At 37.6% G+C, this 280,000-nt stretch overlaps 7 protein-coding genes across 22 annotated transcripts in view; 4 read left to right on the forward strand and 3 right to left on the reverse strand.

Annotated features, from left to right (window-relative positions):
• Positions 1–13,112: 13,112 nt before the first annotated feature.
• On the reverse strand, positions 13,113–26,356 carry LOC113109508 (inositol hexakisphosphate and diphosphoinositol-pentakisphosphate kinase 2-like). Of its 3 annotated transcripts, none has more exons than XM_026273066.1 (14): positions 26,042–26,356; positions 24,778–24,819; positions 23,579–23,784; positions 22,832–23,027; positions 22,527–22,617; positions 20,278–20,363; positions 19,840–19,994; positions 17,367–17,468; positions 15,252–15,413; positions 15,040–15,161; positions 14,738–14,839; positions 14,114–14,200; positions 13,911–13,986; positions 13,114–13,378 (listed from the first exon to the last, which is right to left on the reverse strand). In XM_026273066.1, the coding sequence occupies exons 3-14, from the start codon at positions 23,726–23,728 to the stop codon at positions 13,265–13,267; spliced, it is 1,443 nt and encodes a 480-aa protein (XP_026128851.1). In that variant the 5' UTR covers positions 23,729–23,784; positions 24,778–24,819; positions 26,042–26,356; the 3' UTR covers positions 13,114–13,264. The 3 variants fall into 3 exon arrangements, with proteins under 3 accessions (XP_026128853.1, XP_026128851.1, XP_026128852.1); XM_026273067.1 differs by having other exon boundaries at positions 23,579–23,820; XM_026273068.1 differs by lacking the exons at positions 24,778–24,819; positions 26,042–26,356 and having other exon boundaries at positions 13,113–13,378; positions 23,579–23,768.
• Positions 26,357–31,340: 4,984 nt separating this feature from the next.
• Positions 31,341–51,640, forward strand: ddx4 (DEAD (Asp-Glu-Ala-Asp) box polypeptide 4). 2 transcript variants are annotated; one of them, XM_026273069.1, is made up of 25 exons: positions 31,341–31,475; positions 31,918–31,993; positions 32,595–32,625; positions 37,063–37,110; positions 37,629–37,661; positions 41,009–41,062; positions 41,349–41,405; positions 41,990–42,016; positions 42,109–42,192; positions 42,420–42,458; positions 42,544–42,570; positions 42,642–42,704; positions 42,900–42,944; positions 43,045–43,080; positions 43,167–43,211; positions 43,320–43,462; positions 45,348–45,500; positions 45,609–45,763; positions 46,395–46,524; positions 46,615–46,781; positions 48,159–48,304; positions 49,081–49,180; positions 49,343–49,613; positions 49,915–50,022; positions 50,936–51,526. In XM_026273069.1, exons 2-25 carry the CDS (start codon positions 31,970–31,972, stop codon positions 51,017–51,019), a joined length of 2,070 nt encoding a protein of 689 aa, XP_026128854.1. In that variant the 5' UTR covers positions 31,341–31,475; positions 31,918–31,969; the 3' UTR covers positions 51,020–51,526. The 2 variants fall into 2 exon arrangements, with proteins under 2 accessions (XP_026128854.1, XP_026128855.1); XM_026273070.1 differs by lacking the exon at positions 43,045–43,080 and having other exon boundaries at positions 31,403–31,475; positions 50,936–51,640.
• Positions 51,641–53,228: 1,588 nt separating this feature from the next.
• slc38a9 (solute carrier family 38 member 9) lies at positions 53,229–62,716 on the forward strand. 3 transcript variants are annotated; one of them, XM_026273074.1, is made up of 15 exons: positions 53,229–53,339; positions 54,598–54,711; positions 55,289–55,418; positions 56,599–56,717; positions 57,050–57,113; positions 57,200–57,293; positions 57,720–57,890; positions 57,975–58,031; positions 58,979–59,176; positions 59,270–59,377; positions 59,532–59,638; positions 60,166–60,279; positions 60,358–60,506; positions 61,634–61,723; positions 61,858–62,716. In XM_026273074.1, the coding sequence occupies exons 2-15, from the start codon at positions 54,629–54,631 to the stop codon at positions 62,021–62,023; spliced, it is 1,650 nt and encodes a 549-aa protein (XP_026128859.1). In that variant the 5' UTR covers positions 53,229–53,339; positions 54,598–54,628; the 3' UTR covers positions 62,024–62,716. The 3 variants fall into 3 exon arrangements, with proteins under 3 accessions (XP_026128859.1, XP_026128858.1, XP_026128857.1); XM_026273073.1 differs by lacking the exon at positions 53,229–53,339 and adding an exon at positions 53,410–53,859 and having other exon boundaries at positions 54,573–54,711; XM_026273072.1 differs by lacking the exon at positions 53,229–53,339 and adding an exon at positions 53,410–53,859.
• Positions 62,717–62,868: 152 nt separating this feature from the next.
• sh2d4a (SH2 domain containing 4A) lies at positions 62,869–73,677 on the reverse strand. Of its 3 annotated transcripts, none has more exons than XM_026273077.1 (10): positions 73,517–73,677; positions 73,330–73,393; positions 71,949–72,210; positions 71,375–71,534; positions 69,871–69,985; positions 69,644–69,791; positions 67,072–67,264; positions 65,347–65,477; positions 65,056–65,273; positions 62,869–63,334 (listed from the first exon to the last, which is right to left on the reverse strand). In XM_026273077.1, exons 3-10 carry the CDS (start codon positions 72,121–72,123, stop codon positions 63,239–63,241), a joined length of 1,236 nt encoding a protein of 411 aa, XP_026128862.1. In that variant the 5' UTR covers positions 72,124–72,210; positions 73,330–73,393; positions 73,517–73,677; the 3' UTR covers positions 62,869–63,238. The 3 variants fall into 3 exon arrangements, with proteins under 3 accessions (XP_026128862.1, XP_026128861.1, XP_026128860.1); XM_026273076.1 differs by having other exon boundaries at positions 71,949–72,191; positions 73,517–73,676; XM_026273075.1 differs by lacking the exon at positions 73,517–73,677 and having other exon boundaries at positions 73,330–73,509.
• An 8,501-nt stretch (positions 73,678–82,178) lies between these two features.
• psd3l (pleckstrin and Sec7 domain containing 3, like) lies at positions 82,179–195,740 on the forward strand. The gene is made up of 17 exons (XM_026273078.1): positions 82,179–82,267; positions 83,740–84,434; positions 94,235–94,346; positions 104,504–105,365; positions 107,373–107,747; positions 128,813–128,992; positions 133,699–133,779; positions 134,325–134,437; positions 135,782–135,840; positions 146,751–146,840; positions 173,389–173,432; positions 177,622–177,812; positions 185,594–185,664; positions 188,764–188,921; positions 189,110–189,254; positions 189,567–189,710; positions 192,812–195,740. Exons 1-17 carry the CDS (start codon positions 82,192–82,194, stop codon positions 193,010–193,012), a joined length of 3,597 nt encoding a protein of 1,198 aa, XP_026128863.1. The 5' UTR covers positions 82,179–82,191; the 3' UTR covers positions 193,013–195,740.
• A 10,457-nt stretch (positions 195,741–206,197) lies between these two features.
• On the forward strand, positions 206,198–216,046 carry pofut3 (protein O-fucosyltransferase 3). Its single transcript, XM_026273003.1, is given in 8 exon segments — positions 206,198–206,288; positions 209,468–209,566; positions 209,569–209,687; positions 209,689–209,795; positions 209,797–209,882; positions 209,885–209,989; positions 209,992–210,052; positions 215,968–216,046. Coding segments are annotated over 8 exon segments (747 nt in total).
• A 10,959-nt stretch (positions 216,047–227,005) lies between these two features.
• Positions 227,006–280,000, reverse strand: part of nrg1 (neuregulin 1) — a 101,553-nt gene continuing 48,558 nt past the window's right edge. The window contains exons 1-11 of one of the 9 annotated variants that reach the window (XM_026273087.1): positions 271,091–271,277; positions 265,896–266,070; positions 265,464–265,585; positions 239,892–240,030; positions 235,577–235,635; positions 233,351–233,374; positions 231,808–231,910; positions 231,572–231,686; positions 230,842–230,975; positions 230,375–230,557; positions 227,006–229,020 (exon numbers count right to left, since the gene is read on the reverse strand). In XM_026273087.1, the coding sequence (XP_026128872.1) occupies positions 228,417–229,020; positions 230,375–230,557; positions 230,842–230,975; positions 231,572–231,686; positions 231,808–231,910; positions 233,351–233,374; positions 235,577–235,635; positions 239,892–240,030; positions 265,464–265,585; positions 265,896–266,070; positions 271,091–271,187 (1,755 nt within the window). In that variant the 5' untranslated portion in view covers positions 271,188–271,277 and the 3' untranslated portion in view covers positions 227,006–228,416. Of the gene's footprint in view, positions 229,021–230,374; positions 230,558–230,841; positions 230,976–231,571; positions 231,687–231,807; positions 231,911–233,350; positions 233,375–235,576; positions 235,636–235,903; positions 235,972–239,891; positions 240,031–255,504; positions 257,220–265,463; positions 265,586–265,895; positions 266,071–271,090; positions 271,278–280,000 lie in introns of those variants that run through there. The other 8 variants (XM_026273079.1, XM_026273080.1, XM_026273088.1 and 5 more) reach the window with 8 other exon arrangements.

The following is a 280,000-nucleotide window of genomic DNA, read 5'->3' on the forward strand; positions in this document are numbered from 1 at the left end:
TAATGTATTAGTGTTTTGTAATGATTTTAATGACCTATAAGCATTTTGTGAAATAGTTTTTGCTTGCATTGCAGCTTTATCTGTCAGTTGAATAGTTTTACTGTTACATCCATGATATTAATAAATGTCATGTCAGTCACAGGTTGTCATAGGTCAGTATCAAATGAAGTTTGAAATTAATTATTTGCAACACAAATAAGGATCTTAGGATGTTTTTTAAATCCCTAAAACTGTCAGAAAAGGATAAGGCCTAAGAGATTTCCTTAACCTGTAATGAAAGGAAAAAACCACCATTAGCAACAACAAAAACAATAAACATTGAAAATACTGATTTTTTTTCCCCCTGATGATTAAAGAGATGATTAGGTCTCTTTCTCTCTCCCTGTCTCTCTCTCTGCCAGATAGCACCTCCCTTCCTACAATCCACACACACTGTCAGTCACCAAAAAATGCAGTCAGTCACCAACCCCCTCACACTCCCCCTCCCTCTCCCCCTCCCTTCCCTCACACAGACAGAGTGGGCCCAGAGTGAGATCATGTCAGTTAAGAAGTCTGACAGTTTTTAAATCTTCTGTTGTCCATACAGTGTTGTAAAGTCGTGAAAACTATGCATATTTCCTCAGATGATTTGATATCTGTATGAAAAAATGCTTGAAATGTTTGGAAGCTGCAATTTAAAAATACAAGCCAATTAATGATTCCCTTTTTAGTTCTGTGTTTGTTATTTTTATTTTTTTATTTATTTTTTATTTTGGAAGATAACAGCCTTTAATCTCCTCAAAATAAATGTGCATATAAACTATGAACAATTTAATTATAGCTGTATTTATAAAATGCTTACTAAATATTAATTTCGGGAGAAGGATATATAAAGCATGAACTGGCTATTACTAATGCTTAGCTAGGAGTGCAACTATTATGAAGTGTTACCAATGCATTTACTAAATGTTAACAATTGAGACATTATTTTTAAAGTGTTACCAAATCCTTAAATAATTTAAAAGTGTTTTGTTATGATTTCATTAACTAAGCATTTGTGAAATAGTTCTGCTTGCATCACAGCTTCGTCTTCATCTGTGAGCTGAACAGTTTTACTGTTACATCGTTGAGATTATGTAAATTCAAATAAATGTCATGTCACAGGGTGTCAGAGGTCAGTATCAAATGAGTTTGAAATTATTATTTGCAGCTAAAATAAGTATTTTTAGATTTTTTTTAATCCCTGAAACTGTCAGAAAAGGATAAGGCCTAAGATATTTCCTAAGCTGTAATGAAAACAGCACAATTAGCAACAACAACAAAAAAAATTACAATTAAATAATATTTTTTTCTTGTGATTAAAGAGATGTTTAAGTCCCTCTCTCTCTCCCTGTCTTGTCTGCCACTCACCTTACACCTCACACCTCTCCCCCACTCACACACACACACACACACACACACACACAGTCAGCACACACACATTCATCACACAGAGTGACAGAGTGAGATCAGATGTCTGACAGTTTTTTTAATTTTCTTTTAATCATACAGTGCTGTAAAGTCATGAAACTATGCATATTTCCTCAGAATCACTGGTTTTCTAAATGAAAAATGTTTTTTAAAGGTTTGGAAACTGCAATTTAAAAATACAAGACGATTAATGTTTCACTTTTTACTGTTATTTCAAAAAATCACCACGACAAAACCGTTCAAGCTATCCAAAATTCATTCGCAATTTAAGTTCCTCAATGTTTTTTCTTAATGTAGACAAAGTTTGGTGTGTATAGTGTACTTCCCCTGGGAGGAGTATGCATTAATTCACAAAAGAAAATTCCCCAAAATCCATATTCAAGTCAAAATAGCCAACTTCCTGTTGGTCGTAGCTTATGACTGCGAATTAGAAAAGTTGTCCGTCTTGATAAGAACAATTTATGTACCAAGTTTGGTGTCTGTAGCTAAAACTAACCCCCCCACTTTTGACAAAAGGTGGCGCTATAGAGTGCCTCTTCCACGCCCTTTTAAAAGCTTTTGCCATGGTTTAGCTATCTTTAATACTGATATCTGTTTCGAGTTTCATGTAAATCTGAGCTAGTTATCTGCCTAAAAATCACCAGAACAGAACATTCAAGTTTGACACGTTGCCATGGCAACACTATATTAGATATAAATATCCCCACGACAGATTTTCTTCGGCTGTGTTTTAACATTATTCTGATGAAGTTTGAAGCAAATCAAGTAAAAATAAGATGCTGAATTCAAAGCGTTCTGAAAATGATTCACTTCCTGCTGCCAGTTGGTGGCGCTATAACTTTGACTCCTAATAGTCACATATATACGATCGGTATCATACAACGAACAAACCAATTAAGTTTGATCAAAATCAGGAAATGTATGTGGATGTTATTATACATTTCCTGTTTCTCATTTCTCGCCATAATTTCAACGCCTCGCCACGGGCAAACCGTTCGAGATATCAAAAATCTCTTCGCAATTTAGCATCCCAATGTCTTGAGATCGTGTTCACCGAGTTTTGTGGTGAACGGGTGGAGTTCCTCAGAGGAGTATATCAAATTCCAGAGCATGTGTTTTTCATAAAACCCTAAATAGCCAACTTCCTGTTGGGCGGAGCTTATGACATGCAGTGTGAAAGTTGTTTGGTTTGATGAGTTATATATATGTACCAAGTTTCATATCTATGCGTGCAAGTATGCATGATATATGGTCCTCGGTACTACAGGGGGCGCTGTAGAGCCCCTGTGCCACGCCCGTGTATCAGACTCTGCCCGGCCCTAATGGCCGCAGGTTCCAAGGTGTGTGCCAATTTTCAAGAGTTTTTGAGCATGTTAAGGACCCCAAAAGCCCCCGAAACCTTAGAAAAAAATTAGAAGAATAAAGAAAAAAAAAAAAAATAATAATCCTAAGGAAAACAATAGGGCTCTCGCCCTCCAGGCTTGAGCCCTAATTAAAGCTGCAAGCAGCGATGAACGGGCCCTCGCACCCGGGCTCACCGCCATCGTGTGGCTTTAGTAAAAAGGTGAACGTTGAAAAATATGCATTTAAACTCATAAATATAAGTGCAATATATCAAAGTTTATTCCATATGTGTGCCAATCTTCCTGTCGCCAGCAGGTGGCGCTATCGTTATAATGGAATATTGGCCTTCAGATGTGTTCAAGCCAGGACCCTTATCACACATGTGAAGTTTGGGCAAGATCGGACATTTTATGCCTGAGTTATAACATCTTTTATTCCCATGGCGAGACATCGAACTTCGTCATGGCGACATGGACATGCCTTTTAACAAAAATTCAAGATCTTCACATCTAAACATCACACAGGTCTTTAGATTAGACTGACCACAAAAAAGACATTGATGTCATAAAATTTCTAGGAGAAGTTTGTCACAGTGTAAAATATGTCACTTCCAGTTGCCAATAGGTGGCGCTATGACTATAACTGAATATTGGCATGTAGATCTGTTCAGGTGAAGAGTCTTAACAAAAATGTGAAGTTTGGGGCGGATTGGACATTGTATGTGTGAGTTATAGCACCATCATTTTTCATGGCGAATCATCGAAATTTGTCAGGCCGCCATGGACACGCCCTTTAACGAAACCTCAATTCCTTCGCAATTTAAAATGGCAAAGGGCTTTAGATTACACTGACCAAGTTTGGTGTTGATCTGAATAAATCTCTAGGAGGAGTTCGTTAAAATACAACCCCTGAAAATGACAAAAACAACACCAATTTTGCAGGGAAAATTAAAAATAACCGACTTCCTGTTGGGATTCGGATTTCGTACCAAGAGACTTTTTTGTAGCTATTGGTGTGTTACATATGTTTTCCGATTTTCGTACATGTATATGACATGTAGCTCGAGGCGCACTCCATTGAAAATGTGTAGGTGGCGCTATCGAGCCATTTTGCCACACCTGATGGAATTTTGGCCTTCAGATGTGTTCAGGCCAGGACTCTTATCAAACATTTGAAGTTTGGGCAAGATCCGATATTTTATGACTGAGTTACAGCAACTTCTACTCCCATGGCGAGACATCGAACTTTGACATGGCGCCATGGACACGCCCTTTAACGAAAACTCAAGATCTTCTCAATTTAACATCGTACAGGCCTTTAGATTAGACTGACGACAAAAAAGACATTGATGTCAAAAATTTCTAGGAGTAGTTTGTCGCAGCGTAAAATATGTCACTTCCTGTTGCCAATAGGTGGCGCTATGACTATAACTGAATATGGTCGTGTCAAACTGTTCAGGACAGGAGTCTCATCTAACATGTGAAGTTTGGGGCAGATTGGTCATTGTATGTCTGAGTTATAGCAACTTCCTGTTTCATGGCGAATCATCGAAATTCGCCAGGCCGCCACACACAGGCCCTTCAACGAAAACTCAAAAGCTTCGCAATTTAACATCGCAAAGGCCTTTAGATTAGGCATACCAAATTTGGTGTTGATCTGAATTAATCTCTAGGAGGAGTTCGTTAAAATACAACGCATGGAAATGACAAAAATGACACAAAATTTGCTCATAATATTAGAAATAACCGACTTCCTGTTGGGTTTCGGATTTTGCTCCAAGAGACTTTTTTGTAGGTATTGGAGAGTTACATGTGTATACCGATTTTCATACATGTACATGAAACGTAGCTCGAGGCGCACACCGTTGAACGTGTATAGGTGGCGCTGTTGAGCCATTTTGGCACACCCACTTCTGAAACCCATATCAGACGTAAATTTTCGCCAGTTCTGAGGTGTGTGCAAAGTTTCATGACTTTTCGAGCATGTTTAGGCCCTCAAAAATGCGATTCATCTTAGAGAAGAAGAATAATAATAATAAATATAGCTGCAAGCAGCGATGGCGGGCTCAAGCCACCAATGCCATCGCCACCCCGGTGGCATTAGGTAAACTGTGCCCAGCGGGCACATGCATTCACAATATCCCTCTGGCAGTGAGGTTTTAAAGGGTATGGCGGTTAAAGGGTTAATCCGAATCATCTAGACTTTAAAATCACATTCACAGAACAATATATATATATATATATATATATATATATATATATATATATATAGATAGATAGATATATATATATATATATATATATATATATATATATATATATATATATATATATATATATTTAGTAACACTTTACAATAAGATTTCATTTATAAACATTATGTTAACATGAACAATATTTATATAGCATTCATTCATGTCATTTAATATTCCAAACTTAAACATTAAAACATTGTTTTATTGTGATTTTTTTTCCAAGCACATTTTACCAATTCCAAGCCATATCAATCTTAATAACTACCATTATTTTTTATTTAATCATTTATGAGTGCTATACAATATTCCAGGAAAGCTGGAAGAGAAAAACTCCTTATATTCATGTGCAGAATCATTAGGCATGTTTTCTTTTACAGATGAAATGCGCTAAAAAAGAGTTTTAACTCAAACGTTTTTAACTCAAAGTCGAAAATTATGAAATACCCATGAGAAATATCAAACACAAATGCTATACAGAAATGGATAAGTTAAGACTTGACCATTGTACAAAAATGCTGACTAGGTCATGAGGTCAGAAAAGAAGAAGAAAAAAAAAAAAACAGGTCAAGAAGAACTGACAAAAATAATTGCAAAATAATTAGGAATTAATGTGAAGATTAATTTTTAGTAAATTCTGCAAGACAGACTTTCAGGAAAGGAGGTGGAATAAAAATGAGCTCCTAAATCTTAACCCCGGATTCAGGAAAATATATTCCTCAAACCATCGAACAAGAGGAGGTGGTGCTGGTCCTTCACGAGGCACTCTAATCTGTTCATAAAGCCTATATATAAAGCCTTAATATATAGTATTTCACAATACTTCATGGTATTCTAATTAAATCATTTTTTGGAATCTTTGATTTCTCAGAACCTGACACATTGTAATTCTGAGACTCCAGGAAAGTGGCAGTTCTGTAAAATGTTGGCACTGGAGACTAAATGCTCCCTGATAGTTTCACAACTAATTCACTTAACACACACACACACACACACACACACACACACACACACACACACATTACCCACAGTGACAGAGGGACAGAGTGACATCAGATGTATGATAGTTTTTTAATTTTCTATCATCCATATAGTGTTGTATAGTCATGAAACTATGCATATTTCCTCAGAATGACTTGTCTTCTATGTGTACATTTTTTTGAAGTGTTTAGAAGCTGCACTTAAAAAAATAAAAGACATTTACTGGTTACTTTTTTACTAATATTTTAAAAAATCACCACGACAAAACAATTCAAGCCATTCAAAATTCATCCGCACCTGTACTGTAAGATACATTCTTTAAACTGGTAAAAGAGGATGTGGTGCTGATCCTTCAAGTCACTCAAAACGTATCTGTCCATAAAGCCTATAAAGAATTATTCTTAATATACAGTCCACAATACTTCAGCTTGTTATTCTAATTAAGTGAATGTCATTTTATCAGTAAAATACATAAAATTAATATTATTTTTCTTTGAAAGATTTCTATAAATGATTTAAATCATACTTGTTTCTACAATAATTATTTAAAAGTAATCCTATAGCTTCATCCGGTGGCCATTATTGGTACTAAGAATTGCAAGCTTGATTTATATGTTATGATAGTTTTAAATTTATGCTGGCTCTTGAAAATGATAAAGCTATGAAACTTACTGTGCTTCCTTCAAATGATGACTTCTACGAATATAAAAAATTATGAAGAGTTGGAATTAAAATTTTTAAAGATATAGTAAAATTACTATTGTATTTTTTTATGTTACTTTAATAAATCGCTATGGCCACACCATTTAAGGTATCCTAAACCCATTCGCAATTTAACATCTTCAGTATATGGCTTCATGTTAAAACAGTTTGGTGTGAACTACTTGTGTCTTCTTGGAGGAGAATGAATTCATTTACAGGCTGAGTTTATCATAAATCCACAATAACATTTATGAGTTCTGTATCAATCAGTGTTGTTGTTTGTTTATTTTTTATTTATTTTTTTCATAGGAAGATAACTGACCCTTTACTCTCCTTTTTAATAAATGTGCTTATAAACCAAGAACAAGCTATTTATAGCTGGATTTATAAACTGCTTACTACTGACTATTAATATTGGGACAAGGCTTTATGAAGCATGAACTGACTATTTACTAATGAGTGCAGTTATTATAAAGTGTTATCAATGCATTTGCCAATCTTAACAAATTAGACATTATTTTACAGTGTTATCAAATCCCTTAAATGATTTGTAAGTGTTTTGTAATGATTTTATTGACCTAAAAGCATTTGTGAAAGTTCTGCTTGCATTAGAGCTTAGTCTTGATCTGTGAGCTGAACAGATTTACTGTTACATCCATGAGATTATGTAAATTCAAATAAATATCATGTCACAGGATGTCAGAGGTCAGTATCAAATTAGTTTGAAATTATTATTTGCAGCACAAATAAGGTTTTTTAGGATTTTTAAAAATCCCTAAAACTGTCAGAAAAGGATAAGGCCTAAGATTTCTATGTGAGTGGCTAAATTTGTTTGTTTTTATAACTATAATGCATAAACTATGAAACTATACAAAATGTATAAAAAAGTACAAGTTATTCTTTTCCAATGTTTTTAATTTATTAAAATTTTTTTTTTTTTTTTTTTTTTTTTTTTTTTTTTTGGATTTACATTTTAAAAAATTAGCCTACGGCGATCATTCTAAACATCTTGAATAAAACCTGTCAATATTTATTATAGACCACTATAACTGTGTATAATCTAACAAACGAGTTTATTATGAAAATAAAAGCGTGTACACCAGATAACTTGGACGATAAAGAAATTGCTAACAATAGTATAATAGAGCATGTTTTAGGTTTTTAGGCGTTTAGATGCAGAAATGGACAAATCAAATGTAAAATAAAATGTAATTGATTTAATTAAATATAGATTAAGTCTTGTTAGAGCAAAATAATAAATAAATACGTACACACATTAAAAAAGCAGCCAAGATGAATGAGTTTAATTTTTTTATATAGATTAAAATTGAAGACAGAAGCAGCTGGTATATGCGGTCACTTAGTATTAAAATCCAGTAGATCCACTTCAGATTTAATTCTCAACAGTTTATGTTCACGTGGCTGTTTTCGTTTATATTAGCCAAGCTATTATGTATTTTGAAATAATCTTGTCCGTGATGTGTTCGTTCTTACGACGAAAGACAGAAACCTGCAGCTCAAGAGATATGTTATTCTGCCAGTCGCGCTTTCAAATAGTCTTGCACACTTAAACGGGTCACAAACACCTGCATTTAGCTCGTGTTGTGTTATAATGGATGTATTGTGTGCATTTATGGCAATAATTTATTTTAAAAAGCTCTTAAACAAGAATAAATTCGTTTGTTTTGAGCTCTGAGACACTGTGCGCGCTGATCGGAGGCAGTGATTTCAGATAGGCAGCTGCAAATATTTCATTTTCACACAAACAGTTCAAAAACATCTTAATTTAGCTCTTGGTGTGCTCTAATTGGTGAATTGTGTGATATCGCTGCAATACTTTATTTTTAATAGCTATAAAACAAGAATAAACTCGTTTTTTCTGAGCTCATCATTCCACACGCTCCTGCTCAGAGCAGTGATTCATCTCTCGTGTTTCTCACGTATCACTGACCACACATCAATTATTAATGAGCCCTGACCTGATAATAATCATATATGTTGGTTTAGCTTGTCACTGTGAATTAAATCCAAGTATTTATTTGTATTTTAACCGATTTAAAATCGAAACCAAAAGACAGTCTCCTCCCTTTTTTAGTCCGGTAACTGAACCTGTAGGGGCGCTATTTCTCTCAGACAATGGAAGTCTAAGCACACACACTCAAACAGATGGACAGAGTGAGATGAGATGTCTGACAGTTTTTTAATTTTCTGTTATCCATACAGTGTTGTAAAGTCATGAAACTATGCATATTTACTCAGAATAACTTTTTTTCTGTATGAAAAAAGGTTTTGAAGTGTTTGGAATTTAAAAATGCAGGAAAATTAATAATTCCATCTTTATTGTCATTTAAAAAAATCACCACGACAAAACCATCCAAGCTATCCAAAACCCATTCACAATTTAAGTTCCTCAATGTTTTTTCAACATGTAGACCAAGTTTGGTGTGTATAGTGTTACTCTCCTCTGAGCAGTATGCATTAATTCACGGCTAAATGTAAAAAATAATCCACATTCAAATCAAAATAGGCGACTTCCTGTTGGTCGTAGCTGATGACTGTGAATTAGAAAGTTGTCCGTCTTGATAAGAACAATTTTTGTACTGAGTTTGGTGTCTGTAGCTAAAACTAACCCCCCCACTTTTGACAAAAGGTGGCGCTATAGAGTGCCTATTCCACGCCCTCTTATGAACTTTTGCCAGTGTCTAGCTGTCACTAATACTGATATGTGTTCTGAGTTTGATGAAATTCTAAGCATGTTATATGCCTCAAAATCACCTGAGAAGTATTCCAGTTTGACATGTTGCCACGGCAACAATTTTTTAGATATCAATATCCCCCTTGCAGATTTATATCAGCTGTGTTTTAACATTATTCTGATGAAGTTTGAAGCAAATCGAGTAATAATAAGATGCTGAATTCAAATCATTTTGAAAATGACACACTTCCTTCTGCCAGTTGGTGGCGCTATAACTTTGACTCCTAATAGTCACATATATGCGATCGACATCATACAACGAATAATCTGATGAAGTTTGATTAAAATCAGGAAATGTATGTGGATGGTATTAGACACTTCCTGTTTCTAATTTCTCGCCATAATTTCAACGCCTCGCCACGAGCAAACTGTTCGAGATATCAAAAATCCCCTGGCAATTTTTCATCCCCAGTGTCTTGAGATCATGTTGACCGAGTTTGGCGGCAATCGAGAAAAAAACCTATGACAAGTATTTCAAATTCCAGAGCATGCGCTTTTTACATAACTCTAAATAGCTGACTTCCTGTTGGGTGGAGCCTATGACATGCAATACGAAAGTTGTTCGGCACGATGAGATCTATATGTGTACTGAGTTTCATATGAATATGTGCAAGTATGTGTGAGCTATACATCAACATTTCTGACTGTGTTCCAGGGGGCGCCGTAGAGCCCCTGTGCCACGCCCGGGTCCCAGCCTCTGCAGGCTCCTAAAGGCCACAGATTCCAAAGTGTGCGCAAATTTTCAAGAGTTTTTGAGTATGTTAAGGACCCCAAAAGCCCCCACAACTTTGACGAAAAATTTGAATACTAAACACTAAATAGCCAACTTCCTGTTGGGCGGAGCCTATGATATGCAATACAAAAGTTGTTTGGATTGATGAGATTTATATGTGTACCGAGTTTCATTCGTCTACGAGCAAGAATGTATGATATATGGCCCTCCATATTCCAGGGGGCGCTGTAGAGCCCCTGTGCCACGCCCGTGTATCAGTCTCGGCCCGGCCCTAATGGCCGCAGGTTCCAATCTGTGTGCCAATTTTCAAGACTTTTTAAGCACGTTAAGGGCCCCAAAAGCCCCCGAGACGTTGGAAAAAAATAATAATAATAATAATAATAATAAAAAATAATCCTAAGGAAAACAATAGGCCTCTCGCCCTTTGGGCTTGAGCCCTAATAATAATAATAATAATAAACGGAGCAATTCCAAGAGGGTCCTCACACCATCGGTGCTCGGGCCCTAATAATAATAAACGGAGCAATTCCAAGAGGGTCCTCACACCATCGGTGCTCGGGCCCTAATAAACGGAGCAATTCCAAGAGGGTCCTCACACCATCGGTGCTCGGGCCCTAATAATAATAATAATAATAATAATAATAAACGGAGCAATTCCAAGAGGGTCCTCACACCATCGGTGCTCGGGCCCTAAATACTCTGCATGTAATAACCCAGTATGCTGTCTAAGACTTGATGGTTGCTCTGTCAATTCTTCGTCATCAGTTAAGAACCTAGATGTGCTATTTGATCGCTATCTTTCCTTTGAAATCCATGTTTCCAGCATTTGTAAAACTGCATTTTTCCATCTCCAAATTATATCTAAATTATGGCCTATGCTCTCAATGTCAAATGCAGAAATGTTAAGTTATGCAGTCATGACCTCAAGGTTAGATTATGCTTGATTGGTTGTTTGTTCTGCAGGCTTAATAAACAAACTACAGCTAGTCCAAAATGCAACAGCTAGAGTCCTTACTAGAACCAGGAAGTATTACCATATTAGCCCGGTCCTGTCAACACTGCACTGGCTCCCTATCAAACATTGTATAAATGTTAAAGTGGTCACCTGATGTGATTTCATGTTTTCCTTTCTTTTTGGAATGTTACAAGCTGTTCGTGAATAGATAAGATCTGTAAAGTTGCAAAGACTAAAGTCTCCAACCCAAACAGATATTCTTTATAAAATTTCAGACTCGTCCACGTCCTCCTAAAACACCTTGTTTAAATGCCCCCACATCACGATGTCACAATGTGGGAAGATTTGCATAACACCACCTAAATATTCATGCAAAGAAATAAGGTGTAACTTTGATTCTTTGAAATTATTGTGACCGGTTTCATTGTGAAAGTGAAAATCCTTTGTTTGGACTTCCAAAAGAGGACACAGCTGAAAATCAGTGGTTAAGTTTTATTTACAACGCTGTTTCAGAACAGTTCAAACCAAATATTCAGATGTGTGCAGTGGATTTTATGGAGGACTGTTTACTGATCCTGGGAGAGTAGACTACAATGCAGGCTGTTCTTTGCCACTGATGATTCAAACGCGAGTTTTGAGCAGAGTAGAGTAGCCCTTGTTGTTTGTCATTTCTCCGATCACAAATGCAGACATGGTTCTATTTTTACACGGCATGATGCAACGCAACGTGTAAAAACACAGTATAAATTATTATAATCCATAATTATTTCCCCACTAGATGCAACAACTGCCTTGTTTGTAATGGGTTTTATTGTTTTTTTCTTATGGCGCCGGTGTTCTGACCAAGTCACATATCACATTTTGTTGAGTAACGTAACATTTCCGTCACACGATTGAGGAACTCGAACAATCACAAAGCACTGGATAGCTGGCCAATCAGAGCACACATCGCTTTTCAGACCAATGAGCTTTGTAAAAATCTATGCATTTCAGAAAGTCAGGGGCATAGAGGAGAAACAATAATGTACATTATGTGGAAAATTTGTTTTTTTAACCTTTAACTACATAAACACATTTCATTATACCCAATACACAAAATAATGTTATTTTTGGCAGCATCATATGACCCACTTAAAATCTTGCTCATTACTTATAAAGCCCTGAATGGTTTAGCACCTCAGTATTTGAACTATAATCCTCCACGTCTCCAAGCCCAGAATTAAGGGCAGATTATTTTTCTATTTAGTGCCCAAACTCTGTAATAATATATCTAACATTGAATCAGACACACTGGCCCCACAACTGAGCCTGGTTTCTCCCAAGGTTTTTTTCTCCATTCTGTCACCGATGGAGTTTCGGTTCCTTGCCGCTGTCACCTCTTGCTTGCTTAGTTGGGGTCACTTTATCTACAGAGATATCGTTGACTTGTTGCACACATACTATTTAAACTAATCTGGGCTGGATGACGATGTCACTGAATTCAGTGAAGAATGATCTTTTAACTGAAAATTTTATGTCTACATTCTTTTTCAGATATTGTTCATTATTGTAGGTTCTCTATGTCCCGCCTGTCTCAAATGCATCTACAAACGCATTTCTACACAACGCATTTCTACGCATTCCCTCCTTCTGACAAGCACAGTCTGTTTTGATTGGTCAAACACCACAAGCACTCGGCAGAAAATGTAACGCCTCTTTCCATAATCTCAAGCTTCATCTTTCAAAATAAATGTAAAGATGTAAAATGTAAAGTTAATAATGTCCATAGTTTTACCGTCAGTTCAAGCCCAAAAGAGTACCAGTGCCATTATCAGACTGATATTACTTTTCACTAGCATGATCTGAAGATGATTTAAAATTGATCCTACATTTGGTGAGGATCTGATGAAAGCTATAACAATATAAAATTCATAATGGCAGACTAAACCAAAAATAAATGTTGTCATCATTTACCCACCCTTTTCTGCATGCATTTCATTCTCTCAAGGAATAGACTACGAAATCAGATTCAATGGCAGAAGACTATTAATACAATAACTAGGTGCCTAAACATCTTTACTGCTTGACTCCTATTAATAAACTTACTGGACCCACTTACATTTCAAGGACAGTTTTCAGCTGTTCAAGCTTGGCTTTGCTCTCTTCAATTTCTGAATCATTATTTTGGCCCAGTTCTACCAACAGCTGCCTGGCAATGTCCAACACTTCCTGTCCAATTCAAACAAACACAACGCAAATCAGCTAATATTCAAACACAGGCTTTAGATATGCATGATGAGTAATATTTGTTACATTTACATGACATCATTTAGCAGACGGTTTTATTCGAAGCGACTTACAAATGAGGACAATAGAAACAATCAAAATCAACAAGAGATCAAAGAAAAGCAAGTGCAAGTCTCTGTTAACTTAACACAGCACATAAGGGTTTTTTAATAATATAACAAATAAAAATAAAACCGTATAAATAAAAATAGAGCAAGCTAGTGTTAGGTCTTTTTGCTTTTTGTTAACTGTATAATAAATGAAATAAATCCGATAGAATTCAAAAAGAATAGAGAAGTTTTTTTTTTTTTTTTAAGAAAACAAGCAGTTAGTAAATTAATAGAGTGCAACTCTAAAAGAAGGCAGTTTGAATTTTTAAAGAACAAAATTAGAATAGAAAGTGCTAGAGTTAAGCTAAGGGTCAAGTAAAGATGGAAGAGATGGATTTTGTTATTTATTTAAAAAAAATATTTACTTGGAGTTGTTTTGGTTTTTTCAATTTCAGTTTTCCACTTTTGTAACCTTCACATTTTTCAAAGAGGTCAAAAAACCTGAAAAACACAACATGACAGATAGTGGGTTTTTAGTTGAGTCGTGTCAATTTTCATATTTTATTTTTGAATTAGTGAGTGTGTATGATGAATCTAGCTCAGCGACAGTAGAGGTGAAAGACCGTACCGCTGATGTCGAACCTCCATTTTCATCTTCTGTTTGGGAGTTCTGTCACCGTGTCGAATCACAGCAATCACACACCTCAACTCCATCCTGAAATCATACCACAGCACTCGAACAGATATTTACTTTGAGCTTATACAGAAATAAAAAGATATAAATTCGCACATCAGCAATATCACACAGTATTAATGTGTTAAAAGAAACCGCTCCACAAAAATGAAACTTCTGTCATTCTTTATTCAGTCTTTCCAAATCCCTATGACTGGCTTTCTTCTGCTCAAGCAATAATTAAATGAATATCCAGTTGGCTGAAATCACCGCAGTGGCAGCACATTGTGACTCTCTTTAACTATTAATGGGTTATTCAAAACTCACTACACCTTTAATAAAAGTACATAAGAGTATCAGCAAAAACATCCCGCTAACAATTTGTGGTTTTGGTGAAAACGAAAGAAAGTCGTATAAATTTGAGACTAGAAAAATTAGCTAATGATGATTTCATTTTTGGAAGAACTAGATTTTAGTTTCCGGAAACTAGCTTTCACTAGCTTAGCTACTAATAGCATTGGTAATGTAATGATCACTCTAAGTGTAAAACAGTGCTTGTCTTTGCTTGTCAGGACATACATGGTCCCAGAGGTTGTGGGAACTATGGGAATGTCCTCTGCTTCTAAAGGAATAGACCACGGGATCTGAAACTGTGGAGCCAGCTCTCTCATGATGATATTCCTGTGGGGAAAATGAAAAACAATAAATAAATATGCTCTAATTTTGTTCTACATTATATAGATTCATAATCCTTATCATATCATCTGGTTATAATTAAAATTGCAATAAAGAAAATACGAAACCTTTTTTGCATCTGACAATAAAACATTATGTTGAAATATAAAATCACTGGATATTTGGGACTTGTATAGCGTACTAACCCCAGGATCTTTGCACAGTCATCGTAGTATTTCATGGAGTTCTTGACGAAGCTGAAGCCGTTGACGTCACAGACGTATGACTGGCCATTAGCACGGAGCAGATCGAACCCACACACCGTTTGCTATAAATGAGAAATCGCTAACGCTTCATGTCAATACTTCAGATATAAAGCTTTAATTGACTCTAAATTGCTTTCAACATCTTTGTTCACCTTGAAAGCCGAACAGACTTTCCATGCGATGAGTTTCTCTCTGGCATTGAGGATGACTGGGTAACGGACCTCTTTTCCCTCACTGTCTCGTTCCACCTTCCCATCCAGAGCTGGAGATTTACGGGCCTCTGCGTGGGCATAGTCAGGACCTACAGTATACACCTGATGTGCACAGACACAAGGAAGCATATGAAACAGTGGCGCTTCGTTCATGAATAAATCAGGGTCTATAAAAAGACTAGGAGAATATTGGAGAACATCTACAGTCGTGGCCAAAAGTTTTGAGAATTACATAAATATTGGAAATTGGAAAAGTTGCTGCTTAAAGGAACACTCCGACTTTTTGGGACTTTAGCTTATTCACAGTATCCCCCAGAGTTAGATAAGTCCATACATACCTTTTTCATTTCTGTGCGTTCTGTAAGTGTTATTTGATGCACCCACCGCTAGCATAGCTTAGCACAAAGACTGGATGTAAATGGATAACGGTAGCATAGTAATCCCAATAAGTGACAAAATAATGCAAACATTTTCCTATTTACATGTTGTGATCTTTATAGTTACAGCGTGTACAAATAACAAGGCTATATAAGACAGAGACCATTTTTAATCGTATAAATACTGGGAACTATATTCTCACTAGGCGTTGGAACACAGCTAACGTTACTTGGGAGGAGTGGCTACTTGGGCGGAGAAACGCGTGCAGCCATCATTGTGTTGCATAAAAATGGCTTCACAGGCAAGGATATTGTGACTACTAAGATTGCACCTAAATCAACAATTTATAGGATCATCAAGAACTTCAAGGAAAGAGGTTCAATTCTTGTAAAGAAGGCTTCAGGGCGTCCAAGAAAGTCCAGCAAGTGACAGGATCGTCTCCTAAAGTCGTCTCGACTTTTGGAAGATGGCCTGGTGTCAAGAAGGGCAGCGAAAAAGCCACTTCTCTCCAAAAAAAAACATCAGGGACAGATTGGTCTTCTGCAGGAAGTATAGTGAATGGACTGCTGAGGACTGGGGCAAAGTCATTCTCAGATGAAGCCCCTTTACGATTGTTTGGGGCATCTGGAAAAAGGCTTGTGCGAAGAAGAAGAGGTGATCGCTACCATTAGTCCTGTCATGCCAACAGTAAAGCATCCTGACACCATTCATGTGTGGGGTTGCTTCTCATCCAAGGGAGTGGGCTCACTCACAATTCTGCCCAAAAACACAGCCATGAATAAAGAATGGTACCAAAACACCCTCCAACAGCAACTTCTTCCAACAATCCAACAACAGTTTGGTGAAGAACAATGCATTTTCCAGCATGACGGAGAACCGTGCCATAAGGCAAAAGTGATAACTAAGTGGCTCGGGGACCAGAATGTTGAAATTTTATGAAACTCCCCAGATCTTAATCCCATTGAGAACTTGTGGTCAATCCTCAAGAGGCGGGTGGACAAACAAAAACCCACTAATTCTGACCAACTCCAAGAAGTGATTATGAAAGAATGGGTTGCTATCAGTCAGGATTTGGCCCAGAAATTGATTGAGAGCATGCCCAGTCGAATTGCAGAGAATGTCAAATAATGTCATGTAATTGTCGATAAAAGCCTTTGAAACGTATGAAGTTCTTGTAATTATATTTCAGTACATCACAGAAACAACTGAAACAAAGATCTAAAAAGCAGTTTAGCAGCAAACCTTTTGAAAACTAATATTCATGTAATTCTCAAAACTTTTGGCCAGGACTGTACAGTGAGTTGCAGACAGTAGCACAACCGCACAATCTGAATGACTGATCTTTATGAAAACTCATGAGTCTGTGTGATAATGTAAAGTATGTCACAAGGTGGCACTAATGAGCTTATTCACATTTTTTCAGAAAACTTTGGACACATATTGTAAACACAACCCATCTCAGTGTTGCCAAGTCAGATTTTAAGTGACCACAAGAATGTGATATTTAGCCCCTAAAATGCTACTTTACCAGGAGAACCCTGTCCTAAAACATGTAGTTACCCCCAAGAAAGCGCATTTTGCCAGGAGGCCCCTCTAGAAACATAATTGGGCTAGGTTTGGACTAATATGAAAATGCATAAAGATAGTGTGTGAGTTGAAGATAAACGACTGCGCTACCTTCACATCCGTTCCATCCGTGGGCATGAACTCCTCATAGATGTAGGATCCAGTCTTCCTGACGTTACTCTCCGGAGAATACACGCTACTCCTGCTGCCAATCTGAAACAGACGAGACGTGATCAGAAACCGTGAGACACACGTCTAGTTAGGATGATTTGATGCAATGAAGAGAAAGTTCATTTATCAATGAAGATAACTACAAAAACCTTTCAAGTATACCATGTCATGTTATGATACTATCTTCTTCTTTCTGAATAATAAATACTTCTTTGCAGTTTGCACCACACTAAATCATTAAAAACACAAACAATCAGAGACGTCAGAGTTACACAAGCAGCTCAGCTACTCACAGCATGTTATGTAACTGAGTCCCAGTATAATGACAACCTAGAAATTTGAATATATTTGATTTGAATAAAGTATAAAGGCTGCAAATACTCATTATTTAAAAACATTGGCTAGGCTTTAAACCCTGTTCACAACGTCAGCAACTACACAACACAATCTATTCTCAATAGTAAGCTGACAACATGAGTGTTTCAGTCTCACACAATACACAGGACACACGGACCAGAGAACCAGACAGGGCAAGCCGTCCTAAACTAGACACCTATGAGTCACTTTAATATACTGGAACACAAATCATTCTCATGTTTTGGGTAGTTTAGACCTTGCTCTTGGTGTCCTCTGTTCTTCAGGTGCATTTTGTTTATAGAAATAGACGTGATATATATATATATTGTCCCACACTTAATTTAAATTAATCATTATGTAAAATGCACTTATTGTGTACATACATTTATTACATTTACATTTAGTCATTTAGCAGACGCTTTTATCCAAAGACAGTGGAAGCAATCAAAACAACAAAAAGAGCAATGATATAGAAGTGCTATAACAAGTCTCAGTTATACACGTAGCATGGGATTTTAAATAATATAATAAATAAAAAGAAAACAGATAGAATAAAAAAAAATAGAGCAAGCTAGTTAGAGGTCTTTACACAAACACACACACATATATATAATTGCATAATAAATGAAAAGAAAAATAGAATACAAAAAGATTAGAAAGTTAGATTTTTTTAAGAATAGAATTAGAATAGTGAGTGTTAAAGTTAGAGGATCAAATAAAGATGGAAGAGATGTGTTTTAAGCCGATTCTTGAAGATGTCCAAGACTCAGCTGCTCGGATTGAGTTGGGGAGGTCATTCCACCAGAAGGGAACATTTAAAAGTCCGTAAAAGTGACTTTGTGCTTCTTTGGGATGCCACAATCAAGCGACGTTCACTTGCAGAACGCAAGCTTCTAGAGGCACATAAGTCTGAAGTAACAAATTTAGGTAAATGGGTGCAGAGCCAGTGGTAGTTTTGTAGGCAAACATCAATGCCTTGAATTTTATGCGAGCAGCTATTGCAAGCCAGTGCAAATTGATAAACAGAGGTGTGATGTGTATTCTTTTTGGCTCTTTAAAAATTAATCTTGCTGCCGCGTTCTGAATTAATTGTAAAGGTTTGATAGAACTGGCTGGAAGACCTGCCAAGAGAGCATTGCAATAGTCCAGCCTGGACAGAACAAGAGCTTGAACAAGGAGTTGTGCAGCATGATCCAAAAGAAAGGGCTTGATCTTCTTGATGTTGAATAAAGCAAATCTGCAGGATCGGACAGTTTTAGCAATGTGGTCTGAGAAAATCAGCTGATCATCAATCATAACTCCAAGGCTTCTAGCTGTTTTTAAGAAATGTCTGTTACACAAGCTGAGATGCGAGTAGCTACCGTCGGATCATCAGGATGGAATGAGAGGTAGAGTTGAGTGTCATCAGCATAGCAGTGATATGAAAAGCCATGTTTCTGAATGACAGAACCTAGTGATGCCATGTAGACAGTGAAGAGAAGAGGTCCAAGAACTGAGCCCTGAGGCACCCCAGTAGTTAGATATTGAGACTTGGACACCTCACCTCTCCAAGATACTTTGAAGGAGCTATCTGATAGGTAAGACTCAAACCACTGAAGTGTGGTTCCTGAGATGCCTTTCGCCAGTAGGTTTGATTGGAGGATCTGGTGGTTAACTGTGTCAAAAGCAGCGGACAGATCAAGCAGGATAAGTACTGAAGATTTGGATTCCGCTCTTGCCAGTCTTAGAGCTTCAACAATTGAGAGCAAGGAGAGCAGTCTCAGTTGAATGTCCACTTCTGAAGCCAGATTGGTTGCTTTCATGGAGGTTGTTGTGTGTGAGAAATGTAGAGATTTGGTTGAACACACCTCGTTCAAGTGTTTTTGCAATGAAAGGAAGAAGGGAAACTGGTCTGTAGTTCTCTAAAAGAGATGGGCTGAGGTTGGGTTTCTTAAGTAATGGAGTTATACTTAAATAATAGTTAAGGCCACTTAATTTAAAGCAAGACCAGTTTTTTGCTTAAAATAATAATCAGTTGAAGTACTTCTGGTGTTGAAGGGCTTGATTGTGGCCTCACCTTGCGGAAGAGCCGCTGACTGCCTCCTCCTGCAGATGTGGGGTAGTAGATGTAGACATTGTGGTCTTCAGCACTCACTGGCTTCTCCACGAAAGGCTTCTGGAAGATCTCTCCATTCACCTCCACATGGTCCTCTCCCTCCACCAGATTACATTCTACAGAAACACCACACAACCATCAAACCCTTCGCTTTAGAAACGGGATATTTGTGTAGAACATGAGTCCGAATGCACACGGTTCTCACTGAAGGGAAAGCAGGCAGAAAGAATATGAATTCACAGTGTGAGTGTTAGATTAGATTATGATTTAATGTGAATTCAAGTTGAAAAGTGCAAAAGTATCTCATTTGCAAGAATCAGCTAAATGACACCACGGTGACACAGGCTTATTTAGTGTAGTCCAAACTGGGTCAGTGTGAGATTTGGGGAGTTAACAAACCTTCTGGTCTGGCAGGATCTCTGTTCAGAACTGCAAAGCGGGGCAGCTGTATTCCCTCAGCCTTCAGTATATGATACACCTCTCTCCTAAACCCCAAAATATTGCACATGAATTAGGATTTTGTGGGAGAAAGGTAAATTGTAAAAAAACAACAACATGAGTTTTCATACAGCAAGTTATTTACATTTAGCAAATGCTTTCATCCAAAGCGACTTACAAATGAGGACAACAGAAGCAATCAAAATCAACAAAAGAGCAATGATATGCAAGTGCTAGAATAAGTCTCAGATAACTTCACACAGTAACGTAGCAATGGGGTTTGATATAAATGTGCTTCAAGAAAACCCATTTTTAAAAAGCCTCTTTCATCTTCCATCAGCATTACTATTATTTGACAGCATTACTTAACATGTGATCAAACAAAAACAAAAAAATCCCATCCGTCGTTCACTCACCCTAACCCTCAAGGTTTGTTTCTGTGCATCAAGCGAGTGCATCAGAGCATTTGTTTAGCATATTTCTCTGTGTATGTCCAGTAAAGAGACAGAAATATCTCAGATTTTATCAAAAAACATCTTAATTTGTGTCAATTTCATTCTTCTGGAATGAAATTAGGATGAGTAAAGGTTGACTTAAATGGCAATGATCATTGTCTCAGAACTGCTGCTGTTCTGCTGTAGACATGAGGATATAGTGTTGTGTATTAAAGCATGTGTGTAGATTAAAGAATTTTAACAATAAGTTGATATGGAGTACATTTTAGACATGGCATTGCCAGACGGTTACTTTGTAACTATTTTTGCTGGAAGAACAAAACCAGAGCCAGTCCCAGAGCAACTGGACTACATTTCAAGACTCTTGAAACAACACTAGGGTAACCACAAAGAGTGATTGATTGACACTGCGTCAGCATCTCGATTCTGACTTCCCCTTATTGCTCAGAACCAAGAAGGAGTGTCACTATTAGTCATGTAGATGCATGAAGTTTCTAAACCAAATCAAATAACTACATTAAACCCTTTCAAAAATCACTTATTTCACAGGGATGACTGCTTCTTGATCAAATGCTTGCTGTAGGATGCTATGTTGACATGAAAACAGTCAAGCATCAACACAAGAGTGTCACAGCAATACCTCTCTCACATGGCAAAACTTTCCACTAATAACATAAACTGTTTCAGGGCAGTGGTAAACTCTTCGTCCTAGTTCCCATGTGCTTTCCAGGACTGGAAAAGTTGCACAGCGGTGATTTGGCATAAGCACCAAGCCACAGTCCGCTTGCCATTGATATTCAGACCAACAACACAATTTCAAATGGGATATTGCTTTTATACAACAAGCCAGTTAAAAAGAGGTTAATATTGCATTGTAAGTTAAAGAGAGTAGAAACCATGACAATCACCTGTGCTAGAGGAGACATACTCCATCCAAAACTGCTAATTCTGTCATTACTGCATGCCAGAGGTGGAAATTAAAGGGGGCTAAAGCAAAAATGGCCACCAATTTCAAGAAAAATGCCCTTGTACAATTAAATTAAATCTATTATGACTATCCCGATTAAAGTAAAATATGAAATCGAATGAAAAGCGCTGAATGCAACATTGGATTTAGATAAGTTGCATTAAAGATTTCTTTCTGCAGGTTTTTGTTGTGCATTATAACCAATCAAGTACCTGCAATAGCCAATCAGAGGCGTTTCCATTAGTCACCAGTGATGCAGAAATCCAGAGCACTGACTTTAGCACTCTTGTGAATTCTCTCATCATAAACAAGATAGGTTACAATATATGTAATAATTTCATTGTGCAGTGTAGACGGCTCCTTTGGTTAAGGAGATAGTGTGCAGAACTGAAATCAGAAAGCACTGAGTGCTTCAGAAACAGGGAACATTGCTCACAAGTACAATTAATAATCAGAAAAAAAGGCTATGGTAATCAATTCCAGGGGCAAATATTGCCCATTAATGGATGATTACCATGATAAAAACAGCACAATTTTGGCTTCTCGTGACTGGCTGTGAACAGTTTAACCCATTTGGCAATTCATAAGAATAAGTAACATACAGTTTCCCCCATGATGAAAGTTTTAATAAATAATAACAATACCTTGGAGAACCCATCTACTTATCTATCATATATAATGAGCAAAGGTTTTCCAGTTTTAAAAGCATGACGCACAGCTGGTAATATCTTCTGTATCAGAGCAGATCAGGTGTGGTCAATAAACAATACAAACATGATGAAGCTCACCTGTCCTGAATAAAATACTGAAGATCTAGATCATTGATGACAAACGGGTTCCTCAGCTTCTTGTAAGCCACGGCTTTATCAAGGGGGAATCCTTTAAAAACAGACAATAAACATAAATTCACAAAAACAGATTGAATGTACATTTCTGCTCTTGTTGTCAATACAGGAACTGACAGGAGGACTTTTCGTTCTCTCTCAACAATGTAAATTTGACCCGGTGCAGCAGGTGTGACTTCATTATGAAAATATACACAGGGAAATTGTAATGGTAATTGGTTACAATAAACAGACAGGATGCTCCAAACCTCTGGAATGAAAAGAGATGAGGCAGTCACAGAGCGGCCAGTTTTCCACCGGCTCATTCAGCACCACTTCCTCTTCAAACGTGACCACAGTGATGTATTTGAACAGACACAGTCTCTCCAGGATCTCCTTCATAGGTTTGGACTTTGACTTCTTAGACATGGCACAGATGCCCACCACGATCTGTCTCTCAGGAGGCTGCAGATGACAACACACATCTCCAATTAAAACCAGCTACGCTTCAAGAACCCAAATATTTAGCAACAGAAAAATAAATAGTTGTGTCCTAGCTGAAATCTGTATATTTTTTGCAATGTAAAAAAAGCATAATTTTGCCTGAACTCCAGGAAAGAGCAGCTCTCAGTGCATTTCTTCAGGTTGGGTATATTTTATTTCATCTATGTAGTCTTTAATGTGCAGTAAATCATTATTCAATGTAATATACAGGCATGACGTGTCAATGATTCAAATGCCTGACGTCTTGCATGATATAACTATTTTATTAAGTTACTTTGGATATTAAAATATATTCTCAGAACTCTGTAATGTTTGTTTACAGGCAGGTTATAAGGAATACTTTTTTTTAGTCTCACAGAACACTATGTCAAGCACAAAATGGCTTGAGATATACAAACTACAAACTACAAGGTGATTCCAGAATGATTTTTTTCTGCTTGATCTGGAAACCAAAGCTTGATCTTCTCCAGTGGGTCAAGAACCTAAACACCCAGACCAGTCTTTACACCTACCGAATCATATTCTGCATCATCCTCCTCTTCCACGTTTTCGTAAAAGCAGTCATATGCGAGCACTCTGCCCGGATCCAGCAGCTCGTCTCCCTCGCCGTCCTCCGCTCCCACAAAGAAGCGCGGGTGATCTGAGTCCTCGTGCACGGACATGTTCACCACAGACAGCTGTTCATGTGAAGCTCCTCCTGCTCCTCACAGACGCTCATCTTCAACACAGCACAGATCACACAGGCTGCACTTATCTGATCGGATACACAGTAATGTGAAGCATTCTTAGAAATTAAAATGACTTATTTATATAATAATATATTTTGCAATTAAAATGCATTCCTGTAATGGAAAAGCTTCCTATTTTCACATACTTTTAGCGATGTAGTGCATTTAGCTATTACAATATGAGTCAGTGACAAATTTAGTATCCACTATAAATGTCAAAAATATTGCATCTAGTTTAAAGTTATCATGTTTCAAGAAATGCACTATGAACTACTCACACGGTTTTGAAAAACTTTTTTTATGCTGTTTTTAGGAAACGAATAATTACATTAAAATAAACATTAAAAATGAAATGTTTCTAAAAACATCATGCAGCATCACTTAAAATGTATTATATGGGAGTGTACACATCTATTCATTTACACATATTTTTTTAATAGAGATCTTATAGTAAAAAGCTTTCACAAATGCTATAAATAAATTCATAATTATTACAATTTAGGGAGTCAAACCACCTGAACTACCCTTGTATTCTTATAAAAGGATAACTGTATTATTTTTTGTCTGAACTGTCCCTTTTGTGACTTATTGACCTTGGCACTTGTGGGTTTCAAGTTTTATTTTCGGTTTAAAGTAGTCTTTTTCTTCTTCACATTGGTCGGACCGAACCTTCGTTAGTTGCACCATGTGACTGATTTGGCACAACTTATTTTTTTTCCAAACATTCAGAAGTACAGTATTTTTGTTAATATTCTTTTCTAGGGAATACTATGCAAAAATTATGCAAAAATAATTATTAGGCTATGTATTTGTTTTATTGCCATCAGAACATTTGTATCGAACTAACATTTTTTAATGATCTCACCTAAAAATTAACCATGTTCAGAATTATTAATCACAAATGCATTCACGTTATTGTAGGAACTGCACAATATTTTCATCATCCCATGAACTATTTTCAGTTGACTGTTTAATGCACTCACCTCTCAGATGTGTCCGAATAATCCCTCAGAGATACGACTGTCCTGCAAAACAATAAAAGATTAAAAAATGATCCAGTTTTTGGAATCAGATAAAAAATAAAATAAAAACGTTTGGAACTAGAAAAAAAAAAAAAAGGAAGACAGACCAGTGTTATTTCATGCTCATCATGTGCTCATTTTCAACAGAGATGGCGCTTCTCATGAGATAAACACTGATGATTGTGAACGGTACAACATGCACTCAATAAGATAAGACAGATATTTGACCTCCTTTCCAGCACCCAAACAAAATGCAACGGTCAAGATCGCTTTATTATGGGATGGGTTCAATTTTCCTAAATCTTCTTAAGGTGGTTTATAGGTAGGCTAAGAATTACATGGGCAAGTGCAGGACTTACAAGGTTGATTATATCGGGTGGGGAGCACAAACATGAGTCCTCTATGCTAACATTGTGCAGTTTAGATTGTGCTGGTTACAGAGCGAAGGCTAGCAGAAACCAGCAGAAAGCTTCATCTATTTAAGCACAAAAGAAGACATTCTGGGAAACGTGTCTGTGTTTTTTCTCCATTAAGTGGAAGACAATGGTTTGGTTTTAACACTCTTCAAAATATATTCTGTGTTCCACGGAAGAAAGAAACTCATACAGGTTTGGAACAACATGGTGAGGGTGGATTGAGGAACAGTTTTCCATAAACATCATCAGTTTATACCAAGTAGGGAAGGTTAATCTGGAAATGTGAGTGATTACAGATTACAAGTTATTTTAAAGCACAGTCACCACAAAATCAGACTTATTAGAGATCATTCTGAGGTTAAATACAGAGTTAAAATCATAACAAGATATACTTTAATAGCTATAATGCTGTTTTTTAAATCAAATCTCTGAATAGTTTGGATATATTTATTATTACCTCACACACCACTAAACAAATAACACAAGCATCAAATAACAGCTTGTAGTTAATTTATTGTAAATGAACGAATATCACAGAAGTGTCATTAGACTGCTTCAAGATTTCTTTGATTAACTTTATTCAATTAGATATCGGAGTGAAATCAACAGTAATTTATTTGAATAAAAATTAAATACAGTATGATGATGGGCTCAAATGCATTAGTAATGCAGGAAAAGTGCAGGCAGGAGGTCAGTCATGTGCAGTTTGATGTCTCACTTTTAGCAGCTAATGACTCTTCCTGCACGAATATAAACACAGCACGTGCTGATGCTAGAGCTGACAAACAGAAAATACTTTATATTCTTACCTGCTCTAAAAGAGACGGACGTGAAGAGGACAGCTGTGGGCTGCTACGTCATCTGTTCACACACACAAAAACTGAAGGAGGTGAGCTAATATTAGCATAACGTTACATGCTAAAAGCACCAGCAGCAAACATCATCATCATCATCCTCATCCTCATTCTTCAGCTAACGGGCACAAACACAGATTACATCATTCTGATCCTCTGCAGGCCTCTGCGATTCTGCATCAATGATGTATTACACCCATCTGTATGACTGCAGCACGAGTGTACTTCAAGTTCAGGCTTTAAAAAACAAAAATCGGCAGTCAGAGGGGCGTGGCGTCAGACGTGACGTCACTGCGAGGGCGGGGCCACGGTGACGAGCGTTTCTCTGTCAGTCGGTGGCAAGGGGCAAGGAACTCGACCGGAAGTTGAAGTCGGGTGGGGGCTGCCATCTTTTAGCAGAACTTCACTTGCGTTAGCATTCCCATTGACTCCCATTCAATTTGGCGTCACTTTGACAGCGAATAACTTTACATCTGAGGCGTTTAAAGACTCTGTTTGTCCATTATTTATTTCTAAAGATACACGACAATGTATAAAGGGCTCCATTACCTTCTATGTTACATTATGGCCCCGTATGAACAGTTTTTGTAAAAAATAGGCTAACGATTGCGTCATCACCACTCGGCTCTCTGTCGCATTACCGTACAGACAGGTGGAGAAGCTCGCAGGCAATTAACTTAATATGGCGTACTGGCGTTACATTTTAAAATAATACACAAAATAATTAATCAGAATACTTACTCCTACTCACTCACGACAAAGAACTCCCCGCTCAAGCTCGCCGTCTCTGCAAGATTAACGATGGCAGTTTTCACGCACAGCCACTTAGAAGATTTACATCTGGCAGACAGGTTGCTGACGTCGTCAAGCTTCGTTTGAGTCTGCGCGTCAGAAACGGAAGTGCTAAAAAACGCTAAAACTGGGCTTCATTTGTCTCAATTGAGTTCCAATGGGGTCGCTGTGTCCATTTCTTTTACTGTCTATGGTCGGTGGACGCTTTCAAGGTAGACTGGCTGCTTTTAAAGGGGTCATATGATGCGATTTTTTTCTGTCCCTCTGGAGTGTTACGTTTGAGAGAGGCGGGGCATAGATCTCTTACAGTAATGTACAGTATTTTAAAAATAATGTTTTTTGACCATTGAAGCATGTCAAAACCAAATACACAAAATAATTATCTTTTAAAAAGCATCATATAAACCCCTTTAAAGTAAAACTCAGCTTGAAGAAGCTTGTGCAGCTTGAAGAAGTTTAAAATACACTGTTTTTGAGGAAGTTGTGGCCTAGAGGTTAGAGGGTTTGACTCCTAACCATAAGGTTGTGGGTTTGAGTCTTGGGCCAGCAATGTCTTGACTGAGGTGCCCTTGAACAGGGCACTGCCCACTGGTGTCCGTGTGTGCGTTTTTGTGACATTTCAGGACACAACTCTGTATAATGACATGGGTATGACACAGGTATTACAAGGAGAGGGTGACTTATGAAGACATAATCCATGTCCCCATTTTTCAAAACGCTTATAAATCATACAGAATGAGTTTTTTTAAGAAAGAAAAATTTTCCTGTAAGGGTTAGGGTAAGGTGTAGGGTTGGTGTAGGGCCATAGAAAATACAATTTATACAGTATAAAACCATTACGCCTATGGGATGTCCCCACATTTCACAAAAACAAACGTGTGTGTGTGTGTGTATATAGTTTGGATGGGTTAAAGGCAGAGCACGAATTCTGAGTATGGGTCACCCTACTTGGCTCTGTCAGATCAGCAGTCTTGCCCATGATTGTGTAGCCTAGTGAACCAAACTGACAGACCATTTTGAAGGCTCAGGAAACCTTTGAATGTTTTGAGTTGTTAAGCTGATTTGCATGTCTCCATATTCTAATTTGTTGAGATCGTGGATTGGTGTGTTTTTGTTAAATATGAGCCAAAATCACCACAATTAAAAGAACCAAAGACTTAAATTAATTCAGTCTGGTTGCATTGAATTTGTTTAATACACAAGTTTCAAAATTTGAGTTGAATTACTGAAATAAATTAACTTTTCCACGTCACTCTAATTTACTGAGATGCACCTGTAAATAACCCAATCAAAATGCACAGTATGTTTCCTTATTAATAGACAATTTTTTTAAATAAATATTTGGAACTGTTTTGTCTTGTGTAGTTTTCTTAAAGTACACAAAACATAACTTATAAGTGCCAAATACATAAAGTGATCCACTTTACATGTTAAATGTTTTTCAACCCCAATTCCAGAGAATTTCGGACTCGTGGGACATTTGCAATAAAATCAAGAATCTGTGATTTGTTCATCAGCTCAGACCTCTGAGCTTCTGAAGTCAAGAGAGATTGGACCAAAAATGTAGCTTTCAAAACCTAAACAATTAAAGTTAATATTACAATACTATAAAACAATTGTGAAAGATAATGATGATTTCAACAGATAAATACTTCAAACTATTTTTGTACACATACTGTACTATACTGTATGAAAGAAATAACATTTATAATAATATAATATAAAAAAACAGTTTTACAATAAGCGAATAAATAATGCGGTTTTTAAAGTTCAGTAATAATTTGGTGAGATATTGTGTGTTACGGGGAGAATGAGATGTGCGACGTTTGGATCCATTTGCAAAGCTTTATTTAAAGATGTGGTCAAAACAGGCGAGGGTTGATCAATGTCAAACAGGTCTATGGAGGGCAAGACACAAGAGTAGTCCAGTGAATAGGCATGATAGATATCCAACGAACAATATCCAAACAAGGTAATCCAAAGGGTTAATCCGAAACACAGGCGATGGTCCATGCAAGGGGTAAACAGTATTCGTACAGGGCGAGACGAGAGGGGAAATCCAAGACAATATATTTCAGGGTAGGCAGAGATAATACAAAAACAAGATACACAGGCTGAATGACACAAAATGAATTTAAAATAGTTAAAAATAGAAAATTATGATACATAAAATACAGTGCAGTCAGTTTGGACGTAGCATAGTGCTCATTTACTAAATGCACAGATAAACAGATGAGTTTTGACTCTTGACTGAAAACAAAACATCTAATTCTTGCAATGTTTTTTAGATGATAGTATGCAGATTTATTTACTGCTTTGACATGACTACTTAAACTAAGGTCTGTCTCCAGAATCACACCAAGATTCCTGACTTGATCTTTAGTTGTTTGACCCCTAGAGTCTAGGTATGCATTAACCTTGAAAACTTCATCTTTGTTTCCAAAAGTAATGACTTTTTCCTTGTTTAACTGAAGAAAGTTCTGCCACATCCAGCTGTTAATTTCATCAATGCATTGGCAGAGGGAGTCAATGGGGCTGTAGTGATTTGGTGATAAGGCTAGGTAAATCTGGGTGTCATCAGCATATCTGTGATAGGCAATTTGGTTCTTTCTCATTATTTGACTTAGTGGGAGCATATACAGGCTAAACAAGAGTGGTGCAAGAATTGAGCCCTGTGGGACTCCGCATGTCATGGACGTCCACTTAGACTTATGCTCTCCTAGACTCACATAATAATCTTTCCCTTCTAAATATGACCTGAACCAATGGAGTATTATCCCAGAAAGCCTGATCCAGTTTTCCAGAATATTTTACAAATATCATGAAGTATGCAAACGTCTCTTCAGCGAAACAAAAACATCATGTCATGTCATGGTTCATCACCAAAGTCATTCAAACCTCTCCAGATATAACAGAATTAATGGCAGTCTTTGGAATAAAACAGACAGGCTCCTCTGGTGTAAAATATTCTTCAGGATCCACAACATAAAGTTTTACAGTCCACCATATCTTTTCAAAAACATTTTCCCCTACCTCATTAGCAGACACTGGAAATTAATGTTTTACTAAATCTTGCATCATGCAAAAACTTTCCAAACGTATGCAAATGATTACTATGTTTAGTAAACAGGACTTCTCGTTGGTGAAACACACAGCACTCTTCTAGGAGTATAAGGAGTATTTGGAGAGACAGTCAGCCACAGGAGTCACAACGTCTTCAGTGTTTAACCACCATATCCTAAACCTTATTTAGCAAACACTGGGATGTCAGCACATAAAGGACGAAAGAACAACTGTCACAGGTGTGGGTGCAAGCCAGGGGCAGTCGAGGACTTGAGTGCAGGGTTAGACAGGCTTTACTGAAAGTCCAAAAATAAAAATAACAGCAACAAACAACAATGACAACAACTGCTCCCACAGCACAACAATAACACTGCAGAAAAGAGCACATGGTAGGGTGAATTCCTGGTCTTGTCAGACCCCAAAACATAGGAGTGTCATGATTCTGTCACCCAACACTAGAAAGAAATTCAGTTTCAGTCAGAGTGATATGGGTCAAAAAAATAAAGTCATAATTCATCCTTTTAACAAATAGTATAGGATACAATTTGCTGCTTTATCTGGACAAATGTTTGACAACTTAGAGTCATCTTAGCTTAATCAAACTGATTATTTTCTGGAAATCTATTCACTCTTAGGCCATAGAAGATGTAGTAGAGTAATTCAGATATCTGATAAAAGCCCCACAAGTGATCCACATAACAATTAACATCTTGTGAAGTGATCCATCATCAAAATCCATCAAGATGTTTTTAATTGGAAACATTTGTTGTTGGCTAAAATACAAGTCCTCTGCTCTCCATTATATTGCTTTATTCTGTGAAAAAGCCATTTCATCTGAATAGGGAGAGTACATATCAAGTGCAAACAGTCCAAAACAGTTTTAAACAAATATTTTGGTGGATTGGCATGAGATCTTGACAGGGGATGGATATTTTCTCTGGAGGAAGAGTTATAATGGATTATGGATTGTTAATTTTGGCCAGACGTACAGTTTAAAGTTAAAAAGCCTTAATAAAAAAAGAAAAAAAACTTTCTTTTTTTCACAAATACACAGCTTTTCACTTCATAGGATCTACTGGTGACCAATATCTGGACAGTTGACCACAGCAATCAATTGCTTTTTAAATGCATTTACTTAATTAATTTGTAATTAATTTGTAAAAATAAATATCGGAAAATGGATTAATGATGCACTCACTTATTATATACATTTTGTAAATTATGAACTCAAAAAAGTTAAGGACTGCAGCTTTAAATCCTCATTAAACACCACGTGTGCTTATGGGATCGGTTCAGTCATTCACTCACTCGTTTTGACCGAAAGAGTCATGACTTCTATTCAGTAATTGGCCATCGATTCAGACCAATAGATTTGTGAATCGTTTGTCTGATTCATTAAAAGAATCAGTTCAAAAGCGCGAATCGGATATCACGTCGATTTTCCCGCCCTCACGCAGAATAATTGCGTCATTTCTGCCCGGGTTTTCTCGCTAGCGGTTTCTTCACGCGCTCCCGCCATCAACTTCTGCAAAACGTATGCTTTTTTATCTTTATAAGCTATACAAATATGATTTAATTCCTCGGTCTTTAGTAATGCAATTGAAGGACACGATTAAACATTTACAGTTCACTCGTTAGTGTCGAATATTTAACATAAGTGATCAATGGTAAAATGCCACGGTCCAATTAACGTTAGCCGCTTTTGGTGTAACGTTATATACTTACCTCGGTTTAATTATTTTCACTTAAATGTATCTATATTATTATAGTTACATAAACGACGCTATCTGCTTCCTCTGTTAACTCCGATACCTAACGTCAGGCGTTTTAAATGAGGTTGTCGTTGAAAGAGGTTTAACCTCGTGCAGAAACTATAATGACCGATTAAAATGTAATTTAAATCCACAAAGTTAACAGATAAGTGAATTATTCTGGTGTAGGACCTGATTTTCACTGCATTTTGTGTTCTGTAACAGATCTTGCAGATATTTAATTGACGTTAATCCTCTCTCAGCTGCGCCGCTCATCATGGATGACTGGGAGGAAGATCAGGTAAGGCCCACCACACTCATCCTCTCGTGGGTGGAACTTCACTGTCCAAACAGTTATTCTTTTCTTAAATAGTTTTGGGAACACATTAGACTGTAATTTGTTTCGACATGTAACATTACATTGTTTGTGAGTAGTATGAGTTAATTAGTGAATTTGGCAGAAGTTTGTATGGTTTGCATTTGGTAACGTGAGGTGCTTTTATGCTAAGCTACTTGCACTGCATTCGAGGTGTAGATGCGATATATCAGTTCATAAACTCCTATGACTTTAAGTTTTTGCCAGAAGTTTTGTGTAATAGGAACAACAGGTGCGTTCTGGGACAGAAATCAAACCTGATTCGTTTCAAAGTACAGACTTCAGAACCTAAAATGGATGTCAGATAAGGGAGACTAGATCTATTCCAGAACTTTACAAATTTGAATTGTAGCAATTAAACCAAATAGAATATCATTAGATACGAGGAATGTTTAATTTTATCACAATTGATACTTTGTATTTATCATTGTATCTTCAGTATGCTTTCTTCTAGAACATTAATTTAAAATTTATATAAATATATATGAGTTAAAGTTACTAACTTAATTTGTTCATTCTTTTACAGGGCCCTGTTGTATCCTGCAGTTCAGGTTTTGGTAAGTTAGGACAGTGGTTCTCAACCCACGGCTCGTCACCAATTCAGCGGCCCACCAGGCTGAACACAATTGAAAAAAAAAACCTAAGTTTTACAATTAATTTTTTTAATTAAAACATGTGATTAACAAATATAAAGTGTAATTTTATGTACATTTTTCATATTAATTTCAGACATGAGCAGCCCTGTACTCACATACCTTAATTAACGTTATCCATTTAACGTATCCTTACAAGTGCACACATTGGCAGAATTCAGTTCATGTGTATATATATATATTTAACAATTTTATATATATGTATGTATATATATGTATGTATATATATATATATATATATATATATATGTATGTGTAATAAAAAAAGAATAGGAAATAAAATACTGCTGCAAAGTTCGCCACTAAATAAAATTGCCTCAAACCAATATCATATAATAAAATATAATGAAAAATATAAGTACAGTGCAGCATTACCAATCCCAGCTTGTAGACCTGCTCATATAAAATATATATATATATATATATATATATATATATATAACTTTTCCAAAGTGTAAAGTGCAGCATCAACAGTCTCAGTTTTTAGACCTGCTCAGATTTCGTTGTTGCGTTGGCCCGATCGGAATTAAGAGCAAAGGTCTGTTTAAATGCTGACGGGAGCTGCGTTTGAATTACAATAGTTTTTTTCCTAGTTGTAGTTATGTTCACACTCGCGAGATGCCTTTTGAAAACCTTAGGCCGGTGACACACTGGCATATTGCACTTGTCAAACATAGTCTATTTTGCGGTCAATACTGTTGACTGTGTCCTTTACCAGTAGGCTTTATATTTATGCTCAACATGAAGTATAGATATTGCTGTCATGAAGACAAGATCCTGGTCTGTCGGCAGTCTCCCTCTGTCACCTACAGTAGTAGCAGCGTGCCAGCGCCGTGTCAGGCAAGATTCTTGTGTGTATAGACACAGAAAACGCGAAGCAGCCATCACGCAACTGACACACAGCAGAAATGCCACGCTCACGCCACGCAGCCAGTGTGTCACCAGACTTAGAATCAGCAGCAGGGCGGGATTTACGGAGACTTCCGCCACCTAATATGTTCGTTTGGAAACACGAAAATGTAAATATTCCGCACACAAAATATTGTGCACACAACACACACATGTGCACTGTACTGAACCAGTCCGGTACGAATACACGTACTGTTACACCCTTAATATGTATATGTATGTATATGTTAATTTAGAAAACAGTTTGGAGCGTGTGTTTTTTTTTTTTGGTTATTAAATAAGATTTTGTTTTTAAGTAATGACCCAGCTGTGAGTTGATCAAACTATTAAGGCTGCATGATAATGGTCAAAATGATAATCACGATTATTTTGATTAAAATCATGATTATTAATAAAGATTTTCTATTCTGCTAAAAAAAAAATGCTAAAACCAGCCTAAACTTAGCTGGTTAAGGCTGGTCTCCCAGCTTGGTCAAACTGGTTTTAGCTTGGTGTTTCAGCTGGTCAACCAGCATGACCAGCTAAGGAAGTGGTCAAAACCCCTCTAAAACTAGCCTTTGACCAGCAAAGACTGGGCTGAATGACCAACTAAAATCTGTCAACCTGCTTAGGCTGGTTTTGGATTTAGTCCACCCAAATATGAAAATTGTCATGAATGACTCTCCCTCATGTCGTTCCAAACCAGTAAGACCTCCGTTTATCTTCAGAACAGTTTAAGATATTTAAGACTTAGTCCGAGAGCTCTCAGTCCCTCCATTGAAACTGTACTGTCCATGTCCAGAAAGGTAAGAAAAACATCATTAAAGTAGTCCATGTGACATCAGAGGGTTAGTTAGAATATTTTGAAGCACCGAAAATAAATTTTGGCCCAAAAATAACAAACTATGACTTTATTCAGCATCGTCTTCTCTAATATATTTTTGATGGCCTTTAAAAAAAAAAAATGTATTGCATTGTTCCGGTCTGCAGACAACTTTGGATACCTGGTTTACGTGAATTTTTTTTTTTGTTCTTTGTACTTGAGCACTTATTGGATCTTACTACATGTAGGCCTGTCGTGATAGTCTATAAATCAATTAATCACGTTTTTTTTTTTTTTTTTCCTCTAATAATTTTGGCCGCGATCATTTTTATTTAATGTAGCAAAAAAAAAAAACTGCAGTGTTTGGGTGCACCCCATTTTTCACAAACAATAGGGAATTTCACCCATTGCTCTTGCGTCACTCTGAAAAGCTGAGATGTTTTTAACTAGATGTGGTGCGGACGCGCCTGGAGATAACAATCTTTTCCATTATGAGCATGCATACCGCATTTGAAATAACGAACTTGAGCACAAAAAAAGACGCGATTTGTGAAGGGCCCTTTCATCGGTCATAATGTTAACTCTCGGTTAACGGTTAAACAGTCAATATGAGCATCCCTAACTGGCATATACAGTCGTGGCCAAAAGTTTTGAGAATTACATATTAGTTTTCAAAAAGTTTGCTGCTAAACTGCTTTTAGATCTTTGTTTCAGTTGTTTCTGTGATGTACTGAAATATAATTACAAGCACTTCATACGTTTCAAAGGCTTTTATTGACAATTACATGACATTTATGCAAAGAGTCAGTACTTGCAGTGTTGGCCCTTCTTTTTCAGGACCTCTGCAATTCGACTGGGCATGCTCTCAATCAACTTCTGGGCAAAATCCTGACTGATAGCAACCCATTCTTTCATAATCACTTCTTGGAGTTTGTCAGAATTAGTGGGTTTTTGTTTGTCCACCCGCCTCTTGAGGATTGACCACAAGTTCTCAATGGGATTAAGATCTGGGGAGTTTCATAAAATTTCAACATTCTGGTCCCCGAGCCACTTAGTTATCACTTTTGCCTTATGGCACGGTGCTCCGTCGTGCTGGAAAATGCATTGTTCTTCACCAAACTGTTGTTGGATTGTTGGAAGAAGTTGCTGTTGGAGGGTGTTTTGGTACCATTATTTATTCATGGCTGTGTTTTTGGGCAGAATTGTGAGTGAGCCCACTCCCTTGGGTGAGAAGCAACCCCACACATGAATGGTGTCAGGATGCTTTACTGTTGAAATAACACAGGCCTGATGGTAGCGCTCACCTTTTCTTTTCCGAACAAGCCTTTTTCCAGATGCCCCAAACAATCGGAAAGGGGCTTCATAGGAGAATATGACTTTGCCCCAGTCCTCAGCAGTCCATTCACTATACTTCCTGCAGAAGATCAATCTGTCTCTGATGTTTTTTTTTGGAGAGAAGTGGCTTCTTTGCTGCCCTTCTTGACACCAGGGCATCTTCCAAAAGTCTCCACCTCACTGTGCGTGCAGATGCGCTCACTGCTGCCATTCCTGAGCAAGCTCTGCACTGGTGACTAGGAGACGATCCTGTCGCTTGCTGGACTTTCTTGGACGCCCTGAAGCCTTCTTTACAAGAATTGAACCTCTTTCCTTGAAGTTCTTGATGATCCTATAAATTGTTGATTTAGGTGCAATCTTAGTAGTCACAATATCCTTGCCTGTGAAGCCATTTTTATGCAACGCAAGGATGGTTGCACGCGTTTGTTTGCAGGGCACCATGGTTAACAATGGAAGAACAATGATTTCAAGCATCACCCTCCTTTTAACATGTCAAGTCTGCCATTCTAACCCAATCAGCCTGACATAATGATCTCCAGCCTTGTGCTCGTCAACATTCTCACCTGAGTTAACAAGACGATTACTGAAATGATCTCAGCAGGTCCTTTAATGACAGCAATGAAATGCAGTGGAAAGGTTTTTTTGGGATTAAGTTAATTTTCATGGCAAAGAAGGACTATGCAATTCATCTGATCACTCTTCATAACATTCTGGAGTATATGCAAATTGCTATTATAAAATCTTAAGCAACAACTTTTCCAATTTCCAATATTTATGTAATTCTCAAAACTTTTGGCCAAGACTGTACACATAATATAACATACAAAATGTATTAATTTTAAGCCACACAAAGACAGCATGTTTGTATTTCTTGCTCTGAAACAGCCATAAAATAAAAGTTTATTGATCTTTGAAAAGGTGTACATGTGTTATGCCGTTATCATTATTAGTTACTGGTCTTAGAATGACAATATTATCGTGTATCACAATAATTTCACCTTGTAGTCAGGTGCGACTTATTTATCAAAATTAATTTGACATGAATCAAGAAAAAACATAACCATCTGCACCCGCGAGAGGGCGCTCTATGCTTCTCAGTTCTTCAGTTCTGTAGACGGTAATCTTTTCTCTTGGTTCTAAATAAATGCGACTTATGTATTTTTCGTCGTCATGATGTATTTTTGGACTGATGCAACTTATAGTCCTAGAAATACGGTTTACATTTTTCAAAATATCTGCATATTTAATGTACCTGAATGTACACTTAAATTTCAAATGTAATGTTTTACTTGCAGGTCTGAGCTCTAGAGGTGCAGATGGAGGATTCAAGAGCTTCTATACAGGTTCACTCTCCTGTTTTGTACATGCAGTCATTTGTAACTTTTCAGACAAAAGCAAATACACAGTAATTGACCAACATTGACCGTAATGCCTATAGCACAGGAACCCCTACTGTCTTGCAGATTTAATTACCAACCCTGATTCAAAACTAGTTACCAAGTTATCCCGAAAGCCTGGACTAGCTGGTCCACATGTGTTTGAGGTTGGAGATGAAATCTGCTGGACGCTAGCTTTCCATCAGCAGAATTGAAAACCCCTTTTATAGCATTCGTGTTTTTGCAGCTATGAAAAAGAAATATTAGATGCTAACTGTTAAAGGACTATAAGCTGCGTCTTTTAGACAGCCTGCTGTTGTTCTGCTCTTAATTCAATCCTAACACATGCAAATTCTGTCTCCAAATTCCACTACCTGAAGTAAATCCAGTAACATGCATTTTTCACTTCTGTAAATTACTGAAGGATCTGTACAGAATGTTTAAAATGTGTGAGTAGCAAATCACAAAATGCTTTTTTTTTGTAGGAAGTACAGGAAACGGGAAGGCAAACAATGAAGGTTTGTTTCCATTTTTCACTTTGGCTGTTCCTAGTGATGCACCAATCATGATTTTTCATGACCGATACAGATTTTTATATATATATTGGAGGTGTGCAGCGAAGCTAGTATTTGTATCTGTAACCATCACAATTATTTGTATCTGTATTCGGCTAAAACCTGGGAGTAGGCAGAGCTTGAACCGGAACTAGTTGCGAAGACCGTTAAGGTTATCACATAGTTATCACTGAACAAACATGCGGTGTTTAACAAAAAAAAAAAGTAATGATTATAACATTTATTTAAATATGTTCTAACAGTCGAAGCGGATACCCTTTGTATAGACTAAGTTTCAAGCGCGAGATCGAGTCCCATTTTGGGGACCTTTCGTAATTTGTGTGTGTGTGTATATATATTTAAATATTTTCTAATTAAAACAGAAACTTCCTATGCAGTTTAGAAAATTTTAAAATTGATTTAAGTAATTTCCAGGAAATGCATGGAAAAAGGCAAGTGCAACACTATTTCATTTGCGCTCATTTCATTTATAAAATTGACATTCATTTACTTTACACACTTGCTACTGCATTGTAAAATTAGTTTATAAATCAACATGATTTCCTTTGGCTCACTGGTTCCTGCGCAGTTTAAAAAAGTAGCTATTTCCCTTAAGTAATATTCAGGTCTGGAAAAGTATGGAAAAAATGAGAACAGAGTATGGAAAAATATTTGTGCTAGAAACTAATTGTCCTATTCAGTGTTCTAGAGTATACACTTAATTTCTAGTAGAGAGCTTTCATGACAGGTTTAGTAATCGTCTGAACACGACTGAATTAATTCAAGGCGCACTTTTTCATTAAGCATAAATCTTTAAGCAGTCTTAAGTCTTTTTTTTTTACTTCACTAAACAAATGTGCGTGTGCCACTCAAACCAGCAAAACATAATGAAGCAAACATGTATGCCTAGTAGGAAATATATCTGTATCTGAGCTGATTATTAGCCTTCTCTTGACAGAGAGCTAGTTTGGTTTTTGAGAGATGCGCAGAGACTGCAACGCAGCTGTTTGATTGATGATCGCGCAGTGCTTATTCAATTCATTCATGTATCATTTCCTAGCCTACAAGGTTTAAATCATTCCCTTTTAAATATACACACACAGAACATGTATGATGTATTAGTTTAGTTGATCTTACTCTTGCCAAGCTGATTTCTGAGAGTTGCACAGAGAGGCAACATCAATGATTATTTAACATGAGGCCATATGACCACAACTTTGAGTGATTTTATTTAAAGATAGTGATCCATATCAAATATGTATTTCCTGTAAATAAGGTTGCTACAATCATTATATCTGCACTAGGGGTCGAAATCGATCGAAATTAAGTCACAGTCTCGAACTTCGAATTAAAAAAATGGAATCGTCGATGCTGCCATGCCCCCATGTTGTATGACGGCAAATCAATGACAAAAATAACAGAGCATTCAACTGATGCTGGCGCGCGCGCTATATGGCTTCCGCGAGAGGAAAACTGAATCGGATGCGAAGAAACAGGAGCCCGCGAGCTCATTTCAAACTCTCGCGCGCGCGTGACATGTACTCTGCGCGCAATAAAAGCCCTCGCGCGCGCATGCTCATTCCCCACATCCTCGAGCTCGATCATCTCACCTCTGCTCGCGCGAACAATTGTATTTTTGTTAGTCGTGGGGCGGGGCTTGCTGTTTTAGTTGTTATCTCAAATGTCATTGGTTATTCCCCTTTTCCTAAAGTCAGTATTCGACGCCTGTTAGAAAATGATTAATAATTGACTTGACTTGATCCATGACTTCATCAGTGGACCAGATACATGCGAGTAATCATTTCTTTTGCTTGTTTAATTTATTTTTGTCTTTAATGTAATTTAATGCATTGTTTATAGAGTAGATCTTTTGTAGATACTTGATTAACTGGATTTCTTCTGATTGCTAGTGATTGCAGTCTTGTAATAAAGATACACATATTTTACAGACTGTAATAATGCACACACACACACACACATACTGTACATAATATATATATATATCTAAATGAATGACAGTGAAGTGTTTTATCTTTAATCTTTTAAATAAATACATCGTAATATTTGAAGGTTAGTTTAGTAATTTTTTTGTTTTTGTTTTTGTTATGAACTTGAATGCCATCTTTTGTGAAGACTGCACTTACAACAGAGAAACTGGATGGCAGTTTATTTTAAGTTTTCAATTGACTAAAGATATAAGTTATTGTTACATTATGTTGTTAATAAAAGTTTTAAATTTGACAATGTAATGTGGTACATCGCAAACAAAGGTCAGATATTATATTGCATAAAAGTCTAGTTTGAAAAATGACAATCTGTGCTTTAAAGAGAATAAATGTAAAAATCGAGGATCGAATCGAACCGTGAGCTTAGAATCGAAAATGCAATCGAATCGAGGATTTGGAGAATCGTGACACCCCTAATCTGCACTGTTTACTTCACTGGTTTGCACTCCATCTACCATGTGCTGCTTTACTCATCTATCTTTTTTCATTACTTATTTGTATAGTTGTACTTTATATTTTATCTGTATTGAAAGGGGAACTTAACCCTTGGTTAGAGCCTGACTCCACCCACTGGCAATATTTGAAAAGTGGGAAGAGCACAGCGGAGATGGAGGGGAGGAACTGGGGGCAGGGCTGAGTGCGTGGGGCGTGAACCTGAGACCCGCAGTGACTGGTTGATTGACAGCTGCTGTCAGAGTCGCTAAAATGGAAAGTGACTGTAGTGACGCAAGTAGCTTTGCAACAGAGCGTTCATATGAAGTAGAGGACTTCTCTCTGTAGTGTGGTACAGCCTACTGCAGAAATGAATATCAAATGTAAAATAAAATGTAGCCTGCTGTTACTTTAAGAGCTGTCCGGATTTTTTTATTTATATGCATTTAAGCAGATGCTCTTATCCAAAGCGACTTACGTTGCATTCAGGCTAACAATTTTTTCCTAACATGTGTTCCCTGGGAAAAATATTTAGATAATTTAAGTACGTCCCATTTTGCAAATGTCACGTTACATGATTTTACTGATTTGCACGGGGAAATTGGGCTTTTATGGAGGAACGAAAGCACAGTGCTGCAAAAGTCGGAGTAATGGTGCACAATAATCGTTTTATCAGTCAAAACAACACAACACGCATTCAATAAGATGTTCCTTAATCGGCATTCAGTATTTCTTATTTTAAAAATAAAAAATCTTTACTGGTATCACAAACTGTAAGATATTGCCCATCCCTAATTTGGAATTGTGATTCCTGAAAGTTAATGTCATGATCCAGCTCTAAATCAGACCTAAAGTGTGTCCTTGTGTTTGTAGATGGTGATGGCAGCTCATGGAAGACGACTGCTGGTGATGGATTCAGGGGCAGAGGTGAGTAGGTCAACTTTTTCATATTCGATGAAAGGCTAAAGGCCTTATTTATTTTTAATCTGGATGTGTATAAATATGAATAAATTAACTAATTAATGAATGAGAACCATTTACTGTAAAGCAGTTCTGATTAGGGAGGTGCAAAACTACATATTTTAAAAATGGCCTTTTCAGAGGTTTGCCTGAATTCCACATTTAAACTTTGTAATTTGAATCCAAAGTTGTTTGTGTGTATCTCCTGTAAGCTTATGTACATGGTGTTAAACCAGCATTGTTTGTGTTTTAGGAGGAAGGGGAGGATCACGAGGAGGAAGAGGAGGCTTCAGAAATACCTTTAAATCAGGTGTTATTACATTCTTCATTCCCCTCAACAGAAGTCTGGTTTTAAGGATTTCAGTCAATTTTTGTTATACTCAAAAAAAAAAAAAAAAAAAAAAAAAAAAAAAACACACACAAGCTGCCTTTTAAAATTATGTGATCTGAAAGCTTTTTTCATTCATTGCAATATTTTGATACGTCTTCCAAACCTTTATGGGTGAAAGCAACTTACTGTAAAAGACATGAGTGTGAGGCTAAATCTCTCCGAATGGCATTGTTGTGCCCTTGAAGGGCACTGTGGAATGGTCCCCACATCAAGAGTTGTTTCGGATGAATTTCCTTTCTACAAGTTTGTTAGAGAAGGATACATAGTAAACTACTTCATTGAAGTGACCATCACATTTATGATAATGTGACCACGGGTGGCGACTCTATTATAGCACAAAATGAAGATCAGAAGGTCTGTTTAAAATGCAGTGTAGTTTACTGAAATTCCTGACAACAAATTGACAAATTGAGCATAATTATGGTTATCAACTGTTATTGTGCAGTCTTGCATGTATGCATTTTAATATTGATTTTTACATGACATTCTTGCTCATTTTTCAGAAACTGATGAAAATGAAAACAATGAGGGTAAGGTGTATTTATTATTATTTTTTTTTAAACAAGACATGTTTTTATGACTTGCGCTGCATTGCTTCATGGACCTGGTCTCTTTGTTGCAGGTTGGAAAGATGAAGGCCAAGGAAGAGGTCGTGGTGGATCCCGTGGGGGTTTCCGCGGTGGATTTCGTGGTGGTTTCCGTGATGGTTGGTTCTTGGAATAAACTTTGACTTGCTATTTATGCTAGAAAATAGCCATGCATGTTTCTTGTCATCTCCTTCTGCTGTATGTGAAGTTGGGTGCCTGATGCAATGTGGATTGTGTATTTTAGTGGTCATTATACACACATTTAACCACACAACATTGCCTTTGACCAATCATGGTAAAGTTGTGTAATGACTAGTTTTTAAAATGTTCATTGCCTGTTTTTAAGGTGGAAATGAAGAGACTGGGAGAAGAGGCTTTGGAAGAGGTGATGAATTTGTTGATGTCGGTGTAAATTTTCACAATTTAAAACTTTTTTTTTTTTTAAATTACTGTTCTTGTTTATCTTCCAGAAAATGACGAAAATGGCACAGATGAGGGTAATGTCTTTTTCTGAATAATAGACATTTGTTTATGACTCTGTGTCATGGAGCCCATCTGTTTGTTGCAGGTTGGAAAGGAGGTGAAGGCCGAGGAAGAGGTCGTGGAGGCTTTCGTGGGGGCTTCCGTGATGGTTAGTTGTAGTTATAATGTGATGAGATAGTGGCTGGAAGACACGAGGCGTTAAACTAGTACAGCTATGTAGAAAGTTAGTTGCCTGGGCCAATGGTGAATTGTGCAGTTTAGGTTATAGTACATGTTTGACCACAGCTGCCGTTGACCAGTCACAACGGAGTAATTTAATATTTGTATTTGTCCTGCTTTTAAGGTAGCGGTGATGAAGAGACCGGAAAAAGAGGCTTTGGAAGAGGAGGTAACATTTTAATATTCATGTGTTGTGTTTTTTTTTTTTTTTTTTTGTAGTTGGTGAGTATCTTATGGGTTCAATTGAGCTCTCTTTAATGACACTGTAGGTTTCAGAGGACGGAATGAGGAAGTGTTTTCCAAGGGTAATTTACTACATTTGTAGTAACTAGTAAGTAATGAACCTTTGCGTTTTAATTGGCTTAGTTTTTTTTTCTTCCTAATTGTCCAGCTTCAACAGCAGACAAGCCAGATCAAGAAGCAGGTGAAAATGCAGGTGGGTCATTTTCTTTCAATGCAAGTCATTGCTTTATACAGCGTAAGATTTATAGTTGACTTGTTTTATATCCAGAATGAACTATTCATTTGTTTCTGTTTCTTGTAGGACCCAAGGTTGTCTATGTGCCGCCTCCCCCTCCAGAAGAGGAGAGTTCAATATTTTCCCATTATGCCACGGGCATTAATTTTGACAAATATGATGACATCCTTGTGGATGTGAGTGGCAGCAATCCTCCAAAGGCTATTATGGTAAGTTATTAGAGCATATATATTGTAATCCATTTTAACTTTGACTATTAGAAGTTGTATTATCAGTGTGATTTGTAAATGCAGTAATAGACCATAATCTATTATAGCCCTGCTGGTGTTTTTCTGAAGTAGGGATGTAAATTTCTGATGGTCGTTTAACGATCGATTAATCGTTAACCTTCAAAATGTGTCTATTGCAGTGGTGCGGTATGACAGGATTTGCAAAACCTACTCAAAAATAAAAGCTTTATCACCCAAATTAAAAGGGGGTTAGGTCAAAAAAAAAAAAAAAAACAGCAGGAGTATAAAGTGAATAGATGCAATTATGATCATTTGGTAAAACGAAGAGCGTGTGCCATACATTTGGGCTCCTGAACACGCTGAACGTGCTTCTTTAAATGGTTTAACGGAGTATTATGACCATTACTTAATTTGATCCTGCTGGGTCCTGTTCCAGAAAATGTCAGATTTGGAGATTTGCATCCCGGTAGGCCTATTTGTTTTAAAAAAAATCTGTCAGTTTTGGTTTACAGTGCATTAGATGTGATCTTTTTGGAGAAAGATATAATCTGTAAAAGTGGTTACTTTTATTTGTGCGCTCACACAATAAAAAACAGAAGATTTGTGCACTTGTAAAATAAAGTAAAACAATTAGTGTTGTCATCCTTTACATGCGTTATAAGTCAGATGTTATGCTTATATATTAGGGGTGTAATGGTATGCAAAAATCACTGTTCGGTACGTACCTTGGTTTTAAAGTCACGGTTCGGTTCATTTTCAGTACAGTAAGGGAAAGAAATGCAAACATTAAACTGCAGGTTGTTTATTACTATACACTTTTTTTTTTTTTTTTTTTTTTTTTTAGACCAGGCTCTTGTCTTCATGACAAAAATATCTATACTTCATGTTGAGCATAAATATAAAGCCTACTGATAAAGGACACCGTCAACAGTATTGACCGCAAAATAGACTGTGTTTGACAGGTGTAATATTTGAAAATCGATAATTCATTTATTTTTTAAACTACATTTATATCTGAATTTGTCAACCTATAGACTTTCAAACATCAGTGTCATGAATTTATATGTATTTGTGTACAAAATGACATATAAACATATTTTCCTATTGTATTTTGCCTGGAAACGCTTTCAACACGCTTGCGTGTCTCGTGAAAAATAGACGTTGGTTCTATTTCTAGCATGCACGCGTTTTCCGCGCGGCTCGAGCCGCGTCTGAGATGCGCGTCTCAACGCAGGCAGCCTGCAAGCTCTAACCTGTTAACATGGGAGCCGCACGCAGCTGAGATGCTTGCGCCACACATCCAGTGTGTCGCCGGCATTAGAATCAGCTGCAGGGCGGGATTTGTGCTAAACATGGAGACTTCCGCCACTTAATATGTTCGTCTGAAAACACGAGCACAAAATATTGAATTCCGTCATTTGGTACACGCGTGCACCGAACCGAAAGCTCTGTACCGAAACGGTCCAGTACGAATACACGTACCGTTACACTCCTATTATATATAAAGTTTATTATATTATAAATAAAGTGCAGTGCATTAAACAGGTACACTTTTTTACCGTTAAAAATAAGGAACTGGTTGTAATACTCTTACTAGTTGTAAATTTTAAATTAACTGCTTTCCAGTTTAAGGTGTCAATCTGGAACACATCTGAATGATACCTGTCTTTTTGTCAATTATCTCGGTTGCTTAAATTTTACAAGACATTGATGGGAAAAATATTCTTTATTGTGTCTACACAGGCTCATTTTCACAAGCAGTTTTGTTTACGTAGCATGCTCAGAAGCTATGAAAATAGGGCAAAATGGCTACAAATTCAACAGTACTTCAAAATGTCACTCACATGCTCACTCTCTCTTACAGACTTTTGATGAAGCAGGACTTTGTGAATCACTGAGAAAGAATGTAACGAAGTCTGGATATGTGAAGCCTACTCCTGTCCAGAAACATGGGATTCCCATTATTTCTGCTGGACGAGATCTAATGGCTTGTGCCCAGACCGGATCAGGAAAAACGGCAAGAACAACCCTCTGACAGGCCGTTCTTATTAAACGCCAATCTTCGTTCTGAAGTGGTTTGTCAGTGATTGTAATTACCGTTTGCTTGCTCTGTGCCATCCGTCAGGCGGCCTTCCTGCTGCCCATCCTTCAGCGGCTGATGGCTGATGGTGTGGCTGCCAGCAAGTTCAGCGAGGTGCAGGAGCCCGAGGCCATAATCGTGGCCCCCACCAGAGAGCTCATCAATCAGATCTATCTGGAGGCCAGGAAGTTTGCATATGGGTACACATTTTACAATTTTCAGCTGCTTTTTTTATATACATTGATGTAGAGTTTTACATTTAGAATTTTCTTGGCTTAAAGTAATTTTTTAAATTAGACTTTGTTTGGAATAATTCTAATTTTAAACTGTATATATGAAAACAGAAATATCTTTGCAGTTTTATTTAACAAAAGGCATGCAAATAGTAACCAACCTTTGACATACAAGACAGTTAATTTTCTCATGTGTTGCCCTGAACTTCTGTCTGCTTCTGGCCATAGAGACATACCCCTTAAAATCAATAGAAAAATAAATCCCAAGTAAATCTGCAATTGTCTTCTGAAATTTTACTGCAGAACATTATGCACAGTAGAGCTTAACGATTATGAAAAAAAATCATACTTGTCGATTATTCCCTTAATTGCGTTTTTATTAATTTCGATGATCACAATTTAAATAGATTGATGAACTGCACTGTAGAGCTGAGTATTGATACAGATTTCACCTTTATATAGCTTTTTCTACAATGCTTGATTCGGATTCATAACTCCTCATTAGCTTTGTATGAGCTCCCTCTTTTATTATATATTGCTTGTAGCTTCCAGGTTAAAAATGATGGCAGTATAAAGTGTGGTTTTGAATCTTGTGTAGGACCTGTGTGCGTCCTGTGGTGGTTTATGGTGGAATAAATACTGGATACACAATTCGAGAGGTGTTAAAGGGCTGCAATATTTTGTGTGGGACCCCAGGACGATTGCTTGACATCATCGGTCGTGGAAAGGTAATGCCTCCCCAATGTACTAAAGTATGCATAAACGATTGGATATATAATGTGGCTATGAGTTGTTGTGGTTTTACTTTTCTGTGTCAGGTTGGCCTGAGTAAGCTGCGGTATTTGGTTCTGGATGAAGCAGACAGGATGCTGGACATGGGCTTCGAGCCAGATATGCGTAAGCTGGTGGGATCTCCAGGCATGCCTTCAAAAGAGGATCGACAAACCCTCATGTTCAGCGCCACCTACCCTGAAGATATTCAAAGGTCTGTCTCTGAAACACTTTAAAGGTCAATTCATGCTGTACTGCAGACACATGCGTCGGGTTTTGTCTGATTGAAAGATGCTAAATGTTCAATCTGCTTTTTGAAACTAGTGTAAAAGGTTACAAAGTTTCAAAAATAACAAAAACCATTAGAATAGATATGTCCAAACTAGTTCTGAGAGCTCAAAAATTGCTCTGACATGATTGTGCTTCCATTGCTTTGTTGCACTCAATCTAGCTACTAGAGTGAGTCTAATGTAAACACCCCCTTAAAGGGAGGGTAAAATGCTAGTTTTCACTCAATATCGTGTTAATCTTGAGTACATATAGAGTAGTACTGCATCCTTCATAACTCCAAAAAGTCTTTAGTTTTATTATATTCATAAGCGAAAGATAGACTGTACCGATTTTTCCCGGAAAAACATGAGCGCCTGGAGGCGTGACGTGTGGGCGGAGTTAAAGAATCACGAGCGCCAATAGGCTTTTGCGTTGATAGCGTTTGGAAACTGTGAAAGAATCAGATCCCGAGGCTGAAACTGAATGAGAGCAGCATCAGCAACGACTCGCTCCGAGCGGGGCTCAAACCCGGGTCTCCGGCATGGGAGGGGATGCACTAACAAGGAGACAGAGATATTTGAAGCAGTTTTACTCACCGCCTGCGGTTCCAACACACGATCGTGACCCTCTTTAGTTGGGATTGCATCATCCTTAAGAAATAAACGATGTGCAAATCCGTCGTCAAACTGGGCCTTGTTTGTAAAACAAGCATTTTCGAAATGCAGGGAACAAACACAAACACTTGCACAACTCCGTTGATGCTCTGTAAAAATAAACTCCATCCACTGGTCCCTTAATGCTGTTTCTCTTTTGGTAATCTGTGCAGGGTTGTCTTGCCCTGGCAACCAAAAACACACTTCTTTTGTGACATTTCGCGACGCTCTCGCTCTGATCAGTGAAGTCTGTTGTGCTCTCAGTGCTCTGCTATACGGGAGCGCGCGCTCTTCCGGCAGAAGTGCCTCAGGACCCATATAAGGAAATTCAGCTCCATCTAACGTCACACAGAGCCATACTCGGAAAAAAAACTTTCCGAAACTTGTGACAAACCGGAAGAGGTATTTTTGGAACAGAAATACTCCTTCAAACGTACAACTTAATTTTTGAAACTTTGTCCATGTTTAGCACGAGAATCCAACTCTTTAACAGTGTAAAAAACTCAGTATGCATGAAATAGCATTTCACCCCCCCCCCCCCCCCCCTTTTAAAAACTTCTGATTAGAGTCAAATTTAAAATCAGATTAATTACACGTGGCTTTAAACGATCCTAGTCAGCCACACAACTAGATTTTGAAAATGTTTTGCCCCCTCTGTTGTATGATAGGATGGCTGCAGATTTTTTGAAAGTGGACTACATTTTCCTTGCTGTTGGTGTGGTTGGTGGAGCATGCAGTGATGTGGAGCAAACTATCATTCAGGTGGACCAGTACTCCAAGAGAGACCAGCTGCTTGATCTGCTCAGATCTACAGGTACATTCACATGAATACACCACTGATTATTTCACATTGAGGCCTTACTGAAAATCCATATGCAATTTACTTATTGAAGTATAAACCTGTTGATAACCTTGTGAGAAACTGATGGATATTCAAGTTATTAAATTAGTTCACACCTTTAAAAGGGGTCATGAATGGCGCTGGGCTGTATACCGGTTCCTACCGAATACCTTTTCTTTTGATCTGAATTTTTTTAAAAACGCAATACTGGTGCATGTTTAAACCACGTTTGGAGTGCCACGCTGTTTGAGAGGGGTCCCTCTCTGTGTGTTACGAAGCGTGAAAGTACTGAAGATGAAGATTTTCAATTTTGAGATTCAAATATTCGTTTTATTATTAAATAAAAAATTAGATTTGTCTGTTATAAGCCCTTTTAAGAATGTTCAGTTGTAACTGATTTAATCAAATGTAGCAGTAAGAGGTTTATACTTTGACATTTTTCCACCGTATGTGCATCTTTGTAGGGTTCAGAAACAGTAGAAAAAAATATAATTGTAACTGCTTTGTGCTAATGCAGTACATATAGTTTGGAACTGATTTTCCAATAGTTTGGTATTGATTGTATCCTGTAACCAGTTGTGTAAAACTGATTCCTGTTTATTCACTTATTTTTGTGAAATCCAGTTTTGCATCAATTTTATACATGTAAGATTTATATGGTTTGTAAAGAATTAAATGTTGACATCAACTTCGATGTTCATATCCTGAGCAAACGGATGTGTTTTATGGCACTTTGTTTGCAATTACAGGGACTGAGCGCACGATGGTCTTTGTTGAAACCAAAAGAAGTGCTGATTTCATTGCAACATTTCTCTGCCAGGAGAAGCTGTCCACTACAAGCATCCATGGGTATTTTTATTTCCTGTCCCTTTCTGTAATTATATTTTTTCATCAACACATTATATCAGAGCGAACATGTTATTGAAGAAAACAAGGCAGTTATAGATGCATGGTGTTAGAGATCCTTTCTGACCAAAGCTTTTAACTGAATTTTATTCCTTTTCTGAACAGTGATCGGGAGCAGAGAGAGCGAGAGAAGGCTCTCAGTGATTTTCGCACAGGCCAGTGTCCGGTGCTGGTGGCCACGTCTGTCGCTGCCAGAGGCCTGGACATTGAGCAGGTCCAGCACGTTGTGAATTTCGACCTGCCCAGCAGCATCGACGAATACGTCCATCGCATCGGGAGAACCGGACGCTGTGGGAACATCGGGCGGGCCGTGTCCTTCTTCAACCCAGAGTCTGACACTCCATTAGCTCGCTCTCTGGTCAAAGTTCTGTCTGGGGTCTGTACTTTACATATAGCATCCAAGATACTTAGTGTTTTCATACTCTTTAGTTGAAAAATGTTCATATTGTGCCTATAAAATCACTTTATATGAACAACAGATTTAAATTGGGCTCTAATCCATAATAATTGATCATTGCTGAAGCAGCACCGCACATAGTCAATGCTCAAATATGTGCTTAAAAACTCATGGAATATTTGAATGAAATGTTGCATATTCTGTGTTTAAATGTAAACATAGGCAATGAACTGTATGCAGTACACACAAATATCAATAACTTCATAAACCTTTATCCCAGGCCCAACAGGAAGTTCCCAAATGGCTGGAGGAAATAGCTTTCAGTGCTCATGGAACAACAGGCTTCAACCCTCGTGGAAAAGTGTTTGCATCTACAGACACACGAAAGGTATGGCTCAACACTTCTCATGTGGCTGCCTGAATATGGAGTCAGTATAATGACGTATACATACACATAAAAAATGTTTTGCTAACAAAAATGTAAGTATTGAGGAAAATAATTTTGCTTGTTGCAAACAAAAATAAAGAATTGCAAAACATAAATGAAATGATCCATTCGCAAGCCTTTGCTCATCATGACAGGACCCGGATCAGTGAGTTGCGTCTCGGGCCGATGATGTCAAAGGGAAAACGGTATCGCAAGCTCAAATAGATTTACACGCAAAATAAAAGCAGCGTTGCAAATAAAAGATATGCCCATGGAAAATATGTATTGCAAAATCATTGCTTTCGCGCCGTTTCATTTGTTTTGCAATTCTTTATTTTTGTTTGCAAAAGCAAAATTATTTCCCTCAATACTTTAATTTGTTTGCAAAATTTTCTTTTCTTTTGATATATATATATATATATATATATATATAGCAAGCATCATATTGACTCCATACCTGAACTTGATTTGTTGTAATTTGATGCATGTCTTTTACATTTAATCATTCAGCAGACTCTTTCATCCAAAGCGACTTAAAAATTAGGACAATAGAAGCAGTCAAAACCAACAAAAGTGCAAGTGCTATTATGATTTTTAGTTAGCCTAACGGTACACGTAGCAAGTTTTTATTTTTTTATTGTATAATAAAGGAAATGGATATAACACCAAAGAAAGGAGAAGCTAGTGTTTTTTTATTTTATTATTATTTAAAGAATAGAATTATAATAGTGAGTGCTAGAGTTCGAGGGTCAAATAAAGATGCAAGAGATCGTTGAAGATGGCTAAGGACTCAGCTGCTCTGAGTTGGGTGGGTCATTACATCAGGAGGGAACATCAAATGTAAAACGAAACTTTTACTGGTTTTTGTTTGTAGGGAGGGTCCTTCAAGACAGATGAGCCGCCTCGAGCATCCGCCCCAACCCCAGCAGCTGCTGCAGATGATGAGGAATGGGAATAACTACTGAACACCTTACATTCTATTATGCAGATTTATTTTTATTTTTGTGAGTTTATTAGTATGTTTCTCCAGCATGTTTGTTGAAATGTTAATTGATTAATGTAGCACTATGGTAAAGCTGTTGCATTTAAAAAGTCACATTCTGAAAACTGTAGGTTTGATCTGAAGGACCGAGTATTAATCAAGACATGATACCTTTTAGCTGTTTGGTTTGAATTAACGATTGGATTTGTGTCACTTGTTTGGATTGAAGAGCACAACTGGATTAGTGGATTTGTTTTGCATCATCACATTAACACTTTGCTAAGAGCGTATTGAGTTTTGTGAGCTTCTACCTGAAAGTCTTTCCTACAGTGGTAGTGTATCGATCAGTTCTGTTGTTAAATGTGACAATTTGTAGGTTGTTTTTCTTGACATTTGTCTTAAAGCCTAAGTATACAAGTAAGGAAACTTGTTTTGCTAATGTACCTTGCCAGATGAAGGTAAATAAAGCGATTGTTTACCAGATGACTTGGTTTAAAAAATTTAATCTTGCTGAAATTTCACGTTCAAGACTATGCTGTACCACAGAGCAGTGCTTCTCCACTTGTTAAAATGGCTAAAAATAAAGATGGAAGTTGACATTTGATTTCTCCAAAAAGAATAAGTTTGATTTAAGTGTTGATTTCTAAACCTCAGTCTTTCTTCCTAAATATGTCTTTATGAAGACTGCTATATATTCATACAGTTCAGCGTCTCAGATTTGGGATGCTGATGGCAGTGAAGAGGCCAGAGTAGTAGATGTGTTTGCAGGTGTTGGATGGACACATACAGATGAGCCTTTGATTTCATCGATCTGATAGCTCACTGAAGTCCAGTCCTTTGTCATTGATGCAGCTTGCATCTCAAGGAAAAACCACAAAAGCCTGGCACAAAACAAAATCCTTAAAAAATAAGCTTGAGTTTACAGCAAATACATTTGTGCTCAGAATTATTCATTGGTAAATGTGATCTAGACTAAATTTGGAAATGTGTTTGGTCTTTTATTTAAAAGACACATCTAACTTAATTGAAATAAAAATGTAAATGTAAAAAAAAAATTGCCAAGAGAACATGCACACCAGGGGTGCGTTTCCTAAAAGACGCAAAGAAAAGCGGGGATTAAAATGTAAAACCTGATTTCAAATAGCCTTTCAAACCGATAGGGATCAATTTTATCTGCATGTTTATTCTTAAGCCCTTAATGTCGATCACGGATCAAATCGATGCACCATGACCAACCGCAAATATTTATACTGTTTAATGCATTTGAGACATTGTGATTTCCTCAATGCGTAACTGACATGTCACACGTAAACTTTTTAAATTTGTAAATGCTAAAAAAGTAATGCAAATCCATTTTGCTGTCAGGGTTGGGCGAGGCTCGTGACGTGAACGAGCGCTGCTGCGCGCATGCGCACTAAACCGATGGAAGGTAATCGCAAAATAGCGCAGTTATTCTGAATAAAATATGCATTCAGCTAAAATATTTGTTGTTGGACATTAAATGTGATATGTAGAATTTGGATCCTACCTACAAGTGTCTTTTTATGATGGCAGTAACTTTAAATCAGATGTAAGCTAAGGTATTTTATTTTACGGTAAGGTGTGAATTAAATAAATGGATAAACAATACAGACTTATTTTCGTAGAATTTGATCATATTTCCCAAGGATAAGAACATTTTTATTCATACTTAAAGGGATTTTATATATATATATATATATATATATATATATATATATATATATAATACAAATGTATGTTTATTAAATCTTTATGTATACCTGATAAAATATTTTAGAGCTTGGCATCACCAGAAAATGTATAGAAATACCCAACGAATTATATTGTTGTTTTTCTGTCTTTCCAAACCTAGAAATCACTTTTTGGTTCGTCTTATTAATTCATTCAATCAATCAACCAATCCTGAGTTTCTGAGCTCTCCTGGTTAAGAACCTCTGTCTTCTGTTAAAGTTAACTCTTTAATCACAAATCAACAACACTAAATTACACTAAAATGCGTACAATAAACATTTTTATTCGATATAAAACGTTAGTTTTCTGTTTAATCAATTTTGTTAACGTCCTCATTCGTTTATAAGGGTTTGTCTGCCCGCTCTGGAATTATGGGTAATGTAGTTGTTTGAAGGCTTCCTCGCGTTCCTCGAGCGTTGTGTAGCGACGGAAGCTGAACTACTAATCTCATGCGACACTTGAAAAGCATGTGCCGTTTATATACCGAGATTTATTTTCAAAACATTTGTTTGTCTCAGCAGATTGTCAGCTTTTGTCTGCTTTGGTAAATTTATAATTCAAGGTTCCTGTTTATTTTCATTTAAATAGCCTACTAAAGCTACACGGAATCTCAGGGAAGCGTATGAATAGCTACCTGTGCAAAAAAACTATTCTGTTCCTTTTATGATCCAAATTGAGTTTACGGAGGGTCTCTTGAGTTGATGTACGCTAGTGTATTTAATAATGATCGCTTGAAGGTCGTGTTTTGGTTCTTGTTTATTAGGTTATAGTCTAAATGAAGAGGCACTCGCGCATCCAGAGTCTGTCTTTGTTCATCATGTGAACTACAGATGCTCGTCTCCTTTAAGAGAACAGAAACTGAATGATTGACTCACTGATATGAAGCGCAGATGCAGGGCTCATATAATGACACCTGATGTCATATGACTCTCAGAAGTGCCTTCAAACAGCACAGCTTCAGCTCACCTGCTCTTTTCACAGGCAATTGCTTATATATTTTATACATATATATTAATGCTCTGTTCACAAACGCGTTTTGTTTAAGGATCCAAACAACAGGAAAGGTAATCTACTAAACTCTTTTGTTCTCTCTTAATCAGATTAAATCACCGTTGATTAGTGATTAGATTTTTTTTTTTTGAATGGCTTTGCTTCAGTGTGCTGGAAATGTAGATAATGTTCATTGTAATGGTAATAATGAATTTGATATACTGATTTTAACATTTAAATTCTATTTAGTTTAGGGTTTACATACTGCAGTATGTGTGCATACTGTGTATATTTATTATGTGTATATATAAATGCACATGCACATATATACAGTGTTTGTGTGTGTGTTATTTGTATGGAATTTATATTATATATTTTTTATTGATAAATCTTACATTTCTTAATATATACATAAGTGTGTGTTTATATATGCATAATAAATATATGCAGTACACACACACAAAGTATATAAACATATACTTTAGTTTTGAATGTGATTGATCGTAATTAAAAAAATTCAACCCTAATTCAGTTGATCTGAAGCACACACACACATTCTTGTACATCTGTCTTTGTGAGGACATTCATTGTCCTCAATGCAATTGCTCTGTGTGTGTGTGTGTGTTATAATAATTTGTGTTCCACAATCCTAACACAAATCTCTAAATGAATAACACATGCCTCAGCTGATGGCAGGAGTTGTGTTACTCACAGGACAGCCATCTCTGTTCTGTGACGCTTTCGAGTCTGTGTGAGACATGTCTCATTATGTCTTTTCCATGTAAAGAGTTACTGGACAAATGCCTTTCCAGGTGATGAGGGTTTAAACAAAGCACAAGCGTCATGGATGAGGACAGTAAACCGTTACTAGGATCAGTGCAAGCTGGGGAGTATTACACCGATTCATTGGACCCCAAGCAGAGAAGGTACTGTTCTTCTGCTGGCTTTAATTTAAGAACAGAATATTTCTATTTTTAAAGCTGTTTTTGCCATGAAAATAGCCTTTGACGCTGACATGGCATTAAATGAATATATACTAAAAGACGTAGAATGTTTTCATCTTGTGGAGTGATTCAGCTATGCATTAATTTTTAGGGTAAAACATAAATTGATTAAATATACTTGACAAATATTTATGGTCAAATTTTCACAGGAGCTGGGACAGTGTTTCCAGACATCAGTGCTTTCCTCCCCTAACATTTACTCAGAAAGCTGTTTCCTTGCAGGATTAATTAGCACCACTAGCCCGATTGAATTAACACTCTCTGGTATTTCACAAATACTGTCGAAGACGTAGTGCTATGTGAAACTGAAACCTCCTGGTGCTGTTCAGAAGCATATTACCTCCATGTGCATAATATTACAAAATGCATTAATGCTGAGGTGTCCAGTCCTGTTTCTGGAGATCTAGCCCCCTTCATGAGGTCACGTCCAGACCTGCTTAATGAGCTGTTTCAGGTCTGGGGCAAATATACAATGATAATTCTTTGCTTGGTCTTTCAGGCCGTTTCACGTGGAGCCCAGAAACATAGTGGGAGATGATGTTCAGGAGCGTGTGTCGTCTGAAGCTGCGGTGCTGAGGAGCAGAGTGCATTACTACGGGCGTCTGACCGCCTCTTCAGACCCACTGCTGGTGCGTCCCTGCCTCCTGCTTGACCTGGCACTAATACCTCCTAAAGGTTTAAACCTGTGTCTGGACGAGCAAGCATCAAAATATCTATAGGTGGTTTATTAGGCCTTGTGTGATCACCGTGCATGTCAAATAGCAATTGTAAGTGAATGCACAAATGCCATAAAATGCACATTTGTTTTAAAATGCTTAGGGTTTTCATTTTTTATAATTTGTACAATGGCAACTATTTTTGTCTATAACATATTACACGTTATCATGTTTATGCAACAGAGATAAGCTGTTAATATTTAATACCTTTATACAGATGTTAAGGTGCGATCACATTATAAATATTGAATCGCAGAAACTGTAGGAAAAAAGATGCATTGTTTTATTTTTTCTGAGTAACAAGTAAAACCCTGATGAATTACAGCTTGCATAGAAGCCACTTTCAGACCAAGCAGCTTTCTGTGGGTCAACAGCAAATTCATGCAACCAACTTGAACCCATTGAGAAGTCTGCAGGGGGAAATCTTTCACACATGCTCGAATTCCTCTTGAAAAAACGAGCAGATCAACAATAAATGTGGTGCAAATTTACAAAAATGGAAAATATATTACTTGTACACTATACAGTTAAGGCTTTGTGTTTTAGTCAGACCTTAAAATGACACATGAAAATGAAAAATTGTGAATCATATTCAAAATGATTCATTCATTCGACACCGGTCCAATGAAGGTTTACAAAATTTACTCGGACTTATGTCTTTCAAAACTTGTGGAAATATCCTTTTTATGTGAAATGAAATGTAGCTTTGGAGTGAACAAACAAACACTTTGACTTAAACAGTGAAGATATTTATATTCCAGTTAGTCTCGAGCCAAAATCTCATGATTGTGAGAGAATCCTGCTCTTTGAGGGTGTTTTTTCTTTCTGCTTCCTTTTTTCGCCGATATTTGTGAGCGGTCTGTTGTTTGTGTCTGTGTATAATTGAATATGACTGTGGCTCTGCTTTCCTTTTTTTCTGTTCTGCCTGGTTTGGTTTGTGGAGGATGTATCTCTAAGTACAGATGAACACAATCACTCGATCTCCAGCAGTATTTCAGGACAATGCATCATTTGTCTGGGGACTCCTGAAGGTGCAGTCTTGTCCTGTATATCACGAAGCCACCGTGATGTTCATGTGTCTTATCTTCCCCAGGTACCTCCAGATCATGTTATTCCTTGTCCTGAGGACATCTATGTCTACAGTCCACTGGGAACAGCGTTCAAAGTGCAGGGGGGCGACAGTACTGCCAAAAACCCCAGCATTATCACAATGTAAGATCACCTTTGAAAAGGCTTTGAATGCATTGCTTTATGAAGAGCTCTGCCAGAGCAGGTTTAAGTGTGTGTATTACAGCGTTATAGAGCGTGGAAAGATACAGAGCTAGAAAGTTAATGCTATTAACAGTTAGTCAGAAAACCTAACAATAATTGCCTTAAACAGCACAGTTATGTGCTAGCATGTTAAATGGAGAGAGCATTATTTTTTCAGTTAGTTTTAGTGGAGTTAAGACACGCAGAGCAGATTTACATGAAATGTACTGTACAAGCAGTTATTGAAACACCTTTTGATTTAAGCGTGTGTGTGTGTGTGTGTGTGTGTGCAGCTTCGCCATATGGAACACCATGATGGGAACATCTATACTGAGTATACCATGGGGCATAAAACAAGTTAGTTTAAGTTTTTCTGGTGTCAGTATTTCCTTTCCTCACTGCAGGCTGGTAAGAGGAGAAATGATTTTTTGTTCTGTTTCTAGGCTGGCTTCACTCTGGGGATCATCATTATTGTTCTCATGGGTCTGCTGACGCTCTACTGCTGCTACAGAGTATTAAAGTCCAGAGAGTCCATACGTAAGCCGAACACATGACCGCTCTCTAATAAACAGCCTGTCTCTCACTGTTTTTACTGCCCCAATGCAGAAGGCTGAAGTTATGAGAGATACAGTGACTCAGACAAAAACATTCATTATTTGGTTATGTTTATAGCATTCTCAGTTTAATGTGCAATGAGGGGCGCTATACACCTAATGACAGCTCTGGTTGTTCTTATGTGACAGACAGGATCATCCAGAAAGTGTGTTAGTTTGTCCGAATTAATACCGTTCCTATGTTCATCTAATTCACATAAGCTGGTCTAGCGAACGCCATCATTTAACGACCTCAGGAGTTTCTGCTAGATCAGTTTTCACGTGTTCCTACAATGAATGGGATGTTGATCTGTGTAACTATTTCCACTCTTGCACCGACGCAGCGGGTGTTTAACGTGACTGTTTGCAGCTTATGTAGACACCTCAGACTGGGAGTTTCCTGACGTGTGTAAATATTACTTTGGTGGATTTGGAAAGTGGTCGAGTCTTGTCTTCTCACTGGTGTCACTGATCGGTGCGATGGTGGTCTACTGGGTCCTCATGTCCAACTTCCTGTTCAACACAGGAAAGTTCATCTACAGTGAGTGTTTGTTCTCCTCATGTGTTCTGCTGTCCGTTAAGAGATGGACTGCTGTATAACCGCTTGTGTATTTGCCATCCACAGACTATGTTCACAATGTGAGCGCATCAGATGCTTTTGGCACGAATGGAACAGATAGAGGTGAGTGCACACACAGATCCATTATTATTACAGGCCTTCATCACACTTCCTCTTTAGAAAAGCTGAAGCTTCAAATAGTAGTGTAAAATAACGTCTGCTGTAGCCTGTATGCATGTCAATGTCCTCATGTGATTTACTGATTCATTACTGATGTTTCATCAAAACATATCAATCACAGTTTATTCGGGTGTGATGATGTGTCATGATTTAAATGGAAGTGCACAAGACTTGCTGCATGTGCATGCATAATACTTCAGAGTCGAAACAGCTTGTTATTAAAGAAATGCATGAACCGCATACAAACAACATATTGTGTTAAAGAGCATTTAAATCAGATATATATCAGAATAATATCAGAACTGCTTTCATGCATGTACTTCCTAATACAGTATTAATTCGAGTTTTAATAAATTAATATTTCAGCCCAGATTCGATTGTTCAAAAATAACTTTTACCATCAAAAACACATTTTTTGAGATGGTAACATATACAGGTAGCATATTAGTGAAAACAACAACATGTGTACTATTAAGGGAAGCGATTACTGCTGATAGTAAAGGAAAGTCTTTGTCTGAGATACAGCTATTTGAAAGAGACAGAACAGTGCTTTTTGGTAATTAGTAGACTGTATAATTAATATAAAGCGTGTTGTCCTTGGTCAGTGTCCACTATAGTTTCCCGTGCTCCATTCAGTCAAAGGAGTGTGAATGTTTCCCTAATGATCTGGAGAGGAGACAAAAATGATGCATCAAGTTGTTTAATTCACATTTATAGCACTTTAAAAAAATGTACTTGTAACTTTATAAATAATTTGCCTAAAATGTCAGTTCATAATAATGGTCCAGAACTGGAATCAGTTGCTGCATTTCATGTGCTTGGCCATTTAAAGTGTTTTTTATATAAGATTATTTCTGTTGAGTTCAGTCTGACAGCATGTGTTTCTCTAGTGATATGTCCGTACCCAAACCTGGATCCAGACGGGGGTCACAGCACTCTCCAGTACTCTGCGGGGGAGAACAGCACAGGAGCGGTGTTTGATCGCTGGTGGAGTAAAACACACACCATCCCGTTTTACCTGGTGGTCCTTCTGCTGCCGCTGCTCAACTTCCGCTCGGCCTCCTTCTTCGCCAGGTTCACCTTCCTCGGTATGAGTATAATATATCTGCTCTCAGCTTGTGTTTGGATCAGTGTCCTCTTCCATGCTGCTGCTGTATAAGAGGCTTTCGTTGGTTTCACAGGCACCTTGTCAGTGGGTTATCTCATCTTCTTGGTCACATATAAAGCCATTGGACTGGGCTTTCACCTGGACTTCCACTGGTTTGATTCATCAACGTTTTTTCTTCCAGGTAAAGGACTCGCTCTCTTTTTTTTTTTTTTTAAATCATGCAATGACTTGAAATCACATGTAAACTCATTTTAAAGGGCTAGTTATGGTACTAGTTATGCTAGTATATTACTCTTTTCTCTGTGTAATGTTCTGGTGGATTATCTCTGGTTTAGAGTTCAGATCGCTGTTTCCTCAGCTGAGTGGGGTCCTCACACTAGCGTTTTTCATTCACAACTGCATCATCACGCTTATGAAGACCAACAAACATCAGGAAAACAACGTGAGTGTTCTCATCAGTGTGTTATTATGGCCTCAAAACATCACATCTGTCCTCGTGGGATTAGTTTCAGCCATTACACGTCTGCAGCGGGTGCAGAAGGTTTCTTTTTCTGCTACAGAGAAACTAAAACGGCTTTTGCGCTGTACTTTGTACAAATGGAGAATGGAGACGGGTCAGTGTGGTCAAGAGTGAGTTGTTAGGAAGATCAGGAAGAAGCCAAACTATAGTTAGTGTGTGTGGTTTGACCATAGCACTTATCCAGTCAGTGAGCGAACAGGAGTTGTTTGCTGTAGCAACATGAAGATATGAAGACATAAATATTGATTTTGTGAGAATTATGTTAGGTGAATTCTTCTGAAACCTTTCAAGAACACACTGTGCACGTTTCAGTGCTCAAGACTGACCAATAATATAATGCAATATTAATACTGTTTTTCTTCAGCATATATTGCAAGTGTAGATGTTCCCCCTGGTGAAGTGCTGAGATGTGCTGGTAGTGCAGTGAATGTGTGGTGTTGTGTTGGCAGGTGCGGGATCTGTCTCTGGCGTATCTGCTGGTGGGGTTAACGTACCTCTATGTGGGCGTGCTGATCTTCGCTGCCTTCCCATCACCGCCGCTGTCGAAGGACTGCATTGAGCCAGTGAGACCTCAGTAAGATGTGTGTGAGCTGTGTGAGGGCCATTGGTTCACACTGACAGTGTCTGGTCCTCCTCTGCAGAACTTCCTGGATAACTTCCCCAGCAGCGATGTCCTGGTGTTCGTAGCGAGGACTGGTCTTCTGTTCCAGATGACCACCGTGTATCCTCTGCTGGGGTACCTGGTGCGCGTGCAGCTCCTGGGACAGCTGTTTGGGGACCATTATCCAGGGTCAGTCGTAGTTTAATCGTAGTAGTGGATTTGTTTTTTATTTCTGCTTGTAAAAGTGATACTAACATGCTTTATTTTATAGTATTTACTGATTATAGAATACACTTTGTAGATTATGCTTTAAAGACAGGAATTGTTTCTTTAACGAATTGAATTGCAGTTGTTTTACGCAACATTTACATTACAATTTTTTTTTATATATAATAAAAAAATGGAATACAAAAAGAATAGAGAAGCTAGTGTGTTTAAAAAAGAAAAGGAAAAAAAGCAGTTAGTAAATGAACAGAGTGCAAGTCTGGAGTGATTAAGAACAGAATTAGAATAGAGAGGGCTAGAGTTAGAGGGTCAGATGAAGATGAGAGAGATGTGTTTCAGCAGCAGATGTCCTCAGCGAGTGAGGATCAGTCACTTCCAGAGCACTGATCAGTTCAATTCAGTCTCTATAGCTTTGACACATTCACTGAAACAAATGTGAAGTGTGTCTGAGTCTTGGCTGTAATGACTGACTGTTCTGTGGGAATTAAATACAAGAGATTTAATATCACTTTTGAATAGTAAAGCAGATTTTCACAAATAGCGACGATAAAATGATCACTGCACCCATGTTTTTGTCTTTCAGAGAATGAAACACAAACACATTTTAGAGATGTGCATTGCACATTATAGAATAAAAGAGGACAACTCTATTATTAATTAAGGTGGCCTTGTCCTTTTAGAAGGAGCTTTGTCATAGTTCTTCATAACATCATTTAAAATGCTTAAGTGTGTTGATGAAAGGTTTGTTTGAGATTCAGTCTACCACTGTACATTATTCCTCTTTATATTGACCAGTGTTAACCCTTCAAATTACTTATATTTGCTTTTGATGCATTTTTTTAATTCCTGTATTTGATGGCTGAATATTAGCTCATATTGGGGCAATAACTGTACGTGGCACTTATTTTCCAGTGTGAGACTTCCTTAACAGTTCTGCATTTAAACCACAGCCTCATTCATACAAAAACAGTCTTTATTACAAAACCCCATGAAACTGCTTTTACTTGCCCTGTCTATTTAAAGAATGATCTCAAAGGTTCGTCTGTGTAAAATGCATTGACATTATTGGTGCCGTCTCTTTCCATTCATAGTTTCCTTCATGTGTTTATTCTGAACATCCTTGTGGTGGGAACTGGAGTCCTAATGGCCAGGTTTTACCCCAACATCGGCTCCATCAGCAGGTAAGAGTCTGTGCTGTGAAGGATTTCTTCAGTAATCACACAGTTGAGTTTGCAGAGTCTGTATATCTCTGTGGAGCTGCTCTGACACAGTCTGAACCGTATCAAATGAAGGTGACTTGTTTTGTTCCTCTCAGGTATTCGGGGGCCATATGTGGCTTGGCTCTGGTGTTTGTGCTTCCCTCTCTGATCCACATGATCTCTCTGAGACGCAGAGGTGAGTTACGCTGGCCCTCCGCTGTCTTCCACAGCTTCCTCATCCTCCTCGGCGTGGCCAATCTGTTCGGACAGTTCTTCATGTAGCACGCTGTGCCTCGAGTGAACCGCACACGTCTGTTTACACCTGATGGAAGAGCAACTCGACGAGGCACAAAATGTATTATTATTTTATATTTTAAAAGGGTTTAATTAAAGCTATGCATTTATCATATTGCTTTTATTAGCTAGACAAACTATTTCAGCAGAAATTCAATTGTTTTTAAATGCATTTCAATTTTCTTCAGAATCACTGATCATCATCTTACCTCAATATTTGCTTCCTCGTTCTTTTTCGTTTTTTAATTATTACTTGAACTGTATTTAACACCAGTGAATTCTGCACAACATCACTTTTCAATTATTCACGTTCAAAATCAAGTTCTCAAAAAACTAGGATCTTGCTGAAGATGCCACAGATGCAGATGAAGTGAGTGTGCAACACAAATGCAATCTTTTTGTGAAATGTAACCTGCATACAGTAATTAATGGAAACATTAAGGGAAACATAAGTCTAGATTTGTTTTGGATGATCTTTGTGTCATTCTCCAACTGAATCGGAGAGTACTGATGCATGTCATGTCACTTTATGAAATATGTGCACATCAATAAGGGAAGCTTACATTTGCACACTTCTGTGAGAGTCCAAACTTAAGTCACTTTGAAGTGTTTGTGAATGCACATTTATGTTCAGATCTTTCTTGTGTATTTTTAAGCAATTAAATGTAAATGAAATTGTGACCTCTCTGTGTTAGATAATGGATTTTAAAGTACCAACTGAACCCTGCACTAGTGTTTTCCTTCACAATTAATTTAAAAAGTGCTCAATGTTTTTTTTTTTGTCAGCCAACATGTTTTCATATCACAGCCAAACACTTTTATTATAAAGTGTCAGAGGAGCAAAACTACATGTGTTGTAATAAAAATAATGTTTGCTTCATCGTACATCATGATGATTTCACACTTTCCATAATCTCCAGTAACATCTGTGACAGTGGGTTTGTTTTTAACTGACCGGCTGGTTAGTACAGAATAAAAAGCAGAGTCCGCTTGTCATATCAAAATCTGAAATGCATAAGGTACTCTGTCTTATAAAAATAGACTTCTCAGTTTCACTTCATGTTTCATCCGCTCTGTTACACAAAGCAACAGTCTCATGCTTTAGGGTGGCTAATGTTTGATTTAAACTCCAGATAAAATGTGCTCATGAAGCGTGACGGTGCCTATAAACAGCATCATGATGCAGCCGAGCCAGTGCTGTGTTCAGCTGAAGAGATCGGTGTAATCCGCTGGAGCTGCTTTCTGTCCACACGCTCTCCGCAGATACTCCTCCGCTCCAGACGAGCTCAGCGGCTCCACCTGAGGCCACAGAACATAGTTAACACTCAGTGTGACCACTTAATTTTACAAAAGCACATAGCAACAAATCTAGCTATTTTAAAAATGTATTTGAAAAGTGAGTCGACTGATAAAAAAGCATGCATTTTTCTTCTTAACCACACAAAAAGCAGAAAGCATTGAGCAGCTAGCCAGCCGAGCAGCACATCGGTGGGAAGAGAGCTGGAGAGAGGTGTTCAGCTGTACATACATCACATGTGAATCAAGTTGCTAGTGGTTTTCAATAATAACTGTTCTTCATTCATGGCACTCCCTAGTTGTTAGTTCGTTCCTGTAATTGTTAATCATTTACATACACTGTTGATCTTATCTCAAAAATGTGTATCAAAATGCAAAGTGTGATTAAAATACTGGTGAAAAATGAATAGAATACAGAAAACTCCTTCATATTAACATGGTACACTGTGCCCTGTTTTTGCCCAAAGTGTTTTTTTTTTATTATTATTATCGTTTCGTATCTCAATGTCTTTGGTTTTTTTCTTAATATTGTGATTGCCTTGTTAATGGTGTGTGTAGAAAGGCACCTATAAATAATATGTATTATTATTATTACACAATATTTTCCTATATAATACTCTAAAGCTGGTTTGACTCAATCTGTATTGTTAAAAGCGCTTATAAATAAAGGGGGGAAAAAAACAGTTATTTAGAAATAACATAAAATGTAATTGTTTAAAAATTTAACTTTTTCCCTAAATCAGTGTTGTATTTAAAAATTAAAAATCTGTAAAAAACATTTTTATATTTACTAATAAATATAATAATTATAATATTATACTGTTTATTTTGATGAACGAATCTAAATGAACAAATTTCAAATGTGATTCTTTCCTGAGATTTGAGTAATTTCGATGCATATTCTACGCCACAAATGTCACAGTCATTAAGCAACTTTTAGCAACAAATCAACATGCCTTCAGCAACTTTACTTGCTTTAGAAATGGTCCAGTAAACACTGCAAGCAGGAATTGGTGGTCACTTTATTTTAAATGTCTAATTCTTGCTATTAACACCATTAGCTATGAATTTGATCTCAATAAATTTGCTAATAGTAAGTAAGGTAGTTGCTAGGTTTAGGTATTGTGTAGGATTAGAGATGCAGAATATGTGCTTTATAAGCATGTTAATGCTTACGCATGCTAACAAACAGCTAGTTAATAGTGAGAACTGGTCCCTATACTAAAGTGTTACAGATTAGAAGTGAAAAGGGAGACGATTACATTTAAAAGCATCCATTTGAAAACAAACTTGAGACATGAGGGTTCGGGGAGAACAACAAAAGATTATAAATGCATTCCAGAGAATAATTTGTGGGTATTGTGAAAATTAAATCAGGAGAGCACAAATGTGCAAGATATGATGTCTTCATGTTGTTACAGTGGAGTACAAAGAAATAAAATAGTCATGAGGAAAGGAATGCAGCGGATTGAAAACAGACACAATAATGAATTGAGCTGGGTGTGAATGTTGTACACTGGAATGTGCTCTTGACTTTACTCTGCAGGACATTTATCAGACGCGAGGAGCTTTCATTTTTGGGTGAACAAACCTTTGAACGTTTTTTTTATGTGCACCTGAAGAAATGTTTGTTTTTGTGATGTGTGGACCTAAAAACTAGCATGCAGAAATGGTTTGGGATTCTTGTGGCCCGGATGCAGTGGTTTCAGCACCAGTGCATTTACCTGATGATATTCCAGCAGTTCAGTGAGCGAGCTGAATCTGATCTGGTCTCCCAGCAGCATGTAGCAGCTCTCTGAAGCATCGATCAGCAGGTGCTTGACTCCCTCACTGGATCTGTAGGAAAGCACATAACCAAAGACCCTTTCGCTGACACGCACCAGGAAGAGCCCGGGCTCGCCGTCCTCCAGCAGCGCCTCTGCCTCTTCACGGGAGATGATTCCTGCAGGGAACATGAGGATCCAGCTGCATTCTCACACTGAAGCAAAGGAATATAGTCTCATGTTTGTTCTCACCGTGAAACCAGGGTGCGATCCGGCTCTGGTCGCGCTGGAATCCGGCTCGGAGCGGCAGCTGTTCCTCTTTGAACCAGCGAATAATATGATCTCGACTAGACGCTGACAGCGAGCGCCGCATGCCACCCTTCCTGTCCATCACAGCACAAGAGATTACTCTCACATACAGTCGGCCTATTTATTCAAATCCTGGATGAACAAGCGTACATCTGAAGCTCTGTGGAAGCACATTTAACATTATCCTAGAACTTTCACAGAACAGTCTGCAGTACAACATTCCTCAGATGAATATGCAGCTATGATTAATACGCCACTAAGTCAAAGTCTCGCATAACTTTCTGATGACTAATTAATTGACTGTATTATACAGATTATTATATTGATATCGAATGCAGCGGGAGATGAAAAAAATATCAAAATACAATAACTTACATCACAATTCTGTAATCAGTATTCTAATAAATGAGTTGCATGCTCATTTTTGTAAACACAAAGCAGACTGACCAGCATTCAGAGAAAACCTGAATAATAAACATATCACTGCATTCATTCCACAATAAATTTATATTCCACTAAAATCCAAATTTAGGACAAACTATCAAACAAAAAAACATTTACCACTACATTACCGGTTAGATTAATTGATTAATTAATTAATAAATGATTTTATTCACAAAGGACACATTAATCAAAAGTGACAGTAAAATCATATATAACATTTATTTCAAATAAATGCTGTTCTTTTGAACATTTCGTTAATTAAAGAATCCCAAAAAAAATATTTCAAAATACGCAGTTTTTGGTGCATCTTGTTTTTCACTTTCACAAAACAAGATGCGTCCCAAATCACGTACTTATGCACTATTCTATGGCGTTTTGTGGAATAAATAGAGTTAGTACTGCGATCACACAACTCTAAAAAGAAAAAGCACTTGAAACACCTGGATGATGCTCTTAAATGAGCGGAAGAGTGAAGTACGGAATGTTGGACACTTCATGAACTCAACTGTCACAGCTGCACTTCCCTAGCAGAGGGGGAGGGGCTATTATGAATCACAAAATAACTAATATATAATTCATACACTACATGGTTGAGTACATAAGTAGAGAGTGTATGGGTGCATATTGTATAGTGTGTCATTTGGGATGCAGCTTTACAGACCCCAAACTTCTGAATGATGGTGTCTCTACTAAACAAAGAATTTTTATTCTTGACCCAGATATTGATGTCTTATCGACATGTCTCCGTTCATATTTCTCACCCTATTCAAATATCCTCAATCCTGCCCTGTTTAATTGTGTTTACATGCACATGGATTTAAGCCAAAATATCTTTTTTTTATCTAAATAAGATGACATTATATGTAATTTAGACACTTTATTCACAATATCCACTTTTTAATTATATTTCCATGTCTGAATGAAATTGAAAGGATTTCTGCAGTGAGGAGAACGCTTTCATCCTAGCATTAAAGGAAATGAATGTAAATCACTAAACAGATGGGTGACCTACATTTGGCTTTGGCTCACACCTTCAGTGTGCTGTTAACATGAACAGAGCATGAATAATTACACAAATACAACAAAAGAGCAAGCATTTTTCAGCATTTCCACAAGAGTGAAGCTGTTAACAGTTCATGATTACAACTTTTTCAGAATAAATGTGACCATTTTTTTGACCGGATGACGTGCTTGTAAACGTGGCCGTGATGACTGATGACTCACCGGCTGATAGCTTTGCTGTTGTTGCTGGTGTTTCTGGGTTTGGGTGCAGGGGCTGGATCTGTGCTGCCAAAGGCCTTTGTCATGGCTGCTACACGTCCTCTTTCCAGAGCTCTGACCGAGCGCCTGCGGTGGTCCTCAATAGTCTGCTTGGCCAGAGATCGTCTGCGCACGTCTGCAGCTTTTGACTTCTGCACTGGAACCATGTATGCAAAACAGCACCGGTTATGCCTGTTATTTATGCATGACTACAAAAATAACAGCACAAACAGAACCACAGAGAACAAAACATCCCTTCTCATGTGTCAGCTCCTCTCCAAATAACAAGTTATTGCATTTTTTTTTGTTTGTGTAATTCTCAATTTTCTCAGTGATGATTTACAAACCCGATTCCAAAAAAGTTGGGACACTGTACAAATAATTTACAAATCTCATAAACTTATATTTTATTCATAATAGAATATAGATAACATATAAAATATTGAAAGTGAGACATTTTGAAATGTCATGTCAAATATTGGCTCATTTTGAATTTCATTCCAAAAAAGTTGGGACAGGTAGCAATTAGAGGCCGGAAAAGTTAAATGTACATAAAAGGAACAGCTGGAGGACCAATTTGCAACTTGTAAGGTCAATTGGCAACATGATTGGGTATAAAAAGAGTCTCAGAGTCTCTCAGAAGTCAAGATGGGCAGAGGATCACCAATTCCCCCAATGCTGCGGTGAAAAATAGTGGAGGAATATCAGAAAGGATTTACTCAGAGAAACATTGCAGAGTTTGAAGTAATCATCATCTACAGTGCATAATATCATCCAAAGATTCAGAGAATCTGGAACAATCTCTGTGCGTAAGGGCCAAGGCCGGAAAACCATACTGAAACCATACTGGATGCTGTGATCTTCAGCTTTTAGACGGCACTGCATCACATACAGGAATGATACTGTAATGGAAATCACAACATGGGCTCAGGGATACTTCCAGAAAACACTGTCCGGGAACACAATCCACCGTGCCCTCCGCCGTTGCCGGCTAAAACTCTATAGGTTAAAAAATAAGCCATTTAAACATGATCCAGAAGTGCAGGCGTTTTCTTTGGGCGTTTTTCATGTTTGGAAATCCAAGTTCTTTTTGGAAAACTGGGACGCCATGTCATCCAGACTAAAGAGGACAAGGACAACCCAAGTTGTTATCGTTGCTCAGTTCAGAAGCTGCATCTCTGATGGTTTGGGGTTGCATGAGTGTGTGTGGCATGGGCAGCTTACACATCTGGAAAGATGAGCACCATCAATGTTGAAAGGTTTATCCAAGTTCTAGAACAACATATGCTCCCATCCAGACATCATCTCTTTCAGGGAAGACCTTGCATTTTCCAACATGACAATGCCAGACCACATACTGCATCAATTACAACATCATGACTGCGTAGAAGAAGGATCCGGATACTGAAATGACCAGCCTGCAGTCCAGATCTTCCACACATAGAAAACATTTGGTGCATCATAAAGAGGAAGATGCGACAAAGAAGACCTAAGACAGTTGAGCAACTAGACGCCTGTATTAAACAAGCATGGGACAACATTCCTCTTCCTAAACTTGAGCAACTTGTCTTCTCAGTCCCCAGACGTTTGCAGACTGTTATAAAAAGAAGATGCCACACAGTGCTAAACATGGCCTTGTCCCAACTTTCTTTAGATGTGTTGATGCCATGTCAAATATTGAAAATTGAAACTTCGACATCATTGCATTCTGTTTTTATCCACAATTTGTACAGTGTCCCAACTTTTCTGGAATCTGGTTTGTACATTAGATTCTTATTATTGTAATGCAGAAAAACAATAATAGGTCACAGTTTATTTGAAGGTCCAATTCTCATTATGAACTAACTATTAACTGAATTTTGCTCAAATAAACATCTTATTTTTTAATATATTTTTTATTAATAGCTACTAATAAACAGCTAATATGCTAGTTATACGTGTGCTAGTTAAGAGTGAGAGTTGGTCCTCAAAATAAAGTGTTCCCCAATAATAGATTCATATTTAAGGTTTAATGTATGCATAATTTCAAGTATTAAACGGATGTAAATACTTTTTTACCTGTATTACAGTAAAAAAAATACTGTACTACTGTAATGATAATAAACATAGGCGATAATGAGAATTATTCTCAAAAGTATAACAGATTATAAAAAATAAAAATGATTTTTTTTCTAGGGCTGTCAAATCGATTAACCATGATTTACGCATCTAAAATATGTTTGCGTTTACATAATATGTGTATGTACTGTGTATGTTTATATGGATATATGAATACACACACATAAAACACAAACTTTTATTTTGGATGTGATTAATCACAATTAACCGATCTGACAGTATTTATTTTTTCATGTTACTGATTCCCAAAAATCCTAACGCTCTCATAACACTTAATTTTATAAAGTCTATAATTGTTTTCTTTTTGGTTTTCCGGTAATATGTAACTTTCTGCCTCTATTTCTCAAAACACTGTAGAGTACACATCTTGAATAGTTGTAATGAGTGTCTGATGAGAGGTGTAGGTTGTATGGTTTACACGTGTTCTGCCACTCCTTGTCCTCCTCCTCTGGAGTGTGTTTCCTGCTCTGCACCTCCTTCAGACTGATGTAAATCTGCTGTTTCCTCTCCTGCTCCAGCCTCCTCAGCTCCTCCTCGGCCTTACGCCTCTCCTCCAGCTCCAGTGTCTGACAAACAACAAGCCTCCAGGTCAGGACAGACCGAACCCAAGCGTGTGTTTAAAAGCAAAGAGGAGACGGGGAGCACCTTGAGTTCCTCCTCCGCTCTCCTCCGCTGGATCTCCTGCTCTGACAACACAGTCTGCTCCGGATCCACATACAGCCCAGAGAAGCGCTTCTCCAGCTCAGCCTCTTTCTTAGCCCTGCGCGTGAAGACACAAAAACATGCAGGCCAGGTTCTTACAGTTACTGGAAGTCTTTAATTATTCACAGAACAGGAAATACAGTAGTCGCTGCGAGGCAAGACTGTGAATGTCAACGAGAAAACACAAAAGAATTTCCTCGTGCTACATACTCTTTAAAAAAGGTATGATCCCTGATATGAAAATGGATTTAAGCCCATCTTTCATACTGCTGCAGTTTAATGTTGTACAGTTTAACTAATAGTTTGACTGGATAGAGGCAGGTTACCGCACACCTTTGATTCAGCAGATGCCTCTTCAGTTACTTTGAACATAGACGTTTGCCCTTTAGTTCAGTGCAGTTATCTACAACACATATTGCATCATGGAAATACTGGCCACTTTGGTTTGTTTGCACTGATATACAGCCAAACAGGCACTGATTATTATAATCCTACACCAGAAATGGCTGTAAAAACAGAAACTAGTATTCACTTTAACTTCTGTGCACTATTGAAGAGCATAAGGAAGTGCATTAGGAGCACAGTATTAGCACACAAGCGCTGTGATGACAGCATTCCAGTGAACTGGTCAAATATTTAACTAGAGCCGAGCGAATGGATCACTTTGGAGATTATGAGTCAAAGAACTATTACAGCGCTACCGCCAAGTTTAACTGCGTTAACTCTCAAAAACTAAAACAAGTTGGTTAAAATTATTAAATGAAAAACTTAACAAAAAATAGAACTTGAATCAATACAAACTGAATCAAGTTTCAAGTTGAAATAAAACTGGTAATATAAAATGAACTAAACTTAACTAAAACTTACATTAAAAAGAAAAGAAATAATTAAACCTACGTAATAATATGAAAAAAATACAGCACTTGCATACTCAAAACATATTATAGGTGCGGTGCATTTTAATGTGAAATATTGTTCATTAAAATTTCTGTGATGATGCAAACATGAGTGGTGTGCGGGACAAATGAAAATGAAAAAAGTTAGAAAAATTAAAATAAAAAGTAAAAAACCGGAAATATGAAAATAAAAGCTGTATTCAAAATATGAATTAAAGTCTAATAATATTTAAATAAATCAAAATAATAATGATTTTCAAAGGTGATTCTCATGATATAAGGTTGTTTTCAGTATTAGATTGGATAACATTATTAAAAGCTACTTTATAATTCAGAATCAGAATGAGATTTATTGCCAGGTATGTTTTACACATACAAGAAATGAGTTTTGATGACAGAAGCTTCCAGAGTGCAACAGAATGACAGTAACAAGACAAAAACACAGATAATTAAATAACAAGTAAATGGAATAACAATGTACAGATTGACTATTGTATATACAGGTGTATTATACATAAATCATATATAAGAGTGAGTGCGAGGTGTTTTACCGGAGCTTCTCGGCCTCTCTCTGAGCCTGCAGCGCTGCTCTCTCGCCCATGATCTCGTCACAGATTTGATCGTAGGGTTTGTCTTCAGGATGCTCTCCCATCACCCAAACCCACACATCCTCATCCAGACCCTTCATCCACGACACAGACTTTCCTGAAACTTCATTCAGCACACACACATTTCACAATATTCACAATGATGAATGCCTAATAAATATCTAAGATTAGATTTTTTTTAGAGGAAAAAAAATAGGTAGGATTTAAAAAATAAATAAGAATAAAAAGACTGTATAGGATGCCTACTATTTAACATCATGCACTAATTCTATAGAAAGAACAAGTGATTAAGTTTCTTTGAAATAAAACATGCATCAACATATCACTAAGAAAGACCTTAAATGTGCATCTAAATAAAAAGTAAAAAATGTCAATGCTGATTATATGTTGGCTGTAATAATGCTATTATGTCTTTTGGACAAATGTACTACCTTCTTCTTTAACCATGTACAATGTGCTTGGTGAAATCCTGAGAGGCATACATGTGTGACAGACCCTCTGCTCTGTAAATACACACCTTTTTTGACTTTGACACGTGCAGCTTCCTCCTTCTCCAGCTGCGCCTCTCTTTCTCTCCATCTGCGGATCTGTTCTTCTCTCATCTTAAAGAACAGAATCTGTTTCTGTTCCTCGTTCAGCTCGGCCAGCAGCTCGGGCTCGATGAACATGTCAGACAATATCTGCTGCAGCATCTTCTCGCCTCGGGAGCAGAGCTCAACACCTGCAGCTCAAGGGGATGTCCCTCTCGGTCTCTGTGGGTCTGGACCAAAACAGAACCACTTAACCACAAGAGAAGGAACACAAAAATATATTTTGATTTGGTTCCCATTGACTTTCATAGGATGGACGTTTCTAAAAATATCTTCTATAACATTCCACAGAAGAAAGTAGGTCTAAGTCATACAGGGTCAAGGGCGTAGGTTTATAACAGACAATAATTACACTATTTTTTTATTTTATTTTTTGAAACAGAAACATTACAGCAGCATCAGATCACTATGTGATCACTTCATGTTTACAGTCTTTTAATTGGATCCAGGTTGATTGTGAAAGAATACTCTGCTGTTGCTCCGGCAACAAACACAACTTTAACACGCATCTGATTGACAGATAAACCGCACGCTCTTATTTCAGGGTTTTTATTTTTTATTTTTGATATCTCAGCTAACAGTCTGCTTTGTACATTCAGTTGAACAACATTCCACTCACATGGTTTTCCATAAAATAACATTAAATTTGTCAAAAAAATATTCAAGGTCGGAAGGTTGAGTATCTTTCAGCACAACCTTTGTCTTTCTGTCAGTAAGCGTTATATAGAGAGCTAACAATAGCCATAGATTGCGCTTTCTCTTTTCGTTTGCTCTGTTTAGCCAAACACTGTACTTCAAACTCATCGATGCAACTTTGTTAATTCCTGAAGTGAGCTGTTGTGGACTGCTGGCTTGCAGAGGACATGATGACGAGTTTGGACATTTTGGGTGAACTAGGTCGCTTTTACTTGTATTACCCTACTCGACAAAACAACAACAACAACAAAACATACTTAATAGGCTTCCATAATACTTATGAAACTATAAAATGCAGTTCTTGTTAAAATAATAACAATTAAATAACCAATTTTAGATATACAGTATGAGGAAAACAATTCTGCGATTAAAACGTAAACTACAGGGATCTGACACACATTTACTGATGGTCGCATGAAGAAACTCACAGAATCTGATGTCAGTACACTACAGTTCATATACGAATGTAAATAAGAAACAGAAAGCAGGACAAAGAGCCGTCAATCAATCAATCCCACATCAAAACCAGCAACCTATGACACACACACACACACACACACACACACACACACACACACACACACACACACACACACACACACACACACTTACCGCTGTAGTAACGCTTCACACACTCATTACTCGCTCGAAGATCAGTGCAGCACATCTGTGGTGTCTATAAAGAAGCCAGATTCATTTTACAGATTAGTAATCCTGAGTATGAAGCTTAATTTCTGTCAGGACAGCTGCAGTCTCCTCAGAGAGGTGTATCGAGTGAGATCTGTGGTCATGTACACACCCTCTGTCTCTGTCTCTCAGCCCAAACCGAGAGCCCTCCTACACTCACTGCTTCCTCCGATCAGACATGCTTTATATGCAGCTCTGATCATATTCAGATATTAGACCTGCGCGAGATCTCTCCAACACACACAACGCCGTCAGTCACACACTTCTACATCTGGCTAAAAATAATTTAAACAATCTGACCATGAAATTAAACTAATTAACGCAGGAAACATTATAACACACACACATATATATAGGGCGTGGCCATGTCTCACACGTTTGGCTATAATTTACATATGACAATAATTTATCATTTAGTTATGACAAATAACGTGCACTAGGTGGCGCACTTGTCACAAACCGCCACTGAAGCCAACATGGGTTCGTATTTCTTGCTGTGTGCAATAAGAGGTGCAATTTGAAAAATTAGGCCATTTTTTTACATTTAACTTTCAGATAGGCCTATGCAAAGTGCTTACACACACACACACACACACACACACACACACACACACACACACGTTAGGTTTCTGTGAATTGTGAGAACTTTCCATAGACTTAGATTATTATTATACTAACCAAACCAAACTATATTTTCTGTCCACTAACCCTAAACCTGTTTGCATTGTTACTCTTTCACATAAACATTATTTTATTATTTAATAACTATTGTTAATTATAATAATAATAATAAATTCTGTTGTGGGGCCTGCAAACCCCACAAAGTCAATATGTTCAGGCTTTTCCATCCTTATGGGTACATTTGTACACACACAAAACAAAATCATAAAATATATAAATAAATTACACAAACATATTATTACATCAGTAGATCAAGACTTCCATTGTGTCAGCTCAAAGAAATAGATAAAAAAAAAAATAACACCAATATACTCAACATATAGAATAAAACTACTCAACTGAAGTTTTTATGATCAACAAATGCAAAACTTAATCTGGTCTAAAATTGGTCCAAAAATCACAGTGATGCTGTAATGTACAAACCTGATTCCTAAAAAGTTGGGACACTGTACAAATTGTGAATTAAAACAGAATGCAATGATGTGGAAGTTTCAAATTTCAATGTTTGATTCAGAATACAACATAGATATAATAGAATAAGACGCTATTGAACTGTTTAAGTGTGTTTGCTGGAGAGAGAGGAGACAGAGAGTAAATGGGTTGATGGCCTCTCTGGTTCTGTTTTTTGCAAACATGTTTGTCTGTAATCTCAATGGACATCATTTTATTCATAATTCTGTGAAAATTCTATTTTAAAATTGTTATTTTTTTACATTTGTCATACCTGCCCAGGGACTACAGGTGGAAATTAGCAATTGTTGCTACCTGGCCCAAGACATATTCTCTTGTTTAACAAGTTTAATGTTTATTTGTGCATTGTCCCTGTTTCAATAAAATAATTTCCATTCCATTCCATCAAATGTTTAAACTGAGAAAATGTATCATTTTAAGGGAAAAATAAGTTGATTTTATCAACACATCTCAAAAAAGTTTGGGACAAGGCCATGTTTCCCACTGTGTGGCATCCCCTCTTCTTTTTATAACAGTCTGCAAACGTCTGGGACTGAGGACACAAGCTGATCAAGTTTAGGAATAGGAATGTTGTCCCATTCTTGTCTAATACAGGCTTCTAGTTGCTCAACTGTCTTAGGTCTTCTTTGTCTCATCTTCCTCTTTATGATGCACCAAATGTTTTCTATGGGTGAAAGATCTGGACTGCAGGCTGGTCATTTCAGTATCCGGATCCTTCTTCTACACAGCCATGATGTTGTAATTGATGCAGTATGTGGTCTGGCATTGTCATGTTGGAAAATGCAAGATCTTCCCTGAAAGAGACGACGTCTGGATGGGAGCATATGTTGTTCTAGAACTTGGATAAACCTTTCAGCATTGATGGTGCCTTTCCAGATCACACACTCATGCAACCCCACACCATCAGAGATGCTTCTGAACTGAGCGCTGATAACACTAGAGTTGTCCTTGTTCTCTTTAGTCTGGATGACATGACGTCCCAGTTTTCCAAAAAGAACTTCAAATTTTGATTCGTCTGAAAATAGAACAGTTTTCCACTTTTATATAAAATATAAGTTTATGAGAGGCAACCTTTAAATAATTTATTTCTTTTACTTTTAAGTTCATAGCTATGTACTGCAACATAAATAAATGATGCAAATTGTATTGTATTGTATTACTATTTACTGCATTAATTTACGCTTTTGTTGCTGGGTTTTATTTCATTATTATTTTAAGGCTGATGATTAATCAGATTTTATTTTTTAATAAAATTTTGATCGCTCATTTATTATGAATCATCTCATACAATTTTCTTATAGAATCATTCATTTAGTTTAATATGCCAATGTTGCTCAAAAACCTAAACTTGGTGTTACTCTATGAGCCACATTCGTACATTACCCCCTATTTACCACAATGATAGCATTTGTTCAGATAGTTTTGAAAACTCTCTAAAATAAGTTTGCAATAGTGTAAGTTTTAGGGAGAAGGCATTTCCTGCTTGATGCTGGAATGGAGCTATAATTTATTCATGTTTATATGACGCTGTGATGCTATCTCGCTGGGGCTTCATGTGGCCTTGGATGTTAGCTGTATCAAGGGTGTGATTAGTAGTGATGCATGAAGGTTTACATACTGGGCCGTTTGATGTCAGCAGTGTTGGGAGGTGCAGTGTTACAGCGAGGGCCTGATATCACAGACAAACACCTGTCTAGAGATCAGGGCTAATTCACAGTACTGGATAGCACAGAGTCACTCTGTGAACTCAATGGAGTGGCTGGAGTTACTGCTGCTAGTGCTTATTAAGTCTTATAAATGCAACTTCTTTAAACCAGAGAATTGAAAATTACTGAGAATATATTTAGCTGCTGCCATACTGTATATGGCTGCATGTAAACCTTCTTCTGTCTAAATACTAGCTGTTTTTAAGCAGAACAAAAGAGCACTCATTCACAAAATAGTGCAGGCAATCACTGAAAACAGAGATGCACCGACCATGACTTGAAAATCGGCCGATTCTGATAACAACTGCTGTTTTTTTTTTAAGCAAGAGACAAGAAAGAATGACATAGTACATGAAGAAGATGTTTATTTGCTCTATTACAGGCTGAACTGGCCTTAAACTAAAACTAGCCATTTGAAATTAGATGCAAACACTGTGTTTTAGACCGTTCATCACAGTGCTTATAAACACTGCTTTAATAAGCATTATACGGAGGTAGGATACAAAACAAAATACCATTAAAACTGTTCAGAAGACAGTTACTTTCAGAGATGCCTTCAAATTAAATAAAACAAAAAATCAACCAATTACTGTTGGTTTCTAATCGATGACCGGACAACCGGTGGCCCTCTAATTAAACAGGTTCTCATTTTCATCATTTAAGGCTGTTATGTGTAATTTTCTGATGTTGGTTTTGACTTCTCAAAGAGCTAAACATCAAATGTGTTTGCATGAGTGTCTCAGCATGTCCGCTAAACTAGTTTACTAGAGAAATAATTCACCTGATCTGAAAAAAAAACAAGCCGAAATAAGCAACCCCAAGTTGTGAATGGTCATGAATTGATCGTGTTTGTTCCTTGAACTGTCCTCCTGTTACCCCGACCAAATGACCCTCTCATGCACTGAATTAAAATAGTGTTCTTTATTGTCCCCAAAACTCATAAAAAATGCAAATGTACTTTGATAGAAAGAGACTTTTCTTAATGTATTATTTATAACATATACGTATGCATTACTGGCTATGAATTTATTTTCAAAATTTCTACTTGCTGAATCAAAAGCAGCTTGTAATATCAAAGATTTTGACAGGTATCAGAATAGTCTGGTTAAAAAGTTACAGTCAGTTTGTGGGTTCAGTAATGTTGTTAGTCATACATTTTAAATACACTGCCCAAATCTATCATAAACTTCTTGAAAAACAAAGTAATTTCTAAAAAGAGGATCTGGCAGCCCTGGCCTTTTTTAATGGCTCCGAGTGGGCGGGGCCTGCAGTTTGTCTGACCAATAGAAACCTGGGGGTGGAGCAAATGTTGGTAAGATACTGTAAGAGTGTTTGGGAAACATGAAACAATGCATTTAATACAGTATTTATAAAGTTCACTCAGTTAATTCTTAAGCCATAGACATCAATGTCCAAGTACACAAATGCTTGTCCAACACACGGTGTGTAACACAACTCAGAAATGGACTGTGAAGTCATTTTTGGTTTGCTCACTTGGTTTCACAGTGTCTGGGTTCCCTGGGGTTCCACTAGATGTCCCCCTTTCTCACGGTGTCTGTCACCTTGTCACTTCCTGTTCCCTTATTTGGTCACCTTCCTCCTTGTTGTGTAATTGATTGTTCCCCACCTGTCTCCTGTTCCCTCATTATCCTTCTGTGTATTTATACCCGGTATTGGTTCCCTTTCCCGTGTTTCCAGTACACCGTTCGTGACAGAAGGACTCCGTCACCATAGGAACCAGCGGTATGTCGTTTTTTCCGTTCCCCAGCCAAGATGGCGGAGAGGCGAACCAAGTATCTTAGGTTGACCGCCCTCCGCCAAGAGGGCAATGAAGTGGGTGCCCTGGCTCAGGTGTTCTGGTCCCTGGCCGAGGGCATGGGCTATAACGATGCGGCCCTCAAGGACTATTTTAATGATGGGCTGGATGATCCAGTGTCTCAGGAGGAGATGGCGCAGTTAGAGACACTGGAATTCTGGGAATTCGTGCGCTACCTGCAGCATCGGTGTTGGTGGGATGCCCCAGCCACTCCTGTCTCTTCCAGCGGGGTGGTCGTCAGCCCAGCACCACTGCCCAGGATGGCTACTAGCCAAGCGCCAATGCCCAGATTGGCCGTCAGCCTAGCGCCACAGCACAAGATGGTCGTCAGTCCAGCGCCACAGCACAAGATGGCCGCTAACCCAGCGCCACAGCCCAAGATGGCCGTCAGCCTAGCGACACAGCACAAAATGGCCGTCAGTCCAGCGCCACAGCCCAAGATGGCCACCAGCCCAGAGCCACAGCCCAAGATGGCCACCAGCCTAGGGCCACAGCACAAGATGGCTGCCAGCCCAGCGCCACAGTTTAAGATGGCCGCCAGCCTAGCACCACAGCATAAGATGACTGTCAGCCCAGTGCCACAGCACAAGATGGCCGCTAACCCATCGCCAATGCCCAAATTGGCCGCCAGTCCAGCGCCACAACCCAAGATGGCCGCCAGCCTAGCGCCAATGCCCAAATTGGCCACCGGTCCAGCGCCACAGTACAAGATGGTTGCCAGCCCAGCACCACAGCACAAGATGGCTGCCTGTCCAGAGTCATGGCCCAAGATGGCTGCTTGCCCAGCGCCGCTGCACAGGATGACAGTCACAGCTGACCCTCTGGAGTCGAGTCAGATTCCTGTGAACTTTCCAGAGTCGAGTCAGGTTCCAATTGACCCCCCAGAGTCGAGTCAGGTTCCAGTTGACCCTCCGGAGTCGAGTCAGGTTCCAGTTGACCCTCCGGAGTCGAGTCAGGTTCCAGTTGACCCTCCGGAGTCGAGTCAGGTTCCAGTTGACCCTCCAGAGTCGAGTCAGGTTCCAGTGAACTCTCCGGAGTTGAGTCAGGTTCCGGTGGACTCTCCGGAGTCAAGGCTAGTCACCACTGACCTTCCTGAGTCAGGGCTAGTCACCGCTGACCCTCTAGAGTCAAATCACTGGTGATCTTCAAGGACTGAGTCAAGTCACGGGTGATCTTTTAGGACTGAGTCAAGTCACTGGTGATCTTCAGGAACAAAGGCAAGTCACCATTGATCTTCATGAGCAAATACAAGTCACCAAAGGTCCTCATGTACAAGTGCAAGTCACCGATTGTCTTCATGAACAAATGCCAGTCACCAATAATCTTCTTGAGCAGAGTCAGGCCAGCACCGATCTTCTGGAGTCCAGTAAAGACACCAGGGGATTACCAGAGTTTCGTAGTCCCATTGGTCCGGCCGCAAGGCTCCGCCTTGGGGGGCTCTCGTCCTGACCACACGGTTGTGGTGGTCTTCTGCTCTGCCCTGGTGGACTCCGGCCTTGACCACAAGGATGTGGTGGTCTTCTGCTCCGCCCTGGGGGGCTTCCGCCCTGACCACACAGTTGTGGTGGTCTTCCGCTCCACCCTGGAGGGCTCCGGCCTTGACCACAAGGATGTGGTGGTCTTCTGCTCCGCCCTGGGGGGCTTCCAACCCTGACCACACAGTTGTGGTGGTTTTCTGCTCCGCCCTGGAGGGCTCTAGCTTCGACCACATGGCTGTGGTGGTCTTCTGCTCCGCCCTGGGGGGCTTCTGTTCTTACCTCACGGTTGTGGTGGTCTTCTGCTCTGCCCTGGGGGCCTTCCGTCCTGACCACATGGTAGTGGTGGTCTTCTGCTCCGCCCTGGGGGGCTTCCGCCCTGACCACATGGCTATGGTGGTCTTCTGCTCCGCCCTGGTGGGCGCCACATGATGTTCTTCATGGACTTCTGTTTTGTGTTCTTGGTTTCTGTTATGTTTCTGTCTGTTCCCCTCAGTTAGTCTGGCCCTCTGTCCCTCCCCCTTAACCTCCTCTGGTCCTCCTCCCTCCTGGTCTCCCTGTTTTGTGTTTACACTTCTGGTGTCCGTCCCCATGTTTTTCTTTTCCGGCCCTCCGTCCCTCCCCCTGAGCCTCCACCTGTCCACCTCCCTCCTGGTCTCTGTGTTGTGTCTTGCCGCTCCGTAGAGGGGGGGGGGGGGGGTATTGTCACAGTGTCTGGGTTGTGTTCCCTGGGGTTCCACTAGATGTCCCCCTTTCTCACGGTGTCTGTCACCTTATCACTTCCTGTTCCCTTATTTGGTCACCTTCCTCCTTGTTGTGTAATTGATTGTTCCCCACCTGTCTCCTGTTCCCTCATTATCCTTCTGTGTATTTATACCCGGTCTGTCTGAGTCTGTGTTACGGAGTCCTTGTTTAATGTTGAAAGTAATTCATGTCCGTCTATTCTTGCCTTGCCTTGCCTTGTGTTCGTGTCTTGTTTATGTTGTTTGGATCTTCTGGTTTTGACCCTGCCTGGATTGTTTACCCGTTTGGATAACCCTTAATAAATGACTTACCTGCTATTGGTTCCCTCTCCCATGTTTCCAGTACACCGGTCGTGACACTTGGGGCTTAAACCCTGTTACCAGCATCCCAATAATCTTGTTTCTTCCCATCTAAGTGTATATCTGAGCATCTGCTCCATGTCATGACCCCTCAACAGAGCACTGGGTCTCATTATTGAGTTCAAGCAGAAGGGAAGTAAAGTCAAGACTGTTGACATAACTAACCGCTTTAGATCTCAGCGAGCGTCTGGAAGAGAAGGCAGTTTCTCAGTGACTCAAAGGATACTCTGTGCTTGACCTTCGAGACCTCAATGCTAGACTCAGCTGTCCCCGACGCCCTTAAAGAAGGAGTGCTTGTGTCTGTGTCCAAACAGAAAGTGTTTTGTTATTATCAGGACATGTTCATTGCACAAAGGCTGCTTATTCTTCCCAGGTCAAAATAATGTTGTGCAGCAAAAGACAGAAGTCTATAGATGTAGTGTCTATGGGCATTTGTTTGCCTTGTTTCTGCATCATTGGCAGCTTTTTGAAAATTATAAGCGACATTGATTATGCTTCATATACATCTATACCATATATATATAATTTTATCAACCAGTGTCAATTCAACCATACTAATAAGCAAAAGTGACTTTAGATAAACATAAAATTTTTCGGTCACACTTTATTTTAGGGTCCAATTCTCACTATTAACTAACCTTTAACTATGACTTTTGCCTCAATTAACTACTTATTTGCTGCTTATTAATAGTTTATAAGGTAGTTGTTAGGTTTAGGGTATTGGGTAGGATTATGGATGTCATGCATTATAAGTACTTTATAAGCACTAATAAACAGCCAATATGTTAAAAATAGACATGCTAATAAACAAACACTTATTAGTGTAAATTGGACCCTATACTAAAGTGTTACTGCTTTTTCTTGTGTCCTATTCTTCATGCATTCCAGAATGACAGCACACATGAAAGGTTTCTTTGAGCTTTTTGAATTCAGCAAGAGGCTTATTCTGTCTACTGGTGTTTGCGAAAGTTACTTTTATAAGTAATGCATCACAATATTGCATTACTCCCTAAAATTTTAGGTTTTTAGCAAAACTGCATACTGAAAGACAAAACTCTCAACAATTTCAGGCGATGTACTAAATGTTCATTTCAGTGTGCAAATACTGGTCCTAAGTGTTTATCTTGAATCTCCCATATGAGCAAGGTCCTGAGATACATAGCTCACAGTTATGAAAACTTTTAAATGATTTTATATGAACAGACAGACAGGAAGCTTCATCATTAGTACTGTGAGAAAAAACAAAGAGTCACATGTTATAGTCTTACAATACTTCCTTTTATATGGTAAACCTGACGACTTAGTGAACAGAAGACATATGCTGATGATCTGAACTGACTAATGATTAAGGTCTACAAGGATGCAGGTATGAATGCTTTAATTATTTTCATCACTGTTGATAAATGAGCTTTGTCTTGTGTCATATATCACTAAATACTGATGTAGATTTAGAGGTGTGTTGGATTTTAAGATTTAAGACATCCAGCATTAAGTGCATTGTGTTTCATTTATATTATTATAGTTGGCTGCTTTGGATGGCTGAAGTCATTTCCTGGACGTTGAGTTTAATAGCAGGGGCGTCATGTGAATTTGACAGGTGCTGGCAACCAGGTAAACACCCAGCATTTGTGTCTAGTCCATCAGGTTTGGGCTTTACAATGAGCAGTAATGAGTTATGATGATATAGTCTGTTTAGTGCCAGCCAGATATATTGCCAGCCAAGCAAATGTCCCACTTGAAGAAGATTTTTCCCGAACTCCCTGCTGTTTTGACAATGTTCCTACAGCACTTCACAAAGCCCGAATCCCAACCGTGCTCCTGGAGGACTTCAGTTCCAGCTCTGCTCCGACACACCTGCTTGTGTTTTTCACGTAACCCTGAAGACCTTGATGAGCTGGTTCTGGAGGGTTTGATTAGGGTTGGAGCTGAGCTGTAGGAAGCTAACGCTCCAGGAGCAGGGTTGGTCCTCCACGCTTTAAAAAGACTTTAACTGTGACTCATTTCAGTTGAGCGCTGCAGGGATGACATATTTTTGTTGACCAAAAACTGGAAACCAGCTGGCTTTTTATCATTTACAGTCAGAGCTAGATTACTTACAAATTGTAATCCAATACTGATTCCAAATTAGATTACAAAATTGTCGTTAGTAATGTAATCCATTACATTACATAATTTACAGTAGTTAATTTAATCTGACTACTTTTAGATTACCTTTGAGCTATCTCATTTTCACATTGATTTAAATAGGATAATATTATTACTACCAAAATACAAAGAGTAAGGAAATACATTCCATTTGTTGTTTTAAACATAATGAGGTGCATAAATTGCATAAAAGGTCTGTGGTTAACACAAGTTAAGTTCATTATAAAATACATCAGTTATAGCACCTTGTGATTTATTTAAAGCTTTTAAATTGTCTTGAAAATTGTGGTTGCTAAGAAGTAGCTATATGTAACTACAGAGGTGGTTAAACACTTTCACAGCCTCATTTTGTTTATTAATCACACTCTTGCAAACTAATCTAATACAAACTAAAAGGGAACCCACTAAAATAAAAACTGAAAGAGTTGATGCAACCATGGTGTAGTTCATTTATAGCCGTATGGCTTCTACTTAGGATTCCAGATTTAGTAAAGTTTTGTTCATTTGTGAAGATTATCATGATGAACAAATCATCTATTTCAATCTTTTGTTGGTCAACAGAGCTTATTTTCTGCAGTAGTCCAAATAGAAATAGAAATATATTTTTTTAGTGGAACAAGTGTGATGCAAACGTTAGGGTGGTCCGCAAAAATACATCATCACTGCAGCACACAATTCATCATAGTCTAATAAATCATGTTAAAATGTTCTTCCTTGATATAAACCATTTCTCCAACTAAATTTATCTGATACTTTAAGAAATGCGGTTTGGGTGGACCAACTATTAATGTGGGTGGACCAGTGCCACCCTGACCCTCATGCTCATGGGACTTGATCCTTGTGAAACTTGAGCTTTTCACCCAACACAGAAAGATTAGCCATTCTTACAGGAAATAGGAGATCATCATCATGGTAAGACTTCCTTCCTCTGCCTCCAGCTGCAGTCACACTTCAGGGCCCATCAGCACCAGTCTGCTACCAGCCCACGGAGAGAGGTCCCAACCAGCGAGCCAGGGGTCACCTAGACCCCTTCTTAAATATTAAGAATCAGTGTATTGACCTGTACTGGATTACTGCACTGCACAAGCTACAGCGCTTCACTGAGAATCCAAATCAGCTGTCGCAGTCCACACTAGATGGGACAGAATTCCCTAATTGGATTTTACATCAAGGGAATTTTGAAATCATGAGCCAGATGAGTCCTTCTTGCCCCGTACTCCCTCCCGCTGCCAGAGCGAGCTTCCTCCATTCAGGAAAGGGATTGGACCCTAACGCCAGGAGTCCAGGGATCAAACCTAAAGTGAGCCCCAAGCCTCTTGTTCTTCCCCCAGTTCCTGTGATTCCAGTGGTAAGCGCCAGCAAGCCGCGGCAGCCGCACACGAGCTGGGTGCACAGCGCCAAACAGAAAGAGGAAGCTGGGTCTCAGAACAGAGCGAAAGAGAGCACGTCCTTTCTGTCTGCTGTCATCGAGCGCTCCTCAAAGCTGCATGGATACACACCTGCGCCGCATCCCAGCTCCTCCAGGGAGACTCCTGCTGACATGACATCACATCCTGATGGGGACGGCGGTGAGACTTCATCACAGACGGACATGGTGCCACCGGCCAGACTTAGACCTGCAGTTCCTGTGAAGGTATATGTGCTTTTAAAGCTGCTTCTCTGTTATTCATTCACCACACTGGGAATTTAGATACGCTTATGTGTATATCTGATGGGTTTATGCTGTTTTATGAAGTTTGTTTACTACATATGACTTTGAGTGATGTGCATATCTTGGTCTAGTCTGGTCAGTGCTGTTTTAGACTGGTTTGAAGAGAGCATCTTTGGGATTTGAGCACGCTGGGTAATGTTTGTCTCTCCACCCAGATGGGCTGATATCTGAATACCTCACATCAAATGGACTAGAACCAATTTTCATCTTCCTACTTTACTTTTGAAACGTTGGAGAATTGTAAAATGGCCCCAAACCAGTTTGGACATTGAATTCATGCTTAAAATGAGTGAATGAAAATGTGTGGAGAAAATATCAAGCAACGCAACGCAAACATCACAGCACAATCAAACAGCACAGAATTTATATTAAATTAAGAGCAGATGGACTAAATCATGGATATAAATTACCAGAGGAAAAAAAGACACAAAGAGGTGGTGATCAATTAAATACTGATCATTAATAAACACAATTACGCAGACATTTTATCCAATGTAACACATTGCATATGCATGTATATCAGAAAAGTTCAATAAACAAGAATTTAATATGGAGTGATTTCTGGCAAAACTGGACAAGAGTAAAAAAACAGGAAGTTGAACTTTGGGTCTTTTTGATAAATACAAGTTTGTATTTAAATCTCTTTTACGTATACATTTTATTATTTAGCAGACACTTTGATCAAAGTGATTTACAAACATGGCCAGTTTATTAACAGGAACCAACAGTGTATTTTTTGCAAGTTTCACATGCATCAGCCCAGTCTTAACCTTTTTGTGTATATATGTATTTATGTTTAAAATAGTTTTAAATTAAATCAATATATATTTTTTTGGATATAGAACTTCATATTTAATTTGAACGTTTTTTGTCCATAATTTAGTTTTTTTTTATCATAATATTACAATATTTCTGCCATGCATCTGTTAGAAAAGTATTTTCTACATAATTTTGTGGTGAGTGCGTAAGTTCAAATCAGAATTATTCTAATTACCAAAAAAAAAAAAAATTGTTTAATCTTTGTTTTTGTTATATAATAGACAAATATTACCACATTGCTCACGCCCTAAACAGTAGGAAAGCCCCGGATATCCTCATGAAGATTTCACATATGGATTTAAAACAGGGTCATGCATGATGACGTCTGAGATATGAACAGGGAAAACGTGCGCGCGCTCTTCGGTGTTTTTAGTGTTGTTTCTTTCTTCTTCTTTCTTTTGTTGTACATTTTAATTTAACGTTTTTTTATTTATATGCATTTGTGTTTGTCATTGATGTTGAATTTATAACGATTTGTCATTATTTTATGTTTGTTCAAGAATAAAAAAACACGCACACAGGACTGTACCAACTGACACTAGACTGAGGGGAGACACACACACACACACACACACACACACACACACACACACACACACACACACAGCTGCTCTTATAATGAGCTGAAGTGATCACAGTGATGCTCAACATCCAGCTTTAAGTGACCGTTGGTGAATGTAAATCACTCTGTCGGTGAGTTTGTTTGTTGTTGCTTCATTCAGTGTTTTGCAAGATTTAGCGATAACTCGATTCAGACTCTTTCACTTCTGCTATATTCTCTATTTATGTGCCACACTGTAGTTTCAGTTTGAGTCATTTCATACACGATTGTGTGTGTTTGGTTGAAAACACACTTTAAACATATTTACTGGTTATTTCTCTAGCTGCACTGCACGTTTACATCTTAGTAACGTTAGTGAAGCTAACAGACTAGCAGCACACAAGGAGAGAAATTAGTGAAAACGCATAAATGAGATTCAAAACAATGATGATGATGATTATGATGATAGTGATGGAGAGAACATGGCGCGATTTATTTGATATATTTCTACTTTATTTCTTGGCTACGTCTTCATCCAGGACGGAGCTTTATTGTTGTTTTCTGGCTAGCGAGATGAATGATGAATTGGGATCCATGTGATGATGCTTTGGGTTTGACCTTAATGCATGTTATAACAGTGTAACTACTAGTGTAATAACAACACTAATAGTGTAAATCTAACCAGCAGAGCTGAAGTAAGAGTGCTGAGTTACCAGACAGAGACTATCAATACAAACATCTCTGTTCAGGCTTTGTGTTCATTGTCTGCTGGTGTTTGATCAAACCAGCCAATCATCCGTGGGATTCACTCATATTTGGTCGTGTAGGTTTAGTTTGTAAAGCACAGTACTGTCATGTGTTATTACAGTGTTTATGGTTTAGGCTCAGTGGTTAAATACTAAATACTCGTGGTACAGTTGTAATGCTTTTATTGATTGATCAATTGATTGGAAATGTGCAATGGTTGATAGAGCAGTCACTTGACTAGTTATCTTCTGTTTGTTGATCATGTACAACATTATTGCTTGCAGAGTATAAACAATTTACCACACTTCACAAAACAAGTTGAATATGATTGAATATCTAAATCCAATATAAAATGCAAAAATGTACTCTAATTCTGCTTAAAGCAATGCATAACAATTGTGCAATTTTTACGCCTTTAACATTGGATTTTTGATAGTAATAGTAATTTTTTTGTTCATGTGTATTCGTGTGTGGAGAGCAATGCATGTGTGAGCAGGGCTGGAATCAAAAAGTAATCGAAACCGAAATTCAGAATCTCTAACAACACAATTTTCCAAAGTCGGTTATTTTGGTTTTGTGATCTTGTTAATAGTTTTTCCTTAAAGGGGTCATATGATGTGATTTAAAATGTTTGCTTTCTCTTTGGAGTGTTATAAGCTCTTGCTGCGTAAAGATCTGTAACTTTGCAAAGACTAAAGTCTCAAATCCAAAGAGACATTCTTTTAGTTAAGTTAAGTTAAGACTCGTCTACGCCCCCATAAAATGGCTCATTTCAAACACGCCCCACATGTCTACATCACTGTGTGGGAAGATTTGCATAATGATGCCCAGATGTTCACACAAAGAAAGAAGGCATATATTTTATTCTCATTGTAGTATTGTTGTTTCTGCTGCCGTCATGTCTTATAGACGCTGTGTGTTTCACTGTGAAAGCCAAACTACTTTGTTTGTCCTTCCAAAGGAAAACACGACTAGAAATCATGTTTATATCATGTTTATAATGGGTTTTAGGTTTTTGTCTCGTCGCTCCTGCCGGACAAGGCATCACAATATGTTAAGAGCATAACATTTCCATCTCACGCTTGAGGCATTCGGCCAATCACAAAGCACCGGATAGCTGGCCAATCAGAGCACACCTCTCTTTTCAGAGAAATGAGCCTTGTGAAATTCAATGCGTTTCAGAAGGCGGGGCATAGTGGAGCAACAATAATGTACAGTTTGGAAAATAATGTTTTTTTTAACCTTAAACCACATGCATTGCATTATACCAAACCCACAAAATAATGTTATTTTTAGCAGCATCATATGACCCTTTTAAAATCATACCACTGTTTGTGTATTCAGTACTAGACGACTTTTGCTAGTTATTTATTTTTTACTCTTTACTTTGTATTTATTTATTTTTTATTTTATTTAGGAAACAAGCTTTTTTCATTAGGTATTTTAATTTCAAACAATGTTTGCTTTTTGATTTCAGTTAAAAATATTCAATAAATAACCATTATTAGTAGGGCTGGGTAAAAAATATAGATTCTCTTTTTTACGAAGCGATATGGATTCCTAAATCCTAAGAATCGATTAGTCTGTTTTCAGTTAATGGATTGAACATTGAGGGGCACCTCCCATCCAATATATCGCAGTAAGCATTGTGCTTTAGTGCTTTTATTATGAAACAAGGGCATTTTGCTTAATATATGCACCATATAACATTCATTATAATTTGTTACTTCTTTAATATTTTATTTATGTTTGAATAAATCTGTCCATGTTTTTATGACAGACACTATTTAAATGTGTATATTTAAAAAAACTAACTTTTTTATAATTATTATAAAAAAAATTATAAAAACTTAAATTATAAAAAGTGCAATTTAAGCAGTTGTACAGCATAAATCAGTCAATTTTCACCTTCAGTATTATAATGTAGTACTAACTGACTCTCATGTTTATTTTACAGCATTAGTTGAGATATTTTTTTTCCTCAAGAAAATTTGGCATGTACTGTACCCAGGGCCATAGCTGGGGTCAGCAGGGCCCTGGTGAAGGTGGTACCAGTGGCCCCTGTTTGAAATTGTTTAATTTGTATGTTCGTTCATTTTTATTTATTTGTGCTATTTAAACAATGTTCAAGTTTTTTTCAAGTTTGTACTCTGTTCAGCTTCTCCGCGTCTTGTGTTTGGATGCTTTTAAGTCGACAAGCGGTACGGCTTAAAAACACGTGAAAAAGATAAGCTTTCACGATGACGCGCAGCAGTGGCCCATCAACTGTCCTGAGCATCTTTTTAGGCTGGCCTCAGCCAGTCAGTTGAGATCATTGGGCCCCCCCCTCTCAGCCGTGGGCCCCTATAATCGTCACCACCTTTCACCCCACCAGTGACGGCCCTGACTGTACCTGAGAGGTATCCAAAATAATCAATATTTCATCGAATCGAATCACAAGCTTGAAATTTGTGTCAAAACCCAGCCCTTATAAATAGTTTGTGTTTCCTTCAATTCTTTTAAAGTCACAAAGATGTGACATGCTCTCTTTCATTAGAATACAATATCTCACCTTTGTCAATGAACAACAACAACAACAAAAACAATAATAAAACAAGAATTGTTCAGTATTCGCGATCAAGGTAAAATTTTTAAGATTTAGATTTTGAGTGTTGAACGATTAGCCTTTGTGAAGCCAGGCATAAATATCCCATTAAATGGAGTTGACTTTGCTGTCATACACTGGAGCATCATAGTCTCCTAAACAGTTTAATACAGCAATAATAAAGCTCTGGTCACTTATAATAATCTCACATGGTGCCAAAACTGGCACGCCAGGAATAATATCTGACCCGCTCCCACAGTCAAATTATTTTGATAGCGGCTGGTTCTGAAATAGATCAGTCATGACAGCAACAGTTACTCACAATCACTTCATCTTTAGTGATGTTGCATTCAAAATAAACGTATGACGACTTCTGCAACAATGTTTTATTTTGAGATGAACTGAGAGCTTTTAAAAGTCTTTGCAAACAGCGACAACTTTCTTTTTGCCGATGAGACACCTGCTTTGCATTCACAAAACTAGGAATGATGAACGCAAGCAGTAGTTGTCTTTGCATTCTTCTTTGTATGCACTATTTTCTCTGTCAACTTTCCTCTTTAGACTCTTTGATAGTGCTGTTTTCTCTCAACAGCTTGCTTATATGTTAACATCACTCTGCACACAACATAATAACATACCTCCAGCACGCAAACAATTAAAAAAATGCAGTTAAGTAAATGAGGATGCCAAGGAATAATTCTGTGTAAAAGTAGGCTGTCAAGTGATATTTACAATAAATTAGGCTTTAAAATGATAAACATTTATTATTCAGAATATGCAAAGAGCAAAAAGACATAATTTGTTAAGAGCATGACTCAAACAGGCCATAAATGGGCTTATTCAAGTCCTCTTTTTATTTTTTGACTTATTTTTATCCATTCTGCATCTCCCACATATGTGTGTTTTAGCAAGTTGGTGAATGAAGATATTTGACAGGTTACATGTCACTACTCTGCTTTATTCATTTATCCAGTGTAAAACCCGGACACTTTCTGTTAATGACTGTCCTACCACTACAGGATTTAACACAGAGCAACAGATCACCACCAGTTACAGAAGACACTGTAAGAGTCTGTCACAGGCAATTATAGTTTCATTTTTCATCAATCAAAAACATACAATATTTTGGTGCATTGAGTGCAGGATTGAGTCTTGCCACACCGCCATAAAGTCTGAGTGCAACAGTGATGTTTGTCCTTCTGTGGAGTTCTCCTATCTCCACATATGATCATGAAGCTGGACTCGAGTGACCATCAGCTTCTTGGACACTACTCAAGCTAAAGCCCTTCTCTATCAGTGGCTCAGTTTGGCCAGGAGGCAAGCTCTAGGAAGAGTCCTGGTTGTTTCAAACTTCTTCCAGTAAGGGTTACAGAGACTACATGCTTCTGTGAGCTTCTGTGATGTTGTTTTTCTGAACTCCTCTACAGATGTGTGGCTTGACACAAACCTGTTTCTGAGCTCTACAGGCAGTTTTTTGACCTCAGGGCTTGGTTTTTGCTCTGACCTTTTAGTAAGATGTCATACCCACTCAATTGAATTTCCCACAGGTTAACTTCACTTGAAGTATAGTAACATCTACAAGCAGAATTTTAACTGTCCCAGATATTAATACTTATGCAATGGAATCGTTTTATTTTTTATTTATTTTTAATACATTTAATAAATATTTTAAAAACCTGTTTTTTTTTTGCTTTACAATTATGGTGTATGAAGTTTAGATTGTTGTGGAAAATGTTCATGTAAAATTAACTTGCTTGGGTAAATACAAACAAATGATAAACTTATACGCTATTATGGTAAAATTTTGCAATTAATCTGTGGATCACATGCGTGCCAAACTGTGCGGGGATCAACTACGATCCGTTTAACCACAAATACTATATATGTTCTGGCCTGCCCGATGCCAAACTTACTTGCCGACCCCAGGTATAGAGGGTTTACAGATAAAGTGTGAATACAGTCATGTGACCTCTGCATGGTGACCGTTACAAACAAACACAAGTACCACTCATTTCTGTAGGGGAATTTCTGCTAATAATAAGACTGTGGGTAGTTCTGTAATGCTTTTGCTATTTAAATCTGTAAGGAGTGTGACATGCTATTATATCTGAACGTTTCCAGTTGCGTAATCTTAGCCACCATGTTAAGACAGTCTAAAGAAGTAGTTTGACCAACAAGCAGTTACCACGGGGTAATAATCAGTCTTACTTTTTCAATACAAATAAGACCAATCTACCTTTTCATAACTGAATTCAAAAGTCATGACCAGTTTTAAGAAAAATAATAAGATGACTAACTTTTAAGACTAGTCTAAACCGTTTATGCAACCGCATGGAACTACAGGGATTACTTGTATTTAAAAATTAAGGTAACACTTTAGTAAAATGACCAATTCAAACTAGTTGCTTATCAGCATTGCTGTTATTAATATATTATCTGTTTTTAAGTGCTTATAAAACACATATTCTGCATGAGCCTATTCTACATCCCTAATCCAATACCTAAATTTACCAACTATTAATAAGCAGCTAATTATAAGTTTACTGAGACAAACGTTGTAGTTAATGGTTTGGAAATAGAAAGCATTGGACCTTAAGATAAAGTGTGACCAAGATTAATTTGTCACACAACTATTGATATTAAGAGCTAAAGATGATTAAAGAAAACTTTCAAGAAATTGTGAGCAGTTTCAGGACCTGAAATGTGCACTTGACCGTAATAAATGAATAGTCAACACTTTACTAGATGATGTTTGGTGTCAGGTAAAACTCTGATGGCAGAAGTCAAGTCTTTTTACAGATTGTGTCAAAGCAGCTTTACAGTATTAAACCGTATTAGAAAGGCTGAAGTTTTGCCTAAGTTGGTGATCACAATTAATTGTATTTTGATGGTTAATTCCTGCAGGATGCTGTACTATTCTCAATGAAGTGGAAACGTAAACCGTGTTCTGCTGCTCTTAAACCTGATCAGAAATGGTGCGTTATTCCTCTGTTTTCTGAGAGTAATTATCATGAAAACTAAAGCTCACTGGCAGACATGCTGTCTGTGTGCCTTAAATACCAGGTTTTACCCTGAGGGCAAACCTCAGACTGCTCACTGTAGTGCAAAATCTGGATTGTCAGAATTGGTTCATCTTCATTGTTCCCAGTTCAGCTCACTTTTTAAAGTAACCAGATCATTTTTTGGTGCCTAGACAGGCTCTGTAACTTCAGCGTTCCTCAAATTGTTTATTTATTGAATGGATTTGTTTTGTGTGTATGTAAGTAGGTCTTTTCGAGGAATGATAATGAGCGCTGTGGTTTAAGGAGGAGCACTCTGGATTTGGAAGGTGGATGACACAAGCATCCTAAAATTCAACACATTGTTTTCTGTGAAAGTATGCATAGTGCCATCACCATTTGGCATCCAATAGTAGTGCCAGCTATGACCTCTGGGCCTGCTAGTCACATTGTGTTCATTGTTTCTTAAAGCAAAGTCTTCAGATATGGTTAACAAGGGACACACATAACAGAAGCATTGAAGATGCATTGAGTACACACAGTTTTTCAGTAACAAGTGTGTTTTGACAGCGTGAGAAAGCCTAGGCTACAAACAGAGATGTTTCGTAATAAATGTCATCATTGGTAATTGTCAGCTTTACACCAACTGTGGAGCTCATAAAACTTACATTGTTCGTTTTTTGAAGAAGTGCAAAAACCTTTGTGAACTTTTTGTGAGCATGAAGTGCTCTGTGTGTGTTACCTGTGCTGTTTCCCTCACATTGTCATGTGAACAATCAGTCAGTGTTACTGATACCATGAACCTTGTTACGCAAAGCAGCTCTTGCGTCATCTGAAGTGACTGAAAATAAAGTCTTGGTTCACAACGTCAGTCAGATGTTAATTTACAATAACTATTCTGACAGATTAATCCATCAAAGGATTTGTTAGACTGATCAGTCATTTTTTCATGAATTTGAGTCTACAGTGTTTGCGTTGTGGATGAAATAAGAATGTACTGTTATACATGTAGGTTTCATGTGGATAAAAACTGACATTGATTGAACAGATCAGCTCCAGTCCTCCGTGGAGATCTTGGACTAGACAATAACTGGATTTCCTGATGTCTTGATGTCTCAGGGATCAGAATGATTTCCCTCCATTAGATCTGACTTCAGCATGATCAGCTCTGAAGCTGACGTTAGACTTTGAGCTTGTTTTATAGATGTTGTCTGATAAAGATGTCTGATTCAGAGGGCTCTGATGTTGAACTCTGATCGTAACAAACAAGGCAAAAGAGGCAAACCTAAACACTGAGGTCAGATTTTCAATAAGGCCGACTTCTCTTGTGAAATTGAAAGCGGAGACCATTTCAGTTCAGTTCCAGTAAGTCCACACGCTCGTCATGTGGCTAGAGTGCAGTCAATTATTTGTAAAAAGACACTAGTATTAAAAAATGAGTCAGTTTGTGGAAACAGAGAGATTCCTGAGCTGCCTGGAGCGAGTCATAGTGAGCGGCCTCCTGTGGGAACTTCAGCGTGATGGACACGAATGCTAGATTCACACATTCATGAACTCGCTGGATTTAAAGAAAACAGTTTGTCCTGAAGTGAAAATGATCATTTACTCACAGTCAAAATGTCTGCAAACCTGTATAGCTAACTTTCTTCCGTGGAACTCAAAAGCTAGATGTTTAGCTCAATCTCTGTGTGAGAAGCAAAGAATAAAAATGTTCATCTGCGTGTTGTGATATGACATTAGTTGTGAAACCTGCTGCAACTCGAATATGCCACAGCAAAACAGATGTGAGAGCTGTGGAGGAGAGGAAAAGATTTTCTATAATTAATAACTTGTGAGGTTTTTGGGTCTGTTCTTCTCTCAAAGCTATTTTGTCATTTGTTTTGGAACTTGACAGCATCCATCTGTCTTTTAAAACTGATTTGCTAAATTTGGAAGACTTTCTGTCTTCAATCATAATACTGCCACATGCACACTTTGCAAAGTTAAAATGATGTCATATGAATGCATGTTTAACTTTGGTTTGTTCTTGCAGGGAGAAGCGTTTGATCGGCTCAGCAGATCTTCTGCACATGCACAGAGTGTTGCCAAAGCCAAGGAGCAGTTTCTCTCGGGAAAGACAGAAGACACAAGCTCAGCTGATACTGGTACTTTATATTCTTCCATACTTCTTGCATACATGTAATTGTTGTGTGTATTTATATATATTAGTGCTGTCAAATGATTAATTGCATGCAAAATAAAATTTGTTTACATAATACATGTGTGTGTACTGTGTGTATTTATTATGCATACAGTATATAAATAAAAATACATGCATGTATATATTTAAGAAAAATGTTACGTTTATATATTAAATACATTTATATATAATTTAAAATAGAAGAATATAAATATATGAATGTATATACATGTAAATATTTACTAAATATATACTGTATGTGTGTGTATTTATATATGCATAATAAATATACACAGTATATACATTTCATAATATATATATATATATAAAATAGTAAATTGAAACTGCATGTAACACATTTTCTCTTTCACTTCCGTATATGATGCTGTATTTTTTCGGCTGAATACAGGTCCAAATTAACACCCTACTCTTCTAAATGTGTAACATCCCGTTCTCCTGTGTGTGCTTCTTTAAAACATAATCATTAAATAAACTGAGAAAAAAAAATGGATTGTGGATTACAGGAATAGTTCATAGTTCAGATTTGCTGAAAAAGCGCTCACCCTCAGCTCATCCGAGATGTATATGAGATCAGTTTCTTCATCAGATAAGATTAGATAAGTGTATTTGCATAATAGAGAGAGTGAGATAGTAATTGCATCACCGTCTCACAAATGGATGCTGTCAGAATGAGACATCAAAACATCAAAATAATCCACACCACTCCAGTCCATCAGTTAATGTCTGGAGAAAAAAAAGAAAGTAGGGGTTCAGACCAGATGGCTGTTTACCCCTTTACTAAACTATAATGCAACTAGCATCTAGTTCTGTGCAACATTATATAGTTCACAGAATCTGACCGTTTGTACACAAACCCTGATTTGTTCCCTTGTGAAAAAACAGAAACTAGCTTTTCTGAGAGGGTCTTACAGTGCTGACTGGTAAAATCTAAATTAATTTGATAAATGAACTAAACCAGGTAGAAATAGCTCAGTGTAGAAAACATAATGCTTTGCTGGTGACACCTGGTGAAGTGCATTTAAGAAAATAAATGATGTAAATAGAGATGTTTTTATAATAAATCATACAGACATAAGAGAGGCAACAACCTTGAACTTTGGTAGTAAATATCTCAGTTGTCATGAGCCACTCTCAAAGTTGCGATTATTGAGGTAGTTAATATTATAGGAACATTTTGAGCATCAGTTTAACCTATTTGATGTCTATTTCTGACCGAAGACATGTTATTCAGCTGACGCATTATATCCATCAATTTTAAGTAAGCCACTCGTCGACTCCTAAAGCTGCTGCTGGTAAACAGCTAATTGTCTTTAGTGTTCCCATGTCCATATTTTTATAAACGTCTTTAGGGCTTTTTTTTCATAAATGTAGTTCATAAAAATTATCAATGTATTTGGGTTTATTTTAAATAAGCAAGTGGCTTGTTTTTTTAAATCCAGTTTTTCCAGTGAGATCTGGCAACATTGTTCTCTATGGAGAGTAATCTATGGGATTTCCCCAAGACCACGGGGCTGTTGGAAGAAACTTTAGTGGAGAGAGATCGTATCAATATTTTGGAGTCAGTAAAGACACGTACCGTTACTGTTTTGTTTCTGTGATTGACTAACATCCAGTGGCACTCTTTCTCAAGCTACCATTTCTCGTGAAAAGAGACGTCACTGCATTATCAACTAGTTGTTCAGTTTGGTTCTGTTCACAGATAGGACTGTCACTTTAAATGTTTGAGGAGTTAATTCGCTTGTGGAATGTGAATATCACTGACTTACAGGAATTGATTGGACTGTGTGTATAGAGTGTGATTAAACTCTCAAGAGAGGAGTGACAACCCTATTGAGCTGTTTTGTGTGTTTTAATCACCAACATGAACACAAAACACTCCTTCAAGATCTTCAGTGTTTCCGTATCACTGGTGTGTCACGCTTCAGTGTCAACGACCGTCATGATGAAACCTGTTTCAGAAGTGTGCATAAGTCACAAAGTTTACTGGCTCATGGTTTCCTTGTACTTCCACAAATGACACACATCCAAACTAGGGGTGTCCATGGTTAACCGGTTAACCGATTAACCGTTAGAAATTGCGTAACCGAGTGAAACATTTTGCTCGGTTAAGTGACGTCAATGGCGTGCATTGAATTTAGTTGTAATACATTTTTGCACCACCAGAGACCGCCAGAGCGCTCCCAGACATTTGTAATGTCCACAAGAAGAAGTCATTTTTCTAATATGAAGCGGGCAAAAAAAAGTACAGCATTGGAGCACTTTAAAATTGAGAGTGACGGGGCAAAATTTCAATACAGTGCTTAGATATACTTCAAGTACAACCTCGTTGTTGTAATCTCAACAGCCAACACCCGGGCATCATTAGGCCGGTCAGGACACACTGGATGCGTGGCGAAAACATCTCAGCTGCGTGGCGTGTCTGTTTTTAATTCGGCTCCCATGTTAACAGGTTAGGTTCTTTATGTCTCTCTGTCTGTCTGTCTGTCTGTCTCTCTGTCAAGTCAAGTCACCTTTATTTATATAGCGCTTTAAACAAAATACATTGCGTCAAAGCAACTGAACAACATTCATTAGGAAAACAGTGTGTCAATAATGCAAAATGATAGTTAAAGGCAGTTCATCATTGAATTCAGTGATGTCATCTCTGTTCAGTTAAATAGTGTCTGTGCATTTATTTGCAATCAAGTCAACGATATCGCTGTAGATGAAGTGACCCCAACTAAGCAAGCCAGAGGCGACAGCGGCAAGGAACCGAAACTCCATCGGTGACAGAATGGAGAAAAAAACCTTGGGAGAAACCAGGCTCAGTTGGGGGACCAGTTCTCCTCTGACCAGACGAAACCAGTAGTTCAATTCCAGACTGCAGCAAAGTCAGATTGTGCAGAAGAATCATCTGTTTCCTGTGGTCTTGTCCTGGTGCTCCTCTGAGACAAAGTCTTTACAGGGGATCTGTATCTGGGGCTCTAGTTGTCCTGGTCTCCGCTGTCTTTCAGGGCAGTAGAGGTCCTTTCTAGGTGCTGATCCACCATCTGGTCTGGATACGTACTGGATCCGGGTGACTGCAGTGACCCTCTGATCTGGATACAGACTGGATCTGGTGGCTACGGTGACCTCGGAATAAGAGAAGAACAGACTAATATTAGCGTAGATGCCATTCTTCTAATGATGTAGAAAGTACGGTGTTATGGGAAGTGTTTCCGGTTCCAGTTTACCTAATTAATGCAGCCTAAAAATCCTTTAACGGATTTGGATATTAAAAGCATATTAGTATGTTATGTGTATGCCAGGTTAAAGAGATGGGTCTTTAATCTAGATTTAAACTGCAAGAGTGTGTCTGCCTCCCGAACAATGTTAGGTAGGTTATTCCAGAGTTTAGGCGCCAAATAGGAAAAGGATCTGCCACCCGCAGTTGATTTTGATATTCTAGGTATTATCAAATTGCCTGAGTTTTGAGAACGTAGCGGACGTAGAGGAGTATAATGTAAAAGGAGCTCATTCAAATACTGAGGTGCTAAACCATTTAGGGCTTTATAAGTAATAAGCAATATTTTAAAATCTATACGATGTTTGATAGGGAGCCAGTGCAGTGTTGACAGGACCGGGCTAATATGGTCATACTTCCTGGTTCTAGTAAGAACTCTTGCTGCTGCATTTTGGAATAGCTGTAGTTTGTTTACTAAGCGTGCAGAACAACCACCCAATAAAGCATTACAATAATCTAACCTTGAGGTCATAAATGCATGGATTAGCATTTCTGCATTTGACATTGAGAGCATAGGCCTTAATTTAGATATATTTTGGAGATGGAAAAATGCAGTTTTACAAATGCTAGAAACGTGGCTTTCTAAGGAATGATTGCTATCAAATAGCACACCTAGGTTCCTAACTGATGATGAAGAATTGACAGAGCAACCATCAAGTCTTAGACAGTGTTCTAGGTTATTACAAGCAGAGTTTTTAGGCCCTATAATTAACTATTTAGCAGAATTTAGCAGAAAGAAATTACTTGTCATCCAGTTTTTTATATCGACTATGCATTCCATTAGTTTTTCAAATTGGTGTGTTTCACCAGGCCGAAGAAACATATAAACATATAAAGCGTGAAGAGTACTGAGCCTTGAGGTACTCCATACTGCACTTGTGATTGATATGATACATCTCCATTCACTGCTATGAACTGATGGCGGTCACATAAGTATGATTTAAACCATGCTAATGCACTTCCACTGATGCCAACAAAGTGTTCAAGTCTATGCAAAAGAATGTTGTGGTCAATTGTGTCAAACGCAGATATACAGACAGGAAGGGAGACTACTTACCTGCCTGTCTGTCTGTCGGTCTCCCTACCTGTCTGTCTGTCTCTCTGTCTGTCTACCTGCCTGTGTGTCTGTCTGTCTGTCTGCCTGTCTGTCTGTATGTCTCTCTGTCTGTCTGTCTCCCTTCCTGTCTGTCTATCTATCTGTCTGTCTCTCTCTCTGTCTGTCTGTATGTATGTCTCTCTGCCTGTCTGTTTCTTTTTTTTCTGTGTGTCTGTCTCTCTGTCTGTGTGTGTCTGTGTGTCTGTCTGTCTGTCTCTCTGTCTGTGTGTCTGTCTGTATGTATGTCTCTCTGTCTTTCTGTGTCTGTCTGTCTCTCTGTCTCTCTGTCTGTGTGTCTGTCTGTATGTCTGTATGTCTGCCTGTCTGTGTGTCTGTCTCTCTGTCTGTGTGTCTGTCTGTCTCTCTGTCTGTCTGTATGTATCTCTTCCTGTGTGTGTCTGTCTGTCTGTCTGTATGTCTGTGTGTCTGTCTGTATGTCTGTCTGTGTGTCTGTCTCTCTGTCTGTGTGTCTGTCTGTCTCTTTGTCTGTCTGTCTGTCTGTATGTCTCTCTCTCTCTGTCTGCCTGTCTGTCTCTCTGTCTCTCTGTCTGTGTGTCTGTCTGTATGTCTGTATGTCTGCCTGTCTGTGTGTCTGTCTCTCTGTCTGTGTGTCTGTCTGTCTCTCTGTCTGTCTGTATGTATCTCTTCCTGTGTGTGTCTGTCTGTCTGTCTGTATGTCTGTGTGTCTGTCTGTATGTCTGTCTGTGTGTCTGTCTCTCTGTCTGTGTGTCTGTCTGTCTCTTTGTCTGTCTGTCTGTCTGTATGTCTCTCTCTCTCTGTCTGCCTGTCTGTCTGTCTGTCTGCCTGTCTGTCTATTTGTCTCCCTGCCTGAAAATAAATAAATATCTGTGCCAATGAACATGTCTGTGGCATCAGAATGATAGGGGTGTTAGAAATTATTGATACACGAGTTTTGCAATATTTTGTTTGGCGATAATGTATCAATTCTCAAAAACGAAATATAGATATAAAAAATATATTAAAAAATCATAAATGATTCATATTACTTTTTTTTTCATTTTGAATTAGTTTCCTGAATCCCTAGAAAGCAGTCTTCATCTCTGAACTTAAAACAGTGACAGGAAATACTAGCATTAAGACACATCAGGCAATCTTGTAATCATATAGACACAGGTGAGACATCATGTCAGGTAATCACCATAAATATGTAGACACAGGTGAGATTTCGGTTTCCTTGTGGCACTGCACTGATATGACCTGTGTGTGGGTTGTGTATCTTCCTCATTCCTCTAGGAATAAGTCGTCAGCTGATGCTTTGCTTTTACAGTTTTTCTCAGTCGCTTTGGTACATTTCTCGAATCAAACTCACAATTTGCAAAACATAAAGTGCATTTCTCAAAACAACTCGTACAAAAAGCAAATCAACCTTGGATTACCTGCAAAAGCCAGTCTCCTGCTCAAAATCCTTAGTTCATCTCTCAAAAATAAATATCTTTGTCAATGAACATATCACTGCCATCAGAATGACAAGTCCTTGTGTCATAGTTTACGGATAAGACAGTCAAATTGCTTAGCCATGTTGTCAATATAACAGTTTACTCTGGAGGGATGATCTGATGTAAACTACTGTATTGAACAATATGCCATATGCTTATATATGCCATATATCCATTTCAAACGTACACATTTACACATTACTGTATGTGGGATATTGATTGAAAGAGACTGGATAGAATTCCCAGTTACACTTTTACAAAGTCTGACCAAAAAAAAAAAAAAAAAAAAAACTTTACAATGTCATTGTGATATAGAAAAGGAAAAATAAATATGGACACAAATATGAAAATAAGTCCATTGTCAGAATGTGTAACTCTTGTGTTGTCCTCTGTCTACACAGTATAAGCTTTTCAACTGAAGATCCATGGGATGAACCTTTGAGCTATTTCAGAGAAAGGGTTTATCATTGGTTTATCATCTACATTCTCTTCATAAGTCAAGATTCACTTGCACAATTCATGCCAAATTAAAAAAGTCTAATAATAACTTGTAAAAATAAATATAAAAAGTGTGCTAGGCAGTTTTTGACAACTAGATTAACCGTTTTGCATTTAATGACTTATACGATGAACTAAAGACTAGATGTTTTGAGTGGTAAGACTGTTGCACAGAAAACTATGCAATACGTTTTGAGCAACATGACATGAGCAACTGATAATGCAGGAAATTGCCGATAAACATGCATAATCAATTGAATGAATGTACAAAAGCAATCGCAACTTGTTCGAAAGAATGAGAAACTGGTTTTATGATGTGTATAAATGACTAGATGATGTGGAGGTTGTACAAGTAGTTTTGAGAATTTCATTTCTGTTTTGAAAAATGCACCAAAGTGACTGAGAAAAACTGTAAGTTCACTATTGCCTGCACATCGCTGCCACCTGGTGGTCGTTTGAGCCAGTACATTCTTGATTTGTTGTTTGCCTGTTGTGTGTCTGTTGTTGTTTGCCTGTTGTGTGCCTGTCTGTCTTTCTGTCTTTCTGTCTTTCTGTCTGTCTGCCTATCTGTCTTTCTGTTGTGTGTGCCAGTTGAATTCAAGGTTGTTGTTTGTTTGTTTGTTTTTTTTTTTTTTTGGGGGGGGGGGGGTTGTTTATTGTATTATTTGTAGTATTTGATTTTGTTATAAGTTGATTTGGTTTAGGGCTTTGTTTGAATTTTGCTATTGGGGTTGGTTGGGTACTATTTCTTTGTTTTGTCTTACATTGATATTGCTCAGTCAAGGAACTGAAAATTTATGGTTTATTTTGGGGTGATTTTGTTGTTTTTCTTTTTTCTTTTTGATTTAGTGTTATGTTCTGTTGGTTTGAAGAAGTTAATGTATATTTATTTTGTTGATCTGTCGATTGGTTGTTTAAATGTATTTCTTTTTCTTCACTCTTGTTTCGTGATTTGAGCTGTATCTAATGTTTGGTATAAAGGTGTAACAAAGATAGTAACTTCTGTATCTATTTTATTGATTTACAATTGTTTTGTTTTCTTTAGGAATCCTGCAAGAACTTTATTTTTCATTGATAATAAGCAGATGTAATTTTTTGTTCAGATCAAAATGTTATTACATCGTCACAATTGTAAACTTAAACTGTGAACCTTTAAAGCAAGCTCTTAAAATATATTTACATTTTATACATATACATTTAACTAAAGAATCCTGCAAGCACTTGAATTTTTTCAACCTTTACTCATACTGCACAAAATTGGTTCAATAACGTTGGATGTTACAGGGACTGATTATTGCAAATACAGATCCCAGTGTGTTCTGGTTGAACAATATTTATTTATTGCTAAGATTTACATATGGTGGTGTGTTTTTAATGACAGCTTTCCAAAAAAATATATCCTATTCCTAAAATAAGAAATATACCAATATATATCGGTCTCCTTGAAAACGAGATGTTACATCTCAAGGGGTTTTCCTCTTCACAATAAATTTGACAAATATCGCTTTGCTTACAGTATCACAGTGTATCGCAATATATCCTATTGCAACCCCTGTATCGTGATACATACCGTATCGCCAGATTCTTGGCGATACACAGCCCTACAGAAAGACCAGTCCTGTGTACGAATAAGACAGTCAAATTGCTAAGTCATGTTGTCAATATAACAGTGTACTCTGGAGGGATGCTCTGATGTAAACTATGGCTACAGGTTTGATGACCATTATTATAAATTGTAGGTTACACCTTAGTGTATGTGGGAGTTTGATTGCAAGAGACTGGACCAGATTCACATTTATGCTTTTCTTGTTTGTACTGTAATTTGTTGACAGACCATGCCATTGTGATACAGAAAGGAAAAGACAGCACCACATAGCACAAGGAAAAAAACAAGAAAAATATAAAAGTAGAAATGTGACCATAAGACAATCTCCTTAGGGAAAACTGTACATGCAGTGTGCTGTAGAATATCGATGAATATCTTGTCTTGGTATGCAGCGTGGAAATAATCTTTTAAGAGTGTCTTATCCAGTCTCTGCAGGCATCTGCTGTGATGTCATCCCACACTGCATCATCCCTGGCAGCTAGAGAAGGTCATCTGTGTATGTGGCTGGGGATCATATACTTTCCATCTCCATACAGAGAAAAATTCCTTGATGGGGTTAAGGAATGGAGAGTAGGGTGAGAGGAACTCCATCAGCATCCTGTTGTGGGCTGCAAACCATTGCCTGATGATGTTGGAGCGATGGAAACTGACATTGTCCCAAACTCTCACGTGCTTTGGCAGGTCATATCCAGCTCTTGTTCAGGGATGAGGTCCCTGTAGAGAGTGTCTAAAAAGGTGACAAGACACTCTGTATTGTATGGCCCAATAAAGGGAATATGCGTTAGCACACCATTCTCAGAGATAGCAGCACCCATGCTAATGTTCATGCCTCGTTGGCCTGGCACTTCAACTGTAGCTCTGTGGCCGATGATATTTAGACCACGCCTTCTGCGTTTCGTTAGGTTGAAGCCAGCCTCATCCATGTAGATGAAGATGTGTCACTTGCTTCCAGTTCAATAATACACTATATCCAGAAGACACAAAATGAGTTTTATGAATTACATGCATTTTCATTTTGGCCAAGATACAGTACAGTTACATCAAATCTATCCAGCACATATTGCATCTTCTTTTCTACAGCCAGAGCAAATAGCCTCCTCCTGTTCAGGTGTGAAAAGGGGCGCTCTGCCACACCTGTGAAGTTGTCTTGCAGTCCTATATGGAAAAAAATATTGTAATGCAAAACACAAAATTGAGGAAGATAAAATGTCACTGTTTAAAGTATACTTACTGTATATTTTAAAATGCAAGGGGCATACTGTAATATTGTATAAAGCATAACAGAAAGTAAACAGTATTGCAGTACAGTGCTTGTTGTTAAATTACTGTACATACCTGTTCTGTCGACAGAAAGTCTGTATGATTGAGGACACAGTTGTTCTCCCAACATTTGGCTGCTCCCTTCGACCAGCCTCGGCCATTGTAAGCCCATGATTGAGAACGGGTTCTACAAGTGTGGCTCTTATCTCATCAGGAACACCCATATGTCCTTGGCCTCTTCTGTCTCTTCCTCTGATTTGGGTCCCAACTTCTCCAACATCCAGCCTCATTCCTCTTCTTCTTCTCTCTGGCTGTTGACCCCATTGACAAGTGGGAATTTACCAGTGCAGGAGAGATTTAGAAAATAAAGTCTAATGGAAATGTATATAAATATGCTCGACATATTATGACATCTTGTTCAGCCATTTTGCACGGTTAAGACTTATGCTATAAACTTATGCCTGAATGTTGTGGGGGATGACACAATTCAACAGAGACCCATTATAATACATTTTGATCAAAATGACATAAACAATTGATCATTTGCATGGATGTACCAAAGCATTTGCAACTTGTTCAAAGAAATGAGGAACTGATTTTTTGATGTGCACAAGTGACACGATGTGAAGAACAGGTAGTTTTGAGAACTTCAATTCTGATCTGAGAAATATACCAAAGCAACTGAGAAAAACGGTAAATGAACACACGTATATGTAACTGAAGTAGTGCAAAACAAGTATAGAAAGTGCATTCTGTCAGATTATTTCTCTTTTTCAACAAGAAAAATATATTTCTCTCTTTCTTGTTGTTCATCCTGCTTTCCGTTGGTTTTATTTGAGGCAGACAGTCTTGCTCCACTTGAATTTTTCTTTGAGTTAGCAATTAATTTTCTCTGATCTTAATTTTTGGCTTTGTCCAACAGTCGCCCCTTCGACCCAAGAGAAACAGGAAAGCGCCTCAGGTCTTGACTCGGGTCTTGATGACGATGACATTGATGAGGCGTCCGTCTTCCAGGAGATCGACAGGGAGCTGTCAAACCTGTTGAGTGGCCTGACCGCTCGGAGTCAGCATGCTGCGTCCAGACAGGACTCGCCGTCAAGAGACGCCACTGCCGCCTCACTCATGATCCCCTGCATCGGGCAAGACGAAACCAAGCCTTCTCAGCTGGATATGGCCAAGCAGGGCCTGGACATTCAGAATGGCCAGTCCGAGTTAGCAAGAGACTCCCTGCTGTTTGACTCGTGGTGCGAGGCGCTCATAAAGGACCCCAGCTCAGTTATGGCAGCAGCAAACGAGCTGAGCTGCTTCAGCTCAGGGCCCAGTCGAAGCCCCAGGAATGCACTGGCCTGCCAAAATAAACCTGACGCCAGCCCAACTCCAGATGGGGAGCAGCCCTCAGAGGTGCCCTCCCAAGAAAACGTTGGAAAGGAGATGGAGGGCAAGAGGGCCGGGTCACCCTCGCCCAGTAGGACAGAGGACGACCCCTCGGCAGAACTGGTGGATGAGTCTCTAGGGGAATCCAGTAAAATTCTGTCCGAGATACCTGGCACCTTTAGCAGTTTTCTGGAGGGGGGCAAACTGCGGGACAAGCCGCCAAAGAAGCTGCGGTTTGTGGAGAGCAGGGCGGAGAGCCTCGTGAACGGAGAGATGCAGAACGGAACGTACCAGAGCTGCAGTGTGAAAGAGGAAGTGACTCCAGACACACAGCATACAGAAGCCACCGGAGTGCCCCAGGGGCGTGTGCTGAGACCCGATCACAAACCAGCAGAGAACGGCTCAGACAGGTACAGTACCTCTGCATCTCAGTCCTCACTTGCCAAAAGCCGGTTAGATAATAGATAGACACTGCTATTTAGCTTGAGCAAGCTATTTTATATGATACTTCTGTAATTTAAAAGGAATTCTAAAAAATAGCACCCCCCCCCAGTGGCATTCAACTGGTGTTTGTTCAACAGGAAACAACGTTCACAGGTAAATTAATTCCTCATATTTTTAGAATCAGTATTACTGATAATTATTAATATTATTACAATGAGTAAATGTTTTGTGTTTTTTATAAATATTATTTTATGTAACTATTTATATAATTATTTTATTATTAAAATGTTTTAATAAAAAATGTTATATATATATAATTTTTTTTTTCAAGGCAAGGCAAGTTTATTTATATAGCACATTTCATACACAATCGTAATTCAAAGTGCTTTACATAAAAGAAAGTAAAATAATAATGAAAGAAAATAAGAATAAGAATAAAAGAAGCAATTGTAAAACTTATTTAAAATGCTTATTTAAAATGAATTTAAAACAGTTATAAAATGATTTTACATAAAATAAAATAAAAAACCAGTGAAAATATAGTGCAATCAGTTCGGACATTGCACAGTGCTCATTCAATAAATGCACAGCTAAACAGATGAGTTTTGAGTCTAGATTTACAAGGCAAGGCAAGTTTATTTTTTTATGTGTATCTATGGTTATAATGTATAAAAATAAGACAATTAAAAAGTGATTTGCTTATTAGTTTTCAAACACATTAACATTAAAATAATCAGTATTGTGTGTCTTATCTCTGTTCAATAGCAGTTATAGTTGTAGTTGTTCAAATGTTGTAGAAACAATAGCTCTGCATTGTTACATTGACAACATTTTAAATCCGACTGATTTAAACCCTTTTTAGTTTTTTAGTATTACATTAAAATATTAATATATTTATAATATGCATTTCTTTCTTGATATGTTTACCATCTTGGAATAATTATTCCCGACTGACTGTTGCATTTCATTTGAGTACTGCCAGAATATAGAAGGCAGAGTAGACACTTTAGTTTAGAGAACACTGTTCACTATTAACTATTTGCTTATTAGCATATATATTACTAGCTATTTACTTATAAAGCACATATTAATATCTTATTCTGCATGACCATATATTAGATACCTTAAATCTACCCAATAGATAACTACCATAACAGCTACTTACGATTTCTAAGCAGTAATTTGGAGTTTACTGAGAGAAAACTCTTGCGTATGTCTTCCCTAATCTGTTTCTAGCATAATTTTATGAATAGCTGTTATGTCAAGGGCACTCCTATGATGCCTATCTAGGCAACTCAGAATGGTGAGTAAAAGCTGTCAAGAATGAGAGATATACACAGCTGCATCTTATGCAATGCAAAGTTCAAGTGTGCTGTTCATCTGCTAATATAACTACTTTTCATATTCAGTTCTGCATCTGATTATCAGTTTCACTTCCTTTATTGAGTTATTGAGGAACGAAGCTTGTGTTTTTATAATAACGTGACTCATAAATTTGTCCAGAACATATCCAGGTCATAAATAATGTTTTGCAGAAAGAAAACGATGCTTATTTTGTTGATAACTTATTTCATAAAAATGTATAATAATAATAATAATAATAACAATTCAGAATAATATTATTCATTATAATTAATAGTTCATTACAGAAGAAAATTTGGTCACTCTTTATTTTAATGTATGAATGTAAGAATGACTTAAAGTTTAAATGCATTATGGAAACAAACGTTTGATAAATGCATGATCCTAAGAAGGTGTTATTGTTTTCTTCTTTTAATTTTCAGGTGAAATATGACCCAGGTTGATTTTGTGAGATTCATTCTTATGGCCTAAGTTGTCAAATGAACATATGTACATTGTAGTAAATGCTTGAGTTGTTTCTTTCGAAGAGGACTTTTAAACAGGCATAAGACAGAATGTCCTAAAGTCTGCTTGTGTTGAGTGAGATGTGTTTGTGTGTCCGTCTGCTGCAGGTGTTCTGCCGGGGAGAGTGACACCACAGATGTCTTCAGCTGCCAGTTTGAGAGCGTCCTGGAGTCGGAGCGTCTGCGGGAGACTCTCTACAGTAGCACGGACGAGCTGTCTAACCCTGCACCTGAACCCAGCTCTGACAGCGCTCCAGGAGCCTTGTTTGCCTTCGACATCCCCCTCACGCCCATGATTCAGCAGCGCCTCAAGGACAGAAGTCTGTTCCTGAGCTCGGACGCTGAGGTGCTGAGCATCGCCGCTACGAAGGAGAGCGGCAGGGCAGCTCTGGAGGTGACCTCTTCGTTCCTCTCACCGGGAGCAGCTCTAGCAAACGGTTTAAACGAAAAAGACCCCAGAGACAGGCTGCAGGGCTGTTTGAGGTAAGAAAAGAATGGCTGGCAGCTCTTTGACTTTGTTGCAAATATTGCATGCAGTGTTGCACGAATTGTAATGTTTCGTCTTGATGTAATGCTGAACAGGAGAAAACATGGAGGCTTGAGCTGATTATGTGGCGCCCTCTGCTGAAATGTCTTCTCCATTGCTTGCACTTTTTCAGACCAGGGTTATAAAATAAACAGGTCCTATTCTTGCTATTAACAAACCATTAGCTGACTTTTGCCTCAAAAAAGTAAGATAGTTTTTAGATTTAGGTATTAGGTAGGTTTGGAGATGTAGGATATGCTCATGCAGAATATGTGCTTTATAATCACTTATAAACAGCCAATATGTTAGTAATAGACATGATAATAAGCAGCTAGTTAATAGTGAGAATTGGTCCCTATAATAAACCTAAAAACATTTTTGTTTCTTACATGAAATAAACATAATCTGGTCTTGTGGTCTGCATTGCTGGATATGTTTGGAGAAAAAAAGTCACACAATAAATCACAATTACATTTTTATTATTTTTTTTTTCTGTGGTGGAAATAAGCTTATATGAAGGGACCTAAAGGGAGGAATTCCCTTCATAAAATATAGTGTAGCTATTAGGGTTGGAATGATACATGTATTGGTACTGAACTGTCATGGTACGGGCATCTCGGTTCGGTGCATGAGGCCTTACAACGAATACAGGCAATTTCCCCCCAGTCCAGAAGGGGCGCCGCGCCACAGCAATGCTGTTTGATTTGGGAACAAATTAAGTGCATCACAAAAATGAACTGAACCTCGAAAGTTACATGTCACCAGGGGCATACATTTCATCTGACAGTTAGGGGGGACAATAAACAAAATTTATCAAGAGCAGTTTTTGAAGGGGACACAAATAATCCAGCTAAAATTGTATTTGTAAGGACATGTATACACAGGGGAAAGCTGTATTACTATAAGTGCAGCAGGGAGACGGTGCCAAAATACGCTGTGACACACTGCGGGTTGAAGCGACCCCAATAATTTTTATAAAGGGGGTGAGGAAGGTGGTAGCACATTACTAAGAAAAAAATAAATAAAATATATATATATATATATATATATATATATATATATATATATATATATATATATAATTAATTAAACTCTGCATCATCAGAGTTGGTATATGGCTTTATAAGACACTTGCACTTAACATTTTATGAAAATCAAGTGTAGTTAACAAGGTTTTTGAACAGGTGGATCGCATTATACGCTTTCATACACTTACAGGTTATTACATTTATTGTAGCTATATGGGCTCTTAGTTTTTCTTGTTGTTTAACACACTTGGCCAAAATCTCATGATATATAGATGATGGAGGGCTGTATGCACGGCATATTTAAAACATAGCCTACAAAAGTAGCCTGGTTAAAACTAGACAGCAAAAGCTATTCTCTGCTCATCAAACACACAAAAAACACGAGTTTGGTAAAGAAAACGGTGTACTTATTCAAACATCCGTTATTTATTATTTACCCTTGAATTGTAAACAAGCTGAGATCTGTCAACAGCAGGGTTGCCAGGTTTTTACAACAAAACCCTTCCAATTGCTACTCAAAACTAGCCCCGACGTGTTTCGAGAGGGGTATCCCCATAAAAATTGCATTCCAGGGGGTTAAATACACGATTTCGGTGGGGATCCTACACTATAATTCGCATTACAAGGGCACTGTAATCACTTCAACCCGCGGACATGAAAAACAAACCACAGCAACAGTGTTAAAGTAGCCCAGTCGAGCGGCGCTTTGTTCTGAATGGACTGACAGTTTGAGGACCCATAACATTACAGAGTTTAGTGACGAGCTCTTTTGAATGCTTTTCATTGGGTAAATATTAGTAAAACCCTCAAACAGACATAAGGAAGTCCAATAGCAGTGATTTAAAACAATAATAACTAAATATAAAAGAGAGTTTGTATTTTCCACGGCACCTGACTGGGCTAGGTTACGATAACTGCTATACTCTCATATGGAAACACTGCCCCTTTGGGATAGTTTTGAGTAGCAATCGGGCGGGTTTTGTTGTGAACACTTGTCAGTCCTTTCCTTTAAGCAGGTAACATTATTATTACTAACTCATCGAAAAAAATACATTGGCATCATGTATTAAATATAAAATAATCACTTCATCCAATGTTTAAGTGAATAAAATAGCTGACAGCCTTACTTACTGGAGTTCCACAACTGTTGACGTCTCTCTCACAGGACTCATAATTTTAGGGGGGACAACCCTCAGATGGGGGGGGGGGGTCCCTAGTTGCAGGAACCTAGTTTTAAAACTTTATGCTGTTAAGATGTTACTTTTAAGCATCTAACTACCCTGAGACTGCAGGGCTGATGGGAGAAATGACGTTTATGGAGAAAAACCAGTGTCACAGTGAGTCAAGTGAATGAGTCAAGATACAAACCCCTGTTATGTCATTTTCTAGAAGATAGTTTCCAAAAGAGAGTCATGGTGCACTAGTTCTTAGTGGGTTTGAAGTGGATTCAGTGTTTATGGGTTTAGAGTGATTTGTTTTGTGCAGCATGGTTGTGTTTCCTGTAAATAACGGATCTGTGTGTACAGCAGAAGATGAAACATGCTAATGAAACAGTTTAAACTGCACAGAATTGAAGGAGCTCTTGTGTTATGGATGAGTGAATGCTTATGAAGCACTTTAGTAAACCTGCTGCTGACTCAATTCATTCGACCTCTCATGTGCGTAATTTGAGGAACCAGTGGATTAATTTGTGACACTGACTCACAAAACCAATTTTTTCAAAATTAAGATGTATACATCATTTGGAAGCTGAATAAATAAGCTTTCCATTGATGTGTGGTTTGTTAGGAGGACAATATCTGGCCGAGATACAACTATTTGAAAAGGTAGGGTGATTCTCTTTTTCCCAGACATGTCCTCTTTTTGGACCTAAAAAATTGCTTCAGTCCGGGATTTCTAAATCGCCCAAAATGTCCGGGATTTGGCTTTTGCTTTCTACAGTCACCATTCATAGTGTGTGCTTTTGTATTAAAGCTGTGGTAGGGAACTTTTGACGCTCTAGCGGTTAATAAACAGAACTGCTTGCGTCTTGCGGAAGAACATCGTAGCCGGAACTACTTCTCTCTGTTTATGTCTATGAAGAATCACAAAGGTACTGGGTTACTCCGCCGCGGTACCCCCGAAGCAATCTAAAATAGTCCGAATATAAACACTTATTATAGATGTACCCTAGTGATTCAGGACAAGCCAAAAACACGGTTTGGAAAATGGATTCATGGTGTACTCCCTTATTATATACATTTTTCTACATTTTCAACACAAACAAAGTTACGGACCGCAGCTCTGATTGGTTGTTTCTTAACGGGAGCGATGGAGTTTCTGCAAATGGCAATAGGACACTGGGAAGAGCCAGAGGAGCTTGATTTTTACACAGATTATCTGTCTCATATTCTACTGTCACGACATAATGACAGGTTTAACAAATATGTAAAAAATATTTTTTTACAAAAGTTCCCTACAGCACCTTTAAAGCCCTGCGTGGTTTTCTTAAGCCCACTCCTGCTGACCATTACTGTGTGCTCCTGCAAACATCATAATATTGGATATAATTTCCATGCATCAGGGAGCCGATATCAATATGCAGAGTATTTAAATCAGAGTTTGGATGCAGGGTTGCAAAATCCACATTTGTTTGCACAGAATTGAGCTGATTTTAAACTGTTGCAGCAGGTTGATTTTCTGCCCTGGGTCAAAGATTATAAATATTGTATAATTTACATTGGACTGAAATTTTATTTTTGTGAAAGACGGCAACTTGGTAGGAAGCCTTTTAGCTGGGTTTATCAGCAATATGCATAACAGTTACTGTAAAATAGTTATTTTAGGTACTGAAATTACATATTTTGAGTTTTCATATTTGGTATATGGTCATTGTGCCACTAAGTGGGCTAATTGAACCCCCTCAAACTCAACAATGAACCCCCCTGCCCCAATCCCCCCCATCTTCATTCAGTCCCCTACTGTTTTTTTTACTAAAATATGTAAAAAAAATCTAAATATAGAGAAAATCACCTTTAAAGTTGTCCAGATGAAGTTCTTAGCAATGCATATTACTAATCAAAAATTAAGTGTTAATATATTTACTGTAGGACATTTACAAAAATATGCTCATGGAACATGATCTTCACTTAATATCCTACTGATTTTTGGCATGAAAGAACAATCTATCATTTTGACCCATGCAATTGAATTTTTGTTTATTGCTACAAATATATCTGTGCTATTTATGACTGCTATTGTGGTGCATAGCCAGATATAATTTGTATAGCGCACTGAGTCTAACATGCACCTAGAAGCACGCAGTCTACCAAAGCATAACAATGGCGATCAGTAAGCATGCATCCTCACCCGCATGCTCATCAGAAATCATCACGCTACATTTCCTCATCATCTGTTGTTATTTATAGCTCCAGCGCAGCCTCATGCCCCAGAGCATGATGGATGTAAATAAAACCCATTGCTCCATTCACACACACGCTTGAGTTGGGCCCAGCCCCCCACAGATGGAGTGAGACGCCGGAGCTGTGGTGATGAGACTCGCTGCTGTCATGAATAAGCACAGACAGAGCGCCGTGTCCTAGCATGCAGGTCAGAGCCGAGCATCTGGCTGGAGGTAGGACACATCACGCGGCATCGACCGACCGACTCTCATGGGTTCTGTAGTGTCCGGCTGCTTTTCCCAGCCGGGCCTGTCCGACGCCGAGCAAGTGTCCGTCCAGTAAGTCTTGACCTTCGGCTTGCATGACACGCTTCTCCGATGCAGCCGATGCCGGCGTGTGTGTGTGTGTGAGTGACGCAGCAGCTCTCGCGTCTGTCCGCGGTGTGAATGTCCTCTACAGCTGAAAGGTTGAAGCTTTCCTGTCTTTGTGTGATTCTCCCCTCCCTCTTCAGTGGGCTGATCCTGAAGCACATGCTGAATGATGATAACTATAAACAGTAGAAGGAATATAAAGTTGCCTGCATTGTGATATCATTACTCATCTACTACCGAGACAAGACTACAGGGGCATGCTGTTCATTTATTTTTGTGTAAGAACTATAGAATGATTCTGTTCTGAGTGCAAATAAATAAATTCTTCATCGGGTTCAAATTGTTCACACAAATTTGGGAAAATTTCACTGGCAAAAAATATTTCCTGTATCTATGAGACACAGCGCAAACAGAAGTCACTGTTGGTCAATGTGAAACTTGTAAAAACTGCGTCATGAAATTTCCCATTGCGCAAAATTGTATTGAAACGATATTTCCCCAAATTGTTGAACAATGGTAAATTTAATGGTAAACTAAAGTGTCTGTTGAAAACTACATCTTAATTTCCTTCAATGTTTTGGAGAGGTTTTAAACTGTCAGGTAAGGCTTTGTCAAATTATTCAAAGCATGTCTTGATTCACTTTCCCTTTCTAGTTTTCTAATGATGTCATTATTGCAGGCAGCTCTGTCATTAATGTGATGTTGTCTGCGACAGACTCTGTGTCTAGCCTCCCGTCAGGATTTTATGGATTGCAGTATTTCACTGAGAGCTCTAAATGCACATACATGCCATTAATGCCAGTAAGTATTTACTCTGCATAAGTCATGGTGTGTTTGTGAAATGGGGCTGTTTGGGAAGAAGTGAATTGCTTTTCTAAATCATCGTGCTATTTATATTCATCAGCGTTTGTGCTCTGAGCGTAAGTGTGGTTCTCAGTAGTGCTGATCAAAGCAGTGCTCTGTGAGGTGTCATCCTTTATTTCCACATGTTCACACACGCAGAGGTAAACAGTGTGTGTGGTAGGTGCTGGTGTCATGTGACCAGCGTCATGGGCAGCTCCGGAGGAAGCTCTAGGTTTGTGCCAGTGCTTGAGGTGTGAGTCAGCACCAGCGGCTCACTGTCAAGTCAAGTCAAGTCACCTTTATTTATATAGTGCTTTAAACAAAATACATTGCGTCAAAGCAACTGAACAACATTCATTAGGAAAACAGTGTGTCAATAATGCAAAATGATAGTTAAAGGCAGTTCATCATTGAATTCAGTGATGTCATCTCTGTTCAGTTAAATAGTGTCTGTGCATTTATTTGCAATCAAGTCAATGATATCGCTGTAGATGAAGTGACCCCAACTAAGCAAGCCAGACCCGTTGCATTTCACCACCCTTAATTTCTGCACTCTCACATTATCCCCGTTGCTTGCCTGGCTCTCTTTCATGCATTTTCACTGTAAAGAATGCAACTGCACATTTTTTATTTTTTTCAAAATGTTTTGAGTTTAAAATACATAAAATGCTGTTTTCTCAAAACCCTTGTCAGACCAACAAAAATACCCCAAATGTTGTCCCAACTTGTCAAACACAGTCGTCTTAACGAAGAAATGTTAAGGCTTTGTGAGTTCCCAGCATGCATTGTAGCATGAATAAATTCTGCACTTACTGTTATAGGATTATTGTTTTGTTGTTTGCTGACTTCATTTAAACTTGTTGTTGTTGTTTTGTAATATTGTTAGTTATTTGTTGTGTTGTGATGGAAAAAGAGCTCATCTTTTTAACATTTGTTGATTGCCACCGTTCCTGAGGTTTATTTGTCTAGTTTTGAAGTTATATGTTCAACCACTTATATCCATTTTCTGGATATCTTAGTCTTGTAAGTTGTTTTACGAACAGAGACAGTGTTGTCTACATGAGGGGTGCCTCCGAATCTGGATTTTCATAGTTGAATTGGAATTTTCGAACCTAGCCAATATTCAGCTGATAGTTGATTCATATGTTTGGGGCTAGGGAAAATACATTGAGTCAACTCAGACATTCAACAGCCATAATAACTGATGTTAACACACTGGGAAAATGTCCGCTGTGAAGCCGCTATTCCACCGGGCCTTGGCCCCTGCCACGACAGGATGTCTGCTCCCATATTGAGATGCCCAGGAATATGAACTGTTTTCAGCGAGAGGAGTCTGTCCTGGGCCCACACAAGGATACTTTTCGTACTTAAGTACGATAAATATCAAATACTCTAAGACTTTTACTCAAGTAATATTCTAATCGGTGACTTCAACTTCTACCAAAGTAATTTTCTGGTAAGATATCTGTACTTTTACATGAGTACGACTTTCATGTTCTTTATACACCACTGGTCAAATCCAACACCACACCCAGATAAGTGGTCCTCTGCAATGGAGAAAGCACACTTCTCTTGGTGTTTAGTCTTAACCCCAGCCCTCTTATGTGGTCCAGAACAACATCTCGATGTCGAACCACCATCTGCTCTGATTCTGCTAAAATCAACCAATCGTCAATATAGTTCAGTTTGCAGATGCCCCAGAGTCGCAGCGGAGCCAGAGCTGCATCCACACACTTTGTGAAAGTGCCGGGTGAGAGTGCAAGGCCAAAGGGAAGAACCTGATATTGGTATGCTTTGCCCCCAAAAGCAAACTAAGAGAGCGACTAGGAGGAACCGCTGGAACGCCGCCGCCTGTTTGCGAGCCTCCTGGTACCTCTCGATGATGGTGTTAATGGCGTCGCCGAACAGGCACGAGGACACAAACGGGGCATACCCTATCTTTTTCCCTCATATCAGAAAGTGTCAGCCATAAATGTCTCTCTGCTGCCACCATCGCTGCCATGCACCACCCAATGGTGCGGGCGGTCTCCTTGGTGGCGTGGAGAGACAAATCAGAGGTCCTCCTAAGCTCCGTTATATCCTCGGATTTCACATGCTCACACTCATCTAATTCCTTGAGCATGTCGGCTTGGTGCACCTGTAACACTGCCATGCTGTGCAGACACACACCAGCCGGACTCGCTGCCGAGTACCCCTTCCAGCTGTGTCTGACCCTTTAAAGACGATGCCGCGCCGGGAGAAAGATAGCTTACGAGCATCTGTTCTACCCGGGTCATCGTCTTATAATGGCACTCACTCATCCTCACCACATTGCCATAGAATGGCTTTCCCGACAATCAACACATCTCAAAATCGGTGTGCAAATTCAGGGGGAAAAAGGCAGGCTCCGGCGTGGAGGTGGCGGCTACGTTCACAGAAAGGGCTCATCCAACTTGCTTTTCTGCGGTTCAGCCCTTTTCTTGGCGGGCCAATCGATATTTAACTTTGCCACAACACAAGTTACCACCTCCAAAAGCTCCTCAGACTGGGGGGACAGAGGGGGCAAATCCTCATTGATGCCCAACATGTCAACCTCCTCGGAGAAAGACAGGTGGAGCACCGAACCCGTTCCCCTTGGGTTAAGTAGCACCGGAGCGTGCTTCCGATCCTAGACAACAGTTGCTGGATCTGGGGGGTGAGGAAGAAGATAGGGACTCGCCCGTCTCCATTCCCTTTGCCAGATCCATCTGTGAACCCCACGAGGGGTGATCTGCCTCTGCGAAAGCAGGACCAGCACTGTGGGGGGCCGATAGCAAAGGCTCCCCCTGCAAAGAGAGCAAAGTGAGCAAAGAGAGCTTTCCTGGAGCGAAGAACATGCAGGGGAAGCCACTCGCACACAACTCGTAGCTACCGAGAGCCAACTCTGCATGATCTGCTCTGAGGCAGATAACGCACAAACTGTGTGTATCCCCAACTGTAATGTAACGCGGGCTGGGAGGAACACAGTTTATGTTTGGTCTTATATCACGATTTTGACATGTTTTGGGAAAAACAACACTAAATAAAACTTACAAACAAATATCAGACTGACACACACACAGAGCGCTTGCTGAATGACAGAAGGCTATGACTTCAATCCTAACACCCCGTGAATATTTGACTGCGAGATTGGTATTCGAATCAGGCTCCTCGAATCGAAGCATTGAATCGTTGACTATGGTCACCCCTAGTCTACATATTAGACTAATTTATCCATGGAGTTTGTCATTTGTAAACAAATATAAATTTGTTAATGTGGAGACTTTTACAAAAAAAAAATTCTTCCAGGAAACAGAAAAAAATGACCTCAATAAAAAATTGTTGTTTCAGTTGCTGTGACAAGAATGTAGCTATTAGCAAAATAATCTAATCAGCATTGGACAAACACACATTAGCATTGGCTAAACAAAGAGTCTTTACTGAGAAGAGCTAAAGAACTGAAAAAAAACCCCCTAAACCTTTAACTAAAACCTTTCTAGTGGGTTTCAGACATACAATTAGAAATCAGCTGGAACACTATAGCAGCCAGAATGGGATGTGCTAAAAACTGCACAGAACACTATAGGATCCACATTGCTAATAACCACATAGAACCCAACCAAAAAACTCCTAGAAACCACTCAGAACACCTCGGTAATCACGAACAGTGGTAACAATCCAGAGTCATAGCAATTGAATATTAGTGCACTAAAAAACACTCAGAGCAACAGTTATCATATAGCAACACTCTAGCTGACACAAAGAACACATTTTCAATTATATTAAAGCAACACCCTAACAAACTCATTCATATTTCAGAATAAATATCTAGTTTTTCTGTACAATATTAGATTTTTGCCGATATCTGATATGCCAATATTTTTCAAGTCATTTTGTTGATACCAAATTTTTCCTGTGCAAAAATGCAGAAATGATAAACATTATTTTTAATTTTGCGTAGTTTTGAGCAATAACGTACTGGTTGTTTGAAGTAATAAACATTATTAAAGGTTTTTTTTTTTTTTTTTTTTGGAGTACATTGACGTGCTTTGGATCATAACAAGATCAGGAGATCTGTAATAAAATCAATCAATGCTTTTTTTTTTTTGTCAGACAAATGCAGTTAAAACCTTAACATTTTATTTGTGGATTTTAATATGAATAAATGTCTAAAGCAAAAGAGCTGTAAAAAATATATTACATATTAATGAAAACAACTGTAATCTAAAAGTGTCATGTTTGTGATTTTATTCATGTAATCAAAACAGACTCATGATTTATGACATCAGTCACTTCTTTATTTATTCAGAAACACGTTGACTCTCTACACACCAGACGCTTTGTTCGCTACATGCATTCTCAAATTAAATGCAGTGATTCGAAACAGTGAAACTAATAATGATTCAAGCAAAAGTTTGCTTACAGAATGATCAGACCCAGGGCACAAGTGAGTTATTCGTCATATCGGCAAGGCATATTGGCATAATTTATCGGCAAATTCAAATAATTATCGGCAAATTTAATTAATTATGGGGAAAGTCAAATTGGCTGATGCCTATGTTTACAATTTAAGCATTTATTGTCCGATTCCGATACCGCTCTGATATTGTTGTGCATTCCTAATCTAGCTGGGTGTAATCTTATGAAAACATACAAAGAATGAGATCTGGAGACATTATGGTGAATGCATGAAGGGAACCCTGAGAGCGTCAAGTGACACTTGATTGTATTGGGAGTGTTTTGGTATTCATCAGGCTGACGGCTGATCTGCGCTGCTGGGATTTAATTGATCAGATAATCCACTGATCGGACTGGAGGAAAGAGATGCCGAGGAGATAGGTGTGTGTGTGTGTGTGTGTGTGTGTTACTCATTAGCCTAGTAGTTCACTGGGCAGCCCTTCTGCTCAAGGCTAAGCGCTTTACAGCCTCCACCTCGTCTGATGATAAAGCAGCACAAATTACCATACAGCCTCAGATATCTGTACAGATCCTTGTGTAGGTCAACACACACACACACACTCAAATCTGTACATTTAACAGGGACTTCTGCTGCAGAAACACTGGGACGCGTTCTTGTGGTAATCTGCTGGAAGAACAGGCTGTATCAATTAGTGTGACATCATCTGCTGTTGTTCTGCCGCTCTGTAGACGCCCAGAGAGAATCTGAGGTCAATCTGAGTGCTGTTGAAATGTGGGAGCAGGAATAGAGAAGCTGGAGAATGTTTGGAAAGGGTGGGAGGGTGACACGTGCAGTCTTTCACTTCATACTTTCAGTGCGAGGGAATGAAAAACTAACTTTGGCCCCTCCACCATTCTGTGGTACAGATGGAGGGAGGCGCTTTCGTTATCTGGAGTCTTCTGGTCTGTTGTTATTGCAGAGCACTTTCTGTAACTCTGATCATAAAGTATACATCCATTTATGCTTGATATTTTTGGATTTAGTCTGTTCTCAGGTCAGTGCCTCTCCTCTACTGTTGTTGAATGTTTTCACAGTTTGTGCTGGTGATCCTCAGTGTTTGGTGTGTATTGGTGTGGGCTGGATCTTTCTCTGTTTTGTGCAGTAGTTGTGTTGGAGCCTTCTGTTTAACTGAATTAGATCTGTGGCATTTCGTTTCAGTTGTTTGTTGTGGAAAAATGATTTCCTGCTTTAGTATCATGGGAGAGGAAGTCATTTCATATTCCCATGATACAGATCCTGCGGTGATATTTGTGGAGCTCTGTGTAGGAAATGGTTTTCTTAAGATATATTGAAATGTGAAGTTTGATTCCTGATGTTCTTGATTCTGATGTCTATTTTTTGTGAAAGACTGATCCTTGTATATATTTATTTTTGGACCTTGTAATTAATAAAAAATCACTTAAACCCAGCCCCTCCATGATCAATTTCAGTGCCATGTCCACATTTCAAAATCAATCAACAAATGATGGAGTAGAACTAATGATGCATTCCATTCACTTCGTAATTTGGGTGTCAGACCTGAGAATCACATTACACCCAAGTGAAAAAAGTCAGAAAACCACATTAAAGCGGTATTTTGCACAGATAACACCATAGTAACATGTCCACAAATAGAGTTTGGATAGTACTGTGCACCAATTGAGACGCAGACAAACGTAAGTGCTAATAAACAATATATTACTATTGCTTTTCTTCTGTTGATGCACTGAGCAGGAATTTGGGATTCTAAAGTTGGAATTGTGCTGATTCCTCCAAGATTCCGACTTGGGAGGGCGTTCCAGTTAAAAGTTCCTACAGGGAACTCAGAATATCCATCTTCCGAGTACAAATCGAACGCAGCACAAGTTTCTGTCCTGCATGTATTTTTCAGAATATCTGTCACTACTTCCGTTCCATGACTTTAAATGGAATAATGCCACTTTGCTTTTTTATTTTATTTTTTTTTATTATTCAGTGCTATTTTTTTATACATAACATTGAGCTGATTGAATTTGATTGGCCGAGCAGTGGCCCCAGAGTCAGGCTTGTGCCACACAGCAGAGCCAGTGCTCCCAGAAAACGCTGTCCCCAGAACTGAGGGGGACATAGCATGTGATTTGTATCAACTTGTTTATTCAAAAACACTGATTTATTTAGTAATGCTTAGGGATGGTAAGATTCACCGATTCCCATTGACACATCGGTGTAAAAGTTAACGAAGCAACCCAGCAATTTTAAAAAGTGTGCATAAGATACGAGTTGGCATTTGCATAGTGATGCATCTTTTCTAACATATTTGCATCTGTAAAACTCATTTATTTATATATAATTATTAGTAGATGCGCTATAATTTTATTATTTAGAAAGTGACCAATGATTTATGACCAATATTTTAGATGTAGATTGATTTCTCCTCTCTAAACTGTTTCTCGGGGGCGTCACCGCTGTTACGTGTTAAAGAGATGGATTCTCAAGCTAAACATGGGCAAAGTTTTACAAAATAATTTAGAAGAATGACTGAGAATTTATTTTCTGAAAATCTTACTTCCGGGTTGGTACAAGTTTCGGCTTTTTTTTTTCCGATCGTGGATTTAATGACGTAGACGAGAGTGGAACTCCTTATATGAGCATTTCTCTTGGAAAAGCGCACCTGCGCATATGTTGATCAGAGGAGAACGAGACCGCGCACATCAACACGCTTCCACGGGAGATCGTCGGCAGCGCTGCATAGGATTTGTTCGAGAATGCCTCCAAATAAGTGCATTTTTGGATGTGAGAGAAAGTTTACCGTGTTCAGCTTCCCCAAGAACCCAGTGTTACATGAATTGTGGGTGGAGTTTGTTTTTCCGGGGCAGCAACGGAGTGTATCGAGTGTGTTTGTGTGTTCTGATCATTTGAGTGACGAATGTTTTATAAACAAGGCCCAAGTCGACACTGGATTTGCACATCGTTTGCTATTAAAACATGTAGCTGTCCCTGTGATAAAAGCACATAAGTACATAAGTTAATGGAAACAACACGAAACATCAGTATTATAGCTCCACCCACAGCACGCCTCCAGGAGCTCAGCTTTTTCTGGAGAGAATCGGAAAGCTGTATTTTTCTTTTACAAATATGATAAAACTAAAGATTTTTTGGATATATGAAGGATGCAGGTCTACTCTATAGGTACTCAAGATTAACATGAGATTAGGTGAAACTGTGTATGTTATACCCTTTAGGTTAATTTATTAATTGTTGTCTGTCTAAACACAGCAACTCTGTAATCACTTTATCATTCCTGCAATTAGCTTTTTGTTCTTGGCCCTTTTTTATTAAAATGTCATTTTTGCATGTTTTGAATTCTAAGCATATTGTTTCCTGTATTGTTAAGCTAATATTTCACACGCGTGGTCTCAGTGTTTTTGATTCTAACCAGTTAAAAGTTTTACACGAGCTGCCTGAGGCCAGAATGAAGGTCTGTGCATTAGCAGCACAGCTGGCCAGACTCTCCCTTCAGGGCCCCACTAAACCCAACATGGTGTGGTCAGTGTCTGAAGAAGTGCTGCACTGGCCATGAGAGAAAAAACACCAGCTTCCTTTCATTAAGTGTGTCCCAGCACAGTGCACTCCATGCATAGTCTCTTCCTTTCTCAGAATTCATAATAATCCATTATTTGACAGTAGCATGTATTTCACATAGTGCTTGAGCTAAACTGAAAATAGCATCAGCTTCCCTTGTGTTTTCATTTCATGGAATGAGAGGTGTGGTCACGTTCAGTTTTATAGTGGTGCTCTCAAATGAATAAAATGTGTTCTGCAGTGGTTCACACATGCCAGAATGAAGTCACTTCTTTCATGCCAAACACTGACGAAATTAGCTTTAAAGGAAGCTCTATAAGTTTTCCCCCTAACCAAAACAAAGAAAGAAGAAAGAGTGATCTAGAAAATATCTGAAACAAAAAATAAATCCTGTAACACTGTGATGTTTAAAGCACCGTCCACTGCTCTGTGTTCCATGCACAGGCTACTACACACTTAGTATACTACACTTCTAGTAGCCTAGTATTGCTGCACGCCATTGGGAACACATCCATAGAGTTCAATCTGCTCTCTCGGTTGTTTTGTGAAGAATAGTTTGAAAGAAGAGGATGTTCCCTCTGCTTCTCCCTCCTCTGTGCGCTGAGGTCTGGCTGAGAGCAGCAAGGGTTTGTGGGAAATGAGTGAGAAATGAGCAGACTGTAGTATGTGCCTAACTTTAAACAGCGCTTTATTTGACTGCGTGAACCGGCGAGGTTTGAGCTTTCACGGTGAGTCTCTGTCGGGATGTTAACGGAAGCGCTGCGTGTCAGTTTGAGGATTGCGTGCCGGACGTGTGCGTGAAATCTGCAGGTAAACAAAGACGCTGTTGAAAGTTTGATAACTGCACGTTCGCCACGCGACGCATCAGAACGCAACGCGCCCTTTAGCCTATTATCAGTGAAGTTTGAAGGGTTGACGTGCGCGAAACGCTATTTGACGCTACCGCACCACATCTACCGTGATTTATAATGGAGCGTTGCGTTCTGTTGTGACGCGTCGCGTGCAAAATCGGAGTGAATGGTTGTAATGTTTCTCGCTTTAGTCATCCACAGCTGTACTAAAGATAAATAGACTAAAGTGCTCGTCGCAGAGAAGAACTCATCTACACACAGTTATAATGAATACCTCGTGTATTCATTCATTGATTTATATCGATTTCTGTTGTTATAACTGTTCGTTTCGTATTTACAGGGTGAGTTTACACTTTTTATTTTTTATTCTGTAATTTTCCCCCTTTTATCGATCCCTTAGTCGTCATTTAAAGAAATTTGTTTTACAGTATTAGTGGTTTTGCAATGAATGTGCATACCTTTTTTTTTATTCAAACAACAAAATATATACATTTGCAAGTAATAAACATAATGCATACAATACAAGAATTAAAAAATACATTTAACATTTTTTAAACGTCTTAATAGCTTTCTTATTCAGAGAGTCTCCAATAGAAATATAAATGACATACTGTTGCATGCATCAGTGTTTATTCTAAACTGATTTTAGACAACATACACTCTCTTATGACTCTAAAATGCTGTTTTTGTTGATCTACCTTAAAACATCATGCTCTTAAGCTGTTTGCATTGCATTGAGATATTACATAGATATCATGGGTGTAAACTACCCTGGTAAAATGTGAGGTTATGAGTCATCTTGGATGTTTTTACACCTGTATTCAAGTGTTGTGTCTTTGATTTGTGGTTGTACTGGTGTAGTGTGATTCTGCTATGACTGCCTCCCTGTGGTGCATCACTAGAACAGCAGGCTGTGGATTTATAGCACACCCAATATCTGAGACCCTTCTCTTTTTACTGTTTATTTAGTCTTTGAGGCATTTTCAAATGTTGGTATTTATTTACAATATTATTGTACTAGGTTGCATTTTTTTTTTTTACATGTACACCACGCTGATTTAGCCTGAAACTGTCTTTCAAAGAATTAGGTTTGTGACCGTGAGGAAATCTTCCCACAGGTTAATCGATGTGTGACCACACCATCACCGTGGGGTTTTCCCTCTTTTCCTCACTTCCCTTCGCTTTTAAATAGCTTGTAAAAGCAGCCTGCACATTTTACATTCACTTTCAAATAGCAGCAATTCTGTGTAAAGCAGTTGTTTGTTTGAATGTTCCCTCTTTTCCTAACTTTTAGATAGCTTAAAAGCACTGTACACATTTTACTTTTTAATTAACAGCAGTTCATTGTCAACAACAAAATACAACATCAAACTCACTTTAGCCTATATATAAAACATAGAACTTTTATTTACAAAACAAATATAAATAAACCATGCTAAAGGGCAGGCTATGCCTAATATAAAATCAGTATTATTTTTACTATATTACTACAAAAATCAAAACCATGGTGGGGGTCAGTGCTGAGCTTTTCAAACCATAAGGGGAAAGCACTTCCTATATCAAATCAGAGGCCAAACTAAACAGCATTTTGGCACAAATGTATCTGTCTCTTGGTAAAAGCAACCTAACCAAATTTGTCAGTGAATGAAATGAATTGCATAACGTGTTGCTTCAAATATAATTAAGAACTACAACAACATTTATGCTCCACCCATGACATCAGGGCCACTGGGGGCTGAATTGTGGTCCATTGTAGGTATTTATTTCTTACACATTCAGATACAAATACATATTTGGGTGATGTAATGTGTGGCAGCGGTGAGAGATGATTTGTGCACCCTCATCAGTCTCATCTCAGCACCGTGTCTGTGGCAAAGCTAATTGAAAAGCTTAACATTGATATATTCTCACAACAATAACAGTTTACCCTGCAGTGATGCCGAATCAGTAATTAGTGAGGAGTAATTTGCATTCCTTAACTAAATGCTAAAGAGGGCAGACAAATCCTAGATTCTAATAATTGGAGATTAGAGAAGTTTGGTGCTATTATAGTATTGATATATGGTATTGTGTTTTCCCAGTTGCATGTGATGCTGAACCCTCAGTAGTGTTTAGTAGTTGCCAGTGTTTCACAATGAACTCTAAATGAGACAACAGTACTGATTTAAATTAGTTTTCTATACAACCAAATGTATAAAAAGTATGACTGTCAGTTTAACGCATTAACCAATTAGTTATGAAAAATAAACATGATTAGAATATTTTACTGGATCCCGATTTTATACAACAGTTCAGTAAATAAGAAGTTAATAGTGTGTTATATTTCAAATACAATATTGTCTGTTTTTGCTCAGTTTTGCTGAGACATAATTACCTATGAAGTCTCTGATTAACACAGTGGTGTTTAGTTTCTGAATTAATCCGCATTTTGAACAAATTAAATGAATGAATGACTCATTTGTGAGACATTTGCTGCCACCTGCTGGCAGTTTTAGTTTCTTATATCTTTCTTATATCATTTCATTTACAAAAAATAATTCAGTATTTTGAAGATTTTCATTGCATGAACAAAAATACTTTTTTGTTTCCCATATGTTCTTAAAATAAATAAAATATTTCTTTCTACAACTATTTGTTATGTCTAGCTACTTGATAGCTTTAAAGCCAAATTTAATTCACGATTAATTAATTGACACATCACGTAATTAATTAGATTAAAAAATTTAATCGTCTGACAGCCCTAATCAAGCATTTTATCACTTCCAAAAATGTAAATAATACATTTTAAATCGCTCTGTTACTACGTGGTCAACAACTTTTTGTAATATATATATATTGCTAATTAGATTATTACTTTCTAATAATATTAGCTTTAAAAAAAGATCTTGATTTGTGTCAGAAAATTAAATAGACCTGCCGCTAATTATTAGTACATGAATATTTATTAAACAACAGCACTGACTGAATAAAGAGTAAAGCACTCACTGTTTTAACTCTATTTCTTGTTTATGTGTTGCTGAAGACAGTATTAGCATATTTATTGCATATTGAAGAAATAATTGCTTTTGGAAACTTGAAATTGAAAAACAAGTTCATCCACTAACAGATACAGTGTGCTGCAACATCTCTGTTTCATTAGCCGCTTTCTCACATAAAACCTGGTAATGACTGTAAAACAGACAGATTAGGAAAGGCATCACATTTGCTGTTTACACAAGCAATGGCTTACTGTTAATACAGCATTCACACTTTAGCCAAGTGACAGATCTTCAGGGTTTGCCCAAACCTTCCTTAGTTTCTGAGACCTGTGAGGTCTCTCTTTCCCGCGGTGCACACACCTCTCTCTGCAGCGCTTTCAGTTAAAACAGATTGTTACTTCTCTAATTTTACATGCAAGTATAGCCCAAATCACAGCTATTGTCATATCTTATGTGTATCCTATTTGATTTCATCAGCCGACGGCTCGATTATGAAGCAGGATTTTTATGCTGATTAAGATCTTGGAAGGGAGAGCCGTAGTCTTAATGAATCGCATTTAAATCAATATTCAATATGAATTTAATATTAATTCCATTATTATATCAATGAAAAGAGTTTTATTGAGAATTTAGCTGTATCAAAATACAGTATGTGAGCATAGAGAGGCAAACAAATGTAATAAGAAATGTAAATTTAGCATTTTCAGAAGAAGTGAGCTGTCCTGTCTTGCAAATACTGTTAACAGGCTTAAGTAAAGTGAACCTGGTATTTCTATGTTCTTTTTTCATGTCTCTAATAGACATTAACAAGTCTATTTTTATGTAGTTTCACAAAACTGAAGTCAAATCATTCTGTTTTTGCTTCAATTTTGAAATGTTACAATCTAATTTAGATTAAAAACTGCTCATTTTGCATGTGTGCAGCATCTTTGTTTGAATCATGATTAAAATGCAGTGCTTGCCTCTAACTTTAAATGTAAAGAGCACAGACAAAGCCTTATTTTGTATATATTGTATAATTATTTTATTTTTACTTATTCATTTGATTTGTGGCTTGTTTTAAATTTAGTTTTGATATTTACATTTACATTATATTTACATTAAATCATTTAGCAGACACTTTTATCCAAAGCCACTTACAAATGAGGACAACAGAAGCAATCAAAACCAACAAAAGAGCAATGATATACATGTGCTATATAAGGCCCTAAATTATTCTTGTTATTTTATTTTTTCTACTTTATTTTTCACTTCTCAGGTGGAGTCCTTAACTGTGGGAATGTTTCTAAACCATCAAAACTGAAAAACAGGAAATTCATATTTGATATAAAGAAAAAAAAAAAATGCCAATGCCCAGTCCAAGGAACTGAAAGAACTATTGCATGAGCCACCCCGGCCAATGAACTGACCCAGCTTTAATTTCTACGAAATATAATGTACTCCTCTTTCCTAAAATGAGGCTCTGGTGCTTGTTGTCATTTGTTCAGGCGCTCAACAGATGGCACTGTTAAACTGTGTGTGCTGACTGTACTAATACAGCACAAATGAGAGTGAATAAAACAGTGCAGTGTTTTTCATGCTCATTCATGCTCTCATTGTACAGAGAAGAAATCTTGGAGATCTTGGATGAGGTCACTGATGTGGGAGGAGCGCGGGTGATGAACGTTACAGTTGTTTCTGATGTGGTTTGGTTGTTATCGGTGTTGGCAGAAGCCTGGGGTGACACCTGTCTGTTGATTTGGGCTTTGCATTTAGTTTCTCTCCTGTGAGGTGCACCTGATGCTCTCTGGACCCTTTCAGTCAGAGATATCGGACCCTTCCTCAGAGGTCACTTACAGAGCCTGGTAGAGACTGATTATACAGTATGTAATGTGGATCACGTGATCAGGTTCCAGAACTGCAGTGCTTGTGATTAGATTACATTGCATTTTAAAATGCTCGTAATCAGACTACAATACATGATATTATTCACCCAATAGCAATAAATGGATGATGTATTGCTTCTCCCTAATTACTCCGTTTCATCTTTTAAATATTGTGTTTTAAAATATCCTACTACTTATACACACTCAAAGTCTTCGGGTTTTGTGGACTTTCACACAAAGTCATGTGACCACACAGCATTTGACCACAGATTTATTTCAGGTTTTAACATTGTATTAACTACTGATGAACACATACATTTTCATTTGAATTAGCACTTGATTAAGTAGGTTAATCATCTATTACAATATCTTTGGAAGGCTTTTTTCTTTCAAACACATTAAAATGCACATTATTTCTTACGTGCATGCAGTGCAGGGGCTCCCAAAGGGTTATTTGTTTCATTCATTTTTTTCAGCTGAACCTCTTTCGCCTAATATATATATATATATTAGAGGTGGGCATAGATTAATTTTTTTAATCTAGATTAATCTCACTGTGATCTTGAAATTAATCTAGATTAATATAGATTAAAATGGCTCATTCGAATTCTGCCGAAGGCATTCAGAGTATGTGTTACCCAAATAAAATTGACAAACAGTAAGTCTTTGAGAAGGGGTTTATCAAGCTAGGTGGTGCATTAGAAAAGGGGCTCATCTCCTGTTTCCAAAATGCATCACAAACTGCTTGAAAAAGCTGTAAACTAATTCCACATTGCACAAGCGTGGACCCGGTGAAGGTGGTACCAGTGGGCCCTGTTTGAAATTGTCTAATTTGTATGTTCGTTTATTTTTATTTATTTGTGCTATTTACACAATGTTTACGTTTTTTCAAGTTTGTAGGTGTCAAGGTACAGAAACTAAATAATTAAATGTAAAAAAAGCACTGGATAGTCTTCAATGTAAAAATGAAATCTACAATCAAACCTACATTTATTCAGACACCTTCAACATTTCTCACATTCTTACACTTTTGCTATATACATCAAAAAATATATCTGGTGTCTGAATAATTTTTGGTTTGAATGTTAAAACTACAAAGTAGTCAAGAGCAGTGAGTGATTTTCATTTTCATTTTCTTGGATTAACATTACAGCAGCCAGTCGCTAAATTAGGCGCGGTCCCTTTAAGAGACCATGAATCTATCCAATATAATACACATCCCATTGTTTCCCTCAACTGTGTACTTTCACTTAAGAAATAACTGACAGTTTTTGATATTTTGACAGATTTCGTATATATTTGTTGGCACTAGAGCAAAAATAACCAAATTCGATGTCCAAGTGTTTTGATCAAAAAAACATATACAGGGTTAAATGCATGAATGTTTTTCAGTGTCCAGATACTTCTTGTTAGTCAGCGTATCATTTAGGTAAACGAATGAGTGTACTATTCACATTCTCTGCTGACATTTGAAGAGCAATTTCACTTGGAAATACATCACAGTATAGTAATAAAGTCGGTTGCAATTTACATTTTACGCTGACACAAAAAGCACAGAGCTTTTCAGAGAAGGAAAGCAATAGAAAGCATAGATTGTGAAGTCTAAAATATAAAAAAATCAACTTAATAAAATAAAAAGTCTGCTTAATCTAGATGACTAGCCTGTTGTTGGATTGTGTTGACTGTTCTGTGTGTTTGTGTGTGGTGCAGCAGCGATGCAGGGCTGAAGGACTGGGACTCAGACATGGATGGAGTGGAGGGTCTTAAGGACACAGATGTTCTCCACAATGGCAGCCGAAGTGACCAGGAAGCTGCCCGGCGTCTGGCCCGACGGCTCTACCACCTGGAGGGCTTCCAGCGCTCGGATGTCGCCAAACATCTGGGCAAGAAGTGAGTTATAGCCTTCAGCTATCAATTCAGTTCTGTGCTTTTCTTCTCTCTATCCTTTCTTCATACACACCAACCAGAGGAATATGTAAATATTTGACTCTAACTAGAACTTGAAGAAAAACATTATGCAAACATACATGTACATTGCTGTTAAACATTTTGGGATCATTACGTTTTTTAATTTTTTTTTTTTTTTTTAAGAAGTTTCTTATGTGCATCAATGCTGTGTCTATTTGATAGAAAAAAAAAAACAGAAGAAAAAAATATTTTTTGAAATATTATTGCAATTTAAAATAAGTTTTCTATTTTAATATACTTTAAAATGTAATTTATTCCTGTGATCAAAGCTGTATTTTCAGTATGATTACTCCAGTCTTCAGTGTCACACAATCTTCAGAATTCATTCTAATAATGTAATTTATGTAATATGAGTGCTCAAGGGATAGTTCACCCAAAAATGAAAATTCTGTCATCATTTACTCACCCTCATGTCGTTCCAAACCTGTATGAGTTGCTTTCTTATGTTGAACATAAAAGAAGATATTTTGAAGATTGCTGGTAATCAAACAGTTGCCATTGACTTCCATAGTAGGAAAAAAATGCTATGGAAGTCAATGGCAACCACCAAATGTTTGATTACCTGCAATCTTCAAAATATCTTCTTTTATGTTCAACATAAGAAAGCAACTCATACAGGTTTGAAACGACATGAGGGTGAGTAAATGATGACAGAATTTTCATTTTTGGGTGAGCTATCCCTTTAACTTTATTTTTAAGAGTGGTACATATAATCTGAAAGAGTTTAATCATTTTGTGTACTTCTGTTCTTGGCAAGTCGTCTTTTCGCTAATGCCAATAAGAGAGTGTGTTTGAGTAGTCCACATATTTATGCCAGATTTATTTTGAATAAATTCCAGTGTTTACACAAAAAATGGTGTTATGCATGTTTCAGTGGCAATTATTTTTATTTAATTATATTTTTTAGCATTCATTTTATACTTCAGTCCCCTGGAGTTTTTCCATTCCTTGCCATTAATTTACTTACCCTCAAGTTGATCCAAACCTGTATGAATTTCTTTCTTCTGCTGAACACAAAAGAATGTGTTTTGAAGAACGTGGATAACCACACAGTTGCTGGACCCTAATGACTTGTATTTCCACTTGACCTTAAAATGACACAGCTCCGTTCACACCCCCAAAATAAATCTTACACATTCCTAACTTTCAAAACGCTCCATCAGCACTCCCTAAAGTATTATTAGATCAGCATAGCCTATGATTTCATACCAAAGATCTTGTTACTACAAGCTGTTGCTAATGCCATTCACACATTGCATTGTCTGTGTACAAGCATCTAAAACAACAGCCCAATCTTTTCTTTGCCTCTGTCAGAACCAGTCAGATCTGTGCATGACTTTAGGTTAGTGACTGCGCTGGAGCAGTTCAACATCCTCAGCCCCTTAAAGAGCCATCCCTAGCCTTCCAGTTCATTCCTCACAATCACACACACACTGGAAATAAAGGTTTGAACATACAGGCACTCATCCATATTCATAAGCACTCAGTGCCAGACGCAGTACTCCAGAGGAGAGCATCATTACTCCAGTGCTCTCTGTAGCACCACCTCCACAGCTCTGCACTCATCCTGTCTCACTCTCCTGCTGTCTGAAGACCATCACTAGCCATGTTTCCATTATCCTTCAAGTTACGCAAATTGAAATGGAAACACTTAAATTATGCAAAAACTCCAATATATCTCAAAGTTTTTACCCTCTTAGGAGGTGGTTTTTCAGGCAATTCAAAAAAGGAATATATCGCAAAATTGCTACCAAAATGCTAAATTGTTCGTAAATGACACATGATTATTCTTTAAAGGGTAACTAAACCCCTGGTCAGAGCCTGACTCCACCCACTGGCAATATTTGAAAAATGCTGAAAAGTGGGAAGAGCACAGCGGAGGTAGAGGGGACGAACCGAGGGGCGGGGCTGAGTGCGTGGGGCGTGAACCTGAGACCCGCAGTGACTGATTGATTGACAGCTGCTGTCAGAGTCGCTAAAATGGAAAGTGACTAGTGACGCAAGTAGCTTTGCAACAGAGCGTTCATATGAAGTAGAGGACTTTTCTCCACCACCTTCAGCTGAAAGTGGATGATGTAGAGGTGTCTGTGGCCTGAGCCATATCAATTAGAGCCGCTGGCTCAAACTGCGGTCTTAACTCCCGCACCACGTCGCTTTTCAGCGCGAGCCGTGTGGAGAAGCCCATTTCCACCTCCATTGCATTGGAGAAACAATCCCGTGTAAAATGCAGTTGGCACACTCCAGCTCTAGGCTGGAAGTCGCGATCTTCCAGGCCAAGTGCATGCAAGCACTGGTGCCTAATTTTAAAGTCTGCTGGAAAACTATGCAGGTCAGCAGTGCTTTTGCAACCAGCAACACTACGCATCCTGACCACTGGACTAAATACAGATAAATCTATGCCAACTTGAAGCTATTACTACAAGCTACTAACTATGCTTCTAACAATATTAACATTACACTAACAACTATGCTAATTAACTACATAGGCTACACTAAATAATCTAAATAACTATATAAATGCTATGCTAAATAGATGCTGTAATAGTCTATCCTGGTCGTTATCAATACTCGCCATTCCAACTCCTGACTCACTACAGTGATTTTGATGGAACAAGATGGGTTTTATACTGCTAAGGGCGTGATAGCTCGTACCAAGGGGCGTGGTGAGCTGGAAACTGCTTACGTCACCTGCCACCGCAAACATCCAGTAGGAAAAATCAACTGCAGTAGCCACCGTTCAACCTGAAGAGGGCAGCACTCAGACTATATAGGCTACATAAAAAGGAATATATAGGGCTTTACATTAAATATATTTTACTTAAATCATAAACGGATTAACAAAGCGAAAGAAAAAGATGTGCTGAGTTAGGATTATTGTAACGTGCTCCGAAGTTCATGAAAAGATCAAAGATTTAAGATTTTTATTTGTCACATACATGGTGATATGGAGAGCATATGACCAGCAGTAAAAAGGTAAGTTAGGTCAGCTTCATTGACAGTGCAATTATTAAAGAATACAAACACAAGATAATTATATATAAATATGGTATGGAGAAAGTTAGATAAAAAATAAGAATAAAATAAAATGCTTGTAAAATAAAATGCGCAGGACAGTATATTGTAGACCTGATGGCCTGTGGGAAGAAGCTCCTCCTAAGTCTCTCGCTTACCAGATGGCAACAAAATGAAAAGACAGTCCTAAACGATTTGAACAGCTCTGCTTTTGCAGCGTTTGAGGTAGATGTCCTGCAGAGAGGGGAGAGCAGACCCTGAGATGCGCTCAGCTAAGCACACAACTCTCTGCAGGACTTTGCAGTCTTTACTTGAGCTGTTCCCATATCACACTGAGATACACTGAGTCAATACACTTTTGGCCCCCATTAAAGTTTTGAGTGAATCTATTAATTCCAGTGATAAATGTCTATTTTTAAAATGGTTGCGAAAATATGATGCAATTTCTATTTTTTTTGTCTTTAGCGTGTTAAGTACAGTAGCTATTTGTGCATGATCTGCGGAGTTTCAAAGCTTAAAGCCTCCCACTAAAACATCTCTACGATACAATGTGGAAATATGTGCGTAATGCTGCCCAAATGTTCATGCAAAGAATGAGAGAAAGATAGGGCCCATCACAGTGGAGTCTGTGTTTCTTAACTTTCTTCACTGGGGCTTGTGTACTGCAAACACATACAAGCTTCATCACTGTGCCTGTCTAAGGATGTTATTAACTGTCTTTATTAGGGATGCACGATAATATCGGCACAACATCGGTATCGGCCGATAAAAGCTTAAAATGACCATCATCGGTATCGGCCGATATGAATATTTCTGCCGATGAGCCAAACCGATATTCTCCGAGTGAAATAATTGACCTGTTTTTCAGGTGTGAATGTCTGTCTACATTTGTAAAATAATACATTTATGGTAGAATCAGTACAGAAGAGATACATGGATTTCTCTTCAGTAAAATTAAAGTTTAAATATATCAGGCAAAATTTTTATATATATCGGTATCGGCATCAGCCAAAATTATTTTGAAAATATCGCCATATCGAATATCGGCCAAAATCCAATATCGTGCATCCCTAGTCTTTATGTTGAAAGCTAAAACTTGCGATTATGCAAAGAGGTGTTACATTTCCGACACGTGCTTGTGGTGTTCTGCCAATCACAATGCACTGGGTCAGCTTGCTTAAAATAGCATCATATGACCCCTTTAAATGCATTGGTCAGAAGATGTGGGAACCCTGAATGTCAAGTTTCAGTCATATAGCAGCATTGCCACAAATGTATTTACATGTCTGTCTGGGAATGCATGTTTCTTATGTAATTTGCTTTATACTGCTGTGATTCCTCTCCATTTTAGAGTCATGTCAGGGTAGATTAATGTCTGTTCACGGTTGTTCATCATAAACTAGTAAAATGCTCTGAACTTCAGTATGTCCAATTTCTGATTTCTGAGTATAAAATGATGTGTTATAGTAAACACTTATCAAATGTGATTCAGATACCAGAAACTGTATGAGGTCATGTTTAGTTGAACTGTTTCAAATGTGGAGGTCCTATTTTTTTAAAGGTCATATTATAATCTCTGTTATAATGTAATATGTATCTTCTGTTTGTGTTCACAGTAATGACTTCAGTAAGATGGTTGCAGAAGAGTACCTCAAATTCTTTGAGTTTACAGACATGACATTGGACCAATCACTCAGGTACATCTCATGCCAAGTTATTGTCATTCAATTATTGTGCAGTCATGCAGTCACAGTGTCACATTTATGTTCTCCTTATTTGGTTTTTCCTGTCCTCATCATGTGAACTCGTCTCCGGTTGTATATAGATATATAAAGTTACCTCATAATAAGTAAATATTGTGATATATTTTGCAATATTGCAATTAAGAATGCAACCAAAGAATGCTGAACATTATTATGTTTTTTAAGTTTTTATTATTATTAATTATTTCAGGATCACATCTGATCACAGTTCTGGAGTCATTCTTACCACAGTTCAGATAATTGGCCAGTTTTCACACACTTTCATTCATGGGTTTGTGTGGTTCTGCGTCTTTATTTCATCTTGTGGTGTGCCCACACACATCTTTAATGTTTTTGCTGTGATTGGAGAACTTTGTTGGCTCTTTTTGTCTTCTATCTTGTATCTGGATCTGTTACTGGACCCCTGACGAGTCTTCACACACAAGCAACAAACAAGACGAAGTTCATGGTCATGTTATATTGCTGTTTTTGTGTTGCAGATGTTTTCTGAAAGCATTCTCACTAATGGGCGAGACTCAGGAGAGAGAGCGGGTGCTAATTCATTTCTCTAATCGGTATTATCAGTGTAATCCCACCGTCATCACTGCACAAGGTACTGAACGTCTCAGCCTTATGTAACCTTTCTTATTTACTCATTACTTACAAGATAAGTATTTCAGATCAATTGAAGATGTAAGTGATCATTATTATCCAGTGGTGGATGAAGCACTAGATCCTAATAAATCATTACTCCAGTACATTTATTTACATTAACGCATTTAGCAGACGCTTTTATCCAAAGCGACTTACAGCGCATTCAGGCTACACATTTTTTAACCAATATGTGTGTTCCCTGGTAATTGAACCCACGACCTTTTGCGCTGCTAACACAATGCTCTATGCCACAGGAACACCGCAGTCCAGTAAATGTACAAGTACTTGTTTCAAAAATTACTTGATTTATTTTCCTAGTAAAAGTACAAGTACTTGATTTATTTTCCTAGTAAAAGTACAACTACTTGATTTTTTTAAATGTAGTAAAGCATTTAAAGTAAAATGTACAGATTGAATCATTGTTTTTTTTCAGACTAGTCATTAATCAGCACTAAGGAGACAAATTTGTGCATTCGTTTAATAAGCATTGATCTGCGAATAAAACAACTTTTTATTTTACCTAGTATTTTAACATAAGAAAATAAAAAAAAATTGTGTAATTTATATATTTACAAATAACACATAAAAATACGATGTAGAGAGGTTACGTGGGTTAAACAGATCACTCTTTTATGACAAATTTACTTCAATATAATATTCTTTACAATTACCAATATTAAAATTGGACGTTTATTAGCTTTTCATGTGATTGTTTGTGTTTGGAAATATCTCTGTTCTTTGTAATTCTGACCAGCTAATTGAATCAGTCAAAATGACTTCAAGTGGATCAGTCTGATTACTCAAAAAGTTTAACCTCAAAATCAAAATACTGTAATACAGTAAATATTCTCAAAAAGCGTGCTTAAGTAAGGAAGTAAAAATACTTGTCACTTCTGTCCACCACCGTTATTGTCTCTAACTCTAACATGGTTACTAAAACCAAAATTCAAAAATATTTTGTGCTATATATATTGGTTTTATATTGATCTCCTATCTATCAATAAAACATTTGTGGTTTGCACAACATTAAAGTCTCTCTTCAGTAATTCTCCATGAAACATTGGGTTTAATCGCTCATTCAGTATCACAGTGTCGTGTTTTTCCCATAGCAACCGTCTTAGTAACAGCTATGACCAGTATATGAGAAAAAAGCTAAACCATCTCCTTGTTGCTAAGACTGTTGCCATGGAAGTGATGTTAGACTTTCTCCTGATGCATAGATGAATGTGTGTGTGATAAAAATAATGTTCACTCTCTTTGACCTGTATGTGAGTGTGACCAAATGTTTCATTGACGTTTGCAGATGGAGTTCATTGCCTTACCTGTGCTCTAATGCTGCTCAACACTGACCTTCATGGACCAGTAAGTGACCTCTGACCCTCTGCTAGAGTTGCCTGTATTACCATAAAAATGAAAAGAGACAGTTTGTTCCGTCTTTTCCTAAAGCACATGAATGCAGTCACCATTTGTCCTTATCAGAGCATGTTATCGGTGAAGCTAATGATCCCTCTGTAGAAAGATATGTCTGGGTCATATTTAACCTCTAAATACAAAGAAATAAGAAACTAAATATGCTTAATTGTCTATTTGATAATAACTGATAATGGTAAAATGGTTGAAATGTTGTCCAGAGATCCTAGTCTGAGAACTAGTGAGCAGGATTGGGTATCGTTTGAATTTTATTGATTCTTATTGAAACGATATTACTGTCAACTGTGATGTGCGGCAGAGATTGTTTGAAACACTTTTTCCACGAAAACTTTGATGCACAACATCTCAGTTTATTATATCAACGTAAACTATGTGATCACAAAATAATCAGGAAAAAAGACAGCATGCACATTTTAAAATCATTACATAAAAAATGTAATCACCACTGGCGGCCTCGGCAAAAACTTATCTCGCAATTGAATAATTTTGGTCACAAATGCAACTGTTTTAGTCCTAGTCTTGAGCCCTGCATGAGATGTTCATTCATGTTTATTTTGTGTTAAAACTAACAAAGTTAGTAGTGAAGAGTAAGGGATTATCAGTGATGAGGTGTTTATATACGATCTGTCGCACCACTGAAAATCTTTTGGCACGAAAACGTGTAACGTTAATAGTCCATAAATGTGAAAGAGAAATCTGTTCCAGCTTGTAGCAACCTTTTCTGCAGTGGAATTACACACAAAATTTGAGAACGGACACTGGTTTGGTTAGCAGCCTGTTCTTTTCTGTGCTCACATTTCAGATGTGTGTGCAAGTTCAGATATGTGCCAATAGTAACTACAGTGCAATGAAGAAGAAGAAAGTTCTGCACCCCCCACCATTTCCTGAGTGAAATGTGAGGTGCATTCTGGGTTCTCTAAGAATAGCTCCTCTCATTGGTCTCCATGGAGTTTGATCATATAGGACGCTGTGTTTTGAGTTTGACACATTCAGTAGAACGCATGTGCCATGGAGATGTGGAGATCTCATGCCCACGCCGCAGCACTTCTCTAGACGCTTTCATTTCAAACATTGTTTAGCTTCATGTCATGTGGGTGAATACAGCTGAAAGTTGTGTAGCCATGGATCTTTTCAGAAATGTATGCCAGACGCCCACACACAATACATGGCTGCATTTGTGGAGGGAAGCGTTATGCATATCACACCGGTTATATAGAGATAGAGCAGGTGCAGATGGGTAAATCTCATCAAAACCTGCCCTGGCTTGACAAAATTTGAAGATAAAGGAAGAAATGTATATTTTACATAAAGAAATCAAAAGTTACTTTGTGGAATCAATAAAGACTCTTCATGCTCTTTAGAATGTGAATTTCCAGTGACAAACATGCTTAACAGTTGTGCCATAACTGAAGCCTGTTGTCTTTCGTATGTCTAACCCAAACGTTCTGTTTCAACAGGACATACACTACCGTTCAAATGTTTGATTAATAAAGATAACAAAAAACAAACATTACTTTTATTCAGTAATGCATTGAATTGATCAAATGTGACAGTAAAGACTATATTGACTATATTGTTACAGAAAGTTTCTATTTCAACAAATAGTTTTTTTAATTTTCCATTCATGAAAGAATCCTGAAAAAATTAGGTTTCCATGAAAACATAGTCAATGATATCGCTTTAAATGAAGTTTCCCCAACTAAGCAAGCCAGAGGCGACAGCGGCAAGGAACCGAAACTCCATCGGTGACAGAATGGAGAAAAAAACCTTGGGAGAAACCAGGATCAGTTGGGGCCAGTTCTCCTCTGACCAGTCGAAACCAGTAGTTCAATTCCAGGCTGCACCAAAGTCAGATTGTGCAGAAGAATCATCTGTTTCCTGTGGTCTTGTCCTGGTGCTCCTCTGAGACAAGGTCTTTACAGGGGATCTGTATCTGGGCTCTAGTTGTCCTGGTCTCCGGTGCTAGTTCTAGGTTCTAGGTGCTGATCCACCATCTGGTCTGGATACGTACTGGATCCAGGTGACTGCAGTGACCCTCTGATCTGGATACAGACTGGATCTGGTGGCCACGGTGACCTCAGATTAAGAGAGAAACAGACTAATATTAGCGTAGATGCCCTTCTTCTAATGATGTAGCAAGTACATCGGGTGTTATGTGAAGTGTCCCCGGTTCCAGTTTACCCAAGTAATGCAGCCTAAAAATTATTTAACGGATTTTAATATTAGAAGCACATTAGTGTGTTATGTGTATGTCAGGTTAAAGAGATGGGTTTTTAATCTAGATTTAAACTGCAATAATGTGTCTGCCTCTCGAAAAATGTTAGGTAGGTTATTCCAGAGTTTAGGCGCCAAATAGGAAAAGGATCTGCCACCCGCAGTTGATTTTGATATTCTAGGTATTATCAAATTACCTGAGTTTGGAGAATGCATTGGATGTGTAGGATAATAATGTAACAAGAGGTGCTAAACCATTCAGGGCTTTATAAGTAATAAGCAAGATTTTTAAATCTATACAATGTTTGATAGGGAGCCAATGCAGTGTTGACAGGACGGGGCTAATATGGTCATACTTCCTGGTTCTAGTAAGAACTCTTGCTGCTGCATTTTGGACTAGCTGTAGTTTGTTTACTAAGCGTGCAGAACAACCACCCAATAAAGCATTACAATAATCTAACCTTGATGTCATAAAATGCATGTATTAACATTTCTGCATTTGACATTGAGAGCATAGGCCGTAATTTAGATATATTTTTGAGATGGAAAAATGCAGTTTTACAAATGCTAGAAACGTGGCTTTCTAAGGAAAGATAGCGATCAAATAGCACACCTAGGTTCCTAACTGATGACGAAGAATTGACGAAGCAGCCATCAAGTCTTAGACAGTGTTCTAAGTTATTACATGCAGAGTTTTTAGGTCCTATAATTAACACCTCTGTTTTTTTCAGAATTTAGCAGTGAGAAATTACTCGTCATCCAGTTTTTTATATCGACTATGCATTCCATTAGTTTTTCAAATTGGTGTTTCGCCGGGCCGCGAGGAAATATAGAGCTGAGTATCATCAGCATAACAGTGAATGCTAACACCATGTTTCCTGATGATATCTCCCAAGGGTAACATGTAAAGCATGAAAAGTAATGGCCCTAGCACTGAGCCTTGAGGTACTCCATACTGCACTTGTGATTGATATGATACCTCTTCATTCCCTGCTGTGAATTGATGGCGGTCATATAAGTACGATTTATACCATGCTAATGCACTTCCACTGATGCCAACAAATTGTTCTTGTCTATTCAAAAGAATTTTGTGGTCAATAGTGTCGAACACAGCACTAAGATCCAATAAAACTAATAGAGAGATACAACCACGATCAGATGATAAGAGCAGGTCATTTGTAACTCTAAGGTGAGCAGTCTCAGTACTATGATACGATCTAAATCCTGACTGGAAATCCTCACAGATACCATTTTTCTCTAAGAAGGAATATAATTGTGAGGATACCACCTTTTCTAGTATCTTGGACAGAAAAGGGAGATTCAAGATCGGTCTATAATTAACAGTTTCTTTGGGGTCAAGTTGTAGTTTTTTAATAAGGCTTAATAACATTCAGTTTGAAGGTTTTGGGGACATATCCGAATGACAATGAGGAATTAATAATAGTCAGTAGAGGACCTATGACTTCTGGAAGCACCTCTTTTAAGAGCTTAGATGGTATAGGGTCTAACATACATGTTGTTGTTTTAGATGATTTAACAAGTTTATACAATTGTTCCTCTATACTGTAGCTGACGACTGAATGGTTACAATTTTATCTCTAATAGTATTGATTTTAGAAGTAAAGTAGTTCATAAAGTCGGGAATGTTGGGAAATGTCAACACTTGTTGAGGCTTTATTTTTCGTTAATTTAGCCACTGTATTGAATAAATACCTGGGATTATGTTTGTTTTCTTCTAAAAGAGAAGAACGTAATCGGATCTTGCAGTTTTTAATGCTTTTCTATAGGATAGGTTACTTTCCCGCCAAGCAATACGAAATACTTCTAGCTTGTTTTCCTCCAGCTGCGCTCCATTTTTCGGGCTGCTCTCTTTAGGGTGTGAGTATACTCATTATACCATGGTGTCAGACTGTTTTCCTTAAGCGTAAAGGAGCAACTATATTTAAAATGCTAGAAAAGAGAGAGTCCATAGTTTCTGTTACATCATCAAGTTGTTCTGAGGTTTTGGATATGCTAAGGAATTCGGATACACCAGGAAGATAACTTACAAAGCAGTCTTTTGTGGTAGAAGTGATGGTTCTACCATACTAGTAAAAAGAAGTAGAATTTACAATTTTGACTATATGAAGTTTGCACAAAACTAAATAATGATCTGATATATCATCACTTGGCTGCATAATTTCAACACTATCAACATCAATTCCATGTGACAGTATTAAATATAGAGTACGATTTTGACAATGAGTAGGTCCTGAAACATGTTGTCTAACACCAATAGTGTTCAGAATGTCTATAAATGCTGATCCCAATGCATATTTTTCATTATCGACATGGATATTAAAATCACCAACTATTAAAACTTTATCTGCAGCCAGAACTAACTCGGATGTAAAATCACCAAACTCTTTAATAAAGTCTGTATGGTGCCCTGGTGGCCTGTATACAGTAGCCAGTACAAACATAACAGGGGATTTATCATTAACATTTTCTCTGGATAATGTTATATGAAGCACCATTACCTCAAACGAGTTATACTTGAAGCCTGCCCTCTGAGAAATCCTGAAATCATAGTTATAAATTGAAGCAACACCTCCCCCTTAACCTTTTGTACGTGGCTTATGTTTATAACCGTAATCTTGGGGGGTGGACTCATTTAAAATAATGTAATCATCAGGTTTTAGCCAAGTTTCTGTCAAACAGAGCACATCTATATTATGATCAGTGATCATATTATTTATAAAAAAGTGCTTTCGTAGAAAGGGATCTGATATTCAATAAGCCAAGCTTTATCATTTGTGTATCCTTATTGCATCTGTTTTTTATTTGTTTAAACCTCATTTAAATTTTTACTCTTAAATTGGTTTGGACGTTTTTTGTATTTTCTAGTTCGGGGAACAGACACAGTCTCTATAGTGTGATATCTCGGTGAAAGAGTCTCTATGTGCTGAGAATTAACTGACCTCTGTGACGGGAGGCAGCTAGCAGACGGTCGGTTTAGCCAGTCTGTCTGCTTCCTGACCTGGGCCCCAGTTAGTCAAGTATAAACACTAAGACTATGTGCCATATTTCTAGAGAGAAGAGTAGCGCCACCCCAGGAGGGATGAAGACCATCTCTTTTCAACAGGTCAGGTCTGCCCCAATAGCTCGTCCAATTGTCTACGAAACCTATGTTATTCTGTGAGCACCACTTAGACATCCAGCCATTGAGTGGAAGGGAGGGGACCAGAGCATATTACAGTGTCTGACATCGTGCTTGCAAGTTCACACACCTCTTTAACGTTATTTTTAGTGATCACTGACTGGCGAAGTCAAACATCATTAGCGCCGGCATGAATAACAATATTACTGTATTTATGTTTAGCATTAGCCAGCACTTTTAAATTTGACAAGATGTCAGGCACTCTGGCTCCCGGTAAACATTTGACTATGGTGGGTGGTGTCTCTATATTCACATGGTTGATGAGGGGTGAATACTTAGGGGTGAAAAACAAAGAAAGGTGATCAGACTGTCCAAGGTGGGGGGCAAACAGATCCCAAACGGCAAGACAATAGAGAATAATCTAAAAACAAGCAAAAGATCAAGGCAACGAGGCAGGGAACAAAACTGGGAAACCGTTAACTAGGAAGTGCTCGGTAAGGTAGCTAGGCTAAAAAATACTCGATGCCGAATGGTGGTGTGAGACTGATTTATATAGTGTATATTGTTGATAGCAGCTGTGTGCGATCGGTTTCAGGTGAGCTTGTGATTAGATGAAGCATGGGAAATGTAGTCCAGGGTGATGTGTAACAGTCAGTGTAGTGTGAAAGTCCATGTGAAGAGCGGGGGACCTCTGGTGGAGGTCTTTATAGGCTGGATCATGACAAGAGGCTTCTATCAGAAACATAAAAACAGCACTTATCAAGCCATATCCTGTGGTCTTTCAGATTTGTTTTCATTGGAATTTTTTCCAATTAACTGCATTTTTCAGCAATGCAAAAATGTAATTATATTTAGCTTTTTGTAATAGCTAATGGAAGCCAATTCTGTTTGAGAATGATTTTTTAATTAAAGTAGCATTAATTGCATTCATTATAACATTCTTGATTTATTCACAATTTAATTGAAGTAATATTTTTCTGCATAACAATAATGAGAATGAGATTTTGGGGCAGTGCAATAAACAAACACATTTGCATAGTATATATGTGTATAAAATCTGTTCACTGAGCAAGGCCCAAATGTTTTTTTTTTTTGGTTTTTTTTTTTTTTAAATAGAATGATTCATTGTTGTTGCAAAATAGCATTTTATTCTCAGTCAGTCTTTGCTGACTTTGTGTTATGGGCTGCGGACCCATGTCAAATCATACAGAAAGAGAAAAAATGGCTTGATGTGCTGTTAAAGTGATGGATGACAGGAGGCAATAGCATCACTTCACCCATGAAACTGCACTGTGAGAGCTCGTGGAATCCTGTATTTTGAAGCAGCCTGTGTCTCTCTTTGATATCTGGTGCCAGTCTGAACATTTGTCAGTGCCATCCACCTACAAACTCGGCTGGTGCTGGCAGGAACAGTAAAGTCATTGGAACAAACACCGTCTGCGCTTTATTTTAGAATGCAAGTGGCCGCTCCTTCAGGCTTTGTCTATGACATTATAAAAGGAGAAATCAATGTTCAGACAGTAATTGTAGAGGATGTATAATAGCAGCAGTCAGTGTACAGTATGTGGCAACTGTAAGGGTTTGTGAAAAGCATAATTTCTTAGCACAAATGAGGATATTTGGGATGCATTTTGTGATCAAGGGCCAAGAAGGGTCAGAGCAATATGCTTTAAATGATGGAGGACATACTTGGTGCTAGAATATGGTACATTTGTTGTAAATCAAGGGTGTACTTATTTCTGCAATCCTATATTTAAACATCCTATCATACAGATATTAAGGACAAATGTTTGTGTTTTTATTAAGGATATACTTAAAATTGTATTTTTGCCATCTTTCCATGGATTTAATTAGTAATTGTTAATCAGAGGGGTTTATTCATTTATGCTTTGCAATGTGATAGCTCAGAGCTCAACTATGAAATAGCCCAGAGCAAATGTTATGGTTCAGACTGCTAAATGTTTCAGATTGTAATAGATATTCTTAATCCTGTACATTTAGTTAAAGGTGTCCCCTCCTCCAGCAGTACTTAATCAAGAGCATCAGTCTGTGAATTATTACACAAGCTTGACATTATACAATGTCATACATAATTTATCAGACTTTTACTTTGCATCATTCAGTGTATAAAATAAAAACAGAACACAATCAAATAATATGGAGTATTTTTCATTTGCAACGTTAGTGTATTTGTTTGTTTGTTTATTCAAAAATAGACATTATATGCTAACTACAGTTCCAAAGTGTTTTTTTTTTAAGTTTTAAAAGTAAAAGTCTCATATGTTCTTCAAGCCTACTTTTATTTGACCAAAAATAGTCCCAACTGGGTAACACTTTATAATAACTGCATGCTATTAATCATTAATTAAGCATTAGGAAACAGTTAATTCATCATTTATAAAGCATTAATATACATTTATAAGCAGTTTATAAATACAGATATAAATGCTTTATACCTGATTTAAAAGCATATCTATAATGTATTTAATAATTGTTTTTTTCATACTTTATTAATGATCAATTTAGCATTTCTAAATTAAGTATAGCATTATTTACACACCAGTTATTAAGGAGTTGTCAGTGGTTCATAAGGTCACTAAGAAATTGTAACTAAATGGTTAATAAACTATTTAAATGTGCATTCATACATCTTTTTATTCAGACATATAGTAATAGTTACTTATATTGTTAATAAATGGTTTATTAACATGTATTTCTACTGTAATTCAGGGTTAATTCATGTAGTTGTTAGTTAACTATTTTTATGAGCTCATCTAAAGTGAGCACTATTTATGCCTTGAAAAGCTTTTAATTTTATGAGATTTAAAGGTTGTTAATATTTCTATGTTCTGTATCACTGTGTTGTATTTGTTTCTGTTTTTTGTTTAGAAGATAACTGAGCCTTTAAATATCCTTTATAAATGCTTTACAAGGCATAACTAGTCCTCACTTTAGATGAGCTCACATAAATAGTTAACTGACCACTACTAAATGCTTTATAACTACCTGAATTTACTACATTTCTTGTGATCTTATGAATCACTGGCAACTCCCAAATAACTGGTTTGTAAATAATGCTATACTTAATTGAGAAATGATAAATTGATCATGAATAAAGTATTAAATTACACATTATAGATATGCTTTTAAATCAAGAATAAAGCATTTATATCTGTATTTATAAACTGATTATTACTGTCTATTAATGCTTTATAAATTATGAATTATCTGTTTGCTAATGCTTAATTAATGATTAATAGTGTGCAGTTATTATAAAGTGTTACCAAAAAGGTTATATTGTGAAATATTGATATTCAAAATAATTTTATTAATATTAATAATGTTATTTTAACCAACCAGTAATTAAATCTCTTAATTTCTTTTGAACGTGTCATGTGTCACTGCTTCACTGATATATGTGCTAGACCAGGGGTTCCCAAACTTTTCAGACCGCGACCCCCAATATTAGATTGCTGACGACCCATGACCCCCGTGTTTCCCTCTTGTGGGGATTTGCAATTTGGTTACATACTGACAGAACTAAAACAAAAAGGAACACAATCTCTAAGCCAGGCTATTTTATTAACAAATTATGGACAAAAACAAATACATCCATAACTGTGAAATGCTTACAGACAGAATACGAACAAGCTGCCTATAACACGCATACAACAATAACTTACTTTGTATTCAGAAAATACGCCTTATCATACATGAATGAATTTCCCAATCAGGACCCAGATTTGGTCAATGGGTGGAGCAGATAATTTTATAATTTTAATTTAATTTTTAAGATTACAAGTAAACAGCAATCAAGACTGCAAGAGTTCCAATATATATGGGCCTTAGTACTCTTTTTGATGTTTTTTTTTTTGTGATTGCATTGTTTGTGTAATATGTGCTAAATTGTGAATAAAAAAAAAAAAACGCCTAATTTGATGGATGGGCGCTGTGCGCGGAACAAAGCAGGTCCACTCTAGGTTTAACTTTGGAGATCGCCACCCGCAGATCATCTTCCACGTTAAGCCGTAACCTGTGTTTATTCTTAATGTAAGTCAGCGCGCAGAATGTCTTTTCACATAAATACTTTGAGCCAAATTGCATGAGGACATCCAACACGGCTTTCGACAACTGTGGATATTCCAGCGCGACAGAAACCCAGAACTCATCCAGCGTCTTGCCGTCAAATGCAGTCCTCAGGGTTCGATCGGTTGAAAGTTCATCAAACGCATCTTCTATATCTGACGCCAGATGATTTGCCGTGGTTACATTAAATGGTGACCTTATCCAGTCATATTGGTCGGGAGCATCTCCTTCAGGGAAATACTTATGAAAGTGATCTGGATAAATCCAGATTAAAAATTATTTTTTCATTGTGCTCACATATTAGATGGGGAAAAATTACAGAGGGATTTATGGATATCTACTTTTGTTATCCTGTAAATCAGAATATACTATCAATAGCCTTAAAAAAATGATTTTCTCCATGTTTTTTGTAATAAAATGTTATATAAATCAGGCTAGGAATAATATATTTACAAATCCCTCTGTAAATGTCTTCATTATAACTAGGTACAAGACTGGACAGTTTGGTGTATATAGGTGCTACTAAAGTGGAGATTTCGTACTTGGAGTATGAGAGAAAGGTCATTTTGAGAAAACGGGCTTTAAAGATTTATCATCAGCTAATGAGATTGCGCATTCAACCCTTTTACTTTCGCGATTGGTTGCTGATAAAAAGGAAATTACCATATTTGGATCTGACAGCATTGTACAGTGAAGAGAGAGCTTTCCAGCCGTGCAGACAGAGATCGCGGATCGGCAGGATGATTTACAACGCTAACTTTTGTTGAATTTACGCGAAATCTACAGACGCAAACAGACAAAGTGTAATAGAATAAAGACCTAAATGTGTATTTCGGACTTTTTTTTCACCATCTCGCATTAACATAAAAAAAAAAATTCTGTAAATCATCTCGCAACCCCCCGTGGCGCGACCCCCACTTTGGGAACTACTGTGCTAGACAACCTTAAATACAATATAAATATCATCTTTTTATAGCATCACATATATCATCACCATATAGAAATCATTTCTAATATGTTTTTTTAATTCATTTAATGGATCATTACTGAAAAAAAAGGATTAATTTCTTTACAAAATTTAACATTAGTGTTATTTACTGTGTTTTGCTTTAATTTCTAGAAACAATTACATAAAAAATCATAGTGATAAATTTTGAGATGTACAGTAAGGTTTTGGTCTCCCGCCTTATGTTTAAAGGCAGTTTGTCAATTTGATGAAAAAACAGGACTGACTGATTTACAGCCATTGTAGCAGTGCATGCTGGGATGTTAGCATGAATTCATTAGAGAACCCCCTCCTCTGCTGCTGTCAGGTCATGTCGGACTCGCAGGGTTAAATCAGGGTGATACAGTGCCATCCTGTCCCATTAACAGCCCCATAACTGTTTCTCATGCCCCACAGAATATTGGGAAGAAGATGACGTGCCAGGAATTCATCAATAACTTGGACGGACTCAATGGAGGACAAGATTTCCCCCGGGAGCTGCTGAAGGTATGTCTCACACAAATCTCTCAGCATTCCTCTTTGAGATGACGTATGAAGGGCTACATGACATTAAAAACCGGCTTGATGGATACAAAAATATTCAGAATAGAAATGAGCTGCTCCAGGTCCTTTCAGCCGGGTTATATTCTATACTTTCCCTCATTTTCATAAGATCATCTGATCTTTAATAATTAGATCCTGTCAACCTGATGTTTGTGCACTTGATACAAGCCCAGGACAGAAGCGCTCTTTTTTCGGATTCGTTAGTAATAGATGCTGCTATTGGAGACAGACAAGTGTCTACATTCACAGAAGCAAGAGAGAAATTATTTGTTTCACAGCACAGTTTTGTTACTGTTATTCACTTTTTGTGTGGAGTTAATTGTCTATGCATATATTCGGTTCTTGAGTTGTTTGTGTCACAAGTGATGCTCGCAAAGATTTAAATGTATGCTTTTGCTAAAGTGTACAATGCATTCCAGATATACTGTGTTCTTCAGTTCTTTCATTCTGTGGCAATCAGGCTCATGACCCTGCTGTTGCGCTTTGCTGTATTGTTTGATCTACAGGAAAAAGAAAAGACGCAGTAGAACAACAAAAATGAATACAAAACTGTTGATAACCATATTAAATACAGTATTTAGGAGCCAAAAAAGATTTAATGCTCTTACTTAAATTGTAATCCATACTGTATATCAGTGGTTTTCAACCTGTTATGCTATTGCAGTTGGGCCGCCAATTACTATTCAAGATTCATCACATACACCATTATATAGAGCAAATATAACCAGCAGTGAAATGTGAGTCAGGTCTGCTCCATGGAAAGTGCAATTATTAAAGAATAAAATACAGATGAAAATATACATATTTATAGCTATGAAAGAATGAAATAAAAATAAACAATAAAAATATAAGAATAAAAAATAAAAAAAGATGTATACTGTAGAATTAAATATAAAATGGAAAGTAATGTGCATTAAAGTACACTGTATTCTTAAATATTAAGATGCACAGGAATGTACAAGAGGCAAATGTGAAAACAGGTTGACACTTTCAGTATGTCAGTGTGAGGTAGTGAATGATGAATATCTTACTGATAAAGTGAATATTAACTGGAGACATGAAACATTAAGAGGCTGGTTTTGAGTTTAGGAGCCGGATGGCCTGGGGGAAGAAACTCCTCCTGAGTCTCTCGGTTTTTGCCATCAGGCTACAGAAGCGCTTACCAGATGGCAGCAAAGTGGAAAGAACTGGTTACTGGGGTGGATAAAGTCCTTGAAGATTTTAACAACTCTGATTATGCAGCGTTTGAGGTAGATGTCCTGCATAGAGGGGAGAGCAGACCCGGAGATGAACGCACAACTCTCTGCAGGGCTTTGCAGTCTTTACTGGAGCTGTTCCCATACCACACTGACATACACCGAGTCAATACACTATTGTCAATACAATATTAAGTCATAACTTAATAACATCATTTCATATATATATATATATAATTAAATAAGAAAAGAAATTGTTTAAATATTAAACTGTAACTATGCTTCCATAATTCAAGCTTGCTGATTGGTTTAAGAATAAGCCGCCAATTTATCTTACATATTTTTGCTGCATATGCTACAGAACAACAACAGTTGTGCCAAGCGGTGCCAGCCCGAGTTATTTTCTGTTAATTGCCAGTTCATTCAGTAAAGACAGTCAACAATCTAGCTTATGAGTACTAAGTTATCAACCCAACAATAGGTTGGCCGTGAGTTGGAAAAGGTTGGGAACCACTGATGTATATATTTAACTTTTTTCAACTGAGATTATAATTTGGTTTACAGCTTATAAAACAAATACTTGGACATAGCTGGATTTATTTAGAAAAGATTATCAGTTAATCATTTGTCATTTCATGACTTGATCTTTACAAGGAGACTTGGATTGACTGTGATTTAAAGTGTGATATGGTTTGATTCACCATCAGCAGAGCTGAATAGATTATTCACAATTTCTAGTGAATTACTTACTACATGATGAAAACTGTAATCGGAAAAAAATAAATATTTTCGTATCAACACAATAAAATGCATTAAACATCATATTATATCAGGGTTTCCTTTAGTGGAATTAATGTAAGAACTTCAGTGGGTTTGTGAGTTGATAAAAAGCTATTAATAAAAAAGAATACCAGAAATGTCAGTGTGACCATTAACAACATCAGAGGATTATAAATATTCAAATGTGTTGTTAAGTTAATAAAATATACATTTACGATATACATTTTCAATATACAACTTCAAATAAATATTTTACTTTAAGGAGATTGTCTGACAAAAACATTTGGGAATCCCTGCATTATATGGACAAACATTAATAAACATGAAAACCACAATGACATTACATGCCCCAAAGTCTTCCAGGTTTAAAATATTTTTGTACAGACTGCCAGAACCAACAGGTACTGAAGGTCACTGGATATGATGAAGACATTGTGTTTCACAGCTGTACGTCACCAGTAACTTGCATAATTATTTGTTTCATACATGGTCTAATTGTTTTAAGGTGTTCCCCCCAAAATTCAGAAGTGCGGTTTCCAAATTTAACACATGATATTTGTGAATATACTCAAAGCTTATTGGTATGACACAGTATAGAACTTCTAGAAAGGAAAAAAATATTTCAGCAGAATAAGCAAATTCTGAGTTCTTAATATTCTAAATCTGATTATGTAATCCAGATGACATGCAACTGCCTGGCCTGACCGTCAGATCTGTGGCCCACCTGCTAGACATGTTTCCTCTGATATGTCCGGTTCTGGCACCTTCACTAGAGGCCGAGCTCAATCAGCCAAAACAGCCCCATGTGGACTCAGGCTCAAAGGAGTTTGATCTGCCAAAATCAGCAGACTTAAATAATTAAATACCCCCCCGCCACCACTAACACCTCTTCCGGATAGTGCACCTTTTATGGCACGCTTTAGTAAAATGAATACACTTCACACACTGACAGGATGTGTATTGCATGCTTAATAAGTTGGCAGTAACTTCAGTAAGCACTTTATAAGGCGTTATATAAAGCTGCACCGAAAGCGAGTGCCCTTGTCGAGCGTCTGTCATGACTGTCCTCTGCCAGATACATGAGCTATCCACTTTATGAGCTTTTTATGGCCCGCTCACAGGTATCACCATACTGAATGTCTCACAAGCTATCTGCCTTAATGAGAGAAGAGTGCTTCATTTTGGGGTCAAATATAAGAATTCTTGCAGTGGATGCTGTTAATCTAGTCTAGGTTTAGTTAATTCAGTGCTGTGGAATTGCCTGGGTCATTTTGGCATCTAGCAAACCAATCAGACAGCTTTATTAAAGCCTGAGACGGCATGGTCAGAATCATTTAAAGTTGTTTTCCAGCTCATTCCAATGGCACATTTTGAGTAAATTGTAGCACAAGGTCAAGTTTTCTTGTTTTCTGCAGTAAAATCAGCCTGCCACTACTCAAAAGGTATTGATGGATCATTTTGTCCTTTCATATTTCATGGTTGGCATCTGAAGGAACTCTGGTAAATGCGTGACTGATCCACAGAGCGCCAGCAGCACCTTTGCAGCAGAGCGTAATGTTTTATGTAGAGCTGTACGAATAATTGCAATTGCGATAATATCGCGCTATGAAAAACCACGATTTTTCAATCGCAGAGGCTTCAGTTAAATTTGGTCACGTGACACGCGAAAGTAAAGAGGTGTGTTCGACTGGACTTGACGATCGATCGGTGTATGACATCAAAGGAGACCTCTGCTCATTTATAGCTCTCGCAGTATTTTGATGTCACACACCGATTTATCTAATCAGCGCTGCTTTAAGTCCAACACATCTAAGCGCAGTCTTCAGAGGAAGCATTAAGTTGGCATGCTACAGTGCTGCCAAGTTCGTGGTTTGGGGAACCCCTCCATAAAACATGTATTTTACCCCCTGGAATATTGGTGGAACCCCCTCGAAACCCGATTGGGCTAGTTTTGAGTAGCAGTTGGGAGGGTCTTGTTGCGAAAACCTGGCAACCCTGGCACCCTTCATACATAAATGTTTGAAAGCATATATAAGATGAATGTACTTCAAAACGGCATATTGAAATTACTCAAGCAGTGTTACGGTGCATTTCATTACTGAAGACTTCGTCCTTAAAATAATATATTTAATAGTTCATATATTTATTTATTAAGTCTTTCTAAAGCAGTGGTTCTCAAAGTGTGGGGCACACGGGCCATCAGCAGAAAAGAAAATATATTAAACAGTACACAGCCAAAGGACGTAACTTAGAATGGGAGATGGATCAGTGTGTGAAAAGGAAGAGAAAAGCCATAGATTGAGTTGCACAGAAACAACTTCAAAAGCTAAATGCTGAAAATATGACGAGGCATATCTTTCCCTCAGCTTCACTCACTATGTCTATACATTGCAAATCATTTTACTTTGTGTCAGAACAAGGCATCAGGTTATCACTGATTATAATGTGTTCTGCTATGTTTTGCCACTCATGACCAGTGTAGACACAGTTTTTAATGTCGTTGGTGAGGAGGAAAGCCTGTGTGTGTCCAGTGCCTTAGCGTACAGCATGAAACACACAATAAATAAATAAATAAATAACAGCGAGAATAGTAATAACAAGGTATTCTCTCTATGCTATTTTTCAATGTTTCAAGTGATGCAGGTGTTTTTTCCCTGTAGTTTTTCTGTATTAAAAAAGCATTAATTGCTTAATATTTAGTGAAATTATTTGGCACGACCAAAAAGTTTGAGAATCACTAGTCTAAAGTTAACAGACAGTGTTTAAAAAGTTTCAAAAGTGCAGTCCACATGTTTACATATGTTTATTATCGTGACTTTGAATTTCCTAAAGTGTGGTAACGCAACAGATTTCTTTTTATATTTCTGCAATCTTCTTCAGTTTGTGTGATTTGTATATTAATGTTTACACCAGGCTTATTTGTCAATGCTTGGAAGTTCAAGGTTGGAAGTTCAACAAATCAGTCAATATACTACTGTAATGGTAGTTGTTTAATAAAAAAGGTCATTATTTCAATCAATTAATCGCATATTAAATCGCAATCGCAATATTGGTAAAAAAATCATGGTGTTATTAGAGCATGAGTTTGGGGGAAAATAACTTCTAATTTCTGATAACTACATGTTATCTGGAACGCAGAGCCAACTAAAATGCACACATATAGTTTGGGGCTGTCAAGTTTGTGATTAATTACACATCAGTAAATGATGCAGACCCACTTTATTTATTTATAAACCAAAATACATCAGTGACCTTCTGATTCCTTACTCTCCTCAGAGCACTTAGGTCTAGTACTCGGCTTCTCTTAACTTCCCCATGTTTGTTGCTGTAAATCCAAGGGTGGTCAGGCTTTTTGAGCTGCAGCTCATAAACTTTGGAATAGTTTGCCTGTAAATGTGAGACTTGCTCCTCCACTAGCCAGTTTTAAATCTGTTTACAAATCTTTTTTTTTTCTGGCTTTTGATTAATGTCAGTTTAGGGGTTTGCAAGTTTTTTTTTGTAAGAAACATTGTGGCTTGTTAACAGGGTCAGAACAACTGTGGAGACGGACTCAAATAAACTTGAAAGCATCAGTGTCAGTAAATGTGAAAGACTGCGTGTCTCTCTGTTTGATTGGCAAACACCACGCACATGAAACAGTTTGTCACATAGCTGTTTCTTTTGATGCGTCAAATATCGAATGTCTTAGTCTGCTCTAGTTACACAAAGTCTTTAGGTGGCTGACCATTATGTATTATTGAAATGTTCACAAGATTAATGTTGCTGTGTTTATGATTATAGCCATGTTTGCAGTTGTGACGAATGTGGCTGATCATCTTGACACAACTGATATCCAGAAGTAACTGTATATTTGTGTAACAGTATTGGCTAGTGAAGACTATTGTGAACAATGCAATTCATTGATAGTCTTTAGCCATAGACAACTTGTTTGTTGGTGCAATGCATATTAGTGGTATGCACTGTTGACCAGTGGACAGGGATTTACAGGAGTAGCGTTTGAATGTTCAGGTCCTGCTATACTGAAATCCTTTGAGATCTTTGCAATCTTTGGATTTCTTAGAGGTCTGGCCTTTAAACAGAGACATGAGTGACTAAATGTTATCAGACACCCATCACTGCTGCCACACTTATGATGCTTCTATTCTTATCAGACCTATTTTTGCTGGACTCAACACACATAATGCTGAAGGTGTTTGCCAGGCTCTTGGGCAAGACACGATGACCTGTGATGAATTCAGCAGAAACATAAACCTTTATTTTCAACACCAGATCTATTGTATCGTCATTTTAAACCTGGCAAACAAATGCTTTGCTTGTGAAGTGTGCTTGTGCATCTTTCTTTACAATAAATTACACCCGTGTTGCTCAGCTGTCTTTTTCACTCTATTTAATTGTCAGTTTAATTAATCTCTCTGTATGTATCTTGTTAGAGACTTTGATACATATTCACTTGGATAGAACTGATCTAAATTGTTCAGATTTTTCTCCTGCTGGTCCAGAACAACAACAAAAAATTAAACAAAACGAATAAGAAAAGAACGAACAGTTCAAGGGTTTTATTTAATAGAGATGGTTTGTCTTTATGCCAGGATGCTTAAGGAATGATTGTGTAATATCAGGTTTATAAATGCAGGTGATATGACGCAGCTAATCTGTCTGAAAATAAAGTGTTAAATCAAAGGTCAAAAGATAAATAACTGTATATTAGATGGAAAATCGCAGTGGCTATCTTTAAACAACTGCTGCTTTACACAAGGACAGCTTATTCTTCAGTGTTACAGATCCAAGTGTAGTGATGATTTTATTCTTTTACAGGGTTTCCATGGATCCTTAAAGGGATACTCCACTGTTTTTTCATATTAAACTATGTTTTTCCCTTACCTAAGACGAGTTGATACATACCTTTCTCGTCTCAGTGCGTGCACTCAATCGCTTTGGCACGCGGTGACACTTTGAAAGCACTTAGCTTAGCCCATTCATTCAATATGGGCCAAGCAGAGAAGCTACCAAACACCTCCACATTTTCCCTATTTAAATAGTTACTCGCGTAGTGTAACTCGACCTAGGACGGTAACACAAAACAAAACGTTGCACTTTTCTAAAACATAGTTTTTGAAAATGAAATATATGAAATATATTGAAAAACACAGTGGAGTATCCCTTTAAGGCTTAAATTTAGTTGTATCAAAATTAACCCTTTGGAGTCGTTTAACGCGTATACGCGCTATGAGGCATTTTTTTTCTGATAACCCTGAAAATAACTTAAATTACACTTTCAGTTTTGATCGTACCAGTTAATACAGGATTTGGGCTTCATTGAGAACAAAAAAAATACTAAAAAATATGTCATCTATCACCTGGTTATGACATGGTAAATGTGCACAACTGTCATCTGTGGACACTTTCATCACACAGCTAAAAGCGTCTGACATATTGAATTAAAGCATATTACAGTTCTTTATAGTGTCTGTTTATTTGCCTGCTGACCGTTAAACTCATCTTATTTTACACCCTCATTAAAGCAGCACAGCTCAGTGCAACCTACAGGTTAATGGGCAGAATGCTTGCACTTCAGGATCTTTGAATCTTTCATTGAGAAAGATTCACACTAAATAATATTTTGGCCACCATCAGAATTAGATTTATTAGACATGAAGCCATAGCATCCCACTGTTGAGAAACATATACATGCTAAATGCAACTCAAAGACATTACATTCATATGTATAACACAATGCTTAATGTATTAGTCGTGGCCTAGTGGTTAGAGAGTTTGACCCCTAATTCTAGGGTTGTGGGTTCGAATCTCGGGCTGGCAATACAACGAGTGAGGTGCCCTTGAGCAAGGCATCGAACCCTCAACTGCTCTCTGGGAGCCACAGCATAAATGGCTGCCCACTGCTCTGGGTGTGTGTTCACAGTGTGTGAGTGTGTGCACTTCGGATGGGTTAAATGCAGAACACGAATTCTGAGTATTGTTCACCATACTTGGCTGAATGTCACATCACTTTAATAAAACTGTACAGAAGAGGGATAAAAATGAACCATGCAGTTTCTATGTGCAGCCTTGAAATGTTGTGTAGGATGAAACGCTGGCAGCAGTGGAGCCCGTCTCAGTGAGGCGCGGCATGCACACAGTCAGGTCAATTCACTTCTGCTTAAAATAAACCTCCATTCACTTCCGTCAGTATAGTGCGTACATGCCATACAGCACTGCATGTGCCTTTATTGCACTAAAAACACAATACACCTATGCAGTTTAGTTGGTCTCACAGCTATTGTCCTTTTTCACAAGGAATATCATAAATAATCAACACACTGGTGACTACACCATCATGTCAATCAAGGCCTACCTGCAGCTCAAACAGTAAACCGTGGCTCTAGCAAAACCAAAGTCATGGGATTGATTCCCAGGGAATGCATGAACTGAAAAAATGGCATAGCTTGTAAATACTACCTTTTAGTTACTGCTCACCAAGGCTGTATCTATTTGATCCAAACAATAATATTCTGAAATATTATTACAGTTTAAAGTATTTTTCTAGTTTTCAATTTTAATATATTTTGAAATTGTAAATTATTCCCATTTCATGTCACACAATCCTGCAGAAATCATTCTGATATGCTGATTTGCTACTCAAGTAATATTTTGGATTGCTTCATACTTTTGTGGAAACCAAGGGATTCTTCAGGATTCTTTAATGGACAAATTTAAAAGGACAGCATTAATTTGAAATGGAAAGATTTTGTTACATTAGAACATGCCTTTATTGTCACTGACCAATTTAAAGCATCCTTGCTGAATAAAAGTAAAAAAAAAAAGGTAACACTTTACTTAAAGCCTTTATGTATAATGCATTATAAATGTTATTAAGGGCTATAATGCATTATAATTTGAGAATATCTTGTCATAAATAATGATTACCAAATTTAAAATGCATAATGTAACAATGACCTGACAAGTGTTATAAAGTATTAACTGTGGTTACAATTATTCATGAGACTATACAATGCATTATAAGGTGAATTACAATTTGGCTAAATGCATCTGCCAAATGCAAAAATATCAAATGGTAATGTCAAAAGCTGCTTTGACTTAGTTGTGTGAATTAAGCCCTATTCGGACAGTAATTGTTTCTCATGGGGACGAAAGTGTACAAGGGGTAGTCTGTGATTTAATTGCCGTCCAAATCCAGGATGTCTGTGTTCTTCTCTCAACACCCCCGTAAAAAACCCCGGCCAAATTACCTACGGTTTTTCACAAACACTGGGGTTGTATGGTAATTGAATTACCTTCTGAACCCACATCTTTCAGTTTACAAGAAGTAGTCAATTGAGAATTCAGTGCTTAACCCCTTTTTGAGCATTCCAGAAGGCAAGGTACGTAAGATACGTTAAATTTGTACTTCGGTGTAATTTGCATACATATTTCTGAAATTCTGGAAAGTATTTAAAAGAACAATACTTCATAACTGCTCACAACGACTGGGAACAGAAAGAGAAGAAAAGCACGTAAACATTCGGAATGGGTCTTTATTATGGCAGCAGCAGGTATGCAATACAGTTTGTGTATTAAAATGTGTATTAAAAACGGATATAAAAGCTTATTTATATTTATAACTGAAGTGCATCTTTTTAAACAGGAGATTTAAATAATCAAAAAATAAATAGGATTATATATTATAAAATATGCTTAGTACAATAAGAATAAATTTAACTAAGTATTTAAAATGTATTTTACATAATAAGAATACATTTTGTAAATAAAATAAATATTTACAGCAGACAATTATGTGACTGGTAACATGAGCAGTGCTTACTTAGGTTCGTAGGATCACAGAACTCACTCCTCCACTGTGAATTGATCACCATCCGAAACAATTACCATCCGAATTGGGCTTTAGTGTTAATTTTGTTAATGAACTATGATGAAAAACATCCATTGATGAGCTTTTTTCCCATGACTAAGACAAGACGAAGATGAGACGACAATAAGGACAATAACGATAACTAAGACTATACCAACCTGCAATTTTGTTAATGAAATAAGACGAGACTAAAATTAATTCAAAATCTAAAAACTTTACCAAAAACATTAAAAACGTTTACCAAAAAAAGTTAAATAAAGACTAAGATCATTAAAAATGGCTGACATTCTCAGGAGTGATGATATTACTGCACAGAGGTCAAAGTGGTGCGAAGTGCTCTTTGGCTATTACCTTTTAGTTAAAATATTTTATCTGCTTAGAAAAATCACTACTGCTTATTTTGTGTCACCATACTTCCTTGTGTAACTACTCATGTAACTGTCTTTAAATAGGGAAAACGTGGAAGTGTTTGGTGACTTCTAATTTCATCCATGTTTGGATCCTAAGGAATGAATGGTATTAGGGCTGAAACGATTCCTCGAGTAACTTGAGTAACTCCATTACAAAAAATAATCGAGGCAAATTCCTCTGCTTTGAAGCATCTTTTAATTTATTTTATACCTCCCACCAGGTTGTTTCGCAATTATTTTTTTTATGTGACAACGCATTTAGGTTACCCCCAAAGCGGAAGGAGACACAAGGAGTCAGCAGTGTTTTGATTTGAGGGCGTGGGCAAACGTAAAGAGAACGTCGTGGCGTGTGTCCATTGCAAGATAGAGCCAGCATACCACAACCAGGGCCCTATGATTTCCGCAATGCAGAAAACGCGGAGGGAATCGCGGAATCCAGTCATAAAAACTGAATTTAAAGTTTAACGCGGAATGGCACGGAAATTTGCCAAATTTTGAATGAATAAATCAATAATAGGTCATTGCACTTCATTGCTTCATTGCACATCAAAGCACGATATGGACTAATATCTGTAAATATTAAGCCGGAACATTCTATTTAAATATGAATCCTGCATGTTCTGAGTGTCTCTGTTAATGAATGGAGCAGAAGCGCTTCTTCATTCATTAAACACACTGAAGCGCGCGTGACGCTCCGGTGATTTCAGCGTCTGCTGTCTCACTAAATAAGACGTGAACACATGAACAACATCTCCAGAACTGCTCTGACAGTCACTTCATGAGCATTTGACCATTTGATTTGAGTAAAACTAGCGTTGCATCCATAGACTGTAAAAAAAATATGGACGTAGTGTCCGTGATGTCACCATAGACTCCTTAATAGCGGTTTTGAAGCTCAAAGTGTGCAGAGCGGGCCGTCCACATCTTGGCAGCGCGTCACCGGGCGACTCTCCCAGATAATCGAAAATGGGCAAAAAGGCAGGAGCTGATTGCTGAAGCCACGCCCACCTAGCGCGACGGCATTGTAAGCAGCGGCAATCCACATGTCACTCAAAGATGTCACTCAATAAAGATGTCTGCAGCCTTAGTCTGCGCTGATCTTCATTTAGACACGTGTCATTAAAATGAACTTTAACTCAGTGAATACTCAACGAAGAGACACTGTCCTGTTCTATAGATACTGTATATCTATAGAAAGCCTGACGTCTACTTTTAAACTAAACAAGTGCCGCCGAAAACAGATATTCTGTGATAAAGTAATCCATATGAAAACAACACGTTTTTCACGTCTCCCATGTCTCCCTGTTTTACTGAAGCGTGCAGCTTGAATATGCCCACACAACAGAAGACAACGCAGCGAGACTGTTCTTCAAGTTTTTATTTCACTATTTGCTTCGCGATGAGAGGGATAAGACATAATTCAACCCAAAAAGATGTGATGTGGATTACCTCAGGATTTGAGATTTGGATTTCCTCAGAAAAAAAGAATGAAGCACTTTATTCAGCAGAGATCATAATCATGAGTAATCCCTATATATATATATATATATATATATATATATATATATATATATATATATATATATATATATATATATATATATATATATACTTGTACTAGTTTTCACGTAACGTGTATACATTTTACTAGTTAGACTTTTCCAAACTATTATTCCTGACTAAGTTTATAATCAAGTGAAACATAATGTATATTGTCATTCCTTAATTACTTATTTGTATTTTTTTATTCTTTTATGTGTTTTTTGTTCTGTTGTTGTCATTTTGTTGCACTGCGGAGCATCTGTCACGAAAACAAATTCCTTGTATGTGTAAACATACTTGGCAATAAAGCTCATTCTCATTCTGATACTATACCATTCTAAAGCTGGATGTAAATAATATAAATGTAACAAATAAATGTAACTTTAACAAATGTAACAAACAATGCTGTTTTTTCAATTTATCCCAAAAAACCCTGAAAATATGACTTTTACCAACAAAAAGTGTCTTAGTGTCATGATTCTGCCTTCATGTCCTGACTTTCCTCTAGTCTTGAGGCAGGATCATGACAGACCCGTGTTTTGTGTTGTCTCGTTTCCCTTGTCCCGCCCCCTTGTTATCCTAGATTGTTCATTATTGTCTTACCTGTGCCACCTGTTGTGTCTTGATTAGTCTTCCTACTTATACCCCCTAGTGTTCTCTGTCTGTTGCGGTTCATTGTGATTGTTTCCGAGAGAGATTTTGTATCATTGTTACCCCTTGAAGAAGTCATTGTATTACCCGTGAGTCTTTGTCTGTAGTTAGTGTTCTAGTGTTTAGAGTCTTTGTTTATCGTGTCAACCCAGTCTTGTTAGGTTATCTAGTTTCTGCCGTAGTCGTTGTTTTCCCCCTCGTGGGTTTTGTTTTCCCCTTTTTGTCTTTAATAAACCGTTGTGTTGTACATCCTGTCTGCAATTGAGTTCATCCCCTACCCCCCCTCATGACACTTAGGAAATTTAAATCAATATATTGTTTTCTGTATGTGAGTAAACAAGATGATTTTCACATAATTTAGAAAGAAAATTCTAGGCTACAAGCTCCAGTTCCCAAAAGTCGTGGGAACCAATGTTCTGTATGTGTTTTATGGTTAAGCAACAAAGTCATAGTCAATAATAATATTTTTGATATGAGATTTCACTGAAGGCTGACTTTTTTTAAAATAAAATGGAATGTTGTCATGGTCGATAGACCATTCTAGACAAATATAATCTATTTTATGACCCCCCCCCCCCAAAATAACAATTGACATTAATTTAAGCTTAATATTAAAGGGGGGGGGGGAATGCTCGTTTTCACTCAATATCCTGTTAATCTTGAGTACCTATAGAGTAGTACTGCATCCTTCATAACTCCAAAAAGTCTTTAGTTTTATTATATTCATAAGAGAAAGATAGTCTGTACCGATTTTTAGCGCGAGTAGGCTTTTGTGTTGAGAGCGTTTGGAAGCTGTGACTTTACCGTGAGGAGAAAACCCTCATCCAAAACAAACCATGGCTAACAGTCAGATTCAGCGTATATTTATGATCCAGAATCAGATCCCGAGGCTGAAACTGACGGAGAGCAGCAGCAGCAACGACTCGCTCCGAGCGGGGCTCGAACCCGGGTCTCCGGCATGGGAGGCTGACGCACTAACAAGGAGGCAGAGATATTTGAAGCAGTTTTACTCACCGCCTGCGGTTCCAACACACGATCGTGACCCTCTTTCCTTGGGATTGCATCATCCTTAAGAAATAAACGATACGCAAATCCGTCGTCAAACTGGGCCTTGTTTGTAAAACAAGCATCTTCGAAATGCAGGGAACAAACAAAAACACTTGCACAACTCCGTTGATGCTCTGTAAAAATAAACTCCATCCACTGGTCCCTTAATGCTGTTTCTCTTTTGGTAATCTGTGCAGGGTTGTCTTGCCCTGGCAACAAAAAAACTCCTTTTGTGACATTTTGCGACGCTCTCACTCTGATCAGTGAAGTCTGTTGTGCTCTCAGTGCTCTGCTATACGGGAGCGCGCTCTTCCGGGAGAAGTGCCTCAGGACCCATATAAGGAAATTCCGCTCCATCTAACGTCACACAGAGCCATACTCGAAAAAAACTTTCCGAAACTTGTGACAAACCGGATGGAGTATTTTGGGAACAAAAATACTCCTTCAAACGTACAACTTAATTTTTGAAACTTTGTCCATGTTTAGCATGGGAATCCAACTCTTTAACAGTGTAAAAAACTCAGTATGCATGAAATAGCATTTCACCCCCCCTTTAATTAAAATTTTAATATGGCAGAAATAATTTAAGAAAACCAGTATTTAATACTGTAGTACAACAGTAAAATCTAACTACTATTTAAGTTTTAATTTCTTTGTTTACAGATTTTAAAATATGAAACATGTCCAGAAAAACTCCAAACATGTTCTCTCTGGTGAACTGTAATAATCCACACTGCGAGTGTTGGTTTCAGCACGGAAAATGCATTCATGTTTCTCCCGTGTGTAGGGAAGAGTGGAGCACAACACAACACGTTTTTTTTAGCTAAGCATAAGAAGTGAACCAGAACAATCACATACAGTTTAGAGATTAAAATAATTGTGAAATAGTTAAAAATAATGAACGGATGTGTCTGATTTTGTGTCTAAACACTAAATCCAAGATGGCAAATTTACTTCAGTCAAAAATTTACATTTGCAATGATTAAATAGATATTCAGCAACATTTTCAAAAGATTTTGAACTTTGGCACAGTTTTTGAAAGTGAAAGTGAAAGTGAAAGTGAAGTGACATTCAGCCAAGTATGGTGACCCATACTCAGAATTTGTGCTCTGCATTTAACCCATCCGAAATGCACACACACAGAGCAGTGAACACACACACACACACTGTGAGCACACACCTGGAGCAGTGGGCAGCCATTTATGCTGCGGCGCCCGGGGAGCAGTTGGGGGTTCGGTGCCTTGCTCAAGGGCACCTAAGTCGTGGTATTGAAGGTGGAGAGAGAGCTGTTCATGCACTCCCCCCACCCACAATTCCATCCGGCCCGAGACGAGAACTCACAACCCTTCGATTGGGAGTCCAACCCATCTCTATATAGAGATGATAAGGTAAGGAAATAATACAAATTTCTGTCAATTTAGTTGTGTGAAATGTTTAAATCTTGTAGTGTTACAGTTAACCTCACATTTGTTGTTAAATGAATTGAACATAGCCTATCTGAAGTTTCCGTAACATTTAAAGTTTCTGGTGTATGCGGTCTCATGCAGAATACAGCACACTGAAGTAAGCGAGTTTCTTCTCATTAATAATGCTGACCGATCAAGCTTTTTAAAAATGACGTCGCTCTGAAACCCACACTGTTACTGAAGCTTGTTCGCATGTTTTAAATTACGGATGTAATTGCGATAAAAAAAAAACGCACTAAGAACATAGCAATTCTTTAATTAATGTTGGTATGCTATATCGTGCAGCCCTGGACTGAACTGTGTGAGTGTGTGTGTCACTGAAACACAAATTTAGCTGCAGCCATGTGACCCACAGTGTGAAAACCCCTGCTTAAAGGGACAGTTGATGGTCATCACTGCTCATTAGAAAGCTCATAATACTCAACTTTGTTGCATTGCCAGAGGTCGTTGTTGCTCATGTCACCTCCGACTCTTGTTAAGCTCAATGACGTCCAGTTGCTTTGTCACAATAGATCAGTATCAGTATGAAAAAGGCTGTAATGAGAAGACATGATTGCTGTCAGTACTACCACAGTTTACACTTACCAAGCACTAAATGCAACAAACAGCTGGCTTTAGAGAGCAGGTGAAATAATACAGAGACTGGCCAAATAACTGTGTAACCTTCTGTGTAAGTGCAACTATGCAGTCATTTGAAAGCCTGACCCTATTAAAGGGTTAGTTTACCCAAAAATGAAAATAAGGCTGTGTTTTACTCACCCCCATGGCATTCTAGTTGTATATGACATGTATATGATGGAGTTATATTACAAATTGTCTTTGATTTTCAAGCTGTTTAATGTTGCATGCATCAGTCCAAAAGAAGTGAGAAATTAGACATTGTACTTATAAAAACATTGTGCTGTAACTCAAACTTCTCTGCCTTCCAAAAACATTTTTTTTTAAAATATAAAATTAGGTGTTATTGATCTTGATTTATCACAGAAAGCTGTGTGAATAATGGGTTAACTGATTCACAGTCCTTTAGCATACTTAAAAACAATTATAAATGTTTTGCTATGTTGTTTCCAGTTAGTTTCTAATTAATTTAGTCTTAATGTAACCGTTAGAAGTAGAAGATGTTATTATTTAGCCACAAAGACACACCAAAGCAAATCAGTAAGATAAGCTTCTTCCAGTTTGTAAAGTGACATCAGTGCTATGGGGTGTCACGATTCTCCAAATCCTCGATTCGATTGCATTTTCGATTCTAAGGTCACGGTTCGATTCGATTCTCGATTTTTACATTTATTCTTTTTAAAGCACAGATTGTCATTCTTCAAACTAGACTTTTATGCAATATAATATCTGACCTTTGTTTGCAATGTACCACACTACATTGTCAAATTTAAAACTTTTATTAACAACATAATGTAACAATAACTTATATCTTTAGTCAATTGAAAACTTAAAATAAACTGCCATCCAGTTTCTCTGTTGTAAGTGCAGTCTTCTTCACAAAAGATGACATTCAAGTTCATAACAAAACAAAAAAAACAATAAAAAATTACTAAACTAACCTTCAAATATTACGATGTATCTATTTAAAAGATTAAAGATAAAACACTTGTTAAACACTTCACTGTCATTCATTTAGATTTATATATATATATATATATATATATGTATGTGTGTGTATGTGCATCATTACAGTCTGTAAAATATGTGTATCTCTTATTACAAGACTGCAATCACTAGCAATCAGAAGAATTCCAGTTAATCAAGTATCTACAAAAGATCTACTCTATAAACAATGCATTAAATTACATTAAAGACAAAAATAAATTAAACAAGCAAAAGAAATGATTACTCGCATGTATCTGGTCCACTGATGAAGTCATGGGTCAAGTCAAGTGAATTATTAATCATTTTCTAACAGGTGTCGAATACTGACTTTAGGAAAAGGGGAATAACCAATGACATTTGAGATAACAACTAAAACAGCAAGCCCCGCCCCACGACTGACAAAAATAAAATTGTTCGCGCGAGCAGAGGTGAGATGATCGAGCGCGAGGATGTGGGGAATGAGCATGCGCGCGCGGGCTTGTATTGCGCGCAGAGTACATGTCACGCGCGCGTCAGCATCAGTTGTATGCTCGGTTATTATGTCATTGATTTGCCGTCATACAACATGGGGGCGTGGCAGCATCGACGATTCCATTTTTTAATTCGAAGTTTGAGACTGTGACTTAATTTCGATCGATTTCGATTTAAAATCGAAATTGTGACACCCCTAATCAGTGCTGTTGTCTGTAAAGCAGTGGCTGCTGGTTGCTTGAGGAGCCGTGTGCTCTCCAGCTCACTGTAGGGAACAGATGGGTCTGAAGATGATGCATCAGCTCACGGCTCGCTCCTCACATTAAGGCATATTGTCTGGCAAGTGACCATGCCGTCTTAAGCAACCTGCTGAGAATAATATTAATAAAACCTTCATCAGATGTGTTTGAAAATTCTCTGTCTTGTGCACTAGATCAGGGGTTCCCAATCTTTACAGCCCACGACCCCAAAATTTTTCATTTTCTCATTACTTACATTTCAACATTAATCTTACCTAGTTAGTTGGGTGGGCAACATCCTGGAGTACAAAACTCCAACTTATTTTTAATTTATGAGTCAAATATGCTATGTCTAATCCTTTAAAAAAATTATTTGATTTCGGGAGTTCATCTTGCGGCCCCTTGTCGTGGTATTGTGACCCCCTGGTGGGCCCGACCCCTGCACTAGATAACAGACATGAAATCTGAAGATAACTGATAACTGATAACTCTGATGTGCAGTTATATCAGCTGTTGTACATATCGCTCATATAAAGGGATCGTGTCACAGGAATCAGAAAGGTTCTTTTGCTTGTGACTACGGCTGCGCGATTTAAATATTAGTCAATATCAATAATTATGACCATAAATGTCAAATATTTATTTATTTCAAGTTAAAGCTCAGGGTTTTGCTCTTAAATTGAAAGTTGTAGAAACCAGACCATTAATTTTCCTTAACAAAACAAATATTGTAATATAATGGTTTCTTTAGTTTCTGCATGTGATTCAATCAGCGTGATTCAAATAAGAACCCAGTTTGTGTTGCCTGATAATATTAATAATAATAATATTATTTTTTTGTCTCTCAGAAATACACATTTGATAGTAGCAGTAACTTTAATTAGGATGCAAATGTAAATTTATGTTCATTATCAAAATCAGTAACATCTTTAAAAGAAAATTGTAGCAAACTGATTTTATACGGTGATTTATTTTTTTTTTTTAATCATTAGTCTTCCAAAGAAGCAAATATTTAAATCATGATACACACAGTTAAAACCACACATAAAGCACACCTAAATACTATTGTAAAAACATAATTATATGGGTTTTGCGTATACAAGTACCCACAATTCTGACACAATTTGTAGATTAAAATGATTATTTGAACCTTCTGCCATTTGAACTTTGGTCCGAGAGGATAAATGCTCGGCTCTGCTTCAAATGAGTCGTTCATTTCTTCGCCTGACACTGAGGTTGGTAAATATATTAATAGTTTTGCCATGTCTAAAATACTTGGGGAATGTTAGAATTTCAAACAGAATCTTACAATGTCATTTTAAATGCCAAATTAGTAAAAACTGCTGCTTGCTTCCAGCAACACAAACAGCTTGTATTGTGTTTATTTAAATGTAGTATATACGCTACATCTTTAATTTGTTCTGGGGTTGTGCATTGCTTCCAACACATGAAGACATGAAGAGCTGTTGTGCTCATGAGGCCTTGAACTCTGGATCACATCCCAGTCGCATTAAAAATCTAATTAAAATGGCACAGGACAGAAAAGGCCCACAATTGACCAGCATGCATGCATATATTATAACATTTCTTTTACCGTCAAGATACACCCTCCCAACCATGCTGCATTCGAGCACAGGCAAAAACAGAAAGCATTCTGCAGAATACCCTGGGGCTTGAGTAAAGTTACTGAGTGAGGACATTAAAGGGTTAATATTCACAAAACAATCACAAACACATTGTCCCTCTGTAACATAGCTGTGCTGCATGTGTTTCTATAGTAAGAAGTGTCATGATGCCAGGATGTGCTCACCTACGGTGCTTTTGTTGTGAGCATCGCTCCAGAACTGACATCATTACCTGCTGTTCATGATCTGCACGAGCTGTTCATTTGTTGCAGTCTTGAGTGATGCAGCACTTCTTTTTGTGACATAGCAGTGCCCTTCACACTGTTGGTTGCCTCTGCTGTTTTCTACGTAAAAAGAGTAATATGCTGAGATTGATTCGTATTTTCTCACAGTCGTGCCTTGTCCTTGAGTAGCACAGCTCTGGTCATGTTGAACATTTCAGTAGTATCTTTCTGTCAGTGTCATAAAGACCTTTTACACATCCATCCATCCTTTATATTAGAAAAATGTTTGTCATGTTTGTCAGTGTTTCCCAACCTTTTTCCAGGGGACCCCTATTTAATTCCTGCTGTCAAGCGATTAATTGCGATTAATCGCATACAAACAGTTTGTGTGTGTTCTGTGTATATTTATTATGTATATTTAAATACACACACGTACAGTATATATTTAGAAAATATTTACATGTCTGTTTTATATGTATATAATATATATTATAAATAAATATATTTAATATATAAACAACATATAATTCTGAAATATATACAAGCATATGTGTGTATTTATATATAAATTATAAATAAACACAGCATATACACACATACGTTATGTAAACAAAATTGTAATTTTGGATGCGATTAATCATTTGACAACACTAGTTTTAACATTCAAATTTTAAATTTCATAATAAATTAAAATAAAATAAAAAATATATAATCATAATTAAATTGTAAATTTTTTAATTACTGCAACAACAGCAGAAACATTGAAATAAAGACATTAACCAAGATGGCCAGATTTTACCTGAAAAATTTTATAAAAGGTAGCTTGGTTGGAGACCTCACATTTCAGACTTGATTTGTAAGAAAAGGGATATGAATCAAAATTATGATTTTAGGTGTTTTATCTGCTCTATTAATAATTCTAGATAGCTTATTATCCAAACTGTTTAGGTTTTTAGACAGACATTTACTCACTTTACACCAACCTGTTAAACTTTGCATTGGTTTGAACAAAAACAGCAGACGGGCCAAATGGAAATGCAAATCCCCTTGCAATCTTCAGCGACCCCCGGGTTTGGGAACCACTGTTAGATTATTAAAATGTTCTTCCCACTCACTGAAAGTTTTTCTTTGGCTCTCCCTTATTAGTCAAGGGTGTTCTTTGATTTCTGTGGGAGAATGTGAATGTGAATGGGATGAAATAAATGTACATGTTACAAATCAAATAAAGTAATTCTGCAGGTTTAGGATGGGATGTTTATCTCTACAGATCCACAGGGTACCTGCTCCTCTGAGGAACTGGTGTAATGCTCTCAGAAGATGAGCCTGTCACCATGTGGTGGGCATTTGAGTGGCTTTTGGCTGCTGCGTATAATTTGAATGCAGACTGAATGAGGACTAATCTCTTCTTCCACTTCTTGCTGTGTTTGTCAACATTCTTGTATAAAGGATCCAGTCTGTGGACACGCAGAATAAACCCATGATCCTCAGCCTGGGTACAGCACTACTCTCTGTGCTGCACCGTCAGTGGCTCTTCTATTCTTTGGCCCTCGCTTGACTGCAGACACCATCCATCATTATACAGATACTGTAGCTTTTGTTCTTGGCATTGGTTTATGCTACTCTCTCTCAAGCCCTACAAGTGCATGCATAAAGCATTTCTTGTTCCTCCACCACACTGTCATGAGAGCAGACCAACATCAACTAGAAGAATTTTGTCTTTATATTCATCAACCTTATCAAACACAAAACAGGTAAACATTACAAAATCTTGCTGGCTAGTGCAATCTGTAACCTTAAAATAAGCTAACCTTATATTAGCTGCCTACTGTCGTAAACAGGGATATGATAAATTGGTTTTTGGCAATCTGCATGGGCTCTACACCTGCATGCCGGTCTGATAATATCTTCCATCTGTGGTGAAAGCATTGGTTCGCATTAATAACTAATAAAACGTTTTTTTTTCCTCTTCTTTATGCTATGCATCCAGGTGAAGTAAAAAAAAAAAAAAAAGTAAAATGTTTTCCTTTTGTGCAAAGGTGGCCCCAATGACAATCCTTCCTCTCAGACAGAGACAGACTTGATTATGCATCTTTCTCATTTCACACGCAGGCAGGTTAGCCAGTCATAACTGATGTCATTTACATGTAGAAGTCTTGGAAGTACACCAGCAAAAGCAGTCTGTGTAGACTATGATCATGGACACTAAACTGCTACAGTTACAGTAACATTATGAATGGGGAAAAAATGTTATGTGAGACAAAATGTTTCAGTAGTTTTGAAGCCTGTCTTTCAAATAAATTTATGTTGACATAAATTTGCATCAGAAATTGTAACAGGTCCCAGGATGAAGTACTTTTGATTGTATTTGCACCCCACGTTCACATAATGTGTCTCACAGCCTTGAGAGACTTGGTTCCTCCTAGAAAGTATGTGTGAACACCATAGACTGCTTCTAAAAAGCTGCTTTTTGCTTTCTGCTTCATTGCTTTCTTGCTGTAACTAAAGTGTATGCAGATATAATTTTCTGTTGGAGCTCAAACAGACATTTGGAGAGATAAAAAAAAAAATACTGAAAAATGCAAAGGATATTCCTGCACGTAAGATGCTTCACATTAGCAACTTTACCCGAAAACCCTGCTTGAATTATTATTCATGAAGTCAAATATAAAACAGTCTGGCAGACTTTTGACTGTTTGCATGATGTCTAGTTCACATTGTAGCTTTTTCTAGCCATTCTGGACAAGGACAGGACAGGACAGGATGTGTGGCCAAGTATGGTGCCCCATGCTTGGAATATTTGCTCTGCATTTAACCCATCCAAGAGCACACACACAGCAGTGAGCAGTGTACAAACTTTGTTTTCACTTCATGGTCAGAAATGCTTTTTGGCCAAGAATAATACTGTATGCATAGTATTGATGCATTTCACAGCTATAAATCTGAAATGAGAGTTCTGGGCATATATTTTTTTCTAATGCACAACAACCATGGCACACACATGATTTTTATACTATTTTGACACGCCAACTCATTAAAAATACAATATTTAATTTAATTTTAATTCTGAGATCTACAAAAATGATGCTTAAGTGTTAGATGAAGGCAAGGTGACCTGAATGTTAAAACTGGTGGATAAGCATGCACAATTAAATATCTAATATCTGCTGATTTAGGCCTATATGTACAATACTTACTGAAATGATAAATAACAAATCACTGATATTAGCTGATGAATTATATGGCAACAATATATATTGCATCCCTAAACCTCAGCATCCTCTGATTGTGTTTATGAAGCATTAGCATGCGCTTTCAACACTTTGAATTATTGATTCCAGTTGAAATCATACTGAGGTGATGGATTTCTCACAGGAGGTCTTTGAATTTCTGCCTAGAGCCAGGCATGTTTGAAGGAATCTCCATCATTATTCCAGAGCCGTTATTATCATAAACCACCTCAAGACAGCCAGAGTTGTGCACCAAAGTCTTATTGCGTTAAAAAGTGGAATCTTATTTGGCCGTTTCTCCAGTAACTCATACTGTATGCATGCCTCAGAGACAGTGCTGCATTGTTGTTTGCTAAAGTGTGGTTTGGAGAGCTCATCTACAGCTCGTGCTGCTAATATTCAGGTTTTCATCCTTGGAGTCACCCAGGATGTCACCCTGTCTCCGGTGGGCAGCTAGGCCTGTCGCGATTAGTCGATAAATTAATTAATCGCTCGATAAAAAAAAAAAATAGCTCTAACTTTTTCGTCCGGGATAATTTCATTTGTACATTTTTATTTACAAAAATGTAACACGTCATGATGTGGGCTAGTGTGGAGCGCAACCTGTAGACAGCCCGTGGTAGAAAACACCCTCTCTGATGGCACAGACGTCCCGGGAATAGAGAGATAACAAGGACATTTCAGCAATGGGTTTCCACCAACGAAAAACCCTTGCTGTAACTCTGTTACAAGATACATTTACGAAAAAAGTAAAAAAAACGCTGCAGTGTTTAGGAGCAGTCCATTTTTCAAAAACATCGGGGAATTTCACCCTGAAGGAAGCTGATTGGTTGGTTCTTTTCACATGACCTGGTGCACTGTTTTTTAACTAGATGTGATGCGGACGCGCCTGGAAAAAATGAGCGCGTCTCTTCCATTATGAGCGCACATACAGCATTTGAAATAACGAACTTGAGCACAAAAAAAGACGCGATATGTGAACGGCCCCTTCATCAGTCAAAATGTTTACTTTCGATTAACAGTTAAACGGTCAATATGAGCACCCCTATATCATATACACATAAAATACAGAAAATACAAAATTAATTAATTTTAAGCCCCACAAAGTCAACATGTTGGTATTTCTTGCTCGGAATCTGCCATAAAATTAAATAAAAGTTTATTGATCTTTAGAAAGGTTTACCTGCCTTATTATGCCATTATCATTATATGTTGAAACATTATATAGTTAAAACCGGTCTTAGAACGACAATAATATCGTCTATCGTGATAATTTCTTGGACAATTTATCGTCAAGCAAAATGTGTTATCGTGACAGGCCTGTGGGCAGCTCACATTGGCTGTCTGAAATAGAAATGAATCGATCTCAACATTAGCTCACTTCAGAATGGGAGGAGCATCTCCTCTCCCGTTCTCTCTCTCTCTCTCTCTGTGTCTCTCCCTGACTCGACCAGTCACTGACGTGTTGCTTCCAGGGAAACTCGCTCTGAATCCAAACACTCTGGCGAGTGATGTGGGAGAGAGCAGCGCCGCTCATGTGTTGAAGGCAGGGACGATTGTGCACCGTCTGTGTTGCTCGTCTGTCCGCTTTCCCGCTTCTCCTTTCCTCCTCACACATCCCTCCGGATCAAGCTCGCTCTCCTCTCTGGAACCGTGTGCATGTGAAAGGGCTTTAATCGGAGGAGATGATTGGGGTAAACAGCGTTCAGGGGACGGGGAAGGTCCGCATGCGGGCCAGCGGCTCCGTCAAGTACGGCAGGGAGGAGCCGGTCAGGCGTCAGCCCCAGCACCGCTCCAAGTCTCTCAAAGTGTCCAGTTCTGCTGAATTCAACAGTGGACTGCCCAAAAAGGAGAAGGTAACGAGCCTGTGGTGTTTGTGTGCCTGGAATGGAGATGATTTTTCTTTGGCATTGTGATGTTGTTGGGATTTTTGGATCTCACTGCTGATATGATCTTGCATGCAGACTAAATATCTTCATGTAACGCTGTTATTAAGTGCTGCTCTGGTGTTATAATACTCACACTCAACAAAATGCTGGATTTCCCTGTGAATGAGACGTGTCCATGTCCTTACGTTGGATTTATGTCTTTACCTTTGTCTTTTTAGCTGGCAGCCTTCTTTAAGTGATGGATGGTTTGATGATGGCTTTTTTGTTGTTTGCTCCAGTTATTAAATGAAATGCATGCTGTTATTGTGAAGGCATTTACGTGTCACCTTGACCCGGGGTTAACGGCGTCTGTCTGTTTTATTGACCACTGTGTTTGATTTATGATTCACAGAGATTGTTGATGCCAGTGTTGTAGCCTCTCCAGTGTTGTGTAAACACATCAGTGTAGTGTGTGTGTGTGTGTGTGTGTGTGTGTGTGTGTCCAGCGGGCGGTATCCACTGACAGAGGAACATGGCTTTGTGTTTCTACACCTATGGACATTGACACTTTTCACTTTGAGTCAACTATAATTGGAAAATGACTGCACACATATGTAGTAAACGAATGGTTGCATTGGTTGCAATTTATTTAAAGGAAACTGACGATTTGGGTGGATTTAGAGGCTTAAATGATATGACTTGGAATATGTGCAGATTGGAATTTATTGGTGTATGTGACCATTTTTAACTTTATAGGTTGTGTTTAATACTTATTCAGATTAATTTATAGAGAAATAAATGTGAGAAACCGTGTGGTTTACTTCACAACCAATTTCTTTTGTTTTTGTCAGTAATTTTAAGTTGAATTGAATTTCTATGTAATTAACATCATTAAACAGAAAGACAAAATAATGTTTTCAAGCAGGTTTCGATGTTCATTGGCTGGGTCAGTAGTTGTGCCTCTCGGACGGATCGGTGTTTTTAAAGCACCACATTGTTTACACTCTTCAGGAAATCAGTCTACTTATTTTTATCATTTTAAATATCAAGTAAAGCTCTTATATTCATGATTACTAATAACTGTTTCGCCCATCGATATTCCCTTACAGTACAGTATACACTAGTCTTTGGCACAGACTAGAATATTATCCACTAGGCCACATGCACATCTGTATTATTAGACATACAGCAGCAGCAGAGCAACACACAGCAAATTCTGGACGAGGCTAGATTTCAAAGCGTTTTCCTGTTAACTCTACAATGGAATGGAATTTCAAGTTTTGTTAGTGAAGTAAACACTGCTTTAGATATGTCATGTAATTATTCAAATAAACCATCATAATGAATTAAGAGCAGAATGTTTTCTGTTTTTTGTCAGTTTTATTGTTTGATTAATTTTAGCAGATACATCTAATTGCAAAGATTTAATATCATGATGTATTTCAGATTTTGCCTGCCTGTTTATGCTTATCTAAGACTAAAGTGAGTGGTTTGGCCCTGACATCGCACCACGATTACGTTTTGATCATTCTCTTGTTCACACAGATCACATGTGCACTTAAAAGCGTTCAAAATCAGCCATCTGTCAGAAAGAAAGCACAGACTGGTGTCATAAAATTCTCTCGTATGTATTAACACAAACGAGCTGTGATCTCTCGTGTGTCATGCAACAGCTTCCCGTAACATCAACTGATGTGTGTTTAGTGTTAGGAGACGGTGACTGCTGTTGCTTCATGTGAGAAGTATGTATCAGATGACCGCTGAGAGTATGTCTGTCTGTTTTATCGAGCATGCTCATGAATGTACTGAAGCCCTATTTGTCTGTCATATGACACTTGCGCAGATGTATAGTGTGCTTCTTAACATCTGCATGTGGTCTGTGTGTAATAGCCGTACTGAGATTTCTGCATTTTGATGTGTGGTTTGACCTTTCACTCAGGAATCAGGGTGTGTATTTGCATAAATAGTGCAAATAGATTGTGTGACATTTTCACAATGAATTTTACTGATGGCACTGCATGAGAAAGCTTCATTAGTCCAGAAGAGACAGTGTTTCTTCATAAGTCATGATTCTATGGTGATTGACTTCAGTGAGATATTAAATAAAAAGCACAAGCGCTGATCTGGTACGTTTTCCACAGCAATGAAGTTACAGCCATACCTCACATTTGAAGAACCGTTATTTAAGGAGGTTGAATAATTAATTGTGTTTTAGGTGAACATGAATTCTACCATACTAATCTTTGTCTTTTTTCTGTTTTTTCCCCATGCAGTCGTTGTATAACTCCATCAAAAACGAGAAGCTGGAATGGGCAGTGTAAGTACTAATGCATTCACCACCATTGCTCTTTTTTAAAACAGAAATGAAAGGTAAACAGGAAATTCTAGAGGAAAAAGCAGGATATTAGGATCAGACTGGATTCTGGATTCAAGCCAGCATTCCCATGAGCACATGCAATATTCACTGTCCCACAGATCATACGCCATCTTCTCTTCATCAAATTATGGTTTTATTTTTACCTTGGCATTGGTTCCCACCACACACAAATGCACAATAAACACACGGTCCAATTAAGGTCCAAAAAGTGTGTGTGATAGTGCGCCTTTGAGTCAAATGATTAGATTGGTGGCATTTGAGACATGAGCTGTAATTATGATCTTGAAAACACGACATTAGACTGACAATGTGCTTCTCTGATAACAGTCATAGAACCAGACACAGTCCCATTGTGCCAAATTACAGCACGCCCTCGCCAACTCTCTGCACCAACCGCAAACCACATCTGAACCTCAAGCTAATCTCTTGCTGTAACATTTAGAACGCTGTAGTTATTTGCAGATTTAATAATAATTAATATCATGTTTGAATATATTGTTTTTCAAAGCAGTATGAAGCCATGGATTACAGTGATTTTAGAACAGCTAAAAATTGTATTTACCCAGAGAACAGTGAGTGTTCTGGGTAAATACATTTTAAACTTTGTCAACAAGATTCTGTCAATCACCACCAGTGTTTGGAATAACGGCGTTTAAAAGAACGGCGTTAGGTAACAAATTTATTTTTTCAGTAATGGGGTAATCTAACTAATTACTTTTCTCTAACTAATTACTATTCTCTGACATATAGCAACTTTTTTTTTTTTTTTTTTGTACAGTAAAACAAATAGTTACTTTCCCTGGTAACGAGTTACTTTTATTATATAGTATTTCCGTTACTAACTCAGTTACTTTTTGGAACAAGTAGTGGGTAACTATAACTAATTACTTTTTTAAAGTAACGTTCCCAACAGTGATCACCACTGAAAATATATGTTTGAAAATAGGTTTGAACAATTTGTGGTTGTAAAAGTAAACATTAAAATGTATAATATTTTGAAATACACCACTTTCATATACATATAAACCTGTTAATCTCTCTCTCCCAAACACAAAGAATAAAAAAAAAAAAAAAAAGGACGAAAAAAAGAAAAGTATTTTTTTCTGTTGTCAATATTGTCCAAATTTTATATTGAACCTGGAATATTTCTTTAAATCAAAGCTAAGTTCTTTTTCAGCAATTCCCAAGCAACACACACAGCAGTAATACTGATTTAATGAGGTTACAGGTGTGCGTTTATGAGGTTTTTTTTTACAATGGCTTTGAGCACAATTTGATAAATTCACTGTCCAGCCAGAAAACTAACATTTTCAACCACCTACTGGCCAATAAATCTTATTAAAGATTGAAATAACGTGAGTAATTATAGTAGATGTCAAGTCGTGAGAGTGGTCCCTTTAGATTTCTATAGCCCAATGTTCCAAGCTAATTCACTAATCAAGTCTTCTGTGAAGACAAATGGCGCTGTTTCTTGGCAGTGTTTTTGCATATTAAAGTGACCTCCGAACAATGCCATGAGAGCCGCTTTCCTCTTTTTAACCAAAATAGTGCCTTTTAGAAACAGCATAACATATTTCCACAGACTTGAGAGCTGGACAGTAACATAACTGGCTACATAACCTCCCAACCAGGAGCATCGGGTGGAGCGTTAGGATGATTTTAAGGGCTGGAGCCGATGGGGCACAAACAGGGGTGTCCAAGTGCATACACCCATCCACCCTCATCCGTTCCAGTGGATCTATAGAGGGGCCAAGTGCAATATACGATCACAAGGCCCGTAATTTACATAGCATAACAAACATAGCATGTGGTCTTTGTTTATAAGTCTTATGCGTTTTGAGAACATATTTAAACATACAAGTCATTTTATTACATATATAGACATTGTTTTGAGATAAAATGGACAGAAGTGTTAGGTGCGACTTTCATTTCTGTGGTATTGAAGGTTCCAGTTATTCAGTCTTTAAATGTGAAATAAAGGGCCCTATATTTTCTGCGATGCTGCAAACGCGGAAGGAATCCAGTCATACAAATTGAATTTACTGTATAACGCGGAATGTCACGGAATTTGTCAAACTTTGGATGAATTAATCAAAAGTAGGTAATTACACTTAAATCAAATTGTGATATAGACTAGTATGTGTAAATAGTAAGCCACAAAAAGAGATTTGAATGAATGTGAATGAATTGGAGCAGACACGCGGTTTTGTTTACTTCATACATACTGAAGTGTGCGTGACGCTTACGGTGATTTCAGCCTTTGCCGTCTCACTAAATGAAGACATAAGTACATGAACAACATCCCTAAAACTGCTCTGAGAGTCTCTTCATGAACATTTGACCATTTCATTTGAGTAAAACTGAATACACACACAGAAATGTAAAGATATTCACATCAACCTGTCAAAATAAACTTTTGTAAAATAAAAAATAAGGAATAATCACACATTTGTACCATGTTTTAATTTGAATGTTTGCCAAGAAAGGTTGGTTGACTTTTCAATAATTAAAAGATACATTTAATTGTTTTATGCCTTCATTTGATAATCAGAAAAATTTAAATACACAACACTGAATTTCTGAGGTAAATAAAAACGTTTCATAAGGTTACTGTAAGAATAAATTGGAATAAAAATGTATTGTTTATGCATTTAAAAAATTAGACATGCTAAAACACAGAATTTGATTACAATAAACATGGTCAGAAAAAAATAAAACAAGACCCAAAACTTGTCATTTGTGTTGTCATTTTCTCCTGATAACCCCGAAAAGAACTTAAATTACGTACAGATAAGAGCAACACATCAGTCGAATCTGTAAAGGGTCTACTTTTATTCGTATACACATAACAACAAAACGTTGTGCACTTATAAAATAAAGAAAACAAAATGCTCTGTCTGCAGCCTTAGTCTTCGCTGATCTTCATTTAGACGTGTCATTAAAATGAACTGTAACTCAGTAAATACTCAACGAAGAGACATGAGACGGTCGCATCGCGCATCCTGTGACAAATTTGCCGCATCTTTGCACACAAGTTATCAATCAATAGTACATTTCTATTTAAGTCCAACAGTTTAACACTAATATTGGACATAAAAGAACATGTTAAATATAAAGTATTCAAAACAGGTAAGTTCATATATTTGGAGTAAAGTTTAATTGAACTGATGCATCGGTGATACAGCGCTCCTTGACGAGCCCGATGCACCGGCACAGAAATGAGAATGAGATGCATTCTAACATAACTGTGGCATTAAACTGTTCGGGAGGGCTTGTTTATAATATCACACACATATAGGTCGTTCAGATTACTTGTTAAAGTGCAATGAAATTCCTTATATCTGCAGACGATGTACATCTGTTGTGGATGGAGACTTTGTAACGGCCAAAACTCTGTATTTTGCATGCATCACATTATAGTGCGGTGTGCAAAAAATTAGCAAATTAAAACGAAATATAATCTAATTACATACATTTTGGAATCTGATTATGTAATTCAGATTACATGTAATGGACAGGTGTCTGGTTCTATAAAAAAACTAGTGTAAATGCCTGCCAAGATACCCTACCTAGTTTTTAGGAGCCCTGCCAGCCATCTACACATGAGCAGTAATAGATGGCATGTGTGGATGTGGTGACTGTGAAACACTGCCATATGGGATGAAGATAGCGGATTACAGAGCAGGAATAGTACATTGGATTTGTACCTGTTGGGTGGATAAATATTTATGTGACCTTCTGTAAACTGAAGTGTGCATACTGTACCAAATAAGATGTCAATGTGATCAATCAAGTTGCATGAATTGTATTTTGATGTAATTTAGCTGTCGTGCAAAATAGATAATGTTAAAAAATGACATTTAGATTAAATCTACATATTCTTTTCGTCCTTTTAATTTTCACAAATGTCAGGCAGCCACGTGTTAACAGATGTGCATTATGAGTCAGTGGTCAGTGTGTTTGTGTGGGGACTCCTGCAGTCTCTCCCACACATCAGTCTCTCACAGAAATGAGTTTCCACAGTTTCCACCTGTTCAGACTTTCACTACACATAATTCATAGATTGTCAGGGCTGTGGAAGAGTTGTCATGCATGAAGGTTGATGGGATTATGTGTGTGTGTGTTGTAGTGATGGAGATGAGCTGAAGAAGTCTCTGTCTGAGCTGGCGGATAAGAACCATCACTCTCACACTAAGAGCATCAGTCGCATCAGCAGCGGCAGTAACCCGTTCCTGGACATTGCCCATGACCCCAACGCTGCGGTCTACAAAACTGGCTTCCTGGCCCGCAAAATCCACGCTGACATGGACGGGAAGAAAAGTAAGATTTAATCTGAAGTTATCATGTCATACAACATCTGCTCATTTTGAGGATAAAATGTACATGATTTTGAAACAGGAGTGAAAAATACTGTTAAAATGTTTCATTTAATACTTTACATTTACATTTTCATTTTCATTTATTCATTTAGCAGACGCTTTTATCCAAAGCGACTTACAGATGAAGACAGTGGAAGCAATCAAAAACAAAGCAATGATATACAAGTGCTAACAAGTCTCAGTTAGGTTAACACAGTACACGTAGCATGGGATTTTAAATAATATAATAAATAAAAAAACAGAAAGAATAAAAAAAAGTATAGAGCAAGCTAGTGTTAAGAGGTCTACACACACACACACACACACACACACACACACACACAATTGCATAATAAATGAAAAGAAAATAGAATACATAAAGATTAGAAAGGTAGTTAGATTTTTTAAGAATAGAATTAGAATAATGAGTGTTAAAGTTAGAGGATCAAATAAAGATGGAAGAGATGTGTTTTAAGCCGATTCTTGAAGATGTCCAAGGACTCAGCTGCTCGGATTGAGTTGGGGAATTCATTCCACCAGAAGGGAACATTTAATTTAAAAGTCAGTAAAAGTGACTTTGTGCTTCTTTGGAATGGCACAATCAAGCGACGTTCACTTGCAGAACGCAAGCTTCTAGAAGCACATAAGTCTGAAGTAACAAATTTAGGTAAATGGGTGCAGAGCCAGTGGTAGTTTTGTAGGCAAACATCAATTCCTTGAATTTTATGCGAGCAGCTATTGGAAGCCAGTGCAAATTGATAAACAGAAGTGTGACGTATATTCTTTTTGGCTCTTTAAAAATTAATCTTGCTGCTGCGTTCTGAATTAATTGTAAAGGTTTGATAGAATTGGCTGGTAGACTTGCCAAGAGAGCATTGCAATAGTCCAGCCTGGACAGAACAAGAGCTTGAACAAGGAGTTGTGCAGCATGTTCCCAAAGAAAGGGCTTGATCTTCTTGATGTTGAATAAAGCAAATCTGCAGGATCGGACAGTTTTATCAATGTGGTCTGAGAAATTCAGCTGATCATCAATCATAACTCCAAGGCTTCTAGCTGTTTTTGAAGGAGTTATGGTTGATGTGATGGTGAAATTGTGATGGAACGATGGGTTTGCTGGAATCACAAGCAGTTCTGTCTTGGCAAGGTTGAGTTGAAGGTGATGGTCCATCATCGAGGAAGAAATGTCTGTTAGACAAGCTGAGATGCGAGTAGCTACCGTCGGATCATCAGGATGGAATGAGAGGTAGAGTTGAGTGTCATCAGCATAGCAGTGGTATGAAAAGCCATGTTTATGAATGACAGAACCTAATGATGCCATGTAGACAGAGAAGAGAAGTGGTCCAAGAACTGAGCCCTGAGGCACCCCAGTAGATAGATGTTGTGACTTGGACACCTCACCTCTCCAAGATACTTTGAAGGACCTATCTGAGAGGTAAGACTCAAACCATTGAAGTGTGGTTCCTGAGATGCCTTTTGCCAGTAGGGTTGATAGGAGGATCTGGTGGTTAACCGTGTCAAAAGCAGCGGACAGATAAAGCAAGATAAGTATTGAAGATTTGGATTCTGCTCTTGCCAGTCTTTGAGCTTCAACAACTGAGAGCAAGGCCGTCTCAGTTGAATGTCAACTTCTGAAGCCAGATTGGTTGCTTTCATGGAGGTTGTTGTGTGTGAGAAATGTAGAGACTTGGTTGAACACAGCTCGTTCAAGTGTTTTTGCAATAAAAGGAAGAAGAGAAACTGGTCTGCAGTTCTCTAAAAGAGATGAGTTGAGGGTGGGTTTCTTAAGTAGTGGAGTTATACGAACCTTTCTAAATGATGAGGGAAAAACACCAGTGTGCAGGGATGTGTTAATGATGTGAGTGAGTGCAGGTACAACTGCAGGAGAAATGATTTGAAGGAGATGAGATGGAATAGGATCAAGTGGGCAAGTAGTAGGGTGATTAAAAAGGATGAGTTTGGAGACTTCTGAGAGTGAAGAGAAGGATGTGAATGAGTGTATGTTTGCTGGTGATATGAGCTTGACTGATTGTGGTGTGGAAAATTGTGCACTTATGTGTTTAATTTTATTAATGAAAAACGTGGCAAAGTCGTCAGCTATTAGAGATGAAGCAGGAGGGGGAGGGGGAGGAAAAACAAGTGAGGAAAATGTTTTAAAAAGCATTCGAGTTAGACGAATTGTTAATTTTGTTATGGTAGTATGTAATTTTAGCAGTGGAGACATTAGCAGAGAAGGAAGATAGGAGTGACTGATAGACATTAAGGACAGTAGTATTTTTGGACTTGCGCCACACCCTTTCAAAGCTCTAAGCTTAGAACGGTGTTCACATAGAGCATCAGATAACCAAGGGGCAGAAGGGGTGTTACGGGACCAGTACCTCCACCTCTTCCAGTCAAACGGGGGAGTGGGAAAATGAGAAATTATTGGTTTAAAATTATTACTTTATGCTAAAATTATTTTTTTTATTTCAAATTGAAAAGACAAATAGTAAAGCACTTTTCAACTGAAGATTTTAATTTTTTTTGCAGATCAGGTCATTCAAAGACTTTTACTTCTAGTTTTTAGGAAGCATATTGATTTATTAATTCTTTGTGTTATTAAAATTATTTTTTAAGCATGTTGTATTTATGACTATTTCTAACTGAAGCATTTGGGAGTGCAGGGAATGATGGGAATGAACATGAATTAAATGCTGTGTAGTGTGAACGAGGATAAAGCAGGTGTGATTCACTGCTTTGGCAGGCACACATGGTGAAATGGGATTTTGGCCGTAGTCTCTCATACATTATGTCCACTTATTTTATCTTCCTAATGAGATTCTAGAGTCACTAGAAAACCCGCTAAGCAGTTGTGTCTGTTTGAAGAGATGCACCGATTACAGCTCGTCCTGCAGAAGAATCTCAAACACTGACAGTTGAAATATAGTAAAAAATTATATGATAGAAAAGTTTAAAAGGATGCTTTTATATATTTAAATAGTTATGTTTTTGTGTTATATGCTCTCAGCTCTCTTGACTGCATTACAAAAAGTATGTGTGTGTTTATATATAAGTAATACATTTACACAGAACACACATATCTATTATGCAAACAAAGACTTTTATTTCGGATGTGATTACTCATTTGACAGCACTAGTTACTATATTTATATTTCAAATTATCTTTTTAACTTTCTTTTTTAGAATATGTTTTGAAAATCATAGTTTCCACAAAAATATGAAGCAGCACAGCTGTTTTCAACATTGATAATAATCAGAAACACTTCTTGAGCTGCAAATCAGCATATTAGAATGATTTCTGAAGATCATGTGACACTGAAGACTGAAGAAATGATGCTGACAGTTCACAAAAATAAATGACATTATAAAATATATTTACATAGAAAACATCTATTTGAGATAAAATTTCATGATGTTACTGTTTTACAATTTTTTTTAAATAAAATAAATGCTGCCTTGGTGAGCAATAGAGACTTCTTTCAAAAGCATACTAAAAGCACTGACCGCAAGCTTCTGAACAGATGTTTGAATATATCTGATGGGGTAAAACTGAAGTGGATACCTTCCTGCTTTTTGATTTACAGTCCAGCTCTGGCAGAAGACGTGCCAACATGAGTTTAGTAGTCTCCAATACCAGCCATGCCAGCATGGTCTAATGAGCGTATCTATGAGCGAATTACAGTTGGGATAAAAACAGCAGGGCTATAGTGATCTGCTGCATCGCATGCTGAGAGCATTCAGGCCAGGGTCCCAGAGGTACCATCAGCGCACTACCAAGAACTCCGTCTGTATGGGGTGTGAAACATTTGGATGCTTCCCAAAGCACCTATAGCACAGCCGTAAATAAAGCTGTTCTACAGAGACACTATCAAGGGAAACATTTGACAGGGGAAATGTAAGTAATGCCCTTCAGAGGATGAACAGACTGGTGAAATGTTTGATTGACCCTTTTTAACACAACAGTATGGTACATACAGTACAGGGAAAAAGTAAGAGTTAAGAGTACTTTTATCAGTCGGCACAACCCTCTCATTTCCTAGAGCTTGCAATTAATCGAAATACAGTTCTGATTTTGATTTCAGCCTTCAGTGATTATGAAAATACAATAATCGAGATAAAAACAAGATAAAAACATTTGCCTCCTTCTATTGGCATGCTTTTGCTCCTTTATAAATGCCAGATTTCAGGCACAAAACAGTAAAATAATGTAATATGACTTCTGTAAAATGGGACTTGCTTGATTTAAGTTTACTAGATTTACGTTACATTACATTTAATCATTTAGAAAGACACTTTTTTTTCCTAAGCGACTTACAGATGAGGACAATGTAAGCAATCAAAATCTACAAAAGAGCAAAGGTATGCAAGTGCTATAACAAGTCTCAGATAGCTTATTTTTGAATATATATTATATAAAAATAAATAAATGCATATAATAGAATAAAAATGGAGTAAGCTAGTGTTTAGATGCCTTTTTTGCTTTTGTTAACTTTACAATAAATAAAAAGAGAACCGATAGAATACAAAAAGAGTAGAAAAGCTTTTTTGTAAGAAAACAAGCAGTTAGTAAATGAATAATTTTCCTTTTTTTTTAGAATAGAGAATGCTAGAGTTATAGGGTCAAATAAAGATGGAAGAAATGTGTTTTTAGCCCATTCTTGAAGAGCAAGCAAGAAATATCTGTTAGACAAGCTGAGATGTGAGCAGCTATCGTCAGATCATCAGGATGGAATGAGAGATAGAGTTGAGTGTCATCAGCATAGCAGTGATATAAAAAGCCATGTTTCTGAATGACAGAACCTAATGATGCCATGTAGACAGAGAAGATAAGTGGTCCAAGAACTGAGCCCTGAGGTACCCCAGTAGTTAGATGTTGCGACTTGAATACCTCACCTCTACAAGATACCTTGAAGGACCTATCTGAGAGGTAAGACTCAAACCACTGGAGTGCGATTCCTGAGATGCCCTTTGCCAATAGGGTTGACAGGTGGATCTGGTGGTTAACCGTGTCAAAAGCAGTGGATAGATCCAGTAATATTTGGGATCCGCTCTTGCCCGTTTTAGGGCTTCAGCAGCTGAGAGCAAGCCAGTCTCGGTTGAATGTCCACTTATGAAATCAGACTGGTTGCTGTCAAGGAGTTTGTTCTAGGAGGTTGTTTGTTGGGGCAGCTGTGGCCTAATGGTTAGAGAGTCGGACTTGTAACCCAAAGGTCGCAGGTTCAACCTCAAGTGAATGAACAGCACTCTTTTCCACCTTCTGAAGTGCCCTCGAGCAAGGCACTGAACCCCCAATTGCTCCCCGTGCGATGGAGCAAATAGCTGACCACTTCTCCTGGTGTGTGTGTTTGTTCCTTACTCACTGCTATATGTGTACACGGATGGGTTAAATGCACAGCACCAATTCCGAGACTTTCACTTTCTTTTTTTTTCTGTGTAAGAAAGGCAGAGATTTGGTTGAACATAGCTCGTTCAAGTGTTTTTGCAATGAAAGGAAAAAGGGAAATCATTCTGTATTTCTCTAAAAGAGAGTTAAAGGTGGGTTTCTTAAGTGGTGGGATTCTACAAGCCTGTCTAACTGCACAGAAAAACACAAGTGACCTTACAACTTAGGGCTGTATAATTTGGCATCAAAAAAAAAAAAAAAAAAAAAAAAAAAAATCTGAACATTTGACTTCTTCTCTGTTTTTCATGATTTTGAACAAGTCAACTTAGACATGTTACTACAACATGATTCAAATACCTTATTCTTTATTAACCTGTTAACCTGCACCTGGATGCCAGTGCACTGAACGCTCTTTGTTTGCACGTGTCAATGTTTATGAATAGATTAAATGAAGCGGGACAAAATAAATCTTTACAAACCATTCTAAAGATCTAAGCCTCAAGCATCGACAACAGATTGCTGTTTTTCAATGGAAAGCTTATAAGTAATGTATTTGCTAAATTTGTGTAAGCAGTACACATCAAAACATGCATAATCAAAACGCAGTACATAATAAATTCATTGATTGTTCTTTTCTCTTTACTGTTATGATTGGCATATTGTCAAAGTGTCTAAATGTAATATTCTGTAACATACGCAATTCCTCGGTTACAAATAAAAAAAATACAAAATTAAAGCGGAAAAGTAGTAGGATGATTAGAAACGATGATTTTGGAGACTTCTGCCTCGGAGAGTGAAGAGAAGGATGTGAATGAGTGTATGTTTGCTGGTGAGATGTGCTCGACTGATTGTGGTGTGGAAAATTGTGCACTGATGGTTTTAATTTTGTTAATGAAGAACGTGGCAAAGTTGTCAGCTGTTAGAGTTGATAAATGAGGGGGAGGAGAATGGCAAAGAAGCGAGGAAAATGTTCTAAAGAGCATGCAAGAGTTAGACAAATTGTTAATTTTGTTATGGTAGAATGTCCTTTTAGCAGTGGAGACAAGGAGTGATTGATACATATTAAGGTCAGTAGTATTTTTGGACTGATGCGACTTATACTCAGGTGCGACTTATAGTCCGAAAAAATACGGTAACTTGAGCTGTTTCTCTGGAGGACATCTGTGGATGTGCTCAGATACCCCACAAAAAAAATACTATAGTAATGTATAGTAAATACTATAGTGCTTTTTGAAACATACTATAGTAAAGTGTATTATACTGTATATTATTTACATCACTTTAATGAATGCTACAGCATACTGTAATATTTACTGTAGTGAACTGATAAACTGTTATAAATATTGCAGTAGAACTGTATTGTAGTATAGTATACTCTATAGCTGCAGAAACCTAGCAATGTATAGGTTAAAGTAAAATTGTTAGTATTACTATAGTAGTTATTTTACCACCGCAACTATAGAATTACCACAACAAATTAATTCAAGTATAGAATACGGTTCAAAAAGCGTATTTACCATAAATTACTATAGTATTTTTTTTTTATCGTAGAGAACGGAGATGTAAAGCTCAAGTTTCACTGAAATACACAAAAATGTGTCAAGATTTGGCACTTGGTGGTTATTAACGTAAAAACCTTCATCAGTTATTTAATAAATGACCATAAATTTGATCTGTGCTGCTCTTAAAGTGACAGTGGACTTTATTCTTGCTGTTGATTGTGTGCTTATTATAAACCAAACAACAAAAGACAGACAAAATCACATGCTCTTGACTGAAAGATTTTTTTTTGCTTTAACAAGAAACAAAATTTTATTTCTTACAGTGAAGACTGTATGATGTATAATTTGATGATATCGCTATCTTTAAATAAATCACTCGTATAAAGTTTTGCTAATGTGGCTAACTCATAATCATGTTAAATCATCATGATTACAATATTGGCCAAAATAATCATGATTATTATTTTTGCCATGATTGAGCAGCCCTATCATTTGCTCAACTTCACGTCATCCCAAACTGAATGAATTTTGCACTTATGGAAATCAAGAGATGTTTAGTAGGATGCTCATGTTGGGTATTTGGACAGATGCTGTTGAGCTCCATAAAGCACTACAAACATAATCCATGCTGCTTTTATGTGTGTTGTTACTGACTTTTAGCTGACTGAATAGCCTCTTAAATGTGGGTGTGTTCCTCACACAAAGAAAATGCCTTCAGAAGACTTGGAAGAAGTTATGATACCTAAAATTATATGCTTTTGTTTGTCCTTTTTAGTTCTTGGTCACTATGAACTTACTGAATGGAAAAGACCAACTTGATAAATTATTTCATGATATTTATTTTTCACTTGTATTCTCTAGCACCGAGAGGGAAACGAGGCTGGAAAACCTTCTATGCTGTTCTCAAAGGCATGATCCTCTATTTGCAGAAGGTTTGTTTATTCGCTCTTTCATTTTCCCCCTCGCACTGCTGATTAATCACATTTCCATCATTTCCCACAGACATCAATAATAAATCGATTTCTCCTCCTGGAGATTCTGATGTGAGAGGTAATCACATTCACACATTTATTTCAGATCTGACAAACCTTTTCAGAGCCCATCAAAGAAAGAAGCATTTCTGCTCCCCCATTCTCCATTACACTAGTTTATTCATGTGCTCCATCTGAACATGCATTAGTTGCTTAGCTGTGCAGTCATGCAAGAGTCACAGGAATGAAATATTGGCGTGAAAGCAGGCCGTACCTGTGCATATATTTTTGTGCTGGTGACTGATTGTTTCCATGGCATTAGAGCTAATGATGTGCCATTTGTGCAGCAATCACACCAAATGACTCTCATCAGAGAAACAGGAAATGTTCTGGATGGCTTTCTTATTCTCATTTCAAACAGACCTTTGATTTGGGAGAAAAATAATATACTCAAATGCAAACTCAGTGTCATGTTTTCTGACTCTTAAAGGGATACTACACCCTTACCCCCATGTTGTTCCAAACCCGTAAAAGCTCAGAAGACGAACAGAGTTTTTAAGGGTTTGGAACGACATGGGCGTAAGTGATTAATAACAAAATTGTCATTTTGGGTTGGGGTAACCCTTTAAATACATGTTAATTGTAATTAAAGTAACAGTATAGCACCAAATGTATACACATACACAGTCCAGTCCAGAATGTTTTTGAACAGGAAGATTTTTGATGTTTTTAAAGAATTCTCTTCTGCTCACCAAGACTTCATTTATTTGATGCAAAGTACAGCAAAAATAGTAAAACTGAAATATTTTATTTAAAATAAGTGTTTTCTATTAGAATATATGGTCACACTTTATTTTAGGGTCCAATTCTCACTCATTAACTAATCATTAACTATGGCTTTTGCCTCAATTAACCCATTATTTGCTGCTTATTAATAGTTTATAAGGTAGTTGTTAGGTTTAGGGTATTGGGTAGGATTATGGATGTCATGCATTATAAGTACTTTATAAGCACTAATAAACAGCCAATATGTTAATAATAGACATGCTAATAAGCAACTAATAAGCAACTAGTTATTAGTGTGAATTGGACCCTGTACTAAAGTGTTACCGAATATATTTTAAAATGTAATTTATTTCTGTGATTTAAAAGCTGAATTTTTAGCTGATGATCCTTAAGAAATCAACCTAAAATATGCTGATTTGCTGCTAAAAAAAAAAAAAAAAAAAATACATTTAATGTTGTTATGTTGAAAACAGCTGGGTATAATTTCACTTTCGTCACACATTCAAAAGCAGTTATTTTATAAAACAAATATATTTCACAATATTACTGCTTTTGCTGTATTTTGGATCAAATAAATGCAGGCTTGGTGATCAGAAGATATTTGTTTAAAAACAAATCTGACTGGTCAAAAACTTTTAACTGGTAGCGTATATATCACATATACAAATGTCCATGATAACTCACTTAAACTATAACTCACATAATCTATAAAAAACAATCACAAAAATGTATCAAAATAATTTACAGAAAGCATTAAATGACTTACTAGTTATAACTAGCTCTTCATTCATGCCTAAAAGATACAATGGCTCGAGATCGAGCATCCATTAGGCGTTCTCTTTGTAGAAGTTTACATTTTAGATGTCCCCCCTCTTCGATTTTGTGCTGTTTGTTGTTTAACTACAAAAGTCAAATCACATTGGCACATGAACATGTAATAAATTGTCTGACGTAAATCTATGCAATTTGTCACACTACTCTTAAAAGACAAACATTTTCTGTTTACAAGCAGCACATTTGAGATGCACATAAAAGTCTACTTCATTGCCTGTGCATCCATGCATCTTAATTTTCACAAAGTTTCGGATTTAACCAAAAAAGAAAAACAAACAAATCTGACATTTTTTTAATGTAAAAAATGAAAAACAATCGCACAGGATCACTAGTCAAAATATGCCATTGCTTTCTAAAGAAATCCTCAATCTCCTGACTGTGTGCTGGATATGTTGTAGTACAGACTACAGAATAAGACTATCTGATCTATATTTATATATGATGCATCGTATAGAATGAAGAATGCTGTTCCTATCAGCAGGCTTAGTGTATGAAGTAGTTACCAAAGACCCTGATATTAATTGGATCCTAGTATCAAGGAAGGATACAGAACAAGTATGAATCTCTGCATTAAACCTGATCGAGTTCACCATATTGTTTAAATATACAATAACAAAGATAACATACATTTTCAATGGAGGGACAGAAAGCTCTCTGACTAAACCTAAAATATCTTAAACTGTGTCCCGAAGATACACGGAGGTCTCACGGGTTTGGAACCACATGAGGGTGAGTCATTAATGACATCATTTTCATTTTTGGGTGAACTAACCCTTTAAATATCAATAATAATAGTGAATTTCACAACTTTCTATTGTGTTGGCTCTGCAAAAGGCATTACGTTTTGAGATTACATTTACATTTAATCATTAGTCAGTTGACTTACAAATGAGGACAACTGCATCTCGTTGCCCTGTTCCTGGTCTCCTTTGTCTGGATTAATGTTATTTTGTATATACTATGGTCTACTTGTCTTCCCCTGTGTTTGGATTATTTAAGAAAGTTATTTGTGACTCACCTTCATCTCCACGCTCCTAGACTCAACCCTATAGCACTGTGACACAAGTCTTGGTCTAACGCAGTACACAAGGTTTTTTTTTAATAATAAATAAAAAGAAAACAAGTAGATAGAATAGAAAAAGAATAGAAAACGCTAGTGTTAGAGTGTCTTTTTTCCCCCCAATAAAAATACAATAAATCAAAAGAATAGAGAATGCTTGTGTAAAAAAGAAAACAAATAGATTAAATATACAGTGCTCGAGTTTCAGAGGGTCAAATGAAGATGAAAGAGATGTGTTTTTAGCCATTTCTTGAATTGAATTGGTAATTGATGTAAAAGAATCTTTAGGAAACAAGAATCCAAACCAGATTTATTGAACTCCTTGGATTCCGATCCCTGTCCGTGTTCATCATTTGTCTTGTTTGTGCTTGCTCCTGCAGGATGAGTATAAGCCGGAGAAGACCCTGTCCGAGGACGACCTGAAGAACGCCATCAGCGTGCACCATGCTCTCGCCATCAAGGCCATGGACTACGAGAAGAAGCCCAATGTTCTCAAACTCAAGACTGCTGACTGGAGAGTGTTCCTCTTCCAGGCCCAGTATGAAACCGCCGAGACCTTCCCTCAACTCCAAATCTAATTTCATGCTTCACTTCAAGCTCAATTAAAGCTCATTCATCTCGTACATTGGTCTTTTCTTCGTAAAGGCTGATTGGTCTCGTCCTGTGAGTTTGCATGACTGTAGCGTGGTCTTCTTCATATGAACACATGCCGTCTCTTCTCTGTAGGAGCCCCGAGGAAATGGAGACCTGGATCAGAATAATCAACTCAGTGGCGGCCATGTTTTCTGCCCCATCCTTCCCCGCTGCCATTGGTTCACAGAAGAAATTCAGCCGTCCGCTGCTGCCGGCGACCACCACCCGCATGTCTCAGGTGGGTCTGAAGAGTCAAGACAGTTGTTGTTGTCCATCGCCCATCTTCTTGCATGTTTTTCCTATTCCACTGCCCCGTCGCATCTTTGTCAACACAAAAGTGCATTCTGTGTGAACGGCACATAGCGAGTTAATAACGTGCACCCAACATCTGGATGGATCGAGGTTTTTCTCTTTACTGTTATCATTGGCACATTGTCAAAGTGTCTAATTCTAACATTTGGTAATATTTCCATTCAGAATCGTGATTCCTCAAGGCCTATCTGAAGCCTCTGGTGACTGCTGGTCATTTGATGTGTCTGTTGTGTTTCAGGAAGAGCAGCTCAAGTCCCACGAGGCCAAGCTGAAGCACGTATCAACAGAATTAGCCGAGCACAGATCCTACCCACCAGATAAAAAGGTCAAAGCCAAAGAAATCGATGAGTACCGCTTGAAGGAGCACTACCTGGAATTTGAGGTAGACCCTTTGTCTTTTATGATGAAAGAGACATAAGCAGATTGATTTCTCAGGTTTCCCTTGGCCGTATTTGTCCCCTTCGACACACAGGCAGCCGTGGTCATTGACGTTCCTCATCTAGGCTGTCAGGGATGAACTTGTCTAGAATAGATGGAAATGCATTTGCTGAAATGGATTTATTTTCTGGCTTTGATTGATGGTTTAGGTCAGAGGAAGGGAATAAAACAGCACTCTTATCACATACTTTTAAATGATGCTTTGCATATGCTTGTTCTAATCTTTAATGAATTCAGACATAAGCGGGCTTAATAATATGTTATATAGGAACTTTTGGTGCTCTCCACAAATACGTGTCCCAGTAATTTTCCAATAGGGCATCTTCTAATTAATATAGTGGTCTGATTATTGCACTGACAACATGCGTATTAAAAAAAAATGACCAATGCATTTTATTTTGTGCTTAAACTTTAAATAGAATAAATAAATAAAAATCTTTCAAATCCATTTACTCAGTTTTTACACAAAGAAATTCTCAGTTTTTACACAATTTTGTATAACAATTATCTAAAAAAAAAATCTATGGGAAATTGGTTTATCTAATGGGTTAAACTAATGATTTACCTTTCACATTAAAATGTATGTTATTTACTCTATTATGGTTAATCCAGTGAAATAATTGGTTAAAGCAGTTGTTCCCAACCCTGGTCCTGGAGGCACCCCAACACTGCACATTATGCATTTTTCCTTTCTCTGACACATATTTGAGGTCTTGGAGTCTCTACTAATGAGCTGATGACCTGAATCAGGGGTGTTTGATTAAGGAGTGCAGTGTTGGGAACCACCAGGTTAAAGTGATCTTAGTTTAGTTCTATAGACCCTTTTACAGTTGGTAAACAAGGTGACGTATTTGTGTGGGCGGGGCTTAGCTGGAGGCAGAAAGATTCCCCTCAACACTTGAACAAACGGTAGCTAGCGAGTTTTCTTAGCTTGTTTTTTTAACAATGGCTGGAGAAAATCTGAATATATCTGCTTTATCTGAATATTTAAGGTAACTCACTGTCCGGGACCGCGATAATTATTTGAAAAAGTTAACTTTAACGGACGGAACCAGATTGGTCGACCCGTACACAATCACTCATTGGATGGACGATCTGACAGGATTACCTCCGATTGAGTGGCCTGACATCTACACTTACCTGATAGAGAAACCGAGCGTGTAAAGTAAAGAGAAACTGAGGGTGTATAAATCCTTAGAATAAATAAAGAGTGACATTACAGTAAAATTATTATTAAGATGTAAATATTTTCTAGAAATAAAAATTCTGAAGACTGGAAAATAATTATAAACTTTCTGTATTTATTCTTTCTTACCATGTTCTTAAATTCCAGTCACAATTAATCACAACAATGTATATAAAATGTTCTCCGTCGATTCTGGCAACCAACAACACAACAAGACGACATTTTAAGCTCCTTGAGTAGCCGACCCGACCCTGTGTTGGTTTGTATTACCCGCCTCCAGTTTTCCGTTTGTTTTGCCTCCAGCTAGCGCCGTGACGTACCTGTGACGTCCGCACAAAAGGGGTCTATAGGACAGCACCATTATAATGTGTAATTCTGATTAACTCACTAATACTGCAGTGTATTAACCCTTCCTAATAAACTGTAGCGATCACAAATCTACATAACACACATCCACTCTGATACACTTTCACCTACAGTTAATAAAACAAACACCTTTGTGGATAAAAAAAAAGCTTGTAAAGCCCTTTGACCTGATAAACATGATCAATATTCCAGTTAGTGTGTTTTAGTGCCTCCTGTATGTGGATCTGTAAAGAAATTTGCGAAATATTTTACTGCTTAAAAGTGAAACCCCCAGCTCATCCAAAATTGTTTCTTCATCAGGTTTAGATAAATGTATAACTGCATCAGTGTCTCATCAGTGGATGCTCTGCAGTGAATGGGTGCCGTCAGAATGAGTCTAAACAGCTGATAAAATCATCACAATAATCCACAAGTAATCCACAGCACTTCAGCGCATCAGTTAATGTCTTGAGAAGACAAAATATGTGTTTTTGTAAGAAACAAACAAACTAAAAATATGAGTCTTATGTATAATATTGCTTTCTCCAGATATAAGATTTAGTTCATCTTATATTTAGCACTCTTGTGAGTCAATTGTTATAGTATTCAGATATTAGCTCTGTAGCTCACTTAGGCAACATCATAAGGCGTCACGGGTGTACACCTGAAACAGTCTGTTCAAAACTGCTTTGGCTAGATACTTAATATTCAGCATCATAAATATCCTTCCTAGATAATAGTCGATCTCAGAATGAACCTCAAAATCAGTAAAAAAAAAAATATATATATATATATTCATTCCAAATGGTGGACTCTTAAAATTATAATGCATTATAAATAAATTTTATTCAGTACTGAAAATGATGAAGAAAGAATAGTCCCATAGAATAGAAAATTCACATTGTTGCTTACTAGTGTGTAAGTAGCTTTATTTGAATGTTTTCTGCACTTCACCTGAGGAGTGCTTTGTGTACTACAAGCCAAGACAGCTCAATAGGGTTTAAAAAGGGTTAAGAGATTTTATTATTTTTTATTATACTTTTAAATATGCAAATTAAGCATTATACAAATATGCACTCATTTGGATACATTTCCTGAACAGAATGGATGAAAACTAGATGCAACCAAGTTCAAAATTCTATTTTTTTTGGGACATACTAAAGTTAAAGGTGTTTACAAAGTGGAGAGACGATATACTGTATGTGAAGAAACCCCTCTGTAAAAACCTGCATAATATAGATGGGAATAAAACTGTAGGGTTGGGTATGTGAGTAAGTGCTTCTGAAGTTCAGCCTTTAAAGACACATGTATAATTAAAATCAACAGATTCAAATAAATGTAAAAAAATAGCCCAAAATCTCACAACTGGCCAGTGTTTTTGGCTGTGGCGTTTTGCCTTAGATGCTGCTTTGAAGGTACAGTGTGAGGGCTGTGAGCAGAGCTATTGTTAGCGCTGAGCGGTGGCTGATGACTTTATTATGGAGTCTAATGGATTTTCTGAATTCTCTCTGAAGGAAAGCCGTTACGAGATGTACGTCAAGCTCCTGAAAGAGGGTGTGAAAGAGCTCTTGACGACCCGGGACGGTGACGCGGCGCTGAAGAAGTCTCAGTCCAGTCCATCTCTCAACCAGGAGTCCCAGCCGGCCGCCGCTAAAGTCAAGCGCAACACGTCCGAGCGGAAGGACTACCGGCCCGAAACACCTAAAGTCACATAGACATCTCCTGCTGTCAGAGAGCAACTGTATATCACGCGTGACTGTACTTTGATGTAATTTATTTATCTGCCAACAGTATCAGAAAACATTTGTGTAAAATGTAAATTGATCAATTGGTTGGAAGTTGTAAATCTCTAGGTGTCCCTTGACCAGGTGCTTGTTGAGCAAATAGTGTGGTTTTCTTTTTTATTTGTTAGCGTGTAAAGATCTTGTGATTGCACTTTATTTTACAGGATGTACGTTTGTGGAAATAACGGAGCAATTTTAGGTTTAGGGTTATAGTCAGTGTTAATGACATGTTATTACCCAGTTACACTCTTAAAAATAACGTTTTTTTATTGGCATCAATGGTTCTGTAAAGAGCCTCGAACATCCGTGGAACTTTTCAAATGCAGAAATGGTTCTTTAGATTTTAAAAATGGTTCTTTTAGGAACTGTTCACTGAAAGGTTCCAAATAAGGTTCTTCTATGGCATGACTGCAAAAACGGCCTTTTGGGACCTTTATTTTTAAGTGTGTTATTATAGTAAGAGGTCTGTAAAATAAAGTGCCGCTGATTTCGTTCTGAGAACATGACCGTCTCTTGATTGTGCTGTTCCCCTAATTTGCTTTTCCCTCAAGAGAAGTATTTTCTTCAGATGGAAACATATGCTAGGCAGTAGATCTAGTCTCACTCAGAGAGTTAACTTTTAATTTAATAGACAAATAAACAGTGGATCTGAGCTGACAGCAGAGAGAGGGGTCAATTTTAGGATCCTTCAAGATTTCAATGCATGGATATGATGCAGGATTTGTCACAATACCTTTCGTTTTCAATGTACTAACCACTTACTAACAAATCACCAAATTCTCAGTGTAATATCTACTCTCACGCACGCGGTAATGGATCGTACCAGCATGTCCGAAACTCTAAACCGATTATTTTCTAATGATGATTTCGAGGTACTTGCTGAGTTACGGCATTTCAGACTGTGAGATTAGATGACGTTCACGTTAAGGTCATCGGCTGCGCAGTTTGTGCCATTTATTTTTTTATCTGTTTGTTGAAGTAAAGAGTATTCTTCTGCTTTTTCAGTAATGCTCCTTTTGTGTATTTTATAAACTTCTATATTTGAACTTTTCATTCTAAGTTCAGAACATTATTGTTGTAAAGATGACAGTAGTATTTATAGTGCACTTTATTGGTTCTTTTAGAGAGCTTTATAAAGGGTAGTGATTTGTTACTTCATTATACAGGTTTTTCAAGCGTAACCAAATCTGTGGTTGGTTTTATTGAAGGTACACAGCCGAAGGTACATTTTCACTCGTGTAAAGTCATGTTAGTTTGTCTGTGCTCCTGTGTTTTTGCCGTCATGTTTAAGTTTTTCGAATACCAAGGATTTTAAAGGAATTGAGAGCGTTTCAGTTGCTTCTCGTGATGCTGACCTTGAATCTAAGATGTCATTTTCAATACAGAAAAAAACAATGACGTGAACACTATATGAACGTTCTACACTTGTTTTTGCACACCAACAAAGCCCGATCTATTTACTTATTTGAACATTTAAAGGTTTAAAAGGAACATATATGAAAAGCTTTTCACATTTACAGATATTAGTTTGAGTCCCTTCTGTCTATTATGACATTTTGTTTACTTGAAATATTTTTAAGGACACTTTATTTTGTTAGAATTTGACAAATAGACACAATTTGTTCATATCTACATTGTATTTTTTTTCTCTCTGTGAAATAGCAGGACGTATTATTTCTCTTGTCCAGTTCTGAACACAGAAGCACTTAGATGATGTTTATTTTTATTTATTCGTCGCTACTTTTAGATCAAAAGCTGCATTACTTTTCAGCAGTATATACAGTACACACTTAGTAATGAATACTACGAAACTGTCATCATTATGAATGGTGATATGAAGAGATTGACTCTTCCTTTTATGTGCAACTATGTTTCATGTTTGTTGTTCGCCAGACCAAATAGCTTCTTGTGACTCTGGTAACTCTGGCATTAACCCTTTAACAGTGCACCTCCTACACAGACTTAGTACTTTAGAATTGTAATTGCATTTGTTATTATTTTACATAGGATGCAGAAAATCAGAAGAAGTGTATACATAAAAGAAAGGGGCATGCAAGCACACTTTAGGGTTTCAAAATAAAAACAACAACAGCAGCTCTAATGAAAAATCATGCAAAAGTGAGGCTTGCATAATTACAAGCAGGAGGATTGAAATGCATTTCTGTCATACTAATATTTTGACTGGAACACTCACTCTGTTTTTGACGTTTGTTTGTGAATCTCCTGGGTGCAGACTGCTCATGTTTACTGTGATGTATGCCACACAACTCAACTGAACTTGATTGTAAACATTACGACTTGTCAGTTTTTCTTCCAGCCTCGTCATCTTTGTGCGTTTACTTTGGCGAACCCTGTAATGTATGATCTTTTCTCAAAATGCAATTGTGTGAGTACTGAAGGAGAGCAGCTGGTTTTAATGCGCCTTAGCCATCAGTTGGACCGGTTGCGGTCCACACTCAGATATCGTGAATACCTTTTTTAGCTGTGATCCTGTAATACTCCTTTAAATCTGTAAATGTTGTTCAATATGCCTGTTGCCCTGTGTTCAGAAGACTGGATGTGTTGGTTCTGATCTCTTGGCATGAGCGTGTCTTACGCCTGCCCACAAAGATCAGGGACACAATGTTGGCTTCAGTGAATAAAATTGTATTTAATCATTCATTGCATCTGCCCTCATTTTTAAACCACACATCTTCTGAAAGCAGCTCAAAGTTGACCATTCTGAACCTCCATCAGTCATTGCTGAAATGGTTAATGTATGAATCAAACAGCCAAACACCTAAAAATTGGGAGGAATTTTTAAAATCAGCTTAATCAGTGCAGAACCAATAAGTTCAAGCTTTTTATAAAACACATTGACAGCTTATTATAAACATAATTCCTTAAACAAGAGCCAACGCTTGTTGAATTAGCCGATGTTTAAATGTTTGCATGAAAAGCATGACATATACTATGTTGATAATGTTGATAATAAAAAAGATGCATTGGAATCAGCATTTATAGACATTCTGAACTCTATTGGGGTAAGACAACACGTTTCAGGACCTACTCATTGTCAAAATCATACTCTAGATTTAATACTGTCACATGTAATTGATGTTGATAGTGTTGAAATTATGCAGCCAAGTGATGATATCTCAGATCATTATTAAGTTTTGTGCAAACTTCATTTAGCCAAAATTGTAAGTATGGAAGAACCATCACTTCTACCACATAAGACTGCTTTAAGTTATCTTCCTGATGTATCCGAATCCTTAGCATATTCAAAACCTCAGAACAACTTGATGATGTAACAAAAACTATGGACTCTCTCTTTTCTAGCATTTTAAATACAGTTGCTCCTTTACGCTTAAGGAAGGTTAAGGAAACCAGTCTGACACCATGGTATAATGAGCATACTCACACCCTAAAGAAAGCAGCACGAAAAATGGAGCACAGCTGGAGGAAAACAAAACTAGAGGTATTTCATATTGCTTGGCGGGAAAGTAGCATATCCTATAGAAAAGCATTAAAAACTGCTAGATCCGATTACTTTCTTCTCTTTTAGAAGAAAACAAACATAACCCCAGGTATTTATTCAATACAGTGGCTAAATTAACGAAAAATAAAGCCTCAACAAGTGTTGACATTTCCCAACATCAAAGCAGTAATGACTTTATGAACTACTTTACTTCTAAAATCGATACTATTAGAGATAAAATTGCAACCATTCAGCCGTCAGCTACAGTATCACATCAGACAGTGCACTATAGACCCCCTGAGGAACAGTTCCACTCATTCTCTACTATAGGAGAGGAAGATTTGTATAAACTTGTTAAATCATCTAAACCAACAACATGTATGTTAGACCCGATACCATCTAAGCTCCTAAAAGAGGTGTGTAACGATATAACCTTTGTAATCATCGGGAAGGAGGCGGGAACCGGCGCACAATCAACAACACTTTAATAATCAAAAATAAACAAAACACAAATAAAAAGCAAACACATAAAATAATGTCCCAAACCTGGTCCTCTCTCGTCCTTCACTATAGTCGCTCCAGTTTTATATCCTTCCATCTCCTACGTGGGACTCGATACCAGCGGTGGGGGCGCAGGTGCAGCTCATCTCCAATCACTACACCTGGCCTCACTCCTCGTTCCCACGCCTCTCGGCCCCGCCCCACTCGCCACATACCCCCATCGCCCCTCGCAGGCCGGGGGGTACTCCCGAGACTGCGCTCTACTCCCCGGCGGATGGCACGACACTCCTCCGCCGCCCAGTGGACGGCGACGGCTCCTCCAGTTTTGGGCAGCCGGCAGGAGTCCCCCGTTCCCTACCCCTCCGGATTCCTTCGCGGAGGCAGCAGGCTCCGGCCCTCTGGCAAACAGCGCCGACTCCTCCGCTCCCTCACGGACGGCAGCCGCCCCTCCATATCGTGGGCGGCCGGCAGCGAGCTCGCCCGTCCCCGGCCACTCGCTCCAGCCCACTGCCTCGAGCGTCCCTGGCGGCACATACCTCGCCAGCTCGAGGGCACTGCGGATTCACCACAGCGGCGAGGGATTTTCAGCAGCACGTCCCTCCTTCTCCCGGGCTTCGGCACCACTGTAACGATATACAAATCTCCATATTCATCGGGAAGAAGGAGGCGGGAACCAAAACATAAAATATGTCCCAGGCCTGGTCCTCTCTCGTCCTTCACGGTCGTCGCTCCAGTTTTATATCCTTCCATCTCCTACGTGGGACTCGATACTGGCGGTGGGGCACAGGTGTAGCTCATCTCCAATCACTACACCTGGCATCACTCCTCGTTCCCACGCCTCTCGGCCCCGCCCCACTCGCCACAAGGTGCTTCCAGAAGTCATAGACCCTCTTCTGACTATTATTAATTCCTCACTGTCATAAGGATATGTCCACAAAACCTTCAAACTGGCTGTTATTAAGCCTCTCATCAAAAAACCACAACTTGACCCCAAAGAACTAGTTAATTATAGACCAATCTCGAATCTCCCTTTTCTGTCCAAGATACTAGAAAAGGTGGTATACTCACAATTATATTCCTTCTTAAAGAAAAAATGTATATGTAAGGATTTCCAGTCAGGATGTAGACCGTATCATAGTACTGAGACTGCTCACCTTAGAGTTACAAATGACCTGCTCTTATCATCTGATCGTGGTTGTATCTCTCTATTAGTGCTATTGGATCTTAGTGCTGCGTTTGACACAATTGACCACAACATTCTTTTGCATAGACTTGAACAATTTGTTAGCATTAATGGAAGTGCATTAGCATGGTTTAAATCATACTTATATGACCACCATCAATTTGTAGCAGTGAATGAAGATGTATCATATCGATCACAAGTGCAGTATGGAGTACCTCAAGGCTCAGTACTAGGGCTGCTACTCTTCATGCTCTATATGTTACCCTTGGGAGATCTCATCAGGAAACATGGTGTTAGCTTTCACTGTTATGCTGATGATACTCTGCTCTATATTTCTTCGCGGCCCGGTGAAACACACCAATTTGCAAAACTGAATGACGAGTAATTTCTTACTGCTAAATTCTGAAAAAAAACAGAGGTGTTTATTATAGGACCTAAACACTCTTAGTTCTTAGAGTAAACGGGAACCTGGAACACTTCCCACTATGCCCGATGTACTTGCTACATCATTAGAAGAATGGCATCTACGCTAATATTAGTCTGTTTCTCTCTTATTCCGAGTTCACCATAGCCACCAGATCCAGTCTGTATCCAGATCAGAGGGTCACTGCAGTCACCCGGGATCCAGTACGCATCCAGACCAGATGGTGGATCAGCACCTAGAAAGGACCTCTACATCCCTGAAAGACAGCGAAGACCAGGATAACTAGAGCCCCAGATACAGATCCCCTGTAAAAACCTTGTCTCAGATGACCACCAGGACAAGACCACAGGAAACAGATGATTCTTCTGCACAATCTGACTTTGCTGCAGCCTGGAATTGAACTACTGGTTTCGTCTGATCAGAGGAGAACTGGCCCCCCAACTGAGCCTGGTTTCTGCCAAGGTTTTTTTTTCCATTCTGTCACCGATGGAGTTTCGGTTCCTTGCTGCTGTCACCTCTGGCTTGCTTAGTTGGGGACACTTCATCTACAGCGATATCGTTGACTTGATTGCAAATAAATGCACAGACCCTGTTTAAACTGAACAGAGATGACATCACTGAATTCATGATGAACTGCCTTTAACTATCATTTTGCATTATTGACACACTGTTTTCCTAATGAATGTTGTTCAGTTGCTTTGACGCAGTGTATTTTGTTTAACGCGCTATATAAATAAAGGTGACTTGACTTGACTATACTAGCTACTATATAATGCAATTTAAGGCTATTATGATCATTACGACACCGGCACAGCTACTGTTGTTGAATACTTGTCATTCACAATGTTCATCTTCTGAGTAGATGCAGAGACACAGAGAAAACACTTGGAAGTTCTGAGGTGAAATCGATAGTTTTCTTTTCAAAGTGATTCATTACTTTTAAATTGGAACATGACAGCAGTTCAAAAATGTCAGATATTGGTATTTTTTATGTCGATAAGCCGCAAAACTCAAAAGGCATGATCTCTAAAACTATTTTCTGCAAAAAATTCTAGAGTAAGTCCATGATTTCTGCAGACAACATAAAAAAAAATGTATTTTGACCTTTTGGAGAGCCAACTTTTACACCACATTAACAGCCATGATTAGCAACCACTTTGTAACCAGAAAAAAAATTGTATCTGCGTTACCTTCACGTCCACTGGAAATTAATGTAATAGAACTTGATTGCTCCTAATGACAGCCGTGAGGCTGATTACACACCACAGGTTGGACGGAGAAGGTCACATTTGTATACATGAAAGTCAGCCAACGTCACCTCCTGTTCACACTTTACTCCTGTGGTCGACAGTGACAACTAGCGTTTTGGCAAAATAGAGCTGCAAACAATCATGTAGATATAGGCTACTGTATGGGTCTGAACAGGATTTTAATGAAAGACAGGAATTTAAAATGCATGGCCATGTAGCTAAGAAATAAAGAACAAAAAAGCAGCCCATCCTCTACATATACATTAAGAGAATTATATAAGCTGCTTTACACAACATTGCATGCATATTTGCCGAAATGCATGGCTCACAGTTCAGCAGTTTAGCATCATGTTTGGAGTGAAGCTTGCAGGGTTACTTTAGAGGTGTTTGAGAATGTAGAGAGTGTAAACATTGAGGCACACGAGGTGTAATGTTGATATGTCATGCATCTATTGTATGTGGACTGATGTTTCCTTTTTTTTTTTTTTTTTTTACACATCTTACACAAGCTGTTTAAATGTTTTGATTAGTTTGCCCAACACTGGGGACTGAGAAGAAGAAGAAGAGAGCCAAGTCAAGTCACCTCTTTCTCTCTCTCTCTCTCTCTCTCTCTCTCTCTCTCTCTCTCTATATATATATATATATAGCGGTTTTATACAATATAGATTGTAACAAAGCAACTGAACATCATTAAATAGCAAAATAGTGTGTCAATAATGCAAAAATGCAGTTCATCATTGAATTCAATTATGTCATCATCCAGCTCAGTTCAGTTTAAATAGTATCTGTGCAATCAAGTCAACGAAATCACTGGAAACTAAGTGTCTCCAACTAAGCAAGCCAGAACAGCAGCAAGGAACCAAAACTCCGTCTGTGATGGAATAGAGATAACACCTTAGAAGAAACCAGACTCAGTCGAGGGGGCAGTTCTCTGACCAGACGAAACCAGTAGTTCAATTCCAGGCTGCAGCAAAGTCAGATTGTGCAGAAGAATCATCTGTTTCCTGTGGTCTTGTCCCACTGTCCATCTAGGAGACAAGGTCTTGACTGTGGATCTGTCTCTGGGGATCATCTAGTTGTCCTGGTCTCCGCTGTCTTTCAGGGCTGTAGAGTTCCTCTCTAGGTGCTGATCCACCATCTGGGCTGGATACGAACTGGATCCGGGTGACTGCAGAGCCCTTCTGATCTGGATACAGACTGGATTTGGTGGCTATGGTGACCTCAGAATAAGAGAAAAACAGGCTAATATTAGAGTAGATGCCATTAAGCCATCAAGTCTTAAACAGTGCTCTAGGTTATTACATGCAGAGTTTTTAGGTCCTATAATTAACACCTCAGTGTTTTTCAGAATTTAGCAGTAAGACATTACTCGTCATCCAGTTTTTTATATCGACTATATATTCTGTTACTTTTTCAAATTAGATTGTTTCTCCATGCCTCCAAGAAATATAGAGTATCATCAACATAACAGTGAAAGCTAACACCATGTTTCCTGATAATATCTCCCAAGGGTAACATGTAAAGCGTGAAAAGTAATGGCCCATGTACTGAGCCTTGAGGTACACCATACTGCACTTGTGATCGATATGATACATCTTCATTCACTGCTACAAACTGATGGCGGTCATTTAAGTACGATTAGAACCATGCTAATGCACTTCCATTAATGCCAACAAAGTTTTCTAGTCTATGCAAAAGAATGTTTGGTCAATAGTGTCGAACGCAGCACTAAGATCCAATAGCACTAATAGAGAGCACTAACAACCACGATCAGATGATAAGAGCAGGTTACTTGTAACTCTAAGGAGAGCAGTCTTGGTACTATGATACGGTCTAAATCCTGGCTGGAAACCCTCATAGATACCATTTTTCTCTAAGAAAGAATTTAATTGTGAGGATACCACCTTTTCTAGTATCTTGGACAGAAAAGGAAGATGCGAGATCGTTCTGTAAGTAACTAGTTTTTTGGGGTCTAGTTGTCTTTTTTTGAAGAGAGGCTTAATAACAGCCAGTTTGAAGGTTTTGGGGACATATCCTAATGACAATGAGGAATTAATAATAGTCAGAAGAGTCAAGTGAAGTCAAGTCACCTTTATTTATAAAATGCTTTAAACAAAATACATTGCGTCAAAGCAACTGAACAACATTCATTAGGAAAACAGTGTGTCGATAATGCAAAATGACAGTTAAACACAGTTCATGATTGAATTCAGTGATGTCATCTCTGTTCAGTTTAAATAGTGTCTGTGCATTTATTTGCAATCAAGTCAACGATATCGCTGTAGATGAAGTGACCCCAACTAAGCAAGCCAGAGGCAACAGCGACAAGGAACCGAAACTCCATCGGTGACAGAATAGAGAAAAAAACCTTGGGAGAAACCAGGCTCAGTTGGGGGGCCAGTTCTCCTCTGATCAGACGAAACCAGTAGTTCAATTCCAGGCTGCAGCAAAGTCAGATTGTGCAGAAGAATCATCTGTTTCCTGTGGTCTTGTCCTGGTGCTCCTCTGAGACAAGGTCTTTACAGGGGATCTGTATCTGGGGCTCTAGTTGTCCTGGTCTCCGCTGTCTTTCAGGGATGTAGAGGTCCTTTCTAGGTGCTGATCCACCATCTGGTCTGGATACGTACTGGATCCGGGTGACTGCAGTGACCCTCTGATCTAGATACAGACTGGATCTGGTGGCTACGGTGACCTCGGAACAAGAGAGAAACAGACTAATATTAGCGTAGATGCCATTCTTCTAATGATGTAGCAATAGGGTGTTATGGGAAGTGTTCCCGGTTCCGGTTTACCTAATTAATGCAGCCTAAAAATCCTTTAACAGATTTAGACATTAAAAGCATATTAGTATGTTATGTGTATGCCAGGTTAAAGAGATGGGTCTTTAATCTAGATTTAAACTGCAAGAGTGTGTCTGCCTCCCAAACAATGTTAGGTAGGTTATTACCTGCCGCCCGCAGTTGATTTTGATATTCTAGGTATTATCAAATTGCCTGAGTTTTGAGAACGCAGCGGACGTGGAGGATTATAATGTCATAGAAGAGGATCTATGACTTCTGGAAGCACCTCTTTTAGGAGCTTAGGTTGAATAGGGTCTAACATTCAGTTATGACCTACAATGTACATGTTGTTGGTTTAGATAATTTAACATCTTTATACAATTATTCCTCACCTATAGTAGAGAATGAGTGGAACACTTCCCCTTCAGAGTATCTATAGTGCACTGTCTGAAGCATCTGACTGAGGAGAGGGAATAGGAGAACAGATAAAGAAAGAGAGGACGTAGAAAGATATGGGAGACAGATAACTCTTGCTATGAACTTATGATAAATGCTTTTTAACACCCAGTTGCACACCTTTTCAAAAAATACATATTTTCCAGTCTGAGACCTTTTATGTAAAAAATACTAGGATTTGTGAACATAGCTGAAAGTACATAAAACCCCATTTAAAGCAATCTGTCAAACACCATTGTATTTAGGAACAATTACATATTGAGCAGTATTGCTGAAATGTGGATTTGTGAGTTCCCAGCATTCACCTCAATCATCTCATTAATCTGGAACATTTTCAGTTATGTAGAATTATCTCTGCAGCATACAACAAATCTTAGAATAAATGCATGTTTATGTTGGGTACCACTGATTTATCATCAAGAAGGCATAATAATGTATAATAATATGTATGTAATAAATTGTTCTCTAGCTTTCCTTATGTTTTTACCCACAGCCAATCATCACAAATATTAGTTCCCAAATTCTTCTGACATACAGTACAGGATGGTTTTCAGATTGTCACAAAGTTACACTGTGCATTGATCTGTAACACACAGAAGCAGTCTGAGCTTCACATGGCAGCTGTAGATAAGCATACAAAGGATTCGCTCTGAATTTGTAATTGACACAATGCATAAGTTCCCTCCTCGTTGTATTATTTTTTTAGAATTCAGAGTATGACATAAAAATTCCATTCTCATACAAAACATTAACTACAGTCACTCCTTTGAGTTATTTCCAAAATCCCACTGCTTTGCCTTTACACATTCCCAGGTTGTTTCCACAGTGATGCATATATCTATGATGACATATGACATTTATCTATAAAGTGATGTTCTGCACATCTTATAAATTTATAAATATCTTATAACATATCTTGAATGCATCATCACTGGATGTGAGTCCCATTCCTCTCTAGAGAGCATGGTGAGAAAATAACAATATCAACACTGAATTAAGTTTTCTCAACAACTATTTAATGTAATGATTAGAGAACAGATCTGTAGTTGGATGTCAGTGTTTGCTTTCAGTAAATATGGCACTGAAAACAATTTAGTATATCATTATGAAGCCATATCAAACTGATTGAGTTGTGTTTTTTTAAGAGCTTTTGAGTCAGCATTGAGTTTTATCAGTAAGCATAGCAGATGTGTGAACTGTTACTACAGAGTATCATTCACTGTAAACCCATTCAGTGTATCATTAGGAGTCCCAGTATTTGTTTGCTAATCTAACTGTACGTTAGTTATAGTGAAAGATCATTAGGATTAGGAAGCATAATTAATCTGAACAAACTGAGGGAAATAAGACAAAAGGGGAGGGCTGAACAAAAGGAGAAGAACAGCAACTAAAGGAAGATCTTGAGGAGAATGACACTTAAAGTGAATGATCATCATGTTCCTCATTACCACGAAGAATCAAAAGATTTGAATGCGATGAAGCATTAATCTTGGCTTTTGTGTCAACTGGTGCGGTCAGAACAGCTTCTTTAAACAGGTCTTTAAAGTGTTTTATGAAACCTGATTGGAAACGGTTGCTTGGAAACCAGATTGCTGAGATGCTCTTCAGATGATGGAGACGGAGTCGAGGAGGGATAAGGAGCTAATGGACAGGAAGCATGTGATGTCAGGAAGTACATCTGTGTGGGTTTACTTCACTCCACAAGCACTTTGACATTTATGAGCGTCACTGAATGTCTGTACTTAGAGTTCTGTTTACCTCAACTGTTTTTATCCACAGGACACTATTTCAGTTTCACAACTGTATGAATGACATCAAATTTACACAAAATATCCCTTAATGTTCTGATTGTCTGATGTCATGTTTAGTATCTTATGTAGAATTGTAATTCATTCAATCAATGTGAATAATGTTATAAATAAACACTCATACGCATACAGTATGTGCCGTGTAAGATGCTAAGTAACATTAAATCAAGGCAGTTTTAATGTGTGATTAATGTATGTCAGCAGCAGACACATGAGCAGAGTCAAGCAGAGCGCTGGTCTTCGTTTAAGTGCCGAATGTGTTTCCAGTAATTAGACTCTTGTGTCTTCCTTCAGTGTATAAATGTGTGGCCACCTACACATGTTGCCACTAGCAACCAAATCCAAACCATGCATTTGTTCTAGATATAATTAGCAGCAGCCATAAACTTGCAGACATAGTTTCCAGATCATAAGATTTTACTCTGCTCTTTCTCGTACAGTTTCTCAGAAAACTGTTAGTTTAGTTTACATATTTACTCTTTTACGTCATAATGCATTTGTGCTCAAGCTTTTGAACAGCATTTACAATGTTATACGATCCTCTGATACATTTGTTAATAATGTTAGGTAAAAACTGTTAGCCTGAATGCACTGTAAGTCGCTTTGGATAAAAGCATCTGCTAAATGCATTAATTTAATTTAATTTAATTTAATTTAATTTAATTTAATTTAATTTAATTTAATTTAATTTAATTTAATTTAATTTAATTTAATTTAATTTAATTTAATTTAAATAACATGGATACACACAGATGGAAATAATCATTATAACGGTGCTTGTTTATACACAGAACCGCTCAAAAGTTCTAGGTTGGTAAGATTTATTTATTTATATATTTTTGGAAACAATTCACTCTACTCACCGAGGCTGGAATTCTTTTTTATTTTTTAATTTTTTTTAACAAAATGTAATTCCTGTGATCAAATCTGTATTTTGACCATCATTGCTCCAGTCTTCAGTCACATGATCCTTCAGATATCAGTCTTATATGCTGAATAGCTGCTCAAGAAAGATTTTATCATCAGTGCCGGATATTTTTGTGGAAACCATGACACATTTTACAGAATTCTCTGATGAAAAAAAAGATCAAAAGAACAGCATTTACATTGAAAAACATTCACATTCAATTCACAAAAATCCACCCTTTCACTGAAATAAAACAAGGCTTTTCTCCAATACAAGGTCCGCACTGAATCTCTCCAGATCCTTCAGTTCTCCTCCGTCTCCTGCCGGGTTCAGGTCAGGGAACTGAGATGGTTGTGGCAGAACCTTCATTTTGTGTTCAGTTACCCATTTTGATGATCATTGTCCTGTTGGAAGATCCAACCATGCAGAGGCAGTCAGGTTTTGATCATATCCATGATGTCATGTATCTAAACAGGAAGTCCAATACCTCTGGAAAGTTCGAACTTCGCAAAAATGTGTACATATGAAGAACAATTCATTCAGGGCAAACATTCTTAGTTTTATTAATTTCTTATGCTCTGGATGCAAAACTGTCAACCATTTCAAATGAGAGATGAATGAGGATGATAAGAACTTATTATGAAATAATCATACAAATCCTTAGTAAATATGTTATTAATCACTTATAAATCATTGAAATGTTGTACTATTAACTCTGTCTATATCTGTATCATATCTGTATAGCCCTTACATTGCAGAACACATGACAAAGTATTCAAACCTGTTCATCATTTTCAAAAGCTTTCTGCATCCACTAATCTAAAGTGTTGTAAATGTTTTACTCATCATTTGTAGATCTTTCACCTCAGTGTGTATACAACTCTTGAGCACTTTACATTTTAGTTTAGGGGATGCAGAATGTGTTGCAAATGTAAATTTAGTTCAATTGCATCCTGTTCAATTACATAATTATGGTGTATGAACAGTACAGTTTAATTTCATTGGCGCAAAAAAAAAAAAAAACCCTTCAAATCAGTGAAGTGCTTAGATAATTAAGTGTCTTTAAGACCCCAACTAAACATATTTGTTAGGCTGCCAGACATGATTAAATATATTGCTGTCCATTTCAAATGGAGACTCCCAATAAAATGGAGTCTCTTTATTGTGTAATATACAGTATAAACAATATTTAGTGCTGTGGATAGTAAATCAAACACTTGTGAGGAAGCACAACCTGTGATCAAACAGATGGTCTATTCTCATATAACCAGCTCAGATACACCTGAGGCCCAAAGTATTCATTTAAATTGATTATTACAATGTGTGTAGTATGTGTATTATTTTTGCATTGTATTATTATATAGTACCACTGTATATTATAATTTGTGCAAAAAATATTAAATGATTAAGCTTTTCTTGGTTTTAGTTTTAGTCCTACAAAACCTTTGCACATAAAAATTTAAACACATCACAGGTTAATAGGCTACACAGAAATAACTGATATATATATATATATATATATATATATATATATATATATATATATATATATATATATATATATTTTTTTTTTTTTTTTTTTTAATAGGTCCTTTAGATGAATGCTTTACATAAAGTTTTGCACTTAAAATGATCTTCACATTCAGTTGAAATTGTCCTATGACATCACATGATATGCAATTCATTAAGATCCCCAAAGCAAACAAGCTTTGTAAACACACTTAAATGTTTGTTAAATGGGGACACTTAATATCCAGAGATATCGTCGACTTGATTGTACAGATACTATTTAAACTGATCTGAGCTGGATGATGACGTCACTGAATTCAGTGATGAACTGCCTTTAACTGTAAATAGTTTACTATTGTCCTTTTGTATTTTTACACACTGTTTTCCTATTTAATGCTGTACAGTTGCTTTGACACAATCTGTATTTTTTTAAAGGGCCATATAAATAAAGGTGACTTGACTAATGTATCTAGACTCATTTCATCTCATCTTTGTTATCTTAACTGTATGAACGCCTCATCTCTGGATTGTTCAAAGTGAAACAGCATCTTTCATGAATCAGTAGTGGGCTGAGCGAGAGCCAATCAGATGCAGACATTAGAGGAGAGATGCTGTTATTAGTCTTTGTTTGGTGAGTAGCTATTTATTGTGTTTGTGAAGTGCTCTTCACTTTGATTATAGAAAACGGAAATCTGTAAATCAAGTAATAGTGAGCAATCAGTGCTGTAGTGTTTTACTCTACCTTTACACAAACAGTTTCAGTCCACAAACCAAAGATCACTCAGTCAAAATCTATCCGTACCAAATGTTCTTTACTGACCTTTCTTCAGCATTCATGAACTGCTCTATTCCCAGTCTGATATTAAACAACAGTTAGTTGTAGCATTAAATTGTATACTTGTACCTCTACATGAAAATGTATTTTGTATTTGACAGCTGTGTGGTTTAGTGTGAAGCAATGTCATGGGAGGATGCTGTAAGAGAAGGATTTCTCCTCTGAAACATAAAAGGAGAATGGCCACTCGAAGTATTTTTGTTGTTGCCATGGCAGCAAACAGGTATGACTCACTGTGAACTTCATCTGTTAAAGCAGACATACTCTATACATCACAAAACACACAAGCAGTGTTCATCTTATTGACAGTTTCCCTCTTTCTGACATTCATTTCATATTCAAATGAACTTTATGTTGTTGTAGATAACACAATGTAATGATGTTGAATTTTCAGATTTGAGATTATAGCCAGCCAACACGCTCTTACACACAGCTGTGATGCATACGGTATGCGTCAATGTGACACAGGCAGGTGTTCTACTGTTTCAGATTTGTGGAGTAAACATAGACTTTATTTAGATGTGAAAAGGTCAAATTAAATACTCAGGGCACGCCTGGGCCTCCCAGAATTGGTGCAGAAGACTCTCAGTGGCACTGTCATTGTGTGGAGGTCTCCTCTGACCGGAGAACTGGGGCGTCTCGGAGAGTGCGGCCCTAACAGATGTTTCTTCACTGTCTTATCATTCCCATCCACATACAAAAGCTTCTTTTTTATGGTGGGTCCAATTGTATATTCACATTTAATATTAATAAAATTCAATATTAAAATTATATACAGTTTTGTAATAAAATGGACCACACTAATATTAGTTGTTTTATATATATTATATAATATATTATTTTGTCATGAAACTCTAGAAGGCGCAGGCTGATGGTTGTGAATGAAACTTACTGATGATATTCAGAGAGTAAATGACTTGGCACAAGCTGATTGATTCATGCTGCATATGCAGCCAATGGATGCCTTGCCTGCTTTGCATTTTTATGGCTGGCTAATATTCACTCGAGATTTCCGCAGTGTGCTTTTCGGAGTTTCCTTGATACCCTCCACCTTCCCCAGCTCCACCTGTATAGATCTGCAGTAGCATGTTCCTGTACTTGCTTGAAGCAGCAGCAGCAATAATCTACAACTACTGCGATAACCAACAGCAGCAGCAGTGTAGCAGATCTATTCCGCCAAGACCAAATACGTTAACATTGCCATATCCATCACCGTGCTAAAATCTTCGGAGAGTTCTGATTAAACTAACTTTAAGATTTGTCTTTTTTCCAGGTAGAGATTGCAGCATTGAAAGTCTTCCTCTTCCACATCACGAGCAGCACCAGTGGCTGTTCTTTCACAAGGACTCACCAAAGAATAACTACAAGCTTTTCAGGAACCGTTCATTACCCTGTTCAACCACACAATGACCTTCAGCCACCTCTCTCACCTGCCCCTTACCACGCAGCACCTGGAGGGCCTCAGCGCACAAACACACCTGCTGCCTCTGTCCTACAAAGAAACAGCTGAGGAGAACTCAGACTCCTGTGGTGTATGTCCATTTGTTCTGCGCCCCACCGTCTGAAAGAGATTTTTATGTTCAAGAGCTGATGCAGCACATTCAGGCTGCTCAAATTAGGCGCTGTGGTATACGTACTATACAGAGCTCCTAACATACACATGTGATTGCCAGATAACAGGAGCGCAGTCATGTCAATCCCAATGACCCGCCGAAGAAGCTCGCTCAGTATTTAAAGTGATTGGACAAGAATGACAGTCAATATCTGAAATACCTGGAGTGGAAGCAGAAGTGTGAATCCGGATGACAGAGCTGAAGGACAGACCGTGGGGTGTTCAGGATACTGGTCAAGATAACTTCATTAGCCACATTTCCACTGTCGGGCCAGTGCAAGCCAGGACATAAAGCGGGCCGGGCGGGGCTAATAGCCTCGGGCCACTTTTCTGTGAGTGCAGTACAAGTTCATCAAACAACCGCAGTAAGAATATTTCATCAAGCACGGTGAGTAATGGCTTCTCCTGCTATTGTTATTTGCACCTCTTGCCACATGTACAGTTTATCTATCTCTGTCGCTGATGAGGGATTCACATGTGATAAATGCAGGGAAATAGTTAGGCTGACAGAGAAGATTTCAGAATTAGAGACACGCATCCAAACTTTAATTGAGGACAGTAAGAATGTTAGGGCTCTAGATATGGCTTTGGATGCGTCTAGTTCAGGGATTCCTGTACATTGTCCGGTTCCAGCAGAGCCCCTGCAGCAGGGCAACTGGGTGACGGTGAGGCAGCGTAGTCGTGAGTCAAAACACCGCTCTTCTGTTCCGATCAAAACATTAAACAGGTTCTCCCCACTCAGCGATGCACCCACTGAGAAACCTGATGAAAGTGCTCTAGTTATTGGCGATTCTATTGTACGGAACGTGAATATAGAGACACCAGCCACCATAGTCAAATGTTTACCAGGAGCCAGAGCGCCTGACATCTTGGCAAATTTAAAAGTGCTGGCAAATGCTAAACGTAAATACAGTAAGATTGTTATTCATGCCGGCGCTAATGATGTTCGACTTCGCCAGTCGGAGATCACTAAAAATAACATTAAAGAGGTGTGTGAACTTGCAAGCACGATGTCAGACACTGTAATAGGCTCTGGTCCCCTCCCTGCTTATCGTGGTGACGAGATGCATAGCAGATTGTCATCACTCAATGGCTGGATGTCTAAGTGGTGCCCACAGAATAACATAGGTTTCATAGACAATTGGACGAGCTTTTGGGGCAGACCTGACCTGTTGAAAAGAGATGGTCTTCATCCCTCCTGGGGTGGCGCCACTCTTCTCTCTAGAAATATGGCACATAGTCTTAGTGTTTATACTTGACTAACTGGGGCTCAGGTCAGGAAGCAGACAGACTGGCTAAACCGACCGTCTGCTAGCTGCCTCCCGTCACAGAGGTCAGTTAATTCTCAGCACATAGAGACTCTTTCACCTAGATATCACACTATAGAGACCGTGTCTGTTCCCCGAACTAGAAAATACAAAAAACGTCCAAACCAAGTTAAGAGTAACAATTTAATTGAGGTTCAACAAATAAAAAACAAATGCAATATGGATAAACAAATGCTAAAGCTTGGCTTATTGAATATCAGATCCCTTTCTACGAAAACACTTTTTGTAAATAATATGATAACTGATCATAATATAGATGTGCTCTGTTTGACAGAAACTTGGCTAAAAGCTGATGATTACATTATTTTAAATGAGTCCACCCCTCAAGATTACGGTTATAAACACGAGCCACGTCTAAAAGGCAAAGGTGGAGGTGTTGCTTCAATTTATAACAACGTTTTCAGGATTTTTCAGAGGGCAGGCTTCAAGTATAACTCGTTTGAAGTAATGGTGCTTCATATAACATTATCCAGAGAAACCAATGTTAATGATAAATCCCCTGTTATGTTTGTACTGGCTACTGTATACAGGCCACCAGGGCACCATACAGACTTTATTAAAGAGTTTGGTGATTTTACATCCGAGTTAGTTCTGGCTGCAGATAAAGTTTTAATAGTTGGTGATTTTAATATCCATGTCGATAATGAAAAAGATGCATTGGGATCAGCATTTATAGACATTCTGAACTCTACTGGTGTTAGACAACACATCTCAGGACCTACTCATTGTCGAAATCATACTCTAGATTTAATACTGTCACATTGAATTGATGTTGATAGTGTTGAAATTATTCAGCCAAGTGATGATATCTCAGATCATTATTTAGTTCTGTGTAAACTTCATATAGCCAAAATTGTAAATTCTACTTCTTGTTACAAGTATCGAAGAACAATCACTTTTACCACAAAAGACTGCTTTTTAAGTTATCTTCCTGATGTATCTGAATCCTTAGCATATCCAAATCCTCAGAACAACTTGATGAAACTATGGACTCTCTCTTTTCTAGCTCTTTAAATATAGTTGCTCCTTTACGCTTAAGGAAGGTTAAGGAAAACAGTTTGACACCATGGTATAATGAGCATGCTCGCACCCTAAAGAGAGCAGCCCGAAAAATGGAGCGCAGCTGGAGGAAAACAAAACTAGAGGTATTTCATATTGCTTGGCGGGAAAGTAACATATCCTACAGAAAAGCATTAAAAACTGCTAGATCCGATTACTTTTCTTCTCTTTTAGAAGAAAACAAACATAACCCCAGGTATTTATTCAATACAGTGGCTAAATTAACAAAAAATAAAGCCTCAACAAGTGTTGACATTTCCCAACACCACAACAGTAATGACTTTATGAACTATTTTACTTCTAAAATCGATACTATTAGAGATAAAATTGCAACCATTCAGCCGTCAGCTACAGTATCACATCAGACAGTGCACTATAGACCCCCTGAGGAACAGTTCCACTCATTCTCTACTATAGGAGAGGAAGAATTGTATAAACTTCATCTAAACCAACAACATATATGTAAGACCCTATACCATCTAAGCTCCTAAAAGAGGTGCTTCCAGAAGTCATAGGTCCTCTTCTGACTATTATTAATTCCTCATTGTCATTAGGACATGTCCCCAAAACCTTCAAACTGGCTGTTATTAAGCCTCTAATAAAAAAAACATAACTTGACCCCAAAGAACTAGTTAATTATAGACCAATCTCGAATCTCCCTTTTCTGTCCAAGATACTAGAAAAGGTGGTATCCTCACAATTATATTCCTTCTTAGAGAAAAATGGTATATGTGAGGATTTCCAGTCAGGATTTAGACTGTATCATAGTACTGAGACTGCTCTCCTTAGAGTCACAAATTATCTGCTCTTATCATCTGATTGTGGTTGTATCTCTCTATTAGTTTTATTGGATCTTAGTGCTGCGTATGACACAATTGAACACAGCATTCTTTTGCATAGACTTGAACACTTTGTTGGCATCAGTGGAAGTGCATTAGCATGGTTTAAATCGTACTTATATGACCGCCATCAGTTCGTAGCAGTGAATGAAGATGTATCATATCGATCACAAGTGCAGTATGGAGTACCTCAAGGCTCAGTTCTAGGGCCGCTACTCTTCACGCTTTATATGTTACCCTTGGGAGATATCATCAGGAAACATGGTGTTAGCTTTCACTGTTATGCTGATGATACGCAGCTCTATATTTCTTTTCTAGTCGATATAAAAAATTGGATGACGAGTAATTTCTTACTGCTAAATTCAGAAAAAACAGAGGTGTTAATTATAGGACCTAAAAACTCGTAATAACCTAGCTTGTAATAACCTAGAACACTGTCTAAGACTTGATGGTTGCTCTGTCAATTCTTCGTCATCAATTCTTCATCAGGAACCTAGGTGTGCTATTTGATGGCAATCTTTCCTTAGAAAGCCACGTTTCTAGCATTTGTAAAACTGCATTTTTCCATCTCAGAAATGTATCTAAATTACGGCCTATGCTCTCAATGTCAAATGCAGAAATGTTAATCCATGCATTTATGACCTCAAGGTTAGATTATTGTAATGCTTTATTGGGTGCTTGTTCTGCACGCTTAGTAAACAAACTACTGCTAGTCCAAAATGCAGCAGCAAGAGTTCTTACTAGAACCAGGAAGTATGACCATATTAGCCCGGTCCTGTCAACACTGCACTGGCTCCCTATCAAACATTGTATAGATTTTAAAATATTGCTTATTACTTATAAAGCCCTGAATGGTTTAGCACCTCAGTATTTGAATGAGCTCCTTTTACATTATAATCCTCTACGTCCGCTACGTTCTCAAAACTCAGACAATTTGATAATACCTAGAATATCAAAATCAACTGCGGGTGGCAGGTCCTTTTCCTATTTGGCGCCTAAACTCTGGAATAACCTACCTAACATTGTTCGGGAGGCAGACACACTCTTGCAGTTTAAATCTAGATTAAAGACCCATCTCTTTAACCTGGCATACACGTAACATACTAATATGCTTTTAATATCCAAATCCATTAAAGGATTTTTAGGCTGCATTAATAAGGTAAACCGGAACCGGGAACACTTCACATAACACCCTATGTACTTGCTACATCATTAGAAGAATGGCATCTACGCTAATATTAGTCTGTTTCTCTCTTATTCCGAGGTCACCGTGGCCACCAGATCCAGTCTGTATCCAGATCAGAGGGTCACTGCAGTCACCCGGATCCAGTACGTATCCAGACCAGATGGTGGATCAGCACCTAGAAAGGACCTCTACTGCCCTGAAAGACAGCGGAGACCAGGACAACTAGAGCCCCAGATACAGATCCCCTGTAAAGACCTTGTCTCAGAGGACCACCAGGACAAGATCACAGGAAACAGATGATTCTTCTGCACAATCTGACTTTGCTGCAGCCTGGAATTGAACTACTGGTTTCGTCTGGTCAGAGGAGAACTGGCCCCCCAACTGAGCCTGGTTTCTCCCAAGGTTTTTTTCTCCATTCTGTCACCGATGGAGTTTCAGTTCCTTGCCGCTGTCGCCTCTGGCTTGCTTAGTTGGGGTCACTTCATCTACAGCGATATCATTGACTTGATTGCAAATAAATGCACATACATTACTTAAACTGAACAGAGATGACATCACTGAATTCAATGATGAACTGCCTTTAACTATCATTTTGCATTATTGACACACTGTTTTCCAAATGAATGTTGTTCAGTTGCTTTGACGCAATGTATTTCGTTTAAAGCACTATATAAATAAAGGTGATTGATTGATTGACTACCACCGAAGCCAGAGTAGCGCAGGGTTTCCACAGTCAGGGCCTGAAGCACCGCTGCGCATCAATAAAACACGCCCTTTACACACCTCTCAGAACAACGTCATGCAACCTCATCATTTCACCAACAAAGAGAAGTTATCTGAAAACTAAAAGTCACTGGAACATGCGCGATCACAAAACGAACAAAGATAAAAGCGGCTATTTGTTTTCATGCTTTGTTACATATTCAAATTCAAAAGCATCAATGTTTTAAGTGATACATTGATCACATTGATTTAATTTATCAGGACTCAAAATTGATCAAACATAAATACACTTATTTCTATTTTATTTATTTATTTTTAACGCTTATGAAAATAGCCTGCTTATTCAGTCGAGTCTGTTTCTGTATATTTGTAGCCACAGTAGCCGTCATATTTAGAATGAATGATAATATCTCTATTTTTATAAAAGCTCCCGAACTGTGGATTTCATGCGGGCCAGATGGGGGCCGGATCTGGGCCAACACTATGTTGCTGTCTGGGGAGGCTTGTGACAGATAATATAAGTTACTAAATAAATACACAATTGTGATAAAGAATAAGAAGCTGCAGTCTGATTTATCCAAGCGGTCATATTTACCATGTTTACTATGGTAACGTTATTTTTTAGCGTGCATAGTCTTTTACATCGTTTATAAATATTTCTGCCTTGTTTAGTGATTATGATCGGATAGAGTTATTTCAAAAACTTGCTGCTAACTAAGAGTGAGTTTTGAGCTCGACTTATTTAAAAAAGTATACAATATATAATACCTGCGTTAGAGCTGTTATCTTTCTGAAATGATCCCCAGCACTGACTCTCTAGACGCAGAGAAACTCCACCTTTGTTCGTAACCCCTCCTCTAGCCCCAGCTGGCCCGCTTTGGCCCAAGGTTTTCGTCGGGCCAAAAAACCCTGGCCGTTGGCCCCGAGGAAGCCCCAGCGATCAAGTCCCGGAAGTTGCAGTGGAAACGTGACTGGCCCTGGCACGCACTAGCACGCCCAGCTTAAGCTCGCCAGTGGAAACACGGCTATTGATGCCTTTGAGTGCTTGGCGTGCAACAGAATGTTGGAGAATATCCACAGACAGGAAAATCTTCGCTTGAATTAAGATTATAATATTTAAATTTTAAAGCACAGCCACCACAAAATCAGACTTACTAGAGATCATTCTAAGGTTAAATATAGATTTAACTTTTTTTTTTTTTAATAAATGTCCTAATCTGTGTCCTAAACTCCTGAAACATTGGTGTCTCATATTTTAAAGCAGTCAATGCAATTTTGGAAAGAAATCAAATCTGTATGTATATATTTAGATGTAAACCCCTTTGTAGTCATTAACGTTTTCATAAGTAACTGTAATTTAAATGGAAATTTTTCTCAGCTAAGTGATTAGAATTAAATTTTTATATGTAAATTATTCCCCAACACAGTTTATAAGTACTAATAAACAGCTAAAATGCTAGTAATATGCATACTAATAAGCAGCTACTGTAGTTAACAGTGTTCCCTAATCTAAAGGGTTACTGGTATTGTTAACTGCTTCTCTTTTACTCTGACTGAGACAGAAACTGTCGTCTAAAGTCTGGAGAGCTGAAGAAAGCCATCTCACATGCCTGCCCCCAAAACTATTTGAGTTTGCCTTGAGAAGCAGCTTGTCTCTACAGCAGATATGGAGAGCCAGTTATGAGCAGTCCAGAAGAGACGCCCTATTCACAGGAACAGAAACGTTACAGTCACACAGTTCTGGAGAGAAGTGTTTACTGACTGAAGGAGACTGATAACAGAAATGCAATTATTATGTGGATGGTAAACCTGTGGGCTGCATTTCAAAACATCAAGGTGATGTGTAATTCATAGGGCTATTTTCATGTTATTTCATACATTGCATTACATTTAATGTACATAGTTTTTATGTGGACGAGACAATTTCTCTTAAACAATCAGGATATGCATTAACCTGTTTTTATAGTAGAAGTGAAGTGACATTCAGCCAAGTATTGTGACCCATATTTGCATATGCTCTGCATTTAACCCATATACACACACACAAAGAAAAAAACACATTATGTAAATAAGTTGTCATAGAATAAGAATATGTGAATAACTCAATTTTCACAAAAAAAATGACAGATAGACGATATGTGACGATTTGTTAATACAAACAAAAAACAATTGTTCAAGTGTTTTAAAGACCAAAAAGCTCAACAGTAGGGGGGTTTATAGCAGGATTGAACATCCTTGTCATTTCTTACTTTAAACACATTGCAATGCACTTTTGACATATTATGGTTGTTTTTATGCAATTTATGTTAAGTAAATTATAATAATTAATAAAGTTGGATTTGTCTTTTTTTGTTACAAGTTCATATAAAAGGCAATCACTTTTTCCACACAGATTGTTGTATACCTATGTAAGAAAAACATGAAAGATGTTTCTTCAGCCCATCAAAATTCAGAAAACCCAACAGAAGTAAACATTAAACATAATCTAAATATATTGCCTATGCTGTTTCTTTGCATTCGAATGTGAAAATGGAAATAAATGTCAATTTCACACCTTGTAGTATGGATATAATTCATAGGATCCTGGCATGAAATGTCTTTAAAATGAAGCACCTGCCCTCTTTTATTGCGGTTTTCTTTTGCATGGTGCTTCCCCTTCACACATCTCAACACTAGATGGAGACACAAATATACAATCTACAGATATGTACCATGTTTTCTGTATTCTAATAATTGGTTTTATTAAATTAAATTATTAATTTGGTACAGTGCACTAATTGTTTACATGTTACATAGTACTTATATTTAAAAATACCTGCATGTAATTGTGTAAAAAAAAATACTTGAAGCTTTTGAATGTGAACTAATGTTAAAATGTAATTAATTTTCAAAGAATTATACAGGTATAGAGGTTAAATTTCAGACAGTATCTACCACAAAATGTAAAAATTTCGAAGAAAGTTGTATAGTTATAAGTTATAGTAGGTTACAAAAGTAATGAATGAACTAATCTTATGAATTACATAGATGAGCCTTTAATACACAGCCTTTAATATTTTAGAATAACATTTTACTGGAATTGCAAATATTTTGGCTACAGAGCAGAAAGTATGAATCATCACATACTTTTCTTTGTTCGGTCAAGAAATCATCATCATTGAACTAGAAGTTTTCACTGTTGTTGAGTTTTCAGATGTATTTCAGTTATGAAGTTCTGATGGGTAGATATCCAGCTTGAAGAAATGTTTAACTGATGCAAAGATTACCAAAGATTAGACGGTGGAAATAGGAAGCACAATCAGCAGAGCAGCAATGGCAAAGTAAAAATGAGATGTTGAGGTGGGATTGGATCAACAATCTAGATGTTGAAATGGTCAAGTCGAATGAATGGAGTGCTGTTTTCTGTTTTATGTGATGAGTGCCATATAAATCCAGGCACATGATGACTCAAGGGCTATGACCTGAAGCAATTCCAATTAAACACTGAATTAAAGATGATATTTTGAAGTAGAAAAAAATGCACCCCAGCATAGATGGTTACCAGTTTTTTTTTTTTTACTTTTATTTTGACTGCTGGTGGTGCCACTAAGAACATAAAACATAAAATAAGATATATGGAAGAATAAGGGTAACCAAATGATCCATATAAAGTTTGGTTACAACCCCTTGCGGAAAAAGAACCACGGTTTTATTATATTAAACGTGTAGTAATGTTGTTTTGGTGTATTGACTTCCATGTGCATAAGCAGAGTTTTACTACAATTATCATTGTTAAACTATGCTTATTGTAACAAAACCATGGTTAATTTGTACCACCCAATGGTAGCATGTACAATGTGAAAAGCAATGGTCCTCGACCTGAGCCTTGCAGTACTCAATAGCAAACTTGTAAACAATATGAAACCCTTCAGCTTACTGCTACAAGCTGATAATGGGAAATACTATTTGAACCATGCCATTGTAATATTCAAGCCTATCCAAGAGAATGCTACGGTTAATAGTTTTAAAGGCAACACTAAGGTCTAATAACGCTAATAAAAAAATGCAACCAAGATCAGATGATAAGTGTAAGTCATAAAAAAATCAGATATGTCCATGAAAGTGGGTAAAGAGTAAAAAAAAAAGAGGTTTTCCTGGCTTTGGAAAGAGTCTTGAGAAGGGATAAAAAACAAGAGGACAAAAGATGTCTCTCACCAAAAGAGAAAATACAACAGTAATGTCTATAATTTAGGGAATTGTAGGTCAGAAGGAGTCTTCATTAAACCTTCAAAGCTGTTCTTCCTCAGTGGACACTCTGACCTTCAATACTTTGTCCAGTATGCTGGTCCTCCAGCAAAGATGCTCTAAGTACATGCTACTGATGATAAGTGGTCTTGAGGGGAACAGGCCTGTTTAACCACTGTTATTACAAGGACGGTTCATTTATGGCAAGCAAAGCAGGCAAATGAAAAACAACATTTGCACTTGCAGATTAAAACAAAATTCTAAACAGAACACTGTTTTTTTTCAGTAAAAAAAGAAAGAAGGTACATTTATTTAATTTGTGTGATGATTAATGTCCCTCACAAACTCTATAGTCCCATTTAGACAATTGTAATCATGAGTAGATTAGTAGTATTACTGATGTATTTTATGTCATAGAACCAAGCATGAAAATATCTTGATCTTGTGTTAACCATAGACCATCTTTCTGGCGTTTAACCAAAAAACTCAATCAAAAACCCACTGACCAGAAGTGCTAAAATGCGAACTCATTTCCAGGTTTTAGGACTCGACTCATTGCTGCTCCCTGGTGTCTAATTCTGCTAATCCCTAAATTTTTGGTCAAAAACTGTCAGCTGTGGTTACCAGAACTGTACAAAATATGGTAGCAACATTTAAAGTTTTACCGTACTTCTTTAACTGATACTGTATAATGTTAATATACCAAACTCTTGAAGTACTGAAATGTGTTTAGTACCTTTGTAAATAGACTGATAACCACCAAAATCAGGTGGTAATGAGAAAGTCCCACAATGACCCAAAGCTCATCACAAGCAACCACTGTAACTCTAAAATAAATGGTCTAAAGTAAAAAGAGACTGGTTCCTCCAAGCTCATCAAGACCATGGCTGTATATTTTCCACTCTCTCTGTGTGCTCTCTGGTGAGAGTTGACCAGCATATATGTCAACAAGTCTCTCTCTCTCTCTCACTCTCTCTCTCTCTCTCTCTCTCTCTCACTCACTCACACACACACACACACACACACACACACACACACTCCTGTCTTCAGTGAGCAAGGGAAACACTACTTTCACCACTGACCACACATTTCTTCTATGTAGTTTTGTTGCTGTGTTTGTGTTTATGTAAGATGTCCTTGAAATTATTTCAATAATGTACTAACATTACGTTGACTTTCATTTATTTGATGCCTGACCCACTCACAGGTTTGTTTCCCTGTAGTGAAGAAAAATGGTTGCTTCTGCAATATAAAGGTATCTGCTGCCTTAAGGACTGTGGAAGGGGCTAGAGGTGATTCCAGAAGTCATCTTTATGAATTGAACATCAGTGGACTTGGAGACCTGTTTTAAGGCCCCGAAACAGTAAACAACAAGTTTATTAGAAATGGTAGTGAAGTTGGCATAAGATAAAAGGACTACAAAAACTATTCAATTTTGAAGCAGTGACAAAATCATCCAGTGCTCCAGGCCAACTGCCACTTCCTCTGTAAACTAATATTCTGATGGTTTTCCAATATAATATAATAATATAAATATATATATATTTTTAATTTTATTATTATTATTATTTAATCATATTGGTGCAGTTTTGCTGACCAAAACACTGGTTGCACTGTCAGGGATGGACAACTCTGCTCCCGCTCTCTGTTACTGTCCCACAGGTTTTAGTTTTAGTTCCAATCCCAAAACCTAGATTATTTCTCTGGATTGGCACATTTAGATTCAATTTGATCAATTCCTCTTTCATTCCTTTTTCATTTTCGTTTTATTTCAATGTCCATTTGAAATTAAGAATCATATTAGAATAATCTATATGACATATTTATATGCAGCAAAACCATCCCAGTCTCAATCCAGGACCTTTGTAGAGTTATCCACTCATTGTCGCCCTATAAAGTACATAATTTGTCATTGAAAGTTTTATAAGAATATGGTTCACTTTAAAGAATGTTTTCAGCACCTATATTAGGAACACAGTCAGAATCAGCGCTGCAATGTTCAGCCCATTCAACTTCTAAGGGAGTTTTCCCATCAACTCTGCAACAGCTGTGGCAATACAGCAGTGTGAAAGAGTTTCACTGGGCTCTGGAGGGTTACTCACTCTCCCCAATTAAGAGCTCAGGACACAGGCAGAGCCATGGAGCCCCTCCACCCAACTGGCTCAATGGAATTTTTGAAGGGGGGCATTTCCCTGGGAATTTCTCTCTGTCATAAAACAAAGCTGTGAGTTTCCACGGAGCTTAGAGATTGGAAAAGTTAAATCAGAGCATTTCCTAAGGATCAAGACATTTGTAAAGTGCCATGTGCATGAAGCTCTGCTCTTATGACATAAGGCTCTTTCCACAAAACAGATGATTTCCTGAAAATGCATGTTTGTATTTTACAGTGTCCTGGCACTGAACTAGTTAATTATAGACTGATCTCGAATCTCCCTTTTCTGTCCAAGATACTAGAAAAGGTTTTATCCTCACAATTATATTCCTTCTTAGAGAAAAATGGTATCTATAAGGATTTCCAGTCAGGATTTAGACCGTATGATAGTACTGAGACTGCTCTCCTTAGAGTTACAAATTACTTGCTCTTATCATCTGATCGTGGTTGTATCTCTCTATTAGTTTTATTGGATCTTAGTGCTGCGTTCGACACTATTGACCACAACATTCTTTATAGACTTGAACACTTTGTTGGCATTAATGGAAGTGCATTAGCAATAGTTTAAATCATACTTATATGACCGCCATCAGTTCGTAGCAGTGAATGAAGATGTATCATATCGATCACAAGTGCAGTATGGAGTACCTCAAGGCTCAGTACTAGGGCCACTACTCTTCACGCTTTATATGTTACCTTTGGGAGATATCATCAGGAAACATGGTGTTAGCTTTCACTGTTATGCTGATGATACTCAGCTCTATATTTCCTCGCAGCCCGGTGAAACACACCAATTTGAAAAACTAATGGAATGCATAGTCGATATAAAAAACTGGATGACGAGTAAATTCTTACTGCTAAATTCAGAAAAAACAGAGGTGTTAATTATAGGGCCTAAAAACTCTGCTTGTAATAATCTAGAACACTGTCTAAGACTTGATGGCTGCTCTGTCAATTCTTTGTCATCAGTTAGGAACCTAGGTGTGCTACTTGTTCGTAATCATTCCTTAGAAAGCCACGTTTCCAGCATTTGTAAAACTGCATTTTTCCATCTCAAAAATCTAATTTTCAATCTAATTTTAAATCTAAATTATGGCCTATGCTCTCAATTTCAAATGCAGAAATGTTAATCCATGCATTTTTGACCTCAAGGTTAGATTATTGTAATGCTTTATTGGGTGGTTGTTCTGCACGCTTGGTAAACAAACTACAGCTAGTCCAAAATGCGGCAGCAAGAGTTCTTACTAGAACCAGGAAGTATGACCATATTAGCCCGGTCCTGTCCACACTGCACTGGCTCCCTATCAAACATCGTATAGATTTAAAATATTGCTTATTACTTATAAAGCCCTGAATAGTTTAGCACCTCAGTATTTGAATGAGGTCCTGTTACATTATAATCCTCTACGTCCGCTACGTTCTCAAAACTCAGGCAATTTGATAATACCTAGAATATCAAAATCAACTGTGGGCGGCAGATCCTTTTCCTGGAGGAAAAGGCAGAGACACTCTTGCAGTTTAAATCTAGATTAAAGACCCATCTCTTTAACCCAGCTTACACATAGCATACTAATATGCTTTTAATATCCAAATCCATAAAAGGATTTTTAGGCTGCAGTAATTAGGTAAACCTGAACCGGGAACACTTCACACTAATATTAGTCTGTTTCTCTCTTGTTCCGAGGTCACCGTGGCCACCAGATCCAGTCTGTGTCCAGATCAGAGGGTCACTGCAGTCACCCGGATCCAGTACGTATCCAGACCAGATGGTGGATCAGCACCTAGAAAGGACCTCTACATCCCTGAAAGACAGCGGAGACCAGGACAACTAGAGCCCAGATACAGATCCCCTGTAAAGACCTTGTCTCAGAGGACCACCAGGACAAGACCACAGGAAACAGATGATTCTTCTGCACAATCTGACTTTGCTGCAGCCTGGAATTGAACTACTGGTTTCATCTGGTCAGAGGAGAACTGGCCCCCCAACTGAGCCTGGCTTCTCCCAAGGTTTTTTCTCCATTCTGTCACCGATGGAGTTTCGGTTCCTTGCCGCTGTCACCTCTGGCTTGCTTAGTTGGGGTCACTTCATCTACAGCGATATCATTGACGTGATTGCAAATGAGTACACAGACACTATTTAAACTGAACAGAGATGATGACATCACTGAATTCAATCAAATTCAAAATCATTGTATTTCATAAGGCATAAGCATATTTCAGTTAGGCAAGATTTGCACTGAATACTGAATGAAACAGCTTTCTCTATTAGAGAGACAAGCTTTTGAGCAGATTTGGGCTAGATTTCACTTCATTTGAACAGAAGCACAATTTCAACATTACTGGTCTCAGAAAGCTGTAAACTGACAATCTTGAGCATTGAAGCTCTGACATAAGATTTTGTGCATATAACTTCTAACACGTTAAATTAAAACTGCCAACTATCATTTTGCATTATTGACACACTGTTTTCCTAATGAATGTTGTTCATGTTGTTCAATGTTGCTTTGACGCAATGTATTTTGTTTAAAGAGCTTTATAAATATAGGTGACTTTGACTTGACTCTGCACAGAGAATCTAACATAAAATCAAGAAATCTACATTCGTCTCTTTGACGCTCAGTGAGCAGATTTTAAAGAGTTAAGAGTTTGAATAGTTAAGAATTTTATGTCAAATTGTATAAAAATGGATTGTAGCATAAAATGTTGCTTAATATAAATGGGTTATTAAGGGCTTTATAAGTGTGCAATATTTTAAATTTGATAATGAAAAGATGAGAAATTGGGGTTATAAAATGTTAATAACATATAAAGCTTACCAGTCATCATCAGAATTGTCTAATGTAGAACGGCGAGCTACAAGAACAGCTTACATTTCCAAAAACATGCAGTATTTTTTATAAGTTTGCAAATATGAGTGCCGTCATGAATTTTAGCATACACACAGTCTAAAAACATAGGCATATTTTATAAATTAAGCCCAATATGTGAACCATATGTGCATTGGCTCAATTAAAAATATCATAATTTAATAGAAGGAAACTATTATCATCTTGCCTATGCATGCACCATTTATTTTATTCACTACATTAACTTGTTAGACCAGGTGTTCTTAAATCTGGCCCCTTGAGGTTCATTTTCCAACCCCAAAATCCCAACACACATGCACAGGCCTTCAAAGGTCTTCAAGATTCAGAAAGATACAAGCAGAGGAGTTCAATCAAGGTTGGAGCTAAACTATGCAGGAAAGTGGAACTCGAGGGTTAGATTAGAGTTAAGAAACGCCTAATTCATCTGGTCCAAAAGAAATATAGAGCTGAGTATCATTTTGTGTTGGGTGTAAAGTTTAGGAGCATCCAGTTTTAAAAAGTGTTAATTTATTTTCATCTGATTTACTCACAATCACATTTTTCAGATCATCAAAGCAAACATCAGTTGACTGCAATGGCAGGATGAAATAAGGGTTAGCTTTTGGCTTGCTTTGACACCAAATGATTAGATCTGTTCAGAAGACATGAATTAAACCACTGGAGTTGTACTTTTAGGCTGCTTTTAGGTGTTTTTGGAGCTTTGGTCTACATCCACATGAACTGTTTAGGAGCTATCCTTCTAAAATTCATTGTTTTTGTCTTGCAGAAGATCGAAAGTCCAAGGTGAGTCAGTAATATATTTAAATAATGAATGGAATGCTTGCTTTCAATTTGACCGAAAGGTATTTCAAACATTTTTCACCTGATGACATTAAAGAGTTTCTATCCCATGACAGTTAAAACCTCATTCTTTGTTTAAATGTAGCTGCATTTCAAGCATTGACCTGTGCTGCAAATACTATTATTATTACTATGATTATTTTCACATTTTTAACCATCTTTTTTTATTTTTATTTTACAAAAAGGAAATAATGCGATAGTGTAAGAAAAAGTGACTAAAATTACAAAATGTTACAAAAACCTTCAAAATGCTAATATATCCAGGGGTTCATACTGTTGTGTAGCCACCAGATTTGTCTCCTGGATGATGTCATTTGGTAGTTAAGAGTGAGGTGTGTGATGTCACAGTGCAAGAATAATTCATCTTTTTAAACAGGTTTCCAAATCAATTCCCCTTGGCTGGCCGGAAAGCACAAATGTGATCTCATGCCAGTATGGCTGTCACAAGGTGCAAACTGTTGTCATCATCATCTTCTGGGAGCTCCAGGATTGACTTCAAACCCTTAGGTCATGAGATAAATAATAAACTTTAATAACCAATTGAAACAGCAAACTACTAAGGACATGTCAAGTCAAATCCACTTACTGAACAACATGCTGACATTTTGAAAGCACTGGTGGGACTTCTTCTTTAGCTTTTTTAGTGAGCATTCTTGTTCTGGGGTTAAAGCAGTAGATAAATGTTTTATGTATTTCACAACTCACAACAAGACGATACTTACCATTTTTCTAGATTTGGTCAGTTGTGTAAACTATTTATCTTGGCCTACGATCAATTGTGCACAAATTCTTCTGTCTCTGGGAATTTTTGGGTTCTTCCTGTTTCTGATAAAAATGCAGGAATGTTATTGTTCTCATAAATGCCATGCATGCCAGACATCTAGTTAACATAGTGAAGTTAACATCTTTTGTTGGGGTGTGGGTCAACAGCATATATGGTGAAAATGATCAGGAGTCTAAGCCATTTTATTTTCAAGATTATAATTTTTTGTCCAGTTTAAATACTGTTTACCAATAGGTGGTGCTGTCACCAAATCCAGGGTCCTGGGACCATACATATCAAGCTTCATGTCAACATTGCAAAGTATTGTGAAGTTGTCTTCCTATTAGGTATCCTTACCGTGAAATTTAATATAAGAGTTTGCTATAAAAGAATAACTTTTCAACTCAAGTTTGGTGATAATTTGAAATATTAAACCATCAAAATTGTAACTTTTGATGTGTTACCAAGTTTGAAAGAAAATCCTCAAAATTTGTCACCAGCAATACTGATACCTGCTCAGTCGATATGTCATACTGGTCTATGGGCAGCCAGAAGCACAGATGAAAGAAGCCACCAGATACATCCACATAAGAGGGGATCTGTGAGTGTGTCATCAACACCTGCTAACACCTTTAACTCATTTAAACAACTTAAAGGATAAGACATAGCAAAAATAAAGAGATCCAACACAGTGTAAAGCTATCATACATTTTGCCCAGACATTTTATAGAGTTGTTCACACAAAAGCAGATGAAAATGAACATTTTGTTCTCGGTTAGAGAGTGATTGACATCTTTGCCCATGCATGTTTGCATGTGTTGTGCAAGGCATGCCTGTGTTTGTCCTCCTGTGCTCATGCAGCTCTCAGAATGACAATTTATCTTCACTGGCGATGTGGAGATCAAACAATAAGTCAAAATCTGCTATACTGGAACACTGATGCATTTAGATCGTACATACCTTGGTTTCAATATTTCTGCAAAACGTAATAAACCATTTCATCCAAACAGGAAATGATCAACCTTTTCTCAAAAACTAAGTTTGATGATGGAAGAAGGGATGTGAGCTATCTGTCCGCACAACTCAAGGTGGTCTGAATCATTACATAAAGGCTTGCATTAAAAGCAACATAACAAGGGCTGTTTTCAAGTGTCCTAGATGCAGTTCAGCTCATTTTAATTATATAATCAGGTTCATGGATATTTGTCATGGTGAACATTTATTGTTTCTGAATGAGAGTTTGAATAACAGAGTCTAGGCCTAAATGGCAAAACAACACACAAATATAATCGAGTGATGAGAAAAAACAAAAACAAAACAAAAACAAAAAACACCAAAATAAGGTTTTGTTGATGTACCAAAGACTGCAAATATCTCTTATTATCATTGCTATTAAAATATAGATTTATAGATGCTATATTTCAGAAGGCCCAGGTAATAAATAAATAAATTACAAATAAATAAAGAAAATAAATACAATAAAATGGGCCACATTTCATTCAAATGAAAACTTAGCGGAAAAGGCCTTCACGCACTAGAGCCGTGAGTTTTATAGTGAGCTCTAGGTTAAAAGTGTTGTTTGTGTAACCATTTCTTCTGTTTAACAAGCTGAATAGACTATTACAAGCTATTTTCAGTAAAACCCTGTGAATACATAAGTTACTGTATAATCTGGTGATGCAAACATAGCAAAATACTGTACAACAGGTGATTTGTTCTTTAAATGGTTACACATGTACACACAAACATGATGAAAAAGAACAAAGGAACACTTTGAATATAATGTAACGTTCTACATGGATAGCAAAGGACAAATGTAAAAAATAAAAATGATTGGACAAAAACCAATAAGAAATAAAAAGATATAATCAGTATCATAAAAGTGGTGCTGTAATTTTCCCACAATGCATTGCTTGAGAAGCCAATGAGCACAATCGACAAAGTGAGCCATATATTCAGTCATTCCGCAGTAATATGACAGAAAACAATCAGCTGTCTCATAGAAGTCATGTCTGCTATACATGACAACCATAATATAAAAGTTGATTAATAGCTGATTGTAATAGCTGATTTTTTTTAGCATCAACTCTTAATTTCTATAGCTTTCTAATTGTCTTGTTTTTAGTTTGCAGCAGCCACACTTCATACTTTAAATAAAAATGCATAATAATTGACATCACTTGGGTTAGTCCTGCTCGTCTCTCTTATCTGCCACAGCTCAGTTGATGAATCAGGTGTGTTAAATAAGAGAGAGTGGGTCAGAGGTCATGAGACCGTGATGCTCTTCACACTTTAATCCGATAGCAAGGATTCTGACATGGAATGCTGGTGGATTCTTTTTTTTCTCAGTTGTTGCCTTAAATACATGAATATATGGCCCAGTGTCATGATGCAGTCCTTTTTTCTTCAAACTGAAATGAAAAGGCACCATAGATTATATTTTTTCTGCCATTGAAATACTGTGACCTCAGCTACATGTGAATGGCACTTTTTTTCCCCCATGACACGAACACGTTGTACACATACATATAAAAGTCTTTGTTTCACTACATCACTAAAATAAAAGTTTTGCAGTACTTAATTGTAGAAAATAAAGGTTTAGTGGTGATTTTTTTCTTCAATGCAGCTTTCACACAGCTATAGGATCTTGGTTGGCCATGACGGCCGTCAATCTGCTCTGCAGGTCGTGTTTCGGCGAGAGGAGCAGTGCGGGGTTAGTTCTGCTGCCCTCCAGCCCGTCCAGAACAACTGATCCAGCGGCCAGAGGGGTCTGTAAGCCCAGAAATGGCGTGTACTCTCCCACCCGCTCGTCCTCAGTCTCGCTCTCCGAGCTGCTGCTCTCTGAGTTACTCTTGCTGAGCGGCTCCAGCGCCGTCTGAGTTCTTGAGCTGTTCGGGGCGGACGCTGCGGCTGTGCTTTGGTGCTGCTGTGAACTCTCCTCCTGCTCTGCGGTGTGCGGAGGGCTGGCCAGCTCCAGGCCGTGATTGTAGTGAGCCGAGTTGCGGAGATTATGGCCTGACTGATTCAAACCGGATTTGTCACGCAGGATCGGAGGGGTCCGGAACAGCAGGGGGCGCTCCTCCTCCCCTGAGGGACTCGCTGCCATGGATGGGACAGAGGTCGCCAGGCTGGACAGAGGAGCCGACATCTCGGAGGGAGGCGAGGAGGGCGTCACCGGAGAGAGGAGCCCCACGGGGGACAGACGGCTGGGTGAGGTCATGGACGAAACACACCTAGTGGAAGAAACACAGACTCACTTTACTGTGTCTATCATCAGTGTAGGGACGGTTACTGTGGAAATGTAATAGGTTATAGATTACAAGTTACCATGTTTAAAATGTAATATGTATTTCAATTACTTTATTAAAGCAATGTAACTGATTACAGTTTAATAACTCTTCTAAATTTAGAACAAATGTTTTCAACTGTTAATTTGATTTTAGCAGCCGTACATTAGCACTCAACACTGATTACTTTCAGGTTTTATAAATCCTCCATCACTTAAATTAACATGTAATCTCAAAAAATAAAGCATACTGTTCTCTGTGTCCCGCTGTCTTTTGTGCATTAAACATAGCTAATTCAACTCTAAACTTGTTAGTAGAGACTGAAATGGAAATATTTGTGTCAGATAAAAAATGTTCAGTTGTTTAAAGAAGGTCAGGCTATGAGCAAATGATGTGGACGCCATTGGACTGTGTCACATGCTCTGTCTGTAAGCTGGAGCATAATGTGGACAGGTTAAGTTTACTTTATTTTCTGAATGAGTGATGTACTGATATAACTGAGGGGGCCAGCTTTACAAGTTTTTATATATTTTTCATTTTTATTTATTAGCTTAATCGAATCATCTGAATGAGCTGTTTCACAAAAATAATTTAGACTTACCAGTGAAACATGAGGGAGAGAACATTTCAGCAGAATTGAATCACTACCTCTGTTCACATGGCAGTAAAGCTGCATGCATAATGTAATGTGAAAAAAGTCACTTTGTCACACTGCACCACTTGTTAGAATGAGAAAAAAACTGGGAAACTATGTTTAATACACCAAAATATAGTTAAGTTAGATGTGTTGCTTCTTTTTCTGACTGGAATCCAATCCATGTTGGATTTAGGGAAGTTCTGTCATGAAACTGTAGATGGCGCAGTCCAATAGGTCAAACTCAATCTAACAAAATGACATAATGAACCAGCTGACTGGTTTTCTATCAGCAGCCAAGAGCTTGCTGCTCAACATTCAAATATATGACTCGTGTTTGCTCTAGCTTCAGAAACCCTTCTCCTTCCCCAGCTCCACCTGTATAAGATCTGCAGTATTGATCATGTATGCTTTAAGGGGGTTATTAATATATGTGCAGTATCAGTATTTCTTCCATGCTCACAGCAGCATGTTGTGGATGTGTTGGCAGTATCACATTGTTACTTGCTCTGCCGCAGGAGGGTAGCAGATCTATTCTGTCGAGACCAAACACATGCACTTACCATGGTAAACCCTCCGAGAGTTGTCATGACAGAACTCTGCTCATTATGAAAGACAGGACATGTTCCCAATCCTCAGTGAGGAGTGTCATGCAGTGAGCAGTACCTCTCTCTGTAGGGGGAGTCTCTGCAGGAGCTCTTCAGGTGATCATTGAGCTGATGGACTCCTCCGGTCGCATTCAGACGCCCCCTGTAACCGGGCGTCCCGTGCCGGCAGTTCTCCACCGATGATTTGACCAGGACTGCGTGACTGTCAGAAACCACGCTCTCTGCTTTCCCATTACTCCAGCTGTGAGAAGACAAAGGCAAAGTCATGTGCTGTTCTTTCACCATGATTCTTCATCTACAAACTTCATCACAGCGACTGTCCCTTAGTTTCAGACATATTTGACCACTTTCTCCGAAGACATTTCAGTGGTTTCAAAGACTTCTCATGGATCTTACTTCAGTTGCTATACAATATAATGCTATAACAATGCTATACAAACACATAGGACATGGTTTGAGTGCCATGTGATTTATTCAGCTAGTAATTTTGTGTGTATGCTTTTGTGTTGAGGGTTTGTACTGTACCACTGGCTGGAGGACTGAGAGACAGCAGTGGACGCATGTGTTGATGAAGCAAACTCGTTTGTAGAGAGAGATGTTTCCAATTCTTTCTCCATCACGTGCACATGAGGAGGAACGGTATTTTTCGGCATGTAACGCTGAAATCAGACAAAAGTCGATTGTTGTATCACTGTTTTTCTTTAAGCAAGTTATACACTTTACCACTTTACCTGTTTTTTTTTTTTTACATAATTAATTGTTTTTTTTTTATGTATGCAGAAGCTGAGAGAAAACCAGTATAAACTAAAAGGAATGTGTATGTTTTAAAATATAAAGGAAAAAATTAAGGCAAGAACTAATACAAAAACACAGGTCTGTGAAATAATTGTGATTGTGTCCAATCTAAGAAAATTAATTAGTAACAAGGTGATAAATAAATGTATGTAATAAACTACTAAAAAACAATATCTGAAATATGTATTTTTGTAATTATGTATGTACATTTTGGGAAATGTCTTATGTCACTGTTTTGTTCATCTTGAATTATCAAATCAAGTGAAAAACTGACGCTCGTCTGATAAATATGTATAAAGGGTAGGCTTTTTCAGTTATTATATATTTTTATAAATTGAAGTTGAAGATTTTAGGTGATTGTTTCAATCCTTATTGACCACTAATCTTAACTTTTCTCTTTAATGTTTTCTCTTTAAGTGTAGTGTACAGGATTAGAAGTGTTTCCGGTAACGGTACTCACATTGACCAGCTGCAGGTTTTCGGGAGGAGGGTGAGGGTGCTGTGGGCCTTTGGCCGCAGCGTTTCGCTCTCGTAAACTCTGCCGCATACGATCATGCAGCTTTTTCCTCTGTTTCCTACATGTGCAAAACACAACCAGCTTTAAGACCGCAGGAGATCGCATTCAATGACTATCAATAATTTTAGTTTTTGAGTGAAACATTAGTACAAACTTAGACTTCTCAAAAAGGGAATTACTTTGTCTTGCAGTAAGCCACCACACACATGATGCCAACAACTAGAAGAGCGATGCAGATGCCTGTTATAGTCAAAACGCGTTTCTGATAGAGCTCCTCAGCTTCTGGAAGAGAGCACAGACTGCTTTTGAAGCTTCCAGGTGAAACACACACACACACATCTCAGTCACATTCTTACTTGGAAATGTTTTTAATGGTGTCTATGTCTAACAGATTTCCAAGTAAGAACACACGTATGTTTCCAGTGATGCTGGAGTGTGTCATTAGACAGGGTTTAGTGCTACTAGGACACACAGATTGATCTCAGGATGATGGGAGGACACAACGGGACGTATTAATTCAAAGTCAGAATCATCATCTCATCACGATTACATGAAATGCAAACTCAGCAGAACCCGAGGCCCCTGGGATGTCTTCAACACTCAGTCATGCATTTCACTCAAGGTTTAATCACAACACTGACAGACTGAATTTATCCAAGCCTTCAGCAAGTTTTCTTCTTTTTTCATATTGTTCATTTGTTAGTCTGTTTAGATTTGTATTTTCGTGAACGTTCAGTAAATATGAATGCTAAAGGCTTTAATAAAACGTCATGAACTGGTAGTGGTGCAAACTCACAGAAATGCTGAAAAGACCCTGTGGAAATGTTTGACAGAATGTAGCTCTAACCCTAATTGAACACAACTCATTTGAACACATTTCAAAGAGCATTTGATTGGACAAAAAACTGTATACACCACTGAGTGCAATATGGTATCATCAATATCTTTTAGCCATTTTCTCTGCAAAAAATTATTTTGACTTCACAGGGTCTTTATGGGACAGGATACAGTAGGTTCCTGTCACAACAAACATTATTGAGGCCTGTGAGCAAACACTACCACCCATCTGATTTAGATCTTCGATCTCTAAGTATAGCATATTCCTGATGCACACAACAAAATGGCAATCACTACAAACAGACATTGATAAAACACTGAGGAAGAAACAGGAGAAAACCAATGGGAGGAAACAAGGAAGAAAGTGAAGAATGGAGCAATGTCATGCTGAAGATAGAGGGATGCATGAATGAAGGTAAAGCAAAGCTGAAGGGATCTAAACACAGCATAACTACTGCACTTCTGCACAGCTCAACTGTGTGTGAATTATTTTATCTGCCTCTGCGTGTGTGTGTGTGTGTGTGTGTGTGTGTGTGTGTGAGAGAGAGCCTTACATATCTGCTTTGAATAGGAGATATCAGAGGCCTTCATGAATAATTAACATCATCCTTCCTAACATACAGTCTAATGTCCTCTGGCACAACACATGCTTTGAAGAGGCTATCCGCTTTCTTGCCTAAAACATTAGAAACATGGCTCTGAGCAGCCATCTGAAGCCAAGTGCATTAATATAATAAAGAATAACAATGATTTCAATCTCCAATCATCTTGTTATGGCTGTCTGATCCCTTCATGAGCAAAAGGATACCAGCTGAAGTTGAAGGAAACAGGCTCAAGCTTCTAGACCTACGATTCTGCAAACTAGGAGGAAAGAACGATTCATACCCATAAATTCAATCCCAAGATGTTCTGCCAAGGCAGACAAGGTGATGAAAAGAAAGCAAAACACAAACAGAAAACAGTTGAGCGGTGATGTCAACTCTGACTGACTGCACACAAACACCAGCTCGAACCATCTCCGCATGTACAGTACAGCATGGTACATCACACAGACACACACAACATTGGAAAAGAAATCATTCAAACCTATTCCGTTTGACTTTAAACCCACCATGAATATGCATCTTTAATGCTTTAAGAGTTCATTAAGAGATACATGGATGGTTTGTCACACATATATAGTGATGTGCATCTCTATATACAGACACTTATGGTTGGTTGTCATCATGACACAAGGACATGCACATGCAGATGTCACTGCGATCACATCATTATAAAGACTGACCCTCCACATTTCACACGGACAAAGTCAGACGTGGTTATTGATGTCATTACGCCAGCACTTGTTTCAGATTAACATGCTGTTAAACACATGCACATCTCGGTCACCTAAACTATCTGTAATGTCCAGAAGAAAACCTGCTTCTGCCAGTCTGAAACCTGAGCCAGTCAAAGTTTGAAAGCAATAATGCTAGAAAATTGATTCTGCTGCACATTGAGAACAGCTTCCAGAAATATTATCTGAAATAAAAAAATGAGGTTCTCAGAAATGCATATACAGATTTCTGATCAAATGACAAAAAATAATGTCATTCTTAGCCATAAACACAGAATGCATAAAAATGGAGTGATTGCAATCACAAAAATGACCAATTTTAATATAATTTAAAATAACCCTTGCTTATCAATTGTTTGACTGGAATGCTGAGCTAATAATGAAGTGTTGTTAAAGCGCTGATGATTTATCCTGATAGCACACATCTTTCCTGCATGGCATTGATCAGTGTTCAATCCTCTCTGGACACTGAGCCAGAGCATCTCTACTGATGGAGGTCATGCTAGGAAGGACACATTAGCAAACACTATTAAAAGCTGAGAAAAGGTTGCCTGAAGACCTCCAGTAAATTTATTTTTTTTTAGCACTTCAGATAAATCGATGGAGATGCTCCATAATACCTCCCTAAAAGTCCTATTTGAAGTCTCTTTTACGACAGTGTTCATGTTGTACTGACGGGTCTCAGCCGAGGTCCTTCTGATCGGCTTCAGAGACTCTGAAGTGTGTGCTTTCATAGATTCAGTTAAAGAAATGATGGTTTTACTGTGCTAGGCCAATCTAACAGGGTCATTCTCTAGCTGGAGCAGGGCACTAAACGTATACTATTTTATACATTTGATTATTCAGTTATTATTATTATTATTTTTTACAAATATCTTTTGAAAAAGAAATGTCATTCTGGATTATCAGGACAGATTATTAATATTGTTGTTATTATTAATAATATTATATTTAATAAAATATGGGAATTCTAAACCAGTGTCATTTTAAGTTTTATTTATATACTATTTTTGTTTTTAATAATATAGTTTAATAGTTCGTTTTTTTTTTCCATTTTAGTTTAAGTTTGGTAATAATTTATGTGCAGTTGATATTTTTAATTATGAAAATATTTCTATTAAGCTTTAATTTATTTTAATTACAGATTTAGTTAGAGTTAAACTTATTTCAGCTATTGCAGCTTCTAATGCAATATTCCTAATTTCCATTTAAGTTTCTTTACATTTATGTTTTTCATCCAATATTTCTACAGTATTTCATTTTATTTAATGTAATAGTTTTCATTTTTAGTAAACAGTAACAACACTGTTCCAAAAGAAACATTTTTCAAGAGTTCAGCAGTATTTTTTTAAAGAAAAAAGACTAAATGTTCAGTGTTTAGACTGAGGACGCTTAGTCATTTTCCAGGACGTAATTATTTGACTAGCTCAAAAAAACATGTTGATGAGCTGAGAGTAAAGTCGAGAGCCAGTCGCTGTGATTTTGTCTGTTCCTGTTTAAGTCTAAGATGAGGTGAAGCAGAGGAACCTCTAATAACTAACATGTCAGCCCTGTCTAACCATTATCAGCTAACTAGCATCCAACAGAACAAAACTTGATTAATAAACACTGAACATGCACAGAGAAGTAATGGGAAACATAAACAGAATTCCAAAAATAACTAGATCTGATCTGACTAGCCCCGTCCATCGAGAACATAAAACAAAGCAACAGGAGGAAGCCCTGACTGAGCATGCTCCAACTCAAGCACAGACAGGAAGAGGAAATAGACGTACTGTAGAAGCTGGCCATTACGTAGTTTTGGCAGCGATCACCAGTAAACTCACTGGGGCACCTGAGAGGGAAAGACAGAAGTCACAGAGAGAAAAGAGAGGAAGACAGGAAGTGAGTTTGACACCCAGAAGTCCCCCACACACACGCGTTTCTCCGGTGTTGCCCCGCTAAACGTCCCGCAAACGTCTCCGACTCCAAGAGCCAATCACCAGTCAGACGTGACAGAGAGAATGCTTTGTGAACGGCGGAGGAGGCGAGGAAAACAGCGTGGAAACAGCGGCGATGGCGTGTGTGTTTGGGGGTGAAGGGGATGTTCTGACTGCACATACGTTTGGGGTCTATGACTCTCACAGGGTCTGTGGTTTGACAGCGTTTCCCTGTGTATCCTGGAAGGCACCTGGGTAAGAAAGAGGATGAACACAGCACAACACAACATTACACAACACCATACAAACACTCTCACAGGCGACGGGTGGGACAGGTCCCCATCACTTTCTGAGAGCCGTCGAAAAAATTATAACATGCAGATGGCTTGGAGCGCAAAGTAAAATCTTCCCCAATCCACCTTCAGTCGTTCTGTATAATTGAATTCATTGATGTTACACTAAATATATTTGCACCTTTCAGACTGGCCGGATCTATTCACCTTTTTCCTGATGAGCCTACTGCGATTTAAGTTACGGGAGACACTTAAAAAGACTGCAAAAAATAATTTCTGATCATAAATAATCATTATCTGTCATTTTGACTTTTCATTCATTTTCTGTTTTCAGAAGTCAGGATAATAATCTTACATTTGGTAATATTAATGTGACGTCATATAACAACAATATTGATAGAGTAGCTCTTTTCAGCCCACTGTACTATTTTCATGTTTCCTTTGTATTCCGCTGTAAGCAAATAAAAAAAGACCACATTTCTTGTGCATTTGTGGTCTGTTCTCCCTTATTTAATTTAAAATCCTCACGTCTCTGTGTAGGTTTGTTTTTACACGGATACCATAGAAATTAATTGTTACGAAATATAGACATTAGTTACTATAATGTTATTTAACACGCCGAAATACTGCTGTGGCTAGAACGAGGATCTTTAGGAGTTATTTGTGGTGTGTTTAAAGTCATTTAAATGCACTTTTAAAAGTCCTTTTAATGATCTATGGTTGGAGGGTGAGTAAATTAGTGTCACCTCATTGTACCCAGTTGAATATGCTTATTATTGTGTTCATAGAGCGAACCTTTTGCTGATCGTTTAAATGGAAGTTACTCCCATAATTAGCCCAAAGCGTCATGGGGACTTTTACTATGTAATAGTGATGAAGTAAACAGAATGCTTTATATTTACACATTAGGTTAAATACACCACTCTTATAAATTCAGCACACAAATGGCAAGATGTAATTATCAAGAAGTTACATTAAGAAGTAATGCAGTAATGCTTGTGCGGCTACATTAACACATGGCCATTTGACTTATCATTAATGTGAATCTCTAAAGGTCCAGGGCGATGATTGTTCCAGTCCTGACCGCTCAGCTGACCGCTGCTCTCTGATGAGACTGTGTGCGCTCAAACACACGTCTGAAAGGAGCTGAACATCTGAACCGAGAGAGTGAAGGCCTCCGTACACTTCAGATGACATCACAGATCGAACTGGTGTGATGTCATTTCAAACAAAATCAGGCCAAAATAAAGTCCATTTCAGGAGCTCGGAACAGCTTCCCAAAACAAACTTACTGGAAAAGTTTGCTCCGGCTGCTAAAAACACTTGAACTACTTTATTTGCTCATCTTCAGTGTGGAAATCTTGCCCTCAGTGGTTCATCTCGCCGTCATCATTTAGTTATTGAGAGAAAGTGTGCATACACTGCCATTCAAAAGTTTGGCATCAGTAAGATTTGTGAAGTTTTTAATGGAGTCTCTTCTGCTCATCAAAGCTGTAGTTATTTATATATATATATAAAAAACAGTAATATTGTGAAATATTATTGCATTATTTAATATTGATCTCCTGTTTCAATTTACTTTCAAATATAAATTATTTCTGGGACACAGTCTTCAGTGTCACGTGATCCATCAGAAATCATTATAGTATGTGATTTATTATTATCAGTGTTGAATCTGTTGTGCTGCTTAATATATATATATATTTTTTGGAACCTTTTTCAGGATTCTTTGAAGAATAAAAAGTTCAAAAGAACAGCATCTATTAAAAATATAAATATTTTCTAACCAATCATTATCTGTCATTTTGACTGAATATGGGCTGTACATTTTCATTCATTTTCTATTTTCTAGATAATAATCTTATAATATATATCCTGAATGCACTGTAAGTCGCTTTGGATAAAAGCGTCTGCTAAATGCATACATTTAATTTAATTTAATCAATTTAACACATCCTTGCTTAATAAAAGTATACATTCCTTTTAAAAAAGAAAGAAAAAAATGATTTGATCCCAAACTTCTAAATAGTAATGTATATTGTAACACAAAACGTCTATGTTGAATAAACACTATTCTTTTTAACATTTTATTTATCAAATAATCCTGAATATTAGAATGATTTCTGAAAGATCATGTGACACTGGAGTAATCATGCTGAAAATTCAGCTTTGATCATAGAAATAATGTATATTTTAAAGTATATTAAAAGAGAAAACTGTTATTTTATAAGCATAAGAAACCTTGAAGCCTTGATAAGCATAAGAAACTTCATAAAACAAGTATGCCCTGCATTCCCAGTACAGAGAGAGACTGCAGTGCTTACTAATGAGAACAGAGTCCTGACTTCAGCACATGGGTTTGTGCTTATTCACTCAATTGGACAGCATGAATACCCCAGAGTGTGCTGTCAGAGAGAGTCATGCACGCAAAAAACCTTCGCTAGCAGCATGCGATCTGAAATGAGGAGGCAAGTCCTCACTGCCTTTAATGCTTCAGTTTAATCTAATGTGAATTACTGTTCCAGTTATGCTTAATCTTACCACATCTTGCAGGTTAAATAAATAAATGTTGCCTTAACTTTTAAAAAACAACAACACACAATACATTTTTTATTTGTATTATTATTATATTACAAATGTTTTATTCATCAAAACTAAGAAAAGATCTCATCAGGTTTCTTAAGCATTAAACATGATTTATTCCAAAATAGTAACTTTAAGAACACAATAACCTTCAGAACTGCATGTGTGCTGCACTTGGAATATAATTCTCTTTTACCAGACGGTTAATAAAGAACAAAATATTGAATCATGTTGTACCTACATTTTCAAGTTGACTAGTCAAAATCCCTCAAAATCGAGAATCAGTCAAACGTTCTGAATAAATCAAGATTTCTCTTTTTTGTATTGTTGCCCAGCCTTATTCAGAACAATCAATTAAAACAGAGGTAGGATTAATTGCATGAACAGTGTTAAAGGCCAAGTATTGCCTCCTCTCACATGACTTTTCCCCATTTAATTTTATCCAACTCAGGATCATTCAAAAATACGTGCTTCTAAATACATTTTTTTGCAACACCATTATTACGTACCTTACTAAATGTTTAGCGGCAGTTTTAAAATGAAGCAACCATAGAGTGGCACTAAAATGTGGGTTAAATTCATGACCCTGGTCCTCTAAACCTTCCATACAGTGTTAAAAAATGCAAAAGTTGATGCAGCCATGCTATATGCGGATTTGAGCTGTATTATTTCTTCATCGCTGAAGTGCATCACCATATCATGTGAGCAACCGAGCAAACCAACTGAATTAGAAAACTCATGCATATGAAGCTGTATATGTGATAAAAACATTTAAAAATATCAGTTTTTAAATCTCGCTGCACTTAAATTCATATTCCCAAAGTAAGGGAATGAAATTTAGGAGTTATAATTTGAAACGGTGGACCTACAAATCATATTTGTTGTGAAAAGGAATAAAAATGATGGGAGTTTTACTGCCTCTAGTGTTCATTTCAACTGGTAACTGCAGCGATGCATGTGTATAGGTACGTTTTTTGAGTTTTGCAGAAATGTAGGAAGAGGCACGTATTTCCAATGAGCCTATGTCGCAATTCCCACCCACCAAACCATTTAGGTTATGCTTTTTCCGTTAAAACCCAATGTGCTCAGAGGAAGCAAGAGAGACTGTAAAAGTGATATACAGTATTGGCGTTGTGTTACGTTGTACTGTGGATATTTTCTCATTTAATTATTTGAGAAGGCATTACCTCTCTCTCACCCATGCCTAAGAATGAAACCTCAACTAACATGACATGAGAAACCCCCGTTCCCGGTGGAGCCGGCAGACCGAATCTCAGTGTTAAACAGGTGTGTACCTGCAGAGGTGTTTGATGTTGCCGGGTGGGACCTCCAGACTGTAGCACTCGCCTCCGTTCACGCAGAAGTTCCTCTCGCTCTCGCTGCAGCGCGTCACATGACTCGAGGTCTTGGCTGAGGGAGTGGTGCTGGTGGCCGCTGCACAGATCAACACAACACATGAGTGCACTGAGGAAGGAACCGTTTCACTGCCGAAAATCAACGATGAGGTGCAGCGAGTTATGTTAGGGCTTCAATGCACAGCATAATTACTTTAATGCTTCTGTGTCAGTGCAACTAAGCGAATGAAGAGACTGCAAGCCCACGTATACATAAAACCTTCTTTCTCTGTAATAGGAAGTTAGTTTATGCAATGTTAAGGCTAAAGTGTGCCCACATGAAAGATGTTTCTTACATGTTATTTGCAATGCAGAAAGACATTCTGTGCACAGCAAGTTATGTTAAAGCTTTAATGCACAGCATGATTAGTTAAGAGCTGCACTAATCTAAGATCAAGAGTCTGAGCTGTATTATCATGATATTCACAGTATATGGGTTTCTGATTCAAATGACCTTCACAAAATATCTGCTAAATATAAGACGAGTTGGAGAAGGCCATCAATGAACATCAGGCTGTTGCGACTGAAATACATGCAAACATAAAACATATCTCTCAATCAAATAACTACCTCATTGCACTTCATTGCAAATATAGCCATTAGCACTATCATACAAAGCCATGATTTAGTTTCAAGCATGTGACAGTTTCAAATGAAAAAGCTCAGGCAATCACAGAAAACTGACTCCAATTCTAGAAATCTGAACAGCATCAAATAATATCACTCCGTACCTGTAACATTTGGATAGTATCTGGATATGTGAAAGCGCATCACTCCTGTGTGTCGATGACCAGTGGGATGACAAAGTGTTTCCCTGAGCACTATGGATATACTGCCCTTCTCTGAGCTTCCTCCAGCCACAGCGGTCTGCAAAGTCCCTGCTCATCAACACCTCTACACCAGCTCACCGCACACGTCACATCTGGGATTGTGTCTCTAATGCATCATCAATGCAGCACTGAATAATCAAAGTCATCACAACCTGCACTGAATCTGTACTTATAGCCCACTTCTAATCTTTTTAAAAACGTACTTTTAGATAATATTTGAAATTAAAGGTTGCTTAAGTGTGTAGAGTTACTTAATGTAAATTATTTAATCTGTGCACATTTTTTTATACAATGGCCTTCAAAATTTGGGATCAGTAAGATTTTTTAATATTTAAAAAAAATACGTTTATTCTGCTAATCAAAGCTGCATTTAATTTAATAAAAAATTGAGAAAAAGAGTAATATTGTGAAATATTATTGTAAAATCATGTGACACTGAAGACTGCAGTAATGATGCTGAAAATTCAGCGCTGCGCCACAGAAATAAATGATATTTTGAAGTATATTATAAGACAAAACAGGTATTTTAAATTGCAATAATATTTCACAATATTATTTTTTTTCTGTATTTTTATCACATAAATGCAGCCTTGATGAGCATAACAAACTTCTTTAAAAACAATACAAATCTTACTGATCCCAAACTTTTGAATGGCAGTGTATATATAATTCATATATTCCTTGTAATCTTTTGTCAAAGTAACTTTCCCTCTCCTCTGAACAACATCTGTTCTCTGATGACGCCTGTCACTCACATCACAAAATCAAGTACCTTGTTTTCTTCTGTGGGAAGCCATCAAGATTAACTAAAGGGTAAACATTATAATTAAGCTTTATTTGGAGTACTACTTGCTCACAATGCACATTTCTTAAGCCTAAAATGTGTTTTAATGTCACTATTTACAAAGATTTTATGGTCTTTGAATAATATCAGACTCTAAATGCAAGATTTTTTACATTACATTTACATTTAAAGTGACGTGACATATGGCCAAGTATGGCGACCCATACTCAGAATTGGTGCTCTGCATTTAACCCATCCAAAGTGCACACACACAGCGTGAACACACAGAAACATGTGTGTGTTTGAGCATGTTTATGTGGTTTATGAGGACACAAATTTGTATAATGATTACAATGATGGTATTACAATGAGGAGGTGATTTAGGAGGACATTTTCAGTGTCCCCGTAATTCAAAAGGCTTATAAATAATTCAGAAAGAGTTTTTTTTTTTATTCCAAAAAAGCACAAAGTTTCCTGTGAGGGTTAGGGTTAGGTGTAGGGCCATAGAAAATACAGTTTGTATAGTATAAACACACACACACACACACACCTGCAATCCTTCTGGATCTGTCACTATTACTAGGAAGCGACTGATGACAACCCAACCGTGAATTCCTCCGATTCCCTGCATGACTGACTAAGAAACCTCCTGAACTTACTTCATGACTTCACATACTAATGACTCTATTTTCTACTTTTAGGACCAAACTGATTCCACTAGGAAATGTCCATAGTCTTCTCTAACCAGCTCTGACATCAGGTTACTCTCATTTACGGGCCGGAAAGCATGGCCCCATCCGGCCGTCCTGACTTCCCCTCTGCTCTGTCACACAGCACATCAACCGCTGACGGCTGAGGATATTCGGAGGCTGCTGGTATGAAGATGAGCAGATTAGAATAAATCCTGACGGATAATCGAGTTAGTTTCGTAGGTCACAGACCCCATCAGGTGACCACTGAAGCAGGAGACATTCTGCCTTTGAGCTCCATGTAATTCAATCTTTACCATCCGAACTGCTGATGTTTGAGACAACCAGCGCTGCATGAATAATTGACAGCGTAACAGATTGCTTTTGTCCCGTTAATCTAATTGCCGTTTTTCACTCCCATTAAACCTGCAGCATTAGTGATCAGGCACATTTTATCATCAGTCACATCGCAACAACGTTCTCTGTTTTCTGAGGACGGGAAAGTGACGAGCATTTGCATATGACTGACCATCAGCACATGAAAGAAAACTGCAAATCAAAAGACTGTAAGCAGAATGACACGATTTTAAATAGACACTATTCATGCAATATTGGCATTTTGGCATCGTGCGCTCACAGTGATGGGCACCTCTGTAAAGTGGAACCATCAGCAAAACAACAGGAGTGCATTTGAGCCCTTTCAAGGTGAGAGACATGAGCCGAATCATTCACCTCACGTCTGAGCACATCTCAATGCAGCCCGAGTCTGGCGGCTAACAGAGAAGATGCTACAAATACACATGAGTGATGGCCAAAGGAGAGGAGGGACAAGTGGATTGCTGTGTGACCTTCAGACTTGTTCTCAAGTCTTTTGACATGTTAATGAACTGACCTGCTCATACAGAAGGAAAGAACCAGGATTATTCCCAAGGTTTAGTCAAGTGCGTACTGTAGAAGTGGAGGCTGAAATGGAGTGGACATATAACTTGACTTTCCATCAAGTTTTTAGTTTAAAACTAAAATCAATATTAAAAGTCAAGTCGATCTTTTATTGATATAGCACTTTAGATGGTACAGATGACTGCAAAGCAGCGTTACAGGAATAAACAAGAAAGTATTCATTTAAAGCAGCTCTAAAAAGTCGGAAAAAAGCTTAAATACTAATAATAATCTAGCAAAAAATAAACTATCCAAAAAATAATAAAAGGAAAAAAGCAAATAACAACACTAAAATGCAAGCTATTATAATAGTATATAAATATACAGTGTATAAAATATATAAAACACTAAAATAATGTAGCATAGCAGTGCAGTTATAGAACATGAAATTAATTCAATAATAACTTGAGTTAAGCATCAGAGTCTAGCAGTCCCAATTAAATAACTAAAAATAAGCAAGTAATAAAATCAGTGAACATTTTAAACTGTATTGTAAAAAGGACCATTTTTAAAAACCTTTTTACCTTTTCACTTCCGCTAGTTCAAGGGTCCTGCATTTGAAAATACTAATGTTTCATGTGCTTTTAATTATTATGTGCTGCTAACAGCGGCATGTGTAATAACACACTGGTCAGAAAAATGTCATGCCAACTACCCGAAGGCAAAGTTTGCAGGTTCAGTGCCATGTAGTGGAGTCACTGAGTGAGAGAATACCTGCAAGACGCAGTGAGTCTCAAAATAAATGCTCCCTAAAAATAGCAGTGCAGCGCATCCACTGCAATGCAGCAGCGCTCCGGGTCTCGTTCTCTGCGTGAGCACTTTGAGGGGCACTGCTGGATCGATTCGGTTCCATTTCATTTGCTGGTGGAAAGAAACCAAAGACGCTGGCTCTGCATCATGCTGCAGTGCAAACGTGCCTCCTCTACAATACAAGCACTTTCCTGTGTCCTTTAAATAAGAAAAACCCATCTGAGCATAGGTTTATTGAAGTATATTTGGTTCTTTCAGATGGGTTTTAATCCAATATGTGAAAACACAGTGTTCCTGATGTTCTGAGAAGCTAACAGACTGATGAATCATACTGCAGGTTTATGGGTGACTCAGTGAGTGCTGTGTGTCCGACTGTCTTTCCTCTTTAAAAGTGATGTGATACAACGCCTGCTATGTACTGTACTCTGTACTGCTATTCACTTCAAGTCCTAGAATCAGGTCACTAGATCACGTGCCACACAACATGTTAGCAGAAGACATAAACTTAATATTTAAGCACAAATTAAACATAGATAGGCTGCCAGGTAACATACTCTCTAAAAAATAAAGGTGCTTCACGGTGCCATAGAAGAACCCTTTCGTTTAAATAGTTCCAAAAAGAACCTTTGACATCTGAAGAACCTTCCTGTGTGTGTATTCTGTGAAGTACATACTAAACAAGGCTGTTCTTGTTCTCTTTTCCAGCTGTATTCACACTGTTTTATCATTGCTTTTGTTCTGAGGTTTAGTTATTTGTGGTTTTGTTACATCAGGAGTTTATTTTCTACACAAAATGTTGCATCGTCGTGTATTGTGTTCCATGTATTGAAGTGTCTGTGTTCAGACGAGTGCAGCATTACTAATTATGTAGATATGGTGTCTACATGATATCTATTGTATTGTTTTCCTCTAAGTTACATATACTTTAAAAGCATAGTTCTATTAATAAGGTAATATATTAAGTAAAATCAAAGTATTGCCAAGCTTTCACTAATTAGAAATTACTTAAACTCTTACCGGTTATTAGCCATTAGCTCTGTACTTGAACTCTAATCTATTTATCATAATTTCTTAATGAATGTTAAGTTATATAGTAGGTAGATTGTACAGAGAAGTAGAAGCATTTTTTTCTTGTTAATTCTCCCAATCATGACACACTATTGCGTAAACAGCAGAGAAAGCCTAAGATAGCAGAAGTCAAGTCTGGCGCTGTTCTTCAGATGTTGGTTCTGGTGTGGCAGGAGGTCATATCAAACACACTTCCAATCTCTCAGCGTTTACCTGATTCAGCGGCCGTTGATCTGTATACACACGTCTCACTCAACATCACCAGCAGGAAAGGAATGTGTGCTTCACAGCTCTTGTGTAATGTGTGTAAAGAGCACACCTTCGGGCTGCAAATGCCAAGACATTCTTGTGCGGTGTGATTGGAAGAGGAAGTGTGTTCCTGTTCTAATGGACATGTGTGGAAGAATTACTATAAACACAGTGTTTAAAGGTTTAGATCAAAGATCATAACTGAAAAAAAGATTAATAAAATGAAGTTTGACCAAATCAAATTTCTATAGTCAACTGAAACTAAAAATTCACCTTCAACCAAATATATATTTTAAGCAATTATACTACAAATTATCACCGAATCTGTTTTGATTAACTTAATTTTAAATCAAATATCCATGTTCATACAAATCTAAATTGTACATATCAAGCACGCTGTAAAAATCGACCTAATTAAGTAGCCTCAAAATGATTTAGTACATATAGCACATTGAATAGTGCATGCTAAATGTTGAGTGTTAAATGCTATTTGAGCAAAACAAGTCTTGCTCAAAAACACATACAATAACACTTAATTACATAGTTTTTTACTCTAGTCATTACGTCCCAAAGCAAAGCATGCTGGGAACTACTCTGAAACCCAACTTTGATGACATCAGTGATCATGTGGTTTTTACAGAATGCAAAATTGTCCTTTGATTTGAAGCAAATAATGTACATTACACAAACAAAACTTAGTCTCACGTCCAATTTACTTTAGCTTAAGACAAAAAAGGACATTTATTAAGTTGGACACAAGTATAAAATGTTCTTTATTATAATAAGATATCTGCACTTCTTTTCAGTCGAGTTCTTTTTACGTTTTAAAAAAAAGTCCTGCTGATTATGTTTTCTGAGAAAACACAACTGATACCTTCACTGGCACATCAGTTTAATCTTTAATTTCTCAACATACTGTTATTAGTAATAATATCCGCATTCTTTGAAAGGCAGTCTCACTTAACTAGTTAATATTTAGCAAACCTCCTTATCTATGTAATGACTGAGGTGCCTAGTTAGAAAGGACTGCCTGACATGCTCCAGACCATAATAATCCTCAGGATAAATCTATAGAACGCTTTATGAAAATCATAAGGAACGCTATTAATCACATGAACTACAACACTGTTGTGCTGTTGGTGTGGGAACATCATATATATATACTGTATATATATATAAACTCAACGAGTGATGATGGTAACACTTTAGTTTAGGGACCAATTCTCACTATTAATAAGTTGCTTATTAGCATGACTATTATTAACATATTGGCAGTAACATGAGGTATTATGATAAGAGGTCAAAAATTCGGAAATCAGTCCATCTTCTCTCTACAAATTTGTAGATCTTAGTCCAGAATAAGATGTAGTTTCATGCATGTTTTGCTAGGCTGCTCGCAATGCTGAACATAAGTCTGTAACACTAGCTGAAATTTTGTTTTAAAGAGTAGATCATCCTTCTGTTGAGGATGGAAATAGCTAAACCTTTTAAATTGCCATTTATATACATTAGACTCATAGCATAATATTAATCTAATTTATGAAAGACAACAAATAGACCAGAATAGACCAGAGGGATGAATATCAAAAGCAGTCTCATTTCTGAATTTACAGTATCATAGACTATTCAACCTCAAGTCTCTGTGATCTGGATCATGTCCCTCTCTCTTTTCCACCTCTTTTATTGTCCACCAGGTGAAAATAATCACAAGTCTGATCAAATACAATACAGTAATCCTCAACTTGAGAACTAATAACGTCAGGTCTGAACAGCACAGGATAAAGTAGTCTGAGATGACAGCAACATATAGAGAGCGTGAGAGGTCATATCTAAAGCAGCTGGGGACATGTCTGTTTTTTAGTCATATGATCAGTTAATTACTCTCCTGCCGAGGCCTTAGCATGCACACCACTGGGATTCTGAGACAGATGGTGTGAGGAAAACCCTTTTGTTTCCAACATCTTCAAAATAATTAGTCGCACCTGGGCTGTGCAGAAGGACAGACTGATGATCATACTGTGGACACAGGCCATAGACAACCTGTAGACATCCACCGGTTTATGTTAATGGCTTCACTATCATAACAGTGACACACTGTGAAAAGATGAGTAATCTGGAAAAAGTAAATCTTGACTCACATGTGCATGAACTATGCATGGTCTAATGGATGATTTGTGCCACAGGAGACCACATCCAGATCATACTGTAGCTCATCTAACTAAACAGTAGTAGTTGGCCGCTGTTTATGGAGTGCAAAAAACAGTGTTCCTGTCTAAGTCTTCAAACCAGCTACACTTCTGTTAACAGATTTGCATTTCACAGACTGTAAATGAACTGACAGAACCGGGAAAGAAAGATTTAACTAACTACACTTACTCTATTTTGCACAAACACATTACAGAGAAATGCTACAGATCTGAACCTGTTGTGGGATCCTGAGACAGGCTGATTTTAAGATGTTTTAAATGTATCCCATAATGCATTGAAACAAGTTCAGTTACATTGAGTGACCTGTCATAAGCTAACCGATGTGACGTGACATAATCCAGTGCTAAACATTTGACAACAGACCATCTAAGGAAAGAATGGATTATACTGTGGTAAACAGCTGGTAACAAACGATTCCCTTATGTCTGAAATACAGTGTGATTTATCTGAGGAGGGAAATATATGCAAGCAGGCTTTTGTTTATTCATTATATAAAAAGTATACACTCTTTTGAAAACGGGAGTCTTTTGTTCTGCAATCCCAATAGTCAAGCATGTGCTCTTCTAGCTTACTTTCTGAAACTAATGCAATTACACACATCTACTCAGGAAAGGCAATTAAATTCAGTAAGTCAACCATGACAACGAGCAAAAATAACACTCAAAGTGCAGATTTACAAAGAAAAGAAAATATGGAGACATCATGTTTTTTTTGTTTTGTTTTACAGTAAACTGGAGCTTGTGTCATATTTTTAAACTCAGTCAATGAACATTAGTTGACATTGAGCAGGTCATTGTTTTGTGTGTGTGTGTGTGTGTGTGTGTGTGTGCGTGTGTTGTTCTCTATGGGGTTTCAGATCTTCACTGTGAGCTGTTGAAGCAGAAAGGACAAACAAACGCAGCATCATGTCCTGCAACATCACAATCACAGCAGTAATCTCACTTTCAATATCACCCTGAAAAACACACACCTGCCCACATTTAGCTAGCAGAATACATAATTACTTTAAACACAGTATATGCACTTAGTTTTGTAATGCACTTATTCTTGTTTTTCTTCTGGAAATGAAAAGGCTAATTTTTATAGTAACATGCTTAAAAGAGTGATTATATATATATATATATAGCATTTAAAAAAGATTAGTTATTACAGAAACAATGCATTTTTGCATTTTGTCATTTTTGGACACTTAATTGCATGTTAAATTGAATTAGAAAAAAGGTATTATATTTTACATTTATATTAAATGCTATTAGCTGAACAGAGTGCTTTTTTGGCCCACTTATTTAGAACTCACATATTCATATCTTTACAAAATTATTATTATTATTATTTTTAAATACGATAAAGGTGTACTGCCAAATACAGACAAGTATTTAGAGAAAATGAAAATATTAATGTAATTTCTACTGAGATAATTGAAACGTGTATTTAAATCTATTTTAATGAAGTTTTGGTGGTTTTTGGTGGCTGTAGGAAGTTCACAATTGTTCAACAAACGTTGAAGAGTGACATTTAGTCTATTGTTTTATTTATTATTTATGTCAAATATTTTCTTTATAAAGTCTGGTTTGTATCTTGAATTATTTAACAGTGAGGGTAGTTTATCTAACTGTGACTGCCCAATATTATTGTGGTCATTCTGTTGAGTTGTGGTCAAGTGTTAGAAACGAGTCTTTAAAGCAAATGAAGGACACACATCAAAGTTCATCATGCAGTGATCAGGAGAGAAGCGTGATGGGAGGTTTTTATCTATTCTCAGAAGTCGGCTCATTAGCATTCATATGCTCATTATGCTGCTAACTCTCAGAAGAGGAACAACACACAGAAAGACACAGAAAGACGTGTGTGTGTGTGTTTTAATGAGACTCTGAAGGTGACCATCAGGCAAACCCATCTCAGCTCTCCACAGACACACACTGATTCACAGGCGCAGCAGACGATGTGGGACACTCAGACTGCACTGTTATTTTTAACATCTCTCTGTTGGCAAGCACTATTTATGCTCCATGAACCTTATTTTTTCTGGATAATATGAAATAAAGAGTCACCATCACGAGGTGCTACTGGCGTAGTGTTTCCTGTCTGGCTGACCTTGTCCATGTGCATTGTAATATAAGACTGATGTGCATCTCACCAATATCATTACGCAGCAGAGACTCAAGGGACGTCTGTTCTCAGGAGTGTATCATATATTCGCTGTACCCACAATGCCTTTGGCATTCCATTCAAACCCTGTTACCTTCCACCAAACAAGGTCAAGAAAAGACACTTGTGATATCTGCACATTCATGACGTTTCAGGACAATTTCCTGCAATCAATCCAGGGCCTGCAGAAGGCCAAATAATACATGGACAGAATTATTTCCCTCTGCAGATAACAAAGGCTTCACAAGACAAGGCCAAGCAGAAAATCATGTGCACGATTGCACGGCGAAATCCACCATCAAACATGCCAATATCACTGAGAAACAAAATGCTCTAAATGATGTAAATGCTCAGGACATCAAACATGTAGTTACTGAACAGAAATCATCCAAAATGATGGCAAATTTGTTCTTACACACTGTGTGATCCTTGTCCAAAAGTGCTTCACCAACATTAAACAAAGCATAAAATGGGTCAAGTACTTTGTTTATGATAAAGAAAAATATTTTAGTAAAATCTCTGCCTAGTTCTAACTCTTCATATTTACTGGTTTAATATAGCTTTAAAAAACTATTTTGTAAAATAAAAAAAAAAGATTACATTTAAAAGGTCATGTAAATAGTAATACCATTTCCTTGCAACTTGAATATATCGGTGTGCACATCTTAAACTTTATTTTATAATAATAAAATATATTTTTCAAAGTAAAAAGCATTTTGAATCATTTTTGTTTTGGGTCGCTGTATATCCTGTGCTAACACTGATCTTGAGAAATGTTTTTGTATTCTGCGTGTTAGTTGCACAACATGATTGTATTAGGTATTATGAAATATTATTATCTTACTCTTACTAAAATGTAATAAACATTATGCCAAAAGGGTTTTCTTTTCAATAATTTCACTCTGTTTGTTTGCATTATCATACCAGGACAAAATATTTTCGTTCATGCCCACCCCATGTAACGGACCTGTTTTGTGTGCAGTATGCATCAGTCAATGGACAGACTCTCTGTCTGTGTCTGAGACAAATCACATCTAGCGATCAATACAGTGTGCTGCTCAAATTCTGACAGGAAAAATGGCAGCAATTAATGTAGATTAAAAACGTCCACCTAAAATCTAACGCAACAGAAGCTGTTGACTCAAATAACTTTAGGATGGATGTCTAGCATATATGAGACTTGTATTTATGTGCTGAGTCACTGGATCGAACATGTCAGACCATTAGAGGACTCAGTTCAGAACGGCACCGTTACCTTCCTCATAACTGCCAGATGTCACTTCATTCCAGCGTAATCAGATGTTTGCCTCAGCTGGTCTCTCTCCATTACAATAATGAATTCATCAAGCCCATGGCTCCATTTCACAATCACATCTCAATCACTGTTTGGATTTGGTGCAGTAATGGAAGGGGGGAACATGCTGTGATCAATAATATGTGCATTGCCCTGATTTACCTAACTTATATAAGGATAAACACAGCTCCTCTGAGATTATGCGATGGGTTTAATGAAGAGAATAATCCGTTCTGCTGTTTGAAACCCATTTTGATGTGTTTGTGAGACTTGCGGAGACTTTGTGAGCTTCAAGTCCACGTGCAGATGGGCCTCATGGGACAGAAAATGCCCGAGAGACGGCTAATAAAAGATGATGCATGATTGCATGCACATAATCATTATGCTCATTATTATTCACATTTGGTGCACAAGTAAAACAGCATATAGTTTGGGTTTAGCTTTTGGATTCCACCTGATATACTAGTGTGGTGCTAAGTTTTGTTATGTGTGTTAATGTAAAATAGATCCTTGAATCAGTTTAAAAGGACTATGATATCACATGGTCAATTGGACACTTACAACAGTGGCTGCAATTAAGAAAGTGAAACCTTTGCCAGCTAGCTACGACGAAAACAATCCATAGGACAGGACCTTCATTATTAGAGGTAGAAGGCGCTGTGATGGGGGGAACTCATCTACTGAAAGCAGGGCATGAACTCTGCATGAACCTCATTACACCAAACAAAAGCTAAAGAGAACAGACCCAATAATGAAATGAACAGCTTCACACATTATTTGTTAATTAAAAAGGATAAAGCGGAAACAACAGTAAGTGGATTCGAAACATGAAATGCTTTAAGATAAATTGAGAATAAAATCCCAGTAGTCTTTTTCCTTGCTTAAGTAATAAATCACCTACACTGTGTTTTTAGGTCCTGATGGAAACGGTGTGACTGTGAGATGTGTCTGTGACATCATGAGGAAGACGTTTTAAAAGGTTCAGCACTGATCGATAAAGCCATCAGCTCAGGAGTCCATGGGAAGTTATTAATACATTATTTAATGAGTTCACAGTGCTGTGCATTTATGAGCAGCATGTTTTATGGGATAGAGACCTATGACATTATATATGTTTACTTAGTGCATGCAGATATTAGCTGGTTCATAAATCCTTTATCACAGAAGAGCACAGATTTAGTGTTTGAAGGCTGAATTTTCTTACATTTAGAAAAAAGAAGAGAGCTGAATTCAATCCACAAAGAAATGACAGAGGACAGTCGTTTAATCTTCCACAGGAAAGACTTGCTACTAAAGTGCTGCTACCAAGCAGGACAGCAATATATTCAGCTTTGTAAAAAAAACAAAAAACAAAAGCCAAGTTAGATTCCTGGCTTTATTCCCACTGAAATACTGCATTAAGATATGAGTCAGGTAGTTCGTGCAAGGCATCTCAAAACATCCTAGATCTAAGAAAGATACTGCTGCCTATCTATAATCCAGCTCAGGAGAGATGACTGATGAAGCTGCAAGACAACTGACTTACATTCACAAACAACTGTGTGTTCGGTAGAGGATCGTCTAAAGTATGTACTGGAAAAACTTAGATACCAACACAGTAATCTAAAGAACCTTAATAAAACAACCATTCAGCAACCTAAAATTTCAAAGCCAAATCTGACATTAATTATGATACAGTCAAATCAGCATTACTGGGTTGTTCCACAATATGTTTCTATACTATTTACAGTCATTGGGTCTCATTCATGAAACATTCGTAAATATACGAGTAAATATGTGAGTGATTTGCGCGTAAAGAGAACTTCCCGAAAACTCTTCTCCTGATTCACAAAAACTTTGTAAACGTCAGATGTGATAGTGAAATGTGTGTGTGTGTTAATGAATTCCAATCAGTCGTAAATGGGACGCGCGTGCACGCTCACTCTCAATTACCATAAATCCCTCCCATTAAACCCGACTGACAACTATATATGAGCACCATATTATGACCCAAAACTAAGGATTTCAACATGTCTTCTCAAAAGCGACTGAAAAACAAACATTTCTCAGCTGCAGAAATTGAAGTTTTATTATCAGAAGTTCATTCAAAACGCCACGTTTTATTTTCAAGCGTACATAGTGGCGTATCAGGTCCTAAAAAAAGGAAGCAGTTGGCAGCATATTACAGATGCTGTTAATAGAGTTTCATCTGTTAATCGAACCGTCCCAGAAGTGAAAAGAAAAACCGTATGTAATTACTATATATAATATTTTTTTTCAAAATGCTGTGTAAATATGTACCCGAGTATGAATTAAAATGCAGCCGTATTAATGAGCAAAACGTTCAGACGTTAAACGCACTATTCACGCGTGGCTGGGAGCAGGTGTAGATTTATTTCGTACCAACTAACATTTGGAAAATACGAACGTTTTAATGAATCCGAAAATTTACGCCAAAACCACTTTACACGCGATTTACACAAAAATTAGTTCTGCTCGTGTTTCCTGAATGAGACCCATTAACACTAAAAAACAACCTCTAAAACAACAGCTTGTCACAATGAAATTTACAAAATTAAAGTTAAAAGTAGCTGTCTGCTCGTTCTCTCCTCACATCGATCATATACGCTCTTACAGAGAGATCAGTGTTACCTGTGATTGATAGATTTAGGCCATTGAGTGATGATGTCAATATAAATTACTAGTGCAATAAAGTACTAATGCAAACGTCTGAATGATTCATTTGTCTCTTGTAATATTTCTGACTTGTTCTTTCACCTCTAAAAATCTGCCACGTATTTCATCAGGCTCAGAATCACTTTGACTACAACCTCCTTGTTAGTCAGCCGATCTGCTGTCTGTTATTGATTTAGACTGAAATTTCTAACACAACCGATTGCACTTCCATTTCAGGCCTGGACAATTGATCACAGTGCTGGCAGTGGGAGGGTCTCTGAGCTTCCCAGCAGCACCTGGGTCAAGAAAAGTGTGCATCTGCAGCTAAATTGGGCTGAATTCTGAGGTGAAGTGAAGTTATGAAGATTGAGTCGTCGATAACATAAGATCTGCACACATATGAAGTCTGGTCAGAAGAATCATAATTTACTGTAACATGAATGAAGCTTTGAGGGGCAGTGGGTTGGACTGTTGTGTACATTGAAGAAGAGATGTGTAAAGCAGACACAAAAAAATCAATAAAGGTGTAGTAGTTCAGCACAGCTCTGATTTCATTCATATTAAAATACACATGATGTTCAGCCTGGCTCTCTATTATAAATATTTCTCAATTACAGGTAACGTGCAAGTTGTTTTGTGTAACAGGTTTACTTGAGACCTAACAGACGCCTGGGAGATCCTGATTCTGTGATTGCTCAGTATTTAACACAAGCAGCTGTCTTAAACTTTGACAGATTAGGTGAGATAATCCAATCCCTAATGGATTAAAGAGAAAATCTGAGTGGCTCGGCTGAGATAGTTCCAGAATATCTGCATGATAACGAGCCGTGACCTGCCGATTTTCAGTCTGACCTCAGCAAACGTCTTGAAGGATGACGGTGCATCACTGCACACTGCTAAAACTGGCAATGAAGAAATAAATAAACAAAAATGAAAGGGAGGGAAATCCGAGATCCGAGAGTGGAAGTCTGGCAGTTCTCCAATCGTTCAAGCTCTCAAAGTCACAGTGGAGAGTGTAAAGTATTACTGACAATCATCTTGCTGTGGAAGGGTATCGGCTAGTCTTTCTGGAGACTCTGACCTTGAAATGGAGCAAAGCTAACAGGAAGTGTCCTCCTCTCACTGCAGCACTGCTGCATTATCATGCATTATGTGTGGCGTGATTGGGGTCTGATGTAACTCGTGTGGGCACGTAACAGGTAACAGTGTTTAGATTTGACACAACAATCGTCAAGCAGCTTCAAAGGGTCGTCTGCGTCACTATCAACGCCCATCTCAGTTAGTTACGTCCAGGGCTTAGTCACAGGAGCGTTGCAGCACAACCGACAAGATACGACACGTCTGCTTTGAACTAACAAAAGCACTCGCATCCGGCTCTTGCCTCTCTATGAAGCATTGCTTTAATGTATAAACAATTAATGTTCTTTGATCCTGTATGAATGGACAGAATGTACCGGCAGGGGTTTGTGTAAACATTTTAATCATTCAACATCTAGACCAAAAATTGTAATGTGCACATGCAGTCAAATATTTGAGCCAGGATCCATAAGGGTCTAAAAGATGAATAAATAAGCTTTCCAGTGATGTACTGGACAATATGTGGCTAGATAAAACTATTTGAAAATCTGGAATCTGAGGATGCAAAAAAATTTTTTTTTTAAATAAATATTGAGAAAATTGCCTTTAAAGTTGTCCAAACAATGCCTATTACTAATCGAAAAATAAGTTTTGATATATTTACAGTAGGAAATTTACAAAATATCTTCAAGGAACATTGAACATGATTTTGGCCCATACAGTGTGTTAATGGCTATTGCTACAAATATACCCGTGCTACTTATGACTAGTTTTGTGCTCCAGGGTCACACATGTGAACACTATGAACACAGATTGTACTTACAGGTCTTTGGAACAATATCGTTAGATTCCCGAGTTTGAGTTGGATACTGGTCTGCAGTGGTATTCTGGAGGGGTTTGAAGGTGCTCTTGGGGCTGGGTGGAGACACTGCTGCAGTGGGCGTAAATACAGGCACCTTCGATGAGGGCGGCTCAAAGGGTCTGGCCGTGGACTCCCCTTCCACAAAGACCTTGGGCTGTCCTGGGACAGACGGAGTCGACGGGGTGGAAAATGAGACTGATGCGGATTTCTGAGTTAAGTCTGAATCGATTATAGGATCCTGTCCGATGCGCTTGAGATCAAGGTGGGTCGGCGGCTCGTACTCGAAGATCTTGTCCACAAAGACCCACTTGAGGCCGGCGGTGCAGAGGGCCAGACTTAGCAAGCAGGCCAGGATGGGCAAGATGCAGATTTTTTCTGAGCGGATGCAGTTGCTCACCCGCTCCAGATCGAGGCACACGCAGCATGCAGCCACAGGCAAAGGCACGCATCCCAGAGGAGCACTCTCTGAGCCGTCGCTGCCCCCCGCCACGTCCTCCTCCGCTTCCTCGGGCGTCTCTTTCGTGGTCACCTCAGACAAGGCATCCGAAGGAGCCTCTTGAGATGCAAGTCCGGCAGAGACGTCCTCCGCCGCTTCCGACTTCATCTCCGCCCCTGGTTTGGTCGCTCAGAAGCAGCTGCGCAGGACTCCTCTAATGCTGCGGCAGGCATGCTGCCTCGTAAAGTCTTCTTTCCATTATCAGATCACCAGCGAGGGGGAAGGGACTTACACGATGCTCCACAAACTAACCTCGTTACTAAAGAGGAAGACTTCCGTGGCTCTGATTTTATGTCACTCAGGTTCGTTCTCACAGAGCAGGAAGAAAAACACAGGCAGCGAGTCTATAAATAAGGCATATGCTCCGGAGGCCGCCCGAGGGTGGATCCCCCCTCAGAGAGCACTGGACTCACCTGGGGGCAGGGCTGGAGCACACAGGCTGCGGTTCATGCTCTGAAGAAAACAGCTGAATCATCCGAAAGCGGCAGCAGGTGCATGTCTGATCAAAGGAAAGACTTGAGCACAGAACCGCACGCAAGCATGTGTAGATAGGAGTGAGGATGACACACACCCCTGCTTTCACCCCTCCTCTTTCTCCTTATCCTTATCCATCACACCAACACACACGGTCTGTCTCCCGCTCGGTCTGCAGTCTCGATCCTCTCACACTGACAACACTAAGCACAGAGTCGGGCAAGTCTGCACTTGATCCAATTAGGAAGAACAGCAGCGAATGAGACAGTCTCTCTCTCTCTCTCTCTCTCTCTCATTCACTCATCATCTTTCTGCCATTGATTCTGCTGTGGATGAGGATAGAGTTGTATCTCACACATTGATGGGCTGTTTCTCAGGGGAACAGAATGCTACTGTTTCTATTAGTGGTCGAGTGATATGTTTTTCTCAATGGCTAATAGCTGATACTGATATCTAGAAGACAGGATGGGAACTGGCAGATATTATCGTCATCTATGGGTAGTTGATGCATGATGTGTCCACAGATTTTTTTTAAGATTTGAGATTTTAAATTTATATGAATGTGTAAAATTAAAAGTTCACTTCACTTTTTCCAGATGCTGCTCACTCTATGCCTTATAAGTTTTTGTTTGTTTGTTTTGTTTATACTATTTGGTCCCACTTTTTATTATGTGACTTATCTGCTGTGTACTTACATAATAAAAATAAGTACAATGTACTTACGACACCACACTCGATAAAGGTATCTTTTTCATGTTAATCAGAATTTGTACTAACTAGCCGGGACGGCGATATGCAAAATTTATATTTTAGAAACGGTTTCCATTTCCATGATGTTGCAGCTTGAACAACAACATACAAACTACTATATCACAGTGAAAGGTCGTGCAACAGAGTTATTTTTTAAAATCAAAAATATTCCAAGTACCTGTTCTAATATGTGCCCATAAAAACTGTTGGTATAATAACATAATATAAAACTTATTCACAAACTGCTGTTTAAAATGGTTTTAGATGAAATATCACATCACAGGAAATTTCCCAATACTTTATTTCCTGTCATTATAATAAAACATTTTTTTTATATTAGGTATATATGTGTTAAAAGTATATTGGTAGATGCTGAAAGTGACACAAGAAAAGACCACAGTCATTCGATTTTGTGCATCATCTTTTCTCAAAAATGCAGCTGTGGTGCTGATGATAAATGAAAGTAAAACATGAATGGATCCCCTCACAGCATCATTCAATCAAATGCCTGTTTTTAAATCACAGAACTGATTTTTAAAGGCTAAACTGATTTGTTGGAGTAATGTTGGTGTACATTCAGTCTGCCCTTTACTGTTGTATAATCAGATTCGCCTGTGCATGCTGTAGGAACGCTGACTCAGGGGCGGAGAGCTCGCCCCCATCCAGGACCAATAAATACTGCATGAGGGACAGACTCCACAGGGAATACTGCACCACACCGGAAACCAGCGGGCTTTCATATAATGAGATGCTTTCTTTACACCTCAATTTTGCTAACACACCATATAAGAACCAGGGCTTTTCTAATTAACTGCTTTTGTCACTATTAGTTCAAGTGATTCATTACTAGTCCTTCACTGGCATTAGATACATTCAACTGAGTGATCTCAAAATGAAGCAGTTGTCATTGTGAAATTCAACTTAAAAGCCACTGTATACTGTAATATGGAAGTGTAAAAGTAATATAACATATCGGTGAATGATTTAACTTTACATTTAGCATGTGCATAATTTAGCATATTACAAAGACAAAACAGGTGAATAAATATTTAACGGCACCTTGAAACTTAAACCTCTAAATCATTCAAAATTTGTGCTTGGGATAATTTCAACATATTCAATTTAAAAAACAAACAAACAAACAAAAAATGCATTTGCCATTTTAAAAAGCCTGTTTTTATTAAGATTCTTTTTTTCAGTGTTATGGAGTATTTTGCCGTTTATATTTTCATGACAATAACCCCCTACACACACACACAAATTCTTATTACTTTAATGCTTTTGAACATTTCTCTATTTCTTTTTTAATGACATGTCATCACCAGATTTCCATATTATAAACCTAAAATGTACCATAAAAAAAAATTATATATATATATATATATATACACATATATATATTAATTGCTTTACAGTAATAGGCGGGTTATTTTAGAGTTAAAATGTGCTTTAAAAACCTGATTTAATATTCTTTCAGCAAAATATAATTTATTTTGATTTTGGGGTGAAATATGACTTGACGGAACATGGTTAACCCAGACTGAGGCCATCTGTTTAACAGATTAGTCAGATTCAGACTCATCCTTGACATCGTCACTGTCTACGTAAATTTTTACATGATCTTTAAATGATGATATTTAAGTCACTCTTTTATGCACACGAACATACTGTCCCTCAAACTCTGGTTTGGGCTGATGACTTGTCCCCATTATCAGATGAGCTGGCATTAGAGACCACACAACACGTGGCATCGAGCCCCTGCTGGGGTACATGAGGCAGATACAGAGGGGTTTAAGTCCCCTCAGGCGTGTTAAGCTGTCCCATGTCTCATTGCCATCAGGCAGGGATACAAACATACACGAGGGCAGGGTCATAAGGTCAGGTCAACAGCCATGACCCCTCACTCTCACAGAAAAGGAAATGGACTGTCATTGAACAGACAGATGTTAACGTTCTTCTGGACATACCAGCGACAACTGAGAACAAGTCCTTATAAAAGAAGGTTTGCATGTTTCCAAACACAGCTGTGTGTATCTCACTGCACATTAACTTTAGTTTACATATCTACACCAGATCTACTTGTAAAGAAGCATAACAATGAGTTTAACTCAGAAAGGTAAATAAGCCACCTACAAAGGCTTTAGCAGGTTTTCTATGCATAGGTTACAGTGGACTAAGATTGTCATTTTTAACTACTACATATGTTAAGACATCTTTTCTTCTGAAAAAAATCAATGTAACGGAAATATTTAGATCTGTAGAATGTCAGCTTTTCCAGATCCCAAGCTTGCCTGCTGCGCATGTTCACGATTTGTGAAAATTAATAATTTAAAAATAAAATTTTAATAAATGATTGGATTGTTTCTTTGACTTCAAATCAGTAAGGGTTGAGACATCAAAAGTAACCAAGTAACTGTAGTTGTTTTATTGATGATTACTATAATATTATTACTGAAATCTAATTAGTAATTAGTTACACTACTAGTTACAGCACAAAGTTATATCTTTACTGTAACTAGTTACTGCCCAACACTAAATGGTACATGTCTATATCACAAAATTAAATATAATTTATATTGTTCAGATAATAAAAGCCAATTTATTCAGAGTTACTATGATATATCAGTATAAACAGTATAATAACCTGCTATCTGTAAGTATTCATAAAGTGAAATAAGGATACATTCTTAATCTTTCTAACAGGAAGCTGAATTAATTATTCATGGCTAACAATTGGGAATAATGTGAGGTGAAACAGCATCGGTTCGGCGGGTGACGGGTTACTGGTGCATTAGGAGATGAGAAGCTTTTCATGCCGAACACGTCAAGGCAAGAGTTTTATTAACGAACGCAGAACAAGGTCTTGGGCAGCAATTCAATAATGTTGGCTTTCTCTGAGAGGAGCTTTTAAAGAGATTCTCCTGCGCTGTCACGGCTGGAGTCAGACGCGGCGTCATGTCTGACCGTGTGTTCGTGTCCTCAGCTCCAGGAGCCGCCCGGCTGGTGCCAGTGATGCAGGATCATCCATCTCACACACAAGTCAACATCAAATCATCTCGCTGGTCTCACTGATTCATTACTGCACATTATCCCAAGAAAATGACGTTGTAAAATGATTCAGCGAAATATTACTTTTGCCACCTCTCAAATGACTTCAATATAAAATCAGATCAAATATATATATTCTTGATCAGCATCTTATTTCATTTTATATGGGGCTTTCAGTTCGGTGCACATGTGAACAAAACAAATACAGCATTGTTTTAATCACTGCAGGCGTAAAACTTCATTGGAAACTTCCAGTTTAATATATTGTTCCTTTTGATGTGAAAAAAGTCTCATCTTTTCAAATTATAAACATTTTTTCAGCAAATTTAAACAATGAATGCCATTTTGACGATCTTTGATGTGATGCGACAGATCGCTGTATAAACGTGTCAGTTCAAACGATCATCTCTTTCTCTTTACTACTTTGTTAGTGTTAACGTGAAATAAACATGAATGAAACTCTCATGCCTCATTTTCAACCGTAAAAAGACGTCAATAAAACAGCTTCTAAACAAAATGTCACAAAGCATTTCATTTACCTCAGGCATCATATTTGACTTTACCTGTAAGAGATGTCTTTATTATTTAATGTACGTAAATAAACCTGTTATGAAACAAATTATGACAGCCAATGTGTAAATTAATACATTTCAACAACAAATTGAAATGGTATAATTTAAGTTCATTTAAAAACTGCATTATGTTAAGTATTTGCATACAATTTTGTGAGTGTTGATTATTATATTTAAATATAAATATGAATTAAATTTAAAGGGGGGGGGGGGTGAAATGCTATTTCATGCATACTGAGTTTTTTACACTGTTAAAGAGTTGGATTCCCATGCTAAACATGGACAAAGTTTCAAAAATTAAGTTGTACGTTTGAAGGAGTATTTTTGTTCCAAAAAAAACTCTTCTGGTTTGTCACAAGTTTTGGAAAGTTTTTTTCGAGTATGGCTCTGTGTGACGTTAGATGGAGCAGAATTTCCTTATATGGGTCCTGAGGCACTTCTGCCGGAAGAGCGCGCTCCCGTATAGCAGAGCACTGAGAGCACAACAGACTTCACTGATCAGAGCGAGAGCGTCGCCAAATGTCACAAAAGAAGTGTGTTTTTGGTTGGCAGGGCAAGACAACCCTGCACAGATTACCAAAAAAAAAAACAGCATTAAGGGACCAGTGGATGGAGTTTATTTTTACAGAGCATCAACGGAGTTGTGCAAGTGTTTTTGTTTGTTCCCTGCATTTCGAAGATGCTTGTTTTACAAACAAGGCCCAGTTTGACGACGGATTTGCATATCGTTTATTTCTTAAGGATGATGCAATCCCAACTAAAAAGGGTCACGATCGTGTGTTGGAACCGCATGCGGTGAGTAAACCTGCTTCAAATATCTCTGCCTCCTTGTTAGTGCGTCCCCTCCCATCGGAGATCCGGGTTCGAGCCCCGCTCGGAGCGAGTCGTTGCTGCTGCTGCTCTCGTTCAGTTTCAGCCTCGGGATCTGATTCTGGATCATAAATATACTCTGAATCTGACTGTAAGCCATGGTTTGTTTTGGATGATGGTTTTTCCCTCACAGTAATGTCACAGCTTCCAAACGCTCTCAACGCAAAAGCCTACTCGCGCTAAAAATCGGTACAGACTATCTTTCTCTTATGAATATAATAAAACTAAAGACTTTTTGGAGTTATGAAGGATGCAGTACTACTCTATAGGTACTCAAGATTAACAGGATATTGAGTGAAAACGAGCATTTCACCCCCCCCTTTAAGTGTGGGCTCTGTTGTTAATTGTAACCTTATAGTAATGTAAAGGGCTCCTTATAGTTTAGTGGAATTGATTGAACATGCAGAATATTATCTGAACAGATATTCATTTGTCTGAGGCTAAAACAAATATGAAACAATACATAAAACAAATAGGTTTCCGCTTGCCAAGCCCTGCGATCTCTCTTAAAACCTTTCAAAGTCACACTGCTGATGCATTAGGCAATTTATCATTGTAATGATGTCTCTGTAAAAGCCAAACTCTCCTGATCCTGCTTCAGTGCAGTGTGCAGCACTCAGCTTACTCTAATTATTCATGCGGTCTGGAGGTGCAGTGTGTTCTCTCCTTCTGAACCTTTCCCAAATTACTTTCAGTTGGAAGCGCCTACACGCCACAGTCTGCAGACCACTGCAGTAACGTCTCCAAAACCGACTCCTGTCCACACCTAAAGTATTGTGATGCCAGCCTGACTCATATTTCGGGTAGGTGATTTAAGTAACCACCCAGAACGCAGAACAGCAGCTCCCTAGGCGATGCAGAACACCCTATTGTCCGTACAGGGAGACTTTGGCAAACACCCACAACACACCAGCCTGCTGGCAATGAGATCTGCAGAGGAAAGCACCACTCACCAAAATGCATTTCACTCTGATCTGGTTTGGCCTTTTTTGTCTATCGTTAATCAGCGGTCCTCCACAGACCTCTACACATGTCTAGACACTTTAATTAAAACCTGACCTGTTCAGATGGCCACTTAGAAAAGCATTCAGACATATGCAGAGAATGTAATGAATGATACTGGACCCAAATTCCAGTCGCATGACATCTTTCCTTGTCCTGCAGTACAGCTGGACTTTACTGATTCGGACAACACTGCGTGAGCTCATACAGCCGCGGAGACAAAACACAAATGAAACTGGCCCTAAAATGTCACTCATTATTGTTTTTCATGGGGCCATGATGTAATATCAGCGTTTATCAGTGCTAGTCTGGGATTTTATTGCTGTCCAGAAATGGAAAGTCAGTGTTTTTCCTCCCACCTCCCAATTCCCAGCATATTTTTTTTTTACTTCCAACAGTATTGTGTGGTAATGTAATTGAGCAATGTATTGAGTTTTATAAATCTTGTTTGACCACTGCTGCAGGTACTGGGTTGACTCAAACAAAGCTTGTTTCAGAGAACCAAGAACTGAAATGAACTATGACTGTGTATGAATGGCTGGGTGCTGGGGTTATATACTTAATATTCATTAATATTATCCTTTTAACTGCACTGACTTGTAGAAGATGAGTCACAAATATATCTGCTTTGTATATCTTCTCCAAAAAAAAAAAAAAAAAAAAAATTGTAGCATAAAAAGTGTTGTCAACTTTGATCAAGATGAAAAAGGTGTTACTTAAAAACATACTGAAAGATTTGTGATCAACTGGAATATAATACCAGTTGGGGCATCAATGGAATGGAGAGGGTCTGTTTCCTTGAAATGGGTCAAATGAGACGCTTTGATGAATTTGGTGGATGTCTATGAGGAAGTGTCTAATGGTGGCCGGTGGTCTCACGTTACAAGAGAGGACCGCTTACATGGGGAACCTGAGGGGAAACTACTCGGACAAAATCCCACAAATCAATAAAGTGTAAATGCAGATCAATACATTCAGAGTTTCTGCCTTTGGAAAGGAGATTGCTGAAGGGTTTTGGAGCATGCAGTGTTTATCTGACTGAAAGTGGACAACGCTCAGGATGTCTCTAACTCATTAAAGACAATTACTGACCACCATCACCATCGGACAAATATCATCACACAGCTCAGCATGAACATCACATCCTCTCTACAAAGTCTGACAGAGAAGTTGGGGTCCCTAAAGGGATGGGAGGGTGAATCTGGGAGATCGTATATGGGGTTATACCCGTATCAGAAACAAGGCTGCATGTGTTTGCATTATGTTTTGCTTTTAAAACAGCACAGCTCTAGTCTCCACCTCCTGCTCCTAGCCATCATAATGACCGTAAAATCACACACGACGCTGGAAATCTGCACAGAACTGTATTTTTCAGTTGGTTTGTGAGACATTAATATCAGGCAGTTTGCAGTAATTAACATTAACAGATTAGCTTGCTGTTCTAATGCATGAGAGAAGTCATGGAAAAGCTCATACTTTCCTCTCTTGGCAATCATTCAAATGCACTTCATGCTCACTAATTGAAAAAAGGCATTAAGAAACTGGATTACAGGGAACAGAAAACTAATCATTTTTGCAATGTTGCAGCTGGGCTAGAGAAACCCCATTTAGCTTTCAGAAGATATTTACGAGCCATTGTTTTTAGACTCTCAACCCACATTTGATCAATATCACAATTTGAGCTGTATTACAGTTGTGGATGTAAGTACTGCAAGCAGACAGCATGAGATTAATGAGATACACTTATTTAACTGGGGAAAAGTGGAGTTCACCCATGCACAATTCACCACGATGCTTGGGTGGCCAGGTGAAAATGATGCACCTGATCAATTAAAAGTACAGTACACCTCAGAAAGAAAACATTCACATCTGAAGACAAAGGTTGGGAATGTAAGGGATTTGACTTCATCACTTTAATCGCTAGTGCTCGTGATAACTGACCCAGCAACAACAATAAGTCAATAAATATAAGACAGAATTTCTAAACACAAATAAAGTTGTGTGTAATCAATGCATCTGGATGTTAAACAAGCTTGTGTTGCACAGATGTGATGAGAGTGATCTTTGCCATGAAAACCACCTGACTTGAAGAACTTTGTCCTTTCTTTAAGCTCTTGCTCATAAAACACTAGTCTGTACAACAGATTATTAATAACCTCTTATCTAGCTTTTATAAAACCTCCGTTTGAAATATTACATGAAATTTTGAAGCTTTATAAAACTTTTCTGTGTGGTTCACTGTCCAACATTATTCATACATAACATGCATTCTGTGCCTCTATCACATGATATTATCAATTATTTATAATTATTCCAAAATAGGCTTCTGGATGAATGAAAAATCCCAAACAGTGAGACCAACTCTAACATCAAAAAGAATAGAAACTATACATTTATAACTGAAATAAATACTAAAACATGAATACTCCCCAATTTATGTAACCAAGTCGGTCATATAATCCAATGAACCAGAATGAATCCGACTTCACAAAGCTAAATACCGTATGAAGAAAAGAGAGCACCATTTAGGTGGAACATATTCATCAACATGTATCAGACTTTCCTAAGCTACATATACTAGAAAGGATAGCTTAGGACGATCACGCGGCTTTGATTAGGGTTTTTCCAGTATATTCTGGCAGCTTGGATTGGGTGGTACAGCCATTTACACATTGATTTTAATGCTTGTAAAAAGGATGCATTCTTACTTTTCCTGATGGTTAGGCTTGCTGTAGTATTTGCTTTTCCAAGGGTGTTGACTGCCTCACAGGTGTATAAACCAGCATCTGCTTCTGTGGACTTCCTGATCAACAGTTCATATATTTTTCCCCTGTAGAAAATGACATAATGATGGTACTTTATATTGCTTCTCAAAAGTCCAATGCTTTCACAATTAAACAGTCTTGCATCATTAACAGTTTAATTTAAAATGAGATTCAGAGTGTAATATAGTGTTAATGCACTGTTCTTGTATCTCAGCACAGGCCTGTTTGGATTGTACAGGGTTAAATCACCTGCCCACATACTATACACATGGCAGATACTTCTGACTCCATATTCAAATTAAGCAAAACCTTCATTCATCCTGAACAACTAATAATCATGTTTTTTTTAAGTGTAATTCTGTTAGAGGAACTTACGGTTTCTTTTTTTTAAGCTTTATGCTTTTGGGTTTGTTTTTGCCTGCGAGTTCTTTTCCGTTCTTGTACCACTTAATGCTGGGCGGCGGGTTTCCTGCCACAATCTCACACCTCAGTACGGTCTTTTTTCCATCCTCCACTGTCACGCCCCGCAGCTCCTTTAACTTGGGTTCCACTGAAACAAAGACACACAACAGAAATTACTCACAGAATGCCATCATCCCTCACGAGGGTGAATCTTGCGATATTTCACCCCAGTCTAATTATATCTTTATTGTAGGCATTTGAGAAGAGGTTCTTCTTAATTGTCATTAAATCATGTCAAAAATATAAAAAGAAAATAGGTTTAATTTTTTTTTTGCTAAATATTACTCAGATCTTCTGTGGTGGGAACCACGCTGCTGTCCTCTCAGTAAACAGATCCACATCATTTGTTAAAATAGATCCCTTTCCCTCATCAGAGTTGTTTTATGATGCCAAGAAACTTTCTAGTTAAATGTTATGATTTGATTTGATATTCAGCAGAATAAACAGTGAACAAATAAATGATAAATAGCATTTATGTTGTACAGTGTATTATAGAAGTATGGGTACTTCTATAATACACTGTACAACATAAATGCTATTTATCATTTATTTGTTCACTGTTTATTCTGCTGAATATCATTTACCAAGACTGAAAAAAGAAAAACTGAATTGAATTTGTAAAAATGTGGACACACTTGAATGGATGTCATACAAACACAGCTCTAAACTGTAAGGTTTTAATCAATCAAGACCAATTACACAGATTCATGTTTTCCTAGCAGTGGTTTGCATATACAAACCCGATTCCAGAAAAGTCGGGACACTGTACAAATTGTGAATAAAGACAAAATGCAATGATGTGGAAGTTTTAAATTTCAATATTTGATTCAGAATACAACATAGATGACATATCAAATGTCTAAACTGAAAAAAAAAGTATTTTTTTTAGGGAAAAATAAGTTGATTTTAAATGTCATGGCATCAACACATCTAAAGAAAGTTGGGACAAGGCCATGTTTAGCACTGTGTGGCATCTTCTTTTTTATAACAGTCTGCAAACGTCTGGGACTGAGGACACAAGTTGCTCAAGTTTAGGAAGAGGAATGTTGTCCCATTCTTGTCTAATACAGGCTTCTAGTTGCTCAACTGTCTTAGGTCTTCTTTGTCTCATCTTCCTCTTTATGATGCACCAAATGTTTTCTATGGGTGAAATATTTGGACTGCAGGTTGGTCATTTCAGTATATGGATCCTTCTTCTACACAGCCATGATGTTGTAATTGATGCAGTATGTGGTCTGGCATTGTCTTGTTGGAAAATGCAAGGTCTTCCCTGAAAGAAACGACGTCGTCCCAGTTTTCCAAAAAGAACTTCAAATTTTGGTTCTTCTGACCACAGAACAGTTTTCCACTTTGCCAAAGTCCATTTCAAATGAACCTTGGCCCAGAGAAAACACCTGCACTTCTGGATCATGTTTAAATGGCTTATTTTTTAACCTATAGAGTTTTAGCCGGCAACGGCGGAGGGCACGGTGGATTGTGTTCACCGACAGTGTTTTCTGGAAGTATCCCTGAGCCCATGTTGTGATTTCCATTACAGTATCATTCCTGTATGTGATGCAGTGCTGTCTAAGAGCTGAAGATCACAGCATCCAGTATGGTTTCAGTATGGTTTTCCGGCCTTGACCCTTACGCACAGAGATTGTTCCAGATTCTCTGAATCTTTGGATGATATTATGCACTGTAGATGATGATTACTTCAAACTCTTTGCAATCTTTCTCTGAGAAACTCCTCTCTGATATTTTTCCACTATTTTTCACTGCAGCATTGGGGGAATTGGAAATCCTCTGCCCATCTTGACTTCTGAGAGACTCTGAGAGGCTATTTTTATACCCAATCATGTTGCCAATTGACCTTATAAGTTGCAAATTTGTCCTCCAGCTGTTCCTTATATGTACATTTAACTTTTCCGGCCTCTAATTGCTACCTGTCCCAACTTTTTGGAATTAAATTCAAAATGAGCCAATATTTGGCATGACATTTCAAAATGTCTCAGTTTCAACATTTGATATGTTATCTATATTCTATTGTGAATAAAATAGAAGTTTATGAGATTTGTAAATTATTCCATTCCTTTTTTACTCACAATTTGTAAAGTGTCCCAACTTTTTTGGAATGAGGATTGTTTTTTTCTGAATTTAGCAGTAGGTAAATGACTCATCATCCAGTTTTTTAATCTTGCCTATGCATTCCATTCGTTTTTCAAATTGGTGTGTTTCACCGGGCCACAAAGAAATACAGAGCTGAGTATCATCAGCATTAGAGTGAAAGCTAACACAATGTTTCCTGATGATATCTCCCAATGGTAACATGTAAAGTGTGAAAAGTAACGGCCCTAGTACTGAGCCTTGAGGTACTTCATACTGCACTTGTGATCGATATGATCCCTCTTTATTCACTGCTACGAATTGTTGGCAGTCAGATGCTAATTCACTTCCATTAATGCCAACAAAGTTTTCTAGTCTATTCAAGAGAATGTTGTGGTCAATAGTGTAAAATGCAGTGTTAAGATCGAATAGAACTAATAGAGAGATACAACCACGATCAGATGATAAGAGCAGATCATTTGTAACTCTAAATAGAGCAGTCTCAGTACTATAATATGGTTTAAATCCTGACTTGAAATCCTCATTGATACCATTTTTCTCTAAGAATGAATATAATTGTGAGGATACTACCTTTTGTAATATCTTGGACAATATCTATGACTGTAACATCTTCCTGTTATAGCACAACGTTTCTCACTGTTAATAATTAACAATAACAATAATTCCTATTGTTCTAATTATATAGGCACTCAAAGTGCTTTTACACTGTCAAGGGTATCTCATCATCCACCACCAGTGTGCAGCATCCATCTGGATGGTTAATTATACTGTTAGCTATAAGCCCAAACAAGCAAGGGATGATTGCAGTACTGCAGTAATAATTAAAGTCTAAAGAGACATACAGATAACTAAAGATGTAGAAACCACATTTCATAAACCTGTTCATTTTTTTTTTATTCAGGTGTTTTGGAGAGTTTTTTTCTTTGATTATTCACCCTCTAAATTAATGTTGCTGTGTTGATTATAGTGAGAATGATTTATGGATGATTACAATAACGGCCCCTCAAACTTCCTGCATACACTCTCTTTATTCTACCTATTTATTCTTGAATTTTGGGCTGGCAAAGCTAACAAAAGAACACAGATTTCTACTGAACCGGAAGGTGTTTGTTTGCCAGCTTAAACCAGTCACAGCTGCTCAATTTATTGTGAATCATCAGAAACACTAAACTCTGAAACAGTCCAAACCCCCAGTTCCCAAAGATACACTATGCAGCTCAAAAATTCTTGCTCCTCTGCAAGAGGCTATTGCCTTATCTTACAACAGTTCCTGTTGACAAGGAGGTTTTAATAACAAGAATCGTCTGCGTAGCACAGTGGTGACAGCAATACAGAGAGAACTGCTTCCTGTAGGAATCTCTACTGGGACACCTTTTGGGTTTCCTCACACAGATTCCATCCATCCATCTACATGCCCCATTGAGTGCGGTATAAATGCATGTCATATTTTACCATAGTAAAATCACGAACACATAACACTGAGTAGCTTTGTGTCTGATATCTGCGTTTCCTCGAGTCTGCGCAGTTTCTGTGTAAAGGCTGCTGCCCATCCAGCTGTTTCTTTATGTCACGGACCAGTTGCCTTTGGGGAAACTCCTACACTCTTTCTTAGGCCGCAAAATTGAGTCGGATCAGGGTCTGCATTCCAGTACAGCGAGAGAAGAATTCCATGATCTAATATGAGCTTAGACAGACAAATCAGCCAGTGATCTTATTTTCCTTACTTTTTCCTAGCAATAATAAAATTTAATTAATTTGTAATTAAAGGGGGGAATCCATTTAGTGATATTAATATTAATATACGATATTGCTGGATATTAAGTGAGTCAGTTCTCACACAGGTGTCCTAGCACAAAAAGATTACTAACTAAAGAAAAGTGTCTTTATTTTAAACACTAGATCTTTTATTGTTTTGTCTTAACATCAGATGTTTAGATTGCAAAGATTTCTTACAATAAATAAAAGTTGCTTTGATATTTTATGTCTAACAGAGAGACATTGAGACATTTTTAAGTTTACTCGAAGGTCTAAATATTATACAGTAATACCTGGCATGTTTACGCACACAGATACACACATACACACACAGCCACCATGCTGAAACTCAACAAACAGGACTCATTTTACACAAGCGAGTTTCATCTAAAGCTGGCACGAGCGTGTTTCAACATGAGCGTATTAACGAATCAGTGCAGAGAAATGTGAATGAGTTTTTCTGCCTAATATTTCACCAGGAGATCATTCACAGAATCCATTCACTCAGACCTTCTGCCATGCGCCACAACTGCCATTAAATAAATGAAAAATGAACATCTCTAAATGGTAAAATCACTGATCTTCAATTCTTATAACACATAAGTTTAATACTTAGCATGAATAATCAATAACCAAGAGTGTGTGTTCAGTTACATACAACGGGGTCCGAAAATGACAGCATCTGATTCAAATCTAATTCAAATTAGAAAATAAAATTTCACCTGATATTTATTTATTTTTGCTTTGGTCTCTTTGGAACATCTCAGATCATGCTGTGAACATGATCATCAGGTGTAGATCATGAAGCTCCAGTGCTGCTGTCATTAAACTATAAAAGACCAAAAACTGAGACCTTCTCACATTTAAGATCACGTTTTTACAATTCAACCTTTCACTCAAATTGTTTTTAGATTCATATAATGCTTACATTTTTTGAACGCCACTGAACTATTATAAAATCATCTATAAGTTAAGCAGCGTGTATGATAAACAGAAACCCTCTTTATTAAGTCACCAGACCGGTGGGTCATGTTAATGGTTACAAACATTTCTGCACTTTCTCCTTTTACAGCGTCACATGCGCACAAAAATCACAGTGGATTGCAACACCTGTAATCTAAAAGCACAGCTCTAAAAGACCTGAGTTCAGAAACAATTGAAGGCTACTTGATAGTTGAGCTGTCAATCCATTCACAACAGCCAAAACCTGGACACATTTCCCACACCTCATCCGAGCAGCGCTTTACCTTGCGGGGAGTTTTCAGACTTGTTTGTTCTCTCAGGATCCTTATCCTTTTTCTTAACGCCACTTTTCCCTTCTTTACGTGTGTTCTTCTCAGACATGATGTCCTGTAGCTCTGTTAGTCTGTCAGTCAGTCAAACTTCTGCGCGTGGTGTGAACGTGGACTCCCTCCAGCCAACTGCTGAACAGAAACTCTCCACCGTGAGCATGTGTATTTTACATACTCAGAGGCGGGACCAACTCTCAATGTGTCAGATTTCCGTGTCTCCCAATTACAAGCAGTGTGTGCTTTACTAATCTGAGCTTTTCTTTATTTATCTATTAGTAACCATAGCTGTGTTAGGGACTGCTGCTGCTTTGAAGACTTCTTCATATTTGAAGACATGATTCTTCACCAGTGTTGGAGAGTCACTAGTTACATGTAAGGGAATTATGTATTTTTATTACAACGTACATGTAACTGTAATCAGTTACTAAGAAAAATGTGTACTTAAATTACATTGACTAATGTAAATGTTACTGATTACAAAAGGGATCTTATTTTTTACACAGATTTAATAGATTTTTTTCTCAAATTGCATTGACTGCTATAAAATAAAATGAAGTAGTTTAGGACACAAAATAGAATGCATTTATAACTGTTCATTTGATATTTGGGTTTATCTAAATGCTTTATTTTTCTTTTAAGAATGACTTTTAGACGCCTGTGTTTCCTGTCATAGTTATGCAAAGATTTGATTTCAAAAACAGATTATTAATTTTTCTTTTATTTTTATTATAGCTTTTAAATCTGTATTTATCCTTGAAATGGTCTCAAAGTAGAAAGAGGAGCTAAAGTCTGATTTTGTGGTGGCTGTGCTTTAAATTAAATTATTATAATCTTTTGAAAGCCTGACAATGAGTAATCGGTGTTGAGCACTACAGTAAGTTTAACCCTGTCTGCTTAACATTTAGGAAAATTATTATCATTTGAAAACATTTATTTGAAATTCAGAAAAGTAATCAAATGTAATCAGTTACATTACTTAAAGTAATTGAAATAGTTACACTACTTGTTACATTTTAAATAGAATAACTTTTAATCTGTAACCTTTAACATTTCCAAAGTAACCTTCCCAACCCGGTTCTTTTGATGGTCTCCTGATTGATGTGTACACAAAGTGGTCACATGGGTGCTGTCATATACTGTACTGTGAAATGTGTCATAACAAAATACTCAGCAGTAATTTATCAATAGAAAAATAGTATACACAAATAATACTTCTGTCATGCTCTGTCATGCTTTCTTTGGATGTGACGACACATCGCTGACATAAGCATGGCCAGCTTGACAAGACCAGACATGGCCGTGGTTTCAGTTCTTACTGTTATCACTGTTTGATGTGGATCTGTGTTGTTTGCCATGTGGGACAAATGTCATGCTACAGCCATAAAGAAGATCATACAGCTCACTGAAACTGGAGCTTTACAGTGGTGATGCATTCAAACTAAATATGCTTAAAAACAGATCTGATTGACCGGACTACACAATAATTATCAGAAAACCTCTTTAAAACTAAACAAATGAATTAATTACATACTGCTCATTTACTATCCTAAACAAATAACTTTTTTCATTTCAAACATTAAAACAAAAATTGCTTAAAAAATAGAGCAAATATCTGTTTGCCATCCTATGTAATGTCATTCATTCCCCAATGAATACACCAAAATTGTCTGATATATGTCTGATACTGTATATATTGTTAAACAAATAATAAAACATAACACCTCACATTTAACTGTGTGATGATTTAGATTTTCAAGGTTAACAATTGGTTAATAACAGAGTGAATACCAGGCGCGCACACACACACACACACACACACACACACACACACTCACTCTACATATATACCTGTAAAGTGTCTGATCCCATGCAAGGGAGGAGTTTCTTACTCAAGTGTTAGTCTGCATTCCTTTCTGAAATGTTAGCAGAATTAAATGTTTAGATTAGTGCTTAATGAAATAAACTAACATTGAGGTTCTCTGCAGATTACTAAATAGGAGTATCTTTGTCTTTTTATGCTTATACAATGTATTTAATTTGGGTAGACAATGTAATTATTTTTAAACATTTAGATAATTACTTTGTCATGCTGTATATTCATGTAATTTACAGTCTCTGTCTTCCACAAATACTGACTCAGCTGTGTCGAGCTATCAAGGACTGTTACATAAACTAAACACTACAATCTTAAAAACTGGGCTCATTAATCCAATTTAACGGGACCTTTATAGCTGTAGTAGTTAAATAGCAATGCTACATATATAAAATATCTTTAAAAATAATGCACATTTTTTATTCTTTGTTTTTAAAATTTTTTGAAAATATTTACCAAATGTAAAGTGAAAAAAAAGTAAGAAATCTGTAATATCACATGCAGGTAGTTTTGCTTAAAAGTTGAATGTCAAATTTTCAGGAAATTTAGGGATACATATGTTTTTTAAGGATGTTTGAAATTTTATTGGAAAACAGGACAAACGTATTTTATTAATACTAGGTAGGCACAAAAGACAGTTTTATTTACAGTGGTAATTTTAGACGTTACCCTCACAAATCCAGTCCTGAGACATTTCCTTTAGCACAAGCACTGGCACGTCAGTTACTGAGCAAACAGGTCACACTTCAAAGTTAGTCCTCGGTTCTGTATAATTCGAACCTTTCAGTTTCACCCAGTGGGTGTTGAATGAAACTCTCCAGCCCTCCAGGTCGACGCCACACAGTCATCCTGAGAGTCTCCGAGAGGTGGGTGGGGTCGGGCGGATCGAGGAAATCCAGGAGTTCTTCCTCCTTCACAAAGGCTGATGTGTCACACACACGGTTACAGTTAAGGATACGGTTAAGTGAGCTTGGAGTAAGAATGTGTGGGCTTCAATAAACAGGAGCATGCCACTGCAGACCTGTGCTCCAATGCATGCAGAGCGTGTGTAAACACAGTGAGTGCTCATCCGAAGGGATCGGTCTCAACGATCCCTAGAGAAAGACTACACTTACAGACTTCAAACAGGATGCCAGTGACAGGAAGAATTCCTGCCCAGGCTCACTGGAAATACGTGCCTCCTACATTTCTGCAAAACTAAAAAAAAAAAAATGCACATATACCTATGAATCACTTGTTGAACACTAGGGGCCGTAAAACTCTGACAACTTTTATTCTTCACACAAAGTATGGTTTACAGGACTAGAGTTTTGATTAAGAAAGCCTTATCTTTACACTACTTTATTATGTTATGACTTGAAAACTATTTTAACATTCTGCGAGATTTGAAAACTGATACATTTCAATGTTAGCACCACATGCTCAGCTTCATATGGTGGGATTGCAAATTTAAGAATCTGTCTTAAATCTCCTGATCCTACAACCTGAAGACAATCACATCAAAAAATAAGGTGAAATACACTGTATTTAGTGTTTAAGGTAAATATGATGACATCAGACAAATGACTCTCAAGCAAAGTTAGTATCAATACGTTTCTGCCATTTCCTCTCTGCTCTCCTCTTGATTCATAAGTCTTGATTGATTCTCTTGATTGTAAGTCAAATGAGTCTGATTTCTCACTTTTTGTCTGTAATGACTCTTGGTGCCTCTGCCCTAGACTTTGAAAAGTCATGCTAAATGTATTAAGACCTGAAAACTTTATTTACATTTTTTGTTTAAGGTCACCCCATGTGCTTTGTCTCCATTCCTAAACACTGCCTCCTAAATGTATATAAACTACTATGTATCACTGCCTAAGTTCGAGTTTTAATGACTGCAGCACAGCACAGTGCATTCTCAATAAAGAAGCCTGCTGACGATACCCAAGAGTCTCCTGGTCTTTGCTTCTGAGTGATAGTCTTTTGAGTCCCTTGTTTGTTAAACAGTCTGCTGTTCTTCAGAAAAATAATTTAAGTCCCACAAATTCTTTGGTTTTCTTTGGCCTAGTTGATTTTACGGTGTGTGTGTGTGTGTGGAGGGGGGGGGGGTAGGGTTGTTATGGTACCAAAATTTCAGTATTCGGTACTGATACAAGTTAAAAGGCACGGTTCTTTGTACCAATTTCGGTACCAAAGCAAAACACAAAAATATGCTAATTTTTTTTCTTTTTTTTACTTTACTTAAGTAATTTACATACTTATTTACAATTGTGTTTAAGGTTTTTCTACAAATAATATAAATATGAAAAACAGTAAACAAGTTTAATTTGTCTTTTAATTGATGAAATTTAAACACATTTTGTTTTAAAACACCTGCTGAGGCAGGCCCACCACAGGTTGGTCAGGCCTGGGTGTATGTCACATGGTTAGCTGTATGCTAGTTTGATAATGTATGCAAGCTGGCAGGCATTTCTGTGCCAAATAAACTCTCTCTGGTTTCGTACATGTATCAGAAACATTTTTTAAGCGTGGCTCTTTATGACATCATGAAGGGTGGAACTCCTTATATGGGCATTTCTCTCAGAAGAGCAACCCTGTGCACACATCGACCAAAGAACGTGCAAGAGCATGCCAATCCACATGTTTCATTTGCCAACGTTGCACAGGACTTGCTCGGGAAGAATGTCTCCAAACAAATTTGCATTTGGTAGTAAGGAAATGAAAACCTTGTTCAGCTTCCCAAAGTACTCAGCGTTATGTAAACAGATATGTAGCTCTACCCACGGCATGCCTCCAGGAGCTCGGCTGTTTTCGGAGAGAATCGTAAAGCTGTATATCTCTTTTATAAATGTGTTACAACTAAAGACTCTTTGGAGATATGAAGGATGCAGTACTACTTCATAGGTACTCAAGATTAACATGAGATTAGGTGAAACTGCATGTGTTATGTCCCCTTAAAAAAAAATCCTTAATTGCAATTTGCCCACGATGAGTAACAGCCAATATACCGGATGTGGTGCGAATTTCATTAGAGCTGCACATTCCAAAAAAGTTGGGACAGGTAGCAATAAGAGGCTGGAAAATGTTAAATGTATATATAAGGAACAGCTGGAGGACCAATTTGCAACTTATTAGGTCAATTGGCAACACGATTTGGTATAAAAAGAGTTTTCTCTGGGCCAATGTTAATTTAAAATGGACTTTGGCAAAATGGAAAACTGTTCTGTGGTCAGAAGAACCAAAATTTGAAGTTCTTTTTGGAAAACTGGGAAGCCATGTCATCCAGACTAAAGAGGACAAGAACAACCCAAGTTGTTATCAGCGCTCAGTTCAGAAGCATCTCTGATGGTGTGGGGTTGCATGAGTGTGTGATCTGGAAAGATGAGCACCATCAATGCTGAAAGGTTTATCCAAGTTCTAGAACAACATATGCTCCCATCCAGACCTCGTCTCTTTCAGGGAAGATCTTGCATTTTCCAACATGACGATGTCAGACCACATACTGCATCAATTACAACATCATGGCTGTGTAGAAGAAGGATCCGGGTACTGAAATGGGCAGCCTGCAGTCCAGATCTTTCACCCATAGAAAACATTTGGTGCATCATAAAGAGGAAGATGAGACAAAGAAGACCTAAGACAGTTGAGCAACTAGAAGCCTGTATTAGACAAGAATGGGACAACATTCCTATTCCTAAACTTGAGCAACTTGTCTCCTCAGTCCCCAGACGTTTGCAGACTGTTATAAAAAGAAGAGGGGATGACACACAGTGGGAAACATGGCCTTGTCCCAACTTTTTTGAGATGCGTTGATGCCATGAAATTTAAAATCAACTTATTTTCCCCTTAAAATTATACATTTTCTCAGTTTAAACATTTGATATGTCATCTATGTTGTATTCTGAATCAAATATTGAAATTTAAAACTTCCACATCATTGCATTCTGTCTTTATTCACAATTTGTACAGTGTCCCAACTTTTTTGGAATTGGGTTTGCAAAACTGCATTGCTAAACTAATTAAACTAATTAAATAACTCTACACAGAATCTTGTAGATTACAATTTGCAACTAGACGGATGTACTGTTACTTCCTCTACAGTCAAAAATCTGGGTGTTATATTAGACAGCAACTTGTCTTTTGAAAATCATATTTCCAATGTTACAAAAACTGCATTCTTCCATCTTAGAAACATTGCCAAGCTACGAAACATGTTATCTGTTTCTGATGCAGAAAAGCTAGTTCATGCATTCATGACCTCTAGACTGGAGTATTGTAATGCACTTCTAGGTGGTTGTCCTTTACAGTCTCTGCACTGGCTACCTATTAAGTTCCGTATCAGTTACAAAGTCTCATTACTTACCTATAAGGCCCTAAATGGTTTAGCTCTTGCATACCTAACTAGCCTTCTACCACGCTACAACCCATCACGCACGCTAAGGTCACAAAACGCTGGACTTTTGGTAGTTTCTAGGATAGCAAAGTCCACTAAAGGAGGTAGAGCTTTCTCTCATTTGGCTCCTAAACTCTGGAATAGCCTTCCTGATAATGTTCGGGGTTCAGACACACTCTCTCTGTTTAAATCTAGATTAAAAACACATCTCTTTCGCCAAGTATTCGGATAATGTATCTTAAATTGTGAATGTAGTTTCATCTGATCAAATGTGCATTTTTATTCATTAGCTTGGGTTAAACTAATTTTAGTTTGTTGGATCAGCAGCTATGCTAATGATGTCTCTATTTGTTTCTCTGTTTCTGCTGGGATCTTCATCCCGTGGTAACTAGGATTTACACAAGCTCCAGTCTGGATCCAGAACACCTAAGAAGAGATGATGCTAATCATCAGAGGACCTCAGATGATGCTAACCCTGAATCAACAAACAGCACTAACAAATATTGCTACAAGTGTGACTGCATCATATAATAATTGCTGTTAATAATGTTCATCATCTGGCTGACTACGTCTTGTATTAATTTTTCAAAAAATCCTGTCAAACGTGCACAAACTGACAGTCACCACTTATAAGCTATTACTAAATACTGTAGAAACATAATTTTCTGTAAAGTTGCTTTGTAACAATTTGTGTTGTAAAAAGCGCTATGCAAATAAACTTGAAATTGAAAAACAAATATGTGAGATGCAGGTTTACTATACTATTACTTTAATAAATTACATGCGTGATTCACAGAGCAGCTCTGTTCACAGTAAATTCTGCTTCACACAAACAGTTATGATTTACATGCATGGAGCATCTCAAACTCCATCTGTGCTTATTGGTGTTAGTTTTGGTTTATTATTCACGTTTTTCCTACACCACATGAGGCTTTGCGCAAATTATGGGAGTATGGAGTCTATTTACACTTTAAACAATCAAAAATTCAATTTCAGGGAATTATTCACAGCTTATACAGTAAATTAAATAAGGAGAACAGACCAAAAATGCATAAGATACTGTATGTTGTCTTTTTTCATTTTCTTAAGATGGAATATAAAGGAAACATGAAAATACTCAGGAAGAATATAATGCAGTGGGCTGAAAAGAGCCATTCGATTTATTAAGGTTATTTTATCACATCACATTAATAAACCAAACATAACATTATTCTCCTGAATTATGAAAATAGAAAATGAATGAAAATGTACAGCCCATATTCAATAAAAATGACAGAGAGGATTATTTGTAGTGCAATCTTATGATCTGAAATGATTTCCTGCAGTCTTTTTGAGTCTGACTTCCCCAAACCAGAAGTGTCTCTCATAATTTAAAACGCAGTAGCTCTTTAGGAAAAAGGTTAATGTATTAGTTAGCTCTTGTTTATAATTCATTATGTATTTTAACAGGTTTGTTCATTAAAACCATATGATTAATTGCTTTTGATACTTTATTTGAAAAAAAAATATAATTGCTTCATTGTTATTACATATTTATTTAAAGTAATGTTAAAGGCTATTCACTTATGTCTATTTTTATTATTAAAAAATATATATAATAATCTGATCACTCGGTTAATCACGATTACAAAAATAATCGTTAGTGACAGCATTAGTTGAGTTTGGTGTAGGGGGTATTTTCATCTCCAATATGACTGAGCATAGATTTTTATGAAACACTCCCTAGACATTTGAGTTCTGAACTACCACAATACATAACTAAAGCAAATTAAAAGTGCAGCAATACACGCCTGTACCAACGTAATAAAACATGGACATGGTCACATATTAGACGAGTGTTTAACTGGTACTCACTGGACATTTCCCTTTAAAAACTGGCACAGAACATGCAGTAAGATCCGTAATATCGTTAGAGAAATATCTCCAAAAGCACGTGTTTCCTGTGAGCCTGTGTTGAAGGAATCTGAACTAGTTATTCACTGGAAACTAGGAAATTTCACTGCAACACACCACAATTTGATATTCTTTGCGCAAAAAATAATATTACATCTGTTTATAAAAAGCAGAAGCATAGCTGTTTTGCTCAAAAATCTTGATATATCATTTCAGGATTATTATTTTTTTTTTTACATTTCATTAAAGGATTATTAGTCGCTCTATGTAACTTATTAAAGTGTTTTTTATGAGTTCAGCTTCCTGCCACCTAATTCACTTCTAAGACATTGGGACATTTAGGAATTTTACCGTAGTACTGACAGTAAGACACATGCCCTTATTACGGACACTATTACGCAGACACCTGATGGTGCAGGGTCCCTTCCCACATGCAACAGGCTTAAAAATATGATCCATGTTACAAAACTGTGTCATAAATAGAAAATGTTGCTCAATGCTGTCACTTCCTTTAAACAATAATTGACGAAGATGCGTAATTGGTGACTTTTATTCACCTACACCAAGTCTTTTCGTACAAACAATTTATAGTAGTGGGTTCAAGGCACTTTTCTCAACTTTCAACAACTCAACTTTCCAGAGAACTTTTCTGAGAAATTGCAGACTTTCCGTGAGCGCAATCTGTATAAACATGACGCCTACACGTAAAACGTAAACCCCTCATCCC

The sequence above is a fragment of the Carassius auratus genome, chromosome 10, assembly GCF_003368295.1.
Source record: "Carassius auratus strain Wakin chromosome 10, ASM336829v1, whole genome shotgun sequence".
Classification (NCBI taxonomy): Eukaryota; Metazoa; Chordata; class Actinopteri; order Cypriniformes; family Cyprinidae; genus Carassius; species Carassius auratus.

Bases quoted from the DNA above. Each gene is read 5' to 3' on its own strand.
- psd3l (XM_026273078.1), top strand. From the start codon at position 82,192: ATGGCTGAAGTCATTTCCTGGACGTTGAGTTTAATAGCAGGGGCGTCA. The intron at 146,841-173,388 runs GTATGTCTCACA...TTCCCCATGCAG, and splicing joins TCCCCCGGGAGCTGCTGAAG to TCGTTGTATAACTCCATCAA. The intron at 189,255-189,566 runs GTGGGTCTGAAG...GTTGTGTTTCAG, and splicing joins CCACCACCCGCATGTCTCAG to GAAGAGCAGCTCAAGTCCCA.
- slc38a9 (XM_026273074.1), top strand. From the start codon at position 54,629: ATGGATGAGGACAGTAAACCGTTACTAGGATCAGTGCAAGCTGGGGAG. The intron at 56,718-57,049 runs GTAAGATCACCT...GTGTGTGTGCAG, and splicing joins AACCCCAGCATTATCACAAT to CTTCGCCATATGGAACACCA. The intron at 59,378-59,531 runs GTAAAGGACTCG...TCTCTGGTTTAG, and splicing joins ATCAACGTTTTTTCTTCCAG to AGTTCAGATCGCTGTTTCCT.
- sh2d4a (XM_026273077.1), bottom strand. From the start codon at position 72,123: ATGCTGCAGCAGATATTGTCTGACATGTTCATCGAGCCCGAGCTGCTG. The intron at 69,986-71,374 runs GTAAAACACCTC...CTTCACGCGCAG, and splicing joins AGAGAGGCCGAGAAGCTCCG to GGCTAAGAAAGAGGCTGAGC. The intron at 67,265-69,643 runs GTAAACCATACA...ACATGGTTCCAG, and splicing joins CAAGGAGTGGCAGAACACGT to TGCAGAAGTCAAAAGCTGCA.
- LOC113109508 (XM_026273068.1), bottom strand. From the start codon at position 23,728: ATGTCCGTGCACGAGGACTCAGATCACCCGCGCTTCTTTGTGGGAGCG. The intron at 23,028-23,578 runs GTAGGTGTAAAG...TGTCATCTGCAG, and splicing joins ATGATGCAGAATATGATTCG to CCTCCTGAGAGACAGATCGT. The intron at 14,840-15,039 runs GTTAGTACGCTA...TTTTCCCCACAG, and splicing joins GACTGTGCAAAGATCCTGGG to GAATATCATCATGAGAGAGC.
- ddx4 (XM_026273069.1), top strand. From the start codon at position 31,970: ATGGATGACTGGGAGGAAGATCAG. The intron at 31,994-32,594 runs GTAAGGCCCACC...ATTCTTTTACAG, and splicing joins ATGACTGGGAGGAAGATCAG to GGCCCTGTTGTATCCTGCAG. The intron at 43,463-45,347 runs GTAAGTTATTAG...TCTCTCTTACAG, and splicing joins ATCCTCCAAAGGCTATTATG to ACTTTTGATGAAGCAGGACT.